Source organism: Pelecanus crispus, chromosome 8 (assembly GCF_030463565.1).
Source record: "Pelecanus crispus isolate bPelCri1 chromosome 8, bPelCri1.pri, whole genome shotgun sequence".
Classification (NCBI taxonomy): Eukaryota; Metazoa; Chordata; class Aves; order Pelecaniformes; family Pelecanidae; genus Pelecanus; species Pelecanus crispus.
In genome coordinates this window covers 1,759,344-2,017,868 of record NC_134650.1, presented here as the reverse complement: position 1 = coordinate 2,017,868, position 258,525 = coordinate 1,759,344, and the positions used below count along the sequence as shown (strand labels likewise).

The 258,525-nt window shown below is 45.9% G+C and overlaps 11 protein-coding genes across 23 annotated transcripts; 7 read left to right on the top strand and 4 right to left on the bottom strand.

Moving 5' to 3' along the window:
- The first annotated feature begins 23,778 nt into the window (after window positions 1-23,778).
- On the top strand, window positions 23,779-25,956 carry SOWAHA (sosondowah ankyrin repeat domain family member A). Its single transcript, XM_075715605.1, has 2 exons — window positions 23,779-24,103; window positions 24,908-25,956. Exons 1-2 carry the CDS (start codon window positions 23,779-23,781, stop codon window positions 25,954-25,956), a joined length of 1,374 nt encoding a protein of 457 aa, XP_075571720.1.
- Window positions 25,957-37,946: 11,990 nt separating this feature from the next.
- SHROOM1 (shroom family member 1) lies at window positions 37,947-50,566 on the bottom strand. Its single transcript, XM_075715453.1, has 6 exons — window positions 47,783-50,566; window positions 46,513-46,583; window positions 42,371-42,952; window positions 41,478-41,628; window positions 39,958-40,230; window positions 37,947-38,204 (listed from the first exon to the last, which is right to left on the bottom strand). The coding sequence occupies exons 1-6, from the start codon at window positions 50,555-50,557 to the stop codon at window positions 37,950-37,952; spliced, it is 4,107 nt and encodes a 1,368-aa protein (XP_075571568.1). The 5' UTR covers window positions 50,558-50,566; the 3' UTR covers window positions 37,947-37,949.
- Window positions 50,567-83,124: 32,558 nt separating this feature from the next.
- On the top strand, window positions 83,125-86,446 carry GDF9 (growth differentiation factor 9). The gene is made up of 2 exons (XM_009483301.2): window positions 83,125-83,551; window positions 85,494-86,446. The coding sequence occupies exons 1-2, from the start codon at window positions 83,125-83,127 to the stop codon at window positions 86,444-86,446; spliced, it is 1,380 nt and encodes a 459-aa protein (XP_009481576.2).
- Window positions 86,447-88,993: 2,547 nt separating this feature from the next.
- UQCRQ (ubiquinol-cytochrome c reductase complex III subunit VII) lies at window positions 88,994-89,634 on the top strand. Its single transcript, XM_075715402.1, has 2 exons — window positions 88,994-89,179; window positions 89,412-89,634. Exons 1-2 carry the CDS (start codon window positions 89,026-89,028, stop codon window positions 89,504-89,506), a joined length of 249 nt encoding a protein of 82 aa, XP_075571517.1. The 5' UTR covers window positions 88,994-89,025; the 3' UTR covers window positions 89,507-89,634.
- Window positions 89,635-92,788: 3,154 nt separating this feature from the next.
- On the top strand, window positions 92,789-97,746 carry LEAP2 (liver enriched antimicrobial peptide 2). The gene is made up of 4 exons (XM_009488619.2): window positions 92,789-93,840; window positions 94,492-94,625; window positions 95,631-96,035; window positions 96,996-97,746. Exons 1-3 carry the CDS (start codon window positions 93,784-93,786, stop codon window positions 95,665-95,667), a joined length of 228 nt encoding a protein of 75 aa, XP_009486894.1. The 5' UTR covers window positions 92,789-93,783; the 3' UTR covers window positions 95,668-96,035; window positions 96,996-97,746.
- A 35-nt stretch (window positions 97,747-97,781) lies between these two features.
- Window positions 97,782-149,890, bottom strand: AFF4 (ALF transcription elongation factor 4). 6 transcript variants are annotated; one of them, XM_075715395.1, is made up of 22 exons: window positions 149,829-149,890; window positions 131,309-131,435; window positions 129,108-129,899; window positions 127,690-127,734; window positions 126,635-126,721; window positions 121,294-121,330; window positions 119,741-119,789; window positions 118,421-118,441; window positions 117,806-117,860; window positions 116,739-116,776; window positions 116,210-116,372; window positions 114,763-115,680; window positions 112,418-112,506; window positions 110,584-110,821; window positions 108,312-108,409; window positions 106,528-106,591; window positions 106,242-106,378; window positions 105,763-105,834; window positions 104,925-105,018; window positions 103,714-103,757; window positions 102,547-102,767; window positions 97,782-101,953 (listed from the first exon to the last, which is right to left on the bottom strand). In XM_075715395.1, the coding sequence occupies exons 2-22, from the start codon at window positions 131,429-131,431 to the stop codon at window positions 101,835-101,837; spliced, it is 3,504 nt and encodes a 1,167-aa protein (XP_075571510.1). In that variant the 5' UTR covers window positions 131,432-131,435; window positions 149,829-149,890; the 3' UTR covers window positions 97,782-101,834. The 6 variants fall into 6 exon arrangements, with proteins under 6 accessions (XP_075571510.1, XP_075571511.1, XP_075571512.1 ...); XM_075715396.1 differs by lacking the exon at window positions 149,829-149,890 and adding an exon at window positions 149,150-149,215; XM_075715397.1 differs by lacking the exon at window positions 118,421-118,441.
- Window positions 149,891-154,054: 4,164 nt separating this feature from the next.
- ZCCHC10 (zinc finger CCHC-type containing 10) lies at window positions 154,055-166,624 on the bottom strand. The gene is made up of 4 exons (XM_075715485.1): window positions 166,562-166,624; window positions 163,182-163,343; window positions 159,415-159,456; window positions 154,055-155,903 (listed from the first exon to the last, which is right to left on the bottom strand). The coding sequence occupies exons 1-4, from the start codon at window positions 166,600-166,602 to the stop codon at window positions 155,636-155,638; spliced, it is 513 nt and encodes a 170-aa protein (XP_075571600.1). The 5' UTR covers window positions 166,603-166,624; the 3' UTR covers window positions 154,055-155,635.
- A 16,976-nt stretch (window positions 166,625-183,600) lies between these two features.
- HSPA4 (heat shock protein family A (Hsp70) member 4) lies at window positions 183,601-201,525 on the top strand. 2 transcript variants are annotated; one of them, XM_075715782.1, is made up of 19 exons: window positions 183,601-183,759; window positions 188,010-188,067; window positions 189,748-189,888; window positions 190,621-190,743; window positions 191,192-191,291; window positions 191,700-191,833; window positions 193,725-193,969; window positions 194,377-194,453; window positions 194,745-194,896; window positions 195,896-196,002; window positions 196,352-196,485; window positions 196,957-197,138; window positions 197,541-197,630; window positions 198,148-198,300; window positions 198,801-198,926; window positions 199,922-200,029; window positions 200,321-200,440; window positions 200,842-201,003; window positions 201,264-201,525. In XM_075715782.1, exons 1-19 carry the CDS (start codon window positions 183,653-183,655, stop codon window positions 201,468-201,470), a joined length of 2,526 nt encoding a protein of 841 aa, XP_075571897.1. In that variant the 5' UTR covers window positions 183,601-183,652; the 3' UTR covers window positions 201,471-201,525. The 2 variants fall into 2 exon arrangements, with proteins under 2 accessions (XP_075571897.1, XP_075571898.1); XM_075715783.1 differs by lacking the exon at window positions 197,541-197,630 and having other exon boundaries at window positions 195,896-195,996.
- A 2,735-nt stretch (window positions 201,526-204,260) lies between these two features.
- Window positions 204,261-212,235, top strand: RNF14 (ring finger protein 14). Of its 5 annotated transcripts, XM_075715786.1 has the most exons (9): window positions 204,261-204,351; window positions 204,443-204,646; window positions 205,179-205,341; window positions 205,876-206,027; window positions 206,366-206,893; window positions 207,315-207,543; window positions 208,192-208,364; window positions 209,245-209,375; window positions 210,623-212,235. In XM_075715786.1, the coding sequence occupies exons 3-9, from the start codon at window positions 205,188-205,190 to the stop codon at window positions 210,678-210,680; spliced, it is 1,425 nt and encodes a 474-aa protein (XP_075571901.1). In that variant the 5' UTR covers window positions 204,261-204,351; window positions 204,443-204,646; window positions 205,179-205,187; the 3' UTR covers window positions 210,681-212,235. The 5 variants fall into 5 exon arrangements, with proteins under 5 accessions (XP_075571901.1, XP_075571900.1, XP_075571902.1 ...); XM_075715785.1 differs by having other exon boundaries at window positions 204,261-204,646; XM_075715787.1 differs by having other exon boundaries at window positions 204,261-204,646; window positions 205,160-205,341.
- A 1,884-nt stretch (window positions 212,236-214,119) lies between these two features.
- On the bottom strand, window positions 214,120-224,608 carry GNPDA1 (glucosamine-6-phosphate deaminase 1). Of its 3 annotated transcripts, XM_075715778.1 has the most exons (7): window positions 224,405-224,608; window positions 218,805-218,922; window positions 218,624-218,725; window positions 217,021-217,203; window positions 216,196-216,380; window positions 215,325-215,499; window positions 214,120-215,037 (listed from the first exon to the last, which is right to left on the bottom strand). In XM_075715778.1, exons 1-7 carry the CDS (start codon window positions 224,471-224,473, stop codon window positions 214,940-214,942), a joined length of 930 nt encoding a protein of 309 aa, XP_075571893.1. In that variant the 5' UTR covers window positions 224,474-224,608; the 3' UTR covers window positions 214,120-214,939. The 3 variants fall into 3 exon arrangements, with proteins under 3 accessions (XP_075571893.1, XP_075571894.1, XP_075571895.1); XM_075715779.1 differs by lacking the exon at window positions 224,405-224,608 and having other exon boundaries at window positions 218,805-218,928; XM_075715780.1 differs by lacking the exons at window positions 218,624-218,725; window positions 224,405-224,608 and having other exon boundaries at window positions 218,805-218,928.
- Window positions 224,609-227,468: 2,860 nt separating this feature from the next.
- On the top strand, window positions 227,469-246,389 carry NDFIP1 (Nedd4 family interacting protein 1). The gene is made up of 8 exons (XM_075715083.1): window positions 227,469-227,513; window positions 238,571-238,658; window positions 239,847-239,977; window positions 240,871-240,958; window positions 241,133-241,257; window positions 243,115-243,181; window positions 243,789-243,894; window positions 246,195-246,389. Exons 1-7 carry the CDS (start codon window positions 227,469-227,471, stop codon window positions 243,890-243,892), a joined length of 648 nt encoding a protein of 215 aa, XP_075571198.1. The 3' UTR covers window positions 243,893-243,894; window positions 246,195-246,389.
- Window positions 246,390-258,525: the final 12,136 nt, after the last annotated feature.

The window sequence follows — 258,525 nt, the reverse complement described above, 5'->3', positions numbered from 1 at the left end:
TACATTTTTCAGCAACTTCTCCCAGGAAAAGTGGCTTTATCACTGCCTGTGCAACCCACGGGGGACGTCAGCAGCCAGAAGATCAGCTCCACATTCAGCTGTCCCTCAGCAGCACAGTTTTCCTAGCTGGGGCTCCCGGTGCAGAGAGGAGCAGCTCACTCTGCTTTTAGGTGTACTGCCCGTGTTCTCCTTGCTTTCACACAAGGAGCAGCACGAACAGACTGGAACTTGGAGACAAAAGACCATTCTGACCTCAGTTGTTTTAAAAAAAAAAAAAGGAAAAAGATATTGAAAAGTATCATCTTTCAGTCAATCTCAACAAAAAATGCTCTTTGGTGACACACGCTTGTGTTTTCTGCTTGAGACAACCCTCAGTTTTGTTTTCCTGAATGAAGCAAGTGAAAGCATATGGGTAAACAAAAGCGTAACCCGAATGCCACAATCATAAATGGTGATATTTATTTTTTTTTTTTAAGAACTTGGCATGATGGGAATTGTAATGCAAATCTTGGGCCCTGCTAGAGCAGACTCAGCAGCATACAAGCAACTTGCGAGTATGCCCTCTAAAACCAAGAGCAAAAACCAAAAACCATTAAACAGCTAAACCATGACTTGAGTGAAAGCTCCTGGTTTTATACCCTGAAGGACAGCACAGCACTTCTCTGTATCCAAGGTGCCTTTTCCCATTTCTACAGCCCAACAAAACATGAGTGAGAAAGATGAACAGCTGACATTTTCCACGGTAAAACAGCAAAGGCCTACAGGGGAAAAAGGAGGAGAAATTCAGTGTTTTCTTCTTTCTGCTAGAGGAAAAGGGCTCACACTTGAGCAATGACCTTCAACCCAAAGGCACCTGCTGTTCCCAAACGCTCCCTCCGGCACCCCCGTAGGCTTCGCACCGCTGAGCTGGGGTCTCCCCGAGCTGCGGCCAGGCTGCAGCTCCCCAAACACCAACGCTGCACGCAGGAGAGAGGCACAGCAGTTCGCATGAGAGCTTTCTTGTTCCGAGAGCTCACAGGCAGTGGTATTTCAAGGTCTCTCTCTTCCCAGGCTTCTTCCATTTACATTTTCCACACACACTTACAAAATAGCAAGAGGCAACAATGCAACATCTGCAAGGCACTTTTCCATAGTGCTTCAACTCCCACTACGGAGGCACACTTTTGTTTATGAATTCCTCAATCCTGGATGACATCTTGACCTTAAATAATATCAAATCCTCCAGGACTTTGCAGCGTGGGTCCCCCTCCCACCTGGGAACAGTCCGTTACCTTCACGCCAGCGCCTCGCAGTAGCTCTCCAGCGCTGGATATACCCACGGGCGCATCGTTTCGCACTGCGGTAGCGCACGCAGACGTGGAGTCACGGATCAGCGTGCCAGGCACCCTGCAAAGTGCAGAGCGCAGACAGATCCTCTCCCTTCCAATTTACAATCAAATCAAAACAGAAAGATAAAACAGTGCTAGCAGACAGATTGCAGCTCCCCGATCAGCGTGACTCAGAGACCAGCAAGAGGAAGAGCAGGGAGAGCTCCCGCGGGCCCCGCTCTGCGCGGCTGCGGCACCTTTGGCAGCGCTCCGGCGGCGGGACGGAGCGGTCATCGCTCTGCAGGGGCCGGCTTGGCACCCGGCACAGCTGGGGACTGCTGTTAGTCACAAAGCAATGACTTCACCTTCTTGACTCCCCGTCCACAATCCACCACCACAACAGTGCACGCAGCAGAGATGGATATGTATACCACCGGGGTTCATAGGATGCTATTCCCTTGTCTCCTGAATGGAAACGCATGGAATCAGGAAATTATTCAGGCCTGATGCAGGGAGCTTCATTTGCGACTGAGCAGAGAAAGGACTCAACGAGATCTGGCTGGTTATTAAATCCAAGCGGAGCAAGCTGGTCCCACGTACGGGCTCGTGCACGCTGGCACCCTGCGCAGCCACAGCTGCCAGCATTGCCTGGCCCCTCTCAGACCGGGCAGGGCAGGACAAACTGCCCACAAACCCACGGAACAGAGAGGTCTGCTTCGTGGTCCAGCACAGGCAGGGCCCCTACCCCAACCCCACAACTGTGCGATGCTGAGGGGACCTCCCCCAAACACCCGTCCCTGCAAGGTTCCTTACGGAGGCGCTGGTAGTTCTATCGTCATTTCACAAGTAAACTGAATCATGCAGTAGTTAAGTACTTGCCTAGAGACCTTTGGGCAAACAGTGGTGGAAGCCAAGTTCAGCTGCTTTGTCCAAACAGGCACTCCCTGGGGCTTGGCCCAGTTTCTGGATCAATGCAGAAAAATCTGGCAAATCACCTCCCTCAGGAGGTCCTACCCCATCTCCAAATACTGGCTCAACAAATGCCACTTGACATTTGCAAAGAAACAGCAGCAAGTACAGACTCAGGTTTCCATGAAGAAAACATTTCTTTTGCCAAGTTCAGCAGCTGAGGGGTAGTAACAGCAACACCAGACCTGACATTTAAGAAGCACCTCTACGGTGCTAGCAACGTTCCCAACAGACACTAGCACTCATCAAAATACTAGCTTTCTTGTACTCCCAGGCTAAGGACCATTAGAGGTATTATGGCATCAGTGAATGAGCTTGCACTTTGTCGTCTATTAAGCAGAAAGACGTGGCCCAAGAGAGGTAATGAGGCCAGATTTGAGGTTGTCTAACAAGAGTCGGAGGACGCTGAGCATAGCAGGTCTTGGCAGAGGGTTTGGGTGCAGTGAGCGTGACCTGACGGGTGCCCTTAGCACTGGAGAGGAAAGGAAGCAGCCTTTCAGCTGGGGCTGGCCAGCGGAGATCTCGGCACCTCTCAGGCTAAAGTTGTCGCACCCAAATGCCACCTGATCTCAAGCAGATTTGCCAAGTGCAAGCACATGCACAGCTCTGAAGGTTTTCAGTTAATCTTAAGCATGTGCTCAAAATTCCAGATCCCCATTGTGGAGCACTTAATAACAGGCTGGGGAAAGAAGAAAGGAAGGAAAAAAAAAAAAAACCCAACCCCAAACCCTACAGAGATAATTTTAGATGTGGAGTTTACACTGGTTTACCACTTGTCTTACAATAGCAACCTGCTGTGCTTCAGCTTCTCTGCTACCTCTCGCTCCGGTCCGCTCTGGTACGTGGCCAAAGGACACATCCCGGATGGCGTGAGCAACTCCGCCTTCGCTGTGACCGTGCAGGGAGGGTAACGGTGTCTTCCCCACCGTGGCAGCCCTGAAGAACTGTAAACTGTAACACTGCAATGCCCAACACTGCTCTTTCCTCCAGCAATGGCAGGGCAAAGCCCCAGCGGCCTTCGCTTCCTTCTCTTTCCCAAGAGACCGAAGCACAGCCACGGCCGAGCCGTCCCTCCACGCACACCACACCGTTTCAGCCCGTCATCCCCAGCTGCTCCATGCTCACAACAAGCTCCCAGCCCATGCTGCAGTCTCCCCCAGTAAAAACCTCACACTAAAACCAAAAAAATCACAATTCCCAGCCCCCCTTTAAACCGCTCTCCTAAGAATGCCAAGAATTTTCCCAGACACTCAAGCCTTTATTCATATCCCTCCCGGCTCCCAGCTGCACTCCAGGCAGGCAAAAACATCACTGAAGAAACCAGATAGGGAGTCACCACCAAGACATGCCAGATAAAAATGAAAGCCACTCTACATTACAGAGGCAAGAAGCCTCAAAAGCCGAGGTTCTCTCCTTTAGGGCTAACTAAAGGTTATGTTGCCTGAAGTAATGACTTTCTTGAAAGCTTTTGGACCCATTTTTAAGAGCTATTCATAAACCCTGAGTACCAGTGAGGGCACTGCAAAGTGCAGTGCTCAGCATCTTGGGAAAACAAACATTTTTTTTTAAAAAAAAATCCCTGGTCCAGTATCAATGTTTCACAATGTCCTATATGCGCCAGGCTAGTCTCGAGGAAGAAAACGCTCTGCTGCGCACCTGTAAAAATCCAGCGTGCTGAACACGCACTGAAGCCACCTACCCATAAGAAGGTGGACAGGGATTCAAGTGAGAAAGCAAAACTCCTTTTAAGGGAGGAACTCCTTAGGCAAACTCCTTAACTGCTTTCCTGGACCCAAGCTACCAGTGCCAAAGCGGTGTTTTGATTCCCATGGCACACCTCGTACCGATATCCCGGCGATCCGCCGGACGCTGAGCTCTCCCAGCAGCCAGGCAGGAGCAGGGATCTGCACCCTCGACACATTCCCCTTCTGCACCAGCCTGCTCACTTGAACACGTGCGAGCAAACAGCTGAACTGCAGGCACTGCCTTCAGCTTCGCTTCAGTCTCAGCAGCCTTTCCTCCCTTAAAAAAAAAAAACAAAACACCCCACAAAACATAAAATAAAAATCCTACACACATCTACAGAACCAAATGAATTGGCAGAGGCTGAAAACATCAGTTTTTGCTGACTTTCAGAGCTCAGTTAAGGGAGAGTAAAGCCTCTCGCCTTTTCTCCTACAACATGCATCCAAGATGATACATTCACAGGTTGTGAATGCAACATCAGTTTTAATTTTCTGCAAACAAACTGACTGTCTCTGGCTTGAATTCCTCTCTGACTTTTTACACTAAAAGCAGAATTCCCACATGCTTCCTTTTCTTAAGCTGTTGTTTAGCGATTTCCCTATAACGTTTATGAAGCCTAATTAATGAATTGTGAGGTCTTTCTTAATTAAGGAAGGACTAAACATGCGTTTTGCCCCTATCACAAGCCCTGGATGAGAGTTTACAAAGGAGCAAAACAGGATTTGCCAGGCATTATGCACACAGTGTTTTGCAAACATGAACGTTGCCTTTGAGAATAAGGAAAGTTGGTTAAAACAGAGAAAACTATGGAATGAAAAATGAGAGACATTTCCTCCAAAATGACCTTAAAGGATGAGAAAGTTCAGCTTTTTGTCAGCCTGAGAATTCCATCCCCCATCAGCTATTCAAAACCAAGAAAGCAAAGTCCAAAACACAAACATAACTTTCCCTTCAGTCTGTTTAAAACAAAATATAGACAAACAAGGACACACCAGACTACCCCAGTTCATTTCTTTTCCAAATTATTTATTCAGAAGGTGCTGAGGCTTTTAAATTTAATGGAATTTCACAATTAACCCTGACAAGAGATTAATCTTATCATCTTATCTAGTAAGAGACTTTCCCAAGTTCACCCAAGGCAGCAGATGCATTCCCAGCGTGCACTCAACTGATCTGACCAGCAGGACCTCTTCCCTTCCCCACCACGAGGAAGAGGAGGAGGCACCTGGCAAATACAAATGGCCGTGGGACAAAGCCAAGAAACCGAGTGCCTGCCCCTCAGGAGCGGCATGGAAAAGGCCTGGGGCAGTTTAGAAGTAATGTTGAAGAGGGAAAAAGGATCTGGATCCCCATCCCCACCGTGCCGAACAAGCCAGGCTGGATATCAGCCACCAGGACTATTTTAGTTACCACTAAAATAAACACAGCTAATTCCCACATACGATTCCAGAATTTATTGCCTGATTACAATAAATACTATTATTTGGTATATTTTTAGACGAGGGAACAGAGATATAACGGGAAGCCAAGAGTTCTGGTCACCACGGTATGCTTTTTCCCAGTTTGCCTTATGCAACCACCTCGCAGCATCTCCACAAACAGCCCTTCCAGATACTGGACAAGTCTCCTTGTGATACTGCCTGGAAGACACCAGAAAGAGAAAAGTTTTACGTACCACAGCCACCCAGCTCCAAGAGCTAAACCAGAGTCATCAGGCTAATAAGCTAACTGCTATATATCCTATTAACACGTGCCTCCAGAAAGCCTCAAAGTGTATTAGCGCAGAATACCTTTAATCTGAAGACTCAAGGCAACAGAAAAAGAGAAAAACTCTGTCTGAAAAAAGCATATAGCAGAAAGATAAGCTGAAAGAGCTATTCATTCTGTACGGAACTACAGGATAAACCTGTATTCACCAATACGAGCTGGAAACATCTTTGCTGCAGAAAACAGGGGAAGGAGCACGCTCCTGGGAGGCTAGCTCTGGCAGCCCTTTTTCAGGCGGCCTTTTTTTACTGTGGCAGAGCTGAAAGCCGGGATCAAGAAGGCCCGGAGCAGCCTGCTGGAAGCAGGGTCTGGATGAGACCCCCAGCACCATCCCTCTGACCCGAGCTGCCCGCGATCGCAGTGCTGTCCCGCGCACACCGGGCACCTGCATGAACATATACGCTCTTTAACGCTGCGCGGTCAGTCTCCTCTCCCAGCGACCGACCTGAGCAACCTTGGCTGCTGCTGCGGGAAGGTTGCGTTTTCCAGTGGGAACAACAGGAGCCCCGGGAACATGCTTCACGCCAGCCCACAGCTGAAGGCGTGCCTGTACAGTCCTTTGCAGGCAGACACGAACTCAGCCGAGCAGACGCTGAGGGACGCGTCCTGCCTCTCTGTTACAGCGAGAGCCAGCCGAAACACTCGTTGCCTGTGGAGGACTCGGGATGCATTCCCCGCATGCTTCCTTGCGCACGCAACGCGGCGGTGGCACAGGCTCATCGCAGCACCTCGTGCGGCGGCGAGGAGAGGATGGGAGCAGCCCCGAGTCCCTCGGTGGAAATCCAGCGCAGGCTCCCTCGCTCCGCAGCTCCCTGCGACAGCCCACTTCGGAGGCTGTGCGAGGCAGAGAGGGCAAGAGCCCTGAGGCAGGGTGCTCCACGGGAACCCCTCTCCAGCTGTCTGACATCTCTGGAATTTCATGTGTGTGGGAGACCGACGCTTTTTGGCTTCACAAAGGAATCTGGACATCTAAACAAAGCGGTGCCTCTGCAACCCTGACCCCGCGGGCCCCGGTCAGCCCGCAAGCCGAGACCAGCGACTCGGGATGGATCCGAGAAGCCTGCAATTCTCACCAATGCTGTTCTCTCCCAGCCCTCTGAAAATCTCCACTGTCACCTCATTTTGGAAGGTGCCGATTCCCTGTCTGGCTCCACCTTCCGCATCCAAATGTCAAAGTCAGAGGCGAGCAGGGCCGCTTACGCCAGAGAAGAGGCTCTGGAAGGAAAGCACGTGGCTGGGACTGCGGAGAAGCAGCACCTTCAGGATTTTTTTTCCCCTCACTTGAGCTGCTCTGGAAGCAGGGATGGGCTCTCCTACTCATCTGACACTTTTACGATACATGAATGCAAATGCAAAGCTTCAGGTATAAACCCAGAGCTCGCTGCAGCTACACAGACGTGGGCAAGGGGAGAAAGAAGCAGGCTGTGCATGAACGCATAGGCCCCGCTCATCAACACACAAATATGGGCCAGGATAACATTATTTCTAAGGGTTGCAGCTAATCTGAAACAAGCAGGGCAGCTTCTCCCATCTGCAGCCTGCAATGTGCCCAGGACGCGTTCGGAATAATCAAAGTTAATCACGTAGATGTGCCCCTACCCCCCCACAGGCGGGGTGGAAACGAAACAGCGTGCCCACGCCCTGCACCTCTTCCCTCAGTCCCATGGCCTCCCAAATTCCTCCTCTTAATTGCACAACCCTGAAAAAGCCAATTCAGCACCATGCCATTTCTTCCCCTCCCAACCTCCGAGCCAAAGGAGCGCGAGAAGGAGAGGAGACAAGCACGACTGTCGCTCCTGCGGACAGACAAACAGCCCAGTCCCCAGAGCGCTTCGTTTGCACGGTGGTGCCTCGAGACGACCGCACTGGGGACAGCGGGGGCACTCGGAGACGGGGCTGCGTCTCTCCCCACAGCTGCCGACAGCACTGGTATTCTGCTACAGAAGATAATATTTAGGGAGCTTTTGGCCTTCCAGCAACACTGGAGGCTGGCTGACAGCTGCCGCCGCAGCACTGATGACGAGCCCTGACACCACGCCGGCCTCCTGAAAGAGAGTTATTCTTCAGGCTTTCATTTGTTTTGCCGATGCAGAGGGCACACACGGCTTCAGCATTCGCCAGCTCACGTCCTTCCACCCACTGCCTCGGCGCTCGCTGCGATTATGAGCGGTTAAGAGCAGCTCTGGAGCTCCCACGCAGAACAACATGTTGCATCTCTGCTGCAAGAGGAAGAGACGTTCCGGATTCACCGACAGCTACAGCACCACAGCGGGGCAGGGAAAAAAAAAAAAAAAGACAAAAAAAAAAATCTTTTTCTGGGCAACATTTGTTCCCAGCGCATACATTCAAAATAAGTATTTCACTACGATGGACTGTGGTTGAGCTAATTGGTCCTGCGGTTGAAACAGTCAGAGCTGGCTTCCTGCATGAGCACAGGCGAGCCTCCCAGGGAGGGATGGCGGGGCTCGGAGAGGCAACCACCAATTTGTCTCCTCCAGTGGAAGACCGTTTTCCCCATCCCTCCTTCCCGAAAAAGTACATGCTACAGGCAGAAGAGCTGGCCAGGGCAGGGAGGGAAAGGGCTGCTCCCGCTGGGCTCGCTTCCTGGTGCATGTTAGCAGCTTGGAGAAAAATCTGTCACTTCTGTTCCACGCTGCATGGGGCATCACTTGAGATTTTCCAGGCTAAAGGTAAAATAATTGAACGACAAAAACAGACAAGGAAATTTAACCCTGGAACTTCCAAATGGTGCCGCTGCCTGGGCAAAAAACAGGGCAGGGGGAATGCCTGAATCCAAACAAACCCCAGTTTCCACTGGAATTGAGCCACGGAAACCTTTTCCTTGAGAGTTTGGTTAAAAGAAAATGTAAGCCTATGCTTAGGACACGCAGTGATAAGTCTTCTGGCAACCGCCCTGCCCTAGCCACAGCACACAGAGCTGTTCTCGGCCCACTCCTCGTGCCCATCTTTCACAGCCTAAGGTATAACACCGGCCCCTTCACACGGAGGAGCAGTTTGGGCCGTGCAGTCAGCAAGAGAAAATGCGAGCTTACAGAAAACAGCAGCTGCAGAAATGCATGAAGTTTATCACAACCCAGGCAGTTACGGTGGGAACTGGCACCGTTCAAAGGTCCCTCTCCTCACACGGAGTGGGAGCAGGTCACAAGCAGTGGTGTGCAAACAGGTAACGCTCACATGAAGCTGCCAAACTGGCCAGATCCCCAGCTCAGCAGCTCGCTGTGACAAAAGAAATATCCCATTGCCTATTTCCAGAGAGGAAGATGATGTTCAGCTTTCCTCTGTATGAAGTGGTGTTTTTTTTCTGGCAAAATCTTCTAAGGGGCATTAATTTATAGCAAAACTCCCGGTAAAAGCCCAGCTATCAATCACTAACATGAAGGGACATCTTCTCAGGACCGCATGCAGGCAGCTGCCCCGCAGCCACAGCTCACACGCAGCTCCGTGCGTGCATCCGGTGCTCTCTTCGCTGGGCATCGATGCTCACAAATCCCTTGTCCGTGCACACAAAGCAACCAGCCATGACATTTTCAAAACTTACGGCATAAGGTTAAGTTCTTAGCCCAACCTTGAGGCTGAGGACGCCTGCTCCTCCTCACACGCATGCGTCTGAGAGCATGGAGCAGCTTGGTTTAGAGCCCAAGCAACTGCCTTTGCACCTCCCAGACAACGGGTTAATGCAGATAGTCAAGCGACAGCATTTTGGGAGGTTGATGGGTTTTAAAAAGAGAGAAAGCAACAGATTTGGGAGTTTGAAAAAGCGTCTCAAAAAGCAAAACAGTCTTTCAGTCTTGGTCTCACATCTCATACCATTTATTCTCCTACGCATCTCCAGTCGCTTCTCCGTCATGTCTTCTCCTTCCAGCTTTTCTGGCTTCCTCCAGAGCTTCTGCATTTCCCTGCTGCATTTCACGCGCTTTCTGGCTTCCGCTTGCACGTGGTGGTTGGGCTGTTTCCCACTCGACATACCAACACCCTTGCTAACACTGCCAGTGTCTGCTCCAGCACACAGTCATCACACGTGCTAGCTCAACGCTGGTCAGAACAGGCAACGGAGAAGCCCCGAGCTTTGATGACAAATTAAAGTATTTCATAATTGAACCAAACTTTATCAGCTTGCTTCCCACCCTGGTGGTGACTGTAATGAAGACAACCGGCCTCGGGTATCTAGAAGCGATGCCTGCAAACCAAGTGCTGAACACGGCAGCGGTGAGCCACATTCTCATGGCAGATCAGCAGAAAACTTCAGTCTCCAGGGGCTGAAGCCAATCTCTCCCACAAGCACTACATTCACAAAAACAAAGGCGGTCTTGAGCACCGCTGGTGAGATTCTGCTGCCTTAGAGGCAGCATTCTATGGGCGAGCTTCCTTTCATTTGCTTTTTGTTGGTCATTTCCAACAGCAGCACTTCAAGGGAACTTTATTGTGCTGGAGACAGAGGCATTCTGGAGGACTGTACAAGGGAAGCGTGCATCTGGGGAGTTTTGAAAACACATTATCCAAACCTAAGGGTCACTACATTCCAGGATGTCAGTGTCAGCTGGACACTTATAAATAGCTTCACCAATCTGAATAGCATGACCTATTGTGTATCAAAAATCTCCTTCAGAAGCTTTTTCAACATTACTTCCCACTGCAGACACAAACAGCTGGTAAAAATAAATGAATTTATCATCACCTCTTCTTGGCAGTAATGAGCCCTTCCCACCCAGACTTTATGATGCTCAGGAAACTGAGGCACGGTGATATAAAGTGGCACCCAGAAAGCTGTAAACCCTGCAGAAAGAACAGCTGGGAACGCCTTAATCATGAGGTTTCCATGATACTGCTGGAGGAACAGAGCCGAGACACACGCTGAGGAGGAAGCAAACAGCAGGTGGGACAGCCCTCTGCCCTACCTCAAATGGAAACGAGATGTTGCTCTCCCACCGCTTCTGCCAGAGCCGTGGTTCCAGGCGAAAGGCAAACTAGTCCAAAGGCAGAGATCAGCTGGGAGATCCACTGGGCCTGCAGATCCCTATGAGCCCACGCTAGCTCCCCGCACAAAGAAAGAAGATTTTCTCCTAATGGAGTTGGGCACTAAAGTCATGCTGGAGCCCAGCCATTTCACTTTGGTGCCCAAATGAGAGCCAAGCACCTTCAGGAACTCCCCACCCCCGCCCCTTTCTTTTTTTTAAATTAAAGTGAAAAGAGTATTGACCCAAGTACACCAAGCATTAAAGTACCCACACCAAAGAATGCAAGATTAATTTTCCCCCAGGCTAGGCAAAACTTTAGGTTCCTCTAACACCTATGAGAACCGGCACAGGCAGCAGCAGGCGCACCAAATTAACATTAAAGGTATTTACATACGATACAAATGCAGCAAGAATTGCAGTGGGACAGTTACGGTGTTTCCATTCCCTGCCACTGAGGGTTTACCTTAATCCCCTCTCTCCAGAGTCTAGAAGCATTTGCTGTCTTAAATAAGAGCCCACAATCAATTTTCCTTTACGCAAGTTTTAAGTTAAGTTACAGTCTTGCAAATTCATTCTTGAGCTGGAAACTTTTGGGCCAGGATTCAAAGAAACCAAGCAGAGCTTGAGATTCTTGGCAAAAAGTAGTTTACAGAGAAAACAGTAGCAGGGACTTGTTTGTGCTCAAACGGCATGCCTATAATTCAGACAGCCACCACTTCTGTTCCCATTTATTTAGCAATATCACACCAGACATTTCTGACTTTTGAGAGCTATGCTATTTAATGTGGTAAAAATGTTTTTAGCCCTGAAAGGCTGCAAGATGCATCACCGAGCTATTTAATCGGAACGGCCTTCCAACAGCAACAACAACAACAAAAAAAAATCCAAGCCTTAGACGAAGAATAGTTTTAAGCCGACACAGATTTTAGCCAGATTGACTTCCGATAGCAGTTATACAACATGTGAGCTGCGGAGAGGCGGCGGTGGACAGGTCATGCTCCATATTTGCTGTAGAGCATTCTTCGTACATTGGCTCAGAGGCCAGTTAGCCTCAAGGGTTTGCTTTACCCGTGTTGGAATCGGTGTCTCTCTCACAGTATTACACACACCCCGTTAAGTTACTCACTGTTTCAGTGTTTGGATACCAGGGGTATGTAAACAGTTCTTATTTAGGAAGGTCTGACCCCATTTCTTTCCGCCCCTCGTCGCGGGGTACTTCATGCCTGCCGACGCACGGATAGCGGGCACCCTTTGCGAGCACCTTGGACGCCCACGGAGGGGTCACCAAAAGCTTTCCTTAGGCTTTCAGCAGCACACCAAGCACCGAGGCCTCGGAGCCTTCCTCCCCACCCTACCCTCCAGCCCACAGCGCAGGGCAAGACCTTCCTGCAAGGACTGTCCCTGCTCCCTGACGATGCCGAGGATGCTGGTTTTGTCCCTTTCCCAAGACTCCCGAGCCCCCCTCTCTGGATATGCCCTCTCCCAAGACCCCCTTTCCCAAGATTCCTGAGACCCCCCTCTCCCAAGACCCCCTTTCCCAAGACCCCCCCAAGACTCCCCTCTCCCAAGATCCCCTTTCCCAAGACCCCCTCTCCCGAGACCCCTTTTCCCAAGACTTCTGAGACCCCCCTCTCCCATGACCCCCTTTCCCAAGACTTCTGAGGCCCCCCTCTCCCAAGATCCCCTTTCCCAAGACTTCTGAGGCCCCCCTCTCCCAAGATCCCCTTTCCCAAGACTTCTGAGACCCCCCTCTCCCAAGATCCCCTTTCCCAAGACTTCTGAGACCCCCCTCTCCCATGACCCCCTTTCCCAAGACCCCCCCCAAGACCCCCCTCTCCCAAGATCCCCTTTCCCAAGACCCCCCTCTCCCAAGATCCCTTTTCCCAAGACTTCTGAGACCCCCCTCTCCCAAGATCCCCTTTCCCAAGACCCCCCCCAAGACCCCCCTCTCCCAAGATCCCCTTTCCCAAGACCCCCCTCTCCCAAGATCCCCTTTCCCAAGACTTCTGAGACCCCCCTCTCCCAAGATCCCTTTTCCCAAGACTTCTGAGACCCCCCTCTCCCAAGATCCCTTTTCCCAAGACTTCTGAGACCCCCCTCTCCCATGACCCCCTTTCCCAAGACCCCCCCCAAGACCCCCCTCTCCCAAGATCCCCTTTCCCAAGACCCCCCTCTCCCAAGACCCCCTTTCCCAAGACTTCTGAGACCACCCTCTCCCAAGACCCCCTTTCCCAAGACCCTGCTCTCCCAAGACCCCGACTCCTGAGACCCTCTTTCCCAGAGACCCCGACTCCTGAGACCCCCCTTTCCCAGAGACCCCCCCTTTCCCAGAGACCCCCCCCGCAGCCGGGCACCCACTCGCCGCAGCGGCGCACACAGGGCCGGCGCATCCCCCCGGGCCGCCCTAACCCCACCGTCACCTGGATGATGATTATTTTTCCTCCCCCCCTACACCCCCCAACCCTCTCCCCGAGGGATTAAAACGCCCCCACGCCCCCCCCCGCGGAGGCCGCGCGTACTCGGGAGCCGCTCACCGAGAAGCGCTCCAGGTCGGTGGCGGCCATGGCCGGGGCTGGCGCGGCGGCGGCGGGAGCGCGGCTCTGCCCGCCGCGGGAGGCTGCGGCTGAATGGATCCAATATGGCCACTTCCTGGAACCTCCCCTCGGCCCGCCACAGGCCCCGCCCGGCCCTCCCACCCGGGGGCCCGGCCCTCCCACCCGGGGGCCCGGCCCTCCCACCCGGGGGCCCCGGCCCTCCCACCCGGGGGCCCCGGCCCTCCCACCCGGGGGCCCGGCCCGCCCAGCGCCAAGCGGCGGGAGCGGTCGCGGGCGGCCGCGGCCCCCTCAGGGCGGCGCAGGCGGGAGGCAGGGCCGGCGGCGGGCTGGCTGCAGGCCGGCCCCCTCCCCGCCGCCCGAGGGGAGCGGAGCCGGGGCAGAGCGGCTGAGGGAGCGGGGAGGGCCCCAGGGGTCCCCTCGCCTCCTCGGCCGGGGCTGAAGCTGCAGGCGGGGGGCTTTGGGGGGAGTGAGAGGGGCTGCGGGGTGGCCATGCAGCACGGCCTTCCGCACTACAAACCTTTGAGCCTGACTGCAGGAGCGTTACTACGCGAGCACGACCCTGGAAGCACCAGCAGCATCCTCCGCAGCGTTCCCAGGGCGCGCGGGTGCGGGCACAGCCATCTCCCCGCCTCGGGAAGCTCTCCAGCCTTCAGCGTTCCCGAAGGCCGCCCGATAACCCCAGGCCGGCGGTGCCTCCGTGCCCAAGTGCCTCCGTCACGCGCCGGGGTTACGCCAAAAGTTGCGGCCGGAGCGTGGGGTTGTGTCCTGGTTTCGGCTGGGATAGAGTTCATTTTCTCCCTAGCAGCAGGCACAGTGCTGTGGTTTGGATTTAGGATGAGCAGAATGCTGATCACACGCTGATGGTTTAGTTGTTGCTCAGTGCTGCTTATGCCAGGCAAGGACTGTGCAGCTTCCCATGCTCTGCCGGGGGCACAAGGAGCTGGGAGGGGGCACAGCCAGGAGAGTTGATCCCAACTGCCCCAAGGGCCATTCCATACCATACGGCGTCATGGGCAGTATGGAAACTGGGGGGGTTGGCCGGGGAGCAGCGATCGCTGCTGGGAACTGGCTGGGCATCGGTCGGCAGGTGGTGAGCAATTGCATTGGGCATCACCTGCTTTGAATATCGTTATTATTATTATCATTATTATACTGTTACTATTATCATTACTATTTTACTTTATTTCAATTATTAAACTGTTCTTATCTCAGCCCAGGAGTGTTTCTCACTCTCACTCCTCCGATTCTCTCCCCCATCCCACAGGGCAGGGGCAGCGAGCGGCTGCGTGGGGCTGAACCACGACAGGTTGGAGCCGGGATGCCGAGAGCTCGTGGCCGTTGCGCTGCCTGTGTCCATGGCAAGTTAAAGTACGCCACAGAGGACTGTCAAATCTTTCTTCGTTGTTCCTTCCCACATAAAGCACGAAGCCATCACCACCACCCTCAGCCTCTGCAACCCACAAAGACATGTGTATTTTGCAAGCTGTTAGCGCAAAGTTTTTCCTGCTTTCTGGTGCCCTCTGCTGCAGTGCAACTATGAAGGAACAGCTCACCGGAGCCGCGCGTTCCCTCGGTCACGCAGCTGGGTCACTGGACAAGATCTACAACCCTCATCTGCCTGCTGCCCTGGTTTTGTCTCAGGCTTTCCCCAGTTTTTGTCAGCCACTGTGTCCTCATCTTTTCTCCCTGTCCTCTCTCTTGAAGCAATGCATACTTCCAGTTGGAGAGCTGAACTGGGGCAAAGAGATCAAATACTTCTCCCTCCGACATTGCCTCTGTATGAGGTTTAACAAGGCCAAGTGCCGGGTCCTGCACTCGGGTCACAACAACCCCATGCAGCGCTGCAGGCTTGGGGAAGAGTGGCTGGAAGCTGCCTGGCCGAAAAGGATCTGGGGGTGTTGGTCGACAGTGGCTGAACGTGAGCCAGCAGTGTGCCCAGGTGGCCAAGAAGGCCAACAGCATCCTGGCTTGTGTCAGGAACAGTGTGGCCAGCAGGAGCAGGGAGGTGATTGTGCCCCTGTGCTCGGCGCTGGTGAGGCCGCACCTGGAATGCTGTGTCCAGTTTTGGGCCCCTCACTACAAGAAGGACATTGGGGTGCTGGAGCGTGTCCAGGGAAGGGCAGCGGAGCTGGGGAAGGGTCTGGAGCACAGGGCTGGTGGGGAGCGGCTGAGGGAGCTGGGGGTGTTCAGCCTGGAGAAGAGGAGGCTGAGGGGGGACCTCATCGCTCTCTACAACTGCCTGAAAGGAGGGGGCAGGGAGGGGGGTCGGGCTCTTCTCCCATGTAGTTAGCGATAGGACGAGAGGAAATGGGCTCAAGCTGCGCCAGGGGAGGTTTAGGTTGGAAATTAGGAAAAATTTGTTCACGGAAAGGGTGGTCAAGCATTGGAACAGGCTGCCCAGAGAGGTGGTGGAGTCCCCATCCCTGGAGGTGTTCAAAAAACGGGCAGAGGTGGCACTTGGGGACATGGTTCAGTCTGGTCTACCCTTGATTGGCTTAGTGTGGGCTTGGTAGTGTAGGTTAATGGTTGGACTGGATGATCTTAAAGGTCTTTTCCAACCTAAATGATTCTATGATTCTATGATTCTACATGGGGAAAGGACTGCTGAGGATCATTTTGAACCCCCCCAAGAAGAGCAAGGCCTCTTGCAACTCACTACACACAAGAGCCAGAGCCAAGCTGCGCAGAAGGGCAGCGGTTACCGTGCGATTCCTGAGGGCACGGCAGAAATCCCCCCGGCAGCTTCGGACACACACGCTCAGCCCTCTCTCTTTGCTGTTAGACGCACATCTGCTCGGCTGAGCTGCTCCTCAAATACCTTCCTCGGGGCTGCTTCTCCACTCAGTGTGTGCACCGGCTACAGGGAGCATTAAGGAATCGAGGTAACTTTGAGTATGGGCTGAGGCTTGAGGACCTGCTGTCCCATCTTTGCTGCTGGCAAAGATTGTCCTTTGAGAACCAGTTCACAGCCTGAACTTCCCTAAATTATGCTAGATGTGGGATCTGATCTCACTGCACAATGTAACTGCCTCCCGGGGAATGGACGAGGGAGAGCTGACCTGGAGCGACTGTCCAGGAGACTCTTCCCTGTCTACTCAGGTGCTCCTACATCACCTCCAGCATCCTGCGCAAAGGAGGGCCACAAATGGAGTCGTTACCTAATTGTGATACAGCTAAAGCTCCAAGCCCCTCCCCAATTACTAGGAAACAGTGAGCAACTGTGCTTTTAGGCCTTGTTTCCAGTTATTTTTCAAAAGGATTGCCAAATTTCAACTTTTTGGCAAGATAAGGAAAAGGAAAGATACCCAATATCCCAGTTCCTTTTATTCATCGCCCACAAAAGCGCAGTCCCTGGAGAGCCCTAAAGCAGGACTGAAGTATTCAAAGACAATCAAACCTCGGCGACCAAATTAAAACAGAACTTATACTTCATTACAATACTCTACGGGCTGCACTTCATATTAACCTCTGCCTTCTCCCTTACCTGCTATTTGTGATCTTCACAAAGGTCTCTTGCTCCCACGGCAATATAAATAAATGAGACCACGCTGAGCTAGCGGGCGCTGGGTTGCAGCAGGTGTGCAAGATCGTGTGTTACATCTCCACATCTTTGATTCTTCTCCAGACTCCTTGGGATCCACCTGCATCGCGCTGCAGGGGCTCTGGGAAGCGCTGTTCATCCCAGAAGGGGGCTGTGCTTACGCTGGAGAAATAACACAGGATATGAAAATCAGATGTAGATAATTGACGGGACGGGGCAAGGGTTATCAAATGCAAGCGCTTAGAGGGATCGAAGGTTAGGAAGAAGGCTGTGTTCTCCCTTGAAGCAATTTCAAGGCGTTTTCTGAGGAGGTGTTATCCAAGTGATCTGCTTTTTGAAATATGATAAATCTAGCGCAGGTCAGAAGAGCTGTCCTTCCCGAGCAGACTGCCTACGACCAAATTAATTCTGCTAATCCATACATTAGTTCTGGCTAAAGATAGGTTGTAAAAATGCCTTACTTCTCTAAAAAGGCCATTGCTGAACACCACCTGTTAATTTACTATCTTGGGTCACCAAAAATGACCAAAAAACCCCCAAATCCAACCTTCTTCCTGTCTCAGCCACAGCTCTCTGTTCACGCTGCCTCGTGCTAGAGCTGCCAGGGCCAGCAAAGCTGCTCTGCGGCATCTAGAGCCGCGTCTCCCTCCGCCCGCAGCCGTGGTATAAGCTTGCTGAACCTTTCATTCATTTACCCCTTGCGAGCGAGACGTTCGTGCAGACCAAACGCTCGCTTTGCCGTCTTGCTTCTTTGGCCAGCTCCCAGAGGTTCTCCCTGGCTCCTTCAGCAAAAATGGGGAAGCGAAAATCTGCTATTTCTGCGTACAGATGCAAGTAGAATAGTTTATATAGAAGCAGAGTTAACTTTCCAGGCCATGTTTATATACCACAAAGAAGCAAAAATAAACAGATAAAAAGGTTAAAAGTTACTACTTTTTTTTTTTTTTTTTTTTTTTTTACTTTACAGGCAACCTTTGGAGTCCTGATTTAAGACAATGTAAAACTCGCTTAACACATACTTCAATGCCATTATGCCGGGTACTTTGGGAGGAGTGATTGACTTAGATTAATTACGAGCTCTTTTCCAGCGCGGAATGTAACAACACAAGGCTCACAAAAGCAGATTCCCAGACAGCTACTGGTTTCCGTGAGCTGCAGGTCAGATGCAAAGATTCACAGCATAAAGGAAAATTCTGAGAAATTGCCAGTTCAAGAGAAACCCTGCAAATTTCAAAAGCTTCACATGCATAAAAACTGCTTCAAGAGACGAAAATTGCGTTTGGTGGCTCCTTTAACTGCTAAGGCATCGGTTGTTATGCAGATTATTCCTAATGGCTTGGGAATTAAATGTATATTCCAGAGCTGAACGCTCCTGCAAGGATTTTAAACTCTGTGGAATATTTGTACCTGCTAAATCCACAGTGAATTTAGATGAGCTGTGAATTTTCCACAGGTGAGGAGCTGGGGCAGAGAATACAAAGGACTGGAGAGGCACAAATGTGTCCCTGGGACCTCTCTGTCCTGGGGGGAGGAAGAAAATGCCCCTCGCTGCGTGGATGGCGGCACTGCAGTAGCGCAGTTCTGATGGTGGGAGAGCCGTAGGCGTTGCTTTACTTTTTCACATTGTGATCCTAGGTACAGACAAGGGAAGTGGAGAGAAATAAATGCTCTCGCAGCCCCTTTTACTCCACACGCAGCCACGGGGAGCAAGCGATCGTCCTGCCTGCCACGTGAATACTGCAGCAAGACCAAAGGACTTCTGCAGATGCCTGCACCTTTCAGGGCTGAGTAAAATCCTTGATCTTCAAATCCAGGTGGTGCAGACGGACAGAACGCCTTCACATTTTTCAACACAGGCCGGAGTAAGCAGCTTATTGGTAACTATTAATTTCTTTCAATGTGTCCTCCTGGGGATTTTTAGAAATCAAATGGTTTCATAGCTGCTCTTTTAGCAGCGCTACCACCAAGTACCTTACTGCCCTTTCATCGGTCGCACTGACAATATATGAGACCAATAAGTCTTTCCTCCTCCTGAGCTGAAGGTCAACAGCAGCCATGGGTCCATTTCCCCTCTGCACACCGAGTGGTCCCGGTGAATGTAAGTGGGATGGCTGGAAACAGACCCCGAATGTCCCTGCCTCCCCATGTTGAAGGGCAGTATCGCCACACTGTTCCTCATGCCACGTTTGCCGTATCCTGCTAGAATCCCATCAAGTTCGTGGGCACCATCTGAAAGCCAGAGGATGTTTGGGACTGGTCCTTGCATCGTCTGTGTGGAACAAGCAGTATTTAATAAATACAAACTCTGAGATACATGGGAAACTGCGTTTGAATGGTTGCTGTTGAGAAACATCATCCGAGCTGGTCACCGAGGTCCTTGAGTTACAGCTGAACCTCGCTCATTTACGAGAAAAATGCCTTTTATCTGTAAATAATCTTCTCCCCCTCTCCCTGCCCCTTCACAGACTTTTGCTCAATTGTTTATCTATGGAAGGTTACTGCATTTCTCCGTGGAACAAAGGAAGAGCTATTTTCCTTCACAATGCACGCTCTTTGTTTCACATAAGAATATCAACAAGGAGTGTGGAAAATCGTGGGCTTTGTCATCCTATTTATTCTGGGAACCCTGATTTCATTTCGGAGGAAAATAAGTTTTCCGTGAGGTACAAATCCCATCCGTAGTCAACGGCACCTAAGCCTCACCTTTCCGCAAGGCCGCGGCGCCCTGTCCGACGGAGGCTATCCCCCGTATTCCCTTTTCCTTCCTCCGTTGCTTCCAACCTGGCGCCTCACCTTCCCTAAGGCTCTGGGAACATCACGCGGGAAGGAGCAGGACCTAGGAGGTCATCAAGGGTGGTCCTCCTTCAGTTTTGAAGTGTCGGTAGAAACTAATTTGCTCTGACTAGATGCTTTGCTTGATCTCCCACTTTAATTCCTGGGTTTGTGCGGTGTGAATCATTACAGCCACGGAACCTTTACCTTCCTCCCCCAGGGGGTGGCAAAAGGCCCCAGGCTCTCTGTGCCGTTTACTACACTGTCATGTCGATAGTTTGAAAGTTTGCGAAACCTCACGAGAAAGATAACCCTCCTCAGTCACACAGATCAAAATAGAGGCCAGCTCTCTACGGCTTATGACGTAGAACTAGCAAAGTGCACTACTTGTGTTTAAAAAAAGTAGTAGTAAATTAATTTAATCATGGGTTTCTACTGGTTTTTGTCCCAGCCAGTAAATTAAAAATATCAAGACAGTTGGCTTGAAATCTCCTACGAAGCAACCCACAGTATTCCGTAAATAACCCCACAAAAACTACTTGCTTTCTAGGTTTTTGGTGACACGGAAAAAGAGGCAAAACTTCCCATGCTTTTTAAAGGCTGGAAATTTCAGATGACTGAAGAGCATAACATCCATAATGCTCCAGGCCTCTATTATCTATATTAATAAAATTCATTCAAACAGCTTAATTTCTGCTGCACAATCTGATCAGAGTACGACCAGCGCTCAGTAAACCAAGAGCCGCTCCCTGGGATCCGGTCGCCCGGTACTTGGCACTCGGCCTGAAAGGTGGGCAACCAAAAGGCACCAACAGATAAGGCGAAAGGTTGGCAAACAGGACGCGCCCCATGCCGCGGTCTGGAAAGGGTACGGAGGATTAGGCAGAAGTGGCGTTTTCTTCTTAATTACAAAAAGTATAGCATTAACCTACCAGCCACTGACAGAGAGACTGCGAAAAGGAGCACAACCACACGGCACGGGTTGCCCACGAAGGATGAAGCGAGCGCATGTGGGACAGGCGGTTGGATGCCTCACCGGAAAATTACCTGGGGGAAGAGCTCCGTGCGTCGGGGCGGTTAATTAAACGAGAGCAACCGGTTCACGCTTGGCGCGGCACGAGGCGCGCTTTTGGGCATCCTCTCTCCCCTTCTACGACCTCCTGGGGACACGCTCTTCTGCTCTGCGGCCACGAGGAACGCCAGGACCTGCAGCGGGGAACAGTCTCAGTAACGCCGCTCCTTCGGGACCGCAACCAACGCAAGCCCCCGGAGAGGAGATGGGACCTCGGCGACCCAAGGGTTGCGCCCTTGGGTGCTGAGCAGCGAGGCTGCCGGGGGCCTGGTGCATGGAGACCCCTCCGAAGGAGGGGTGCTGGGCTGGGGATAAAACGGGTGGGATTTGGTGGCACCCTCGTGGGTCTCAAAGGACCCACGGGTGCAGGGCAGGCGGGGAGGGAGCGCGGCACTTCTCTGCCAGCACCCACAGAAACACCCTCAGCGTGGCAGCGAGCCCAAGGACGTACCCTGCCGTGCTTGAAACAATTCCAGCAATAGAAGCAACTTCTCCCTTAACATTTGTAACATAAAAAAATGGTTTTTAAAAGAGCCTACTCCTCCAAATTATTTTCCCTCCTCCTCTCGCTCATTTGCAGATATGAACCATAATCCTAGGGTACAGCTGAAAGTTTGCAATGCGAAAATCACGGACTGCTGAGATTTTCTTACGCCTGCAATGGATTCTAATAAGGAAAAGAAATGAACATTGAAGGCAAGGCATAGCAATTAATGATTGGATGCATGCTCATTATTAGCTTGCTACAGTAGGCTGGGCAGAATGGTGGCGATGCCATAAGCTCGAAAGCATTGCTGGTCCCACAGCACTCGACACAAGGGGCCGCCTCAGCGAGGTTGCTGTGTACACCATGTAAAAAGGCGGTAATAAGAGGTGTGCGGTTCACGCGGAAATACCGAAGGGCTACGAGCAGCATGAAGATTACACGCTGTTACGTGAAAGAACATTAGAGCAGCAAAATGATTTTGAGGAACTGTCTCAGTGCCAGCTTGTTAGCAAGAGATAAAGTAGCTTTTCAGGGATGTGCACAAAGATGGAGAGAGAAGGGGAAAAGGCTGCCAAAGGAAGGCTCTGAGCAATCTGTGGGCAGAGGCTCTTCCACCACCAGCAAAGGTGTGAAGAGGCAGACGGGATCAGCATCAGCGAGGAGGGAGAGAGATGGACTGCGTGGGGATCGACGCACCTCCGACTGCCTTCAAAATGGAGACCTTGGCACAGGCTGATACTCCATTTTATTCAGGTTCTAAGACAGGGAAAACAAAACCGAATCTATTTTCTGTTTGCTTATCCATCCTTGTACAGACAGTTACTTTTATCTGTCTCCATACCACACTGACTCCGTTCATTCTGTGTTCAGTCTCTCTTGCTGTTTTCCTAGACAAACTGTTCAGTCATTCGGGAATCAATTTAGTGATCTCAATTGCAACACTCAGTGGAGGAGAAAAACAAGTTTGCGTGCTGAACGTCATCCCTCCAGGAGGTCTTCAGTCCTACTCCTTCGCCTGGGGAAAGGCATTTGTCTGGGATTTTTTTTTTTTTCCTGCAGAATAGAGAACAATAATAATGTTAAATGCTTAAGCAGAAGTAATTGATATGGCAGCAGAGACAGCTTCTCTCTTTATAAAAACAGAAGCTCTCTCTTCTCCGAGCGTACATGAGTAGATGCAGGCATGTTGTAAAGATTTCATCGTTTATATAGATACAAGGATACACGTACGTACATTGCAAATGCAATATAGATAAAAGACATATAGAGAGTATGACAATACATATAGTATCACACAGAGCTGAATAAATTTCAGAAGGCTGACCCATCCACCTATCTTCTGACTGACGCTGAGGCACGCGACGCTAACCCCGAAGAATCGCAGCTCCCAGAGAACACCGGAGGCTTCCCAGAGGACGGAGCCCTGACTTTGCAGAGTGATTTCTACCTAAAGCTGCGCCGCTGATTTGCTATCGGAAACAAACAAACAAACAAACAACAAACAGTTCCAGGAAATTGGAAGAGTAAATCAGCGAAGCGTTTGCCTGGGATGGTCGTGACCGGAGCGACGCGCGTCTCCTCAGGCACCTGAGCGGGACGTAGCGCAGCAAGCGAGATGGCACCGGCTCAGGCCACCGTCCTCCTCCTCCCCGCCGGCCCCTCACCGGCTCCGGGGACCGCGGGGACGGGGACGGGGACAGGGACAGGGACAGGGACAGGGACGGGGATGGGGACAGGGATGGGGACAGGGACAGGGACAGGGACAGGGACAGGGACGGGGACAGGGACGGGGACAGGGACGGGGATGGGCACGGGGATGGGGATGGGGGCAGGGACAGGGACAAGGAGGGGGACAGGGACAGGGAGGGGGACAGGAACGGGGACAGGGACAGGGCCGGGGACAGGGATGGGGACGGGGACGGGGATGGGGACAGGGACGGGGCCGGGGCCGGGGACAGGGACAGGGACAGGGACAGGGCCGGGGCCGGGGACAGGGACGGGGATGGGGAAAGGGACGGGGATGGGGAAAGGGACGGGGACAGGGACAGGGACGGGGACAGGGATGGGGACGGGGACGGGGACGGGGAAAGGGACGGGGACGGGGACAGGGACGGGGACAGGGACGGGGACGGGGACGGGGAAAGGGACGGGGACGGGGACAGGGACGGGGACAGGGACAGGGAGGGGGACAGGGCCGGGGACAGGGACAGGGAAAGGGCCGGGGCCACGGCCGGGACCGAAGCCGGGGCCGGGGCCGGAGCCAGGGCCAGGAACGGGTCCGGGGCCAGGAACGGGTCCGGGGCCAGGAACGGGGCCGGAGCCAGGGCCAGGTCCGGGGCCAGGTCCGTGCCCGGGCGGCCCCGCAGCCCCGCCCCGCGGGCGGAGCAGGAGGAGCCGGTGCCGCTCCGCTCCGCTCCGCTCCGCTCCCTCAGGCGGCGGGGCCGCGGGCGGGGCGGGCCGGGCCCATCACCTCAGCGGGAGCGGCCGCGGGGGACGCGCTCGGTGCCGGTGCCGGCTGCCTGCAGAGCCCCGCGGCCGGGCGGCTCCCGGGCTCCCGGCGGCGGCCCGGGCACCTGTGGCGGCGGGATGGCGGAGCCCGGCAGCGGCCCGGCCGCCGTGCTGGGCTTCCTGCGGGAGCGCGGCGGGCGGGTGCGCAAGGCCGAGCTGGTGAGCGCCTTCCGGCCGCTGCTGGAGGCCGGCGGGGACGCGGCGGCGCGGCGGGAGCGGCGGGAGCGCTTCAAGGCGACGGTGAACGCCGTGGCGGTGGTGAAGGAGCGCGACGGAGCCCCGTGGGTCGTTCTGCGGCGGGAGCTGCGCCTCGCCCCGCCGACCGGGGACGCGCTGGAGCCCAGGGGCGATGGCGGCGGCTCCGACCCCGACCCCGACCCCGGCCCCGACCCCGATCCCGGCTCCGACCCCGACCCCGGCCCCGGCCCCGACCCCGACCCCGGCTCCGACCCCGACCCCGGCTCCGACTCCGACCCCGATCCCGATCCCGACTCCAACTGCGGCTCCGACGCCGGCTCCGACCCCGATCCCGTCTCCGGCCCCGTCTCCAACTCCGGCCCCGGCCCCGTCTCCGATCCCAGCCCCGACCCCGACCCCGGCCCCGATCCCGTCTCCAGCCCCGACTCCGGCTCTGATCCCGGCCCCGATCCCGGCTCCCGCCCCGTCTCCGACCCCGGCCCCAGCCCCAACCCCGGCCCCATCTCCGACCCTGACCTTGGCCCCGACTCCGTCCCCGGCCCCGTCTCCATCTCCGATCCCAACCCCAGCCCCGACCCCGTCTCCGACCCCAGCCCCCTCTCCCTCTCCAACCCTGGCCCCAGCCCCGACCCCAGCTCCGACTCCAACCCCGGCTCCGACCCCGACCTTGGCCCCAACTGCAGCCCTGGCCCCAACTCTGATCCCAGCCCCGGCCCCGTCTCCGACCCCGGCCCCAGCCCTGACCCTGACCTTGGCCCTGACTCCGTCCCCGGCCCCATCTCCGTCTCCAATCCCAGCCCCGTCCCCGTCTCCATCTCCAACCCCGACCCCGTCTCTGACTCCGACCCCAGCTCCGACCCCGACCTTGGCCCTGACTCCATCCCCGTCCCCATCTCCATCTCCAATCCCAGCCCCGTCCCCGTCTCCATCTCCAACCCCGACCCCGGCTCCGACCCCGACCTTGGCCCCGACTCCGATCCCAGCCCCGTCTCCGACTCCGACCCCGTCCCGCGGCCCTGGCCGGACCCCCCCGAGGAGCTGCGGCTGTCGCGGGCCGTCTCCGAGCTGCGAGGCCTTTTCCAGTGCGGCGGGGGCGAGGTGCCCCTGCCCCTGCCCGCCGCGGCGGCGGGGGCGCGGCGGGAGCCGCTCCCCAAGCCCTGCATGCTGCCCGTGCGCTGCCTGCCGCCCCCCGCCGCCGCGGCCCCGGGGCCGCAGGAGCAGCCGGGCCCCCGCATGCCCCCCGTGCCGGAGGAGGAGGAGGAGGAGGCCGGGTCTCACTCACCCAGCCTGCAGCGAGGGCCCAAGAACCATCGGGCCGGCGAGGAGACGCCGCCGGCGTCGCTGGAGGAGACCGAGCACCGGTGGCTGGTGATGGTGGCCGGCGGGCAGTGGACGCAGCAGCTCCACGGGTTGCTGCTGGACGACGCCAGCTTGGCGGCCCGCCGGGACTTCATCTCGGGCTTCACCGCCCTGCACTGGGCCGCCAAGAGCGGCGACTGCGAAATGGTGACAAAAATCATCACGGTGGCCGAGAAGGGGGGGACCCGCGTCAACGTGGACGCCAGGTCGCACGGCGGCTACACGGCGCTGCACCTGGCCGCCATACACGGCCAAGAGAAGATCATCACCACGCTGGTCTACAGCTACCACGCCAAGACCGACCTGAGGGACTACAGCGGGAAGAAGCCACACCAGTACTTAAAGGAAGGGGCCTCCCCCGCCATCAGGCGCTTGCTGGGGGACCCCAGCCTCTCCCACAGCGCGGAGCCCTCCGCGCCCATCAAGAAGACCGCAAAGATTGCGGCTTCCATCTTGAGCTCCACGAGCACTTTCCTGGGGGTCATATCCGATGACATGGCTTTCTGTGACCTCACCAAAGGTTTAAGGAAGCCCTCGTCCTTAAACAAGCTCCTGGCTGCCACTACGGGCCCAAGGAGGAAGCGAAAGACCAGAAGGGGCTTCCCTTCGTATTCCTCCCTCTCCGACGTAATGGAGGAGGAGGAAGAGGAGGTCATCGTGAAACACAGACCCATCTCTGAGCTGTTCTTTGGCCGCTAGCCTCTCTGCCTTCTTGGGATCAAAATTGTTTAATAATGTGACTGGGGGGGGCGGGGGGTGTCTCGATTTTCTCTCGCAGAAGCAGCTTGGATTTCTTCTCTCCGCGTCTGTCTTTTTGGATGTTTAACTAAATCAGCGATAGGGTCTGGCTCCAGAGGCCGCTGGATGAAACCCAGCTCACAGACACCTGTGGAGAGGGAGCGTCACGAATGCCGTAGGTACCGTCGTGCCGATGCATCGGTGGAGACCGCAAACTTAATGCTCGACAAACTGAAACGACCTCTGTGCGTGTAGGCAGGTTAAAATGCTTGAGGTGCAGCCGTCTTGATCTCTCTTCCTCAGCCGGAGAGCAAAAGGAGGGTAAAGAACTGCGTATTCTACACTGTGAACAGCGAGCGGGTAGCTGGCTACTTCAGCGTGGCTTGTTATATAGCAGGCTTAAATTCTTAGAGGAAAGATGCATAGTTTTCTATGATGTTTCTGATTATTTTGGTAACAGAAGAGGAATATTTCTATTTAAAAAAGATTGTGTACTTAACTTTTTCAAAACAAAGCTTCTCGCTATCAGAAATACTAACATAACAATCTCAATTGTTGCCTAAAGCATTTCATTAGATGAATAGATTTAAAAAAAGAAAAAACGCAAGTCACCATGACCTGTCTACCTCAGTTGGAAAGCTAGGTTAGCGTTTTAAATTTCCTTTTTTTCTCTTTCCGAAAGACTTTTTAACCGGGTGGTACTACCCACATGTCTTGATGATACTGTGAACATTTAAACTTGACTATAATTCAATCACTTAATCTGAATAAAAGCCTTGTTGATATTTGATAGTGAAAAACTGAACTGAAAAACTGTGAATTGGATCCTGCAGAGTTTCTGAGCAGCCAACTGGCAACAAAGTTAGGCTCGTATGTCAGATTCTTTTTACTTAAAACTTGGCCTTTGATTTTGACCTATTTACAATAAATATTTATAAAAATTGGGCTTTATGTTATGTTAGGTGTTTCATGATAGAATGTCTGCATGACCTCTTAAAGCAACGTTTATCTCAACAGCATGAATCATTGACCTAAAACTAACTCTTCTTTTTGTTCTTTTATGTTATAAACATAATTGTTCTATACATAGAACTGCACATAGCTCCAAAAAGCATGCTAACTGCAGGTTAAGTAACACACTCGCAGTGAGATGATTTTTTTTCTTAATTACCGTTTGGGTAAAGTTAATGCGAAGAGGCAGAGCTAAGAACAGAAACTGTCCGACTCCTGGGGCCAGTCTGCCAAACCGTCGCGTTTTCTCTAAAAACGTAACTAAAAAACCTGCGTCATTCAGAGGTGACAAAGGTGATGGCAATGCTGCGCTTGCTCTGCTTTTCAGCCCCGTCAGGTGCTTTGGTTTCCGTACTGAAACACTTGTTTGCATGCTTTGTCTCTCTTTCCAAGTCAGTGACTTCAGGAATGTTTCTTTTTCAGCCTTGAATTAAGCCTAGTACTTCTAATTGGCTTCTCCCAAACGCAAGGAATGCTGTAGGACCGCGCCGAAGGTGGAGGCACTGCTCTCCTTTACTTTAAAACGTTCTCCCCGCAGTCCCTGGAGTTGGTGACATTCCTTGCGAGCGTCATCAGCGATTGCAGAGGGGTCTGATCCATCTGCTCTCGGAAGGGACCGGATTATTCTGCACCGATCTGCTTCCGTATTGAACTCATTAAGTTGTTAAGCAAACGTTAATGATCAAGCACCTTATGACTTCTATATCTGGAGTAGGGTTTAAAAAAAAAAAATAATAAAATCCTATTTGCTCCATAGCTGTTGGTGTGACCATTGACCAGCGTGGTCGTTTGAGACCTTGATTTGTGCTGCACTGTGTCAGCTCGCAGAGTTCCAGGAAAAAAACCCAAAAAGCCTGTCGCTCTGTTTTAAAAAAGTCTTTCCAAGTTTACTGACATTAAACACTTTTTTTTTTTTTTCCTGTATTTCCTGAAACCACAGAAGCGCGCGTGTGTGTTCGTGTTGCCTGGTAGAAGCGTTCTGATTCCGTGTGAACGGGAAACACTCGCCAGTTTGACTCCGTCTTACTGGGAAGTTTGTTCGTTAGTTATGGATATGTGCTTGATACCTGCTGAAATCGCATAGCTGAATTTTTCGTGCTAATTCTGAGTAAAGCCTAGTTGAGTCAGAGGCAAGGTTCAAGGATTGCAGTGTTTTCTCCTTAAAAAAACCCAACCGACCAGCCTGCAAAGCGTGATTATGACTGCGCCATAAGGGAAGTAGGGAGGAGGTTTCGTTGCTCCTGTGTTGTGTCAAAGGAAAAGCAAGAAGCCACGGCTGAGATAAGACTTCATTGCAACGTGTATCATCAAGGAAATTGTGCGCTGCTCCTTCCTCGGAGGTGTCACGGCGATGAGCTAGCGCGACAGAAGAACGCCCAGCACCGACAGCGGGGCCCTCGCCCTTACAGCCTTCCCCGGGGAGGGGCTCGGGGGCTGGGTAGGAAGGTTTGGGAAGGTTGCGACACAAAGGTGGGGAGCTCGCGAGGTCGGGTGCCGTGGGTGGGGTGAGCCGGGCTCCGCCAACAAGTTTGTGCGGTGACTCAGCTCATTCCTCCTCCTTGCTGAGCAGATGAAGGAAAAGATAGTACGGAGGCAGGCTGTGATTAGTATCCCCAGCGCCGTAAGACTCCAGGTGCAAACAAATACTGAGAGGTACTGAGAATGCGCTGCTGTAATCTCGCAAAAAGATACGCCGCCTTTAGTTTGAACTAAAACCAGTCCGTCGGCCTTTCTGGGTTTTGGTTTCCTATCTTGCACTTTATGCTCTGGAAGGCACACCGTAGGACCATCACGGGAGTGTTTTCCTGGCAGAGACCGGGGCTGGGACTGTTTTATGAATCCCGCAGCTTGCTAGATTCTCCGTAATTTCACTGTGTCAAGCCCAAATCTGGCTGAGCGCAGTAGGATTTTCACCCGAATGAGTGAGAGCTGTGAGGTTCAGCCAGGATGCTCTCGCAGGCGACGGAGCGGAGCGGACTGCGGCTCCCGTCAGCGCGCTGGCCCCGGGCAGAGCCTCTGCGCCACGGGCTGGGCAAGCAGCCTTTTGAACCTCTGGCCCAGCCTGGAGCCAGGAGCTGCCTTCCACATCATCAAAGCTGATTGCAGCAGAGGATAAAAACAAAAAACCCGAGCCCCTGGCCTCCGCTCCTGCCCGGTGGAGATGGCTTGTGTGGTGGGGGAAGGCTGGCAGCTGCCGAGGGCTGGAGATGGAAGGTGCGGGTGAGGCTCAGGACCAGCTCAGGGTTGTAGTTTGCCTTGGTTACTAGCCTGCCTACGTGCCACGTCTGGTTTCCTGCTATAAAATGGAGATAATCACCCTGGTCACTTCTTTAAAGCACACAGTACTGATATTCCAAATGGAAATCAAGATAATTTTTTTAGACCTGTAGGCAGCACGAGCAGCGTCATCCGCAACCTGTGAATGCTGCGCATTCAGTGGAGCGCCTACGCAAATAAAACTGGCTTGGATTTTCGTTTCGCAGCATCGGAGAGCAGCAAAGCTAATGTTTGCCTGACCCTGGCTCAGCTTGCCTTTCTAAAGATAACTCGGTTCGTCCATTCCTCGGCACATTTTGTTCTGAGGAACGTATCAGCTCACAAACCTGCACTGAAGAGGTTTGCAAACAAGCTTCAAGCCGCGTCTCTGTACAAAGGGACAGACTTTGTCCTCCCGGAAGCGTCTGTTTGAGCAGCGTGAGGCAGTGCGGTCGTGGTCAGGCTCAAATAGATTTTTGGCCGCCTCCGTTCCCTTGTGAGTGCCGCGTAGAAAAACGCCTGTTCTACAAAAGCCCCGGGAAACGCCGCTCCTGCACCGCAAAGGAGTCTTTACGAGACTTCAGCTTCGTCACAAAACCAAGGTCCAGTGGAAGGGTCTCTGAGTAACTCCAGGAGACCCAACAGGAGCTGCAGCCACCGGCTGAAGGCAGAGGAGCCCTTTTGAGACCGTCCCCTACGTCCCCATTGCTTGTCCCTTTCTCCTCCCGCTCCGCACGTTTCCACCGCGACCTACATTCCTTGGACGCATTTGCCTCCCGATTTGCATATTAATCTGCATAAAATGGCACCATGGCAGTTTTTGCTCTTCCCAGTGATTTGTACTAATGTGGGACCCCCCCCAAATTAAGAGGTTGTTAACAGGGACTTGGCGGGCATGTAGTGTGGGCACGAACAGCGTGGCGTTTGTTCGTTGCAGGGGGAGAACGGGGACAGAGCAGGACGACACAGATCAAAAGCTCCGCATCATAACGAGGAACGTTCATCTTCTATTCCAGTTCCAAGGTTTATTTCACTAATTTATACGACGGAGCAAATCATTGAGCACATCTAGCCCTACTACCGCCTGTGCAACCCTGGACCGAACCATGGCCAAGTGCTGGTCGTTGCACGATGGTGGCTGGTCACCTGCGGGCCCTTCCGGAGTCCACTGCCCGAGGAGTCCCATCAGGAGACACTTTCTGGGATGATGCTGGCAGTGTCCAGCTTCGCCTGCCTAGGCAGGACTTCTGCTCTGTGTTTGCCCCAGGTAGAGCGTTATGCTTTTTCTTGATCCGAGAGCACAAGTTCCCAGCCGAAGCCAACCAACCATTTCCCGAGAGGAATTCCTTTCATCCTGCCCTGTTTCCTTCCGCCACCTCCATCCCCATCCCCTTGAGACCCTCCAGACAAGGTGAGACCCCACCTGAGAAGCGCAGCAGGCACTGCAGGCTCGCTGCTGACACAAACCAGAGAACCTTTCTTTTCACTGAACAGAACACGACGCCCAAACGCACAAACCCTTGACGCGAGGTCGCGGTATCGGGGTGCCAGGTCCTCCCCAGCGCGCCTCTGGGCACCGCGGTTGTCCTCACCCGCCACCGAAAGCATCCTGACACCGGGGTGCTCCAGGGAGCGAGGGGGCTTTGCACCCCTGACCACCAGAAACGCTCTCCCAGGGACCGCAGTCCATGAGCTTTTGCCCCATAAACAGCGTTTTTAGAGTGCACGGGCGCAGCTGGTCCCAGCCCAGCACACGGATAAGATTCACCGGTACGGTCGCAATGACAAGCTGCAGCGGTACAAACAGACTTTCTCGCCATGGTTTTGTGTTGTATTTTCTTCCACCGCTCTCCTGCGGTAGTTTTCGCCTTGGCAGCAAAGTGCACGCCAGCTCCGGGCTCGTGGCGGCTCAGGGCCGGACCAGCGCGCTCCTCTCCACGCAGCCGTCTGTCCGTGCACCTCTGCTCTCCGTTAGAGGCTCTTGCCCATCAGCGAGAGGCACTCGGACCACTTGTCCTCCTACCTCCGGCTCGCGCTCCCCGCCGTGACACTGGGCGATGCCGTGCCGGTGCTCGGGAGGGAGCGGCTGGACCCCAGAAAGGGGTGCTGAGCCAGCAGCCATCCCGCCAGGAGCTGGCACAGGAATCTCGGGAGGGATCGTTTCACAAGTGGGTCCCTTCCTGAGGTAGTTTGGGATGTTCTTGTTCTCACGTCAGGGGCCGCAGGCCATTAGAAGGACACCCGCCTGTGTGTGCGCATTTTTAGAAGCATCTCTTATTCTCTAAATCAAGACTATCAGTTCAGCCCATCGTTTCTCTCCGTGGATTTCTCTACGAGATGACTCAGCTTCAAGGCTCATGTGACATTTTAGAGTCTGATAACCTTTAATGCCTCTCCGTTCAGCGGTGAAATTCATGTGCTGCTTCTTGAGTGCATTTTGTGAAACCCAGAGGTTGCATGATTCCTACAGCCTGATTATTCTTTAATGTATACGTGGGCTCCCTTCAGGCATAGAAGATTAGCTTCGCAATGCTGCTCTGAGTTTATTTTTAAAATTTTATTCAGATGGTTGCCATGAATTCCCAAAGCAGAGAAAACATCCTTCTACTTATTAAATGCAACTCTCAAGCACCAAATAGATCTTTTGCAGAGTACATTTACATTAACCCCTGCACCCCTCCATTCCTTAATTAGCTCCACATGCAAAAGTCCCACAGCGTAACGCCCCAGTGAAGAAAACAAGGCCGGGGTTTAAGGAAAAAAAAAAAAAAAAAAAATTAAAATCCTTCAGTTTAGTGCCTGAGAGGCTGAAACGGCAGCTCCTGATCCAGCAGTGACTCCCACACATTGCGGTGGGTGTTAAATCAAATTCTAAATGAGCCGCTACATCTAAAATCCCGGCAACTGCTGCCGAGACGCTGTCAGGTGGGCGGGATGCACCCTCTGCTTCCACTGCCCGCTCGCTCTACCCCATGCCCGTAAGGCTCGCTCAGATCTGGCTCTAGGCAGCAAAAGGTGTCTTTTTATCCTGAAATCGGCCCGCCTGCTTTTGCTTAGCAGAACAGAAGCTACTGCGGTTTCTCCCCCCACGCTGCTTGTGCGTGGACGGCCAAACGAGTTACAGAGATCATTCCTGGGATCCCAGCAGCCTCCCCGCAGCCGGCACCCCGCGGGGGAGATCTAGCCCCTCGCATTTTGCCTTTTCACCTTCTGCCTTCTCCTCGGCACTATCATTTTGCATTCTCCTGTAATTAATTCACGCAGACAGCTGGCCGCGGGTCTCCGATGGCATTCCTCTCATGGTGGCGGGGTCACGTTGCCTTCTACCTGGGACGCTGAGCGGTAGCAGGCTCGCAGGCTGCGACAGGAGAGCGCCAAGCGTTCTGCTGCCTGCAGCCGGGCAGCGGCGGGGATTTCCTGCCTGCTCGCCCCAGAGGGCCAGGTAGCAGGGAGCTCCTTCATTCCTTGCATTCCCCCTCCACACACGTACCTGACTTGGCGTAAGAAGTGGCTCAGCAGGTCCCGGCGCTGCTGAATTGCCAAGGCTCTGAAGCCCCTGGAAGCCAGCAGCTTCCCCGGGCTCCGGGCAGCAGCTGGGAAGAGGAGCAGGGCATTAAGGCTTCCCCGGTCGAACGCGTGCTGGGCAGAGGCACCTCGGCATCATCGCTGGAGGCGGCACGAAGGGAAGGCTAGGAGCAGCGGCGGTAATAGTAATAACGTACAAGCACCGCACAGGGTTTCATTTCCATAATCCTTACATTGCAAGATTTGCTTCCCTAAGACCACCACCGGTTACTGCTATTTACGGCTCAGGTGTTGAACTCGCCTTCTGCCCGTATAGGGTCGGAAAAAACTGGAGCAGTGCGGGCTCACGGCATTGTAAAAAGGTGCTCTGCATTTCTGGCCCTCGGCTCCTGCGCTCCAGGAGGGAGGGGAGGAAGGCAGAAGAAACGGGGAGCTGTGTGAACTCAACAGCAGCGGTGCGGCCGAGGCCGGGGTCGGCTGCCTCCATGCTGCAGCCGTGGCAGATCACAGAATCATGGAATCGTTTAGGTTGGAAAAGACCTTTAAGATCATCCAGTCCAACCATTAACCCAACATGACCAAGTCCACCACTAAACCAATTAAGGGGAGAGTAGCAACCCCACGCCTCCTGGCTTGGTGGCTGGATCATTTATAATGAAAGTAAAAACTAGGAGTCATTAAGGTTGGAAAGTGCCTCTAAGATCATCATTCCAACCATCAACCCAACACCCCCATGCCCACTAAACCATGTCCCAAAGTGCCACGTCTGCCCATTTTTTGAACGCTTCCAGGGATGGGGACTCCCCCACCTCTCTGGGCAGCCTGTTCCAATGCTTGTCCACTCTTTCCGTGAAGAAATTTTTCCTAATATCCAATCTAAACCTCCCCTGGCACAGCTTGAGATGCGTGCAGGTACCTGGGGCTTCGTTCTCACCGGCGCTGCAGGAACCTGTGGAAGGAGGGACCACAGCTGGAGAAGGGGGACCCTGGGAAGGCTGTAGGAAATCTGTTTATAGAGCGCGCCAGGCAGCTTAGGCTGGAATATGAAGTCTTCTCGTGTTATTCCCCCGAGTAAAGTTAAGGGGATATCTGCTAAACTGCACGACTTGAAGTTGGGAGAAAGCTGCCACATAAGGAATGGTTATTGGTGTGGGGGTGTGATCAGTGCTTTAAATACTAAACCTTAAGAAAAAGGCAACCCCTCCTTTTTTCCCCAAATAGGGTTCAAAAGCAGGTACTTAAACCATTTCTTGACTGTGTCCAGTTTTGGGCCCCTCACTACAAGAAAGACATTGAGGTGCTGGAGCGTGTTCAGAGGCGGGCAACGAAACTGGTGAAGGGTCTGGAGAACAAGTCTTATGAGGAGCGGCTGAGGGAACTGGGGTTGTTTAGCCTGGAAAAGAGGAGGCTGAGGGGAGACCTTATCGCTCTCTACAACTACCTGAAAGGAGGTTGTAGTGAGGTGGCTGTTGGGCTCTTCTCCCAAGTAGCTAGCGATAGGACAAGAGGAAATGGGCTTAAGCTGCGCCAGGGGAGGTTTAGACTGGAAATTAGGAAAAATTTCTTTACGGAAAGGGTGGTCAGGCATTGGAACAGGCTGCCCAGAGAGGTGGTGGAGTCACCATCCCTGGAGGCGTTTAAAAAACGGGTAGATGTGGCACTTCGGGATATGGTTTAGTCTGGTCTACCCTTGATTAGTCTAGAGTGGGCTTGGTAGTGTAGGTTAATGGTTGGACTGGATGATCTTAAAGGTCTTTTCCAACCTAGATGATTCTATGATTCTATGATTCTATGATTCTAAAGACTACAGCTGACCGGAGCGGAGAGGGACGCCTGCCGAAGGCAAACCTGGCTGAGCTGCAGATGATTCGAGGTCTCACTCACTGGGACAGCGTCCTACAAGCCCCGCAAACAAGCTTGGTGTGCAAGCTCTGCTTCGGAGAAAGAATTTTAAGCGGATCATTTAAACTGCCGTGAAGACAAGAAGATCACCTGGGGGGTGCGGACCACCTGCCTGACGCGCTCCTCTCTCCCAGCAGCCGAGAAGGAACAAGCACTGGCCTCTCTAGCCGGAGTGCTTGGCCAGCACGTGCCGCCTCAGTGCCGCTCCACGCTGCCAAAAGGAGATGCATAGAACCATAGAATCGTTTAGGTTGGAAAAGACCTTTAACATCATCCAGTCCAACCATTAACCTAATATTATCAAGTCCACACTAAACCAACTGAGGGTAGCAAGCCCGTCCCTGAGGAGAGCATCCCTTTCTCCTGCGATTTTGAGCAACCAAAGAGCCTTTCACCAGTCTCAGAGGTACACAGGGCTGCTCCTAGCTACTAAAAAGGACCCTCTGTGAAGCTCTTAAGATGGGATCAGATTAAATCATTATTGGCATTTGCTCATCAGCCTGTGATTTTAAAAGCCCGCATCTTAGTACGTCGGTGTGCCAGGAATGCTGCACGTGCCTTAGGTCCAGCGTGAACTACTACCATTACCTTGGGCTTGGCCCCTGGTAATAAATCGATAACGAGATGATCAGTATCAAAATCGAGACCCACCTGACCATCCAGACCTGCCGGTGCTTTGGAAAAGGGGTTTCTGCTTGCCCGCAGAGGTGCGATGCCATCGCTGTATCCATTTTTCACTTTGCCTGAAATTTACGCTTCCAACAAAGTAACGAGGATCACAGATATGGGACTTTTTGGAAAACAGACTGAAAGTTATTTCCAATCGTTGCTCTTTGAAGCATACCTGTGAATGCCAGTGTGGTAGGAGCAGCAATCATCCTCCCCATGGCACAGAAGACCAAAAAGATAAGAGAAACCAAACAGGGCAGACGCACTCTTTCCCTTAAAGGTAAGCATTAGCTTCGACCATCAAACACTTATTTCCAATCAGGTGGATTTTCCTCAGTGAGGAATAATAATAATAATAGAGTGCACCTTCAAGTCAGGCTTCTCAAATAATGCAAACAGCTCATTTAACATAGCTCATATTTTTTAAATTCTCCATTGATTCCACTAGCATCACTTCTGTTATTTTAAAGACCATTTTCAAAAGGCAGCTTTCAGATTTACAGACTAAAAGCCTGTATTTATGGCCTTTTGAGAGCCTCTGAGCAGATCGACCCACAGGATCTACAGCGTCTGCCCGTTTTTCCCCACGCATTGAGGCGATAACCACAGCACACTCAGCAGCTCCATCACTGCACCCCTCGAGTTACTTGTGCCCAGTGAAACCGTGTTTTCGGCATTAAGCACAACCTATTTTGTTCAGATCACCGGAACAGAATGTTAACATTCACAAAACCACTCTTCGCTATATACCGTCCACTGGCACACTTTATTGCACGTATATTCACCGATACTTGGTACACATCCTAAAACTCGCTCCTGATGCCAAGTCTTCGCAGCCTTACTCAGGGTACTCCGCTGCTTCTCTTGAAACGTGAGCAGGGCTATAGGTACGAGTACTCCTGCGTACACATGCAAACTTAGGACAGAACAATGCTGCTTTGCTGGGGTCTGGACAGCACCTGACGATACGCTCGTTTATTCTGAAGACAAATACAGAGCAGCTGACAACCTTGGAGTCTGGCAAGCTATTTGTGTTTCATTGCACTGTCGTGTAACTCCCAGGCCACGTCTCAATTTGCTCACGGGCAAGTGCAGCACACGGTACCCTCCGTGGTGCCCTCTTTCAGCAGGCAGGAATGTTGGCAAGTTAGCCTTCACAACCGTTGCTCACGCGGGACGCATACGGAGGTCTCCTTTTCGTAGGCTGTCATTTCTTCATCAGTTCATGCATGTTGCCCAGTGGGTAAACTCAGGTGAAGAATGCGATCCGAGGTAAAACGAACCCAAACCATCAATCTAAACCTATCTCAAATTCCCCATCCTGGGTGGTTGGGTGTTTATTAAAAGCTCACGCAATCCCAAGGGAGAAGACGCCTCAGGAACGGGACGGCTTCTCTCAGTGGTGACGATACTTACCTGTAGTCAGGACACACCCCACTAGTAAAACATTTCTTGGTAAAGCCTAACATCATGGAACAACAAACACCTATTCTGCCTGTGGAAGAAACCTCAGTTCGATTAGTAGCTGCCTTATTCATGGTCTAGGTACGTAGCTCAGACGGAATATTCCTCTCACTGAATACTTAAAACCAAACAAAACGCACTCAAATTTTAAATATAGCAACATCACTGGTTTGACTCAGCACACAACATTAGTTTAAAAGATTTTTGCCAAGGGATTTATATAAAGCCTCATTGAAATGGAATAATTTCCTCCACTTGTCCCACCTACCTCGCGCTGCGGCAGAGCTTCCCCGCCACGTGCAGCACTTCTTGTGCATGCTGACAATTGAGAACTGCCTAAAACCAAACCCCCGAAGGTGCTGCTTGAAAAATAAACTCTTCGAAAGCGTAGCGAGGACTTTGCAAATGCCTGTGCAGGAATAAGCTCAGAGTTTATCGTGCCCAAAAACGTCCATTTAAGCTGGCTTCATCACTGATCGGCTCTTTTTGATGTCAATGAGGACCACCCGTTTTTCTGACCTCCTAAGACCCACTACTGAACAGCCTACCGGGATTACACAGAGCCAGGAAAGACTCACGGATGGCAACTGCCAGGAATGGAAATCATTATTTCCTTCCATGACAGTGTATTTTTACTGTGTCATACATATAAACAGTAGAAATGAGGAGTTTCAATGGTCCATAACATTTCCTATGGCTTTGTGCAATCTCCAATTCAAATTTGAACACCCACATCATTTTTTCATTTCAAACACTCAGCCCACCCACAAGAGGAAAAGATTTGTATCGCTCTTTTATTGAGATTATGTCAATCTGGAAACAGATGGACAGACAACAAGAAGGGAAAATACACGCCAAGTTAATAGGAGCAACACATCCTATCAGTCATTTCCAAAATGCAGTCTGCTACATACTGAAAGATGCTGCCAGTCGGCCCGTCCAAAGAGGAAGGCGCGTCCAGCGCGTGCCCAGAGCATCCCCAGAGCATCTGAGCACTTGTCAATGCTGTGGCACTAACAGGACCGCAAGAATTCACCAAACCAAGCCCAGTGCAGCGAGCGCCTGTGGCTTTCCAGGGAAGTGTCAGAAATTACAATGGGTAAAAACGGATGGCCTGTTGGTGGGTATTACAGGGGGATGCTTTTCTCAAGATTTTCTAATTGTTCTTTGAAAAATTTAATCTGCTCTTCGAGGTCCTTCTGTTCGATCAGCAAGGAGGTCTTGACTTGAACAAAGCGGCGGTAGTCCTGGAGCTGCTGATCCGTCAGGTATTTGGCAAGGATACCAGAGACCACTCTTTCCCTACGATCTAGATTCTCTTTCAGGTCTTTTGCATCTTCCCGCTGTCTAGACAAGAGCTTGTGCCGTTCGTTCAGCGATTGCTAATAGGATGAGAAAACAAAGCAGCACACACTATGAAAACTCATCATTCCTGGCAAACTCTAGATCTTCATTTGGAAGCCACAGTCAATTTAGTTTAATTACTTCCTCTTGTGGGCTTTGTGTTCCACATGAGTTTTTTCTCGACTGAATTACTCATTCTTGTGGCTTGAAAGGTAAAGACACCCGGTAAACCCCATCAAGGCTCACTTCTTCCATGCTGCCCTCAGGAAAAAAATCAATACACTTAACATTCTGGTAATTTTACAGTATCCTGTATCTGTCTTCATTCAGTTAGAAGCTCTTTAAGGCACGTATCTTTCTATTTTGTGAGTTGCGTCCGGCCAGAGTGCCAATGTCTTATTAAAAAGATAGTGTGACTTCTATTAAAAGGTACATGCGATGAAGTAACTTTGATGCAGACACTAACCGTTCATCAAAGGTCTCTTTTTAACAAACCCCTGAGAATCAAGCCTTGCCTGTTCTGCAGGATTTTAATACCTTTCACATTTTAGCTAATTCTCTTCCAGCTGTAATGATTTTCACAGGGATAGCACTACTGGAAAATGCCCAGTTTCAGGAACGTGTCCGTAAATATGCCACAGAGCAATGGTCACCATCGACACCATAATGGTGTCAAAGAGTGAGGCTGCTGGTTTTGCTAGCATCGGGGCAATCGCAGTGACTGGGAGCTGCTTGTAAAAATGCTGGCACGCAACCAAGTCTTTACTGAGCATGTTAATCAAATTCTTGAATAAATTATTTTCACGTATTTGCTATGAAGAGCGTAAACAAAACACTAAAGAAACAGCAGCCACTCTCCAACCACAAAGTCTGTTGCTCAAAGTCAGCGTGAAATACTGCTCAAAATTATTAGCGTTAACACGACTGACATTTTGGAGCGGGTAGATCCCAATTCTCCATATCGCGCTGCATGGCCGGGCTCTCTTGGTGCCCTTCCGCACGTGAACTACAATAAACCTCCAGAGCTCCAGCAGCAGCACAGCTCCAGGAAATCCCAGCTTTTCTAACTCTGCACTTTTCTAATTTCCAAATGAGAGAGAGCAGCAGGTATTGTATTGTTAAAAACATGTCTAAAAGCAATAAGGACAGCAGGAAAGCATCATTTCTGGGATAAATTTGGCTCGTCTCCTCTAGCAAAAAAAGAGACTTTTCAGACTTGAAAAGACTTGCTGGTGACATGAGACAATTCCTAATTTTCCTAGTTGAGTTAAACTACAGGGAATTTTATCTCAAGTTACGACCACATCTTCTTCCTGCTCACTATAGTTAAGACAAGCCCATTAAGTGAAATGCAATTTCAAAGGCAGTAATTACCGCGTTGAAATTACCAGTGGGGGTGGAACCCAACCGAACCCAACAAAAAGTCCTCTGAAGCACAGGTTTGGAGCCACTCCACAGAGAGCAGCCCGAGGGTTAAAGGCCACCCCTCTGGCTCGGACCCTCCCAGGGTTCTGCTGCCGCTGCCATGCCAGCACCCGGCCACAGAGCTCGCTCCGCACTTCTGTTCTCCAGCACCGAACCTGCGGTGCAGCCCAGAGGTCCACCCTGCTTCGGCCGTGGAGATGCAGCCCATCGTGTGGCACTGAACGCTGCCTGGGCAACGCCTGGTTGGGATTCATCTCTAATTTACAACTTCTGTTTAAAAAGACATCAGACAAATGAGGCGAGCCCAGCCCTACCTGGAAAGAAGTTAAGAAAAGAAGTTAAATACCCTGCTCGCTTGTCACTCACCATCTCCTCAGCATCTGTATTGCCGTCGATCCTCCTCATGGCATTTTGGACGCGGGCGAGGCGGCTGGACAAGCAGAGCAAGAGGCTCACAACCTTCTCCAGGTCACCGATGAACATCATGTAGCGCTCAAACTCGTTGGGCTTGCAGACCTCCTGCACCATCGCCTCCAGCTCCTCGCCTCGCTCGGTGCACTCCCTGGCTTCAGAGAGGACGAGCTCCCTTTCCTCCCACAGGGTCTGCAGCTTTGACCGGAGGCTGGAGATGAGTTCCAGCTGCAAAGGGGAAAAAACCCAAAAAATCATAGGAAGCTGTTATTGCCAGAGAGAATCCGTATCATTTCTAGAGAACGGATTTTCCTCATGTTGTCTTTGCCAAATTTTTGACTTTTAAAATAATTTTAAGCTCTGAGAAAGAAAAAGAAAAAAAAAAAAAAAGGAAGATTTTCTAAGCTGTACTTAATTCTCAAACTCTGAAAAGCAAATTACCAGTAATCGCCTTAACTGGTGATATAATCCTTAGCTCAGAGATCTTCCAATTGGTCAGAAGTGAACCGCAATAAAGATTACAACATGATTACACACGGTTATGCTCTGAGACATGAGCATGAAGTCACAGCTCTATTACCAAGCTTTACAAGAACTGACTGGCATTTCATTTATAATATGCACAGAAAAAGTCAGTTCCACGGGTGATTCAAGCAAGGCACAGCGCCTGGGTAGTGAAGTAAGTGGAGGAGGCTGTTTGATACAGAAATGTTTATATGGAAAAAGGCCCCAAGACCGGAGCGGGAGAAGAACCCTATCAGCTTTTTTGGAAATCAGGCAACGCCACCGTGAAAAGGAGCAGCAGTTAGACAGTGGGTAACGAAAAATATCACCACATGCACAGCGGGAGTTGTTTCAGGAAGGCAGATTGTCATTACCTGGGATGGAGCATGGCCAGGTTTCTACAGAAAAAAAATAAATTTATCTAATTCTTCAAAGGTACGTATTGCCCTTTCAAGCTGCCGTATTTCTACCGTAGTCCAGCTATGTCCAAGCTACCTCTATTCCCTGCACGTATGGAAATTAAAGGGCACTGTAGCGTACAGACACTGCTGCCAGTTCTCTCAGAGTAAAAAAATACTTCTTATTTAGGCTGCCAGTTGTAACGAATTTTACAGATTTTTGAGACCAGATTTGAGTGTTAAATTGCGAGTCAGCTGCTGCACAGGAGCTGGCCTTGCAAGGAAATGCATAACCAACCCTGCATGCTTGTTCCAGATAGGACCCATCCCCGATGTACATGGGAGGAGATCTGAATCAAACCAGGCAGGATTTAAATATCACCGTTTATGATCAATATGCCAATTTGCCAGGACTTCACCTACCGGCAAAAATGGATTCAAAGTTATTTGTGAAACGTTACTACTGGGATAAAAGTTATGAACAAAAATATCCACAGTAATATCTGTGACATTAATAATGACTTCTTTGTCATGGTGAAGAAACAGCGGTTCCGCAGATGGTCATCTACGTACTTTCTTAGATGTGATGTCGTCTAGGTTGTTTGTGCTGTCTCTGCTCCTATTCAGGATTTGGTTTCCCTCAGAGGTAGGATCTTCGCTCCTTCGCTTGGCATCGTGTTCAGATACAGGACATTCTTCTGTTGCACCTTTACCACTTTTCCTGCTATTGGACAGAAAATAAGTACCTGTGGCAAACACTTAGAGTTTTGTTCACAAATATTGTGTTCGTGGTTTTATCCATCTTGACTTCAGAATCACTCTCCTCTTTTCTCACAGCAGCAACTTTTTCAAGTTTTTAAAAGATATAGAACAAAAGATTTGCAGCCCAGGTTTGTCACAGACCCTTTTAATAAAGTATCATTGAACCACGTTTCACAGAATCATAGAATCGTTTAGGTTGGAAAAGACCCTTAGGATCATCCAGTCCAACCATTAACCTGACACTACTAAGTCCACCACTAAACCAATTAAGGGCAGAGTCATAATTAATTTCATGTTTCCTGGCTTGCTGGCTGAATTATTTTTTAATGAAAGTGAAAACTAGGAATTACTAAGATTTGAAAGGACCTTTAAGATCATCAGTCCCACCATCAACCCAACACCCCCATGCCCACTAAACCGTGTCCCAAAGTGCCACATCTGCCCGGTTTTTGAACACTTCCAGGGATGGGGACTCCACCACCTCTCTGGGCAGCCTGTTCCAATGCTTGACCACTCTTCCCATGAAGAAATTTTTCCTAATAAAACCTCAGCTATTTCTTGATATGTAAATCAGAAAGCTAAAATATTTTGCTAATAAAACAAAAATTAAAAAATATGCTGAAGTCATCTTACTACCAGTATATACATGATATTCATTCACTAAAATTTCTTAAAATATTAGATAATTGGTTTTGCCTACTTACTCATTCTCCTGCACGTGCTGCCCCTCTCCCTTTTTTCTGTGTGATTTATCCAGCATGGAGATGTTAACAGGAAAAAGACCCTCCATCAGGTCCAGAGCAGTTTTTCTGACAGGATGAGGCATGAGAATATCAACCAGAGAATTGTCTTTGGCAATGATCTCCATAGCAAGTTCTTCGTATCGCTGGTCTTCAGGAGACTGCAGTCTCCTTTTGGGCAGATTTGTCTCTCTCGCGGGGAGAATATCACCTTGGTTGTTGTGCACGGATGTTTCCTTTGCAATTAAACCTTTGGCTGTATTTTTGTCTCCTCGGTGAGGCTGAGCTGGCATTGTGTGGCAGTACCTTACTTGCTCTGGAGAAGCTGCAGGCTGCTGCTCTGGACGCTTCATTAAAGCGTTGCCATTCAGAGATTTTGTTCTGCGCTCCTCCTCCAGCTGAGCATCTTCCTTGCTTCCGCTTCTTGGGATAAGAATAGAGGTTTCAGGAGTCGGTTCCTTCATATCCTGACAACACGCGTGTCCAGTTATGCCATTGGCTTTATATTCATGGTTCTTGCATCCATCTTTCTCAGGATCATGGAAGCTGTAAGAAAGAAGACATTTCCTTTTGTTTCAGACACTTCCTCTACAACAGATATTTTTGCAGACTGTTTAAGCAGCTACAGGTAATTGTCACTATCTTTCCAGCTTCCTCTTTTTATTAAAGTTTTTAAAATTCAGATTCCACAATACCTCTTAATTTTGCTTAAAATTAATAAAGGCAGTATGTAAAACATCTAGCTGCACCACTCCACATCGTTTGAATCCCCATTAAATTTCTCATTCTCTAATTATGACCAACATAACTGTTTTCTGAAATAAACCCATGGTAAAAAGTGCCCTAAAACATCGCACCGATGCTGTTTGACAAAGGGACGCAAAGCACGCAGCCATCCCACCCGCCTTGGCGAGCACACTGCTGACAGGCCAAAACCTCGCGGGGACGGGGACTTGTTGAGACCTTTACTTTCTCAGGCCACACCTGGGCATCATCGCCTGGCAGTAATGGGGACGATTTGCACTTTGCGCTTTCCTCCACCAGCTCTCTTGTAACACAGAGACTGTACTGCAAGAGGGCAAATCTTTACTGTCTTGTTCCTTACACCTTCTTATTCCTACAGGTAGAATATTTCAGCCCAAAAGTGAGTTTGGTTTACACTTCACTGTCTCCTGTGCGTCACTTCTCGGTCCTCAGAGAAGACATCCCGTGATTCCTTCTCCTTAGGCGAAGTGAATACCAGCGCAGAGGAAACACTGTTCATCTGAGGCTTCTGCTTTGAAACGTCCATTAGACTTAAGTAAAAGTTTTATTAAATCCTTTTGGTTAACCATTTTGAGATCAAACGTCTACTTTTGAGTTAGCCAATGCACATCTGACCCAGTGCTTTGAGTTTTCTGATGCAACACTTCAGAAGAAACTTTGATGGAAAAAGCCTTACGTTCATGATGACAGAGTAAGTAGATATGCGTAATTTAAAAATACACTTTGGACCAGAATTTGCAAGAAGATAGGGGCACTGTTGAACAGAAGATGATTGGAATATGCGTAGACCATCTTCTGCAATCACTAATGTTCCTGTATACATCCATGTAACTGCCTGTGAAAATAGTCGGTGCATCTGTACATATAAATATTATTGTATTAATCATGACTGAACGAACAAACCTATTTTTCCCTCTAGGAAAATTTTTCATAGCCTAACAGGATTATGAGGGGACAGTAGAGAGGAAAGCTGGAGGGATTAGATGGAAAGAAGATTTATAAGCCCTGATTTAACTATGTTAACCTGACAGATGAGCTTCAAAGTTGTAGGCACAAAGCAAAAAAATTCCTCCCTCGAAAGAGGCATAGAGAGTTCCCTGCAGGTTTTGTCCACCTTTGTTTAGCTCCTTCTTTAAGGTCACGTATAAAAGCAATGCAGCAACCAGACCTTCCCTCCACTGAAGGGACAGGGCAACCCTGTCTCGGTGGGTGGTGTGAATCTTTGCTAAGCCATACATGGAGCTATAAGGCAGGCATTTTCTTTTCCTGAGAGAGACCGGGGCAGCGGAGAGCGATGAAGAGACTGAATGTCTAACAGCGGAGACTGCAGTACCCCCAGTGAAAATACACACACAGAGAGAATAGTTTCTAGATTTAAGAAAATACCAGCAGCCTGTGTTGTGCTAGGACAGCTTCCACATGCTCGGGCTCTTATATTTAATCCCACAAGCCCCACGCTATCTGCCGCCGTTGCTTGCCTGGGCAGGTGTCCCGACACAGATGCGGGGCTCTGCGGAGAGCGTGGCTGGTTTGCAGCTGAGCTGTGCTTACCCAGCTCGGGCAGGTGCTGGCGAGATGCAAAGCTTTTCATGCGGCCAAAGCGAGCCGGGCTGTGGCTCAGCAATGAAAGTCTTGCTATTTCTGAAATTTCACCTTCTCTCATAGTTTCCCTTCTTCCAGCTCTACTTTGGAGCTTTAACACGGTCACTTGAGCTTTCCATCGAAGAAATGAAGTCAGCTCATTCAAAGGGAAATTTACTCATAGTTCGCACTAGATAATGACTAATGATGCCACTTAGAGATATCTTATCTACGATGGGCACATTTTCACTGCCATTAAAAATAAAAACCTCGTTTGACCTTGACTTGAACCATCTGGTTCTGGTGATTTAGTGATGCCCTTAATGCTGGTAAAGCCTTTCCATCAAAAAGGTGCTAGAAACACCCCCTGCAAAACACCACGGCATCGCAACGGGGTGCTGTGCTGTGATACCTAAATACCTGATACCTAAATGGATGTGACGATGATGCAATATTGTGATCCTGGATGGACAAATGTTTATGGAGTGACAGATGATGAAAAGACGAGATACAGAGACACCTAAGAAAATCACCACAAACATTGCTGGGCCTTATTCTTAGTCAGTCTCGAGCCTCATTGCAATGGCAGGGGGTAGGACCAGCTTGTAGGGTAAACACACTATCGGCAGCAGCTATCACAGAAAATGGATAATATCAGTGAAAACTACCTCAAATTTTATTGTGTAATGGAATGAATGCAAAATATGCATAATAATGTTCTTAATTTTTTTCCCACCAACCTACGGACGCTATTGGTGTGGGTAATGATCACAGCTTGCTCTTCCCACTGGTCCCAGCTGGAACTTTTATTTGAGTAATTAATACCACAACCATGCCCAGTCTAGTCTGGATTTTCTACCACAGCTCAACAGCACTTTCTTGTGGAGGAAAACAAAGAGGAAAAAATGAGATACAACTATAACAGAATGAAAACTGTACTTGCAGCTCTTTCCCAAAGACGATCATCTAAATCAATTACTAATGAAACCAGTTCTGGATTTCTCATCTTTTCATTACTTAGTATATATTCTAGAGCTATGATCAAATATGTGTCTGATGTTCCTGTTCTGTCCAGTGACATTCATGCTGACCTGCTAGGCCTCTTAGCTAAACTAGGAAATCTAAGAAAAACATCAAAATCTTACTAAAAATACTTTTTTTTTTTCTAAGATAATCAAGCCAGAAACCCTTTGGATCTTTTTGAATGACTGAGACAATGGAAATTCTATTACTACACAGTATCAGCATCACTGCCTTCTTGAGACCAAGTTCAGATCTCTTTCTCCCCCTGCTGCTCCTTAAACAAGGAAAACGAATATCCAGAGTTAACATACAAACTTTCTAGTTAGCGATGTGTAAACAGCACAGTATTTTTCTCCTTTATAAAAAACACACCGAAAGCTGCTATTACACCACTCTCTGATGACACACGTTTTCCAAGACTGGGCACATCCGAGCTGTTGCAGGTGATGTTTTCACTGGAGCTCAGACGAGGGAGCTGCAACCTCAGACATCTGAAGAGCGGCTGCCGCAGGGAGAGCAGCTCAGGAACATTCTGCATTTTCCACTTTTGCTCCACCCAGTAGAAATTATTTTAAAGACTGCCCCAAAATGAAACATATAGCATAGCGGATGAACGTTCCCATATGGACAACGAAGGATCCCAAGACGCAAGGACAGAAGCAGACGACCACGGCTGCCATTGGGGTTCGCGCATCTTGGACGTAGGCTCTACCTAGGCACGGCCTTCGCAGCCTTACCTGGGGGTGCCGAGACAGCTCTCGCAACGCCGAGACGGTGCGGCTGCACCACTGGCACATCTGTGAGTGTCCTGGAAATGAAAACAGCACACTGGGACAACCAGCATTTTCAGACTAGGCAGCTGTTTTACTCCCGTTTTTGTTGTCCCCAGAAACGGAAGCCAACAGTACATCTCTGAGCAGGTTCACCAAGGTTTTTATTTTTGAGTTTGCCTATCTCTTTTTATTAATGAAATTGCTATTATGCTCTTCCTAGGTAGCATCCATCTCTTTTTCGCAGAAAACCAAAGAACAGCTAGCAACAAAATATGTACTCTCATTGGCTTCCATAACAATTCAGAAAGTAGACAGCATTGGTTCATCAGCCTCTTCAGTTGGGTAATTTTAGCAGTATAGTAGAATATTTGTTTTTCTGCCCCTTTTATCTTCTTTATTCTCCTTGACAACAATATTGACAGCTACTGTCCTTCAGATTCAGGAGCCAAAAAGGTTGGTCAGTTAGAAAAATCTCTCTATAACAACCTTTTCTGGGAGAGTGCTCCAATGATTTTGCTGTAGTTAACAAGAGTGACTGCCGAAACGCAGCCAGCGTCATCCTGCGTACAGCATGTGTTCTCTGCAAACACCTCTTCCGAACGCCAGCCCCCCACACACCCCAATGTAGCCCTGGAAGGGACCCTCACATTCCCTGGCCTTTTCCAGCCCTCAAGCAGAGCCTACGGCACTTGCACGGCACGCTCCTTGAAGCAGATGCTCCTCTTCCTCCCTGCCCTTACCTGTGCGCTTGCTGAACGATAACAAACGACTCTGCCCACACCAAACATGCGTTTTAGTCAGCTGTTACGAAGTTTCCATCCTTACGCAATTCTCGCCTAACTTTTCACGTTAAAGAACACCTTGTTTGATTGCCATACTTTCTTACAAAATACTTTCAGGAATAATGAATTGTTATCATTAATCATAAATATTTAATGCGCTAAAATTGATAGCGCTTCTCCCAAAATCCCCCCAAATTATTTCTCCTGTACGTTTCAAACCACAGCAGGTATTTTGCTTTCAAACAGCTACGCAGCATTTCCTATAGATTAAGCAAATGTGGCTTCTCCTCTGCACCTACCATCTCTCTATTGTTGCTAAAAAAAAAAAGTCTTAATTCCTCATTCGTGATATTCAGCAGTTTTTCATGTGAGCAGTCCCACAGTTCTCTCAAACAGGTGGACAGCCATAAGTTGGACTCAAACAATAATTACTATCTTAATATCTTTCTTACCTGTGTGGAAGTAGGAGTCGATTTTGATCTCTCGCGAGCTCTCCCAGATGCAGGAGCGTCTGCCCGTGGGAGACTTTCAGCTGACGCACATTTGCCGGTGCAGCTCCCGTCCACTTTGCTGGGAGAGGGGCCGGGCTTCAAGGTGGCTGCACCGGCAGCATCAGAGCTGGGATCGCACCTGCGGGTCACACTCAGCGGGGGAACAAAAGCCAAAGGAGGAAAAACATCTGGCGATTTTTCTTTAGAGAAAGCCTGGCAGAAAACCTCATTGTTTTGCACCTTCCTGCTCCCGTTTGGATCGGAAACCTTGCCAGGAGGTGATCTGGGATGTGACAGCCTCTTCTGCAAGGGCGGCTTATGCAGCGGGAGGTGTTGTGAACTACCTGGTCTTTGATTAATCTTTCGTTCCATGTATTCGATAAGTGCAGTATGCTGGATTTGTTTCAGCTCCATCCTGGAGATACCTGAACTGGAAAGTGCCCTCCCTCTGTTCTCCGGAGTCTTTCTCCTACCTGCCGCTATCTCTTGCTCAGTGATTTCATCCCTGACTTGACTCCATGATAATTCCTTATCTGCCAGCTGATCGAGTTTCTCAGGTTCAGAATAACACAGCTTCTTTTGCTCCTTTGTTACCCTTTTCCTTCCACCTATTCGACCTGTTTGTGGCCTCTTAATTTCTTCATCTCTGTTGAAACTTTCCAAGGATTCTAGATGAGGAGGGGAACAAGGAACAGGTTTGGCATCCTCGCTTGCACTGGATAATGAGAAAGACCTAAGGTGTTCAATTGAAGGCCTTTTAGAGGGTTTCTGTCTGAGTCTAACGGGCAAACTCATCTGTAAATCTTTTCTTTTAAAGGAAGTTTCTCTCAGAACCTTTTTCTGAGCCACTTTAAGTTTCTCTCTATAGTCATTCTTGAAACTCTCATCTGTAGATGAAGCAGGACTCCCGAGAATGAGATCTTCAGTCTCGAGCAGGAGATCATCAGCACTGCACTGTTGTTGGTGGTTTGTCCTTTGAAGCCGATTGCTTTCCCTTTGTATCTCTAGACATCGCGCTGAGGCAGAGTAGCTGCTTGCTGGAAATTCCTTTGGTGAGCTCCTTGAGTCCTCTTGACATTGGGCAAGCTTGTTGTGGTGCAGGATGTTGGTGGGTTTCCCCCCAGAAAGATAGTAAAGCATGGGGGTTGTCTGCCTGGTTATTTCTTCACCAGCAAGATCATCCCGAAACTGTCTTAAGAGCTGTTTTTGAAATTCAGGTTGGTATTTCTGAACAGGAGGTTCCTCCTCTTCTAGATGCATGCTGGGGTCAGGACTGCGGTTATTAGCCTGGTTTTCTTTCTTGACTTCATGTAAAACCTGAGATGCGGAATCTTCCTTTGGTCTGAAAAAAGACATTTGGTTAGTATTATCATAGCATTGCCTATTTCCCTGATCCGACTCCTCACAGCAAGGGTGCTCTGCTTCTGCAGTATCGTAGCTGCAGGACAGTGACGATCTCTGCATTTTGGCTTGCTGATTCAGGAGTGGTTCCCTAACATCACGCCCATTTTTTCCTTCAGAGTCATAGCACTGATTTTCGTCTGTACAGCTGCTCAGCTTCCTGGAAGCATTTTTAATTAGAAGAGCATTTTCCATATATTTTAGGTCACAACTGTCCTCAAACACATCTTGATCCAAGTCTGAATGCAACTCGGCACGGAGCAGGCACTGTTGGCTGGGTTCCGGCGCTGCACTTTGCAGATCTGCTTCTCTGAAAGTTGGCTTACAGACACCGCAGGGATACGGTTTGTCTTCTTGTGTATCATTAACAGTGCTAGGGTTGGCATGCACTGGGTGATAGGACCTGGAGTTCATCTCTTCAGGAATTTTATGAGCATGAACTGAATTATAAGCAGAAAGTATTTTAGGGACATTAGCCACAGAGTCAGTCTTTAAATATTCTTGAAAAATGAATGAAGAAGGTCTGCTGAAAATGTGTGGATTGCTTCTCTTTATAGGTTGTTGGGATGGGCTCCACTCTCCATTTTCCTCCAGCTTTAACCCCTGCATTTTTGATATAGGCACCTCATTTGCAGAATCAGAAGAAAGGCCCTTGTCTTCCACAGTCTTTCTCCTAGCAGCCACTATATCGTGCTCAGTAATTTCATCCCTGTGTTGACTCCATGGTACATCCCTATCTGCTAGGTGATTTTCCAGCACGCAAGGAGCTGGCTGCACACTACAGTCACTGCGACTTCCAGAGTTGTGTCTCCCTCTTGAGTTTTCAAGGTGTCTAGTGACTTTGTAGCTATCGAGTCGCGTGGGAGGAGAAGGCGGAGGTGCAGCTCGAGGCAGCGGTCCCTGATTTAAAGTCCCTGGGGTAGGAGTGCTTCCAAAGCGTTCAGCAAGACTGGTGCTGCAAGAGTTGTTATGCATGCTCAAGTCTCGTGCCTTGTACGGATGCAGGCATCTGAGGTCAGAGTTTGCTGCGCTGAGATTATAAATACCTCTTACATATTCTGAGTCCATGTACGGTACCTGCTCTGGAGGCAAACAGCAGTTTTCACCATAGCACGATGGGGTGGAATACTCTGGAACATTTGATGCCCCTGAGAAAGAGCTGTAAGCAGAGTCTACTCTTCCAGGGAGGTGCAAGAGATGATCTACACTGCCGATCGACTTCACCGGTGAAAGATGATTACCATTTTCAGGAGAGATCACAGGCTCTACCAGCTCTCCAATTCTGCCACCTTGCCTGTGAGTCCATCTTTCTATCTCATTCCCAGATGAAGCCATGTTGTAGCATTTCCAGAAATCAAAGTCTGATTAAACATCCAAAAGCGAGTTGTTAGAAAAGCACATTTTTCTCTGTAGTCACATTTCAATAGTACCTAGAGGATGCTAAAAAGAAAGAGAAACATGTGAAAAAGACTCAGTGGGAGGATTCTGATTGCAGCTAGGGAGATCAGGCAGTGAGCATCGCACACATGCTCGAGGCGAGAACTTGAAAATAGTATTCAGAGTAGCTAGGAGTAAATTTCTGGCTTTGGTAATCATCAGGCTCTTGGAATGATCATTTCCTCTATCACAAACAGAGCAACTAAGTCTTTAATAACAAGAGTTCTCTAGATCTTCATTAAATCCAAAAGACTATACACACAAATAGAAGATGCCCTCTCATTATGATTGCAAAATATCAAGGGCCAGAATCAAAATTAGTTTCTGAATCTGCCTAGAAAGAAATCTGAGAGGTTGAAAACCCCAGCTCAGATGCTGCCTAATCCTGGAGGTGCTTAAATACAACATGGACCTGGCTGGTTGAAGTTTCAAAGTGACTTAGAGTTGTGCTTCCAAAAACGCTCACAACGGTGGATCAGTGCTCTCGGTCAGATGGATGCAGCCCTGATCTGAACAGCACGGGGCTTTGCAACTACATGACTGCAATGACGTTACACAAAGCGTGTCCCAAACCCCACCAGCATCTCCACATTTCCTTTCAGAAAATCTCACACAGAAGTATGAACATATGGACATTTTGGACGCGTCAGTGCCCCATGGACAACTGTACCAAACAAGCTGTGCAGAGATTGACCCAGAAGAATTATCAAATGGGAAGAAATCATGATTATAATCAGTCTTATTGGCCTTCTCCCCACTCCTTAAAGGCTTCTGTTGTTTCTCAGAGAAGCAAGAACCAAATCATACTTTATTTCACAAACATGATCAAAATGGTTTGTTGTTTAAGTGAGCTTCCATGCCATTTCTGTCCATGCTCAAAAATACACATCTTGGAAAACCTTTCCCAGAGGCTTATAGAAAGTGGCTTCATGAGACATTGATAGAGTATCTCGATGAGAGATTCTGCTGTCAGTAACAAATCATAGACTTTAAAAGACAGCCAAATATTTTTATGACTGATGCTAAGAACTCCCCTGCAAACGTAGCAAATGTACTAGAAAAAGCACCAGCTTAGAGTTCATGTACAACAAATACACAATTTTTGCAGAGTCTAGAAAACAGCCTGTGTTTTTACTCTCCCATTGTTACACATGATGCATGCAGGTTTAGTTTAACAAATGAGGTCTCTGCCAGCAGCCGGCTTAATAGGCCAACAGAAGACACACAGGAGGTGGTCACACTCTACCAGTGTGACCCCCTCAACCGCCTCTACCAGCTTCAAACCCCTCTGACGTGCTCACAGGTAATACGAACCCTAATAAAAGGCTGAACCTCCCAAGCCAGACAGGTACTAGGCAGTGACCTTGTTTAGTAATTCTCATTTAAATCAGTTCTAGAGACTGATTAGGTATTAAGAGAAAGCAAACAGTCTTGAAAACCTTTGGTGACACGCTGCTCCGTGTGACACATCTTCTGAGGAGATGCAAACTGTTTCCACATCCTACCAGAATATCATGTCTGTTTTCTTCAAAAAGGTTGAACTCGCCAGACCTTTAATCTGCCATTCCCAATATTGTACTTCTACAGTGGGGCCTCAAAAAGCTGGCAGAGAGAGGGAGTTTCAGGGGTGATGTTGCTGTTTAATCAAAAACCTCATTCCTGCCTTATTTCAAAGACAGTCCTGGTATCATTCATTTTGAGCCAAAGGAAGAGATGGATAGGAGCCAAAATACACAAGTTAATCCATAAAAGGAACTTGGACTGGTGGGGCACAGTAAATAAATTAACTAGTTTCTGGGAAATGAAAACAGCATAACACCAGACAGTGGGAATTTCTGCTGGGCTTTTTGTGAAATTTCAGTAAGAAACCAACTCAAGAACACCTGGAGAAGTTCTCTCTTTCTTTCGAGATGATCTAAAATGCAGCTGTGAACTTTAATTGTCTATCCCTGAACAACAGGGTCACATAGGAGACACGAAGCGTCAATGGCTGATGACAACATTCCCCATCCTTTTCAAGAAGTTAAAGAAATAAAAAACTTAGATAACTGGTAAAAGGAAAACCTTGGATTTTCTGAAGCTACAGAGAAAGAAAAGCAGCTGAGAGAATGATGGTACTGACACTCCATGCAGAATCAGACTGCACCACAGTTGCTTTCACACCACTGTCACATTATCTAAATGAACAGACTGCACCTGCAAACCTGGCCCGCCGCAGCGACTGCCGGCTCTCGCCGAGCGGTGCGAGCTCAGTGGTACCTGGAGGTGCTGGGAGGTGCACAGAATCAAACCCCATGGGAGCCACATTCCACAAGAGAACCAGGAGGCAAATTCCTCTGTCATTCTTATCTCCAGTTTTTCTAATAAAGATTTTGTTCCAGTGGAACTTCTCCAAGCAGCTCCAGTATTCGACTCTTGCTATTAATAGACTGAGCCAAGTCTTTGTCTGGGATGTGCTGGCACTGTTCCACCGAAGTTATAGAGCCACCCTGGTTTACAACGAGAATTTGGCTCTAAATTTTCACAGCTATGTGCAGCATTTAAGTAACAGTTGTGCTTTAGTTTATGTATATCAAGGAAATTACTCTCTTGGTTTCCTATAGCAGTGTTTTCCAAGATCTCTCTTCCCCCATTATTTCAAGCTACCTGTTCGTGATTTACAGGGAGGTCGGCAACAGAGTGAAGAATTTTTGTCTCAGGTTTTTATGATGATGCCAGAAATAACAGGAAATATAATTTCAGTATCTTAGAAGACCAAGGTGAGAACATCTGACTTGGAAGCAGCAGCAGCAGCGAGCACCAAGTCCCTGTTTGCACCAGGCGCAGCAGGATGTTGCAGCTCAGAGACATGCCCTCCTCTGCCTGCTCCTCCTTGTGCAGTCTCTCCCATTGCCTGTCTGAAGCTACCTGCAGCCTTTCCTTCTGCTCCGTGGAGAAGGGCCAGACAAGCAAGAGGACTTGCCCCCGCGCCACGTGCCCTCTGGTCCCGCTCTTGCCATGCCTCACATTTGGCATATCTGTTTTGCTTAAGACCAAGTTTGCAATTTCACATCCTTGAAGTGATTGAAAAATTACAAGAACTGAAGTAATACACTGTTCTCCAGAAGTCTCTGCTAATATTTAGATAATACAATACGAAACACATCTTAGGGAAAAACTGTCGTATTTCTTTTGGGGAAGCTGTTTCCTAAACCCTGGCAGCAAAATTGTTGATCCCAATGTGTTTAAAGAGCCATGTGAAAACTGCCTTCTCTTTCACATGGAAAATAAAAACATTAACATACTTAAAACTCAGCTGACATTAACAACGCCATTATTGTTCTCCTCAGCTGGCAGGTGGTAGAGCACCCTCATGGACTACACTCTCTCTGGGTCTTAGAAACACCCTGGCAAAGCTGTAATGCAACGTGCACATTCCAGACACGCTCACAGTATTTTCTTTGTAAATCTCTGTAAGCAAAAAGAAAAATGTTAGATTAAAAGTATATCAGAACCAAGAACATGGGAAGATGAAGGGAAGCGTATTAACAGCATGTCACTGCATGCCCAAGGAAGAAACAGCCACTAACAACCGGTGAAGATCCAACGGGGTCTCCGTAGGGAACGGGACTTGTCCAATGCTTCGCCGCAGGCTGACGGCCGAGGAAGAACAAAACCCACACATGACGTTGTGTACGCTAGGCTGGGCTGCCTCTGGGCTAAGATAACGATGTCTTATGTTTCAAAACAAGATTTGTTCCAAGTTTCCACCATAATAATAATAATAGAAAAAAATACTAGCGGCAAGGCAGTGCCAGGAAATTCACACTGTTACAGCCCATGCCGTACGTTTTCTCAGCTCAGGTACCAGTGCTTGCATTAAAACTTCTTCACCCAGACATTTATCCAAGCCAGTCCCCGAGCATTCAGTGCAGGTTCAAGTCCTGCTGAAGTCTCCAGTCCCTCACAGACCAGTATTAAAATACCAGTCACCACCTCAACCTCTTAATTCTAGGGAAAGGTGGTTTGTATTGCACAATCTGGAATTCCTTGCAACCAACTTAGTAGGTCAAAGCCTCATGTCCCTGGCAAATTAACTGTACAGGGAAAAATCAGCGACTCTAGAGAGCAGTCAACTAACAAGTTACCTGTCTTCTAAGGGCAAGCTTTCTTCTACTTACAGTTTGTTCTTGTTTGACCTCATTTAGATTGTATTAGGTGCTGCTAATTAATCCATAACTCACCTGCAGTTATATACAATGCTTGCCCAAAGTGTTACCCATCTGAAGCATGCGTATTTTCTTTATCAAGCCTCCAATTTATCCTCAACAACCCAGGAAAAACAGCCCCTGGCACTGAACACAGCCATGCAGTACATTTGCATACTTGTACAGTTCCCTAGATGTTTACCAATGCAATCTTTCCATTGGAGAAGCAAGAACGAGAATTTTCTTTAATAAACACAAGCAGAGTTGAAACCTTCTTTTGAGACTGGGCTGTTGGTGTTTATAGGTGAGGAATTGTAACTTTGGAAAACCAAACAGGACTTCTCCTCCAAAACACTCTGGAGACGAAGGCAACACCCTGCTAACATGTTGGCATGTTCAGAGATCTATTTCTGTAAAACTGCCCTTTTTAAACAAATGGTTCCATGGAAATAAAGGGTGAAAACACAGCTATTAATCTGTATTAAACTACAATATGCAACTGTTCTCCGAGCAATGAGAATTGTGAGTGTGTGAAACACAAAGCAAACACCGTGACGAACCTACCAATATTATGTCATGTACATGTTTGTGAATGACCTGTTCCTTATCAAAGGGTAAACACTCGATGTAAACATTAGCCAAAATTCTTCAGATTCCAATCAGTTGCACAGTCTGCAGCACCTGACCCATCTGTTTCACAGACCATGAGATCTAATTGCTACCAAAATATCATCTGTGAGACTCTCACCTCAGCAGGCAATCTTGCTGGCTGTCCCAGGGAAGCCTAGAGAGTCCCAAATCCTGGGGAAGGCGAGTAGCGTCTCTGGTATCACAGACACCTTCGGTAGGTCATCAGTCGCTGATCTAGCACAGGTTCCCAGATCTCCGTCCAGGTCTTCCTGGACAGAAATCCATGCACACGCATGACGTGGGTGCATTCTCAGTAACTGTATCTCATTTCCAGACATCTCACATCTCAGCAAGAGCTGCTCCTTTGACCAGACTGTGAAATATCCAGAAATTCCAGACAAATGTCTGAAGTCTTCAAATTCCATCACTTTCACATGATTGTTGAAAGGGCAAGAGAAGGGGAAGGATATCACATCCAGGAAAGTGTGACTGTATGATCATCTTTGTGCCCAGCACCTCTGAAAGCCACTGTTTCTCTCAGTTTTGAGGGTTTTTTAAATTATCAGGTTTTTTATCTAATCTATAATCAACAATTTTATCCCCTATGACCTTCAGCTTTAGGTTTCAAACAGGAAGGCAACATAAGAGCTGACATCCCCTTCAGATGACTGGAAAACACACATTCTGCTAATCTGTATTTTTCTTGCAAAGATTTCTGAAGACTCTAAATACCAGATTTCTCATTTAATGCAATTTCCAGAACTATCAGGCAGGTAGCTAACGGTTGCCAAGGATATCATACATCAAAACCTAAGGACAAACTTTCAAGTTTGGCTTACACAGGCCCAGTGGGAAACTTACCCTGCTATTGAGAGCCAGGGAAAGTCAGTGTCAGACATTCTCAAAACAAAGCCTAAATGGGATTTAGATGAGGTTGATGCCTTGTGTGCACAGAAATAAATTTCACCATCATTTGAGGAATGTAAACATTTCCACTAAAAACCATAGATAGAGACTTAGGGCTTTCCGGAGCTATGAAAGCATCTTAAGTAATTTAGAGGAGGATGAAAATAATAATGCATCTCTTTTTTTTTTTTTTTTGGGGGGGGGGTGGTGTAAGAAATTTTCCAAAACTTCCTTACCTACCTCTGCCTAGCTCCCTAGAGAAGGAGGAGATTGCTGCTGACTGGCATGGGAGCTTTGCTTGAGCTGCAATGCCAGAACAGCTCCATCGTACACCTTCCCTGGAGTCATTTCATATACAGTGATGACATCTCACTGCTGGACGTGAACATTCAGCATTTCAATAACATGCACACTTGGCTGATGAAAAGTTGTGGCCCAAATAAAATGCTTTTGGACCCGAGAACCATGGTCCGACCTCCAGCCAAGGATTTAATGAGGAAGATCAGGTTTGGCAATTCTTCACAGCCCTGTGAGAGACCTTTTCTGAGCACCCAACAGAGTCTGACCTGTTAATTAGAGCAGTCACCCACCACATACTTCTCCATTGTCCTTGAATTCCCTGACTTCCCTTATTCAGCCTCAAAAATTTCTCTTGGCTTCCATCATCATTACTCCCTAATCTACTAAACACCAAACACTTATTTTTGTTTCTACCTCTGGAAACACTTCACAAAAATTGCTTTTGCCAGAAATCATGGCTTCATCCCAAACGTATGCATTTCTTGCCAATCGTTTCCATTTCATCCCTTCTTACTTCATCAAAATTTTCCTTCTTTCCTTTTCTTTTTAAAATCTAATCAAGTTCATTTGATGCCATAAATTTACCATCCATACTGCTTTTACAGGCTACAAGAAGATACTCAAAAATATTCAATAGCATTAAAGAATTACAGACTCTAAAGAACTCCAAATTTCAGAAAAACCCTAATGATTGTTGATTTTTAGACATATGCCTTTAGAATTAGTATCTATTATCCAGTATCCTAGAGAACACAGAAGAAAATTTAAAGTAAAAAGCCTTCATTGTTCTCCTTCCTCTCCCAAAAAGCTTAGGTAGGAAGAAGACTGCTCTTCAAGGGCAGAAAACTACTTTCTGCCCTCCCTCCCCAGTACAGAAAGGCAAGAAATCTCAACTAGATCGGGACACATTCAGAGGACTGCTTCCTCCCTGATGGATAAACCAGCATATTTTAACAGATAGCAAGGAGAAAAAGAATTTCCAGGAACAGGGTAAGCTGCAACATGACCACACACTCATAGGTCAGTGGTAAGGGCAGTCTCAGATGTTTTCTCATTTCTGCCTTGTTGACTGCTTGTCAGCAAGGCCGTCCGAGAAACGTCAGAGAAAAATAAAATTCTCATAGTCCCCCTGACCTACTACTGATAGCACTGAGCTTCCCACAGCTTAGGCATCAAGTCAAGCCCACAAGAGAAGAAACTGGCCTCTAAATAGGTGAAATCTGGGCTGCTAGCTCATCTCCTTCCATAGACTTGTGGTTTGAGTCCAGAATAACTAACCGTAAGAGTTGGTTAGCACTCTGTGCAAGACAGAGTTTTAAAATATGTCCATTATTAACAGTCTGTAATTAGAAAAATCCAGGTGCTTGTAACAGGCAGCTCCAGCAACTGCCACACATGCCAAGCCAAATGTATTCACAGCATTATATGGATCAGAATTTGCCTTTCCTGGGCTTTTATTATTGCTCTGGGAGAGCAAACTCTCACTCAAACTTACGAGAGTCGGCTGGCTGGGAAATGCCATAAGTCATCTTATCTTTTGAGGAATAGTGGTTTCCTGGCAGCTCTATGTGCTTTCTTCCGTTGTAATATAAAACTACGCTCAGAAGCTTAATGGATGGCTCTGTCATTACAGCGCAAGAGGCCCAGACAGAAGGAGACTGTAGACTCCAATTTCTCTGTGCTGTAATTATGTTTTCGACAGACAAAATTGCCGTGAGAGCAAAGATTGCTGCTGCTGCTCCTGCTTTAGACCAGATCGATCCAGAGGCACCAGTCTGGGTAAGGGGCAGCATCTAATTTGCATTTAATCAAGTGGGATTATATGTATTACTTATGTATATAAATATACGTGTGTATATATATTTAGATTATGGCCTTTAGATGTGATAAAGATGGATTAAACAACCCATTCTCTGCTCCTTAAACATAATGAGAAGATTTCTGCTGAACTTGGCGAGCCTTAGACTGTGTACTATGAACTTCATGAACACTACAGAAACCCTCACGCTCCCTTCACTATATTCCCAAAGTCATTCCCATCTAAGGACTGCCTACGCGTAAAACGTTGGACAGAGAATCCTACCAGATCTTCCCAGAGTGGAGGGATGGCACGGCCAAGCTGGCTCACCCAGACAACAGGAGAGCACAGTAATAATCTTGTGCTAATTGGAAAACTTTGTAACAGTGAACATAGGTGAGGAGGAGACCAAGCACGCAAGAAAAATAGAAAAAGAGAGAAAGCAAGGAAGAGATGTGGCAATGGAGCGTCATCTAACAAAACAACCTCCTTGTACCTCAGAGTATATCTCACAAACTTTAATCATATACTGTCACTACCAGTAGGACTATCTGCCTTACCATAAAGTCATTTGAGTCCTACAATGAGACCAGAACCCAGCCCTCTTGCTTCCTAAGCACTTCTCCTAACTACAAATTAATTTAATAACTTACTACCCTCAGTAAAGCATGTAACTTTTCCATTCTTTCATAGCCCATTGCCACTCTAAAATGTAATTAGCAAACAATATTAGCACTTCCATTTTCTTACATACAAATTAAGAATTATGAATTAATATTAGTTAATCTGGTATTTTGAAAGCCACTAGCTTTTTAACTTTCTTATTATGACAAAAGAAACAGAAACCATCCCTTTCCAGAGGATGTCTGGTTTCAGTCTAATTCATCCAGATGTTAAACATAACCGTGCCTGCCTTTGGGCTGAGGGAGACAGCAACGTAATACCCAGTTACTACAGAGCATTCCACTGGAATAAAAGAAAAACACCAAATATATGCAAGAAACGCAAGATATTAGACTGGCCCATTCCTTTGGCAAGTATTGCATTCAAGTATTTTCCCACATCTTTCATCTGGACAGAATTCACAAGCGTTTATCCTTACTCTCACTAAACATTATCTTCACTGGTTTCTGTAACAAACAATGAGAAACTGCGTCAGTAGTTAAAACTCATCTGGAAATATCTGATAGTTATATTAGTACAGGTTTAACGGTGGGGTGCAAGTTACTCGGAATCACAGGCAGAAATTAAACACCCGGTCTGCAAACAGAACTCAGACATGCTGCAAACCTGACAGAAGATGTTGGAGGGAAAAGACTGGGGAAAGCATGAATTTATTTCATCCTGGGAAAAGGCAGCGCTCAGGGCAATAGCGAGAGAGACTTTAAGAAAGCAGCCAGCACCAGGGCCGTCACCCAGCCTCTGGCACCAGGCGAGGAATTCGGCAGGGAGAAGTGGGATCCCCTGGTTAGCACGGAAAGGCAAAACCAAGTGATTCCCTGTCTGTAACACTTCGCACCAATTAGTCCCTGGCCAAATATAAAGGTGCGAGTTTTTTCAGATATGGCTTTCTACATTTAATCCGTTTGACAGGAACTTTCCCTTCAAGTTCCCAAATCGGTCACCTACAACCTGCGTTTCACCATCAGCCTCGCCACTTAAACACTGCCGGTGCTGGAGGATCATTACGTGCGTTTGTACCAAGGTAACTATTTTATGTGTTAAAAAAGTCTAACTGCCAGACCGCCTACCTCCTCTATTTAACATGGACCTAGATTTTATTTATTCTGCCAAAAAAATAAAAACCATAATCTGCACGCTCAAGGGCAGAGCCCCTGTGCTCGTACCAGACTGATGGTCATACCAGAGGTGACACACGAGACTGTCCATGTCCACGACAGCATGAGACTGGTCCCTTACACATTATAACACACTGACAATTTTAGCGTTTTAAAGATAAATTTTCTGGTATAAAATTAAGTTCTGCCTTTGTTCACTTACTTGGCTACATTCGCGCATTTCCCTATGAAAAATGCCACCTTGCACACACAGAGATACGGAGGATAAGCCCTGACGTCCAGGCTGCCTGGTGTCATCACATGTGCCTAAGGCTGCTTGCAGCCCTAGGTTAAACATTTCAAAATGTGGTTTTAACATTTTCCAAGATATATCCTGCCCCTTCATCTGTTTTCCTGCCAACTGTTACAGAAGGTGCCTCGGGATGGGAGCAGCTGGACTTTGGCAGCAGATGCTTTGGAAGAAACCAGAGCGCCAAGTCAGACCTTGGTGGGGAGAAAGGATCAACAGAAAACACAACGCTTCGAAGCTGCGCTTTCCACCGTTACTCTGTCTTCTCCTGCCACCTCCGCTAGCTCACGCCTGGGTCCGTTCCTGCCAGATTTACAGCAAAACAAGATTCGAGCAACACAGAGTAACCGGAACGTTATTTTCATTCTTTGCTTGCATAAAGCAAATATACAGATAGGCATCACAGCAACTGCTGAGTTACAGGGAGACAATATATAGCGGATAGAGCCACCTAAAACATATACACGCACACCGAAGCGGTGTTTGGCTTAGCTGCCTCCGGAGATCTGAATGCACCATCACAGCAAGTATAGCTAGCGCCAAGTTTTTACCTCCAATTTTCTCTTTAGAAAACAAAAGCTAATGCTTTGGGTCCACATGCCAGCTCCGCAGGAAAGATCTGAAAGTCAGGGGAAAAGAAATTGTAAACATCAGAATCTGAAGCGCTTTCAACGCAACTCGCAGAGCGTCGGAGGCGATTTCCCCCGTCTCTCACCTGGCCCCGCCACGCGACTGGGACGTCTCGGAGGCAGCGCCCGGCTCCACCGGCACCAAAGCTGCACGAGTGACTTCCATACACAGCCCCTCCGCCTCACGGGTGGCAGCTGCCCTTTGGTTTGTTACATTCCGCCGTGCGCAGGGTTACGGTGGCAGTGGAAAAGGAAGAAAAGCAAACAGCGGGCTCGGCTATTTCATTATCTCACCAGTCAATTATTAACGACGGTGCTTTTTCTGCCCGGCTGTTGGGCAGCAGCCACGACTCCTGCGTGGGCACAACTGAAAAATTCCATGAAGATGCTGCCAAGGCTGCAGCGGAGCGAGCGGGCGAGGCCCTTGCCCCGCCGGGACCCAACGCCCTCCCCTCCCGGGCATCCCACCGGGACGGCGTGGCCGGAGAAGCATCCTTCCCTCGGCCGCGCCTCATCCTCCGCCGTCCCCAGCCCGGCGTCGTATCGCACTGGCCGAGAGCCCTTGCTCTGGGGCAGCTGAGAAGCCCTACTAGACAGAAGCTAATTAAATCCAACTGAAAGTAGTTAGATTTAATCCAACAAAGTAGTTAGATCAGATTTTCTTAAAAAAAATTACATACTGCTTTCAGAGGGCGAGAGAAAAAGGGGTGTACAATAAAAGTTAATACAAATCAGGGAAACATTGAAGCTATGTTTTATATGCTGCAGGGTTTTTGGTAGGTTTTTTTTAAATGTTTTTGATTTTTTTTTAAAGTGTTTTCTTCATAAAACAGCACAGAAGGCACACAGATTGAGCCTTTCATCTATTTTGCACGACTCTGAATCAACTCAAGCCTCTGCAATAAATTCTTTCCTCCCTCCAAATATATGCGATGGAGCCCTATACTAACATTTTATAACAGCCTTATCTGGTGAGATGAATTCCCACTAGTTTCCAGCTGGGCTTAAAAAATAAGCCGATTTTATGCCACTATTTTTTTCTTCACACTAAGCTGCCAGTGGGATAATGCCATGCAGGCAACAGCGCTCTGATTTGTTCTTATGTATTGTGTCTCAAGGGAAAACTGGGGATTCCTTCCACGTTTCCTACAAAAATAATCCACTCCCTTATGGCTACATTCAGTTTTCACAGGGTTGCAAGGAGCAAACTGTTTTCCAGTGGGACGCAGATTCAGCCTGTGGCTTTTGCCTGGCTTCACCACGCTCTCCAGCCGGGCTGTGCCAAAGCCACCGCAGAATGTTCAAGATCTGTCCCTGGTTTACAGCAGGAGCAGGATGGGATGAGAATCGTTTTGTTGGGAAAATCTCCACTCCACATCTCCTGTGCGTGAGAACACAGGAGCCTCTGGAATACAGCTCACTGACGATTCATTTAACCCATGTTTGAGGTTTTTCTGTAAGCAACCATCTGGGCTCCTCTCCAAAATCCTGCACCCAAATAGGCCATCCCTAAGCCTAATTTTTTTTTTTCCACCAGCACATATTGCGATCAGTAACTCCCACAGCATAGAGAAGGGCTCCCAGGAAGTTACTCAGTAACTAACTCGGTGTTTAGCCATTGCATTAAATACTGTTTTCACAAAGCAGTGCCTTGGTATCTGATCGAGTCAAGCGTTCTGCAACAGGAGGCGAGGGGACCATTTCCAATGGTCTGAGAAATGAGAAGAAAAAAAACCTTGCACTGCACAATGCCAGCTTGGAAGGGAAAAGACAAACCCTGAGCAACTCCTCCTGCCAGGTCATGAGCAAAGCTCGCGTTTGGGGACAGAGCTGGTGACACTGGTCATGCCGTCTCTGCGCAGGAGGTTTTGTGCATTTCTTTTGTCATGGTAAGTTTTGTGCAGGTATGTCGAAACGACGTATTTGTTGAAGCACTGCAGACAGAAATCTGACCTTAGTCCCATGTGAATAATAAAGGTTCAAACGTACCACATGAGAAAATACAGAAAGCCAAAGCCATCATCTTTCCACCCTACGCCTCAGAGGGTTAATGCACTGACTCCTGCCTCTCCCAGGCATGGCGGGGACAGCTGAATTCAGCAGCTAGGCTACTAACTTTGGAGAGTTTGGGTTAGCCCTGGCATTTGCCACAGGTCTTTGTAAGGTTCAGCCCTTACATTAGGATGACTTTTTTTTTAATGCATTTGAACACATCAACATTGACATAGCATCCAGACTTTTCCAGACACAGCACAGCGCACAATTTCTGTCTCCTGACCGCTCTGGACAAGAGATGTACAGACATCAAAGTCCAAAGGCCCTTAAATGAAGAGTCTCTTGTATGTAAATTGGGGGTAAACACCACTCTTCTTGCCACACCGTTGTCAGGATAAATCCATTAAAGACTGTGAGACTGTCAGACACAAACGCAACTTCCCTCCTAACCTGCAGGTACTGAAGCCTCTGCAGGGTGGAGAGCAGCAGTGACAGCTTGGAGCAAATCACGTGAAACTTTGCAAAATGGTGCAAAGCCTCAGGAAAAGGGCCCTGTCGGCACAGTATCATGTAGCCTGGAGCTCTAAACCAGCAGAACTAGTACTAATAACTTGCAGTAATGCATAGTACTATACAATAATAGCATTCACTAATTATAAAGTTATTTCAAAATATAAATCACATGCCTCTAAATGTTGGTCTCCCAAATAGCTAGTGATAGGACAAGAGGAAATGGGCTCAAGCTGTGTCAGGGGAGGTTTAGATTGGATATTAGGAAAAATTTCTTCACGGAAAGGGTGGTCAAGCATTGGAACAGGCTGCCCAGAGAGGTGGGGGAGTCCCCATCCCTGGAGGGGTTCAAAAAATGGGAGATGTGGCACTTGGGGACATGGTTTAGTGGGCATGGGGGTGTTGGGTTGATGGTTGGACTGATGGTCTTAGAGGGCCTTTCCAATCTTAGTGATTCCTAGTTTTTACTTTCATTATAAATAATCCAGCCACCAAGCCAGGAAACATGAAATTGCTACTTTACCCTTAACTGGTTTACTGTGGACTTGGTAGTGTCAGGTTAATGGTTGGACTGGATGATCTTAAAGGTCTTTTCCAACCTAAACAATTCTATGATTCTATGAAACGTTCCTCCTAAATTATCAACCAGTTGCCTTGTAGAGAAGTTATTAAATGTTTTATGTGGTCTGCAGCTCTAACGATTTGTATCTCTCAATGGCAAATGGTTCCAAGGCTGGGTTCAGGTCGGGGAGGACTGCGCAGCCACGCTCGCCTGTGAAGCCACCAGCACGCGGAACACGAGGCAGAGCTAAGAGGGAACAGGGCTAGAGCTCCTTTAGGGCCCCAACTGCCACAGTAAACCCATGTTTTACAAGTATTAGCAATTAAACCTTCCCACCGCCTTTGCAGGGAGTGCTGTAGATTTGGGCTGAATAAATTGCCCTTTGCTCCAGCCTCAGATGGAGTCACAGAAGAGCGCAGCTGCTGAGGAGGGGTGGCAAGAGGAACGCACTCCCGAGAGATGGGGGTTAACCACAGCCTGCCCCGACTTAGATGCGGTAATACGTTTAATGACTAATAATGATTGAAGGCAATGTGGAGAGACCCCAGAAGAGAGAATTTACAGCTGCTCTTGGCAATTAAAACCACTGCAATACGCTAGAAGCAGAGAACATGATAGAACCGAGGCAGAAACCTTACCCCCGTGTCAGACACAAGCACACCAGCCATTCATTCATCACCGCTAGGAAGTCAGTAAAGTATTCTTGGGAGAGCTACAAGCCAGGAAAAAGCATGCTTAGGGTTGTTATCTATAAACTTACATGGTAACAATAACAAACAGGGCCAAGAGTAAAAACAATTGAAGGATTTTGTAAAAACAACAGAGCTGAGGTTGGTTTTATCTGTCCTTGGGTTCCTAAATGTTTAGAGTACATTTACATTATGTTTTCAAACTCCTCTTCACAACCAGAAATACCGATATACACGGTGGATTTCTTAATTGAGAGCTAAGACTTTCAGGGAATCCTTGAATTTTTACAGGTAATGCTTTCAGAGATGCACAGAATCTCATAATGCTCATGATAAAGATGTCAGTGGCTGCCATCAGTACGCCTTTCATTTCTGAACGCCGCCACAGCCATGGTACAAAATTGCTTGGAAGTAGCAAAGCGGTAATGAGGATTACGGGCCAAAATTTGCCTCTCAATGCTACTTTAAAGATCTTCTGCTTAATTGGCGCATCGCTAGGATGCGTTCTGCACTCGTGTGCAGCTCCTGGAGGCAAGCACCTATAGCTCTGGATAAAATGCAGAAAACGTCAGCGATCAACAGCAACCGAGGGAGATGTCTGCTCACCGTTCACCGACACCTCGTGCTCTGCCACCGCCCTTTTAGTACTAGCTGCACAGTACCAACGTCACGAAAACATTCAAGGGCTGTAGGGATATCAGATAAACAGAACATTAATGTAATTTCTGGTGGCTGTGACGGTCTTCTTTCGTACAGCCCCGAACTCACCAAATCAGGCACTGCTTACTAGGGTGAGCCCCGTAAGGCAGCAGGATAAAGCAAAAACCACAGCCACCTCCGTGCTTCCTCGGCCGCCCCACGCAGGTGAAGAGCTGCGGGCAGGGCTGACGGGAGCCCCGCTCGCCCCGCGGTGCGGCTCCCCACGCATCTGCCTTTTTTACTGGGTGGTGGAAAGTGAAATCCGAAGGGGGAAGCAACACAGACAGCAAATGCTGCCCATAAAATCCTCCAACCGCCCCGTGGGCTATTACCTTTCAATGTTATTTTCAGTACGCGGCATCAGCTGGGATGCAGATGGCCGCTCGGAGTTACCGGCTTCAAAAACTAGGTCAATGGTGGCACAGATATGAAGTAAAAATAAAAATCCTGGGGTTTACCCACCAAAACAATCCAAACAGCAGCAGCCTAATAGACACAATAATATCCCTGAGAGATCTCATCAATCCCAGACTTCACAGATGTGGCTGCCCTACCTAGCACCCAGTTCGCAGGGCAGAGGACTCAGGCAGTGTTATTACAGACACATAGTCGTTATTTTTTCACTAGAATCCAACAGTTCCTACAGGAGTTAATCCTTCTGCACCACATTACCGCAAACATAATCAATACTTTTTAGCATTTCCTATTATTTAGTTAATTGTTTGGTAATTGTTTATAGAAGAAAGGTAACACAAAGCCACTACCATTGTTCTAAACCGTAACGATGTACCCTGGATCAAAGACAGGTCCCCGTGTTCCTTCAGTCCCTGATTTGATACAAAACGTTCTGCAGCCAAAGCAACTTACAGAAGTCTCCTTTGCTCGTGGCTCCTTTTAAGACTGGTTTCCTAATCCGCAGCAATAGAAGCAGTTGCAACGAGTAGGGTTTTCTGCAGCAGCGTGGAGCAGAAACCAGCAGCTGTGCGCGGGGGAAAGCACAGTTGCCAAGAATTACCTTAAACTGGTATTGCTGCCAAACAGCACAGCCACACTTCTAGCCACGTAAATCTTCACTGGGAGTTCTGACCGAGTAAGGTTACAGGATTTGTCCCTGGTAAAATATGTAGTGGTAGACCTTTAGGTTAGAACAATCAAATCATATTGGAAAGCCTCATTAGAAAAGCAAACCAATATTTAGCTGAACAAGGTTTCTAGCTGAGACCACACTGCAAGCACATTTAAGTGCTATGCCACCAGTGCCTGAGCTCTTTGAACCCACAGAAAAATCTTTAGAGAATACCATATCACACAACACCGGGACATTTTAGTTTCTGAATCAAGGGGCTGTACCAGCCTGGATAAGTGGTTTTAATTTTACTGTTTGATATTGTTTCTCAAACCAGCTGAACTTCATTTTGTATGGGTCATAGATTACCAGCGATCCCTGGGCCTCAGAGTGGAAGCTGCTCAAACCATTTAAATGGAAATGCAGCTGAGTCAATGCTGCTGCTGAAAGCTGAAAGGGGAGAGATTGCCTTCACCCCTTCCGTCCCAGTCCTTTCTTTCCTATCCCCAACACTGGCCTTGCTGCAGCTCTGGCGCTTGTTGGACTCTGCCGAGTTGATTCAGTTTGCTAACCTGGCAGAAGCTGTTCAGGGTTTTTGTTTAGTTTTCTCCTCGTTTATTGAGCTGAAAGAGTTCACGGAGGAACCGGGTGCGTGTTGAGCCAATGCCAGGGCAGAGGAGCAGACCACGCTGCCAGGCAGGACGGCCACGTTTCAGCAGCACCTGGCCATCCCAGCAGCTCGTGCTGTAAGAGAAATTCATAGAATCATAGAATCGTTTAGGTTGGAAAAGACCTTTAAGATCATCCAGTCCAACCATTAACCCAACATCACCAAGTCCACACTAAACCAATCAAGGGCAGACCAGACTAAACCATGTCCCCAAGTGCCACCTCTGCCCGTTTTTTGAACACTTCCAGGGATGGGGACTCCACCACCTCGCTGGGCAGCCTGTTCCAATGCTTGACCACCCTTTCCGTAAAGAAATTTTTCCTAATATCCAACCTAAACCTCCCCTGGCGCAGCTTGAGCCCATTTCCTCTCGTCCTATTGCTATTCTTTCCAAGTCCCTTCATGCTTGCAGCGTTAGCACTGTGCCGAGCCTCCTTCGATATAAGACGGAGTCTGGGTGCAAAACACAGAAAGCATTAGGGCTTGTCCCTCCGATCTGTGATCGCCTGAGCTAATGGCAGAGGGTGGACCCTCGGTGGTGCAGCACCCAAGATACAAATGTGTATCCAGCACTCGGCCAGCAAACACAGGCTTACCAGAAATCCGCTTTGAGTCTGATACTGATTCCACTCAAACCAATGGCAAAACTCTTTTCTTTATATTGCCAAAATGGAAGGGCATTCAAAAAAGAAATAGGGCGCTCTGTTTCAGTAACATCACTGTCAGAAGTTGTACGCTTGCTTTTTTCACAGATAACTATAAAACTGGAATGTAAATGAGACTTGTCACTACATTTAAAAAATTTGTTCAACAGTCACACTTGTATCTAAGTATTAAAGAGGAGTGCAGGATGCTGATAAACAACTCCCAAGGAAATAGCAATCTATTTATCTTTTAAGCATTGTAAAATGTGTGAGAAGAAGAGAGGGACATCACGGTTCCCCCAGGACAAGGGTCCAGCCGAAGAGCTGAAACGCCAGCTGCTGCCTGCTTTTGTCACCAGGTATGTGCTCCTCTCTTTCTGCACTTAGAAGAATAAATAAATAAGGAGGGCTTCTGGTGGTATGCCGATCCAGTTACACGGCAAAGGCAGTGGCCGGCTCCCTGCTTTCTCTCACAACACTCAAGTACAATGGTGTCTTTGTGATGAGGAGGCTAAATAAATAATGTAGCCATTAGATGTCATAAAGAAAAGGAGCATTACGCGATTAAATTCCAGATACAGAGCGGGGCAGCTCTGCCACGCTCACAGATAAACCAATGTACAGCGAAGGAAGCCACGGGCTCTGCCAGCAGCTTGGTCCAGCAGTGCGCGCTTTTTAAAGGCAAAAATTACACAGGGTCAGCAGAGACCCAGAACACGAAGGTCTGGGCATTGTGTAGAGTTCAGTTCAGAATAACAACTGATAACAGCTATTTCTTTCTCATATGCTTTTGCTTACTGCCATGGAGCTTATAAATGTCTAAAACCAGCAGGATCTGAACTAATGTCTCTTGAATTTGGCTTTGAAAAAAATCAGTCTGTCTCACAACGCAACTTGAGCACACATATTTTCACAAGTAAAAGCAATGTTATTCTAATAATCAAAGACTAAAAAGAGTTTCAGAGGTCTCCAAGCAAACCCGGCTCGTTAATCACATAACTTCACATTTGGTAAGCATTCATTCGGCCAGCAGTCTGGAAATGCCAGTTAATCATTTAAATTCTGGAGTCTCCCTGAACTTCAGAAGGCATTGGGATGACAGAATAATATACAAAGCCATTTTACATTTAAGATTAATATTTTAGGAAGCATACATTTTCTTTTCTGTGAACCTTTTCTGCTAACAGGGACCTTATTCTGCAAGCTATGCACAATGGAAATTTCACAACAGCTTTTGTGAGAGTTTTCACTACGGAAAAAACTCAGGAACGAGTTTCAAGATGTTTTTCATGTGCTAAACTTGTATGAAATTATTAACAGAAAACAGGAAGCACCAAAGGTGTCTGTTCTGGAAATTCCTATAAGTGGACATTCAAGATGCTACAATTGATCTCTGCTTTTTAAATTGGATTTTAGATATTAAAAAAAGTAATTTTCCAAGGTACACAACATGAAATTCTATTAGTCTCATCTAACGACTGACAATTCACTAACAAAACCCACTAACCTGGGAAGGGTTTCTTTTTTATTTAATATGAGCAAATCCTTCTTGTTGTACCAGTCTGGTTTATATAATTTAAGGCAGTTACTTGCAATATATATATAAAAATATATATACAAATGCTTTGAACTCAACACTTCTCAGACGTAGATCTGACAGAAGCTATTCAATGGGCAGATTTGGGGCTACACAGCAACTGAGCCACATTCATGCAATAAGTTAATGGCAAAAGTGGAAAGAGAACATATCTACTGTCCAATTCCCTGCTCTACTGACTAGCCCAGATTTCCCGTGTTAAATAATCGTGCAACAGGCAGGCTTTGCGCGTCCATGTTCAGAGGTCGGTTCAGGTTATGGTCTCAGATCCTTAAGCCCAAGAGCACGCATGCAAGCCCATACTCCATCAGTATGTCGGAAGAGGCTCTACTGACCTTTCTGAAACACCACCCGAGCCACCTCTGAAATACCACAGCAGCAATTCCAAAACCCACGCCACTTACCACGGGCCTTAATATGGATCTAAGCATCTCCTCTACGTCGGTGCATGAGATCTGCCATGGGAAAAGGAGAGCAGCTGGTGTGAAAGGAATCATAGAATAGAATCATAGAATCGTCTAGGTTGGAAAAGACCTTTAAGATCATCCAGTCCAACCATTAACCTACACTACCAAGCCCACCTAAACCAATCAAGGGTAGACTAGACTAAACCATATCCCGAAGTGCCACATCTACCCGTTTTTTGAACACTTCCAGGGATGGGGACTCCACCACCTCTCTGGGCAGCCTGTTCCAATGCTTGACCACCCTTTCCGTAAAGAAATTTTTCCTAATTTCCAGCCTAAACCTCCCCTGGCGCAGCTTGAGCCCATTTCCTCTCATCCTATCGCTAGCTACTTGGGAGAAGAGACCAACACCCACCTCACTACTACCTCCTTTCAGGTAGTTGTAGAGAGCGATAAGGTCTCCCCTCAGCCTCCTCTTCTCCAGGCTAAACAACCCCAGTTCCCTTAGCCGCTCCTCATAAGACTTGTTCTCCAGACCCTTCACCAGCCTTGTTGCCTGTCTCTGAACACGTTCCAGCACCCCAATGTCTTTCTTGTATTGAGGGGCCCAAAACTGGACACAGTATTCCAGGTGCGGCCTCACCAGCGCCGAGCACAGGGGGACAATCACCTCCCTGCTCCTGCTGGCCACAGCATTCCTGATACAAGCCAGGATGCTGGTGGCCTTCTTGGCCACCTGGGCACACTGCTGGCTCATGTTCAGCCGGCTATCTACCAACAACCCCAGATCCTTTTCAGCCAGGCAGCTTTCCAACCACTCCTCCCCAAGCTTGTAGCGTTGCATGGGGTTGTTGTGACTGAAGTGCAGGCCCCGGCACTTGGCCTTGTTGAACCTCACACAGTTGGCCACGGCCCATCGGCCCAGCCTGGCCAGGTCCCTCTGCAGGGCCATCCTACCCTCCAGCAGATCGACACTCCCACCGAGTTTGGTGTCATCTGCAAACTTACTGAGGGTGCACTCAATCCCCTCATCCAGATCATTGATAAAGATATTGAACAAGACTGGCCCTAAAACAGAGCCCTGGGGAACACCGCTCATGACCAGTACCCAATACCTCCCTGAACTAACTGCTCTTCTGACAGGAAGGCAGGCCACGCTTGTATTTATAGAATGATGCATACCTACAAGAGCAAGTACAGGCACTCTTAATTTGCATATGAAAAAACTATAAAATTATAAATGATATTATAAATCTCATCCCGAGATGTATTGTCTACACCCACGCATGCACACAGAGAAAAAAAATGTAAATTCTGTGCCACTTGTGATGATCCACAGGACTGTAGTTGGGCATAATTTCTAATTTCTGGTTCCCATTCTGGCTTGATGTGCATTGTATAACCATCGGAACAGAAAACCCCCTGAATCAGCAGGAGCATCATCCTCAGGACTGGTATAACTGACTTCCAGGTCATCCTGTCAGAAATTCATTCTCACACTTTAGCACCCAGCATTACTCAATACCAAAACCTAGAAATACTTCATGCCATAAAATCATCATCCTCCTGATAGTGAAGGATCTTCCAGGCCACCAGAAAATGTACTTGCCATATTACCTATGGAACATTTAAATAAATTTATTCACTTCTAAAGATATACATAATTTTACAGAACGACGTTAAGTTCCATTGCTATCCTTTAAAAAGTTTTTTCAAGGCTGACTGAAGTAAATAGCACCTTTATATTGATTTTACTGGTTTGAATCAGACCTAAATCAGACCCAACAGGTGAGAAATACCCAAAGCAATTAATCTTTTGCATCCACTTGAGATAGATATGTTCCATGTTTAAAGAAAGTTTACATTTGCCCTCTCTTGTTTGAGTGTGCAAGTGGTACTCTGAAAAAAAGAGCCAAAAGCTCTGCTAAAACGCAGTGGGCTGGTAGCCAGGGAAGGCAGAGTGCCGTAGCTGCGGAGCGCACTGCCACTGGAACAAGCCCTAGGCACCGAAATCAGCAGTGCCACACACTTGGCCAACACTTCCAGCACAAGCAGTGGAAATCTGGCTCTCCAGAATATTCTGCAAATACCTGCAGAAACAGTGAGCTGGTATCACAGTACCAAGATGAAAACCCAGGTAACAGAAATTAAAGGGAATTTTTCAAAGAATAAAGTTCAAGATATATTCAAATTTGACATCAATGATATTTCTAACACAGTTTTCCCTTTGCAAAAAACTTCTAAAGAATTTAAAACTTCATTTTAATAACTAAGATTAGGAAAACATTATAAACAAAGAGGAACTACGATTAGTTCTTCCCCCCTCCATTTGCTTTTTAATTCACTCCGTATTAAAATTCTATACATAAAATTATGTTAAAACAACACTTACAGAACTCCTATCCATTTCTCTGTCTGACCCACCCTTCAATTATTCTACAAATCCATTTTCACTGTGTGATGCCAGCCGTCTCCTGTCGAGTCGCCACAGCGGGCTCAGCCCGTGCCAGCTCTTGGCCCCAGCGGTGCCGGGCTGGTTTAGTGTCCGAAGCCAGAGGCCAAAGGCAGCAGCTTCATTTATGCTTTGGGACTGCCACAGGGGCAGCCCAGCCACCACTGGAAGCTCTTGGAGTTTCTAGTGTGCTGAGGACAGAATCTTCAGACGTTTCAGTTACTTAAAAAAAAAATCAAAGCATGTGCATTTTTCAGAGACTTATTAATTGGCCAGACTTGGGAAGATTTTCAGAGAGAACAACAAAAAGCACATCCCTGATGCAAATTCATGCAAAACAAAATTTAGTTCCTTTCTCCAAAGCGTGGGAAAGTAAGTTGTTCGGTGACAGGTCAGAAGTATCGAAAATAGGCCAGACATCATTTTTTTTCCCTTAAGCTTGTTCTTAGAAATGCAGGATTAATTTTGCCCACATTTTCCCCAAATTCCAGGCAAAGCAAACAACCAGAATGCAAATTCTCAGCTGCAAAACACCGGCGAAGTCAGACTGAGGGAATGAGCGTGTGACAACTGAAAGTACCCAACCCCTGGCAGCACGTAAAGCTCCTCAACTCATCCTTCAGCTCCGAGCCAGACCTGCAGAGCAAGAGGCCGTGGCGGGGCTGGGGGCAGGTACGCTTGCAGGGCTCCCCCCAGCCCGGGCTCCGCAGGCAGGGGAGCTCAGCAGCCCGTGCCCCAGCCCCTCTCGGCCCACACGCTGAAGTTTCTTTCACTGGATGCTCGGATGCAGTTTCCAGCCTCCGTAGTTTGCCCTGCGCTGCGCAGGCAGCCGGAGGGACCCCTGGCAGGCTCGAACAGCCCTGTTGGCATCAGCCTGGCCCTTTGCATGTTTGGACTTGCACCTGAGCGCTACACGGGGCCAAATGAGACAGAATCAGAGCATACAAAAACCCCTCTCAGGCAAATTCATAAATACACTTGCATGTTCTCTCACCATTTGTAAATGGCTGGAAAATCTTATGTGATTCCCTCCCCCACACACTTGAAAAGACTTTCCTTCCTCTCTCCCCCCCTCCCCCCCGTTTATTCAACCTGGATTTCTATTTTCTAAATGCACACTCAAACTGTTTTTCAAGTTTTAACTTTAATATTTTCTCATTAATTTTCCACACTTAGGCATATACCACCTGCAGATGTTTCTACTTTTTAAATACATCACGAACATTTGGCAAAACACTGAGCACTCTAGAGTTAAGTTTGGAATTCTTTCGAACACACTTCTTCATTGAAATACATTCAGTTTCTACCTGACACTGCTTCATTCCTGAGATTAAATGCTGCTAAGGAGACCTTTCTTTCCGAGAGAAGAATCCTATTAACAAGTCTCAGCACAACAGGAAAAGAAGGGTCCAGGCAATTACTGCCCCTGTGATTTTTGCAGGAAATAATTATGTAGCTCATGTCTTTAAATTAATAGAAAGATTAAAATCCCTCCTGCTGATGACAGCGTAAATAAGCCACATTGTTACACATCAAAACTGCTTTAGTACTGTAATCCCACATATTCTGAACTGTGAAAGAATGGGTTTCACCGCTGAAATAATATCAGGTTAGATAAAAATAGTTTTAAAAACCTCTTCTGCTCTTAGCAGACAATAGCACGTTACCTGGCAGCATGCCTTTAACACCGTACACAGGATTGGGAGCAGCATGCCAGAGACAGACAACCAAACCCCCCTCACTCTTTCATCCGTGACGGTTTAAAACAGGAGGCAGGGCTGCACTGCACCGGCAACACGAGTTTCTGGTGGCAATTCAAACAACAGGTTGGTGAAGACACTGCTCCGGAAGCTTTCCAAACATCTTAAGGGCTTGCTGAACTCCCAACGGCTTTGCTGCAGCAGCGCCGGCTCCCCTCATCCCCCCCCAGCACCCCCAAACCCATCTCCCTCCGTAAACCCCATCCACCTCCTCAAAGGCGGCTCATTTCCAGATCCGTGCAGTTTAGGTAACACGGATCATCACCCCGAGCGCTGCTCACATCAGGCTCCAGCCTCCTCTGCAGGGACCAAGCCACCCTGAGCATCCCCCCGCCGCAGCCTACCTGCGCCCCAGGCAGCGCTGCCCGCACCCCGCAGCAGCAGGCAGGCAAACCGGGACATTCCAACCCAGCTGGGACATGGACAAAATCCTCCCAGGCTCCGCTGGTGCCGGAGCTACTTGTAGCAGGCAGGGCCCTGCCCAGGGGGAGGCACGGAGGTGGGGTCGGGATGAGGAACCTGGAATTCTGGCATCAGGGGAAAAACATTTCTCTGAGCTGCATCTCCTTCAGCAAAGGGAGGGAAAACCCCACAAACGCTGGGCAGAATGAAGTACGACCCACCTGCCCAAAAGTGACAGTAACAGCAGAGATTTCACCGCCAGCTGAGGTCTTCAAGGCACAGGAACAGCTCGCAGGATAGAATGATAGAATCATTCAGGTTGGAAAAGACCCTCAACATCATCAAGTCCAACCACAAACCTAACGCATAGCCACCTACCAGGAATGTATCTACGAACAAAGCGTGAGAACAGAGGGGCTAGAAAAGAATACCATTCTAGTATTCTTTTTCTTGTAATTTTAAGCAGCTAAACTGTAATGTCACTTTTTTCTCACTAAGGGTCACATAAGGACTTGCATCTTAACCGTATCTGATAGTAGTGCAAAATAAACAAGACTCCAACAAAGTGAAAAACACAGTTTCTCAACTCCTACCTTATAGCCACAACTGAACCCTACAGCAGAGATGCTGCAAGAATGGCCAGAACTGTTGTTTTATTTAGGAGCAATAAAAACATTTCCAGAAAAAAAAAAAACCACACATCTGGTATAGAACAATTTACCTGCCCTGTACGCTGCCTCAGGCGAGGTTTGAGGTAACAGCAGCAGGCTCTCCATTTGTCACAATTTTTATTCTTCAGGGCTTTCTTTGCTCTCCAGCTTGTAAACAAGAGCTTGCCAGGCAGGAAAATACACCAGGAGAGCTAAAAGCGATAATAATGAGCTTAGCAAACTCAGCTTTCCACACCAGCACTCTAAGGCAAGAGGAAGAATATAGAATCCTTTAGGTTGGAAAAGGCCTTTAAAATCAATATAGGATCCCAGTTTTTAAAATAGTTTGTTCCAAGTATTTTCTTTCACCCTTCTGAAAAAAGGGAAGGAAGGTAACTTCCACAATCCTGCTTGTGCATTTATGAATTGGGGGACCCCAACTAAGTTCTACCCACAAATTTACTTTTTTTTTTTCACTGAATCTTTCTAGATACCAATAGTATCTAAAGCGTACCCAACTATAGTATTGCATAGCTTCACATTATACCCAAATTAAGCTAACTAGAAGATGCTCTCAAAAGCAACAGGTCACTACCTCCAGCCCTCTCCCCAGCAGAGAATAGATGCTGGGCTGCCCCACAGCTTTATAGTGAGCGTGCAGCTGCGGAGCGAGCCACTCAGCTCACAGACCAGGTGAAAACTATTCCGCCCACACAAGGGGAAAGGCCAAAAAGCAGGGAGGAAAAGGCAAAACCCACCCCTGACAGCAGTAGCCCTCACACTGGATCAAATGTGTTCTGAAACTTGAGCTGAAAGCCATGTTTTATGGATACAAGTATAGCACCTCCCTGAAACAGCATGTACAAACAAATGATAGTTCATTCATTAACTTCAGAAGTTCTATTTCAAGAAAAATTTAACTATATTAAAAGACTATCTCATCCAGGTTCCACATGGGCAGCCGTATTTGTAAGCGTGCACAAAACTTTCCCTGTAACGGCTTTTCAAAGACCTGTGTGAAATAAGGCAATGTCGCAGATTTCACTCTTTGCAGACAGTGCATGCCAAAACCTTAACTTTTATGCGTTTGCTCTACACCAATGAGATGCTATGCAGCCTGGAAATAACGTTCATGGAGGCGTCCCTCTAATGAAGGGCCCTGCCAGGAGCCTTGCTCTGCTGCCTACGGTAGCGGTCTTCTGCAGCTGTTTCTTTTCAGAGAATGAGCTCTCTTTATTTTTTGAAAGAATATCTGATTACAACCAGGAGAAACCTACTAGTTTTCCATGTGATATTTGCTTAGCAGGTAAAACTGTGAGTGCCATACGTCAGCACTGAGTACCTACCTTCTTCCCCAGTCATCACATGGATGGTGAAAAGTAATGCGTGAATGAGTTGTAAACTAAACTCCTGATGCAAGAGAGCTCTACGAAAAGCACTCCAGAAGCACATCAGTAAAACTGAAGAGGTTTGACAAAGATACCGCACCGATATCCAAACGGCCACCAGCAGCCTAGCAGCAAAGGAAAAACCGGGCTCATTTTCAGCAGCTGAGTGAGGCTGTCAGGTTGCTCATTGCTAATCATTTGTTTTCACAACAGGATGAAGGAAAACTTTTCTCACACTGCTGCCTGTTAAGCCACTAACCTCATGTACTAAATGAACCAACTAACTGATTACCCTGTCAAGAACATTTATTAATTCTCGTTGTACAAAGTGTCCGCAAGGTCACTTCTCCTCGGTGTTATTACACGGTCAGTTTACAGCAATGCCACGTAAGATAGCGGGAAGGTAATGTGCCCAAAGGAACGGCAGCGGGAGCTCTGACATGTACCACGACTCCAGCTTGGCACTACCTTCCTCTGCATCCTCTAAGCAGCCATTACGTTTATCGCTGTATCTTTGTACAGCAAACCCCATACTCAGACCAAGCGATTTCATCTATCAGCTAATATTTTGTAACGCTCGGAAGAGTTACTTATTTTTATTGACATATATGCAGTACAATAAACCAGAGATGAGTTTCACTTTTGGTCAGAATATCCTAATCCAATACAGAACGCACAAGATATTAAAATGTTTGGTAAAATGATACTTCCATAAATCTAGAATTTATTTTCATAAATCTAGAAACTCTACATAGAAGAACCAAATTGACTATTGGATCATCTATAGCTAGATCTTTCAGCAAGGAATAGATACCTATTGTGAACAGTGGAAGTGTAGCTATGATATACGTTAACTTTAGGCACCATTATAATACAATTTTTGTAAGGTGGGAATCCAGCACTTTAGACATGGACACCCTAGTGAAGCAGTCAGCAGCAGAGGCAATGTTTTTCCTTCTTTTTGGTTGACTCACTGCTGTGCCCTTGGCAGGAGAATAAAACATAATATTATTATTATGCCACTGGGTAAATCCACGGCATATGCCTGGTGCCCTTAGCTCTACAAGGATATAGTGGGAGGCAGGCTTCTCTAGCTAAGGCAGAAAGAGGCCACAGATGGCAATTGGGAAAACAAAGGGGTGGGTGACCCGTCTCGCCCCAGCCCCCTGAGCCAGCTGGCCACTGCCTTTGCAGCAGCCGACACCACTACACAGGGTGCCTTCAGAGTCCGGTTGTCTTCAGGTATAGAGAAAGGGGGAGACAGCCCTGGGGAGGGGTGTTTCTCTTCTGAGTGCTCCTTGCTGCCAGGTACACCACAAATCATAGAATCATAGAATCACAGAACCGTTTAGGTTGGAAAAGACCTTTAAGATCATCCAGTCCAACCATTAACCTACACTACCAAGTCCACCACTAAACCAGTTAAGGGTAGAGTAGTAATTTCATGTTTCCTGGCTTGGTGGCTGGATTATTTTTTAATGAAAGTAAGAACTAGGAATCATTAAGGTTGGAAAGGATCTCTAAGACCATCAGTCCAACCATCAACCCAACACCACCATGCCCACTAAACCATGTCCCCAAGTGCCACCTCTGCCCGGTTTTTGAACACTTCCAGGGATGGGGACTCCCCCACCTCTCTGGGCAGCCTGTTCCAATGCTTGACCACTCTTTCCGTGAAGAAATTTTTCCTAATATCCAATCTAAACCTCCCCTGGCGCAGCTTGAGGCCATTTCCTCTCAGAAAGGTCATCTCCTTCCCCTCCTTGCCTTCCTCACTGGAGTTAACCACCAGAGAACGATCTTTCCTCATCCTGATGCTTTGGGGACCTCCATAGGCGTGTAAACAAAGAAAGAAAGAGGCCCTCTTGGGCATATCCTCCTCGTGCAGGTTCTTCCCTTGCCTGAGGAACTGAGACAATTATACCTGGTAAGTTTTCCATTATTTTAGGTTCTAAAACACAATTACCATGGAAAAACCACAGTGTTTCACCATGTCTCTAAAGTACGTCATCACTGCTGCTGGCTTCTTACCCACCTACTACAGCAGTATCCTGCAGACACCCAAGCAATACTCGAGATGCAGTCACAACTGTGGCTGTGTGCCTAGCTGTGTATAGCCATTTTGGGTCCTTACAAAACTAGCATTATCCTAGTGCTTGAATGGTTCATAATGTTTAATATATTCACCCCCAGAGCACCCCTATAAGGGATGTACCAGCGTACCCTGCCGACTCCCTCTCATGGGGCCAGCCTCCACTGTTCCCCCATTACATTTTGAAACCAATCTTCATGCTGCCCCTGATGCTATCAGCAGCAATGCTCTCTTATAATCTTCTCTAAATCCCTAAGACTCTGCTCTTCCACGATGCCGATAAATACAAGGTAACTGTTCATATGTGAAGTCCGTTCTCTTGTCCTATATTTAGATTACAAACTCTCTGGGCAGTTTAGTCCCTCGTTATGCAGCACCCAGGAAAATGGGCTCACTGTCCATTAGGGAAATTTCTAGGTTCTATATATAATCATAATAAAGTGATGGTAAATTAAAACATAAAGAAAACAAATGATACATGCAAAGCTGCATAGGTAGTAGGAGAAGTGGTCTGCAAGAAAAAAGGAATTCATAAAATATCCATCAGTGCCACAGCTTATGTCTATGTCTAGGACATTTCAGTTCTTTTCCGAGCTCTTCAAGAAGGTTGACCTTTCAGCTGGGAAAGTAAGTCTTCCATGGGACAATTACAAATATGATAAATGGGAAAAATCTCATCCACTATGTCTGTCACAACCAGCTCAAATGGCAGGTATGACTGCATGGTCTATGGAGACTGCTGTATCGATCAGGTACAAGAAGGCAGGTAGGAACAAACGGAGCCCGATCTTCTGGATATCATCAGTTTAAGGGATTGCTGATGTTATCGTCAAGGAGATAAAAAAGGGCTGACTTGAGCATAGACTGCTATCATCAGTGATTAAAAAAATCTGGTTTACACTGTAGTCATAAAATCAGTGGTACACATTTTTTTAGCTCTGATTCTGTCTTGTCAAATAATGACATGTATACATGCTATTTGTTCTTTAAAATAATTTGTTTGATCTTTTTGGCTTATGGCAGGAAGAAGCTATTAGAAGTAACAGGAAACCTTTCTTCTTTTTAAATCGTTAGAAATTGCTACAGCTCACATCTGTGTAGCAGACACGTAACTCAGCTGTTACTCTGCATGGGCAGTTAGCTAAGTTTCTGCAACATTATTAATGGACCCTGCAGAGAGCACCTGATACTTCTTGTATTTCAAAGTCCACTGAGTCAGCTCAGTGAGGCAAAATGAAAACACCTTGTTTATCGGGGCATAACAGCTAAACCTGTGATTAATGCTTTTGCTCCCTTGTGGAAACAAACAAAGGTCATTATCTAGCTACGGGGCAAAGCTACGCATTCTTCAGCTCCGTTTTATAGGAATATAAAAATTATTCTTAGTTTGTGGTAGTACAGACTAGGTAGTCGCTCAGGGTTTCCAAGGGAAAAAAAGGAAAATATAGTTTCTGCTGCAACAATCTAATGATTAGTGATAGAGAGAATAGGTATTTAAGATATATAAAACACGAGACTATCAAACAATCTAATAGTGGCCTGGATTTTAAAAAGTTATGATGAAACTAATATCCTTGGACATTGTGTTTTACTAAACAAGTCTTTAATATTTTAAATGCTTGTGCACAGGTATTTGCAACTACCTATAAATGTAGGTAGGCCAGAATCTTCACTCGAATATAACTGCAATCGATAACTCTTCAGCAAATGTGTCCTAGCATTGAGAAACCTGAAGTTGAGTAAAAAGTCACAGTTTGGATGATAAACTGGCTTTGGCAGCGAGCGTGGCTTACAGGGCTCTCTCTTTCCTCTTCCATTCCCTCCCCCAGCTCCTGCCTGCAGGTCTCTAGGCTTCAGTTCTGCGCGTAGGGATCGTTGTGACTGTGCTGGATCAGTAATCTGTTCAGGGGAACTGGGTTTCAGGGGAAAAGATCAACGGCAACATAAACTCCAGTTTTCTCAGTTTTCTCCCCCTTTATTATAGGCTACTGCAGAGCAAAGGAAGCCCAGTTTATTAGAAGCTACCTAAAGTTACAAATACATTCATGGGAAGACTCTAAGGCTTCAGTAACGTTAAGAATCCCTGCATTCCTGTATCCACTCTCAGAGCATTTCTGTTCCTATTTCTGCACTGAAAACGATCACATTTTCTAAAGGGTCTAGTAGTCAACACACCATAGTCAGATCAACTGACCTATTAAACATTTCCACAGGTCTAGACCAACCAGTTACTGAAAATGTGAAAACTTAGCCCTAAGATCCTTTGAAAGCCTCCACAGCATCTAGAACCATCATAGAATCATTTAGGTTGGAAAAGACCTTTAAGATCATCGAGTCCAACCATAAACCTAACACAGCCAAGCCTACCCAGTCAGACACCAGGATGAAGGAAAATAACCAAGATCTACCCTGAAGCATCACAGGGTGCTAATCAGCGTTATGCCCAACGACGAGATGAGAAGCAGTTGCGTTGATGGCCCTCCAGCCATCACCACAGCAGCTCCCAGCCTTGGCCAACAGAGCAGCAGGCAGTCTGCATTAGCTTTCTCCCTGTCATTACAGTCAGTGAAGGTGCCTGATATATCGGCTCAAGTTGGATGTATTTGGACTTTGACTTCTCTGCTTAGATTTCCAACAAGACAGCTAATAAATGTGGATGGACTATGCAAAGGAGACGAATGTATCTGGTCAGGGCTACATATAAATCTACAGCTAAAACCCTCCATGTCTCTTCACCTGTCATGAACTTTTCAGTCTATTTAAGTAGAATTTTCAAAAGCGACATGTTTAAGAATGCCCTCTTCAATGCAGTGTACATATAAAAATATGTAAGATTATTTTGGCACTCGCCATACAGAATAATAGTTAAGGATTTGCTATGCCTTTAGCATCCAGAAGTACCACTCGTCCTGTTGAGCCCTGAATTACTCAAGATAGGCTTAACTGTTCTCAGCTTGTCCAGTGGTTTCAGTAAGGTAAAGCAAACATTCACTTTTTGTTAGATTATTTTCCTACCATTTCAGCTCCCTGAGTGGACCCACCACAGGATCTGTTAACATCAAACATCAGTGCAAAGGAGAGAGCAGGAATGTACGATTGGTTTGTGGAAGAGGGTAGGGTTAAAGGGCAGCTTAAATCGTCACGGAACAGCAGAAACTGTAGTCACATTCGTTTGAAACTAATGTAAAGTGGGACTAATTTGAACCCACAAGGGAGGGAGCAGATGAGCTTGTTTGGTGCAAGCATGCCTGACTGAAGGATATATTTCTAAAATGAATCAAGGTGCAGATCACCTTATTCAAAACAGTTTAAACATAACTGACCTCAGAAGTGACAGCATCCCCCTCTTATCAGAATCAAATCAGCTTTAAGAAATCTAGCAGAAAAGGTTATATTGTTTCTTATTACAGATGGTTATCTGAATTAACCTTCCACTACAAATCAAAGAATGCCAGACTGACATTTTTGTAAGTTAATTAAACACTCTCCGAACGAGCAATCCTTACTCGGAAGCCTTAAGATGTGAAAGCTAGAGTATCGGTGACATTTCACTAGATTATCGATAACATAGCTCTAATTAAAAACAAATGTCATGAAAACAGATTTTTTTCCCCCTGTATTGTCCTAATTAAATAAAACTAACCCCCATCCCTTTAGTGATGTTCAACTACAAGAGTTTCTGAATATTTCTGACGCAATCACTACTACTCCATTGGGGGCCGTTTGGAGCACAGTCCGCAGATGGCTGATACGGACTGAAAAAGCACTCTGCTTTTTGGGTGCCTTACTTCAGACTGGAGGCAAATATATGCTGTGTGCTGGAATGAAAATGAATCTGACGGTACTATAGTCACAGTTACCTCTCTCTCAAGTGGGCATTACTGTCTACAGAGAAGTGAAATGTGAGAAATATGTTAACAGAAAATGAAAAACAGTTTCTTTTTTATTAGCTTATTATTGCTAGGAGCAATAATATTTAGCTTTGTATATATTCCTGCAAATAAACATGGATTTAGTTAGACTAGCCAATGCTAACTTGTCTCCCCAGCTCCCTCTGGAGGCTGGCACTCACTCTTGTAATTTACCACGTGAAAAAGGTTAACTCTTGGAATAAGGATTTTGCGGATGATATGCTTTCACGGGCAAAGGCTCTAGCCTAAATGCAAACAAGCATGTGCTTTCAGTAGCCAGCTGCAGATCTTTCACTTTGGTTTCTAATCAGAAAGAAACCTCCCTCCCATTCCACACCTGCAACATATATAAGGGATTGGGCTCAGGTACTCTTTTTTTTTTTTCCTTGAATATTTTAGGGGAGGCATTTTTTTGGCTGCAACCCTAAAGAGCATGGAGAGTACTTGGAGAATTTGTGTCTGTTTCTATTGCTGCCTTCACTGGCTTTCTTCTAGCATCCAGTGTTCCCCCCACTCCAGGGGTCGTGTGGTCTCTGACAAGACCTCTGGGTTATTGGTAGCTCCCGAGGACACCAGTGAGCTAAACCCGTTGTTACGGCTGCCGAAAGGTGTCAGACGTGGATATGCCCTCCTGCCTCCCCTTCTCAAGGTGCTGTCTGACCGGGGACACCAGAACTGGGAAAGTGAGGCCCCCAGGCTGCAGCCAGACTCCAGAGCCCTTCGGTACATGAAGAGGCTGTATAAGATGTCTGCTACCAAGGAGGGAATCCCAAAGGCTAACAAAAGCCACCTTTATAACACTGTTCGACTTTTCACTCCATGTTCCGAATGCAAGCACCGCCACGGGGACCTAATGAAAGGTAGGTGTGGAGTGACCTGAATTGCAAAGGTTAAACAGGGGTTTTCCATGTGTTCTGTGCTTGTGGGATAATATAAAAACACCTTATTTCTTCAGAGTTGTTGTTATTTTAATCCTGATGGCTCTTCTCTTAGAGTGTTGGAGTTTTTCATAACCTACTTCTCCTTGAATGGCATTAGACACAGAGTTCCCCACAGTTTGGGAACCGCCACACAAATGGTGCTGTGTTCAAGTGATGCTGATGTTTCAGGCTGACTCATCTTGCTTTGAGACAGAGAAAGTGCTCCAATCAGTTCTAAGTAAAGTAAGAAAAGTGGAAAAAATGGTTAGGCATAACGGGCACCATGTCTCCTTCTACTGCTCGTCTCGGTTTTGCTTTTTTCAAGGCCATAAAAACAGCACTGTAGTGAGACTTGTAACAAACTGCCAGAATCCCATTGCAAGGTGACTTTTCTCCTTGCCGTGTACGCTTGCTAGGGGAGAATCATGACCCAAATGTGTGAATGACCTGAAGGGAAGAGTAGAACTACTCGTAAATCAGGCTCAGCACTGAAAAACTAGGATGGCTGGGCACTTTGTAACTTTGTAATGCTTTCATGGTTTTTGCAAGTGTGATCTGGTCACAGCAAATCCTCGGCCTTTTTAGTTCTACTTATGTGGCTGCTGAGAAGTGATCCAAGCTCTCCTGACTTGGATTTTTTCACATAGAAGGACAGATAGCCTTAAACACAAACATCATACTTGTGCGCAGTAACAGCACTTTGATACTGAGGTTCAGTTAAGAAGTACTCACTATGGAAAAATTAAAAAAAAAAAGTTTATGACTAAAATTTCCTGGCATAGTATAATCTACTGATTCAGGAATATACTCATGATTAACAGCTAATGTCAAGATTATATATCCTAAATGTAGTAATAATTGAAGTAGCAGCCTGAATCTGAACCAAATTCCTACAATTATTGAGGCTATTCAAATTCATGATTGTAGAAAAAGTCATTAATACAGGAAATGTAAGTTTATGAAGGTCTACAGAGCCCTCATCTGCTTTCTGGTTATTTGGCCCATGTAAGTTTGAAGAGTTCACTTAATGTATTTGTGTAGTCAAAAATGAACAATTTCTAATCTACAGAAACAATACAGCGGTGAGTAGTAAAAAACCTGATATATTAAACATATGCTATGTCCACATCTGGAGAACAGGCCAGGAAATGGGTTTATCAATCTCAAAATAAGGTGGAAATTGGAGCAAATGCAAAGGATGCCAGAAAAATGCTTAACATCAGGGGAAAAGATAAGAGTAGTGTATCTTATAGTAGGGGTGAATGAGACGGAAATGTGCATTCAGAATAACTTGGAGGCTCTGGCTCTGTTTCATAAAAGAAAAGCAAAGTGACACTCATGAAAGAATGATATATTTTTTTTTTTTAAAGTAGTGCTAATAAATTTCTGCCTTGTGATTACTCAGACTTGCCAGCAGCTGCTGGCCAAGAGATTTAAATAGGAAAAAATGTTATGAGTAGGAAGAGTAATTAGAGTTAGTGCTAAAAAGCTGTGAAAGCATTAATTTTAAAACTTTAGCTATTTCATTTCATGGCTTGTATATTCTGGAGTGCGTAGTTCCTGTTTCCCCATATCAACACTGAAAAGACAACTGCTAACTCCCTCCTATACTGGTTTTGGTTTGGTTTTTTTGTTTTAATGAAATGAATCCTAATACCTCTTAAAATCATGGGGTTTCTTGGTTTTGTTGTCATTTCTTAACTTTTAAATCTTGTGTCCCTGATCAAAGTAGAAATTCCACATAACAGAAGTAAGGGAGGGCATCTAAACTGGCTGCTTCTGCTGCTGAATCATTTCTACTTATCCATTACACAAAAGTATTTATGTCTAGATGGAAAATTAAGATGCATTAACTCTACAAGTTTTTTGTTTCCCTTCTCAGGAGACATTCACTCGGTGGATTTACTCTTCAACCTGGATCGTGTTACTGCTCTAGAGCACTTACTCAAGTCTGTCTTGCTCTATTCCTTTGACACATCAGTTCCCATTTCTTCTTCCATTACATGCATGTGCCATTTATCTGTTAAGGAGCATGATTTTTCTAGCCAAGTATGTCCCAGCGTCTCACACGCTATAGCTTTTAGCCTGCACTTTGAAGTTAGAAAACGCAAGTGGGTTGAGATTGATGTGACTTCTTTTCTCCAGCCTCTAATTGCTACTAAGAGGAGGAATATTCATATGGCCGTGAACTTCACTTGTCTGATGGGTGATCCACAACAGAACACTAAACTGGAAAATCCCATTAATGTGGCACTGGTTCCCCCTTCTCTTCTTCTTTATCTGAATGATACCAGTGAGCAAGCTTATCACAGGTGGAACTCACTTAGACACAGAAGGAAAAACCCAGCACGGCCCAGGCAAAGGAACAGTCTGCTCGTTCATCCCACGGGTGACAACGGAAAAGAGAATTCACAGGGTAAAAGGGCCTCTCGACGGCGAAGAGATGAGCCTCTGAAAGAGGCACCAGCGACTCCACCTTATAATTTGAGTGAATATTTCAAACAATTTCTGTTCCCTCAAAACGAGTGTGAGCTTCACAACTTCCGTCTAAGCTTTAGCCAACTAAAATGGGACAAATGGATAATAGCACCACACAGGTACAGCCCGCAGTACTGCAAAGGCGACTGCCCAAGGGTCGTCGGGCATCGTTACGGCTCTCCTGTACACACGATGGTACAGAACATAATATACGAGAAACTGGACTCGACGGTGCCAAAGCCCTCCTGTGTTCCTGCCGAATACAGCCCACTGAGCGTCCTAACCATAGAGCCCGACGGCTCCATAGTCTACAAGGAGTATGAAGATATGATAGCTACCAAGTGCACTTGTCGGTAGTGGGTGAACCCTAATTGGTTTTACTCCGGGTTTGGGTATTTTTGCATTCTCAAAGTATCTGTAGCTATAACCAAGTGAATAGCGTTTGTGTAATTCTAATAGCTCTATAAAACCGGTTAGGATTTAGCATGGAGTTAGTTAGTAGAAGGTGTTTACATCATAGCACTTATTTTTGTAGCCACTCAGCCTTTCTAGAATGTGAAATTAAATGTAAATAGTGTCTTTTTATTGGAATAATTTTGCATTTAAAATGTGGAAAAGGTTTCAACTACCAGATGTCTATTTTAAGCTGTTTTGTTACAGATTAAAAAAAAAAAAAAGAAATAAATGCCTATCATGCATACCACTTACATTCAATGCCTGCTAGTCTTCCTCTATATATAGAAATCTTTTGTGCAACGTCTCCAGCAACTGTCTAGGAAGAGAGGAAAGTCCTTAATGTTAAAGTTACTTTCTCAGTTTTTTTATTCTTCTTCCCTACCACATTTCCGGTTCCCCCAATCAAGAAGACAACTCTTTCTCACAGTTCTGTAAAAAGTTATACGGTTGTTTCTTGCTTGTTTTCTGATGTGCTCTTTGGGCTTTCTCAACCATGGGTGGTAGGAATTTAAGGACAGCTGTGTCATAACTTGTGAAAACTTAAATCACTGAAGTATTTGAGCAAGAACCAGCACCAGCTTACTGGTGCGCTGTTAAAACCAGACGTGCTTGATATAGTTCAAGAACAAACCATGAGTTGTTCATGGGGTGAGGGTGCTGGATTCTGCATGTGGAATGATGCTGCCGCTTGCTTCTGAATTATGAAGAAATGTTCAATGCTGTCAGGTAAAAAAAAAAAAAAAAGGCTTTTAGAAGCCTATTAAATGATTTAAATGCTGTTAAATTGGTTTAGTAGTCTGAAAATGTGGGGCCACAGCCTCGTTTCCTCTCACAATAAAACTGTAGGTAACAGTGCCTTAATTGTACATGCTTTCAAACTGAATTTTTTACTGCAATTGATTTATTTTTCTCCTAGACTTTTCTAGTTTTAAGGGTTTTGTCAAAAATGCTGGTTTTGGGCTGGGGACCCAAGCTAAGAGGGCTTTAGGTGGGGCTCATACAAAAAACCAGCTTTGGTAGGGATTTTTTTTTTTTTTTTTAATAAAAGGATGTGGAGCAGCACTGTCTTTTAAAACTCATTAACAATAGCCTTTAAAATGATGACTTGCTAATGCAGGGATACATAAATGCCTTAACTTTCTACAATAACCACAGCCTAACCTTAGATCCTGAGCCGTGCAATTCCATGGGGCTTGGCCTGGGAGTTCAGCCTGGCAGGGAAAGGACAGAGCCCGAGGGGACTGCGTGTGACTTGGTGTCACCGTGACAAGGGTTCACCTCATCGCTGCGAACCGCTCCGTGTTGGTATGACGCTTCTCCTGGTTTGAGGTACTCTGTGGAGGGGCAATACGATCTGGCTCACGGTAACTCCTCCCAAAATGAAGTCCCTGACCGAAAAGGTTGCGTTAGCCTGGAACCGTCGAACTAAACACAGCACTTGATTTGGCTCTAATTGAAGGTACGTTTGAAATAAATACCAAAAGCTCAAGGCAAGCATCTCGCTGTCAAACAAAAAAAATCCCAGCCCGCGGTCAACGCAACATTTGACTGGTTTAATTCAAATTGCTTAACACAGCCTTGCTCCCACCAATTCTTTTAACGTGTTCAAAAAAGGTGTAGACGTGGCACTTTGGGCCATGGTTCAGTGGGCATGGGGGTGTTGCGTTGATGGTTGGGTTGATGATCTTAGAGGGCCTTTCCAACCTTAATGATTCTATTGTAGTTTTCCTTTCATTAAAAAATAATCCAGCCAGGAAACATGAAATTAATTATGACTCTGCCCTTAATTGGTTTAGTGGTGGACCTGGCAGTGTCAGGTTAATGGTTGGACTGGATGATCTTAAAGTTTTTTTCCAACCTAAACGATTCTATGATTCTAAACAGCGGGAATTTGGCGTCACCGAGCCGCCAAGGAGGAAAAGAAAAGTTAATTCTGTCTTTGGCACAAATGGAAAAGCCTATTTAAGATAAAAGCGCTGAAGCCAAGCGCAGTTTCGGGTCCGCGGCAATACCAAGCCGCTTCAGAAATAACCTCGCAAACGGATTAAAGGGCTGAGCCCGCGTTCTCCGGGGCGGATTCACGTTGTTGCACCGCATTTGGGACTGATTTTTTTTATTATTACATTAGAATAATTTTAAGACGTGCTGCTGCGGAGGCCACAAAAAGGCGGTCTGTGACGGGTAATTAGAACTGGTGTTAATGAGAGGATTTTTATGCGCTGCCCCTCTGAATAAAGCGGTGCTGAGTCGCCTTTGAACAGCCTCCGGCAGGGGAAATGTCCCTGCGATTCATTTATTACAATTGCGGTGTATAAAGTGTCGTTTTATAGGGACGCCAGCCGGCGGCGGCGGCCGCAAAGCCCTGAGGGAGCGGCCAACGGCCGCCGCCCGCCCCCGGAAGCGGAAGCGGCATCGCCGCTTCCGCTTCCGGGGGCGGGCGGCGGCCGCCGGGTCTGCGAGGAAGGTGACACCGCGACGCCATGGGCCTTCACTTCGGTAACCTGGCGCGGGTTCGCCACGTTATCACCTACAGCCTTTCGCCCTTCGAGCAGCGCGCCTTCCCCAATGTTTTCTCGCAGGGGCTGCCCAACGTCTGGAGGCGTTTCAGCTCCCAGGTCTTCAAAGTGGCGCCGCGTGAGTACGGCGGGAGATGCCTCAGGCGCGGCCTGAGGGGTCGAACCCCTTTTTCCCCCCCCTATTTTATCCCCCTCAACACCGGCGTGTTGATGGGGGAGGCCGCGGCAGGCGTCTGTGTAGCGGTGGCTTTGCGTAACGCTGTTTCTGGTCAGGAAAACGCGGTGGTTCGGGGCCTGCCATGCTGTGCGTGTTGCAGTGCGGCTTGTGAGCGTCCCCCTTTCCTTTGCAGCCTTTCTGGGAGCCTATCTCCTTTACTCCTGGGGAACACAAGAGTTTGAGCGACTGAAAAGGAAGAACCCCGCTGAATATGAGAACAACCAGTAATCGCGTTAATGAGGAGACTGTTGCCTTGCTGCGTTACCAGCTTCGCGTCGCTAAGCTTGTTCACGTGGCTAGAAGGGCATTAAGAGGGAGATACATCTCGTCTAATAAACTTTAACTTTGCCCCATGACTTTGTGTGAAGTCTGTGTCTTGAGATGTTTAAGGTGAGTGGCACCAAGCCTGTCTGGTTCGCTCTGGGCAGAGAGAGATAGTCAGGCTAAAGTTCTGCACGCTCAGCATTTATGTTGGAGTATTTCCAGCTTTTTTTTTTCCTTTTACCCCTGTTGCTTTGACAATTCTCACAGTATAACTAGCGTAGCGAGGACTGCCTGCAGCTAGAGCTGCTTTGAGATAACGGCTCGTCGCTTCCTTTACCTTTCCATCTCTGGCTGCCCTTTTTTTTTTTTTTTAACCTTGATAGCTGCGAAAAACAAACAGGCCGCCTGATTTGGTATTGACTGAAACTGCACGAGCTGGCTGACAGCTCAGGACTGAAGGTGGACCTTGAGCTCTGTGCAGAGGCTCTCCCTTCACAAGCAGCCCCGTGCAGAAGACAAGGGGCAACGGGTACAAACCACACCGGGAGGGGTTTCATCTCTATGTAAGAAAGGGATTTTTTTTGAACAGGCTCCTCTGGGCTGTGGCGGAGCCCCCGTTGCTGCGGGGTTTCAAGGTGCAACTGCACGGGGTGCTGGATCACCTCATCTGGGCTCCCTCCCACAAAAGGTTGGACCTGACGATCTTTCGAGGTCCCTTCCAACCTGGGCTGCTCTGTGATTCTAATTAATTATCTAGTTCTATTAATTAATTGGATGAGTAACTGCAATTCTGATACCTGAGTAGTGTTAATAGGCTGGATTAGAAGCTTCTTGGAAGCTACCAGGAGAAACGAGACTGTTTAATACCTGAAGGTGATTTAAAAACAAATGCTAGTAGTAGTTACTTAAGTACGTGACAAGGAAATTCACCCTGAGGCTCTAAGTGTATAAACAAGCTTCACTGTTCAAACTCCAGAACATCTGGCTGGTTCCTTTATCCTGGATTTGTTTTTTTTTTTTCCTTTCAGTCTTCAGCTGGCTGTCCCAAGCTCCTGCCCCACGCAAAGCAACACAGTTCTCTCCCCGGAGTGTTATTCCTGCAGCCAATACCGAGTTTATCTTACCCACGGGGTAGGAATGGCATTTCCCCGTGTTAGTTTGTCGGCGCGCTCAGGGCTGGGCTGTCTGGAAGACAAAGATGCTCAGTCTCTCGCTTCAGGAAGTTTGGGGTATGCAATTTTGATAGCCGATTTATTCTTTTGCAGCTCTTAACGCACGTTTCAAAAGCAGGTGAGACCAAGCGCAGTCTTAGGGCTGTTCCTACTGCTCTCATGTTTACCCCAAATACAGCCCGAGGCTGGCATAAACAGGAGCAATAAAAGTCACCCAGTGCTGCAAGCTGTGCCAAAAATACTCTTGTGCTTAAATTTAACTCTGCGTTTCAGTTCGTCGGTATTTTCTAGGCAGCTTAAGCAAGAAGGCAGCAACAAGCTGGCCACTACACCTGTGAGAGCTGGCAAGGAGGCCCAGAGGCAGACTTTATTTAAAACTTGTACTTGCGTCCTGCTTATTTAGCCCCCAAGAGCACCCGCAGCAGCTGACGGGTAGCCTAAATGATAGCACCTGTGAACTTTTATCTTGGTAGCTTCAGTAAATTCTTGGTTTTTCAATACGTTTTGTCTCGGCAACGCCGCAGAAGGCGAGCGGCTCATCTCGCTCGCTCTCACGAGGTCTCTGCCCCTGTTCGCAGACAGCTGAACCGCGTCCGAACCAGCTGACAGACTGCTGTAAACAGCGTGGCACCGTCACGTCGGCCCCGCCAGCGGCTCGGCCCGGCTGCGACCCGCGGCGGCGGGCTGGGCCTCCTCACCCTCTGCTGCGCCAACAGCCTGTCGCAACCCCGCCGAGCCGCCCGCCCGTGCCCCCGCGCTCGCCCCGGCCGCCCGCAGGGAGCCGGATGCAGAACCTGTCAGATGCAGAACCTGCGGCCTTCCAGAGCTCGGCCGGTGGGTATTTCAGAATCTGAACAAGGCGCTGGAAAATTTCTCAGTCACCTAATTAATTTCTCTTCTCCCTTTGCGAAATGTTAGAAGGAGCAACATTTTGTGGCTCTTTTTTTTAATTTTTTTTTTTTGTTCCAAGCTGCAACTTTGCTGTGGCGTTTTACTGGTGTGCTGGACTTGCGCACATGGAAACAATTGGTTCAATTTTTTTTTTTTTTCCCCTTTTCCTCAGTTTCTTGCACAGAGTAGATGGATTGCTGCCTGAAAGGGATATGCTGACGCCATCAGTAACCCAGGACATGCAACAATTTTGCTGTATCATCACAAAGTACTAGTCTTACCTAGCCAAAAAAGCTGAGAAACGATGGCTTAGAGAGCACACTGCTGTCAGAGTTGAAAGAGCTGTCATTGCAAATCCTGTGCTCTGCAGATGAAGTCAAGACTACTGCTGCTGCCACTTGTTTTCCTCTCTCTGTTCTATACTAGTGCCTAGTGGAAACAGCAGAAAGTAGAGCTCAGGTGCATGTAGAGCAAGGACTACATGGGGAAAGACGACTGAGAAATTCACAGCCAAATGTAAAAGAAACTTTTAAGTTCAGCTGTTTGATGTGCTGTGATTTACTGTCCCACTTCCTTCCCTTCATAAGGCCAAGGAAGGTGAAATAACGAAGGGTTTTGATTCCCCCTCCCAGGGAAGCAAGACAAACGGGGCAGAGGAAAGAGTGTGAGAAGAACCCTAGGAAAGGAACAAATTTTCCAGTAGTGGTTGTAGACAATGTGCTGGGAAGGGTTTTTATTTCGTCCCAGTGAAGTTTGGGCTAAGGGGTAATCATCTGTAGGCAGGAACCTGGCAACATGGCATTATCTTAATCTAAGCAACGCCTTCCACGCTGGCACTTACGCCTCCACATTAAGCAATCGCAGAAAATGGTAGCCTGCTACATCCAGATTTGTATTTCCAGTTTAGCTAAAACACAGTTCGCTATTTTATACGGTATCTTCCTACTCGAAGTAACTTAAAACGTGGTGTGCTCCAAAACCTCCACGTACTTGACACAAAGAAGTTGGTATTGTCTTTATGTTACTCCGCAATCTCAAAAATCGTGTACCGACAGATAGGGCACACGTGGGACAGATGTGGGAGCCGGATGCGCAAGATCTCACGGATGAGGAGTGAGTACCAGCGAGGTCCGCTTACAGACAGGTCATCGTAGACACGCGCTTCTCCCACTTGTCCCAGTGTCGGTAAGCTGAGAGGATTATAGAGAAGAGAGGGAATAGATGGCTCTTCTTAAACATTCTTTTCTCTAGGCTGCTGCAGTCTCATTTCGCAATGGAAAAAATTAAGATCCCTCTTAATTACAAACTGCCCGTCCACATCAGCGGGAGCTGTTGGCACCTTTCGGAAGGCTGATCCTGAGTTACGCTGCAGAGTACAGCAGAGACGGCTCACCTGAGAAGCCGTGGTCTTGCCACACGGAGCAACTCGGCTCCAGAAAACCCTTGCAGCAGTCTCTTCTACTTTGGGGACTAGCTGTCTAGAGATTATTAGCTTTAACTACACGTTAGGATCCTTGGAAGAAGAGGTCTATTGTTTATCATGCATAACATGCGTTTCACATTCCAAAACCCATCTGAAAAGTATTACATCTGCTTTTTGAGTACTGTGTGCGTGGAAAGGAAGGGTAAGTAACTTCCTCCTCATTCTTTCACGTACCAAGAACGAGAAGTGGAATCAAAAGCGTGGTTCTCCGCTCGAAATAAGCTCAGTAAGGCAATACTTACCCCCAGCTGACAAACTCAAAGCTGCCCACGCTGTGAATGGCACAAAAGTTAAACCAGGTTACGGCTTTTGATCTTTCCCATAATAATTTGGCCAACCACCCTTTTGCTTGCGAATACACCATGGAGTTCTGGTAACGTGTTAGGTAGGCTTTAAAAAAAGGAACAGTTGGCACGGCGGGTAAGCTGACCAGACAAAGTACAAGTGGAAGGAGAGTAAATCATTAGCTAGACAGACAGGCCTTGAACCAGATCCCTTCAGCAGATGCTAACTTAGTAATTCCCTCTTGCTCCAAAACGAACTTTGTTCCCGTAACGACTGACAGCTGATGCAACGATAAGAGAATGAAGTCTATAAAAATCTAGCTGAAGCTTGGGAAGTTCCGTCTGGGGCTCTTCCTCCCTCCTCCCCCCGAGGCTGGTCCTACGGCCGAGGTGACAGCTCGCACCGTGAAGATGCGCTGCTGGAAAATGACGGCAGTCTTTGTGCTCTGCTCACTGCTGCTCAGCCAGGTAAATGGAGAGAACTGTTTAAAGTGCTAATTCAAACGGTCAGGTAGTTAACAAAAACTGTTCCGATATGCATGAATACGAGTAACTGGCAGGAGTTAGAGGTGACAGCAGAGCTCTTTTAGCGGACCCAACAGCATAAACAAGTAGAGCGCAGTCACTCTGCTGCCCAGTAATACTGGGTTACTCCGAGACATAACTTTGCAAGTAATTCTGCCTTCCCTCCCAAAGCGATTAAAAAAACATAGTTAATTGTTATACTACTTTTATACTTCATAGTTAATTTTTATACTTCTAAATTTTATACTTTTAACTGGCAGGAGTTAGAGGTGACAGTAGAGCTCTTTTAGAGGACTCAACATCATAAAAAAGTAGAGTGCAGTCACTCTGCTGCCTAGTAATACTGGGTTACTCCGAGACATAACTTTGCAAGTAATTCTGCCTTCCCTCCCAAGGCGATTAAAAACCAGAGTTAATTGTTATACTTCATTGGGGTTAGGATACGAGCAATTATACTTTAGCAGAGCACGCTATGATCTGAAAATGAGAAAGATTTCAAGTTCCTCACTCAAGACAGTCGACCTCGGCACGCGAGCACCCAAGCGCCCACGGTCGCTGCGCGGTCCTGACGCTCGTGCTACAACCCTGTTTCAGACGCACTGCGCTTCCTTGCGCCAGCCGCGGCTATCGAGGCAGAGGCGGATGACGCCGTTCTGGAGAGGAGTGTCGCTGAGACCCATCGGAGCCTCGTGCAGGGATAACAGCGAATGCGTTACAATGCTGTGCAGGTAACTAATCCTGATCCGTCTTCGGGCTCAGCGGGACATAATAGTGCGTTACATAGAGGAAGGTCTCATTTATTCTCACCCAAGCCAGCTAGGGAGTTAATTCTGTGCATGAAAAAGACAGCAAGAATAGGGATGGGGCAATAGATTTAGACCTCTTTTGTAAGCAATGCAAACAGAGCAGAGTCCAAGCGCCCTTGGTTACAAGCCGTAGTCCTTTCGTTGCAACCCCAAATAACCTGTCTCTTCAAAAAAGAACAGGGGATTCTAGACAGCTTTTAGGTAATCACTTAGACACCTGAAAATTAATCCTTCTTAAAGCCAGTGCTGTTCGCTTTCAAGCATATATTCATTAAAAGCAATATCTTACCCTAAATTAATCGCTTTAAGGTGATTACTTAAGCTCATAGTTTAAAAGACAACTAAAATATCAAAAGCCATTTAGTTCTCATGACCGCTGGACGTGAGCAAATTGTCCAACTACACATAGTTAAATTGATCAGTTAAAAGTACTACTTAGTGACCGAAAGCTGATTTTGTGGGCATTTACTGTACACATACCAGAAAGCAGAGACAGGGTAGAATATATCCATCTTCTACTACATGTAAATAAATATAATGGGACACAGTAGTCAGGCTGCTATTTCACATGCGTTCAAAATGCATCGTTTGGTTCTACTGATCAACGCAGGTGAATGTAAGAGCAGCTACAGGAAGATACAGGCAGAAAGGGGTTTCTGTTGCAATTTCTACGCCGCAGCCTGACCACGCAGCCCTGGGTAACATGCATTTTGGAGTCGTTACGCAAAGCAAAAGACCATAAAATTAATCAAGACGAACTAAACTGAGTTAAAGAGGCGAATACAACGTGCACGGCTACGCGAGCCGAGTGGCAGCACTGTTGTAAGAGCCGGGCGAGAGGAGCGCTGCTCAGGACGTGCCGGAGGACGCATGCCTGAGCCGCTGGCAGCGCGAGCTGGCAGCGCCTGATGAGGTTTTGTTTTCCAGGAAGAACCGCTGTTTCCTTAGAACGGCCTCAGAGTGACCTGTCACAACGAAGAACGCCCATCACTGTTACCGCTCACAATGCTCCGCTCTACTGGTGAAATATTTATTGACCGTTCAGAAACTAGGACAGTGAATCGAGCAATACGTATATTTAACATTTCTGTCATCCGAACTGATAAAAGGACGTCAAAGAGCTTGGGTGCGTTTCCTGCCCAAGGCTGTACCTCTGCAGCACGCGCCTCAGGACGACTCTGACCAAGCTCAATAAAAGGACTCTGCATCTCGTGTTCGCTTTGGTTTTTTGTAATGGTTCGTTTTGGTTTGTTTTTTTTTAAGGCGTGAATTAAAGATTTCTATTCCGCAAACCACCTTGGTTTTCCTTGTATCCGGTGAGCAAAGCGTAGGGTGAGTGCACGTCAGGCGTTTCGAGCAGGAGTGCTTATTTCAAACTGGACTTTAGACATTTATCCTTCAACCTGGCAAGTGCATAAAGCAGACCGTGCTTCCATCCCCTTTTGCAGTCTCTTATCAGTACTTCAGATAAAGGCCTGTTAGAAAGAGGGAGCAGACAAACTGATAATACTGATAGCGTTTTCGATATCCCAAATAAATCCAGCGATAACAGGAAGGAAAAGTATTTACTTGTAATTACTTCTAATCAAGATTACTTAAATCTCCTCGACTGACTTTTGCCACTGAAGTATCTATTATTTTAAACTAAATTGGTCGAAACCCAGTTTTGACCAGCTGCGCGCTAACTCGGAGGGCTGAGAGAAACAAAGCCACTTTCGAGCAGACAAATATCAACAAGTCTAGGACGCAAATCCCAAATGCTGTTTGCCTTTTGCCATACGTAAAGCGCTAGGATCAAAAAAGAAAACTCTGCTTAAAAATGCAATACCAGGGAGGGGAAAGCCCATGCAACAGATACGAGCACAGTGGGTTTTGAAGTTTAATACAGAAAATCTATTTGATATTTATTAAACTTAGTTTCTCCAGTTACAGTTTTGCATTGTACAAAGCATTTTAATGACACAGTAGTTAAAAAGATCTTTACAAATTGAAATGTGATACCCTTTTCTCCAAATATTTTAATTGCCATAAATTTGTTTAAAAATACACATTAAACGCATGTTTCAGACACTAAACTTTCTATAATCTCAATACCACAAAATACATAGAATATACTATACAGATGTGGAAAAAATCTAGTTAGTATATAATACTTTGCTCACCATTAACAGCTTTATTACGTGAAATGCACATACTGACTTAGAAATCCTAATTTTGAGCCCCAAAGTACCCTTTGAAATTTCAAATGTATTGCAACAAATAAAAATCACAGTTTGTTTTTTTTTTTTTTAGGTTTTGGTTGAAGACAGATGCCTAAATATTTTGATAGAAACAAAGTGTAACACATGGACTTGTCATGTACAAAGCATAAAACAGAGACATCCCATTAATTACTAACAGTACCTTTCCGTATGATTAACAAGGGCTTCATTTATAAGTGACAGGTTAAAAGTTACCTTCCCCCACCCGCAAGCCCTCCCCCAAAAGAAAAAACCCTTCTTCACCAAATAATAATTTCAAATAAGATAAAGGATTTTTAATAAATATATAAGCACTTTATCCTCCATATACAAAATTTCTTAAAACAATTTAAAAGGGGGACCAGATACAAATGTCAGGAACTGTGCTTGCAAAAGTCATGCCTGGTCCTTAGAGTCGAGTTTTCAGATGTATAATGCCAACGCAGCCGAAACCAACCGCTGCAGAAGCGCTGCGCGCCCAGCTACGCCGACTACGGGGCTTGCGTATAAAAACTGAAGACGGGGAACGCTGCGTTCCAATGTGCCTGCATCAGCTCCCTTAGCGCGTGCGGAGAGTTACAACAGGAATGGACACACTTCCACTCGCTTTCCGGATTAAATTAAAACAGGGGAAGCGTTTATGTCGAGACAGCCTACATGCACTCTGCGTTGGACCACAGCCTTTCAGATCGCTCCGTGTATTCGGCTGAAAGTCGGCCGAGCGGCGGCAGAGAGCAGAGCGAACGCCGTCGGGAAGGCCGACCCAGCGAGCCGCTGCTCTGCCGCGCTCACGCCGAGAGAAGAATTCGCCAACCCCCCCTCCCTGCCTCCGCCCGCCCCAACGCCGCCGGGCTCAAACGGCATCGCGGCAGCGGAGACCGATTCCTCGAAAAGTAACGGAGCTGGACGTACGTCACGGTCCCCCGACAGTTCGAGTTTACGGAACCTTCCTACTTAGGACATTTGTCTCCGGGAACAGGTGTGGATTTGTCTGAGTTGGCTAGCAAAAGCTTTGGCTACTCTTCAGACTGAAAGATGCCTAGCACTAACTTCGTTGCTTGGAAACACAGGGCTTTCCGTACACTGATGCATCAGATGGAGTAATTTAAACCCTGACCAAAGTGTTTGCTGGAAATCGAAGAATTTGGAAGTTGTTTACTCCCCAATGGGTAATTCAAACTTGACTTGCTCAGGCCCTTCTGTATCTGCCTTAATATAAACACTGCAGTGACAGCGAATATCTGTTAGGTAAATGAAGTATTAAATACAGCAAAGGTAGCCTCTCTCTCCGGTAGTTTGCCATTTTGGCAAGCTACATAATCATCTGCCTACGGCTTTATTTGACTTGCCCCAGGCAAGCGCTACATTATTTCCATAAAGTACTGACTCTCTGTATGTTGGGGCCATTCATAAATACATTTCAGGGCATTTTTTTGTTATCACAGCAATCGAGCCTCAGCAATCTAAAGGAATATACATTGCACTCCTGTATAATATGCAAGATTTATCACCAGTAAGGTGGTGATTCAGCACTCAATAAATAATATATCAATATAGTCAGTTGCACCATAATCTAAAAACAAGTATAACATATACTTTGGACAGACTGAGTTCATATATATATACATATATATTAAAAGACACATACAATACAAATTGCATACTGCCATCAAAAGCCAAGAAGAGCCATCCGTATGCTCTGCTTTATGGCTAATAGTTTCAAATCAAAAGAAAAAGTCTCGGGCTGTTTTACTCTGGTGTCCTGAAGATTTGTTTATCATTAGAAATGGTTGCACCTTATCACCTAGGAACCTGCAAGTTTGACAGCAAATTCAAATAGGATTGATATCTGAGCAAGCCTAGTCTGATTAAGCCATTTTTAAGATTCACCAACTGGGACCGCGTTCAGTGAGGGAATTACAATTACGGCGTCGATACGGATTTAATATGCAATTGTCCGGGGAATCATTTAGGAAGCCAGGAGCTGGGGATTCCCTCATCGTCAGTCCCTAGTGCGACCGCGTTAGCACTAAGCGACCCGCGTTTCCGCTGCTCTTGGGTAGAGGTACGAAAAGACAGGTTTAGACCCTTCGCCTGCACTTTGACTGAGGGATGGAAGCCTATTACGTACTTGCGTTTTGTTTTTTTTTAAGCTACGAAATCTGACAAAGTACATAACTTTTCTCTCGGAAACAACGCTAAGTCCCAAATTAAGATATGCACTTGGAATTGCGACGTTCAAATTTATCTGTTTGAAAGAGCCACAGACGCGTAAGGCATTTCTTTTCGCTTGACAAGACCACTGCGTATCTCCCGTACAGACAGAAGACCCGGGACAGCACTCTGGAGGATATTTTACCACCAAGCACACTGTTTAGGTGGGACACTTTCAACCAGCTCAGGTCCACATTTTGACACGATGTAAAAAAAGTCTTCCGGTCACCTGAAGACAATTTTTTAAGATCCACTGATCTAGGGATAAGCGATACATTTTTTTACGAGACCAATTTAGCGTGACACCAAAAGGTATTTGTGGGACTCTAGGTAAGGAAAAAAAATTCCCAGAGATGAGACCATTCCTGCTAACAGCAATGGTAACTGTGCACAAAGGAGCAAGCCGAAAAAACAGCCATGCTGGCTAGTGCAGCACTACACAAAAAAAATAAACTGTGAATGCAACTTCTGCGAAGGTGTGTTTTATATAGCGTCAAAAGTGTGCTAGGCACTTTAGAGTATTAAAGGAAAAAATAGTTGACAGTGTCCCATTAACCAAGATGCGGAGTTTGAGGGTACAGAGTTCTGTCTCGAACAGCAAACACTAACAGAAACGTGACCTTGCACAGTGATTCAATAAAAAGGATGCTCCAACAGACCTGAAGAGTAAATCCAGCTATCACGGAAAAAGTCACAGGTCTGTTAACCATGTATTAATTCGTACGTAGCAAAGCTTTTCTGGAAGTACAAAACACACTGGAACGCAAAGGAAGCTCTACGAATATGCAGCTACCTTTTAGTAGGTTACTAATTTGCAAAACTTCTAAACTCTTAAAGCCCATAGGACATACTGCAGTACTAAGTAGCGTAGAATTCTATTCCTTCTCTCGAGGTTGCCGTGATTTTGGCACTTAACTACAACTACACAAAAAATTTAGTGCAATAATTTTCCTGAACATGCACGTTCATATCTGGTACAGAATAAAGGGTTACACGGGAGAGAAAACAAAGCAGCATTCCACAATCTCACTCCAAAGGATTCAGAGTTGGACTCTTCAAAAGGAGACCACTGCGATGAGAAGTCAGTTTGTGTGATAGACACTAGGACTTTTAAAAAGGAAATGGAATTTTACCAAAGTACTGCAGAAGACCACTGCATACAGTATACCTGGTCCTGCTGTAAAACATCTTGTAAACAGTTCATAAAATCTTCATCTAAAAGTAAGGCATAAGGCACACCAGACATGTTAGGGGCACTAAGCAATACTGAAAGCAGTAGCATTTGAAACCTTTTACTCGGACAAGCACCTTACGTGGAAAGGTACTTTGGTTTACACTTTTTGAGAGCAGTCGATGGCAACTCCACGAACCCGTCCTGTTGCACCAAGTCGCTCCCTTGCGAGTGAGTATTACGCTCCGTCAACCACTAACGGGACCTTCATTAACACGGGGTAAATACTAGTTTTAAATCCATTCTGCATCAAAACGGGCAGAGAATTTCCCTGTAATAGCAGGTGTGCTCCCACCCCACGATGGCTGTTGCACTGTCATCCTGTAGTGTCCACTACCTATCAGACCCTAAAAGGAAAAACTGGACCTCGATTTCTACTTAAGATTCCTGGTTTCTCAGTCAATGGAAAAGATGCAAATGACAGTTCTGGTAGGAATTTAACTCTCGTCGGGTTTTTTTAACCACAAAGTTCACCCATTTTCTAAGTGTCACCAAATGACAAGCAAGGAAACGAAATGTATTTTAAATGAAGAGATACAAAAAAGCACAAGATTGTCCATTTCCGAAACCTTTCCTGTACGCATCGCACCTATCAGACTGAAGTTCATTCCTACACCATTACTTCGGTATTACATTAAATGCAAATTACTGTAATGTTTTGTGATTGTTATAGTGTTAATTGATGGTTTGAAACTGCCTTGAAAACAATCCAAGTCAGATCCAGCTAAATACTTTTCCATATAAATTTCTTTATAATTCATTTAAATGAAGTATCTTAATACGTAGAAGAATATCTGGAACTTTTCTATTTAGTACAAATTCTGCAATAATAAATCTGTAGTTGTCATTTATTAGTTGACTCCTAGGCATTAGGCATGAAAGTATGGTGTCCCTACACGTTAGAACCTATCAACCCTAGTTCCTTTTACAGGCTCTACCACCACAAGACATTACAGAGTAACAAAGCTCACAAAGTATTTAAATAAAGTGTCTATGTTTAATTTCTGCTAAGTACTCAAAAGGGTAAATTTAGGGAAGAAATAGCTAAAAACTGCCCCAAACCGGGCTTTTCAAAATTAAAATTTAAAAAAAAAAAAAAAATTAAAATAAATAGGATTTAAACTGACTATTTATGTATTATGACTGGAATTCCAATGATCTATCCATGCTAGATCAGCAAGACTACACCTTTATATGTAGCAAATTTTAAAATATTTAAATAACTTAAAATGGGAATACTGAAGAAGTCCATTAACCAGATTATTTGGGGTTAAAACACAAAACACAAATGAGGATGGGAGACATGTGAAAGCATTCCTTGCTCTTAGTGTCAACTAAGCAATGTGTTATGGCAGTCTTCCTTATTGACATGACACAGTGTTGTGGAGATAAATCAGAGGCAGCGAGAAAAACGTGTTCGATTTTCCATTCCTTCAGTTCAAAATATCACTTGGCATCCAGGCGCAACCAATGTAATCCCTGACGGGTGTAACGCACTAGGTCTGTCATGATGCTTGAATTAAAAATCAGAGGGCCCATAACTTTATCCAGTTCAGCAAAGAACTCTAAAACAACAGAAACACAAGTTAAACTGTGCATGTACTCTTATATGGGAAATAGTACACCTGAACTCCTCATCTTTTCAGCATGAATCTTTTAGATTAAGATAGATAAAAGAAAAGAGAGATGGCTGAGTGACAGAAGAATAAAGGACAAAGGTCCTTTCTGACCAGTTTCTGTACTCTCTTGCAGAAGACTGGTTGATAAGAATATAATTAGAGTATGGTTAAACTATTGTAAAACTTCCTTGGCCTTCCCCCTTAAATGTGTATTTCACTTAAGAATTTCAGAAATGGGAAAGTTCCTCCTCCTACACCTAACACTTTACAGGAAATGCAAGGAAGAAATTTTTTTTTTTTTTTTCTTTTAAACACATAGCTGGTCGGAAACATTACATCTCCAACACCGCCTTGACAACCAAGACACCCAGCCCGGCATGCCGCTGTAATCCAAGGTCTAACTTGCCATCTCACTTTTGCAGGGGACCTGGTCAAGCATCCTGTGCACCGTTAACTGCGACTCCAAAATTCAAAGCCTACGGGCATTTCAGCCCACGCTGGTACACCTGACGTTACAATCCACCCGTGCCAGCCCTTACCTTTCTGTTCTTTAGACAGCTGTTCGGCTTGGTCCCAAATTTCAGTGGCATAGAGGAAGTTGGACGTAACCTGGACGTAGCTGGCTGCCATCTGATGGATCCTCTGGGGGATCGTCACCGAAGACCCGCTCCCTGAAGGGTTGGCTGCCCCGGAAGAGTAATTTCCTGAATTCCCTGGAGACAGCTTTGGAGAGACTGGAGACGGCATACCGACAGGCTTGCTGCTTATCCAAAGAAAAACAGTAAATTGGAAAAATGCAAATATACGTACTTCAGTCACATCATGCTGTAAGATATTAATCTTAGATTATAATTATTATTAATTATAATTATAACTAATTATAATTATATTATTAATATCTAAGATATTAATCTAATCTACTTTCTAAGACCTCTCTTCACGCATCTCAGGGTGCGAGATGCTGAAGCGCTCCCACTTTACACATTAAAAAGTCAGGATTTGCCCTGCAACTAATAAAATCCATGAGCTGGTAACAACTGCTGAGGATCCTCCAACTCTTATGTTTCAGCTTCACAGCTAAAACCTAATCAGCAAACCGCATCATCTTTTAATTCAATAAAATCTTAAATTCGTTGCTTAAATAAATTGAACCTTAAAGAATAATAATGAAAACATTACAACTCCGTAGTAACTATACTGCCATATTACACTTTCAGGTAACGCGGCGGAAATCCGAAACGCCTTCCTTAAACTCAGAGCCATCTATCAAAGGCCACTGCTTGGCTTTAAAGAGTAGAAGCAAGCTGCCGGACTACAGAACAGACAACCCTGAAAGTACTTGTAGCCGCCTGGGCTTGCAGCATGAATAAAGCTGGTTTTTTGAGGGAAAAAGCATTAAATAAAACAAGACGACTCACTGAGATAAGTGACTTGTGTGTTAGTGACACACTGACCCCTTTTTTTCTTTTTTTTGCAACAAGGAGCTGCCTGACAATCCCTCTGCAGAGCACTGTCACAAGCAGCAGTGTTCCGAACCTTTTGTCAGAATAATTACGCAAGCAACTGAACCAAAATCTACACCCTTAGAACAACCAACCCCACACTTTAAAGAGTGAAAAGCTACCCTCTGAGCACCCCAGGCACACTGTTTACATAGAAAACTAACTAGAATTTGAGAAATACAGGTAACAGCTTTTACAACTTACCTTCCCATACCAGGTGACGGTGCTTGAGAATTATTATAGGAATTCTGTTTGGGGAAAAACAAATTTGTCACCTGATTTATGTTTATACTTTAACTAGTTATACTTTAACTGGTTATTTAATTGGTTATTTTTGATCAAATCAATTTTTGTAGTTTTTCTTTTAAGCAATAACCAAAATTCTGAATAATATCAAAGTAAATTAAAATTCGGAAAATACCCTTTTTTACTGATGACTAAGACACAAATTAAAGGATTATTTCAGCAACGCAAAGGCAGCCACCAAATATATATATACACATATATAGGACTGGAGTAGTCTGTTGTCCTAATCATCAGGTCCCATTGCCTCTTATGATAACATTTTGGCTTTTCTGCCCATTAACAGGAGGAAATCTCTGTTATTACTAGTACTGAGCAATTAAAGGTGTCTCAAAACTCCGAGAAGTCGGGCACGTGGCAAGCCCGATTCCTCTCAGTATTGACAGCTGGAAGCTTCAGAGAAACCCAGTGACATTAGCTGTCTATTCCCAAGAGTTCCTTTGAAAATCTGTCTAGATTCAGCACTGACTAACATTACAGAAGTATCAAAACTGGTTTTCTCATCTGCAACATCCTGATTCAAATAAACTAATTCAAAGGATGTGTCTCTTGGTCTCCTTTCCCTGACAGCACGTTTACATCAGTTGCAGAGGAATTCAGATAAATTCACGGGGGTGGGCAGGAATCAAACCTCCCACTGCAAACAACAGAAACTCAGAAAAGACCAATTTGGTTTTGAATTAGAGGTTGGCTCTGGCGCCAGCTTTTGCGAAGGCTGAAGAGCTGCAGCCCACGTAACGTAATACACCCCTAGATCCTGAAATCCCCTAAGCTTAAACATGAAAGTGAAGTTTCAGCTTGTTATATCTGCAGCAAGAAAAACAATTTTAAATTCTCCTTGAAGCCTACTAAATTTATTAAAGAAGATAAAAGCTAGATCAAATTATTAATCAAGAGCTATCATGCTAGGACCAGTAGGGTTATGACAGCCATGCTGTCTCTTCCCAGCTTTAAACTACTCGAATTTAATACACTTTCAAGGTCCAGTTCTAAATAGGGTATATTCCAAGTTCACGTGTAGCAGTCTGAAAATTGGATTCAGGAATTCTAAGTGATGTAGAGTTTTAATTTGATTAGGTTTTAATATGTTAAGAAAAGATGCATGCAATTACCTTCAGATGTTCAGTCAGAGTTTTAGAATATTTCAATGCACTTTCCTTTTTCAGTTTGAAAAGCCTTAGGTATAGCAGAGATTGACACCGAAGACTGACCAAAGACAGAATAACAAAACATTTACCATTAAAGTCAAGTTTACCACAGCTGAGTGAAGTTCAAAAATCTAGTAGCTGTGTTTTTAAAGCTTTCTCTGCCCAACTCTCAAGTTGTAGGTCTACCGAACAATCCATAAGCACTTGAAATTCTCAATGAAATAAAACCAGCTCTGCGTGCCTTAAGCTGACACTATAATTTTCAGTGGTTTGCCGATATAATCAGTTTCCAGTTCTCAGCTTAGAAGACAACACGAAGTTACTTCCTAGACAAGGGTTTCATTTACTTTTCGCTCGTGTCAGGACATACTGAGTCCAATCCATCCTGCCATGGCCTCCCCCTTCTTTTCCACCTGACACCAACCGGTTCTGGTCCTCTGCAGGCTCCTGCTGCAGCCATTTCATCGACCTAGGAGGTTGGTGACAAAGCTTTACAGCCAGTCCAAATTTTGACTTATCACTGGATGAGTACATAGGAACGACCCCCATCCTTTCTGCTGTTACTCCGTACAAATCCAGTAATTTCCTTAATATTTCAAAGACTTGGCCCTCGTTGTCAACATCCCCTCTGCCCCAATTTACAGTAATAGGATATACAGCATTAATCTTTACGTACAGCCAAGTGGAAAAACTCATATATCTGGTCCAGAATCACCTGACAACTCACTGTAACACAGCATTTCATGCCGATAAAACATTGGAAATTAATCAGTGCACTGTATTAAGTTCAGAATACACATACCAAAGCACTGCTAGCCTTTTATCTGCAGCTGTAGCATCCGGTGCCAAGTAATTTTTCAGTTTCATAGTGTATCTACAAACAAAGACATCAAGTAAACAACAAAATAAAGGTTACAGTATCATTTATCAAACAAAACACTTGACGTTCTTATGAATGTCTCATTTCAACTGTCTTCACCATTTCAGGAACTCTCTCAGACCCTAAACAAAATGCTGACCAGGCAGTGGTCAGAATAATTTTGCTTCTCACGTGTTAAGCGTCGTAGAGAGGCTTCAAGAGCCTTAGCAGAAAGCATCTCAACCTTCACAAAAACACTTTAAGCCTCAGCAACTGGAACGAACTGGTAAGCGATCCAGTTTTATTGGAGAATGATAAGAGCTCTCAAAAGTTGGTGGTGAAACTTTACTAAATCCAGAACCTCTGATTTCCAGACCTCTTTCCCACCCACTTGACTTTTGTATATGCTTTGCAATGCTTACTTGATTAATTCCACAGTTTCTGAATACATAGGGAACGGGGACTTGGATTCCTGAGCATTTTTCTCCAATGCATTCCCACACTCAATGAAGGACACTACAGCATCTAGGTAGTGCACAGCCTTCTCAAACCTGTCAGACTGAGGAGATTGGAAAAAACTTTTAAGGACAAAAACCAGAGAGGAAGTACAATAAAGCTCCACTACAGAAGGGCAGCAAAATGGCAAAAGCAGTAAACAAACCCCCTTACAGTGTGCAAACGTTGGATAAGTATTGGAGATTTACTTACCAGTGCATCTGCATTGTGTTTTAACTTCTTTGCTTCTTGTAAATAATGATCAGCTGAGTAAGTCCTGCAACAGAGAACACAAATTTATGGACTCAGCCCCACCCATACTGCATTTCCTTTTATGACTGAAGTTTCTTAATGTTGCCACATTTCATATTTTTTCTGTCTACCTCAAGGTACAGGAGCTACACTATGATAAAACTGTTAAAAAAGCTGTTAAAATAGTTAACTACTATGATTAGTTACAGTATGATAAAATTCTTAAATAGTTTAAAGTTAGTTCTCTAGTTTCAGGTAATTCAAAATAGTGTTTCAAGCAAGTTGCTATGATTTGGTTAAATTTATTGCATTTGACGGTCAAGCAAGCCAAACACTTGACCAACAACAGGGCAGGGGAAGGAAAAAACCCACAAAGTTTGAGGACAAATTAATCCAGCGCCTCCAGGACTGGCATTACTGAGGGCGTGAAATATTTTAAAATTATGATAATAATACAAAATAATCAAGATGCATTCAGATGTTAATTGCTTTTGCTTAGCCACCCAATACAATCCATGTTAAATGACCTTCACAACTAGATTAGCAGAAGGAAATAATTTACATTTCAATATATTAACATATTACCTATGAGTTGATTAAAATTTGAAATAAATTCTCCCATCCATCCTATCTTACTTGTCCAAGAATCAAAGATATTTGAAATCAACATTTTAAACAGTCCACTTCCAGGAAGCTGATATCATTAAAAAACAACAGTTAATATTAAAAAGATTCTATACCTACAAAATCAGTTCAATCAGCTCTAGGCCCAAGAAACCCTACAGCGTCTCAGTCATAACCATAAGGTTGTAACACGACGCCATTCCAAAGCACAATTACCGTTCCTTGGAGGGTGCTCTCATTGTGTCTTCCTATACGTCAATACACGTTCAGATTTTATTTTTTTAGAAAGTTTGATCTTATCTCAATTTCTTGGCCCTGTTTTATCTTGGAATAATTACCAAATCCCCGTAAACTATTTTGTCCTAAACGATTGACAGTGTACTCTAATCATCAAATTCACTTAACTTTTTTCTTCCCCTTTCAGGAATAACTATCAGGAAAAAAACACAGACCAGCTAGCTTGCCCACTTCCAAAGAGTTCTAACCAGGAAGTTACTTTTACATTTGGAATAAACATAATTTTATCTGGAAAGTGAATTTAAACAACGAAGAGAAATGCTTTAAGTGCTGAGATTTGAACTGGTACAAGTGAAACCTCAAGTCTGTACAAGACGGTAAACTATTTGTTTTATTTTCTTTTCAACATATTTTCTTTGACCCCACAGGATTAAATCCCAATCCTGCTCCTGTGGATCTGGAATTTCAAAGACAAAGTCTCCTCTCTACTATCAATGACCACAACTCCCGACTCGAGAGGAAGCGGGCTCTGCTGAGAGGCGAATGGGCAGACAGGTAGCAGCAGTGTCCTGGTAAGGTGAAAAGGACCCATCAGCATTTAAAAACAGAACAACCTGAGCTCTTTAAGTCTACTGCATGGTCCTTTTATGCTCCGTAGGAATGCGCAGGGCAGGCTACGGTTCCTTCTCAAGGACTGTGCTCTCTGCCAAGTAAAGGGCACAGGGAGTAGTCAGACAAGCACAGCGCTGCAGGAACAGCGCGCAGCTCTCCGGAGTGTGAGCTTAACATCTTTTGTGAAGCAAAACGAGGACTCTTCTCCACAGGGAGCTATGCTCCGAGGTTCGCATCCCCACAAAGGGAAAGGCACCTTTTGCTGTTCTTACCTATCATCAAAAACAAGTTTTGCTCTTCTTGACTTTGAACTTTCCGTAGACTGCGCAGACGCAGGAGGGCAGTTTGATGAATTGTTCAGAATCTTTTCCTGAAAGGAAAATTGTTGCCAAATAGTAAGTTTAAAGAACAGTTAAGTTTTCTCTGCCTTCAGGAAAAGCACTTGTGGTGTTAACTTTCTCCCATGACTCCCCGCATTCCATGCAGTAAGGTCAGTTCTGCACCCGCTTTAGCCGCCATTCACCGCAGACAGTAACAGCTTCCATGAGGCTTTTGCCGAATGCTGGCACAGAGGTAGGCACAGAGGCTATCATCAAGCTCCTCACTCTAATACACCAGGAGATCTCCATTAGAGGTAAGAATGCAGCTGAGGCTTTCTAGACGCACCTGGGTCCAGCAAATCCCTCCCCAAATCTCTCATGTCACTGTTTCTAAGTCCTGTTTTTCCACTCTAACAAGAGATGATTAATATTTTTATGATTTCTTGTTTCTATCAACAATAAGCTCTGCTGAATGTCTTTGCCTTGAAAAAAAATATGTATTTCAGAAGAATAAGCATCATCTTCAGGGAGAAAAGTTATCTGTCTTCACAACACACTGTCCTTGCTCCCCGAAATTATATATGGCTCAACACGACACTTCAGGCTAAAGATGGGACACTAGAAATATTCTGTGAATCGTAAGTGAATCCATTTTTAGTAGCTAAACAGTATAAAACAACTCCTCAGCTTCATATGTGTTTTCTGCTCTCTTGATTTATCATGACCAAAGGCCATCTATATAGATGTATTTCACAACCTACATTTATCAGATTATTGCTAAGCAGAAGGATCCCGGAGTTGCAAGGCACCAGATTTGCACAGCCGTGAACTATCTACCATTGTAACGTCGAAACAATAATAAAACATGCAGTGCAATGCAGGAAGAGTATATACTACTTGAAGAAAGGCATGACTAAGCATATCTGAAGTATAAAATGATGAACATCTCGCGAATTAACAACTGGCTTAGGGACATTTCTATGCTGACGAATAAAGAAAGGGCAAAGCCTCGGCCTGTAAGGTAAATTCACTATCTGTAATTCCTGGAAGCGTCTCACGCAGCCACCAATACACGTAACCCTGCCAGCCTTCTAAAATCTCATGGTATTGGCATCCAAAGTAATACAGCGTGTCTCCCAGTTCAGATATTCATTAACTCCACCCTGATGACTAAGTTACTTTCTGCCATTGCTGATGTCTATTTGCTGCTTTACTCCTCCCCAAATCAATTATCCTTCCTGAACATTTTTACATTTTGCTTCTAAGCTTTTCAGAGACTGCAAATCCAACTACTGAGGTTTAGCAGTTGTTTAAACTCCAGAGTTTCCACAGCCTTTGGAGGCTTTGGGGCTTTGCTGCAGAGCGCCTGGAAACAGCCGCACCGGCACCTGCGGCACACGTTGGAATCGGAAGGCAAAGGTGAGATCCCTCCCAGTTAAACATACCACGCTCAACAACTGGCTATGCAATAGAAACTGCTCGTCACGGGTATTCAACAATACACTCTCAGATGTCCTCACAGGCTAATTTCTATCCAGTAATACATACTTACACACTGATGAAAAAGCACATTACAATTTAGCAACCTAAGAGCATCATCATCTTACAGTATTTTTTAAATTCTGCCATCTAAATACCTTCCTAACCTAAATCTCTTAAAAAACATTGTCTACACCATCTTTACAACCATGTTTTCTCCACTCCAGCCATGGAGAGCACTGTACATTCCTGAGCTGGAGTGAAAATAATCTCTCTGGGGTCACAATGTCATAAAATGAGAGCTATAGCTTCGAATCCTAGTGCTGAGCGTGGATCAAGCTCCTGCTCTCCTTAAAAAAATATCAGAGCAAGATCTGTATCTGCTCCAATGAGACAAGAGTAACCTCGCTGCTCCATTTACTGTTGTGTAAACAGCTTTCTAGTGGTATTTCTTATTAACAGATTAAACAATAAATAAGCAGCATCAGTCATCAGAAGGTGACTAAACACATTTCAGTAATTAACATAAGAATTTTGTAGGAATAAGCATCAGCATTCCATGATCTCTCCCAAGTTATTTTCTAATCGATAGACTTCTAAGGTACTACTACGACATGAACCAATGCGTATCTAAAACTAATTACATTTTAACTTGAACTGCAAATGAGCGTTCAGCTCACACTGAGCACGTCAAACCGCAAAGCAAAGAAACAGCCTTAAAGCATTTACAGAATAAGCCCTTTACCTTGGTTTCTTTAGCGCTGCTAGAACCCTTCCCCTCTGTCTTCTTTTGCTTAGAAGACGAGCTGCTTTTACTGCCACTGCTGCTCTCCTTGCTAAGGTTGCTGCTGGACTTCAAGGATGATGACTGACTGACCGTCCTCTTCCGGGACCCGTGCTCTTGCTTGGAATCTTTCTGCAGGACTGGGGCAGCAGGAGACGGCAGTAAATCCTTCTCTTTAACAGCACTTGGCTTTGAAGACCTGGACAAAATGAACGAATTCAGGTTTGGGGTTTTTTCCTTAAAAAACAACAACAACAAAAAAAAAAACCCCCAAAAACATATCACCACAATTTTTTTTAAAAAAATGTAAATAAAAAAACCCCAACTTTTTTCTTTACAAACAAGATTTTTGTTGTTAGACCTAGGTAACCAGACATGGAGGAAAAGAAAGAGAATAATCATCTCGGTGACTAGGTTTCTATGAAGCCAGAATGAACTCGTTTTCACCATTTTATTTGTTCTGACCTGAAAACACAGTAGACAAGTTCTAACCATAAAACCACATCCCTGCAACAGTTCTTAAAAAAACACCCTGAACACTTACAAGGTAAGAAATGAATGCCAATGTTAGCGCCAGCCTGTCTGTTGCAGGCTACTCAGCCCAAGAGCTCAGAAGAAAGATGCTCCAGATAAATGTTCTCCGGAACCCAGGAAACTGGGAAGCTGTCTCAGCGTAGCCTTTCAGTGCACTCTTACCTTGGCTGCTGAGGGCTACTGTTGGCTGTTCTTGGCTTCCCACAATAATCATTTCTACACATGACTGTTATAAAATCACACAGTTTCATTTTAATTAAATGTCCTGCAGATAACTGCACTGGCAATCAAGCAAATAGCAGAAATAATAGGGAAAAAAGCATAATCAAGATGGAAATGCATCCGTTCATTCTACATCCGTTTCCTAACAAATAGCAGGACACTGTTTAATTCAGAATGGGCAAACAAGATTTCTAGCATCTGTTGTGCTGCAGCTTCTCACATATTTGTAATTTGGCAATTACTCACTCTACAGGAATATTTTCCATGACATAATTATACCGGTTTTCAGTTGCTTCATCTGAAGTAGCAGAGTTTTAAAAGGCAACGGAAAAAACCTTACTCTTTCCTGTGGATTAACACTGACCAAGAAATACATCAAATAAAAGCATAACAGCTATTACCAAAAGCATGAAAATTACAGAAATAACATACAAGTAAAAGAGTATTGAACAATGTTATTGATTTGCTAATTCTGTACTACTTTGCCTTTGTGTCACTCACACTTTTCTTTAGCTAATCTATCAAGCAAATGTGAGGCTAAATCCATGGATCCAAATTTCAATGCCATCAGCTTCCCAGACAGTGCCAGTTAAGTAATTTATTCTCAGTTTACAAACTTACTAAATGGAGAATTACCAGATTGGGTTAATTTAAAAGCACAGATTTTGCGAGATCAAAAAGCTAGATGCACAGCTGATGTCTAAACCAAAACCAAACCAAACCCCACTGTAGAGTAGAGAAAAACCAGGAAGCATATATTCCGTAATACACCAACCCTTCACATGAGGGGTTACCTTCTGTTATGTAAAACAATTGTCCTTGGCCAATGTTTTTGGTTATGGAAATTAATTTCCACCAACTACTAGTAGAAACTCTGAAGTAAATCTGTCTGAAGGGTAAGAAGCAATGAAATTTTACCCACTGATCAATAATGAGGAGACACTTGGGGGCGGGGGGGAGAAGGGGGGGAGGATGGGCACCCATCTTCTCCTCGATCACCCTGAGCCTTCAATGTTGAAAACACAGCCAAGATACTCACTCCCTACTGCTAGAAGTCTTGTGTCCTGACGGAGCTTTTTCTTCCAGTTTCGTTTTCTTGCTTTCACTGGCTCTGTTTTCATCCTCATTCTGAATAAAGCAAACAAGAAATACATCCAGGCAAACGTCCACATTTACAGCTTCACTGAGAGTGGCAATGTTTCACATTAAGAGACTTAATTTAGCGGGCGCTTTGCAGCGTACAGAATAAGATACATACAGACCACAAAAACATGCCCTACAGCATCTAGTCCATATCAAATATTTGACCAGACCCTGATATTGGAACATAATGAAAAACAAAGTCTGGCTTTATTTTTATTACAAATTACCAACCTGCGTGAAAGAAGTAGCAGCTAAGTTGTTCATTTTAGCATAAACATATTATGACCAGAAAAATCTGCCAAAGGGTTCAATAAGAGATTAGGAGACAGATCTCATGTTGAGGAGCCTAACAGAGGTGTCATACGAATGCCAGAAAAAGGTCAAAGTCTTGCAGTCTATTAAAGTAAGCTCACAGATGTTGAAGACTAGATTTTTCTCTATTTATTTGTGTAAATTTATTCCTAAAGTCAAAGGGTCTTGAAGGTAAATTTCTAAGCTGCCTTCAGCAAGCACCGGAAGTATCAATACAGTGAATAAAAAGGAAAATAGGGCCTCACAGAGTAAGTCATCTGGTAAGGCAACCAGATTCAAACCCAAAAGGTTTCATTTTTGTTACACCGATGCTGCAGCCCTGCCCCTTACAATCAAGGGAACACACGAGCAAATAACGTGTAGAAGTCAGGTGGGGCAGTTGTGTACAGAGCACTCACAAACCTAAAACCGGAGGGGTGTGGGGAAAGGGTGTTTTTTTTCTTTAGTGGCCTCAAACAGGCTTGCATCTTCTCTGCTATGCACCAGTAAGCATGAGAGTAATCTGAGGATTCAAAACAATCAACCACCAGACTATTTTCTGGCATAAAGCCTAAATTCAATTGGTCTTAGCAAAGCTTTCTGGTTTAGATGTAAGAGCACAGATCTTTAACGCTGTAACTCCAAATGTGTACTGAAAAGCATAACTGGTCAAAGAAATAAAGTCAGTGTATTCAGCGCCGTTGGAGCATGTGAGTGCATGGAATTTTACAGCCACACTTGCAAAAAATAATTAATCACTGTACTGGTCAGAGTTATTCCCATTTTACAAAAAAAAGCTCATACTTTCTCACTTTATTTCCTTATCCAGAGAAAACAGGAATCTTAGGAACAGTACAGGAGAAACCTGTTTGCAGTTACATGTCAAGTTTCCTAGAAGACGCTAATTTCTGTAGGTGACCAAGTTTGCTTAGATAATTTCAGTTAAACCAGTTTTCCTACTGAGCAACCTATCTCCTCTGGAGAGTCAAATGACTCCCTGAACGATTATCAGCTAATCCTTTAATTCCACATGTCAATAAAGTCTTACAACCGCTGCCAAATCTCTGTTAAAATAAAATTTTCAGAATGAAATGCAGAGGAGCATGGCAATTTTTGAATCCCTGAACCAGGGCTTCACTGTCATTACTTCATGGAAACCAGAAATTTATAAAAATTCATTGGATCACTGAGTCCATCTGACCGCCACAGGTTTGCTCCTTATACAGACTACGTTCTGAGGTTTCTAAAAGCAGTTTAAAATTACACCACCAACTACTTCTTACCATTCCCCCCTCCCAAAGCCTTACTTCTACTCAGCTCCCCCGTTGATTCCTGTCCATTTTACTGCTCCCAGGCATTCCTGCTTTTTAGTTATAGTTGAAAAGATGAAATGTTTTTTTGGAAAAGATTAAATATTATCATGGAGACATCCCTCAGTAAAGCAGCACCCCTGAGATCATGGTTTCTGCTGCTGCCATGCCCATTTCAGCCCCATCCTGGCAATATGCAATCGCATGATTCACTGGTTCAAGGAGCTGATCCAGCTGAAAACTGCCTTTTTTTTTTTTCTCCAGGTGAATTTTCCATTGGCTCAGCTGCCTGAGCTGGCCTGCAGTGCAACAGAGGCTGGGGCCAGATCAAGCGGAGGCATGAGAGGGCAGGACGCAGGAGCTGCGCTACCTCCGTGAGCTCTAGCTACAGCGCTAACGCTCCTACAGGTGCGACCTCCCCCCTTCCCCTCTCCACTGCAAAAGACAATCCCGATAGTCTCTTCTATAACACAGGGATGATCAATGTATTTACACAAAATAGCTAGCCAAAGCCACCTCCCAAATTGCTGAGAGTCACTACGCTGAGGGAGGATGTGGGTTGCTGGGCTACACGCTTGACACCAGTAGCGATCCACTAAGGGGCCGAGATAACAGGTAAATCTGTCTACAAAATTATCACCTGCTTATGTTTCCTTTTGCCTTTTGCAGAACTTTTATCAGACGGCTGCTTCTGGGATTCTCTCGCGTGCTTCTCCGGCACGTTTTTCTTTTCCGCTTTGGGTGCGTCAGCATCCTTGTAAGGCTTCCCTGGTATTCTTGATAAGAGGCTCAGGTCAATCTTCACAATAAGTGGGTACCTTTCATCAGGATCACTGAGTGGTGAAAGAAGCTCTTTCTCTTCCATAGGAGAGAACATTCTTTGCCGAAAAAAGCTGTCATCCTCCTCCATGGAAGATTTAACAGGAGTCCTATTGCTCTCAGAGTATTTGGGTGTTTGTGATGAAGGAGGCAGGCTCTCATTTTCATCTGAATCAGAGGATGAGGTATCTGTTTCTATGAATTCCCTGGATTTCTGGGCAGATTTGCTTGAAGCTTTGTATTTCTTCTTCTCTGTGGTAGGCCGAGGGGAAGATTTGGGCTCTTTCTTTATATTGGGTTTTCTGGAGCCTTTTGTGGCTGCCTTATGCCTGTTTGAAGGTATATTTGTTGCCATGTCTACTGGGGTTTCACTTTCTATTTTAAGACCTCCTCTAGGCTCTTCAACAGATGTCTTTTCTGCTTTCTTGGGCTGCTTTTTACCTACAGTCCTCCTCTGTGTTGAGCTGTCACTCTGGGCAGGTGATTTCTGCCTGCCGCGACTGCTCTCCGAGCCCTTTTGGGTGGGTTTGGAATCTCGCCCCGGTGTAGAAGAAATCGAATCTTTGGATCCGCTTTGATCAGTGTACCCGCTCCCTGTCCCCTGATCCCGTCCCTCTTTTTTGTAGCCTTGGGAGGATGGGATATTGCTGTCCACGGAAGAAGCTGGTGACACTTTATGTGAATTAACTTTGTTCAACCAATTATCCAGTTGCCACTTGTTTGTTGGTGGTGGCTCTGGCTAAAAACAAATTAAAAAACAGCATTAGATAAACTATTTCACACTTCTTCCATCTTTTCCATGGGACAGCTGTACTATGCTGCATGCCAAAGCAAGAGGTACACCAAAAAAACCTGAGATAACTAACTAATGAATATAGGTAACAAATAACAGCTCTCATTTTTCCTTCAGCTGGAGCAGCTGCTATTAACAGGCAACACTTGCTGCCACAGCTTTCCAGCATAAAAGGCCACAGTTTTTTAAGCTACTGTTACTATACCTAATTTCTGCACTCCAATAGATAACTGGTGGTAAAAGTCACCTCAAACTCAAACATCAAATGTGTGCTTATATAAAGAATTGTTACCATATCCAATTACAAGTACTTCAGCAAAAGAATATTCCACGTTGAAAGCGATCCCACGTTTGTAAGCCTAATTTTTTTTTTTTTTTCTAAACAGTTTGAGAATGTATTAATTTTTTTCTGCCTTTAAAACTCAGGATCAATGCCAAGCTAATGAAGACAGCCCAAATACATGTCAAATCCTACCTCGGGGGATGCACTCTGTGACGGTTCATTAGCTTCACTATCACTGGAACTGCTTTCACTTTCAGAGTCAGATCCTGAACTGCTTTCGGATCCGCTATGGCTGCTCGAGTCATCCCTTGAGTTATCTGCTCCTTCACTGTTATGCTGTGAAGGTTCAGAATTACTGAAAAGAAAAATGAGGAAAAATAAACAAACGCTACCCAAGGCACAAATATATCCGAGAAGTCCCTTCATTAGAAAGAATAAAATGTAGTATTTTAATTAACATTTATGAGAAAATTCAACATAACTGAACACAGTTCACCCTGGAAACAAACAGCCGCCTTAGTTTTTTCCCCCTTCCCAAAGTGGTTAGTATAATTTGCAGGATATACGCTATTTAATCATTGATTAAATTCTAATCACCTTTTGCTTTAACACAAGACAAAAGACAAACGTGAATTTTAGAAATGAGACCAAGTCAAGAGTGCTGACTGGGCTGAATATCACCACTCTACTTTCTATGCCGCAATCTACCAGGAATGCCTACCTTCCAGGTGTGCTCCTTGGCACTGTCTTATCGCAGTCCTGCAATTAAGAAAAAGAGCATGAAGCTTCTGGAAGTTACTTTAGCATTGTATATACAATTAAGTTGCAAAGCGTCAATTTAGAGCCTTTAAATTTTTAAAATTATTTAGCCTGAACAGCATCTTAATTCTGTACTTGCAGCAGTTTAAATTTGTCTGCATCTTCCTTATACCGAAAGAAAACCAGAGTTATTTTCTCCAAGCTTTCACCACAAATCTATTACCTCACAGTCCTACACATTCTGACTACACTTCTAAGAGTTCCTACTTCCATCGCTCACTAATACCATGCTTCCATCTTTTTGAATCAGACGATTCAAGATTTGACAATACTATTCCTGAGATGCCCAGAGTACTAGGAGTAAACCAACTAAATGTACTATCTCAAAAAGTTTTCCACATGAAGACAATCAAGTACTAGAACTGGGAACAGGAAGAAAAGAAACAAAAGAGGAATGTGGATTACTGCTGAGTAGCACATACAGGTATTTTTAATTTTGCATGCTAAACGCCATTTCTGGCAGAAGCTGCACAAAATTAATATTGACAAAGATGAGAAAAAGAGACTTGTTGATAAAAATAAAGGTGCTGCTATACTCCCAGTTACAGGTACAGTATCCCTTATCATCCCAAACACAGTCCCAAGCTACTAATGCGCAGAGACGTTCATACCACGTACTCTTTAGCCGGAGTGGCAGAACGTGAAGGGTTCTATCTTTAAATGGAGGGCCATTACACACGTTTTAAAGTACACTATTACCATTTTATGTTCAGAGAAAGCCCATTTGAAATCAGTAAAACAACATTTTCTAGATAAAAGCCTACTGTTTCAATAAAACAGATAATTTCCCCCAAATTTACATTTAGGAATACCTGAGGTTTGTCTAAAAACATGCCACCTGATTTTTGTTTTTTAATTAAACTTCCTCTTAAGCTGCTCAGTTTGCTGTCAGAACACTAACACTGCTGAAGTACTGAACCGTGAGTGCACTCACTATGTTTTTCTGAAACTCTGATTTAATGAACATACCTGCTCTCCATCGCTGTCTTCACTACTGCTAAGTTTTAAGTCATCTTTCAACATACTAAGTAAAAGGGAGAAAGTGAGACAAGTTTTTCCATGTACTTTAATTACTTTCAAAGCATTGTTCTACATTTCAACACACTACTGTTTATACTACGAAGTAGGCTGTGTGGGTGAAATCCACACGATACCGTTCTAACATTTAATGTTTAAGAATAGTGAGTTAAGTCATTGTTTAGAGAAGCATAAGGATTCTAGTACTTTGACTCCTTAGTGCATTCTGTTAAATTTAGAAAGGAAATTTGACACAATTTACTAATGCGGGAGGAGCTAACTTGTGTCTGTTCAACCTCTTACACACAACGGCCAAAAATACCATTTCAAATAGAATCAAGAAAGCTAACACTAGGGGCTGTTTCCCGCCTTGTGGCAACAGTGCAACTGTTCTAAGCCATAATTATTTTATTATTATTCAAAGCCGTAATTATTCATGGTAGTCATACATACACACACTATTTCACAATACTGAAAATACGTGAACACACTGAAAACATATAGCAGGGTACAGGGCCTTTGTGCTTATTGAAAAACACCTTTGATTACAAAAATAAAACATCTTACTCTGTCTGGTTCGATTCACATCTGGAGAAAGAAAATGAGAAAGGATTAAAAGTCTAATACTTTGAGTTTCACAGTATAGCTGTTCTACTGATGATCTGAAAAGAAACACCAGCCTCTAGGATCTAGTTCCTGAAATATTTTTCATTGCTATCCTTTTACAAAAGATGCATTTATCTCCTTTTTTATGTTTTTTTTTGACCAGATCACAATCACTTTGTTTTTTTTCCCTAATTATTTAAAACTGTATTGTCACAGTAACCATCATCTCAGCTTTCTTCCTATGCATCCCAGTTCAACACATGCCCGGTGCTACCGCTTGTTCTTAGATGTTCTCACATTCCCCAGCTTTGGAAACAGCACAGTTCCTTCTTAGCGGGCTATACTGCTATGACAAAAGCAAAGCCAAACGGTGAACTGGCTGCATATGAGCATCATCTTAAACTACATGTTTTTGGGAAACTGTAAGTCTGTAGTAGTCGAGGGGTTTTCTTTTTATTCTATTCCCTTCTCACAGGTCATGTGCTTTTTAATCTTGCTAATACTGTAACGTGCACAAACAGAACTAGGCTTCATTTTGCGATTGCAGCACAACAAATGTTAACTTAGAATAACAAGTTTTCAGAATCTACAGCCACATTCTTTAAACATACAATCAGCTGGTAAACCTGTATTTTCATGGACGTATCATGTAATTGATTTTCAGGTATGAGCAAGGTGGACTACAGCCATCTAGAATATTCCAGTTGCTTTTTCTTTTTTCTCCCAGTTACATAATTGACAAAGTAAAACGCTGGATCCATGTGCATAACTCAGCAAACTTTTGCCCATCAGTTAAGAGACTGAGTAGAATAAACTTAACTAGACTGCAAACGTAGTTTGCTATCTCCTCCAATACAAAACAGTTCCCCATCTGGGTTATTCGCGCAACTGCTACAAGCTGCTTCCAGCTGACAGCTCTGCAATGCACGTGTTTGATTAAGTCCCATCCCATCCTGCCCATTCTTATATGCCGATACCTTGCTGCTTCACAAGCCAATTCCGAGGTCCAAACTCTTGCACACCTATCCTGACAACTGACAAGGAAACAGGGGAACGGAAAGGCAGCGCAGCGTCTTTGTTACTCACTCCAGCGTGCCGCATTTGGTCTACTGTCCCAGAAAATGGCTGCTTAAAAATGATCCCCTTTTTCTGCCAGTCAAGGAGAAGTATGCTAAAGAGTCGGTGCAAGAACTGACACGTTCCAGTAGAAGAAACAGCTATTTTCCAAGTCTCTTAAAATTTGACTGTTGTTTGACAGACATTTTCTCAATAGTCACTTACGATTTGGATTGATGGCCATTGGATGTTTTTGATGAAGGATTATACCGTTCTAGAAGAAAAAAGAAATGCACAGTTGAAAACTCAGCCAGCAAAACAAGTCACTCCCAAGTTGCCAGAAGCACACAGTCTTAGATAAACCAAGAACGGCTGAGTAGACAGGAGAAAGTAATAACCAGCTGACGCCAGGTGCAATCTCCCACAGACTGAAGAAGTGAGCCGATGCAGAGACAAAATACTAAATACAGCAAATAATCAAGAAAATCTAGAAGATTATTTAAATCATTGCTGTCTAAACCAATACACACTTAATTCGTTGTTAATGGTGTGAAAAACTGTTTTGCTTCTATCAAGATTAATCTATTGCCTTCTACGTGCAGGATACGGGATACAGATCAGCCTGTCAAGCTCTGACTTGTTTCAGCGTCCCTGCATAGCTTTTTAGCGGATGAGCAATCCTTAGATCCAGAAATCAAACTCAGAAACCAGTTCTTACCATAGGAATACACACTGATATAATCTGCTTTTCAGCTTGGGGGGGTTCCTTCCCTTTTCTTTAATTCTGGCAAATTGCGCAGTTCAACAGAAACAACAACTGAGGCTGTTAAAAGTTTCCCAGAAAATTCAAACAGGACTGGAAAACTGGGTCTGTGTTTTGACTAACCTTGCCTCTTCATTTACACACCTAAAGATCAGTTGCTCCTATAACGTAAGTCTATGGTTTAGCATTATGGAATTAAGTTTTAATTTGTTTCCTTAATTCCCCACTGTATCAGGTGTTTAGATTAAGCTGCTTGTGAATATCTAAGAATAAACCATTCTTCTTTTACTATTTAATCTGTTTAATCCCTTCAAGAGGGAGTGGAAAGACTTTTGGAAGGTAACAGCACAAATCTAATTCAATTTTACCTGGCTATGTTACCTGTGTTAAATTATTAGTTTCAGTAATATTCAAAACAATGATACAGTTAAAGAGAAATAAAAGCCACTTTTGTCTAAAATCTGAAAATGCATTCTGGGACAAGAAATTAAAGGATATTGCTAACCATATTACTATGAGTTCTTGACCAGTTCTCTCTATTTTAAAATGACAAAGTGAAAACAAACAGTGAAACTGCAATGTGCTTTTGCTATTGAGATATAAGCGTAAACACTGTTTTGGTTTCTAATATGTCCCCAACCAGGGAGTTGGGTTTTTTAAAGGGTGTTTTGTTTTAGTATTCAGCTATTTTCAATTAGATCAACTACAGAGACATTTTTTCAAGAATTAGAAAACCTGACAAATTAAAAAATATTTATTTCTTTTCTAGAAGACAGTAACAATCTTGCAACTCAGTCACAACTTTCTAGATCTCAAAAAGAAATGTGAAAGAAAATCAAGCAATTGTTTTATTGGTTAAAACTTGAGAAAGTACAGAAAATCTTAACGTAGATTCCATCCTATGACCAGTCTGGAAAATCTCATTCTCTAAAAAGCATGACATCTTAAGAGATACTAAGAATACTGAATCACAACAAAAACATTAAAGATATTACAGGAAGTTTAATATACTTACTCTGTTCTCCAGTGCCAAAACTGGACTGCTGAGATTCCTAAGGGAATAAAAGATCACAAGTGGTTTTTTCACTGGCAATTTTAACATATCAAAACCCATGCTGTAAGCAAGATATTCTTTCTACTTAAAGGATGGCACCTAACCTCTGAAAAAGGAAAAAAACGTAACAACAAACCCGAAAGAGTGATTCTTCATGTGGGCCCCAACTCCTCTCACCAGCCACAGCGGCATGGCCAGCGCAGGGCAGGAGCGCTCCACGCTCCTCTCCCTTAGCTCTGCTCTCCCACCCGCTTGCTTTTAAGAAGGGGCCACGTGCAGCTGTGCTACGTGAGAGCTCAAACTCCAAAATCCCTATGTAACTTCTGTAAATCCCATCATCATGTACGTTTAGCATGGAGAGGAACTGTTCAGTATGTTTTTCTTTACCTTCCTTATACATGGAATACTTGGTAGTGCAGGTTAATGGTTGGACTGGATGATCTTAAAGGTCTTTTCCAACCTAAACGATTCTATGATTCTAAAAGCTAGTTTTATGTATTTCCATTCAAATTCTTTTCTCTGCATCTTTCTTTTTCAGACACATACAGCATCACAGTGGACAAGGAATGAGTACAGTAACAACCCATCGACGACAACAACAAAATCTCAGCTACAAAGGAGCCCAAGAGCCAATGAACCTTAAAATCCGAACAGCTCTGCACGCTCTGCCCTAAAACCCCTTCTCGCGGTGGCTCCAGGCGAGTCGCTGGGAAATGCGGGCAGGCACGGCTGGCCAACACGTCATTCCTCCCCGCCAAAGCCCAGATCTTCACAGAATGGGACAATTCACTTGCACAAAAGCCAATATACAATGATATGTAACTTCCTTTGAAATATAATGAATCTGCTACCCATAAATCTAACCGTAAAAGATGAAGCCTTGCGAATTTTAGCACTCGTACGATCTTCAGTGTTCCCATTCCAGAAAACCCAATTCTGACTCCCAAGACACAGTAGATCATAAATTTTTTTGAAACCCTAAAATATTGTTTTAGCAAACAAATATGCAGAGGCTACCGAGTTACTGAAAACCTACTTCTAGGCTAGAGTGCCATTTTAAAATAGGACCTTCCTGACCTCATTTTAAAATGAGGACAAATGCTGGCCCCATAAATAAAAACTGAAAATATTTGACTGAATTCATAAAGTTATATACACACATTTTACTTAAATGCTCTGGCAATGGCAAACCAGAATTAAATTCAACAATGAATTCCAGGGTTTTTGGTATACCTGTGAACCACTCTTCCCAAACAGCCAAGTCAGTGACGTGCAGCAGTTATAGATGCAATTTAGAAAATTTAATTTTTTAAACACACAGAAGCTTTACACAGCAAAGCACACTGACATTTTTCTAATTTCCGTTAACTTTTTATTTCAAAAGTGAAAGCAGCTGCAATAATGCACTGACCAAGTATTTGGTTGATAGGGAACCTGATAGGGAACCTTCCTTGTAAGGCATTTCAAATACCTCTAATCTTTAGCAGTTGAAAGAAAGGAGGGGACAATAAAAATAGAATTAGCCTACGTTCAAAGTGCAAAGTGAAGATGAAGTCGGAGAGAAGCCTTGTGACTTCAACAAAAAGCAACAGCTACACTCCCTTCAAAATAAATTTTTATCTTTTACATAGGTACAAGGAGCGCGAGTGTGATTCCCCGACTGTCTTTTTCCACTGTCAGCTTACACACGTTGACAAACTGTAAGTCAAAAAAGAAGTAAAGACCACACACTAATCAAACACCACATCTGCAGAGCAACTGCCCTGGGGTGAGCACAAGATGAGGAACTGGTACTCCTTCTTACCAATACACGTATCGCAAATTCTGCAGAAAGCACCTGCCCAATTGCTCACTTCAGTCAACTTCCTATTTCTAAGGCATAGCGCAGTCTTTCAGTTACGTGCACTTTAACGAGGTGTTATGTTTAAATGTGCAAATTTTTCCAACTCTCTTGCCATCTATTTTGTCTTTAAATACATATTTAAGAAACTCAGGAGATCTAAAAAAAAGAAAAAAGCTGTATTTTCAACTCCGAAGTTATTTACAACAGTATCTTCTAAAGGTCTACTTCAGAAAGAAGAATTTAAAAACAACTTAAAGGAAGGAAACCCTTTTAACCAAAGTATAATAGACTGCTGAGGTTAGATAGTGAAGACCCTTAAGCAGGAAACAAAATCGCAGCTTGTACTCAAACATAGAAACTGTGGAGAGAAAAAACACTCGCCAGCTGGACAGAACGGCAGCCGGGTACTGAATTCTCACTTGTAGGTGACCAGCTTGGCTGTAGTCCCCGTTGTGGTGAATAGGACCCATTTCCATTTAATGTTTGAAATCTCCAGGCAGATCGCGTTTTTATTTCTTGGAAGAAAGTTTCTATATTACAGTGGATCAAGGGACCTGACCGCCGGCCTTCTCGGTGACTCCAGCACAGGGCAGATGCTGAACAAACCTGGAGACAGAATCCACCTCTTCAGAGATGCCCCGAGGTCACTGCACAGGTATGCAGGTACCAAAACTGCCAACGCTCTCACGTTGCTTTCAAACAAAAAACTTCCACCCTCTGAGAAACAGCTGGGCTTTTTAATATATTTTACAAACATGCCAGTATTTTTGGAGTTTTTGACTGCAAGCCCATGGCTTAAAAAAAGTCATATAGGATAAAATTATAGAGTGCTAGGTCACTGGATAACATTTTTTATCAAGACTCAGGAATCTACATTTTCTTCATAGCATCCATAAAACTTTCCCTGACCTATTTTCATGAAGTTTTATCATCTGATTCAAAGACTTCCTCATAATCATCATATATATTTATAGTAATGCAGAGAGGCCCCGGTCAGGAGTTCGTGTCTCTTCAAGCTGCTCACTATCCACACAGAGGGAAAATCATCTTCTCCCCACAGTCTTACAAATAAAATCGACCGGTCCACCCAAAGGGAGCTTAATTTTATGTGCACAGGCAAAACATACCAGACTCCTGCACACAAGAAGAATGCTGTGAAACGCTGCAGCATATTAGTTGTAAATAAATTGAGCACAGTATTAAAGAGAGGAGCTTTTCTCAAACAGTACTGCTTGATTAAAGTAAACCACTGTTTTGTTTTGTTTTCTGAATTCTGCTCTGGGTGCAGACTGCACAAGCCTATGGCTCGCTAACTTGCTGGAATTCTGCGAATATCCTGCTGCCAAGAATGACAGAGGAGAGAAGGCAGAGGAAATTACAGGCTTTGGATGCGGAGAGAGAATTTGACAAAGTTCCATGGCTAAGATGTGCAGCCACAAAATAAAAAAGCTGGCAAGAAGTCAAAAGACTCAGAGCAGCCATAAATGGAATTTTTTGCAAACTGGGTGAAGAAACACAATCCAGGTTGATAGGTTCAAAAAACCCACAACCTACCTTTTTTGTTCAAACATCAACAAGACTGTGCAGTCTTACGTGGTTTCGCTCTGCGTCACAAAGACACGCATCTCTCTGCACACCTTCTTGCTTCCCAAACTGAGTCAAATACCAGAGAAACACAGAAACAACCAGTTGTAGCAACCTCACAATTAAGTGTGCTCAAAAGCATGTAAAGGGAAAACATCTCCCCAAAGGTTCAGGAATAAGCATTCAGAGCAGCACAGTGAGTACCTTTGTTGATGAGGAAAGGCGTGGAATTTCTTTCTTTACAATAAAAGGTAAGAGTTATTACCAAGATCGCATTTTTATATAACACAGCAAATAAACCCTGACTAAAAGTAATATATGCAAGATTAATATCGATCTAATGTTAAGAAAATAGGTGACAAGATTTATCTCTAGATATGCCTTCAAAAGTAAAGCCGAGAGCTGTATAGCATGTTCTGCATTTTCAGCTCACTGGAGAGAAAGAAGCAAGCAAGACGCAGCGAGACAGGAACAGGTAACGCAGAGGGCGATGGCAACAGGACTGCCCGTAGCTCTGGGATATTTAGCCAGCACGAGGACCTGATCGTTTCACTTCGCACCAGTCTGCGAGAGTTTCACGGATGTGCACTTACAACATGGGACCTGGAACCTTTGGCTGAAAAGAAGGTGATGTCAAAGCATTCACACAAGACAGTCGGTTTAGACAGATTGCATTAGAGACCTCAGTGAGAAAATGGTCTTAAAATACTTCGCTGAAGTGTTCCGTTTTGGGGAGAGCAATTAGGATCAAACAGGAAACTGACAGCAGCAAGTGGTGCTCTAGAATGGCAGTCTGGTCAGACAAAGAGTAGTCTTTATTATGAAGGTAGCTTCAAAAAGACAAAGACCATAATTTCTTCACTCTGAAGTTATGCCAAATTATGGGTGGAGTACCCCAATCCACTTCAGAGATACGTTGAGTCTGGAGAAAAATTCTATTGTCGAGTTAAGTCTTTTACGGGTAATCAGTAGATACAGGAAACAAAACATGAATTCTTGAATGAGTCAGCTATCGCAAGCTCAACTGCACTTGCTAAAGTTGCTATCCACAGCTATCTACCCTGCCTACCCCATCAGCTTCCAAGATACTACAGATTGCAGAGCTGTATTTCAAGGCAAACAATAACCAGCGCCAGTTCGCCTTGAAACCCTGCAGCTGGGGCCGCCAGATCCAGCTCAGGGGAGGGAGCAAGCAGCTGAGAGCGGAAGAACTCCTTCCTCAGAGGTGTCAGCTCAAGCAGGTCTCCTGGAAACGTGCCCTGTGCTGTCAACAGCAGCAAAGAGCAACTGATTTCTCTTTAGAATTAATACCTTAAACGCTTCAGTAGTTATTAAGTATATGAGAGGTTAGGAAGAGATCTTTCGGAACAAGTGATCCGAAAATTACTTTAGCAAAACATCCAATTTTAGAACTGTTTTAATTTTTTTTTGTACCTGAAAATAAAAGATGTAATAGAACTATTAATGGACTTCAAAATTATGAGGAAAATCCAGTTTACGCAGAAAATTACATTTAAATTTCTTAGCATTTACCAGCCAGGCTTCATTGCTTTGCTAGATGGAGGTAAACACGACGCTTGCTTCTACACAAAATGGTGCAAAGCGTTTCCCTAATAGGGAAAAAGGCTCAATGGCATTTTCAAGCTTCAGAAGTATGCTGAAGAAGGTTTGAATTTACGAAACAAAAATTAAAAAGAGGAAAGCTGTATTATCGACATCTTTGCAGACTGCTCTTGTGTGTGTAAACCAGAGGAAAAACAATGACATTCTTCATAAGGCTACCATACAGAATTGAATACAAAAGAGTTCCAAAATCCTGATCTTTAACAGGAGTTACTCTTTCAACAGCATTCAGTATTTGACTACAGGACTGACCTTTGTTGGAAAAGGAAATTTTGACGGTTCAGTTTTGCATGGCGTATGAATAGCAGTCAGTGGAGGAGGCCAAGAATGGGTCATCTCCTATAACCAGAACAAAAACCAAAAGCTATTAACAACATTAAAGCGAAGATTTCAAGTTACAGTCTTGATTCAAATGGTAACCCTGCCCCTCCATTTTCAGTTCACTGTCCACACTTCCCTAAGCTTTATATTCAAATCTCAATTTCCCAAATGTGTAACAAAGATTTTGCACGTAACCCTAAATCTTAAATTGTTACCCATGAGAACAGATAGTTAAGACATAACAACAAGCAGAAAGGCATAAATCAATAAAATTGGTTGGCCTGAACACAAACTGCAGTAGAAGTCAGAGTCTGATCATTTCAGACTGTGAAGAGCACGTGTAGGATACAGGGGTAGAAAGAATCCTAGGAGAGGGAAGCCTATAAAGTTTGAGGAAAAAGGGGAGAATGAAATGCCTGAAGCTGGAAAGACAGTGCCTTGTATTCTCTCAGAACATCTCCGAGGACCATGGAGCACTGAAGGTCAGAGCAAATGGTAAGCCACAGAAGTGTTAAAGGGGAATCTGATGATGCTTTTGTGATGGTAGACACATGACCAGGGGATCACACGTGCGGTAAAAAGACTTGAGAAAATAACCTAGGTAGAAGAGAAGGGAAAAATTCTGCTGTGGGGCAGCAAAAAAAATTACTGTAATCTAAAAAGGTATCAGAATGTAAGGACTGTATTTTGGTGGAAGAAATGGGTTAGGTTAACCAGGAGGCGGCCCAGGAGAACAGGAATGCGGGGAGGATCCCCAGCAGATGATGTGCACGCCCAGCAACGCCCAGTGCCCAGCTTGCACACAGCTCTGCCCCCAGTTTTCCCCGGTCTACCTGTGCTAGAGGAGTAACTGAAGAGCCCTCCTGTAACGACTTGCAGCTGAGTCAATTTAAAAGGCACTAATCAACTGCAGAGTACTTTCCACCTCCTTAGTAATGTTTGTATTTTCAACAAATAAGTTATGAACAAAAGCGTAGAGAACTCACTTTTAGAATTTCATCCACACAGCTCACATCACCAGATGCTGATGCCTACAAATCGAAACTCAAGATTAGCGTCTCCTAAAGCAAATTTTCCTTAAAAGATCCCAGGGGCTAGAAACAGTTAAAAATAAACTTAAAATCCTTATCGTGATTCATATAGACTGTATATAGATACAAACAGACCTTGCTAATTCTTTCCAGCAACATTAATTTTAATATCATAGATCCATATTTTTATGATATGAGTCACATCCAGTTACAAAAAGCAAATATCTGAGATCTATAAAACTGCCACAATAATATCTTACTTTTCAGTTGACAGTTAAAGTGATCATAGGCAGTCAGTGATATTAAAAACTTGTAGAGAGAGGAGAAAGAATCGTAGCTTTCAATCATTTCCTGAAGAAGCCACTGGATAATATCTGAATTCAAATGCATGACCATGACTATACAGTAATGACAAACTGCATTATGAAGTAAAACATACATTACAGAATCAATCTAGAAGCAGCAATAATTATGAAACTATCAATCTTCTGCATCCCTGACTGCTACAAGCAGAGAGGAAACAAAGCTACTATACGATTCACCGCATCAGCATTAGCATGTCAAGTTTTCACAAAGAAGAAAATAAGTTATTTTCAAATTTCCTTACCTGTGTCCTGGATCTTATTTTGCTATTTGTTGAAATCCCAGCAACAAATGCTTTTCTCTAGCTACCACAATTCAAGCAGTTAAATAGGAGATGCAATGACATTTTATTATTAAGAAAAGCACTCTCCTTCTAAGTGAGCTGTGGTCAGAGTCTGTGCCTTAACCATTCAGGATTTACCAAATTACAAGTTGTTAACCCAACAGTATTTTGTATCCAGCATACCTGATACAAGTTCTGAACCCTGTTCAATTCGGTGTGCTTCAGGATTAGCTTATTTTCCCTAGGTGAAGGTATAATAATCACATCTAGTAATTGCTACACACTTCAAAAGAAACTCTGATATATGCAGACAGTATCACTAGTCTAAGACAACATGGCTCCCAGTAATGACAATATATGTATCTAGCTCGTCACAATATTTGCGAATATCCTACTATTTCACTAACTTCTGACTACAGAAACACTCTGTGAAAATTAGCCTCTCTGGGTTAAGTCAGCCTTTCTGAATGTCTCATAGCCTTTATTTAATAAAAATCACAGTATCCACATGGAAGAAGCAGAAGGAAAAAATAATTACTCTTATACATTTGCCCTTTAAAGTACAGGTCTTCACTGCATAAGTTTAAGATGCTTTGCCTGAACCCCCCGCCCCAGTGTTTACTAAAAACTAAATTTCGGTTATGTAGATTGGGATTTTAAAGAAGCTGGAAAATCCCAGCCCAGAGGGACTTATGTTTAAGAAGCCAGGAATCAGATGGCAACTTACATCTAGTGGTTGAGAAGGTATTTTCAGCTTGGTTAGATGTGCTTTACTGCTAGGCTTCAGCTCATTCACGCTGCTGCTGTGAGTCTGGCTACTGTAGTGTTCGGAGGATAACTTCGGTTCCATGGATTCCTGTCCATCCATTGGCCTTACGTACGCAGTGGGTTTCTGTAACATTGAACTAGACTTGGACATTAGTGAAGGTGGGAAAGACTGATTAGAGTGTTGTCCACTTGAAAATGAGGGTACACGGGAGGGAGAGTCCCAGTTGGCATCAGGATCGCGGGGAGACTTTGAACGTTGATGTTCTTTGCTGTGGTGATCATTTCCATGAGATCTCGAATGGCTGGAGCTCAATGAAGAAACAGCAGACGGTTTTCCAGGGCTGGAAGAACGGGGTTTGGAGTGTTCGGACCCATGCTGGCTTTTTTTGCGGATGCTGCTGCTACTGTACGAGTCACGGTCATGCCTCTGGCCACTACTGCTAGTGTTATTGCCACTGCCACGCTGACTACTGTGTCCGCTCTGTAAACCCGAGGACCGTTTCTGAGATTGCGAGGAAGTGCTAGGTGCTGGTCCTACAGGAGTCCATTTGCTGCTCTGATGTGAGCTAGCATTATGTCTCTGATCACCAAAGAAACTTTGGTTTGATTTTTCATCTGGTGTTGATGGTACGGTTGGTTTGGGAATTCCAACAAGCTTTTGTAGCGATCTATCTCCTATAAGATCCTTCATTTCATCATAATTACCAAGCATGCTCTGAATACGACTAGACAATTTGTCTTCTTTGCTGGTCTGTGAAAAAAATTTTAAAAAATAATGCTTTTAAAAAAAAAAATCACAACTTCACTTTCAGTTAATTGACTCAATAACTACTGCAGTTAATCTAAATTTCAGGGCTAAGATCATGACTAGCATCCATGGTTTTTTTGCCATTGTTTCCAATTCCCAGTTTTAGTTCTTAAAGCGGTAATTTAAGCCCCTAAAGCATAAGGAAAATATGTACTACATCAGCAGCAGGAACAGCTGAAACAGCACTAATCAGTGCTTCAAATAATGCACTGGTGAGCTGGATGCAAGTTTAAAAGCTGTAGATGTCTAACGTCACCTTAAAGACTACTTCTCTAATACAGAACGCATTAGTCCTAATATTTTTTAATTAACGGTAAAATAAAATCAGCTTAACCTCACCACTGTATGTAATTCTTAACTGGTATTTATACTGGCATAATTCTTATTGCCAACAGTTATAAGGGTTCTTTCTTATATAACCAGTTTGTTTTCCAAATCAGGTATATTGTATCGTTATGGGCTTGATGATCTTAAAGGTCTTTTCCAACCTAAGCGATTCTATGATTACCCACATATCCCAACCAGCTTTACTTAACTTCATACATGTGGGATTTGGGTATCAAGCACAGTAAAGTGACGGGAAGACAGGAATCAAAAAAACCATTTCTCAACTTTCCTCCTGCAGGAAGACAGTTTTCAATCACAATGTTTCACCTCTTGCAAACCAGCTGAAATTGCGATAAGGGCACAGGTTTGCTTTCAAAGTGAGTTTTGAGCTACATAATGAAAATCTTAAATGGTACTTTTTAGCTATCCCAGAATTAGGTTATTTTTTCCAGTTCTGTTCAGCAGATCAAACCTGGGAGGAAACCTAGCACACATTTAAAGCTGTACGAGATCATAAACAGAGCCAACTCCCTCAAAAATCATATACAAACAACTGGCATACTAGTTAAAGCTGATAATTCTATCCTATCAGGCATTTCAGCGTTTAAAATTAACTTCCTATTTAAAAACATTCTCTTTCTGAACTTACCCAGGTCTGGATTACATTGATTGAAGGCTAGAAAGTTTAGCAACAGGCTAAAGCACCCCAGAAAAAAAGCAATGTGGCATGACACAATGAACAGTTTAATTGGTTTGAGTCACTGTAGCAAAAGCAGAAGAAAGCCAAAAAAATTTACGGTTTTATCATCCCTTTTGTCACCCCCTACAAAGCAGCCCCTCCTTATAAACCTGCCAGTAGAGCTGGTTAGTAACTGTCCATCCTCACTTTCAAGCCCTGCTTAAATACTTGGCTGACGTAAGAGCTGTGGATCTAAAAAGAACGCAGATAAAAATACATTTAATACACCAATTTGCATACGACTTCTGCTAGACAAACTGCATTTGTAGGAACTGCACAAACTCACAACTTTGTATGGTTCAGCAAAGAGAGGAGAGTTAGGTGGAAAGGCTTCTTCACCCTGTTGAATTTCCTGATTTCGCCTTTCCCTTTCTTTCATACGCAGCACATTCCGGTCTTCACGGTTCATGTTGCTATGAATAAAAAAATAATTTCTGATCACAGAAGGGAACGAGGAGGGATGCAAGCGCACACGGTTAGCCCCTGTACCTGTTCTGCCAAAAGAATGATCTCGGTTAAGAACCCCCTGCTGACTGTAACTCCTCAAAACCGAGATGTTTGTCCAATTTAAGACACCTTGCACTTAGAGCTGTAACGCACAATCTACAGCTAGCTTTTAACAGGGGAAGTTTATGCAGTAATAAAAAAAAAATTAAAAATCCACGAAGTCCTCAGGCAAGTAACTATTTCAAACCATTTCACCCGCTTGAATCATTTAGCTATTTCAACCCACGCTGTACATCTCCCATTCATTTCCAAAATACTTCTTCTCCTCCACATCCCCCAAATGTTCTGCAATTTTACTCTCATCCCCCCACCCATTCAGTGCCTGACTTCTACTGCAGATTTGGTTTTATTTTTGCTGCTGACATACCTTTATTGGCACCCATTCTCCAAGATATTCTAACCTCAAGCTTTGATGTGGTTCCCAGGCCTCCCTTCCTCCCTGCCTCCCAAAAGGCATTTCTACTCAAAGCAGTAATTTCAGTGAAGTTCTGGCAATATTGCACCTTTGCCTTAGACCATACAGTGTTCTCCTACTGAAAAAATGCAGATTTAAAAACTGCCAATCTCCCCTCTTACAAATTTTACTTTGCAGTTTGGTCTTGCTGCCTGAGTTAACAGAAATACGTCAAAGTGCTGCAACACACAAAAAAGAAAAGTTGGAAAAGATTCCCTTTGAGCTTGATAAAGCATTGGAACTTAAAAGAGTAAACAAAATAAGATTATAAATAAGGTGGTACTAACTCTTCCAAAATGTGCTGTACCTCATATCAAGAGATTTATAAATGTGCCTTACTGATTTGTAAAAAGTATAGTAGGCGCTTCCAGGAAAGAAATAGATGTTCTTCCACAGAATTTACAGTCTAAAATGAAAACGTTGTCTGCTTAGAAAAAAATCTTTATTTCATGTTTTTAGACAGCTGCCTGATTATTTAAAAGAAAAACCAAAAATTTGCTCCAGCATTACTTTGAAAGCTATGCAAAACCAGCTATTCCATTCTAAACAAGACTTCAACCTATCACTCTTTTTAAAATATCAGTCTTTTCACCTTAATAACATTTTAGCCTCTTACCATAATTTCTTACTCATTTGGCTTCATTTTGTCTACTACTCTTAATATAGTGAAATCTAAGAGGACGCCAAAAACAGAATAAACCCACAGTGTAAGTTTAAATCTTTGATGCTCTTTAAGGCGACGGGTTTGTTGTATTTCCCTGCACTGTAAACATTTGCATTGTAAACAAGGGAAAAGCATTAGCATAATCCAACTCGATGCTGATATCAAGCTTATGAATACGATAACTTTTAAATTATATGAAAAAACCCACTTTTTTCTCCAGTTCTGCTGTAATCAGCAAGCGCACATCAAGGCTGCCTACTGAGAGAGGGACCCGTACACTGGCATGTGGCAAGCAAACCACCCGGATGATTTTGCCACTGATGGCAAACCTGGTTTAAAAGTTTGAGACTTAAAAAGCTGATTCTTCAGACTGCAGCCCCATTTCTGATACATGTAGGATTTAAACAGAGACAAATATCAGATTTAATGATACGTACTGATCGGTTAAAGCCAACTGGAATAGTTTCAATCTATGCCATTTTACAATTAAAGGCAAAATGTGAGGCAAGGAACAGGAAAATCCTCTCTGTGAGTCGTTCACACATCAATACACTAAGGCTGTGGATTATATACAGCTATACATTTAGAAGATCATAATCTTAACTAAGAATTTTACATCTACATTTTGCAAATAGAGGGTTAAATATTAACAAAGACTTTTACTATTTTTTACAGAGACAAGCATCATCTTTCAAAACTGTAGCAACATTTACTATTACTCTTGGGACTGGGGAAAAAAACCCAGCATTTGTACCAACACCGTCACATGAAAGGAACATGATAGCAAAGATCCACTTGAGATCAGAGCTGGAGCAAAACCAGAGCTGATCTGGCCGTACCTGCCCGGTCAATGCAAAATTAGTCATCAGAAACACAGCAGCTAATCGCACTTTTTACCACCCCTCCCCAGTCTTTTGTAGTATAGCAAATGATAAATATCTTCATGGGTAGTCATTCTGACTGTATGGGGATTAGGCTTAAGGTTTTTTAACTTTTTCTTACAGTCAATAATTTGAATGTGATCCGAGGTAGCCTTGTTTCTATCCAATCTTCTAAATCTCTACAGAGAGATTTAAAGTGCTTACAATGTGTACTAAGCTATTAAAATCACACTAGCATTAAATGTGTAAATAAATTAAATTAGCGGGGCTTTCTTAACTCTGTACTTCAGCTAACTTCCCAGCCAAATTAATATCTTGCACAGCCACGAAAGGTAACAGAAGATAAATTTGCCTGTGTTCAGGAAAAGCAAGCAGCAGAGGTACTCTGAAAAGCAGAAGACTAAGGCGCGCCGACTAAATCAACATTGCGAGCAATTAACTTCAGCGTAACGGAAATTGCAAAACTAAGTTTGCAGACCACTTGCAATTACAACGAACTTTTAAAATCCACCATCCAAAATTCTACTACTGCGATCAAAGTTATGTACTATTTGCTGGGCCCTCAGGTTTTTTCGCGCTGAGTCAGAGCGGGCGCCAGCGCCGTCCCACGCTGGGATGAGAAGCTCCGCTCTTTCCCGGTTTCATCGCCGGCTGGCGGGAAGGAGCTCTGCCCCGCCGCTCCCACCACCGCTGCAGACGCAGCCAGAGCTGCACAGAGGCAGAACTGCTTCTCCCTCTCTCCCCAGATGTAAACCTTTTCCCAAAAGATAAAAGAGCCCGGAGCAGCTTGGTGCAGCCGAGCTCCTGCCACCCCTACCCCACCCTCCGGGCAGGAGGACAGCATCTCTGCTCCTCCCTCCCTGCACATGGCGCCTGGAGGTGGAAGGTGAAGAACTTGCTGACTTGTACCTGCCGCTATCAAGAGGATCCTGCTACAATTTCCCTTTCCCTTTTCCCAGGAGGCCTGAGTGAGCGTGAACTCCCAGGAGGAGCAGAGCCAGGTCAAGGGAGACAAAACTAACGCCCCCGCACCAAGGACCCAAGTCACCTTAATTTCCACATCTGGGGAAAGAAAAGTTCAAAAATGAAATTAGAAAGCAGGGCCTAAAGCACACCACAGTATTTCCATTTTTAGAAAGCTGAATTCTATATGCTTTCTTATATTTGCAGTTAGCTACACTGTACTCTGCACAGTCTGTTTAGTACGTGACTTCACTACACAACTGACTCTTCAAATCTCATGCCTCTTCTCCAGCTCAATAAGAATTGAAAGACGGAAATTCAGCAGGAAGTTCACAGAAACTTCTGACACAGAATTCACTTGAGCGTATTCTTCAACCGCTGATCTAGATGTACTGAGCAAATGAACTAGCCGAGCGTCATTCAAATCATCCATACCAGAAACACAATTTTCATTTCTCATTCCAGCATCTTACTAAATCCTATTTGGTACTTCTGTTCATCCTTAATCCAAAAAGGGCATGGCTTTGGCCAGAGTTCACTCAAGCAATCATCATCCTGGACTTTATAACTCGCGTTATGGAATTGCAGCGTTGCCACCGCCCTGTTCCCTGCTGCAGTCCCACTCGCCTCCTGCAGCCTTCTCCTGCTTCCCACTGCAGCCTTCTCCTGCTTCCCACTGCAGCCTTCTCCTGCTTCCCACTGCAGCCTTCTCCTGCTTCCCACTGCCTCAGCTCTGGGGCAGGGGGACGCATCCCAGGCATGGGACTTTCGGACCATACTTTCAGGTTTTTTTTAAAAAAAACCAACAAAACCCACACCCACATTGCCAAAGTTTTGCTGGTAAAGGCAAGAGGACCTTGGCTAACCCCACGTAGGACTAAGCCTACTTCTCACCCCTCCTGAACCACAGCAGGCATCCAAGTGCCTGTCGTCGCGCAAGTTCACCAGCACCCTCACCAGCGTTGCTCCATCTTCCCAGACACCGGAAGGCAAAACCATCAAAGGTGAGCGTCCGCCCGAGGAACCCTCCACGCGCAGCACGATCCAAACCCACCACTTTTCAACCAGGCATCAGTGGATCTTCAAAGCACATTTACAACACCTTGACTTCCTTCAAGACATCCTCATTTAACTCAAAGGCTTTTTTCTATGTGAATTGGTTTCATAAGCGAGAGAAATCAAACAGTTCATATATCCAGCGCCGGTTAATTGGCTGTGATGAAACACAAATTTTGTTTGACAACATTTGGCCATGAACGATAAACAGTCTTCAGAGAGAACGCACAATATCTTGTGCTTTGCGCAGGGCACACCCAGCTCTGCGAAGCACAGACAACTCAATTTTTTTTTTTTAAAAAAGGTGGGAAAAAAGCTGAAAATCCTGCTTATAATAAGGAATGATATGTCTTCAGAAGGCATTTAAAAATACCAGAAACTGCCTTAATGCTGCATCCAACTCTCTCCCAAAGATACCTGTTACTCATTTAAAATGTTTTCCTTACTTGTACCATGAACAGCAAGGAGCATCTAAGGAGTTGGCATGGCATGCTTCTCCCAACTTGTGCATTGAGTATGGCATCGCTACTAATCCTGTCACTAAAAATCACGTACGCAATCCTAAAACGCTATCTGTCAGCTTTAATACAAATGCACTCACATAAGATCTGTTAAAAAAGGGAGACATTAAAAAATAACTGCCCTGCAACACCAAAATGAACAAACCACCCCCCAACACACAAAACAGGAACATGCTCTGGTGTCACCAAGAACTATTTAATACTTATCACATAAAAGTGAATGCATAGTCTTAACTTCTAGCTTTCTATGTCATGGTAAAGAAGAAAAAAAAGGCAGGGAAAAAATGAAACATTTCCTACTAAAACGACACAATTTTGCACAAAATAGCATGCTTCTCCAGGTACAGCTTAAAGGACAATCACAATGTTGCAAACACAGAAGCACTACAATCATCAAAGTTGTCTTCACAGAGTTTTGTAACACTGAAATAAGGAACAAAACTAAGAACAAGAGTTTACAGAGAATTAAAATAATATTCATACGTGTCAAGAAACAGGAAAAAACAACGGTTCAAAAGGATGAAGTACTCCACTTTTTTTACAAAATCATTTTTTACAAATACAAACCAGTGATTCACTGTTAACATAAGCATAAATGTTTCTCATTTCTGTATTATAAACATAAATGTTGCTATCCCACCCTTCATGTCAGGGATTCCTTCCACACATTCAACAACGCGATCATAAAGTACTGCAAGAGCTGGATGTGAACACCTTTGTATGTACTGTGAGGGTAGGAGAGCTCTAAAAAAAAAAAAAAAAGAATAATAAAACCCCCAAGTTAGCCTAGGTCAGGTTAATGTTTGATGAGAACTACCAGGGAGGGCAGCGCTGGCAGTTTGCTCTAAGCACTTCTCCTTCCTACTCAGCTCCGACACACCGCAGAAATCCCCAAGAAAGCACTATACGCCTGGACTTGCCGCTGCTTCTCAAACGAGCACAAATCCTTCACCACCGTTAGCCGAGAAAAATTTCACAGGACTTTTTGTAAGAGCATGTTGTTAATTCCAGTGTCTCAGTCAAGCGACGATGCACGTAATTGCACCCTGCTCTTTAGTTTTATCTGCCAGGTTCCCGCCTTCGTTCCCCAAAGCTGTATCGCGTTCTCCAAGTATCAGCCAGGCAGCATCATCCACTTGAGAAGCCCCCAGACCTCAATGATGGGTTTAAGAGTTCTAGTGATGATTTGTAACTCAACACTAACTACTGAGAAAGGACTTGGGGATCGATCCTTCGGAACTGAAGAGGTTCTGTAAGTGCAACGTCTCATTAAACAAGTTCCGATGAGAAACGGGTATGTTATTCATCATATTCATCATTATTCAGCACATAGAAGCAAGGACTGCATTTTGACGGAGGTAAAAGTTAACACTCAGCAACTGGATTTTAGAAGCCAAATTAAGGAGGAAACGTCTAACTTCAGCTGCAATACAGCTCATTTAAAACCAAGTTTTAAGTCCATCCCTAAAACATACTACTAAAATAGCTTAAAACTGATTACATCCAGGAAGAATTTGCAAGACTGGTTTGATGTAATTTACTCAAGGGATCTTAATAGATCCAAAACTACCCGTTCTTTAACACATCCTATTTTTGTGCCAATTACAGGGTAGTGAAAATGTCTGGTCCCCCCTTTTCCCTGATTAACCTTACACAGGCGTCGGTTTTATTTTGTGTCGCTATCACGGACAAGCTCTAACGACACTGCCACGATTGCAGGTCACTCTTGGTTCGGCACAGAAAACCATGAAGGGACCACGCCACACCGCCCAGACTCTTCTGCAAGGCTGGTAGCTCCCACCCGAAGAGCCATTCCAAAGAAATAGTCCCTATCTGCTCTGAAAATAAGCAGACCTGAGGCTATCGGCTCTGCCTATTTTTTCTTTTTTCTATCCCATTTATGGACAGGAAGAGGCAACCGCTGCCCAGCTCGCAGAAACAAAGTTCCCAGCTCTTCATACAGAGCAGAGCTGCTCACAGAACATCAGCTTTGGCCTCTCCTTTTCGCCCTGTCTCTTCAGAAACGGTAGAGAAACAGGGAAGTCCATGAAGCGACAGCACAACTGCCCCTCCCTCCTCCTTCGGAGGACGCAAAGAGCAGAGGAAGGCTCGTTCCTCCATCAACTGTCCCTCTACCTGCCAGAAAGCAAAGGCACACGCGGATAGCACAGACCCCATGGAGGGATGAGCCAACAGTGCCCTTACTGACTCTCAGAGGAAAGGAATATCTCCAAGATTGAACGCTGTGACAAAACAAAGCCATAATCTACTAAAATTGTCATTTTCTGCACCTACCGCAATGCCAAGTCAGGTAAGACCGAGAACGTACTCTTGTTATCAGTAACCGAGCCTGAGCCAGAAGAGGGAAGTAAAACTCATTTCTGCTGTTAAGCAAAGCAGAATTTCACCACTGCCTTCCCAAGTGTTTGCATTTCTATTTGCTACACTTTGCAATAACAAAACTACTTTCAGGGATACGAGGCTTTCTCAACCAAGGCAACGATACTCTTAACATCACCTGAAGCTCGACCCTGACGTCCTACAGTTCAGGAGATAACAAAACCAAAAGCACTACAGTGCAGACTGAACTCAACAGAGCTCTGCCATCCACTGGGAACACCAATTTGTTTCTCATGCAAATCTCAATGCAGAAAACTCCAACCCAGTTCAATCTCACACTCAAACGATGACATTCTCATCCTTTCAATTCTCCATTGCTGGTAGGTTCTATAATTTGCACAGCGAAAAGATGGAGCATCAAGAACGCAAATTTTTTACATGCAATCTTTTCATGTCCACACAGGCTAACCAAAGCATATTCTAATACTGTTTCCCAACAATATTCTGCAGTTTAATTGGGCAGAAACTTAATAACCGAATTCCTGTGTCTACATGTTCTTCTGTTTAAACTTTGAAGCCAAGACAATTGGTGTTTAAATTTTATTAAGCAATAGTTATTCAGACATCCAACATTAATCTGGCTATTATAGTTCTGACTTCCTCACATTAATGTACTTTCATAAAAGGCATTGTTACATTTGAGTGTTATGAACTCTACGGCATTAGGTTTAAGAAAGGAGTCACTTCACACAAATTCTCTGATAAATACGCTCTGTGTAAGATTTGAAACAGCAGACAATGTTTTAACGAGGTGCCATCTAAACTAAGAGTGACAAGGCAAAAGGGAAAAATCACACTTGTTCCAAGGTTCACATCCTTCTCCCATCTTAACAGAAGTACAGAAAAAGCAAGGAGCGAAGAAGTTTATCACATACATTACCCAGGTTTAACTGCCATTTCCTCCAGCCCTACTGAAAGATCATCCCTCTGCGCTGCCTCACAAGACATTTATCTCAGACTTCCTATCGTAACCAAGGTTCACACACTCTGCTGCATAACACACTAAAATGAACACGAGATGGTACATTATGAATGTACCATCTCATAATGAACATTGATATGATCAATTCTGCCACTGTACAAACCACTTAGGTCTTTTGTAACGGCTGGCAGGAGTAAGGTCTCTTCCACATGACAACTCTGTATGAATACCGATAGCATCTCTGCCTCTTCCCCTTGTTCTTTCAAGCGCAGCTTATTTTCTAAACACAACTTTTATTTGATGTATCTCCACAGCACAAGCATCAGTAATAAAATATTTTGGGGCTATTAATACATCCTGTGCCCACCTCTACTTGGTACTTAAAGCAAAAGGCAATTTTTGACATTTGAACGGATAGCATGGGCGCGGTTCCAAGTCCCCGGCCCAGGGCAGACGCCCAAAGCAGCGCCCATCCCGTGTCGTGCTCCTGCCCTGCACCACTCTCCTGGTTGTGCTGACACAGCCATTTATTAATTAATAAATTAATAAATTTAAGGTTAAGCTGAATTAGGGAAATCTGTGCAGGCTCAAAATAGGTATTTTGGGGGCAGGGGTTTTCTTTTAAAACACAGAGAAGTTTGAATGCTCCATGGCCCCCAAAATAGTCACATCAGCATTACAGAGAGCAGGAATAAGCAACCCGTTTAGAACAAAACGACAACAAAAAACCCCCAAATCCACAAAAGTCTCATTAAATTACACTGCCTGTTTTTTGCATTGCAGTTTCACAGGTGGGCTTTGTCTGCACCAGTTGACAAGCAGCACGGTTATGCCTGACGCAACAAGAGCAGAAGGATGCTGGAGAGCGTGTCAGCAGACTAGCCAGCGTTAAGGAACTTCACCATTTTGTGATGTAACTCTCTTCAGAAACATGGGAAAACACTTGAGGTACGGTACAGAAAGGCTGAGTAGCACAACAAAGTGAATTAAGTTTCCAGACTGTTACCAGACCAACCAAAAGGAGCGGAGGGGAAGCATCAAAAAGCCAACTGAGTTCATGCGTGTCGGCATGGAAGTATCTTTACAAAAGTGATGGCTTGAACTCACATAGCACCAATGGTCTCCGTTAGCACTTACGGTATTTCCAGGATTGCTTTGCATTTTGAAAACTGGAAGGGTTCATAGACTTCTTAAAATCCACAATTCTGAGTACCAGAAAAGAGAGAATAAGAATTTTAACTCTGATTCCCAGTTTTCAACCCTAACTTGTATGCAGAACATTTACCAAATTCATCACCATTTGCTACCTGTCTAAAAACTGCTATTAACATGTGAATGACGTGACAGCTCTGAGACCTGGGATACTTTCCAATAACTTAAAACTTTATTTTTAAATTTAAGTACGCCAAGATGATGAGAGTGCGCATTAGTTAAACTTTGGAAAAAACCCACTGGGGAGTATTTAAGATTTGCAGACAAAGCAAAAAAAACTTTGAAGCGAGAGGAAGGGACCAGAACTATCTACAGAGGTAAGCTGAAATTCAGCAGGAAAGCCACAGCTTTGATGTGCAGTGCTTCCAAACAAACACTAGTTTAAAAAGTTGGAAAGTTTTAACCTTTCATCCTACCTATTAAAAGCCACCTGTATTTTGTAATCCCTGTAAGCAGATCAAGAAAAACATTACAGTTTCAGCAGCCACTGAGTATCAAGACATTTAATATAGTATCAATTACTTCAGGAAAACAGTTGATAAACGTTAATACAAACCCTTTTAATAAAATGGCATTACCTTTTCTCCCCCCCTAATGACGTTAAGTTGGGGGTTTTTCTTCCCAAAGTTCTTACAGCTTTTTCTCACTTTTCTGGATGTGGCCCTAAAGCAAAAAGTCACGCTGCTCACAGGTCTATCAGATACAAGCACCAAGAAGAGACTGAGCCACCAAAGACCCCCCGGACAGAACACGCCTTGCGCTGCTCCCTGTTCCCAGGGATCCCATGTCCCAGGCATGGCAGCCGGGAATCAAACGGTGCCTTCGTGGTTGGCGCCGCAGAGCGCCAGCACCGCTCGCGTGCAACCCGCTGTCATCCAAGGACCGCGCAGTTACACCAGAGCTGTGATAATGATGAACAGAAGTAATTATGAAGCATCTTCTGCAGCAGATATGTGAACAGTTTTTGGTCTACCCAGACCAAAAACTTAACTTCTGCATTTGATAAACTAGTCAACGCGTTGTGCAAGCTGATTCTGAACTGCTGTTCCTAACGTATTTTTAAGCTAAAAGACTTGACAAGACATGAAACTGCAAAACACAGAATCATAACCACCTGTATAATTTAAAGGCAGTGAGACTCAATGAATCTGGCCACTAGAGAAAGAAGTTAAGCTTTTTCTCGTATGAAGTTAAGGAACAACACAAGCACCCTTGCAAAAGTCTTGTCAAAATTCAGTTGAATTTCAAAACACCTAACGCAATACGCCAGTTCGGTTCATACAGAGATGTTCAGCGTGTCAGTTTGTAACAAAGCCTAAGCCTGATAACGTCTCTGTTAGCAGATAAAACTGCGTTCAAGCGCTACAGAAATTGCACGGCAAGAAACGCTTCTTGTTGCTAAAGCTTCCTGCGATACGGCGGATAAACCAGCTTCAATTAAACAGTTTTGCTGCCTTTCTTAGCCAACTGGCACAGACTGCAAGTCCTCCTTGTTGGCTGAATTAACTGAATTCTATTAAGTACAAGCTAAGATTAATTTTTTTTAAGGTATGATTCACTATTTACTTAGACATAACAGTTTTTAAAAAGTTGTATGATGGATTAAAATAAATTGTATAAATACGAAGTACACTCCTGCTAGCAAGAAATCACCCCATTGTAACGAGCCAATGAGATCCGAATTTTGTACTCATCCTCTCTTACACAGAAACCAAGATTAAACCACACCCATTTTGACCATCTTTAGTTTTCGAGTCTGTCAGTAAATCATGCCTGAATGTATTTTAACCTTCCTCTGAATAAATACACGCTGCTGCATGCTGCGTACGGAGAGCAGCAGCAGTGCCACGCAGCGTACCCGGGTCCCTGCAGCCACCCGTGCTCCCGCACGCACCCTGCGCTGCTTCTCTGCATCGGCAGAGCAAAGGGCAATCGGATTTATCAAAAAAAACAAAACAAAACAAAAGATCCAAACCCTAATCAAACAAACAAAATCAACACAAGCTATTTGGGCCTACTATGTACGTGAAGGGGACACTGTGGAAACATCTTTAAATGTCAATTTGGCAGGGATCTTGCCAATAAAAGAATGCAACTTTTCTTCTTAAAAAAGAGGAAATTGGAGGAAAAAATGAAGAAAAAAAAGAAGTCGTTTTTTAGGAGGTTATTAGTGATTAACAAATTTAAGCTGAAAACTACTTGTTACAACTCTCTCCTAGTAAAACATGTTTCTAGTAATTATTGGCTAAGAAGGTGACACAGTACAAACCTCTTACTTGTATTTTTTCCTCATTAAATATAATTGGTGCAGATATTTCAGCAGAAGTCATCATTGCTCCAGGAAAAACCTTTTCACCCTTTGTCTTCTAAAGGCTATCTACAGCATCGTTTTCACTGTGTTAGAGCAACGTTTTAATATGATGCTAATTTATCCTATCAGCATCCTAAGGACAAAATCAAATAGAGTGGTTCTAAAATTTCACCAGTCAATTTAAGACAATATATCAAGCAGGTCCAGTGGCCATAGTGCTTTCTGCCTACAGCCCACGTGCATCGCAGCAGCTACATACCAGCACGAGTCACTGACACACAAACCACATACGAACTGGAAGGTTTAATGGTAAATCTCAAACAAACAAAAAGAAAACCCCACTGCCACCACCACCACCACCCCCCAAATATACAAAAACCTACTCAAAACAGACAAACGAAACTATCACTAAGCTCTTTTCCATACAGGACCACCCAGCACATCAAAAAAAGGCGTGAGATCGGAAAAATATCAGTCCGTTTTATCTCATCTTGGCCAATCTTTACGCTTCGAGGCCCCTGAAGTTATAAGAATAAAATAGTATTAAAGACGCCTTTGTAAAATCAAGCATTTTCAATCACAGCAACTTCCATTAGGTTACCATTCTTATTTATGCCAAAACACCGTACAACCTGCTATACCAAATTTACAACACGTTCCTCCATTAAGTCCTTTAACCTGTTTCTCCATATACAATTTTTCTGAAATTTTCATCTTAATGGCTCAATTTTTCAGATTTGGACATTGACCAAGCAATTTTTTAATTATCTTCAAGTAAGGAAATGCTTATGCTAATAGTAACGGAACATTGGAAAATGAGATTGGCACATTTCTCATTTTTTTTCCCCAGAAACTCTGGTTACTCCTCTGCCCACAAAATACACAACATCACACAAAAACTAAGTTCCCATTTTGATGTGGCTTTTTTTGCTTTGATTTTACCCTCCCCTATAGGAAAAATACTCCCCAAGTTGCTCTGCAGCCAAACTACACAAAGGGAATTGTGGACTCGTCTCCTCATCCTACTCGGTTTAATGATTTGTGCACATCAAAGCCTAATTAAAACCATTTAAGCACTTCCATCACTGAAATCTCTTTAACGTCTTTTGGAAATTAAATTAAATGCAGAGACAAAAAAAAAAAACATGCGAATGTACAAAGGTGTACAATTATGATCAGCTATTGAGCTTTTATAGTAGTGTTAGCATAGATGGTGACATACATGGAAGCACACGTTCAGTATTTTGAAGCATTAATTTATATCAAAACGTTGCAGACAACCAATATAAATATTAAATATTCATTTAAAAACAGACACGTGCAACAGGATCACACTAACGCTAAGGAAAGTGCATTCTGTTTCTGACTGTTCTACGCAGCCCTAAAGCGCAAGAGAAAAAAAGCACCGAATGTAACTGCCTGCTAGGGTAAATAAAGCTATCACAACTTGTTTCCAGATTTTCTGATGCTGGAGGACCAGTTAAACTAACATTGCCTTAAATGGCTTCAGGGTGGTTGTACATTTATCTATGACTACGTGTCTATCTATGGGTAGGTGCCTACTACCTCGGTATCTACACGCTGTATGCAGCTGGAAGAGCAACAAAACATCTGCTCTGTTCCACTCATATTTATTAGGTTTCTATATTTGAAACATGCTTCCATTTCTCACATCACCGGCCTGATCACAGGTCGCGATTCAACTCTCGAAGCAGACTCACGTGTACCTGCCACACTTCAGTGAAAAACTAGGCAAGAGAAACTGTTCAATGGTGGGAAACTTCAGCAGGAACCGAAAGTGTTGAGGAAAGTATCTAACAGGGAGCAATTTACCTTGGTGAAATCTTAGAATCTGAGCCGAGGACAAGTTTAAACAATTTTTCCTGTCTGAAGAGTACTTTTTAACTGGTCACTGGTTAGAAACACTGTTTTTCCAATGTTTGGTTCTGAAAATTAAACAAGCTATTATTTTTTCCTTAAAATTGGAAAATGTATGCAAATAAAATGATCTATGATCCAACTACAGTGAGATACCAAGCACTCACCTCCCTTTCCAGGAGACTATAAGGTTACAGCATACCAAAACCTGGGTGCCTTCTCATTTTAACACCATATACAGTAAAAGTTACAGAATTTTAAAAGCACCAAGTTCAGGGATCCACTTCAGTTTGACGCATTCTCCAACACTGTTCCCAGTCCCAGGAGAACTACTCCCAGGAGCTTCAGGAGGGGCACACGCATTTTCAGGGCTCCCTTCTGCCCCTCCACAAATAAGCCACTAATCTTAAAAGCTGAGGAGTTGAGTCCAGTCCAAAAGACATGCATCTTAAAGCTACTCTTGGAAACTGCCGGTAACGGGGGAACCATCAATCCTTTGCAGGAAAGCAAACCCAGTGCTAACACTGAAGAGAACCACACCATTATTCTGACCTGTTATCTGCTACATCTAGTCTTTATGCTCCCAGTGTAGCACTGAGAATAAATAGCAAGAGACTGCTGTGAGGCTGCAGAGTTCCACAGGCAGAGATCTGGAATGATAGAACAGTCTGCCCTGAAAAACACGATCATTACAGGATTACACTATTAGTAAAAGTACACTCTATATTTTTTAAATTGTAAGTCATAGAAAGCAACATGTTCAAGTAAATTATCAATGAATGTTATGACATGAATAAAAGCTAAGATGAACTATAACAGAGATCAATAAAAGGGGGCAATGAGCTGTCTAGCAAGGTATTGTTGGGACTGGGTACCATCGCTCAACAGAAAGAAGTGCAAGAAAACTTTCCTTAATGAGCTGCTAACAGAAGAAAATTAGTTCAAGACTTCAGGGCAAGAACTTCTCTTATTCAATGTTTGTACAGTACCGAGGACAAGATTTTTTTTTTCTTTTTTTCCTGTTGGTACCTGGCGCTACTGCCAGTTAATAAACCAGGTTTTACATTCATCAGCAAGAATTATCAAATCAAGTAAGAACAAGAGACATGACAACTTGAAGAACTACAAGCTAATGCACTTGGGGAGAAAAGATAGTTCACTACATTAGGGAAAAAAAGAGGTTTGAAACACAAAGCTGGAGAAAGAAACTTGGAAAGAAGTAAGAATTTGAGAGCCTGGGGAGATGGTGGACACCAAATGAGACAAGAGTGCATGAGGCAAACAATATCACAGCTACAGGGAAAATGGAATTTTGGACGGCACGTATGAGGCTGGCACAGAACCAGGCAAGGAAGCAAGCCGTGCTACGCTGCAGCTATGCACTGTGCTAGGCACCTCTACAAAAGTCATGGACAACGTCAGATTTTCATTTCAGAGAGCACCGATACAGTTATTCGAAATGGGAAACCTTAACTCAAAAGGAATATGTACATCTAGTTCAAGTATCTAAAGAGAGAATAAATCTGGATTCCCGTAAGAGAAAAACATACAGTAAGGGAACAGTACTACTTTAAAAATTCAGGCTGGCTAAACTTAGGAGAAAAGCTTTGTGACAGGAAGGAGCCTGTGCAGCTATACTTCCTAAGCCGTGACAGAAGCCCTGTCATTTCACAAGCTGGAGAGCATCTCGTCAGTCATTAGTAACTGCAGAGAAGGAGCAATCCTGCAAGAGAAGAATAATTGCCAGATAAGTTCTTTCATCTTCAGTTTTGCAATTCTATGAACCCAATTTTTTATTTTCTTACTTTAACAGTTCGCAATATACTGTACATACATCTAACCCTCCTCTACCTAAATTTCCTGACTCATTTCCAGACAGTCCCTCTTCATCCTACGGCCTCTCCGTCTCCCCACAGTTTGGGGCATTCTTTTCTCTTTGCAAAGATGACATCAACATCGCTTCTTTCTTGATACAAACTCCCTTAAAATTGAATGACAAGGCAGGTGGACTCAAGTTTAGTTGTTTCTTAGCCTCTGTTGAAGGTAACTGTAAGACTATAGTAACATGAGAGAAAGGAAACATGCCTGTAGAACAAACCACATGTGAGTAACAATGCGAAATTATGTGGCCGAGAACAATTACTGCAGCAGCAAAGAAACCTCAAACTCACTAAAACCTCCAGACCATCCTTACACCCTCAGACAGGCAGACCCCAAATACAACACCACGCAACTAACTTTCCTCCCCGCTCTACATACACGTTGCTGCTGGTAGAGGCGGCCTCTTGAAAGATGCTCGCACCCTTTCCGCATGCCCAGCAAGGGCAACACCTGTCTATAGGAGCGGTGCTCATTTCATGTCTCAGCTCTCAAGATTCAGCCTCAGACACAGGTACGACTGGTTAAAATTTCTACCCTCAACACTGCAGCTTTCTGTTGATCTGGAGCAAAGAGTAAGAGCAGTAACGATTAAAAAACTCACAAGAGGATGAACAGGAAGGAAAGGAAGGGAGGCATCAGAAGCAGGTATCAGCAGTTACGGCAACTCTCAGAAGCACTGAAAATACGCGTGTGGGGGACAGCAGTTTCGGCATCGCCTGGTCACAGAGCTCCCTGCCTGTTTCAAAAGATTCTGTGAAGCGCATTCTCGGTCAGTAACGCGCAAGTCATATATGTCCTTAGTCACATCCGACATCCAGGAGCAACCACGGTGGAAAACAAAGTGCAGCAGAACATCCTTGCCAGCAGCTGTAAGCTAGAAAAGGAAGAAGGAACTCGCGTGTGCGTGCCAACTTATTATCTACCAACTGTAACATCAGGACAGATTGCTGCTGCAACTACTTCCCTACAAAACCTGAACATTGCAAAGCGTGTGGTGTTTGCAGATAAAAATATGGGGCATCTTCTCATTAAATAGCTGGGTCATAACCATGCAAAAGCATTTGAACCTTCCAGCTTACTAAAAAGACAACCTAGAAATCCAAGCAATACTTCACTGAAGTTTTATCATACTTTATCAAGTTCAGATCATTACAGGTGGGAAGAATGCAAAACACACAGATATGAACTACTCTTTTTTTTTTTTTTTTTTGCTTGCTGCATGCCTTCTTCCACAAAAGCCTACCCCAGGGGCTCAGTCTCACTCTCTCAATGTTGGAGACATAAGAGAAAAGTCATAAAATGAGAAGCACAGGGACGTTTAAAGGAAATATTAGGGACCTGAAACCGTTTTTGAGATGAGAGTTGAAGTTTACTGTTTTCTTTCACGACTGTTAAAACTGTTCAACAGAGGAGAGCTCACTCTTGCACAAAGCTGCAAATACACTGTATAGCAGTTCGGAAATCATAAAAATTAATATTGATACATTAAGAAACCCAAGATATTAGTAATGCCAAAGGGTAGAATTTTCCTTCTTGTTACTGACCAACAAGAACCGCACGATCACCATCACGAGTAACTCCAGTTCAATACCCGTACGCAGTACCTACGTGACTAAGCCCGTACATATCACACCTTGCCAAGGCAGACAAGGCAACAGTAGCGCTGCGAGTTCAAGAATGTTTCTGTCATCAGAGGAGATAACGAAATGACAAATCAAGTCTACAGCCACTCCTCCAAAGCACTTGACTAGACCCTATTTCGCAATAACGCCCCCGGGGCTGCAAAGCACTGTGTTCCAGAGACTTAAGAGAAGTATTCCGAAGTTTTAAGGAAACATAAGGAACTAGAAATACACCCATGAGGAGAAGTTCGGTGGCTAGAAGGGAGGTGGCAATAAGGTGACAAATAAAAGCACAGACTTGAGCAGAACAAGTTAATTTCAAAGACTACTGATGCTGAGTAAGTGCCTGTTCGGCTCACACGGAGCAAGTGGGAGGTCTGACTGACATCAGTGGAAACATGTGAACACTGAAAACCCTCAGTCTTCAAAAGTAAACGACCAAACAAGACAGTAATAAGCCAAGGAGACGGGCTTGTGAAACAGAGCAGCCCACACCTGCTAAGCGGAGCTCTCTTTTCATTAGAGCATCATCTTTTCAGGCTGGCTTTGAGATATGGGTATAAGCACTCTCCGTTTTCCCCCAAATGAAGCTAACTGCTTTCTCATTTCAAGAAGTGGATGAAAGACACAGCAACTGAAAGCACTAATATCTGCATGACACGTCTCAACGCTTTCTTGCTTTGTTTTGTTCATTGGAAAGAAAAAAAGCGGGGGGGGGGGGGGGGGGGGAAGGGGGAAGCACTTGTCAGCCCAGGTTCCAGAAACATTATGGGATCGCTCCTTTGATTGCGAAGTGTAGCGCACTCCTCCTCAGGGATGACGCTTTGCATAACAGCTATCCAGGCACTCACTCACCAGGAGGACGCGACTGCCTGTCAATAACCCCCCGCGTCTCCCTTCTCCCGACCTTCGGCAGCACCTACACGCAGCCGTTTCCTACGACCACCGCAGCACCCCGCTCCATCCCCGGAGCGGCTCAGGGCCTAAAACGCAGAGAGCAAAGGGGAAGGAACAAGAGCCCTGACGTCAATTACTGGAAAAGGATTAAAGCCGACAGCGAAGAGAGGGGACTGCGCGGGCCCCGTTAGCACCCAGAACCCCCCCAAGCGCCCGCCGCAGCGGGGCCGGCCCGGGCTCGGCTCCCCAGCCAGGGGGGACGCGCCGGGGCAGGCCGGCGGGGGAGCGGCGGCCGGCACAGACACCCACCCGCGGCCCCGCGCTCGCAAGCGGGATGGACGCGCCGTGACAAGGGGCGACCGCAGCCGCCCGCAGGCGCGGCCCGGCGGGGCGGGGACGGGACCCGCGGCCCGCGCAGGTAGCGCTGGCACGGAGCGCCGGGGCAGGCAGGGCGGCGGGCCGGGAAAGCTCCCCGAGCAGCGAGCCGGGGCGGGGGCGGGCAGAGCGGGGCCCGACGGCGGCCGCTACCGGGATCCCGCCCTTCCCTCCCCGCCGGCGGGGGCCGCAGCGGCGGTGCCGGGCCCCCCTGCCCCGCGGCCGAGCCCCGGCGCCTCCCCAACCCCCGGCCGCGTCTCACCTCCGTTGGCCGCTCCGCTAGGCCCGGACCATTTCCTGGCTGCCGCCACCGGCCCGCCGGGCGGGGAGGGGGGGGACGGGGCACGAAGAGGCCCGAGGGAGCGGGGGGCGCCACCGCCCACTCACCGACCGCCCGGGGAGCGCAGGGGCAGGGCCGGCCCCCGGCGAGGGGGGGGGGGGGGGAGGGGGAACGGGACGAGGCCCGGGGGAGGGGGGGGAGCGGCTCACGGGCGGGAGGCGACGGCGGCTCCCCAGGGGTCCCGCCGCTCCATCGCGGGACGGGGCCGGGCAGGCGGCGAGGCGAGGTCGGGGAGGGCCGGCGAGGTGGGCCTGGGCAGCCCTGGGCCGGGCTCCGGGCCTGCCTCCCTCCTCCTGCGCCCGTCCGGCCGGGCCGCGGCTCCTCCCGCAGCCGGGCCCTCGCGCTTCCCGGCAGCCCCCGCGCCGCCGCAGCCCCCGCCGCCGCTCACGTGACCGCCCGACGGCCGCTCCGCCAGCACGTGACCCGCGTCACGTGGGGGGGGGGAGGCTGCCGCGCGCTCCGCCCCCTGGCGGCGGCGGGCGGGGTTGGGGTCCGTTAAAATCAGAAAATCGTGGAATGGTGGAGCTGGAAAGGGGCTTGGAGATCGTCCGGTCCGACCATTCACCTGAGACTGCCAGGGCCGCCGCTGCACCAGCTCAGGGCAGAGGAATAATGAATTTCATGTTGCCTGGCTCGCTGGCTGGGTTATTTTTTTAATGAAAGTAAAACCAGGAATCATTAAGGTTGGAAAGGCCCTCAAAGATCATCAGTCCAACCATCAACCCAACACCCCCATGCCCACCAAACCATGTCCCAAAGTGCCACGTCTGCCCGGTTTTTGAACCCCTCCAGTGATGGGGACTCCCCCACCTCTCTGGGCAGCCTGTTCCAACGCTTGACCGCTCTTTCCGTGAAGAAATTTCTCCTAATATCCAACCTAAACCTCCTGTAATGCAGCTTGAGGCCATTTCTGTGAAGAAATTTCTCCCAATATCCAATCTAAACCTCCTGTAATGCAGCTTGAGGCCATTTCTGTGAAGAAATTTCTCCCAATATCCAATCTAAACCTCCCCTGCCGCAGCTTGAGGCCATTTCTGTGAAGAAATTTCTCCCAATATCCAACCTAAACCTCCCGTGATGCAGCTTGAGCCCATTTCCTCTCATCCCATCGCTGGTTACTTGGGAGAAGCAACCGACCCCCCCCTCACTACAAACCCCTCTCCTGCGCGAGCCATCACAGGTTTGAACCGAAATCTCGCACTCCAGGAAAGCAAACCTCCCTTTTTTTGTTAACCGACATTCCCACTACGTTTTGAGGGATTGACAACTTGAAAACTAATTCACCAAAGACAGGACACAGAGTAATCACCAATAACTATCTACACAGAATTCCACACAGAATTCCACACAGAATTCCACGCGCAGCCAGCCTCCAGCCTGTGCACACTGTGCTCAGACACGCAGAAGCAGAATTCAATTTTTGCAAATAATTATTTCACCCTCTTCCCCCACCCCTAAAACCACCCCCAGCACCCCGACCCCCCCAAGCCAGCCCTCGCCTCTTGCCGCAGGCACCCGTGGCCGACTTCTTCTTGAAGCGCTCTTCCTCGTTAGTTGCTTGGGTTCGTAATTCAGTTTTTCCTCTCAGCGGAGCATCGTGTTGCCGGTTTTTGACCCAAAACAGCAGCTCAGAGCACAGCATTCAGAACTGGGATTGACCCATGGAAATGCGAGTCGCTTCCCAGGAGATCCCACACAGACAACCCCGTCACGCTGGCAACGTCACAAAACTTCCAAAATTGGCTTTAAAAATAATCTCCCAAAGAGGCTATTTTTGAAAAAATTTACAACTATACTATATAAACATTTCTAATTTAAACAAAACCTACTTCTTCCACATACACTGATTTTGAAATGTACTGGAACATAGCTCTACTTTGGGTTCGTATTTTAAAAAACTGCAGCAGAATGGTAAAAAAAAACTTTTTTTTTTTTTGCATAAGTGTAACAAACTCCAGAACTTAAATCTTTCTTTAAAAATATAGTCTCCGATACTATGATTGCAGAGACCCTTCACACAAAAATGCTGTAAAAAGACACAACAGTTTTAAACCTAGAGCCAATCTCAAACAGTTCATAACTCTTGTAACTGGCAGTGAAATCTGAAGTTTGTTATGATGCTGAAATGTGACCAACACTACAACAAAACACAATCAAATTGGGGTGGAACCTCAACCTACCTGAAAACGAAATGCACCTACAGCGTCCCTCCTTCGGATGGGTGGGAAGGGCAGGGGCAGCTTCTTCGAGAAAGTAACACTGTACTGTAACAGAAAGGAACAGGAAATAATAAAAATACCCTGTTCCTATCAGGTTTCAACTATGTTTCTAAAATGTTCTGCCAGTGACGTTTTTGATACACCCAATCTCAAAAGTCAAGCATACTCTGCTATTATGTTTTGTATTACCCCCTCCCCACCACCTTACGCATCTCAATTAACAAAATTAGGCTGTGAAGAGCTGCCTCGGACACAACTGATGCCTCAGTGTCTAGTTAAAGGCAGAGCTTGGATAAATATCATTTCATAAAGCAAGTTAAACCCACGGGGTTAAGGTACATTGAATCATTTTTTTAGAAAGCAAATCCATTTGATAGCAAAAGTCCTATTTATTAAGGACGACTCCCTACCAAAAAAAAAAAAAAAATCAATCAATCCACAAGAGACTATATAATGCAGTTTCATTGAGGGCACCCAAAAACCTGTTCCTGACTGACAGATGTTTGATTTAATAAAGGCCTGGACTAGAAGATCAGGTTGTCTCTCCCTTCTTCTGCTCTCCCATCAGCTCGCAGTGTTTCTCCTTGAAATGCGATGCCTTTTCCCGAGGCTGTTTTTCTACTAGACTGCATCAATTGCTTCCCTTCAATTAGCAATGACACCTTTACTTGTAATTGGAAGGATTAAAATTGAGGCTGTTCAGAGCTACACAGGTCTCATGTTACTGCTTAGTAAATTTAATAATTTCTAGCTAGTGGGTCTTTTAGAAAAAAAAAAGTCTTCTGTACTTAACCTAAAGCTTTGGAAAGCAGTAATTAAAGAAATACCTTTCCCGTTGAAAAAGCTTCAGTCAAAACATCCAGTAAGAAATCAGGATGTGATCTAATGGAAGATGAACTGGCAAGACTCTTGACAGGCTGATGGGTTTTACTCTGCAAAATAAGGATATGTAGAGACAAATCAACAGAAAGGGCAATTTAAAAAAAAAAACCAAAAATATTGTCTTTAAAATTAAACATTTAAAAAAAAAAAAAATCTGAGTACAGAGGAACTTATGGTTGGTCTCGGACTTAATCAGCAGTTGGCAGCAACAGCCAGTGAAAGCAGTAAGCAATGTCTTTGCATCTCCACTCATGAGCCAACAGCGGAGCCAAAGTTAAATTAAGGTCTCCTTAGTGTCATCTGTAATTACCTTACCTTATCCCTGCTCCTGCTGACAGGACCTAACACACAAGCATTTCCTTTTGCCTTGTGAACAGACCCAATTTGCCTGACTGTAGGCAAACAAACAGATGTATGAATAGGCCAACCCCGAGTGTAACGACTCGCTTTAGTACTTGGTAGTTGTCTAACAATCTTAAACTTCTCTTTTCTTGGCAAAGCCAACTTAACAGGGAGAAGTAATAGACTTGCGTGAAGGAGCGCACTTCTGACGAAACCATCTACCCCACAAACACCAGCAGCGTTAAAGAAACAAGCGTACAACATGGTCTTAACAGGATGGCAGAGGTAGTTGAGCCTTCATCCCCATCCTCTCCCTTCGGGATGACCGCCTGTTCCTCATCACAATCCCCCTGCATGCCCACGCTGCTGCTGCTGCCCAGCTCAGCGCTGACCGAGCTCAAGCCGATGCTCTTCGTCGCATGGGGCCTCCCCAAGATGGACTGCCACCGCTCTTCCAGCCGTCCCTGTACGACAACAAGGTCGCCGCCAGCAACTTCTATCGTCACACGTGGCTCGCTGGAACCCTTGAGAGGGCCCTAAACCCTGCGCTATAGGATAATCCTATACTCCAAAGGGCTTCCACACGCATGCTTTACTACTACTGTATCACATCTGGATTTGCAGGAAGCAAGAACTTAGCAACTATTGTTTAATAATTTATTAACTTTTCCCGTGAAACGGTACATTCACTCAAGACGACTTAAAACAATTTTCTGGTAATTTTATTTACAGTCTGTAGAGTGTTCTGGAAAACACAGCAATGATTACAGACTAACACGCACAACATACATGTTTTCAAACATTTAAATAAGCACATTTTATTCAAAAGGAATTCTACACACTACCTTTTCCATAAAAATATAAAAAATAGCTTCATTACTATGTTTTACCTAAACAAAGATATTTAAGAATTCTTCAACATGTGATGCCCCCTCCCCAAAAAAGGGCACTCCAACGATAAGAAATTTAAGATACTGCATCACAAATTAAAATACTAATGCCAACTGCTTCAATCCACAAAAAGAACAAATAACTTTCAATTTGCAACCAGCAATACTTGTTCTGCAGTACGTTTGGATTTTGCTTTTGTTGGGTGGTTTGGTTTTTTTGCTTCTTGCTTCTCCCATGCCAGATTTTCACGGACACGTACACACTATTACATAAAAATAATGGACCGATTATACCGCAGACTATGACACCAGTCACCATGTGCCCAACAACATGGATTGGTAATCTTGCATTACACAACAATTTTTTGCAAAAATATCAAAAGGGAAACACTTTCCTTTGGGACCTCTCTTTAAAAGGCGACTCCTTTTCTTGCCAAGCCTCCAGTGAAAATAGCCTGTTTCTTATCTCCTTGAAAATAGTGCCCATTTTTGTTTGTTGTTACTATTTCTCTGGTTTTACTGACCATATCCTGTATGGAAAGCTAATGGAGTTCTGAAAAACACCCACTCAAGCCCTTCTCTCCCTAGGATACATTTAATTTACAAAAAAAGGCACAAAGATGAAACTCCTAAGCAGCATCAGTCACAATTCTTCCCCTGTGCACTGCTCCTCCTTCTTACACAGACACTGCTGCAAGAGACACTCTGTGTCTCAGAAAATACTACAAATACATGAGCTAAGGAAATGGGCGAGTTGAAAAGACTAAAGCCTCTGTACAAGTAGTATATTGATCATTAACAAATGAACACTATTTAAAGTTTTATGTTGCAGTTAAGACTCGACCTGGAAGCATCAGGAAAAGCCATCAGGAAAAAAAAAAGCTCAGCAGCATACAATACATTTGTTAACAGTGAGATGGAAGGCCCTCTGTGTGCAACATTGTGCATTCAGTTTCAACAATGACAGTGCTCTACAGCCCGCAGTGTACAACTTCTGCTTCTAACAGTTTAGAGGATTTTCTAAATGTAAGTGAAGCTGTCAAACAGAGTAGTAGCATATATGATGCACAGCGTGATCTGCAATAAAAAGCTTTTGCTTTCCAGCATGTAAACATCCAGGTTACTGGACCTTAGCTCATATAAACAAATCTGATGATAGATTTTTGAACTAAAAAAGTAAAATTTTCCATCAAAGGATAAACCACAAAAATACTCTTTCAGTAAGTCTCATGTGCCATTTAACACCTTTCATGTCCTATGAACAACTATGCAAAACATTTAGAAAGTTTTAGCAGTAGAAATGTTGACCAGTTTTAAGCTGTTTGGCAACCATGTGCTCGAAACATCTTTGAAGAGCGTTATCATTCACTAAACAACAGTTCTAGACTGTACCACACTATTTCTTCTTCTTTTTCTTTGGCGGCTCATCATCAGAACTACTGTCTGTGCTGCTGCTGCTACTGCTGGAGGAACTAGAATCCGATTCGAACTCTGAAGAAGAGGATGTACTACTCAAGGATGGAGAAGATGAGGAAGTAGAGGAGCTCTCATCACTGTCACTATCATCGTCAGAAGAAGAGGTAGAAGAATCTTCACTGTCAGATGAGGAATCGCTAGCCGAACTGGCACTGCTACTGCTGCTGGAACTGGTCACGCTTTTAGATCTGAAAGAAAGCAGATACACAGATGAGAACAGGCCTGCTAGAGACAGCATTCATTACACAGTGTTCTTTATACTGTGTTGTAATCCAAAGATCAATTATTTGGTCTGAAAATTTCCAGGCCTGACAATCTAAGACAAATTCCCATGCCCCCCTCTTCCAATTCCGACCAAATGCATTTTGGCTATTTGAGCAATGGCAGAGCAACACCATGTACATGAAGTAAGCCAAAACAGGGCTACAGAAAAAGGTTAAGTTTGGAAGCTGGCAAGGATCTTGTTCATAGTAGTGATGAGTCTCTTTACTGACTTGACTAAATAGAAGAACAAGGCTGCAGGAGAAGTAGGGATGTCCTGTGCTACTAAAGCCTCAGGGGAAAATTATAACAAAGATCAGTTCCCTAGCACACCACGGTAATAAAGAGTGAAGTTTGGGCAATGTAGAAGTCAGTGGAAGTTTCATCAGTGATTTCACAAATGTTAGAATTGTACTCAACGGAAACTGTTCTTGGATTACTCCTGGCAAAAGAACCCAAATTACCTGTTACTACAGGAAGCTTAGGTTTTCAGGGTGGAGAAGGGGTGGAAACAGTTCAAGATAAGGACAGAACTATGAACACAGCAAAGTGGATTTCTGTATCCTCTGCCATGGTGGTGGTTTTTTTTTTTTCCCCTTCATTTTGAGCCCTTACTGAGGCTGTTGTTCTCAAGATCAAGGTCTCTGATTAAGGCAATATGAATTTCAAGAAAGTACAATTAAATCCTCCCATAGATCTTTCTCCAAACAAAGTGTAAAGGTACTAATTCACCCCGCTTCCCACCAAGTCAGCCAAACAGCATGCAAAAATGCTAGATATAATAATGCAGAATCTTCTTTCCATTAGAAAATTAATACAGAAGTTTTTATCAGAGGGTTAGGTTAAATACAACAACTCAGGAAATGCCTGTGTTAAGGCTATTAATGTTTTTTCATCAGCCATGGTCACATCAGCTGACAAATCTAGATGCCTATATTAAGCTATGAACCACTGAAGTTTTTATAATACATCTGCAATCTGTTACCTCTGTGCATGCAGACCCAATGGCTATTTATTAAAGATAAATCCAGAAGGGCTGGTTAAATACAGATTTATTGTTGCTGAAAAACTGGTCTTAAGATGAGGAAAACTAAAAAAAAAAAAAAAAAAAAAAAAAAAAGGGACTAGTAGTAAATCTAAACAGTGTCATTAGATGTGCAGACTCATTCATATGGGCAGGAATCAGAGGATGCCCCGAATGATAACTTTGACCGAACTTTCTTTTCCTAATCACCTTTCACAGAAGCAGTCCATGGACCTCCACTGTTTAGGTTCTAATCTGAAACCCACTCACAGAAACATCAGAATATCTAACACCTCATACTGCTTCTCCTAGAGGAAAGCAGTAGCTAGATCTGTGAGAGAAGAAACAAGCAGATACTTGTTTTCAGGTGATGCAATACACAGCCTGATGGTAGTCACAGGAGGATGGAGACAGGAGCAATGCATCTGCTTCACCTTGTCCTAATTAGGTACTGTGACAACCCAGATGCTATAGATTGGTAGATCTAAGATCTTTAGGTCTACTACACCACTGTAAAAGTACAAAATTTCTCCAGCAGACAAGCATTCACTCTCCTCAAACAAGTTCACAAATGTTAATATCTTGTATGATTCCATGCACCAATCATGGAACAACTGCTGCATTTTGTAACACATGCTATCACCCTTCTCAGACTTTTTGTCCTTTCTAATTCTATCACAATCATCTAACAACCCCAGGTGATTTTAAACTTGCTTCTTAAATTGAATCAACAGTTTTGGGCACAGCTGGGTGCCTGAAGAAACAAATGAATTAAGAGATGATTTTACCCTTCAGACAGGGAGATGTATGTGTGATCCAAGCATGAAGTGGGCTTTCAATTAATAACCAAAGTATGCTGTATGGGAACGTCGAAGCCCGCATGCACCCAGAAGACAGCTCTGTGTCACCTGAGGTCACAAGATTGTACAAGAGTTGTTTTGCCTGTTCCTGTTTTTCTGGTTAAGCCTGTAGCTTACTTATTACTGTTTATATCAAAACAAACATACACTATGTAAAAGGTTAGTGCTCACTACTGCTAGAACCCTAACTTTTGCATTTTTTTTTTTTAAATCTGAATCTTATATATTCAATGGTAATGCTTCACTGAATTTTCCACATTTAATTCTTCCTGTAGCATCATAAAAATATAAATAGCAAGTGATCTGGAAAGGAATGTATATTGATGGACTCGGTGCTTGCATAAAAACAGGGTAACAATTCAAACCTAGAAAAGTTTTAAAATTTCAAGGAAAAAGTGACCAAACCACCCTTTCCCCCATAAATCCTTTTGCTCTTTCCATTTTTGCATCAGTCTAGAGCTCAAATACTCTGAAAATCATTACGCCATGTAAAAGACTGCAGCACATGAGAAAGCTGAGGCAGGAAGAGGCCTGAACTACATTGTTTAGAAATCTGTTAATTTATGATCTCACTAGTCCTAAGTAACTCCAACAATAAATGGACGCCACTGAGAAAGGAGCCTTTGATAAAACATGTTCCGATAGTAGAACTAGGACACTCACCAAGAAGTATTCCAATAAAGCCACATTCCACATGACAGCCTAAAATAAAGGCACATTTTAAAAAAACTGCTGTGGCTTATTTAATGACTGCCACAAAAAAACCAAAAGGCCCAGTCTTTAAAAAATCCTCTGAAAATGGTTTTTAGAAGATCAGATTTAGAGACAGAGGACAGTCAACTAAATACACGGAGATAATGAGGCTATTACTGTACAGACATGCCCCGTAAGTACAACTCATAACATGATTAGCAGGGGTATTACAGCCAGGGTTCTAGCTGCTCCTGAAAGGGTTTTGCTAATAAAGACAAAAGCGGATTGCCGATTCCCAAGAAAACATTACTGCAAAGTGAAGTAGAAATAATGTCAAAAGATAAAGAGTTCTTGGCTCAAATTAATACTTGAGGTGGGGTTGCTTAGTTCCTGGATTTTGTTTTGGTCTGGGATTGGGGGTTTTTCGTTTGGTTTTGGGGTTGAGTTTTTTTAGAGGCTTTATTTCATTCTCTAGACAAAGCTTCAGAGAAAGACAGCTGCTGTGAGAAGGGAATGAAAACAACAAAAGGAAGAGCAAGATGGGTAGGTGGAGTGATTACAGACCAGAAAACAGCATGCCATTCTTGCACAATTGTTTAAAATACACTTGATGAACTTTGAGGCAGAAATAAGAATATTTTTATTATTAAAGCAAGATATGTAGAGATAAGGACAATCAGTAGGGAGAAAAGCAGAGTAGAAGTTCTCCAAATGTCTCTAAGAGGCTAAAAGCAGCAAAATCAAAACTGTATTTGCAATGTTGACTTTCCCCACGCACCCCTTCCAAATTGCCTGCGGCAGTACCCAGTGCGAGATCACGCACTGAAGCAGCTGCACAATTTGTAATCATTCCCCACGTACCTTTTTTTCTTGGTCTTCCTTTCTGCAGTACTTTCTCCAGTGCTAATTAAGGGGGGGGAAAAAACAATAGCTTTGATTAATGCAGCAGGAAAATTAAATAAATAGCAGCACAGTGGAGCTGAGTTTAATATTAGAAAACTGGTATCCCACTGGCAGAGAGCCACAGCGGCCAAAGTTCATTTGGCATCTATTTTCAGTCACTATCCAAACCAGAAAAACAATACCTACAAATTGGGAAAGGAAAAAAAAAAGGCAGCAATTCACCTCTATTTTTCTGTGTTAACTATGCTTTACTCTTCTTTACTCTTTTCTTCATATTATATGGAGAACAACTTTTTGGGATGGGAAAAGCAGAGGCGATAAGGATACAGAAAAAAAGTTCTGTGTAGCTATATTTAGCAATAACTGAATTGATTGAAATAAAGGGTAAAATAATGAATTAGTCTATAGAGCTTTCACCATGTACTTCTTTCAAGTACAAAAAGAACAATCCGTTTATGTTGATGCTTTCCAGCTATTTGTCTTTCCCATGCATTCATACACTCACAGAAAATTTTAGTGGTAAATGACACAGAAGAAAGTTGCTTTTAACAAAATGCTAAGGGATTTTTTTTTTTAAACCAGTCTTCACTTCAGGATATTTTTTAAGAAAATAAATTTTTTTTCAGTCAAATGTACCAGTCACATGCTCTTCTCAATGCACTGCAGATATATAGCACATAATTCAACCTGGAATGTACATGTGATTAAAGTAGTCCCTCACCATATACTTACAACGTGCTTAATGTGCCACCGATACATGAGGAAGTTGTATGTTCTTTCATGAACCAGCATACTTTTTCCTCAAATGAAACCTACTATTGGAAGCCATCTTAAATACACAGAAATAAAAGTGGAAACTGCAAAATACATTTCACTTAGAAATTAGACAGCAGTATGTGTTGATAGAAGCTCCAGAGAAGGGTAGAAAGAAAAAAAACTACGTAAACTATACTGTATTTCAATAAAAGCACTCAATGCCATTTTTATGCCAGAAAAATGAGATTTTAAGTTTTTTATTTTCATATGTACAATATGAAAATATTATAATTACACAGAATAGTGTGCCACACTCCCCACAATCTCTTGTGGGCAAGAGGAAGATTCATTGATCTTCAAATTTTGAACCAAATTATAATCCCTCCAGTATTGCTGCATGCTGTTATTATCTATATTATTGAGGCCTTACACCCTTACCATAGGTAACTACCGTGAGTAAGCAGAATTAGATCCCAAAGCACCTTTTAGAAGACAGAACCTAATTCAGCATGCGAGTAACCGGGGCTGCCGTGGCACAGGTCTGTGCCTCCCTCTAGCGTTTAACATATGGATAAGTATAGGAGTTCGCTATGGAACTACCAACCGAGCAGTCAGTCCCCTGCAGATCCCACAGACCTGCATTGTGACACTTGGTATTTTTCCCTGTGGCACCACACTGTCTTCAGAACCATAAATAAGACTCAGGCATCCTGGTGTTGGTTCAATGCGGTAACATCACTAAGGAATAAGCATTTTCTCACCTCTCCTCCCCTCCCAACTCCTACTCTAGGACGGACAAGCAGTGGGCTTTACTGATGCCAGTAAGCAAAACCTCCATAATGTCCATCAGAATCGTGGGGTCAACACTGGGCAAACAGAAGGATCCTGGAACAACTGCTGAAATGAGTTAGTGCTGAAAAATCTTGCATGCGGTTGCCAAAAAGTAAGTATTAACCTTATGAGACTATGTTTGCCTTCTGCTTAATGATTATTAGATCTTCAAAGATGATGATACAAATACCCTGAAGCAGATCTGTAGGACACCCAACTTCTCTGCAGACAAGAAATAACCTGCCAAAGCAAGCTATACAAAAAGTAAAAGCGTGACCTAGGAAGCTGTTCTTCCCATGAAGAATAAGCTTCATCCTTGAAAGCCTAACACTGGCATCTAAGGAACTGGATACCTCATGGCACAGTTGGAGGAACTGTGGAGGAACACAGAGGAACTTCAGGGAGCTTACGATTATCTAACCACTATGAGTTCCAGCCCAATTTAACCAGGATTAAAAACTGTTCCCATCTAAGGATTACTTAGTCTTCCTTTTTTGAGATGACTTTTTCACACCACATACCCCTCGTACTGTGGACCGTTAAGACTTACAGCTCAAAAAACTCCATTCATGACAGACACTGGACAGTCCTCTAACTGTCCAGAATTAATAATAATAGACAATTATCCCATACACAGACTCAAGCACAATGGCCAGGCAGCAAGCAGTCTCACCCTCAATTCACTATCCTCCAGTGCTAATCTGCAGAATTCTACAGAAACAGGGCAGAAAAGGAACAAGGAAGTAATGTGAGTCTTAAACTCAATCTTCGTCTTAAAAATCTTGAGTCTCTGAATTCTTCCACACTGCCTCCAACCAGAGCAAGTTTTAGAGCCTAAGCACTCCTGATTTCTTATCTGCAATACTAGGGGATTACAATTGCTTCAGAATTACTCATTGGATCAAAATCCATTTCAAAAAAAAAATCAAACATTTCATGTCACTCTTGACACAAACTAATGGGCTTCCACTTCAGTCAGTATTTCAACACTCCGATTCATATTGCTGCCTCAGCTGTTTCAGCTGAGGAAGTCCAATCAGACCTCCCTGCCAGAGGTCACCACCCATTTTCTTTCCCCATTAAGACAACGGAGCAAAAGGTGTGAACGCTCCTCCATATCTCACATCCTGGCAGTGGTAATGACCTACAGCCAAAACACTGAGCTGCAAGTGGCAGAGACAGAGGGTACATTTCCAAATCCTCCACAATTTTAGCTGCAATGGCTGTGAATGATACTGTCTCTCAGCAGGGCTGAGGCAGCAACTCTTCAGCTACCATAACTAAATTGGAGTTACAACGGCAGAATGGAAACCCTCATACATAGGAATTTCATGAAAAACTAATCTGCTACATGATTTTTCTCTTTATCCTCTGGAGTTGCCTGTTAAAACAATTATTAAACTTGGGGGAAGCATTAAAGTCTACTCACAAAGTGAAGCGGAAAGGAAATCACATTACACAAATGCAGAAGTTTGCTCAGATTTTTCTGTTTAGCTGCAGGTATCTTTCACTTTCTCAAACACCAAAAAGGGAAATAATTATGCAATTCAGCAAGATGTTTTTACTTTATGCTTGAGAGTTAAGAACACCTGATAATCCAACTCTCATTCACCTGGTTAACCATTACAGCTCATAATGAGCAATATACAGGAGCTGTGCCAGCACAGCTCCTTTGTCAGGTCATATCCAGAAGACCAGGTTTTAACTGCACAGTCTAACAGCAAACCTAAACAGAAGTGAAAGAATTGCTTCATTGTTATAAATACATTTACAGTCTTCACACCAACCTGCTTGTACTAGCACATAAACATATGAAACACCAAGGAATTCGGGAAACAGTACTCCATTACAAAAAAAGGCTCCAACTATTTTAACTTTAGCTTAGCACATTTTTTTGTTTCAGACAGGCCAAAAAAGTTTTGAGTGTATTTCAGACGAGCAGGTGTTAATGAACAACATTTTTATTTTGTGGGACCCGAGTGTACATACTCCACTTAACACACAAAACAGCTCTAATATTAAAGCAAACATCACACAGAAAAGGTGACAGCAAATGGTCTAGGACACCATCTTTCCCACCCACGTACAAAATCATCTTTTCATTAATAAGCTAGACATGTTCATTCTTCCAATCTTACCTTTGTTGCAGTAATAGTCGCTTTTCTTTTTCTTTAAGAATTTTCGCTAATTGAGCTGTCCTCGAAGGTCTATGCAGGTATTTTCTCTTCCCTGTACATTCATACGTCCAGTGTCCAAACTCTAAACATTTTTGACATCTTACATGCTGCTTGTTTGCCTCCCTATAAAAATGCAGAATTGCTTAAGTGACTGATTCCAAGTGTGTTTTACCTATTGAAAAAATTTATTTTTTTTTTTTAAAATCAGACAGATTCTCAACAGCATATGTAGTTATGATTGAACCAGACTGACATTCATTGGTGCTTTAGCAATTATACATCTTAAATCAGGACAAAAACAGGAACAGAATTTAGGCAAGTACATTTCCATTTATTAAAAAATTCTCATATCAGCTATCTGTGAAAGAGAACAAAGAGACTTTTACTCTATTCCATAGCTTCAGCTTAAGTCGTCTTCTGCTGAAGTAGCAAATGCTGAACTACTGACATCAGCTGTCACCACACTCATTGACTGCACCTAAATTTCGCTTTTAGTTTTATACTAGCTGCTGGCTAGCCTGCCTTGCAGTCTTCCCCCACTCTTAAGATTCCATAATTTCCCACCCCCTGCAGATACTGTAAACAACTTAAACATTTTGAAAAATGCTACTGGGACCATTCTCTGTCAGCGAACAAAGATTAATCCTATCACCAAAATCACATTTTCATCAGCCTAATTGGCGCAGCTTTTAGCATTATAGGATATAACTGTCCAACAGTTATCGAGAACGATTGTGCTGCATGCAATTTGTTACTACCCAATGACTGCACGTGGTTCTAGCTTGCTTCAGGTGAGTAATTGAAATCATGCTTTAGAACACTTAGAAAAAAGCAGGCAGCTTCATTTCCAAATCCTAGAATTTAACACAAGTACCAAAAGGCCAAATTCTCACAGCCTAGGATTCTGAGCAAGTAACACAGAGATGATGGCAGTTGTAGCTTACTTGAATTTACTAAGATTCATTAAAGGCTGGCAGAAGGTTTATCATAAGACCAAGCAGATTCTTGCTCACTTTGTGCAATGTAAATCAAGCAAGACTTCACTTACTACTCTGTACCATCCAAATAGCTGAAGTATTTAGTGAGCATTTTACATCCATATTTCAGTTTTCACACCACAGTAAAGTCCTCTGATCATTTTCAGAAGACAGTTAAGGGAGAAAACGCGTATTTTCATATTCCAGCTCTTGCTCCACTATTCTGAAGCTTGGCAAACGCTGGTTTGCTATCTTCTCACACACACCCTCCTCCTTCACAAATAAGGAAACTCATACAGCAGTCAAGTGACCCACTCAAGGTCAGAAACACATTTTAAAGCCAGGACTAAAATGAGGACTTTGTAGCTCCTCTACAGTCCTGCAACTGCTGTAACTTATTTCCACCCTCTATCATTTTTTCCAAGCACCAAAATACTAATTTTTCAAGGCCAGCCTATCTAAACTATGTGAAGTTAACAGCCCTGCCTTAACTAGGAGGAGGCTCCTAGACTGTTCACTTAGTACTTAGAGAGCATAAAGCGACAGACCAGTAGCAAGCATTTTTCTCTCAAAAGGAGTCATGCTTTCCAAGGCAAGGTGTGAATTGCTTCTCTTTCAACTCTAGCCATCACCTTTTGTGACAGTTCTACTGTATCTTGAAGGGAATCTTGTTCTGAACATCCATCACTTTCAATGCAAAGAGTATTTGGCTTCATAATCTAGCCTTAGATATGCCAACCTAAATCAGCACTAGAAAACTAATTAAACTTGCAACCTACGCTGCACAATTAACTCAGACTTGAACAGGAAGCAGTATGTCTAGTAATGAACAAAAAAAACCCCAACGCCTTAGAATGGTTTGCTTTGTCTTGCCTTGGACTTCTGGCCCTGCCACAAGAGTTACATATAAGCAGAATGACGATATTCCCTCCTTTTCATCAACATACAGACCCAAAAAATGTGAATGTTTTTCTGTCTCAAACTAGCCCAGACCTGTCTCCACAGGAACAGAATGGAAGTTTAAAGCAACAATAACTCAGTATTTCCAGGATTTTAGCACTACTCACATGACCAGGGCAGAGAATTGTATGCAAGCTAAAATGAGAACATCAAGCCCTAAGAGCAATATAAGTAACTACCAGGAAAACAGATCAAAACAGCTCAACAACTACAGATCTACAAATACTATATCAGCACTAACACATCTGAACGCTAATGAACAGCACGAGACTGAAGTAAACTTTTAACAGGGATCAATGAGCACAACCTAGCAGCAAAGGCTGGCAGATGTACAATTCAGCATATACCCATCAAGCACACAGAGACATAACAAGAAATGTAAGAGATCACTCCTTGACTCATAATAAAGTAGCAAGGTAAAAGGACAAGTATTCCATGAGTACTTTGAAATGCCAAGTTACTTTTCATTGGAAAACAGGAAAGAAATTATACTGAACCATAAAAAAGGAAAGAGAATGCAGAAGTCATCCATATTCTATCCAACTCTTATGACCAGACAAAAAACCAAACACACCTCAAAAACTGAAACACAAGAAATAAATTTCTTCTAAGGAAGAAAGCAAAAATCCAAACCAACAAGCAAATGGAAAGCCAACGCAAGTAATGCATGAGAGGGGAACATAGGCATTTGCTGTACTTAACATAAACAAGCAAAAACGTTGGGTTTTCCTCATTTCCATGTTTGGTAATTGGATCCCCTCGGTATCGAGAGAATTACTTAAACGTTATATCAACATCTGAGGAAAGGTCGCTTTTTTTTTTTTTGCTTCTCTTTTACAGTTCTGTCAACACGAACGTAGAACTTATTTTTTCTTAATCTGACTGTTAAAAGCCTACGATGAAGACCAGCGAACACCTGCATCGCGAGGTCTCACACACTTCGCTGGCAGCTACGGCACACCGACACCTGCACGGTAGCCTTTTCCCAAACGCTGCTAGCTAGCGTTAACACCAAAACGGAAAGTTTGAAGACATCCTCTCCTCTTCCACAATCCTGCTTTCATTCCCATCATTTCGCTGCAGCGATGTCGCTAGCCACGTCACCCCAGCCGTGTTTCGGAGCGGTTTCCTCGCAGACGAGCAGCACCCTGGGACGCTGGGCACCTGCGAGGAGGGGGCTCCGCACCCTCCGAAAGCGCTGCGGCCCCGCTCGCAGGGGACGCCCCTGGCCCTGTCCCGGCCCCGCTCCTGCGGGGCCCGCAGCCGCCCCTCCGCAGCCCCCTCCCCGCAAGCGGCTGCCTCAGGGCGCTGCCGGGCGGGCCTCCCCTCGCTGCGGCTCGCCTGTGGAAGCCCCCCCCGCTCCTCCGCGGCGCCTCTCCCGCCCCGGCCGCCCGCCGCACTCACGCCTGTCTCCGAGCGATGAGGCGGTGCATGGGAGTCGCCATCTTAGCGGCCGGGCCGGGAAGTGAGGCGCGGGCGCGCTGCATGCCGGGACATGCCGGCCGCCGCCTCCCATTGGGCGGGGGAGCGGCCGCCACGGAGACTGAACCCGCCCGCGGCCAGAGCGGGGGCGGCGGGGCCGCCGCGCGTTCATGGAATCAGAGTGCTTTGGGTGGGAAGGGCCCTTCAGAGCCCACCCAGCCCAGCCCCTGCAGTGCCAGGGACAGCTTTAACCAGCCCAGGGTGCTCACAGCCCCGTCCAGCCTGGCCTGGGATGGTTCTGGGGATGGGGCCTCCACCGCCTCTCTGGGCAACCTGTGCCAGTGCCTCACCACCCTCGCTGTAAAACATTTCTTCCTTATATCCAGTCTAAATCTATTCTTCTTTAGTTTAAATCCATTACTCCCTGTCCTGTCACAACAGGCCTTGCTAAAAGCTTGCCCCCCCCTTCCTGCAGCCCCTCTCAGCACTGCCAGGCCGCACTCAGGCCTCCCCGCAGCCCCCTCCTCTCCAGGCTGAGCACCCCCAGCCCCCCCAGCCTGGCCCCGCAGCAGAGGGGCTCCGGCCCTCGGGGCATTTCTGTGGCCTCCTCCGGCCCCGCTCCAGCAGCTCCGTGTCCTTGTGCTGAGGGCCCAGAGCTGGGCGCAGGGCTGCAGGGGGGGGTCTGCCCAGAGCGGAGCAGAGGGGCAGAATCCCCTCCCTCGCCCCGCTGCCCACGCTGCTGGGGATGCAGCCCAGGATGGGGTTGGCTTTCTGGGCTGCAGCGCACATTGCCTCCTCCCGCCTCCTCCCACCTTGTCACAGCCCCGGCGGGGCGGGAGGGCGCAGGGCCTTGCTCCAGGGCCTCACTCGGTCCCCGGGTGGGCGGCCCAAGGTCCCTGCCGCCATCCTAGCGCTTTCCCCCTCGCCCAGCGAGCTCCCCGCTGCCCGCTGCCTTAGCCCCGCAGCGCTCGGTCACCATGGTTGGCGCCCAGCGTCTCCTCAGGGCCCTCGTTGCCCGGCCCCACGCAGCCCCGTGCCCCGCTGAGCACCTCAGCCTCTTCTCCGCGGTCAGCTGCCCTGCCAGTGCCTAGCCGCTGCTTCTCCCTTCAAAGTCTTACAAGAACCTGCCTCTCACTTAAAAACTTGTACTTTTTACTTAAAAACTTGTACTTTTTCTCAGGAGGACATGTAAAGAAATGGGCAGGTGTGGCACTTTGGGACATGGTTTAGTGGGCATGGAGGTGTTGGGTTGATGTTGGACTGATGGTCTTAGAGGGCCTTTCCAATCTTAATGATTCCTAGTTTTTACTTTCATTAAAAAATAATCCAGCCACCAAACCAGGAAACATGAAATTGCTACTCTACCCTTAATTGGTTTAGTGGTGGACTTGGTAGTGTTAGGTTAATGGTTGGACTGGATGATCGTAAAGGTCTTTTCCAACCTAAACGATTCGATGATTCTATGTTTGAAATACCTGAAACCAGCAGCGGAACGGACTGTGCCTGGGACAGCCCGTCTCTGACTGCGTGTGTGGCTGGGGCAAGCCGACTGTTGAAGGCTTTGTGGCTGATATCAGCCAGCAGAAGGGAGCGGGAGAGGTGAGGAAGAGGACGGTTGCTGATCCCGGTCTCTCCTGCCATGGGACACCGCCTCCGAGCTGCCTCAGCAAGGGCCTGACCGCAGGGTGACATCGGGACAGCTTCACCGCCTTCAGTCCCCATGAATAATTCAAGACAGCTGCAGGTAGCCTGCTACAGCTTCTCAAGAGCTTTTAGCGATGTGACAAGTTGGGAAGCATAGTAGCTCTCCGGTCATAACATGAAGGATCCAAAAAAAAAACCCGTTAGAAAGAGCTAGATTTCAGAAAGGAACAGTTTAAACTCATTATCACTCCGAAAAAGTTGCGAGCATTTACTAACACATGAATTTTGAGCAGGTCAGATTTTTATACCCCACGCTGACAAAGAAATCTCAATAAGGGAGAAGATTAATTCTGCTACTGGTATGGGTGCATAACCATGGCTCAATAATCCATTAAACAATCTCAGGGCCTGAGGACACTGATAGGGCATGCTCGTGTTGACCCAACGTGTTCTACGCTTGATTGTAAGGAAATACAGTTCAGACATATCTAGGAATCATAAGGCAAATTCTTTCTTCCCCTCCATTCAGCCCAAGAGTGTAGTCCCCCAGCTCTGCCAGCAGCAGCTAGTATTTTTGGCTCCTACATCATCTCCTTATAGTCTCTGGCATGGGAGGAGAGGTCTAGGCACAGGAAAGAAGAGTAGCGGCGGCTGGAGCTTTCCGCCGGCACATACCTGGCAGGCAGCCCCTTGGGGATCTCTGCCAGCTGGCACAAGTAGAGCAGCCGATATCCTGGATTCAGGGAAGCAAGGAATGTGGCTTCATGTATTGGCTTTATCAAAACTCGTTATCTCATGGGATCAGTCTTAAAATGAGGTCTTTAATTTCGTGACAAAAATCCTCAAGAAATCATTTTTTTAGTGCTGAATTGTGATTACTCCTGCTGTTAGTATCCTGGAATTACTTTATATCCAACCATTTTCAGTATTAATTCCGGACTATCCTGTCATAGGGACAATTGATAGGCAATAAATGGGCATTCCGCTGGACACGTACATCTAGTGAAACAGGGGAACTGTTACCGATTTGTAGTAGTTTAGCATCAGCTATGGAGCTCTTCAAAATGTGCTTCATGTGAGTTGGTGCTATTCATTTAGTATATAAAATAAAAATACATACTGTATTTTCTTCAGTTCAGTAGAATCCAGCTGTATCAGTTGGATCATTACTGTGTGGGGAACTGTAGAAATAGGGTACAAGGCAGCCCTTGCTGGGAAAAGCTCACACTTGCCCCAAGACAAGGTACAAGGTGGGAACGCAGTACAACAGAATTTGTGGGGAGAAAAAAATAGGAACGCAAGAGTAGTGAGAACAGATGGCTATAGGAGTTTATATTTTAAGCAATTCATAGATGTATAAAAATAAAATATATTTATATGTCACATATAATACAGCAATAAAAACCTGATGCTTTCAGGCGATGAGTATCCCAGGCCTTGAATTAGCAGGCATGTGGCATAGAGGTGTTTAACCTCTGATGGTGCACGGTCAAGTCACAGCCAGGAGATACCAGAGCCAGAGCCTCCTGCCGTGTGTCACATAATATTTATAATAACAGGGAAGGCAACAACATCTGCTGGGTACAACGCCACCAATTAAATATCACACTGGGAAGGTAAGGTAGTGAGGGTTGCTGTTAGACACAAACAACTCCAACTCATCAGGATTAATTACCATGTGACTAATTGTTGGATATTCTGGTAGGTCCTGCCTCCAAACTCTGTAATTGTAATGTCTAAGGCTAGTGGCTGTTCCTGTTTGCGTCATGTTTTATTCTGTACCTGGCACTTCTTGCAGTATCTAATCATTGTCCTGTTTTGGATGATGCTCCGCGATAACCTGGGATGATCCTATCTGGCACCTTAGCTAAATTCTGATGTGTGATGCCTGGTATGTTATGAACGCAGCAGAGTTTGGCCTCAATAGCTGAATTTTGATGTCTGGCATCTCACTTTTCACGGAGGAAGTCAGAAGATTTCCCTATTTTAGGATCGACTAAGAAATTTCTTAAAACTACAAAATAGCTAAGAACAGCTATTTATAACAATCCATGCTTTATAATAAAGTCCTGTCTGCTGATCCCTTTTTTACCTCAGTATCACTTAAAATCTGGGAGTAAATTACACACTGATAGCAACGTCTGTGCTCTCCTTAACAACATTTGGGGCTTCTAGCACCTGTGCAACTCTCCTAATGTTAACGCAGCAGAACGACAGCTTCCTAAATTGTCCAGTATAGCAAGTTTTCTGATCTATGCCAGATTACTCCCTGGAGCACATGGGCTTTTCCTTACACAGAGGCTTTAAAGATGTACCTTTTATTAGAACAATCCACTTAAAATCCTTCTGCCTGAGGGGTCTGAAAGCGTTCTTGCGCGTTCAAAGTCCGCAGGTTCCTACAGCCTGAAATCTCAGTTTCACAGCCATTCGTTCACTCGGAGGCAATTCACTGCGGAGCTGATGAGCACCCCGGAGGATGCGACTCCGAGACTCTCCGGACTAAATGTGCAGAGTCATTGCACGGCGCTGGCTTCGCTGTCGGGGGGATGGTTCCAGGGAGCTGCTGCTGCTCAATGAACTGACTGTGCCCATAAATCCTGCCTTCGCACATTAGGGTGCTATTTAAAGTTGCAGTGTCATTAACCTATTTCTAAATATGCTGGGCAGGGAAATTAACTTTCCAAAATGTGCCCCTCTCTAAGCAGGAATGGGAGGAGGTGTGCAGACAACGCAGGAGAAAAAAAAGGGGGAAAGTACTGAAGGTTCAGCAGCACCAATGCTGAGCTGCCTGTGTCAGCTCCTCGGACACCTTCCTCGCTATGCTTCCACCCCCCAGCACTTTTCTGTGCGAACGTATTGCTTATGAAACGGAGGCGTCGCACTATTTGTTGAGGGTCTCTATGTGAAACAGGAAAAATGTTGCCAGAGCTTCCTTTCCACGGCTTAGGAAGAACCGAGCCCGTGAATAAATGGTTAAAAATTGACCGCCAACACTGCTGGCTACTAGTGCCAGTTACCCAAAACTCCGATCAGTCTTCCAAAATGACAAGCAATTAAGTAGCTGGCAGTGCTAGTGCTGGACAATAATAATGATAAACTGGGAGCACTGGAGATGGTGTCACCCGGCATTTTTTAAATGTGCGTTTTACTTTTTTCCCCTAGCTTTCGTGCAGAACATACCCAAAGAGAAAGTGGTGACATCACATATTCCATACTGAAAAAAAATGACAAATTAAAACACGGTTGAAATTATAGAAGTAATAATAATTATTATTACTAATAATAATAAGCTACAACCAAAACAAACAACCCACGCTGGCTACCGGATTCCTGTATGTAGAGCTGTTAGCATTTTCAGCATCAGAGAAAACTAAAAGTGAGAGATGGAAATGCAGAAGGCCCTTATTCAGGCAAAACTGTAGGCTGGAAAGAAATCTCAGTGATAAGGAATACAGTCAATAGATTTGAATCACTCCCTGTCTAGGATTTCCTGCCTCCACCCAGTTGTACCTTCAGTAACTACAAGTTTACACATGGTAGTATGTTAAGGTAACACATTAGAGTTGGCCAGGTCGCTTTGTTTCTCTGCCAAGGCAACAAGCTCACCTGAAACTCAGTGTTACTACTTTTGGGTGCACAAACCAGTTCTTTTAAATTTGGCTCAGGTATTTCTAAATAGCACTACAGTCGTGATGTCGACACAGCCTGAGATACTGGGAAGTCTTTTGTTCCGTTTTCTGCGTTTCCTGATTCAGAACAAGAAGTCAAAACTTTCATGTTGCCTATGAAATGAAATGTCTGAAAGAAATGAAGCCGTCTTACCGAGACATGTTGTAGTTCTCTAATTAAAGCTTTTCCTGGTGTGATTCTTTTGCCAGGGCATCTGGAGTTTGAATTTCCAGATAACAACCTGATTCTTCCGAAGAAACAATGCCACACCTGTAGTACAGCTCCAGGCTGAAACCCGGGAGCAGGGCAGGGTGCCCGGGGCGGCAGAGCTTTACGTCAGGACCTGATAGCAAGTGGTTTACCGGGAAGCCTGGATGTGCTGGGCTGCTGCGCATTTCAGCTGGGTCTGAACCCACCTGGGGTTACCGAATCAAATATTTCAAAAATGCAGAGGAGGGTTTTCTCAAAGCTTTCCTACCTTTTCCAAACACTGGTTGGCCTAACGGAAGATACTGTCTCTACCTACAGAGCTTTCCTTAAAAAACAGCCAACCTAAAATGAAGACAATCCCCCTTTTTCTCTTCATCACAAAAGCAAAACCGGAACAGCCAAGTGAAACGAGCAGTCACTGCAGTGAGCCCCGAGCACGAACATGGTACCCTGCTGGTGCCTTACAAGTGGTATAAAGAGCAAAACTCCTATATTCCTGCCAGCGTTGCCTCTACACTGCATTTATATGACAGTTTTCTCACGTTCTGCTGACCGGTGGATGTCAGAGGACCGGCCTCATCACAGCGTGTCTTAGCACATCAGGGTAGGGAGCTCCAGGGGAGATCCCATCTGTCCTGATATTTCAGACCACTTGCTTGTGAGAAGCAGAAATACGGGAATCCCTGCCTAGGCATAAAATAAAGCAAACCTCAAAATCTCTCAGTTACGTTTCTGTGTCTCATAACTTCCCAAGCAAGATGGGTTCCCTCATTCCCTCTTCTCTATTTTCCTTGCAGTATAAATTGCTGAATGTGTTGTGAGAGGATCTTTGCGTGGTGAAAAGGGTCTCCTCTTCTAGCAGAGTCACAAGAAGTATTTGTTTCAACTGCTTAACAGACAACAAAATATCTGGCAAAATTAAAGTATTTAGAATATATATAAATGTAATACCAGTACGGATGTAGGTCTGTTGTAGCAAAATTGACGCAGATACTCAATATTTACATCAGTAACTAAGAGCAGAGCCTGGCTCTATGTGTTAAAATTCCAAGCTTGCATAGTATCAGCCTCCTTTGGTATCCACTGTATAAACAGACAATTTGAGGATAGTACAGAAAGCTGAAAGAAAAAAGATAGAAATGCCAGTTTGAACCGTTACTTGACATTCACATGAAGGAAGCTTCTTGAGCCTCAGATCGGGTTAGTCCTCATTGGGTCAGCTGTTATAAAAATACATCGAGAGGGATAATGCACCCGGAAAATCTGTAATCTATATGGATGCCCCACCACAGTTCCCATTGAAATAAAAAGTAAAAGAAATAGGCTTTATTATTAGAATGCAGTTAAACAAACTTAATTTACGACCTGTGAAGTTGAGACGAACGCCCCTTTTCTAGAGGGGCTAGCACTGGTGTGTTGTTGCTATGGGACTGCGGCGTTGTTATTCCGACTGCGCCCTCGGCGAGTGCCTGCTGGGTGACTGTTCCCGCTCCAGCCTGGAAAACTCTGCCCTATTTTTAGCTCCTCAGCTCACATTTCAGCAAACGCGAAGTATCTCTGCGTGTCGACAGATCCCGAATGTCTCCCGACGGAGCGTAAAGCACGTCGACGTAGCGGGGACGTCATTGGTGTGTGCGGTTTGTGGAAGCTTACATCATTAAATATGTCACCGGGATGTATTAAATTGATTTAGAACAAATTCAGATGTTTTTCTTTCCCGGGCAGCCAGCCAGCAGCCCATAGCGTGCCAAGGAGCCTCAGCGGCAGGCGGAGGGGCTCGGGGCCGATGGCCGGGCACGGGAGGGTGCAGCCGTGATGGCTGGCTCGCAGTCTGAACCCCGACACGAGGAGAGGGGAAGGCCATCGCCTCCACCAAACCGTGTGTGCGCCTCACACAAACTGCTGGAACTTTTAGGAGGTTTGTGGATAGTCTGGATGGAGAAAATCGGGCTGGGCTTCCATCCAGGGCCCAGCCACAGCCCTTTGCCCTTAGAATCATAGAATCGTTTAGGTTGGAAAAGACCTTTAAGATCATCCAGTCCAGCCATTAACCTACATTACCAAGTCTACTCTAAGCCAATTGATTGGTTTAGGTGGGCTTGGTAGTGTAGGTTAATGGTTGGACTGGATGATCTTAAAGGTCTTTTCCAACCTAGACGATTCTATGATTCTATGATTCTATAATCAAGGGTAGACTAGGCTAAACCATGTCCCAAAGTGCCACATCTACCTGTTTTTTGAACACTTCCAGGGATGGTGACTCCACCACCTCTCTGGGCAGCCTGTTCCAATGCTTGACCACCCTTTCCGTAAAGAAATTTTTCCTAATTTCCAACGTAAACCTCCCCTGGCGCAGCTTAAGCCCATTTCCATCTCCAAGGTGGGCTCACGGGGCTGAACTCCTGGATCCGTGAACAGTACGCATACAGGCGCCGTGGGGAAGGGCACGACAGGGAGTGGCTGTAGCCTCCATCCCCAGTCTGTTAGGACTCGTATGGTTTGGGATTACAGAGTTCAAAGTTACCCACTGGGTACCGCTGCCACTTCCAGTTATCGTGGGAACCATTTCACAGAATCCCATCCATACACTTGCGCTGCTGATTCATCTTTAAAGCCGTCTGTTTTCTTCCTCCCAGCTCTCTTTAGCAGGCTTCCCAAAGCTTGATTGCTCCAATTGCTCCAGGATCCCTCTAACTTCTGAATTAATTCAGTGATCAGTCTAACCATTTGTTCATGTCAGCTGTTCTTTTAAGTACTTATGCCCATCCCCACTGCGCTTACAGGCAGTGATCGTACCCCTTCTTGTATTCATTTCACTGATATGAGGGCAATCTCCATCCATAATACCGACTGTCCATTCCCCTGACCACCACAGTGTCCCTTCTGGGGGTCTCCTCAATGCTTTTGAATGTGCGTGACAAGAATTAAGCGTAGTATTATTCCACATACAAATGGCACTAACACTTTCCTGTCTCAGCTGGAGATACCTCTTGCATCTTAAGACACCTTTTTCTTCACGTTTGCACAATACTTTCCACCCACAGCCATCCTCTGATCAGCCAGGTTACATACAAGTCCTCTGACGTTATTTCCTAGCAATGAGCTTCCAGTTTCTAACAGATTTTGTTGCTCTTAGTTCATGTGTGCATGACCTTAACCTTTGTACCGTTGAATTTTGTGCCAGTCTTACTATGTCAGTCATCAGGATCATGCCGTTTTTCATTGATAATGCTTCCTAATTTTATGTCACATCAAAAAACTCAATCACAATTTTAAAATTTCTCTCCTAAAGCCTTGCTTTCTGTGAAGGGATGTACACTTGCATGTAGCATTGATCGTATTTTTTTCTTTAACATAGCCACTGTTTCATATTTTGAAATCATGTGAAGCCATCCTTACTTTATCAGTGTGTTAAAAATTCTGTCTGCTGGACTTGCAGCTCGGTTCAGTGCCTCCAAAACTCGGTGGGGAGGCTGACACTAATTACAACCTGTCCGAATAAAGCCTCTCACATTTTGCTGCCACGTTTCATGGACCAACACTCTGGGAAGTATCTTACATGTTTAAAATCCGTTTGTGCGGGCAGGCTGCCCTGATGCACTAATTTCCAGTGTTAGGAAGTATATGCAAAACTAGGAACTAGCCTTAATTATACAATTATGATGTATGCGTGTCCTGGTTTCGGCTGGGATAGAGTTTATTTTCTTCCCAGTAGCAGGCACAGTGCTGTGGTTTGGATTTAGGATGAGCAGAATGCTGATCACACGCTGATGGTTTAGTTGTTGCTCAGCGCTGCTTATGCCAGGCAAGGGCTTTGCAGCTTCCCATGCTCTGCCAGGGGCACAAGGAGCTGGGAGGGGGCACAGCCAGGAGAGTTGATCCCAACTGCCCCAAGGGCCATTCCATACCATACGGCGTCATGGGCAGTATGGAAACTGGGGGGGTTGGCCGGGGAGCAGCGATCGCTGCTGGGAACTGGCTGGGCATCGGTCGGCGGGTGGGGAGCAATTGCATTGGGCATCACCTGCTTTGGATATTGTTATTATATTGTTGTTATTCAATTATTAAACTGTTCTTATCTCAGCCCAGGAGTGTTTCTCACTCTCACTCCTCCGATTCTCTCCCCATCCCACGGGGCAGGGGCAGCGAGCGGCTGCGTGGTGCTGAGCTGCTGCCTGGGGCTGAACCACGACAGTGCGTAATCCCCAACATCCAGGAGCAAATAATTGTTTTGGGAAACATTTGTATATTCTTTAGACTTATATGTGTGTTGCTACAGTGCCCATCACTTTCCAATATTGTTTTTCTTGGATTCATTTTTCCTCCTTTCTTCTATTTGCTTTTGTTATGCTTCTTTGGGAAATTTGCAGTTGGTTGTTCTGGGTTTCGTTTGGTGGGCAATTATCCAGCTCTGATACTGCAGTAGCTGTGATGGCTTAATTTGTTAGCACATGAAATCTCATTATCTTTCAAGCTTGATGGAAAGCTATGGAGACCAGAATAAGAGGGAAATTTATCTTTTCAACATTTATTTCACTGCAGATTCTTGAGATAACTGCACTGGTGAAAACGGCTCCCGAGTAACCTTCCGTAGCACAGAGAGGTGGGATTTTCTGGGAACTGTGTTATATGGGGTATGATTCATATCAGAGTTCGGGGCAACACGATACTCCAGATACCCTCGGCTGAGGAGATTGCAAAGCCCATTTCTATTTGAATATCCCAGAATAGGGCTATGAATCACACATTAGGTGCCATGCAATGACTATTTACAGCAGCCCAAAGAATAGCCTGTGACAGATAGCAGCTAGGACTTATTTTAAGCCCATATTCATTTTCGTGTTTGGCCGGCATTAATGAACTGCAAGACGTGCCACTGTAAACAGAGTCTGAAGATACCGGGCGTACACTGAGATACACCGTAGTGGCAGATTTGCAGTATGTAAGCACTTCCACGGAAATCAGACATCTATTTGCATACAGATAATAGAAAAAGGAGGATGCTTTAATCTGCCAGGGAAGGATTTATCTGTGAAGCTCCCCAGAGGAGTAAGTTTTGGGAAAGTCTGGAGGCTGCAGACCGAGATCAGGACTGACTAAGGCACGGATCAAATAAACCACTGAATGAAAGCACGATAAGGATACTTTGAAGAACAGGCAAAACCACCCATAGCATACAAACTAACAGCGATGCATCAGTCTTTTTCCCATTTTTTTATACTCATGGTTTTTGAGGGTTAGATATTTGTAATGCCCGCACGCTACAGAAGACCCGTTTGCAGCCCAGAGCAGTGAAATGGTATCAAGTATATCAACATCAAATTACTCCTTCTTTAAAAAACAGCCAGGAGTTTTAGGCCATGTTATCGTTACAGTTTGAATACATTCTCTGACTCGTGTTTTCTTATATCTAGCAGTAGCGGATCAAATATATGACCGAATTCTGAAAGTCTTGAGCATATGATGCGATTATGAATTCTGAAAGTCTTGAGCATATGATGAAATTTTAATGCTTTTGCTATTTTGTTTGAAGATAATCTGCAAAAATCTAAGGATTTCTGAGTCGTTTTGTTCTTTGAGCAGTTGCCATCTACTTTACAAGAGACAAGCTGCATCTTCAACAGCCCCTTTTTGATGATTCTTTTCTGGGTTTTTCTCCTTAATTTAAAATAAAACTACTGATTATTGTGATAACCAAAGAGAACAAAAAGCATTCAGCTATTTATCACTTTACTGATGAGCAGCTAGGTAGCAACATACACAATACATTCCGAATGGCAAAGACAGTATGTTCAAATAAGGAATATTTATGTCTGATAGGGATTCACAGATTATGTATTTAAGTGCGTAAGAAAAAGACAAGTTACTTGCTCGGAAGAAGACAAAATCTACCTTGATGTAAGAAATTTAATTACTTCCTTAAATTAACGTGGCAAGGTGCTGTGCTACCTCATAGTTGAATTTTGCCTTGATATTTCTTAATGTACTGAGACATTTCTTCATCTCCGTTAAAAGCAAATGTATCAGTACAGTAAACCCAATTTGAAAATGTGCTTGAAAGCTTGTGAAAGCAATGATAAACACGTGGATTTCTCCCCATAATTCCCAGCACGTCAGGTTTATTTATTCTTGATTTCCATGGTCCAGGTCTTCTGGAATAATTAGATCCCGTGACAGAGTTCTAAAAATATAATATAATAAATACCTCTATTAATTAAAAGCTGAAAACCACCGGACTTAAAATTCAGGAGTTCTTGGCAATCCCGGACGAGTAGTAACTCAATGTCAAAAGCTACTGGACAGTTTAACACAGAAGGGTTTAAGCACAGCCTCAGCGCACCCCGAGCAGAGGACAGAGCTATGGGACACCACGAAACAACCCCCAGCTTGGAAGTTAATTGAAACAAATCCGCACGCTCCAGGCATGCTTCCTGAGCATCCGCAGAGAGTCGCAGCGAAATTCTCTGCCTCTGCGTTGGCTCCAAGGGTTTGTATTTGTTGGCCAGGCGAGGGGCGGCGGAGCGGCGGTCAAGGGGGCATTTGAGCGGGCAGGACAGGCACACGCGTCCGTGTCCTCGCAGGGGTCGGGTACACGTACCGCCGGCCGAACACGACAGCGGGTGGAGGGTATCCAGCCCATACCACAGAGGATATAAAAGGTAACTAAGCTCGCGTCTATTCTTTCCTTAGTGCCTTACCAGCGTACTGGGGAATGGGCAGAAATGCAGTTGAAGAATGTGCTTTCATGTTGGGCTGCCCATTATTCCAGACATTTTTTCTTCCCACTCTTTGTTTCTCCTGGTTTTTCCTCTCGCTTTTCACATCTCCTTCCTTCTCTATGCATTTTACTCACCACATTGGCTTCCTTTCCCGCTTTATTTTCCACGCTAACATAAGCAATAAAGAAATTAAGACCTATCTTTTGAGTATCATTTGTCTTTAGATTGCTCCTCTGAGGGTAATTGTCCCTCTCTAACAGCAATTGTTTCAGGCTGTTACAGATTTAGCAGATGACAAACATTGGTTTATTCTGAACTCATAGAATCGTTTAGGTTGGAAAAGACCTTTAAGATCATCAAGCCCAACCAACTCCCATCTGGAAAGATCATTGCCACGCTGAAGGCTAGAAATGTTGACCAAGGTCTGATCTCGGTGGGCATAGCTCTATTAGAAATTGGATTCAGATAGACAAAGACGCTTCTGTTATTCCAATTCCCTTCTAAATGCAAAGCTTGTCGACCAGCCATATGTAGTTGACACACAACCTTGAGCCCCCACGGGGAAGGTGAACCGTGTGGGAGCAGAAGAGCGCACGTTACCCGCAGGCTCCCCAGGCTGCAAGGCACGGAGCTGAGAAAAGCGCCCGGAGCGTTGCTGAGCTGGCTCACAGCACCGTTCCCGAAAACATCGCCCTGCACGGCTCTTTACAAGCTCAGGGTGGGCAGCTGCTTCACTGTGCTGATGCCCCAGGAAAGGGACCTTCACCAAATTAAGTATAAACGCCTTGGTACCGGGTGACCCACGCAGTTGTCTGTAGGATTCTCAGTGCCTGTAGCAATGAGTATGTTTTTATAATATGTTGAAAATTAAAAATCTGTGGCAAAAGGAACAGTCACTCTGGATTCAAACAGGATTCATCAGAAGCTGTAGGAGGGGGGAAAAATATCAAAAAAACGTAGACAGAATAAAGAAAAAGCACATACAGAATCAGCTACTTATCATGCCTTCAAAAGTCAAGCGCTGTCAGACTTGTAGGTAAAACCCAGTACGTCGAGTTACCCCAACTGGTGCTTTGCTGTTTTATCGTATGGTCGCTCTCTCTACTGCAAATCAGTCTTCACTGGGGAAGAAATTATAAAGCCGTATTAAAGAATATATATAACAAGAGTTTAGGATAAGCTACATGTCTTTCAGCTGTCATAAAATCCTAATTATTTCTTAGAAATATTTATTACAGTCTTTTCATGTTTTGTACACTAGCAGTCTCACTTTTTACAAGAAAAACATTCAGAAAATAGAGGAGAGTGGGGAGAATCATGGAATCTGTTCCACTTCAGACGACTACGTAACAACACCTCGGGTTTTGCGTTGATTTATTTACTCCCCCCCCCCTCCAGAAAGTAAAAAGCCGGGGGGTTGCATGTGCCGATCAGCGCCGTCGGTTCGGGTTGGCGGGGCCCCTCTCTCCCACCTCCCCGTCCCCACGGGCAGCACCGCGGGCCAGGTCCCAGGGCCGTGTCCTAGCCCAGGGTCAGCAGCCACACGTGGCTGCCGGGAGCCCGGCCGGGCGCTCCGGGCGCTCCGGGCACTCCGAGTCGGAGCCGCTCTGAGGCCAGGCTCTCTGCTCCCCGGCCCCTCCGCTGGCAGGGCCTCTCCTTTTGAAAACAGAAGTGGGAAAAAGAAAGGAAAAGAGGAAACCGGGTGATGCTCTTTCTTGCTGTTCGCTGTGCCGCGGGTACGTGTCCTATGGTCTTCACCCGGCGCAGCGGGCTGGTTTCGTTCCTTAGCACCTCGCTCTACGCTCAAGGACGTCCGAGGTGAAAGGCTTCGTTATTGTTCTGTCATTAGCACCGTGATGCAATTCCCAGCCCACCGACAGCTGCCAGAGCGGCGTCACTCAGCACGCTGCCAGGAATCGCAAACACGCGGGGCTGAGGCGGCTCAACAGCCTTTGGGGCGAGAGCCCTTCCTGCTTTAAATATTGAATTTCTCTGCCATGTGTTTTCTGTATCGTTAAAACAAGGAGCAGTGATGTAAATATAGGGCTGGGAATTTGGAAACGTACTGTTTGTGACACATTGCGTTGCCGTATTTTAGGCCAAGTGCCCACCAAAGCCGCTCTGTCACTCCCCTCCTCAGCTGGACAGGGGAGAAAAAAAATAATGAAAAAGCTGGTGGGTCAAGATAAGGACAGGGAGATCACTCCGCAATTACTGGCACGGGCAAAACAGACTCGACTCGGGGAAAATCAGTTTAATTTATTACCAATCAAAATTGAGTAGGAGAGAGGAGTGAGAACATGTGTAGGGTAATAAGAAATAAAACCAGATCGTAAAGCACCTTCCCCCCACCCCTCCCTTCTTCCCGCGCTCAGCTTCACTCCCAATTTCTCTCCCTCCTCCCCCCGAGGGGTGCAGGGGGACGGGGAATGGGGGTTGCGGTTGGTCCATCACACGTCGTCTCTGCCGCTCCTTCCTCCACAGGGGAGGACTCCTCACACTCCTCCCTGCTCCAGGGTGGGTCCCATCCATGGCAGACAGTCCTCCACGCACTGCCCCAGCGTGGGTCCCTCCCACGGGGTGCAGCCCCTCAGGAGCAGCCTGCTCCAGCGTGGGTCCCCCGCGGGGTCCCAATTCCTGCCACCAACCCTGCTCCAGCCTGGGCTCCTCTCCCCACGGGGCCACAGCTCCTGCCAGGAGCCTGCTCCAGCGCGGGCTTCCCAGGGAGTCACAGCCTCCTCCGGGCACATCCCCTGCTCCGGCGTGGGCTCCTCCCCAGGTGCAGGGGGATCCCTGCTCCCCCCCGGGGGCCTCCCCCAGTGCAGGGGGATCCCTGCTCCCCCCCGGGGGCCTCCACGGGTGCAGGGGGATCCCTGCTCCCCCCCGGGGGCCTCCACGGGTGCAGGGGGATCCCTGCTCCGGCGCCTGGAGCACCTCCTGCCCTCCTCCTGCACTGCCCTTGGGGTCTGCAGGGTCGTTCCTCTCACATACGCTCACTCCAGCTGCAGTTTGTGTCCCAGCAGGGCTTTTTTCCCCCTTCTTAACTCCGTTATCCCAGAGGCACTGCCACCGTCGCTGATGGGCTCGGCCTTGGCCAGCGTTGGGTCCATCTCGGAGCCGGTGGCGTTGGCTCTGTCGGACACGGGGAAGCTTCTGGCAGCTTCTCACAGAAGCCACCCCTGTAGCCCCCCCCCCTCCCAAAACCTTGCCACGCAAAACCAAGACAACGTTTTCTCTCAGAACTAAAAGCATTCCCAAACGTTACGTTTGGCAAAATCCACGAATGTAAGATAAGTATCAGAATTAGGCTTGTGTTAGCATGAATCAGCCGATCCCTTGTGCTTTCTTCCCAAAACGCTGCCCTGGGCAGCGCTCCCCCGTACCTCGGCAGGGCCGGGAGGAGCAGCACAGCAGCGCGGTGGGTCCACCCTCAACAGGCTGGGGCTTTTAGGGATTTTTTTTTTTCCCCTTAATTTTAGCTTTTTAAGGATTCCTGATCCCTAAAAAGGACTTTTCTCCAGCACGCTCACAAAGCACTTGGTGGCCAAACACTGCCCTGGAAAACACGATGTAGCTACGCAAATACATACTGCAGTGACAAGCCCTGAAGGCAGACATACTAATATTAAAATTTCATGTGTTGATTAGAGACCTACTGTTCTGCAAATCCTACTGCATATAAAGCAATTGTATGTTAGTTTTTATTGGTAGCGTAATTGGAACCAAACTGCCTTTTAACCACTCTCAAAGTACGAAACTGTGAGCCCAGCCTTGGGTTTTCTTCTGTAATTCAGAAAGAATCAGAAAACGGGTTGGGTCATGTTTGAACCGCGGGAATCTCCCATGTTTTACCTGAGAATTCCTACGTGGAGAAAGGTTTAATGAGTACTGAATACTTCTGTGTGTGCATATGTATGGTTTAGATGTGGTGTTTTTATCCCCGCACCTTCTGTTTGGTGTTCCAGAGGAGGTCTAGGAAAAAACCAGCAAATGGCAGTTTACCTCTTAATGCTGTAAAAGCTGGCAGATGTGTGCAAGGTGTGGCACGCAGATGGTACCCATGTACCCTTCAGCTAGCTACGGAACATCAACACTGCTTCTGTTCATTTTTTTTACTACCTGAGCTTGTTAAAATAGAAAAAGATGAGAGATATTCCATTGTCATTTGGGGGTGCTTGAGGCGGAATCACCGGTGTGGCCCTCTTGGAGTGACAGGACACAAAATGACAACCCGCGAGCAGCCAAAAGTATTTACGCAGGAGGCGTTCAGGTCCTTTTCTGCAAAACCTGTGTGTGTTTCCAGAAACTGCGATTTTGTTGTTGTTGTTTTTAAATCTCACGGCATGCTGTTTCCCTTCAAACCCCATCTGTTCTAGTCAGGCGAGTACGTCATGGGGGGAAAAATAATAAACAGAATGGCCTTTCTGTTTGCACTGAAAGCTGCGAACGCCGCCTTAAAGCCTCAAGGGCGAAGGGAAATAATAAGACAAAGACCTCTGCAGCGCTGCCAAGCTCTGGCTGCAGCGCGTTTTTCCCCAATCCTCACAGAATTCCGCCAGAAAAATCGCTTTTTTCCAGAGGGGGGAGGGGCGTGGCCACCTCTAGCCACGCCCCCCGGCTGCGCTCCCGCGCTTGCGCAGTAGCGCCCCCCCGCCGCTGTAATCTCGCGAGAGTTGCCGCCCGCGCTCGGCGGCGGCCCGCCGGGATCTTTCGAGAAGTCCGCCCGCCCCGGGGAGGCCGCGCCCGCCGCCGCCGCCGCCGCGCATTTAAACGGGCCGAGCCGCTGCTCCTCCGGTGCCTCCGCCTCTTCCCCCCCCCTCCCCTCGCAGCCATGTCGGTGGTGGGCATCGATTTGGGTTTCCAGAGCTGCTATGTGGCCGTGGCCCGCGCCGGCGGCATCGAGACCGTGGCTAACGAGTACAGCGACCGCAGCACGCCGTGAGTGGGGCTCGGGGAGCGGGGCTGCGGCGGCGGCCTCCCGCTGGGGGGGAAGGCCGGTTCCCGGCGGGCCTGGGGAGGCGGGCCGCGGCCCGGGCCCGGGGTTTTGCTGCGCTTTGCGCCGCGGCGGGTCGGGGGGAGCGGGCCGCTTCCATAAGCGCTCGGAGGGAGAGCAGGCAGCGTGCGGCAGGCGTGGAGGGGCCTTCGGCCTCACCTCTGTGCTCCTTCCCTTGGGCAGCGTGAGCACACAGCGTGAGCAGTGTGTCCTCCCTCAGGGCTGCCTCAAAAAAACCAAAAATCCTTTCACCATTAAAAGGATCCTGTCCCTGAGTGTAACAAAACCCAGCCGTATCTTTGCTGGAAGTAACAAAGCGTAATTTCCTATCGACTTACAGGCTGTGTTTTGACATAGCTGATAGCAGACCTGTGTGTTCTCCCGCAGTTCCCACCAGCGCAGCCGGACCGTGGAGCCGAACGCTGTAGCTGGTGCTTAGCTCTGTGCGAGCTCCTCGGCCTGCCGTCGGCTCAGAGCTTGGGAAAGCTTCCCGGCAGCCTTCCCTTCAGTCCCTGTACTCTTTGGTCAGCGAGGATTCTCAAAAAATTTGCACGTGTGTTGAGCGTTGGGTCTTTTAAAGTCCCACTTGAAACGAGCTGCTGGATTGACAGGTTATTGGGGTGGGGAAGCGGAATGTGAATAGACAGCACAGGGTCAGGTGTCTGCCATCCCGGGAAGGGGACCGACTGACACTGCAATTTACTGGTCAGCTTGGTCCTGAAGCATGTTACGCTTCACAGTGTTTATATATTCTAATATACACACAGTATATTCTAATTCTACTTATGAATAGGCTCCCCAACACATTTCTCAAGAAGAGTGGGCATTGTTTATTTTTAACAAGAAACTTGCTAAGAAAGAGAGGGAGAACTGGGATAAAACTCTTCTAAATGAATTGTGAAAACAGGCGGAAAATGGACTTGAGTGCATCAAACCTGGCGGGGAACTGTTTGGAAAGCTGTCTTAAAAGTCTTTCTACAGCTTATGATATGTTGTAGTATAGTTTTATTTTAAACAGGTACTAAAACAAATAGCTGTCTTGGTGAGGCAATTGCGTTGTATTGGGTATTGGTGTTTTGGTTTTTTTTCTTTTTTTCCAGGTCCCTCATATCCCTTTAAAAAGACCAGAAGCATAAAATGACCTTGCTTCTCATGAGACAACACCTCAGCTCTGTTTGCCTGTTACTGTCTCTAAGCAATTAATAAATAGAGAAGGAAATTTTTAATTTGGTACATGTGCTAGAGTGAGGACTAGTCTCTTAAGTATTCTTGATAATATGGAAGTTTGAAGGTTAAATGTACTAGGAAAATATTTAATGTAAAGAATTCCAAAGCAATCTTCTAATAGCTCTAGGCATCCGGCCCTCAGGGAGTTGAGGTTCTGCTGATATATATTTGCGATATGAAGACAAAACTTGCTCATTGAAGGAGATGAGCTATATAAAATATCTGACACAATGCCTCTTTCAGGAGGTAATTTGGTTATGAAAGGCTGAAGTGAAACTGGAAAAAACTAGCATAATGAAAACGATAGTTTTTAACAGGACTTAATCTCCAAGTACTGTTCTGAGGGAATGCAGAAAACCATTCTGTAAGCAAACAGATCTATTAAAAGAAATTCTTTGTGACTTCTAAGTGTCTGTCTTGGAAACAAAGCCTGATTCAGAAAGTCAATGCTTAGCACTTCTTTACAGTGAGCTCTGGCAGAGGTCATGCAAGGTGTTGAGACCAGTTTCCTCAGGAATCAGCTCATGGTCAGGGTTAAACAGTATTTTATCTTCTATGATGACTTCCAAGTTTTGGGAAGGATTGGCAGATACATGTCACTAATTGTTTGTATTGAAGTAAACCCTACCGAATGCCTTGTACTTAGTTCAGTGGCACAGGTGACAGTCTCACTGAATCTGCCTTCAGCTCTGTACTTGGATTCCTCCAGAATCCTGGGAAATTTGAACTTGTATATCCAAAAGCAGTGCAAAACATGTTTGTCTTTGGACATGGTATTCCTAAAATGGAAAAGTGGTAGAGAAAGCTAGTAAAAAATGAGAGGAAAAAAGTTGAAGGTAGTTTAATGATCTCCATAAGGATGAAGGGACTTGGATTAAGTGGGATAGTTGTAACTGATCTTACGAAGCTAGTGCTGGTTTTCAGTGTCAAGGAAATGTGCTGACAGGGGTTGTCTTCCAAGGAAGTGAAAGCGGGTGGGAGGGTAAGGGTGAAGTAGTGCCTGCAGGTGTGTGCAGGAAAGCTCTGCTTAATTTGCTTCATTAGACCTCTGATGACCTTCACTGTGACTGTATGTTTCTGCTTAAAATGCTATGGTTAGTTATTCAACTTCCAGTGCATTGTGTAATAGTATAATTTGTATTTAATGAGTTAACCCTGGTTCCTGTGGTGAACCAATCTGGGGAATGAGATTGGCTGGAGATTCTTCCCTGCCTCTTTGCAGTTGAACTTAGCTCTGTGCTGGGTGCCTGGATGGCTCCCCAAGGCTCAGCTGGGAGCTGGGGTTAACTTGGGAGAAGGGTTGGGATGGGCAGGAAGGACAGGAGTGGAGCTGAGTAGAACCAGCCCGTCAGTCCAGCTGCAGCTCCTTGGAGAAGCTTGCCTGTTTATAAAGCCAAGCAGGAGGCAAGCATGTTTAAGAAGAATGTGTGCACTTAAGGGTTTTATTCCCAGTGTATGATAGAGAAGCCTGTATTTTTGATTACTGTGCTGCATCCTTCTGTTGAGACAGACTTTTACCTTGAGGTTTTAGTCTGGCAGGTTTAAAGGGTTCTGTAATCTGAATTAGTGGATTTATAGTGATTGGGGACTGATGGCTTGTGAATTTAGCAGTAAAGTGGCTGGATTTTTTTCTTTGTCCAGGGGAAAAGCAACAAGTTGTGTTCATGTCTTAATTCCTTTCTGGAGATCAGGGTAAATCAATAACTACCTTCCTGCCTGGGGCTTGTTAATTTTTTTTGTTTTTTAGCTGTGTTCTCTGCAGCTCATTTTCCCTTACTATGGGCCTTGGGGTCTGCATAGCACAGAACTGCCTTGCTTTTTGTTAACTAACCCCTTGAATAGTTTAGTTTTGGGTTTTTTTTTTTCCAAATAATAACAGATTCATTCAGAAATTCTGTTGTAACACATGCTTTAGGGTGGGCCTTGTCTCATTTGTTACTTAATAAATTGGAGGAAGATGTAAACCCAATGCAATTATATCACTCTAGTCTTCAGTTCTGTGTTTGGCAAGTTCTGTGTAGAAGACCAGTTCTAAACCTCAGGCTGAGCTGGTATTTGTTTCTTGTGGCAGCCCTGTGTTACAGCCCTACTGTAAAGCAGTTGCTTCACCTGCCGCATAGAGAGCAGCTTAATTATGCTGTTAGTATGTTGTGTGAATAGTAAAGATCTGCTTGACGAGTAGCATATTCCTCCTCTCCCCCCAGTAAGTTTGCCTCAATGGTATGAGAATACTGGATTAGAAGGCTGGATTTAATTTTGTTAGGGCTTCTACAGTTTGTTAAATATGTAAATCAAGAGGCTTTACAGGTCTAGGAATTTCTCCAAAAAGGAGTGGGGTTTTTTATTCTTTTTCAGAACTGCCAGCTCTCACAAAGTAGTTTGGAGTAAAGTACAATTTTTCTTTCTGTAATCTACATTATTTCAGTGAGTACAGATGAAACTCGTAAACACCAGTCTCTCTCTGCAGGTTTTTTCTTCCTGCTCTTGAAGGATTTGCTTTAAAATTGCAAAGCTTAGTTAGCATTTGGTACAGACATGTAGGAATGATTTTCTTAATATCTGATTTACCTCGTGTAGTTCTTCTGAACAGTTGACTGTTTCCTGCATTATTAGCAAACAGCTTACCTTTGAGTGGCTGAGATATAAGGGTAATTACTGAGATAAAGGGTGTCTACCCAATTATTATTTAGATGTAAAACTTGAAGTAGCATGAATAAGTTTGGGTTTAGTGCTGTTCCACAGTGAGGAGCGTTACTGTTTTAACTTAACTTAGAGTGCCTGTTTATTTCCAGAATTCACAGAACATTCCATGCCTATATTGCAGTGAGTGACCAACTTCCTTAGCAGACCAAATACCGTTTAAAATATCTCTAGTCTAATTAATATTATCAATGCTTTTTAACAAAAAAGGTATGCAATGCAGTTCTACCAATCAGTTACTAACTGGAAACGTTTCTTCTCATTATAGATCATGTATAGCCTTTGGACCCAAGAATCGCTCAATTGGTGCTGCAGCTAAAAGCCAGGTGAGCATATAGTTTGGGTAAAAGCAACTTTAGTAGTCAAAAATCAGATTAGCGGAATGTATTTTTTTATCATTGAAGATTACAAATGTCTCTGAGCTGGTGTCCTAGTGTCTCCATAACTGTAATGAACAGCTGAGCTTAATTCAGCTGTTCAGTATGTAATGCTGCTTTGTCATCTTGGATAGAAATCAAAGGGTTGATAGTGGCACATGATGAACTGTAAAAAAAAAAAGTCTTTGCCTCTTAAGAAATTCTGATAAATACTGGGGTTTTTTTAGGTTGCAAATGTAAATTCTAAAGCTAAAGCAATAGCCTTTCATCCTGCCTTAGCTTGTTCCAATTTGTGTGCATTATGATAGCTTTTGGTTATGTGGCTACATGCTATAGAATTCCATTAAGTCCATAATTTTGGCAGAAAGGGGACATACTTGGGTGTGAATATATATTGCTTTCCTGACTCTTTGTGGTTGAACTACAATCTAAATATTTATCTTAGGTGTTCTTGCTCATACTTTGAGTTTCTGTTGGTGTAGGTAGGTAAATATGATTTAAGGACTGAGAAGGAGTTAAGCTGATTTGTCCTGCTGGTGACATTTGGGTCCTGCTGTATCATATCTTGTGTTGCTGTGAAACCCCTATAAAACATGATTTTCTTTTGAAGTCCTCTACAGGAAGTGACTATTCAAACACTTGGTTTTTCTTAGCCTAAAATACCTAGAGATGTGTGAAGATTCATTATCTAGAATACAAAAATGACTGGACACAACCATATTATTCAAGAACAGAAGAACTGTACTAGAACTAAATACAGATGTTTTTTCTGGAATTGAGTGTCTGCTTAGCTTAAAGAAATTCATTGATACAGAGATCCAGTAGAGATGAGGTATGTCCTGCAGAAACTAAACTTACAGAAAATCAAACCCAGGTTACTTAGGAAATAGACACTTGACTGAAACTGAATCACAGGTAAATGTTGTATGGTACAGTGCTTGTCTGCTTTGTCAATTACTGTGCTTTTTTCAGTATGTGTCTTGCTCTAATAGCAATGGAAGAATTAAACAAGTTTCTTTGCACTACACGAAAACAAGCTATAATGATTTTTCACTTCTCCATTTGCGCTGATCTCTGCTATTAATAAAAGACAGTCTACCCTATGTCAGGCAAATCGAGTTGACAGTATCATCTTGGGGCCCTCCTGACTTTTTTTAAAGCTTCACGACAAGGTCCTTGAGCTGTTTTGTGAGAATATCTGTGTATTGACTGTCAGTGCATGTGATGAACTTGAACTGGAGTTCACATCAATATGCTTGTTATGTTTGCTAAATTACTGGCTGCAGCGCAGTAGAAGGTAGGGTGGTAGGAAACAGGTAAATGGGAAGGATGCTTTGCTGGCATTTTTAAATTGTCCTACACATACACTATGAAAATTGAGTGCTATTTTAAGCCATTTTTGATAGAATCTTGGCTCAGTTTTCTAGCATACATTTTATTTTAAATCTCAAATTCCTGTAGGTTACCTGAGCAGTCAGAGGGAAGTTGCCTTCTAGCAACTGCCCTGATACTATTAAGATACAAATGACAACAATATTCTGGCGAGGGAAGCATGAGAACAAAACTGTCTTCTGTTTGAAATTCAGATGTTCCCCTGACATGTTGTATTAAAGATTTCTTTTCCTCTAGGTTATTTCAAATGCAAAGAATACAGTACAAAGTTTTAAAAGATTTCATGGTCGTGCATTCTCAGATCCCTTTGTTCAAGCTGAAAAAGCAAGCCTTGCCTATGAACTTGTCCAGCTGCCAACAGGCTCAACTGGTATCAAGGTAAGTCTGGCATATTTGAAAAAGAGCCAGAGGAGGAAACTGATAAAGTTTCCTTTTATCTCTCTATTTTGAATCTGCTTGCTGTAGCTTCTGTTCTCTGGTGAATGGGAAGTCTTAAATAGGGAATAAAAGACTAATAATGCCGATGGTCTCTCCAGGTGTGTTAGGTGAGACCAATTTTACAGTTACACAGTTCCTCTGCCTTGCAAAGCCAGTCCCACACAAACTGTTTTAGCAGTGCTTTTTTTCCTTCACTCCATGGTGAATTTGGAAGACAAGCTACTAGACCAGTGTACTTATTTAGCTGCTGCCCAGATACTGCAAGGGTGTAAGATGTCAGCTTAGTACTTCAGGTGAAAAGGTAAAAAATTGTCTTTTTCAACAATGGCTGAACCTCTGGTTTGGATTTTAGCAATAACCAATTGACTTACTCTAAAACCGTAGGGGGGAAGGCGTCTTAGGCATTGTCTAGCAATTGGGCTTCAAAAAAAAGAACAATGTGTCTAGAGCAGCTTTGCGTATGTGAATTCTTACATGTGCATTTTGGTGCTTAGGTATTATCTTCTTGTGCTTGCTGTGCACAAGCTAGGCTATCGCAGAGAAGGTTGCGTAGAGCTGCATTACTTTTTAAACGTGCTTTTAGTAAAGACCATTTCTTGCATGTGTTCCTTATGTTTGTAGTGCATGGTTTTACTATAGCATAATATGTGTGTATGCAATTTTTATTTGAAGGCCATGTATATGGAAGAAGAAAGAAACTTTACTATTGAACAGGTGACAGGAATGCTTCTTACCAAATTAAAAGAGACTGCTGAGAATGCGCTTAAGAAGCCTGTAGTTGACTGCGTTGTTTCGGTAAGTATGTGATAGTAAATAAGGAAATATTTGGTTAGTATCACAAACTGAAGAGACTGGTGGTAATAGCATTAAAGTGAATATTCAGGTCTGTCTTTTCTATTTAAAACTGAATCTTAACTTGCATCTCTTCTCCAAAACTAGACATGCTTCACTAAAGGTGAAATGTCTTTATTTGCTGCTAATTAGCAGCATAAATAATACTTGATACCTGTTTCTGGTTCTTGGCTCCTAAAATGAGTGGCTTGTGAGAGGGAGTGGAAGAAGGTTGACAAAAAGTAACTTTATGTAACATTTTCTTTGCTTTTTCTCTGTTGCAACTGGAGTGAATGCTAAATTTGAAGGATGCCTCAGCTGTTCTCTGCACTGAATGCCTGTACACCGTTGTTGTGACCATTTGCTAAAGATGGCTCTTCTAAATGTTAATATTGGCTATCTGATCTTGCAGGTTCCTTGTTTCTACACAGATGCAGAAAGGAGATCTGTGATGGATGCTACACAGATTGCTGGTCTCAACTGTCTGAGACTAATAAATGAAACAACTGCAGGTAACATCTTCCTTTCTCACCCTCACTTAATATTGTAGTTTTATTAGATAAGAGGGCTTTTAATCTGTCACTGATCTGTGCCCTCTGGAATTACCGCTGGTTTTGTAAACTTAAAATAGATTAGTTGGTCATAAAAAAACCAGAGCTTAAGAAACTTTCATTGCTTTACAGAGGCATGAAGGTATTTCTTGAATATCTGTTTCAATGCAAGCTACTAGAGGGGCTAATGCTGTTTAATGTTCTCCATGTTCCTTTAGCAGTGGGAGCTTTGTTTAATACAATACCAATTTCTGTAGCTTGAAAAGTAAGATGAAATGCTAATGCTGTTTACTGATGTACCATTTATTTCTTAAGGAAGTACAAAATGGAATGTCCTAACTATACTCTTTGACTCTTCTTTCTGTGTAGTTGCCCTTGCATATGGAATCTATAAGCAAGACCTGCCTGCCTTGGAAGAGAAGCCACGGAATGTTGTTTTTGTGGATATGGGGCATTCTGCATTCCAAGTTTCTGTTTGTGCATTCAACAAAGGAAAACTGAAAGTAAACAATCTGTTATGCATCCATTTTAATCACCAGTAGAAATATTCATCAGTACATACATGGACTGTGACAGGCAAGCTTGCCTGTCTTTACATAAGCACGGTCAGACGGCTCAATTCATGTTCTTAAAATTGTGCTTTGTCTGGAGTCGAAAGTAGCCAGGGAACTAGAGAGCTTTTGAGTGATATGTGGAGGAAGCAAACATGCCTTAATCAGCAAGCTTTGGCAAAGGGGAAAAAAAAGGGTTAAATTATTTATTCAGAAATTATCATATCTGACTGGGTGCTGCTTTCAAAAAAATACTCTAGTCAAGAGATCTGCAATTAAAACAGGAATTCCTAGAGTGGTGTAAGTGACGAACATATTTTTTTAACACTCGCTGTGGTGTTTGTTTAAAAGAATAAAAACATTCTTAATTACTTTAAGTCATGAATGGAAGCTAAGCAAGTTACAGTGTACTTCTAAGTTAAGTTGCCAAAGCATTACTATTTTCCAGTAAATACTAACACTTAGTTGGTTCTTTTACAGTTACAATCTGGATTTTTGCAGTTCCATTAACTGTCTCTTAATCAGCTAGAGAAACAAGCGCAAATTTTAAAGCATGGGGTAGTAAAATGAAGAGAAGGCAAGAGTTCTGAAAACATTAGTTTTGTTGTAGTTCTGTTTCCTCTTGTGAGGAAACATAACCTACTTTGTTTTTCCTCTCAGATTTGTCTTTTAAACTTTGAAACTGTAGAAGGATTGAATGAATGCCCCTCAGTATAGAATGGAGAGCTGGACAGCAAGGCAGTGAAAACAGTGTAGAGACCACACCGAGTCTGAAAGAGTACTGAGAATAATGTGATGCTTTACTGATTTCTAGTCTAAAAAAAAAAAATTAAGGTCACAATATGTTTAAAGAGTAGAATCATCTGAGCTACAGATGTTCCTTGCAGATAATTCTTTCATTGAAAATGAGTGCCTATTTGCAAGAGTTAATAACATTTATTCTCTTCCTGTTTTAGTTTGGTGTAAGCATGTTCCACCCTTATGAGACATCAAATACTAAACTGGGATGTGATTCAAACTGACAGTGGCTAAGCAGAGTTAGGAAGCTCTGATGGTCTGCTTACAGTACAAGTACTGAACAGATTGTCCTGCTGAGCCTTGCCCTGTCTTCCTAAGTTTCTTTTAAAAGTTGTCACCTCATTACAGGAAGGCTGGGTGCCCAAGGCTGCTTTTTAGCATTTGAGATAGATGGTTTTTTTCCTGCTGGAGCTTTTAACTGCTGTATGTATGCACTACAATTCTTGTGAGAATGACCATTTGCAAGGAGGTTTAATATTTGTGTAGCTGCCAGAATTTGTCTGTGGTAGTGGTGGTTCTTTCTCCAACAGCACTTGGAATGTATCTAATATCAGCTACAAAAGGCAGAGGCTAATAATGGCTTAGACTTGGTAGGCTTTAAAAAAATAAAGCATCTATTAGGATGTGTGTATGACTATTACTGCAGTTGCAATCCACATAAACTATCAGGTGTTAGTGATGCAATTGCTACTTAGATTGCCCTGAAATATAAGAGGATAGTTTAATTGTTGCCAGCAGTGTCTAAGAAATCTGGAAGATGAGTATGGTACACAGCTTTATTGCTTGGGATGGGTTAAACCTCTAGATGAGGCTTATCAAACTCACTGGTGGTGGCAAGGGCAGAATAAAAATTAACTGTGCTAGGGTTTTTTTCTGTTGTGGCTGCACCAGTATAATTCTTCCTCCGTAGTAATGTTGTGATACTTGCTCTGACTTAAAGTTGGTGTGTATTTGAAACAAAGAAATGCTTTGACATTAACTGCTAATTGGTTTCACTGAAGTAATGACAAATTGTACTGTTACTGAAGAATTCAATTTTTTTAAGGTTCTTGCTACATCATTTGATACAACACTTGGAGGCAGGAAGTTTGATGAGGTGTTAGTTGAATACTTTTGTGAAGAATTCGGAAAGAAATATAAACTAGACATAAAGTCAAAGATTCGTGCGTTGTTGAGGCTATACCAGGAATGTGAAAAACTGAAAAAATTGATGAGCGCTAATGCCTCTGATCTCCCGATGAACATAGAGTGCTTCATGAATGACATAGATGTCTCTGGAACAATGAACAGGTAATGTTTATACTTCTACGAAAGCTAAAGCTTTAGAGTGCCCTGAACTCAAGTTGCTCCAGTCGAGAAAGAAATGTAGGATAAAGTACCAGTTCTTAGGACTGGAGGGAGGTGGGAAGTGTAAGGACAACATGTGCAGGCGTGCCGTGCAAAGTGGTAATGTTTAGAGACTGGTCGGTAGCCTTGAGTTAAGAGGAAAGGCTGTGAATGTTGCAGTTGTGCCTAGATTACTAGAACCAAGTTTGTCTGGGAGAATATACTAAATAAGTACAAAACTAGGACTGGGGAGAGAAAACCCTGCAGTGCATAGTTAAAATAGCATTCTTTCAATTTTGGCAGCCTGTTGTATTTGCAGTGTTAACTTGCTTATGGAATGCTATAGCTTTATTTACGGTTTCTTCCAACAGAAGCAAATTCTTAGAGATGTGTGATGGACTCCTTGCAAGAGTAGAACCACCCCTTCGCAGTGTGCTGGAGCAAGCCAGTAAGTGCATGCCTGTTCTGTATTCTACATATGGAAAAGAGATCCGTAATACAAGCTTCCTTTGGGTGTTGACAGAACTTGGACAGATGGATTTAGCACAGCGAACAATTTCTTGCTTAGCAGTTACAAGCTTTAAAACTTTTTCACACAAGCTAAGATCTGAAACTCTTACTGCTTAGAGAACAAGCTTAAAACAATGGTTGGTCTAGTAAAACTTCCAGTTTACAATGTGAGCATACTTAAGTAAAACAAAAACAATCTATAAACACTAATGTCTTGACTCCTTTCTAGAGTTAAAGAAGGAGGATATTTATGCAGTAGAGATAGTTGGTGGTACCACAAGGATCCCTGCTGTAAAAGAGAAGATCAGTAAATTTTTTGGCAAAGAACTCAGTACCACTTTGAATGCAGATGAGGCTGTTGCACGAGGTTGCGCGCTGCAGGTAAAAAGTGCTGTTTGTTCTAGCTGTGAGTGGTTTTATTGAAATTCGTAACTTAAGCCAGAGTCCACAGGTAACAGAAAGATACTTCGCATGTATTGTAGAATGGATTCGAATAAGCTTCAAGAAAGTGGTTGGAAGGATGAGAAGAGCAGCTTTAAGTGATTCCTTTGTGCTGTTTGTCTAAGGCAAATCAGTGGATCAGTGTAACTTGAAGTGAAACACGTACTCTGCCTCTGCTGCGGCTGGAAACTGGGAGTCTGATAAAGCTCCTATGATGGTGTCTTCTCCTCCAGGCTCCTGGGGGGGCCTAAGTTAAACAGGGGAAGAATTTTTTTTCTCGGCACTACTGATAAACTTGTGATATGGCAATTGCTTAATAATGTGGATGGAAATGAAAGCTTAGGCTCTTGCTAATGGAAAGTGTGTCCTGAGCTGGAATCAGTCACTGTTGAATGGCTTAAGCAGTAGTAAACACTCTATAGTTACTACTGTTACCATCTCTTGAATGCACCTTAACTTCGTTCTGAGCACCTCACTTCTCTCTTCAGATATTTAATATGTGCTTACAGCTCTGTTCCCTCAGTGGTACAAGCTAGCTATTGGAATCTGCTTAAAAAAAGAATTTTGTGTTCTGGTATGCAAAAAGCCTGGTACTCTGTCACTCTGGAAAATAACTTTTTAATTGAGGCTTTCTGATTTCTTATGTTGGCACTAAAAACAATTCAGTAGCCTAACCATAGCAAGCCACACATGATGGCTCTAAATTAAACCTTGTGTATTTCCCTTTTCAGAGTGAACAGGTTGTGACAGCTTCCTGAAAAGGAAGGGTACATCTGAGCTTCCAGTGCTTATTATGCAGGTCCCAAGTCCATCAGTATTAGTCTCCCTTAACCTAGAGTAAATCTACATATTAAGCATAAATAGCTACTTGCTGAATTAAATTACTATTCACCTGAAGTCTGAATGTTTGTAATACGAATGTTTCTTGTGCTCTTTCAGTGTGCTATTTTATCCCCGGCTTTCAAAGTGAGAGAATTCTCTATCACAGATCTGATACCATATCCTATTTCTTTACGATGGAATTCACCAGCAGAGGAAGGGTTAAGGTAAAACCCCTGATGTTCAATCTTCTTGCACAATTACATATTGCTTAAAACTAACTGATGGCAACTAGAGTAAATAACACTTCTAGAACAATGCCGGTTTAACAATTCAAGCTTTGATACTTTTTTCTGAAGTTTAATGACAGTAGAAAACAAACCCAAGGATGGGTGGCAACTTAGCACTTCCTACATGGCTGTCAGTCTCATTTTAACCTAAAAGGTTAGGAGACTCTCTTTTGTCACTTCTTTAAGAAGCTTTTCCATAAGGTATAAGAGTATCTGGAAAAGCTTTGTTAACTTTATCAGGTGTGTCATCCCACCTACTGAACAAGCGCTCTGTTTTGTCTTACAGTGACTGTGAGGTCTTTCCCAAGAACCATGCTGCTCCATTTTCGAAGGTCCTCACGTTCTACAGAAAGGAACCTTTTACCCTTGAGGCGTACTACAGTTCTCCCAAGGAGCTGCCTTACCCAGATCCTGCTATAGGTTAAGACCATTCTGTAGCTTTAAGCTTTGTTCGTAGTCTTGTACATGTTTCAGGTCTTCTAAGTACATAGTCTGGGAAGTGCAACCTACTACAAATGCTGTAGGGACAGGTTTTCAAAGTCATAGATTTACAGTAAAATGAGTGGAGTAACATGAAGCTTATGGACAAATAGGCTAAATAAGGAGCATCCTAATGTTGGAGCAAACCTGAAAGGGGCATGCTTAGAATTGTGCAGCCTTTTACTGTGATACAAGTACCACCAGCTTCTACAGTATACTGTAGAGAATTTCCAATAGCTGTGTATCCTAGCATTGCTGAGTAAAAAAAATTGAATTATTTGACTTGAGTAGGACTTGATATCCTCTGAGTGCATCTCAGTGATCTGTTGTCAGCAACAGTCAGGTTTTACTTTGCATTTGGTGATTAAGTTAATCAAATGTTCTGTTTTTTTCCTCTCTGGGATTGTTTAGCTCACTTCTTGGTTCAAAAGGTCACTCCGCAAACAGATGGATCCAGTTCAAAAGTGAAAGTCAAAGTTAGAGTAAATATCCATGGTATCTTCAGTGTTTCAAGTGCATCTTTAGTGGAGGTTCATAAGTCTGATGAGAATGAAGAGCCTATGGAAACAGATCAGCATGCAAAAGAGGAAGAGGTAATAGACTTCACTGCTCTTAGCTACTTAGAAAACTGATGAAGCCAAATTGGCCAAGTTCTGGGAAGGTTCTAAGATTGTGTAAGGATTTAGTAGATGCGTCCAGCAACTAAAGTATGAAGATGTGATTAAGTACTGATTGAAGTATGTCACGCCAGTGACAGGTCTCTTGAAACCAGGGCTGTGAGTTACAGGTGAAACTTAGTCATGCTAGGAGTGAGGTGTTACTTGCCTAAGCAAAGATTAGAAGCTTATAATTTATGCCTTGAGACTCCTTCAGTTTTCATTCTGTTTCTTCTTTTGCCTAAAGAGCATTAGCTTGAAGTGATCGGCCTAAGAACTGAAGCAATGATCTGCATTTGTGTTGTTTAATATGTCAAATTGGATCTCTCTGATTTTCAGAAGATGCAAGTAGACCAGGAAGAGCAACAAAAGACTGAAGAACAACAGCAGTCTCAACCTGAGAATAAGGCAGAGTCTGAGGAAATGGAGGTAACATGAACACCTGAGACACTTCTGTTTTCTTAGAGGATAATTCTGGAAGATTCATAAGAATATGTAGTGTGTGAGCCTGTCCGCTGCCTTTGTCAGAGCTCTGGAAGCTAAACTTCTGTTTGAATATATTGGTAGTCTGTATTGTGATTAGAGCTGTAGAAGTACACAGATGGCATGGATAATGGCAGGCCTGTCAAGTGACCTAGTGCTGACAGAATGGGTGAACTCTCCTGTCCATGGAAGAAATAATCATTTAGTTTTCAATAACTTAAATAGTAGAAAAGTGTTCCGATGTAAGTGCCATCGCCCCCATGAATGTAGTGTGCCCAGAAAAGGTTGGTAGTTGCATGAATTGTCTCTGACTTCAGCAGCTGAAGTGTCAGAATGACAGTGCACCTCAACATCAGAACACCACACGAACTCAGTAATACTTTTTCTGTTTAAGTCTTGAATACTTGGCTTGAACTGACTGGTGATGCTGGTTTTTTACTTTGAACACATTTCTTTAACACAGACTTCTCAGGCTGACTCAAAAGACAAGAAAGTGGATCAACCGCCTCAAGCCAAGAAGGCTAAAGTAAAGACTACTACGGTGGACCTTCCCATTGAGAATCAGTTGGTGTGGCAGATAGGGAAAGATATGCTGAACTTATTCATTGAGAATGAGGTAAACTCTTACTTGCCCAAGCTAAGAATGTCACTAGTTGATCTCCAGAAACTTTGCTGTTTGTTAAACATGGTTAATGTTCAGGGGTGATGAAGGAAAGAGGAAAAGGGGGGAAAAAAGTGTTTCCCCCCGCCCGAGGTGAACAACAGTGCCTTGTGGAGCCAAAATATATTATTATTGTTAATTGAATGCTGTAACTCTTACTGAAGAGGTGTTCTGCAGGAAAGCTAGCTCACAAGGTGATGTAGTTCCAAAAATCAGCTGCAGTTACAAGGTACTCGATGGCTGCTACCATCAGGGTGAAGGTTCCTCAACTGGAGCAAGATTGGTCTGTGCTGTATTGGATATCCCACCAAAACTGAAATGAGTTTTTATTCATGTGCTGGTGTTTAGAACAGTTCTGTGAACCACAGTATTCAAAAAATCTTTAGTCAAACTTAAGCCTTTGCTAATGAGGTATCCTGGCTTTTTAGCCAACTAATTTGACAACTTGTTCACAGGGTAAAATGATAATGCAGGATAAGCTAGAGAAAGAGAGGAATGATGCCAAGAATGCAGTGGAAGAATACGTGTATGATATGAGAGACAAACTCTGCGGTATTTATGAGAAATTCGTTAGTGAAGATGTAAGTATTGCTAGCTTGGTTGTCTTCTAATGTATTTTGTTGTAATGAACAGTTGTATTTTACTAACCTTTGACCTGTGTCAGATACTGTGTTTACTTAGACTGTATTTTCAGCCTTCAAATTTGGAGAAACAGCTTTTAACCTTTCTGGCTATGAAGATAACCTTCTAAATGTGGCCCAAGTACATGCAGATAGTACCCAGGATATATTGTGTGCTCCTCTCCAAAACAGATGTAGCAATTAAGATATTATCAGAGCATGTGTTTTCAGACTGAGTAGGAGCATTTGCACAATTGTTTTAAGGCAACCTATTCTATTTTGGCTCTTTGTCAGTAGTTAGGAATAGTTTAAGATTTAAAAAACGAAATCAACCACCCTACCTAGGAACATAATAGGTGGGATTAGTCTGACTAAATGTGGGCACCTGTGTCTGAACAGGTTGCCTAAAAATCTCTTGGGAGTATTAATTAGCTTTCCCTGGTGTACTAAAGGAGCCTGGTGTGTAATTAGTGCAGTCATCTAAGTTAGAATTCTGTTAGTCAGATGAGTCACTCCAAACTCTTGCCTAGATCTCCATTGATTACAGTGGGAGCCTTGCCAGCCAGGTGGCTGCAGAGCCTAGATACCTCCATCAGAGCTAAAATTGGGACAAGTCAAGTGAGATTCATGGCACCTCTGCTAAAGATAAATTTCACTCTGTTCTCAGACTTGCTCATATGGCGATGATGAAAATGCGAGGGGGGGGAGAAGGAAAAAATAGGCTTTTACGTGACAGTATTGATCTGAACCGTGGCTGTCATAGGCCTGGTCTCCACCATGAAGCCATACTGAAGAGTATTTTAGTTCTTATTTTTTCACTAAAACTGGATAAAGAGTTTCAGGCAGAGTTCTCTACATTCTAAAAATGTAACCCTTCCAGAAAGGTTCCAGGTATCATTTAATACCATCTGCTGTCTAGTAGAATTCTCTCACCTGTTTTGTACGTATTGCTTCAGGATCGAAATAGTTTCACACTGAAGCTGGAAGATACAGAAAATTGGCTTTATGAGGATGGTGAAGACCAACCCAAACAAATTTACATTGATAAATTGGCAGAACTGAAGGTAGGTGGTTCTTGCATTCCCATCAGCATTTACTGAATGTAGGTAACTTTGTTCCAGTGGGGAGCTGTCTTAGGTCTGCTGATCAGAGCGCGGCACTGGTAACAAACTGCTTGGTCCGCTTATTAAGCCTGGCTGAGATCTGTTCCTTGCAGACCTGGAACAACAAGGGTTGAGGGAGGCTCAGTCCCTCCTGTAAGTGGGAGTTCAGAAGTGTTGATGCACCCTGTCAAATCTCGCGGGATGCTATTGTGATGCTGCGTGGGGTTTGATACCTGTTGTACTCTGTTTCAGACTCTGGGTCAACCTATTCAAGCAAGATTTCAAGAATCAGAGGAAAGACCAAAAGCATTTGAGGACTTAGGGAAGCAAATTCAACAGTACATGAAAATTGTTCATGCATTCAAAGCAAAGGTATTTCCATGCTTAATTTCTGGCAAATGCAGGGAAGGGGTACAAACCTTTTCTGAATCTGAAGTAAGCTCCTTCAAAGAAAAAGCTGGTGCAACCTCCTGGCTAGCTTCTGAGTTCTTGATACGTACTGTATTTTTCAGAAGTGGATGTTGGCTTGAAAGTCTGGCTGTCTCTTTCAGTTGGATGTTGATTTCCTGATGGAGAGAACATGGCAGCAGCAGTAGAACTTCACTTCTGGTTACAGAGCTGTGGGTGATCAGCTTAACTGCTCTGCTAACTAGAACAGCCTTCTGGCTATGTGGCCTTTCTAGTATTTTGAAGCTAAAAGTGATGAAATAAGAATGCAATTTAGATGTTCAGAACAAATATTTGCATAGCTACTACTAACTTGGCTGTTGCAGGATGAACAGTATGACCATCTAGATGAAGCAGATGTTGGGAAAGTAGAGAAGAGTGCAAATGAAGCTATGGAGTGGATGAACAATAAACTTAATCTTCAAAACAAGAGAAGTCTTACTTTGGACCCAGTTATAAAAGCTAAAGACATACAAGCTAAAACTAAAGTAAGTCTTTCTATGCAAGTCACTGAATTTCCGTGAATCTTCCTGTTTCTTGATCCTAGTTTGCGCTGAGGGGAAAGCTCTGAGGGGAGAAATCTGTACTAGGACAGCGATTGGGGATTAATCCGAACGTGTATTGGGGAACATCAGCCGTCAGCTTGAGTATCCATCTGGTGCTGTGAAAAGTTAATTTGAGTGACAGGTTAAAGGACAACTGGCGGATACACACACTTCTAACAGTGCTTTATTCCTGTGTTTTCTAGGAATTGACAAGTATTTGTAATCCTATAGTCACAAAACCCAAACCCAAAGTCGAACTCCCGAAGGAGGAGCAGAAGCCAGCTGAGCCCAATGGACCAGTGGAAGGGCAGGGAGAAGCTAGCGGCGGGTCCCAGGCTGCCGAGCAGAGCGCTGCTGCCCCTGACCCGGCAGCCACGGAGAAGAAGCTTCCCGAAATGGACATTGACTGAATCTCAGCACTTGTTTATATTACTGCAAACTACAAATAAAGCTTTAAGTTGTTGACTTCGTATGTTCTGAATACAAACTGAAGCAAGTGAATACCATGGCACTCTTAGGAGTTTTTGGAGAGGTTTGGTCAATGCAGCAAGTCAGAACATGTAGGTAGCTCACTACTCAGTCACTAAGCAGTTACTTCTTGCCATTATGATTGTATTTAAAGTTTTGGTAGTCTCGCTGGACCTGCAGAACATTAAAAATGTCCATGGCCAGTCAATCTTATTTTAAAGTAGTGAAGTCTAACTCGTACACCGTTTGCTTCCTTTCTGTTGTGGCTTACAGCAACAGCATTGTACAAAGTGCCCGTTAAGGTTGGGACTGCAAGGAGGTGGTGGGGAGAGGGGGTGCTCCTTCAGGGGCCTGAAGCCTGGTCCTTCCTTTGCTCATCTTCCTCTTGCCCTTGTTTTAGTGTTAGTGCACTACTCTAGGTTTATCTTGATTTGCACTTGAACAGTTTGTAGTTACACAAGGTTTGCAGAGCAGCGGGTGGTAGTATTGGTGCATCTATCGCTCAAATCCACATCATGGATGACTTGGATTAATTATCTGATCTCTGGAGTAGCAGCCGTACCCTCTTGCGGGTCAGACTGTGGGAGCTGGACTTGGTAATTCTTATGGGCCCTTCCACCTTGAGATATTCCCCAGCTGATCAGACCCTGTAAGCTTTGTGTCTCTAGTTCAATTAGCTGCTTGTAGAAAGAGTGGACACTTGTATTTCAGCTGCCTACACTGACAGCCCATTCTGACTTGTTTACAACTTTTTCTGAAGGAGGTCTGCTTGCTTCTGTGAGGTCTTTGGTGGGAATGCTTGGGGTTTTGGTTTGGGTTTTTTTTTTTTTTCCCAGGAAAAGGAAGACCTGACCCACTTGGCATTTTTTTTTTCCTATGAGCTTTATACAATGATTTGCTTCTAGTACTGATTGTCATTAAACTTCCAAACGTTAATTTGTATGTGTTAAAATCCAAAGCTGAAACACCTGTTCAGATGTTGCAAGAAATAAATGCACTGGATTCTACTGGACCACCTTCTCCAGCTGTTGATTGCAAGGAGGAGAGAATTGCCTGGGGGTAGGCGAGAGGCTCCATTCCTTCCTTTGGCGTGCGAGGAGCCGGGCCCTGCTGCGCCAGGGCTTGAAGGGCGACGCTTTTCTCGCTGAGGCGGGCGCGGTTGTGCTCTGCGGATGTCGACGGAGCCGAGCTGGGGCGGGGGGCGGCTGGCGGCAGCCCCGGGCCTCTCCCCGGCGGCGGCGGCGGCTCCTCGGGCCGCCTCAAGGCCCCGCTCCCCGAGCAGCCGGAGCCCCGCGGGCTGGGCCGCGCCGGGCGCTGCCGTCCCTCCCGGCCGCCGGGGGCGCTGGGGCGCTGGGGCCGGGGCCTCCGCTCCGCCCCGCCCCGCCCCGCTCCCGCCTCTGCTGCGCCGCGGCGCCGGCCGGGCCGTGCCGTGAGGCGCTGGGCTGAGGCCCGGCCCTGCCCCGCCGCGCCGTCCCCGGGCCCGCACGCCTGCGGCTGCCCCGCGGCTGAGGTAACGGGCGAGGCGCGGTGCGGGGCCGGGCGGGGCGGCGGCGGCCAGCGCTGGGTGCGGGGCGCCCGCTGCGGCCTGGGCCTCACAGCGCGGCCTCGCCCGGCGGGCCCGGCAGCCCCGGGCCGGGTGGGCGGCGGCGGCTGCTCCCGCTCCTTCTCCTCCTCCTCCTCCTCCTCCTGCTCCTGCTCCCGCTCCTCCGGCCCCTGCCGCTCCCCGTCGCCCGGGCAGAGCCGCGGGCGGGCTGCGGCCGTGTCAGCGCCAAGAGATGGGAACGGAGGGAACCATTGCACAGCTGCTTCTGGGGGGGAGCTTGGCCTGGAAACCGGGCTTTTGCTTGAATTATTCCCACTGCTCCCCGTGCGGTTTATTTTTTTTTTGTTGTTACACTTTTTTTCTTCCCTGTAGTGCTTGTGTGGAAGGCCTACCGCTTCTTCGCTGTCCGACGGGGAGCCATTTCCCTGAGCGGTGCAGGAGCGGGGTTTCTGTTGGCAGCGGGGCCCTGCTCAGGCTCCTGAGGGGCTGGGAGCGGTCGGAATCGCAGTGACCGCAGCTGGCACGCATCTGCTCAGGCTCCTGAGGGGCTGGGAGCGGTCGGAATCGCAGTGACCGCAGCTGGCACGCATCTGCTCAGGCTCCTGAGGGGCTGGGAGCAGTCGGAATCGCAGTGACCGGGGCTGGGAGCAGTCGGAATCGCAGTGGCCACAGCTGGCACGCATCTGCTCAGGCTCCTGAGGGGCTGGGAGCAGTCGGAATCGCAGTGACCGGGGCTGGGAGCAGTCGGAATCGCAGTGGCCACAGCTGGCACGCATCTGCTCAGGCTCCTGAGGGGCTGGGAGCAGTCGGAATCGCAGTGACCGGGGCTGGGAGCAGTCGGAATCGCAGTGGCCACAGCTGGCACGCATCTGCTCAGGCTCCTGAGGGGCTGGGAGCAGTCGGAATCGCAGTGACCAGGGCTGGGAGCAGTCGGAATCGCAGTGACCGCAGCTGGCACGCATCTGCTCAGGCTCCTGAGGGGCTGGGAGCAGTCGGAATCGCAGTGACCGCAGCTGGCACGCATCTTCTCAGGCTCCTGAGAGGCTGGGAGCAGTCGGAATCGCAGTGACCGGGGCTGGGAGCAGTCGGAATCGCAGTGACCAGGGCTGGGAGCAGTCAGAATCGCAGTGGCCACAGCTGGCACGCATCTGCTCAGGCTCCTGAGGGGCTGGGCGCAGTCGGAATTGCAGTGACCACAGCTGGCACGCATCAGTGAGTTCTGCTCGTGGAGCTGTGGAAGGATTGCTCTGAGCTGCCAGCTGTGACTGCCGGAATGAAATGTTTGTTAGCGTTATGAAATGTTTGTTAGCGTTTGCAGTGAACCTGCTGAGGGGACTTTAATCCCTCTGAGCGTTTGTCTGTTTGCTGCAGGCGGCTCAGGAGTCCCGGAGCCGTAACCGCATGCACTTTGACGACCAAGCCGACGTTCTTCATGCCTTACATGAGAAAAGCTTTACAAGCTCCGGTTCTCCCAGAGGAATGATCGGGGGCTCTGCCCTGGCCCTACCAACGTGGCTCTGCGGGGTCGCTAACCAGTACCAACGACTTTGCCGCTGCGCAGCAGTGAATAAAAAGGTAACCGGTTACACGTGGCTTTACTTCCCTGAATCGAAAACTGAAATGGCACAGGAGCGCATCTACAAGATGCCTGTGTAGGATTTGAAGCTTCTTATTGATATCTTCAGTAACTTCAATCATAAATGGGGCTTTTTGTTTGTTTGTTTTGGAACAGTGGACGAGAGACGCTGTTACTAATTCCTTTTTCTTGTTCTTCAGTCTGTTTTCCCTTTCAAACGTTAATGAAGTGTCCCTCTGTCACTCGGCCATCAGTGTATGTCACTATTTTTCCCCCCTCACAGCTGTCTTTAGCCACTCACATGTTGCTTTTTGACTTTCCAATGCTCTGTCAAAGGTGTTTTTTTATTTTATAAAGCTACTAATATTTTCTCAACCTGTAAAGAAGCATAATTATATTTTACATTGTTTTATATCAGTTACTTAGATTTCTAATTCTTATTGTAGCAGTATAAAATAGATCCCCCAAATTAATAATTTGAATAGGATGCGTTAACTGAGTTGATCTTGTAGAGTGGTGTTAACTCCACAGAAAATTTAAATGTCTTCAGAAGACAAAGAAGCTCAGGAGGATGAGCTGCTGGCGTTGGCTAGCATTTACGATGAAGATGAGTTTAAGAGAGCTGAGTCTGCCCAAGGAGGAGAAACAAGAATTTGTCTGGAGTTGCCCCAAAACTTCAAAATTTTTGTGGGTGGTGAGTTGAGATGTTTTGTGTTATCCCGAAATTAGTTTTTACCAAGTGATTTTCTGCTGCGCACTTAGACGGTCGCTGCTCTAGCGACCTATGGGAACGCTGACCAGAGAGAGCCGTGGCTGACCCTCCGCTGTGCTCGTGGTATTGCTGGGGTTTGTATCCGAGCGCGATTGCATCCTCGTACATGTAACCTCTTCGGTGAACGTCAGGATTAGAGATGAGTATAATAGTATTTCTTTAGAATAACTAAGTTAGTGTATTATCTTTTTTTGTTCCTTGAGGGTACGTCTTTCCAGATTCTTGGTTTGTGTAGAATCTGATATTTCACAGTGCTGGTGTTTGCTGATTTAACCGTACACATACAACCCCATGAAATTGCACTGCACTGGGAAGTTTTGTTATTTAGGGTTGAATAAATCATTTTAAACCCAGAAACTTATCAAATGAAGAGAGATACCTGTCATAACCAGTTACAGTTCATTAGCGTTCATTTTCTCATTATTTCTCAAACTGTCTCCATTCTCTTTGATTCAGGCAATTCCACAGAAAGCCTCCAGAATGACAGGTTTGAATACACCGTTTGCTTTCTGCCTCCCCTTGTGCTGAATTTTGAACTCCCGCCAGACTACCCGTCGACCTCCCCACCGGTGTTTACCCTCAGTGGAAAATGGCTCTCCCAAGCCCAGGTTTGCAAAATAGTTCTGACGTTTGAACAGAGCTTTGGTGATCACGAGCACGTTCATAATTAACAGTGCTCTGGGGGATGTTAATGTAGTAGATGAAAGTAAAATTAAACGACCACGTTGCTCTTTCGGTTGGCTCTTCTTTTGTTTCCTCCCTTTTGTCACCGTTCTGAGGAATGAAAGCTTGCATCTATGAGCATTATTTTTATATGTATTTTATGTATATGGAAAAACTCCAGAATCTGGAGTCTAAATATGCACTAAGGGGGACCATGGGAGAGGAAAACAGTAAGGAGTTGTCGGAACTTACTGAAATCTGGAATTGTGCCTTTCTTCTTCAGCTCAGTGCTCTTTGCAAACACTTAGACAACGTGTGGGAAGAGAATCGAGGCTGTGTGGTCTTATTTGCCTGGATGCAGTTTCTGAAGGAAGAAACACTGAGTTACCTGAATATTTCCTCCCCATATGAGCTAAAAATGTGCCATCAAGGGAACGGGCAGAGCAGGACGCCTTTGGTCCCTCTCGACGCCGAGAAGGATTGCGGTGGCGCAGCGGGCTCTGCAGCAGCTGAAGAAGAAACCGTCGATGCGAGAGCCGTGCAGGATGTGGAATCGTTGTCGAGTCTGATTAGGGAAATCTTGGACTTTGATCAGGCTCAGAGGAGGAAGTGCTTTAACAGTAAGATGTACTTGTGCAATATCTGCTTCTGTGAGAAGCTGGGCAGTGAATGTATGTACTTCACGGAGTGCAGCCATGTGTACTGCAAAGCATGCCTGAAGGACTACTTTGAAATACAGATCAGGGATGGGCAGGTCCGCTGCCTCAACTGTCCAGAACCGAAGTGTTCTTCTGTTGCTACTCCTGGCCAGGTAATAGAAGTGTGCAAGATGGTAGAGTTCTGCTAACTTCCCAATAGTTGCAGAAGACGAGGTGTGGCTTTTCATGGTGAGCATTGTCAGTATACCCAGGGAAATCTTTTTTTCCATACTCTGAGCCACACAGAGGCATCAGAGTTAAAACTGGATCACGTGGCATGGATTTTGCCCGCTGTTAGTACTGGCACTGGTCCGAGGCCTGGATTAATGTCCTGTTGCATTTGACACCGCATGCTTTTCGTTTGATTAATTATTACTAAAATGGCATTTCTAGGAGTATTTTCATGACCTGTTGGAGAATGTAAAGCGGATTCATCCCAGCTGTAGGTACTTTTTCATCGACTGACTGTTTTTTGCTGAAGCTGGCCGGCTCAGAATTTCAGATGCATGTAATCTTTCTTCCATCTTTGTTTAGGTTAAAGAGCTGGTTGGAGAGGAGCTGTTTGCACGTTATGACCGCCTGCTTCTGCAGTCGAGCTTGGACCTGATGGCAGATGTGGTGTATTGCCCTCGCCCGGGCTGTCAGACACCAGTCATGCAAGAACCGGGTTGCACCATGGGCATATGTTCCCGTTGCAACTACGCTTTTTGTACTCTCTGTAAAATGACTTACCACGGGGTCTCTCCGTGTAAAGTTACTGCGGGTGAGTCATCGTATTTCAGAAATGGATCAAGAAACAATTAAGTCTTGTGTGAAAAAGACTGGAAGCCAGAAGTTAAGCAAGGAAACTCATCACCACGTGAGCTTTCTGAAAGATTAGACAGATTCGTTTGGAGTAGGTCTGTTGCTGGCAATTCAAAATTACTCCTCTGATGACACTCCACAGCTCAGGAGGTCCCTAAATGGCTGATTGCCACATGCTGAGAGGCCATAGTGGGGGAAGAATAATTTTACGTGTGCCTTTTTTTTTACCCTTTCCTGTGAATCCACTACTTTCTGTTGTCAGAGTTGATATTGGAATCAGGTGGATGCCTCTCTGTTTGGCCTCAAAATCCTGTGACAGTTTCATTAAATGTATGTTCAGAAACAAATATTTCCGTTTTTCAGTTTGTTTTACATTGTAGACTTGTTCTAGTTCCATCGACTGGTCTCTTTTATAATGTAAAACAGTTGAATTTTCAGGTGGGGGGGTTTAATAGTCTCATCTTTTTCTTACGTATTCTAACATTTTACTTGCTTTTTAATTAACGATGTTAGTTTCCTTTGAGAATACTTCAGCTGTTATTAGCTGGACTTCTTCATGTAATATATTACAGAAGCTGTTTTTTGTTTGTTTTCTTTTATTCCCCAGAGAAATTAATGGATTTGCGAAATGAATATTTAGAAGCAGATGAGGCAACTAAAAGATTTTTGGAACAACGCTATGGCAAGCGAGTGATTCAGAAAGCCCTTGAGGAGATGGAGAGTAAAGAGTGGCTAGAAAAGAACTCCAAGTCCTGTCCTTGCTGTGGTACTCATATAGAGGTGAGCACAGAGGGGAAGGGCTGAAGAGTCGTAGTGCCTCTTCACAGAAACAAGCAGAAATGAAGTCAGTTCTGTATTTAGGCTGGAACAGAGGTTTATTTGTAGCCTCCAAGTTCACCAGGGAAGGTAAATTTCTAGGAAATGCTGAGAGAACTTTGCGTTTCTGTCTGTGTTGTATAGAAAAGGAGGTGATGTTTCTGGGGCTCAGGGACTTGAGTAAATACAGCAACTGGTCCTGTTCAGACTCCAGTACTAAAAAGATCCAGGCTGACTACGGATCTGCGTGAATCCCTTTTGTTCTCCATGTTTCAGGCTACTGCTGTTTCAGACTACAGCCAGGAAATAAAGCTAGCTTCAGAAAAATACTGATTTCCAGTATTATTAGCATTATAGCTAATTTACAGTTCTGTGATTCTAGCTCCTAGTTCTTTTGAGCAGTGAAAAAAATACCAGCGTTATAGAATCATAGAATCGTTTGGGTTGGAAAAGACCTTTAAGATCATCCAGTCCAACCATTAACCCACACTACCAAGTCCACTCTAAACCAACCAAGGGTAGACCAGACTAATCCATGTCCCCAAGTGCCACATCTGCCTGTTTTTTGAACACTTCCAGGGATGGGGACTCCACCACCTCTCTGGGCAGCCTGTTCCAATTCTTGACCACCCTTTCCGTAAAGAAATTTTTCCTAATTTCCAACCTAAACTTCCCCTGGCGCAGTTTAAGCCCATTTCCTCTCGTCCTATCACTAACTACATGGGAGAAGATATGATAGAGTTCGGGGTAAAACGTATTTGTTAGTTGATGCGTTTTTGAGGGCTGTTACCATATAGAAATGGTAAGATTTTGTTACTCCTATTTCTTGTTTTCTTCCCCTCAGAAACTAGATGGCTGTAACAAAATGACGTGTACTGGCTGCATGCAGTATTTCTGCTGGCTTTGTATGGGTTCTCTGTCGAGGGTGAACCCCTACAGGCACTTCAACGATCCATCTTCCCCATGCTTTAATAGGTATGTATTTACAGGCGTTTCTTCCAGTGCCGTACCGCTTATTTTTCTACTTTTTCTTACAGTCTCCCCCAGATTGTTCTGACCTTGAAATTTGTAGGTGTACAGTTTAAGGCGCAGTTTCTTCTCTCAAACGTTTACACTTACAAGGACCTGACACTAACAAGAAAAAATCAGGAGTGATTTGGGATATGGTTTTGCTTTTTAAGAGCTTCTGGTTTAAAATTCTGGAGGAGTCTTCTGGGCCTATTCCTGATGCTTTACTTGCTGCCTCTGACTGAGAGACAGCCTGTAGTGAAACCTTTCCTCACAGATGCTTAGGTGTAAGATAGCACTGCACGAGGCTTTGGGTAAAAAAGCTGCTTCTAAAAAGCTGCGAACTTGGCTTATGTCATCAGTATTAGGGATACAGCAAGAGACAAAGGATGCCGCAGCTCTCTGGACAAACGAAAGGGCGGGCAGGTCAGAGAGGTGCAATAACGGCAGCTGCTACGCTTGTGTGTATTCCAGTGGGTTATGTGCCCATCGCTGTGACGTACAGTGCCTGGATACGAGAGTCAAAATACCAATGGTTTACCCAATCCTCCACCGTCTATTCTGCTCTAATAGATGTGGCTGACGGGATTTATTTTTCTCTTGTTCTTAGCCCTTCTTTTTCAGCATTCCCTCTTCTCCCAACAGTAATTGTTTTCACTTCCTACTCTGTTTTCCTTTCTATTTTTCTTCTGGTGTTCTTTTCTTTTTCTTTAGCTTAACCTATGCCTATCTTGACTAAGCTCATCTGTTTCATAAAAAAAACCAAACCCATTTTCTTCCCTTTTGTTCCCTCCCACCCCGCTTATACGTTACAGTTGTTTGCCCAGCTCTGAATTGTCCGATTAGATTGTAAGCTGTTTGCAGCAGGCAGGCTTGGCTGCCGATTATATACTGCCTAAAGGCCAGCTAGGAGTGGCAGCGTGCTAGGTAACTTTTGATACGGTTTGGATTACTAATATTTTCAGGGATTTCTTGAGACATCATGTTGGTAAGGTGCTGTACAACCTGCTGGTATAATGTGCTGCAGAAGGGCGGAGTAGCTTATTTTAATTGACTTTGACGATTGCAGTATGTTTTGTGAGACTGACAAAAATTGTGAAACTTGCTGCTTTTGTATTTTTGGTCACATTTAGATTGGGTTGGGTTTTTTTTTTTTTTTTGTACCTATTTTACTTTTTTTTACATCCTGATGTAAATTATTGGCTGTCTTGCAGATTGTTTCAAGCCATGCATATTGATGGTGAGTTCTGGGAAGTTGAAGATGAAGACTAGTAGCTTTCCCTAGCAACAAAAGCTGAACAAACCAGACAGATGCTTTCCATTTTTGTGTCAAGTTTGTTTGCTTTTCACTTGCATTACATGATAGAAGAATGGTAACTACCTTGCACTGCAGAGGCTGCTGCCAAAACCAAAGGAGAGCGTTTTACCCGTCCTGTGGTCGGGATCACCACTGAAGGCCCTAATAATCACATCGATTGTTAAGGACAAATACAACCAGTCAGAAGTTGGAAAATTACTGGAAAAATACATACTAAGAGGTGCCCCTTTTGAAAAAGCACACAAACAAAACTGAAGCCCCAAATCATAGAAATATTAGGGGGTTTCCTCTAGGGAGACTGACATTTTGAGGATCTGAGCTTGTATCCATTGTGGGGTTTAGGGCAGTTTTATTATAGCTGTAGTGCTCTTTCTGGAGCTGTTTAGTGATGCTGCTTGGACAGGAAAAGCTTTCTGATACAATACAGAAAATTTCTTCTGTATTCAGCAACTGAGCCTGTTCCTTCTATAGCCGTTCCTGACCTGTTTCTCTGGAAAGCAGCTCATTGCTCTGTCACTGATACGTGTAACGATGCTAATTATCCCTAACCCCCTTCTTCCTGGCTGTAATGCCCGGGTCTCTGCATTACAGAATGCTTTGGCAGGAAATGACCAACAACCGTTTCCAGAGATGTGAATCGGTGTGATGACTCATCTGGCCGTCGCTGTTGCATTCGCTCACGCTGCCTCTCCTTATTTTGGCAGCGATGAGTGCTGAGGCAGTGAACTGAGTATGCGGCCAGTGAGAGGGTGAGAAGTATCGGTTAGGTATTGAAACACGTTTTTGTGGATACGTAGTTGAGATGAACTTGAATTCTTTGAGATACTGAAAATTACCTTATCATCTCAGATGATGAAGTAATTTATTTTTTACTGACTCTTCATATAAGAAATGTGATTAGTTGATAGTTTCGCTTCTGGACTAGATCCCTGATTTCCACTATTCCTGCACTTCAAATTATTTCAAAAAACAAAGAGTTTCCCCTAAAAGCTCAGTAAGTAGTTTTGTGAGCATGAAAGTAATTACTGGAGGGAGCCACTAATTTTCTAGCTGTTTGTCCACTAGCAGAGTGGTCTAAAAATTTATTTTGAAATTAAAACTGCATGTGCTGTGTTCAAAACAAATAGCAGGGTCCGGATGGATAGCTCAGGAGCTGGAAGAGTATTAAGAAACTCACTCAAGGTGAACACCTCTCGCTTGGTTTTGACTGATAGTAAATAAATTTATACTCGGATATCTGGCCAAAATGAGTGCTGATTTAGTTCCTTTTGCAGAGGATGAAAGTTTGTACGATTAGCTTGGCAGTGATTAAAAAGATGAGATGGGAAGAGCGGATTTCTTGTCTCGGTTTAGGCTATAGGGCAGCGTGTAGGGAAAGTTTACGGTCGTGTATGGTTTAAATTGTATCTCCTGCACCTTTCACCTGCACTAAATTCACTTTAAGACAGCAAATGTAGTTGTCTGCCTGTTTGTGTTCACTATGGCATGTATACGGCAGCACAGGTCAGCGTGCGGGCCAGAGCTCTGCTCTGCGTCCGGGTGGTGATGGCCGGCAGTGCTTGCGTGCCACAGGGCCGAGCTTGGCTCTAGAATGACGCAGACCAGACCTGGCACGGGATCTGTTCTGCTGGCGGAAGTTTGGAGGTTTGTGTGTGCCAAGTGCCCTCCCACCCAAAGAGCCCTGGTTTTCCCTGGAAGCTGCAAGCCCCTGACTGATATGCGGTGGCTATCGTGACACTACTGTGGGGACGCTGCACTGGATGGAGCCAGCTTTTAGCTGCTGTCCCCACAGTAGTTTCCACTCTGGCCACAATTTCTACCTCTGCAGGCCGAGTCCAAAAAGCTGCCTGTTTTCAGAGGGGGCTTTCTTCCCACTGAGCTGCACGTGGGCAGATGGGGAGCATTTGTGACAAGGAGAAGTGCGCGCTTAAACCCCCTTTTCCTGCCTGCATGGAAGAGATGGTGCTGGATCTCTTCAACCTGCAGGAGGCTGGGCAGGTCCCTTCTGCCAGGACAGAGGTGGGCTGAGGGCAGGGCCCGAATGCCAAAGGGTACGTTGGGATGAAAAGCCGTGGCTGGGGAGGCTACTGCAGCCCACGTGCTATGGTGAAGTATTTGAAGATGTTGCAATGAACTACCTCTGCTTTCAAGAACCAAAGTTCTTGTGTGGAGAGAGGAGGAACGGTGATGTAGTCCCCACTGTGGCTATGAATTCTGGGCTGGAGCTTCCATATTCTGCAGTGAGGCAGAAACCCTCTGAGGAGAGGACAGGCAGGTGGCTGCACTTGTAGGACAATCAGCTGGTGTTGCAAAGGTGGGACAGCTAAAACCAGAACCTGTCTTCACTGACAGAGTATGGCAGGCAACGGGTAACGTGGCACAGAGCTCCTTCCTCGGTGTGTACTTTTATCCTCTTGCAGACCTCCTCACTTTCTCCATTTCTGTGCATGCACAGAATGAGTGTTAGATTATTTGCAGCCATTTTGTGATAAAAGGTAGAGAGCTGTGACCTCCTCTTTTCTCCTTTAAAGATCCTCACTTTTTTACTGAAATGGCTGCTGCCTGGCAGGATGGAACCGTAGCAGGTGTTTGGTGGAGACCTGCCAGTGAACACAGGACAAGGCAGGGAGCTCTTCAAGTAGGGAGCAGCAGTAGCTATTTCTACCAAACTGCTTTCAATACAGCTTCGGTTCTAGGCAACAGAGAAATTTTGTGCAAAATAACAGGTCTTTCTCATGCTTTAAAGGTTGTGGTGTTGCTGTTCAAAGATGGTGTTACAAGTCCTGTTCAGCCACATAAACTGTTCATGTTTCACTAGCACGGTGGGACTGAGCAGCAGATACAGTCAATGTGAGCACTTAGAAAAAAAATTACATTTACTGTAGAAAGGTATGCTACAGATCAACAACTTACAAAATTTTTGCATAAAGAAAATAAATGCTATCAAGTGAGGGGTAAGACACACTGGGGAGCATTTGATAGGAAACCCAGGAATCAAGTTTCAGAATTGGTGGGGCCTTGCCAGTACAGGGTGTTGTCCACCTGTGTGGGGCTTCTGTAATTAAACACAGGCTGAGGCCAGAGGGAAGGGAGTGTTTCCTTTGAGACTGACTTGGCATTTCCTTGTTGCAATGTAAAGCACGGGAAGGAGGGAAAGAGAACTTACTGCTTCAGGCTCTGCGCTGACACAGTAACGCAGTGCTGAGCAGCAGAGAGAAGTCATTTATGCTTAATCTGAACAAATCTACCCTCCTGTAGCACATCATAAAGCACCAGGGCATAGAAAATTACACCCCGAAACTGAACATGTAAGGCTTCTTGTGTGACAACAAATAAAATCATATAGATGCGTAACCTGACCATTAACTGCATTAACGGCACTGCATTGTTAACACAGCACTGATGAATGCTGTCTGTAGCCTCCCTTTTGCTGAGATGGTCTCAAGTCCAAGATCTGGCTCAAAGCGGGGCTCAGCCAGGGCTTTATCCAGTCAGCTCTTGAAAACTCCTTAAGGACAGAGACTGCACGACCTCTCTGGGGAACCCGCCCCGCTGCTTGTCTGTCCTCACGGGTCGTTCTTTTCCTTGTATCCACTCTGAGCATCTTGTCTCGACTCGAGTCCCGCTGTCTCTTCTCATCTTCCTCCCCGCATGCTGCCCAGGAGAGCCTGGCTTCATCTTCTCGATGACCTCCTTGTAGCCGTGAAGCACGCTGCTACCACGTCACACTGCAGCTTTCCCTTCTCCAGGCTGAACAAGCTCAGTTCCCATTTTAAATGTCTCTAATGTAAGAGTGTATCGCGGAGGGGGAGCGACGCAAAAAGGTACTTGTCATAAGTGCAAGGAATACATCCCAAGGTGATTACCCATTGGGTTTCTGCAACACTGTACTTTCACGTATCTTCACAGTTAAGTGTTGGGGCCTTCAGTCCACGTGATTACAGTTGCTTCATAGTTTAAACAACTCATTCTCCCTTGACTTTACCTTCAGAGAATAAGCTAGTAGCGGAAGTTTGTGGAACACAGTATACTGGATTCCATGCGCATTTGGCTAATTAAGGCAGGTGTTGCATCTGTCTTTTTAATGGAGAGAAGCAAGCACATAATTATTTTGCTAATTTAAGAACAATATGAGTTTCTGCAGCAATTCCCTTTCTTCACAGCTGGTTTTCAACAGAAAAGCTGGCTCAGCGTTACTCTGAGCAGCGAGAGATTAATCGCTGTATGGCTTCTTCGACTGGCTTCTTTCTGCTCCCGTCTCCTTCATGCTGTATAAGGGTTCCACAAGCTTGTTGTGAACCAGCATTAAACCTAATGTAGCAAGTAAAAAAGATGACTTAAGTAGTCATAATAAAGCAAAATTCTCATTCACTGGATGCTAATGAAATTAGGCATTACTAGAGTCCTCGTTCCTTTACTCCCATGCCCACACAGTTAAGCGTTACCTTTACGCTTTTATTATGGCTGTACACCTCAGCTGTTTTATTTCAGGAATGTACTCCTTTGGGAGTTGATTAAACAGAAATATACAATGCAAAGCAAGGCTTTTACCACCTAAAAGCTAAGTGCAAAGCTGCCTGGTTTGGTCAACCACTCACCTTTAAAGTATTTCACCGTCTTAACTTTGAGTTCCAGCGTGGCATCCTCATCGCACACAAACACAGTGTTGGGGTGTTGCTGGAAAGCCGATACTGTCCACATGTGGTTGATGCCTTCCTCAATGGCTTTGTACAAAGCAAAGGCTTTGTGGGCTCCTGTGATGAGAATCATCACCTGGACTCCGAGACACAGAGGATGGGGGTTAGGGTCGAAAAGACACGTTCAGAGAGAGCTCACCCACCCACACCCTGCTGAACCGAGAGCGCCGCCCCGGTCCCTAACGGGGGGATATCTCCATCATCCTCCACAGAGGCCCTTCACCGTATCACGATTCTGTTTGCTCTGGCTGCGTTTTATTTGTCAATTAAATCATAGCCTGGTGGGTCATTTTAATGATTCAGAGCCCTTGCGCTCCCCTGTTAGGCACCTATACACTGAGACTTAACAAGCACAGATCAAGGTATAGACGCAGTGAAAAGCTATCCCATACAGTTTTCATGATCTGCCGGTGTAACCAGTGATTCTTGTAGTTATTTCCCCAGATGAGATTCTTAACCAAAGACATCCTCCCAAACCTTTCTAGCTCCCTGTGGATAACAGCTGTACCACAGGGTTACACAAATGTTAAGTAGTAATGTTAAATGTTAAGAGCGTTAGTAGAGCAAAAATGGAAGACAGAGCAAGAGCCTTTCCACAGCGCTGCAGGATGCGAGAGAACAGGAGGATCGGGCCTTCAGCTGTCTGCGGCAGGAAAGCATAAGCTGGCCTACACCAGCAGGGTGCAATGCTGCTCCAAGACCCAATAATGTCACCTCCTCCAGGAAGCCCTGCTCAAGAGCCACTGTACAAAGTCACTGCTTTTCTCCTAACCTCTCTGGCATCCATGACAGTGCCTACTCCGACCGTCAAAGCCATTGTGGGGACTTTGGAGAGGTCACCATCAAAGAACCTGGCGTTAGCCAATATTGTGTCCATAGCCAAGGTCTTCACTCGCGTTCTGGATACCAGACTCGATCCGGGCTCATTGAAGGCAATGTGACCATCTGGGCCAATACCTGTGACAGAGACAGTTTGAGAAGTAGGTCAGTGGCCACAATGGTTATTGCAGGAAGCAGAGCCAGCAGCGCTCCTGTCAGAAGGGCATTCAATGCTTCAGGAATAGACACAGATCAGAGAAAACCACTTGCAGTTTTTCTGCTCAAGCTCAAATTTGCTTCTGGTAGGAACGACAGCAAAAGCCCCCTCTGAAGCCAACAAAGGCTCTTTCCTAATTGTGCTGCGACAACAAGGCAAGTAGATGGCAGAATCTTAAGGCAAACCGATGGGAAAAGCTTGCGTTGAGCTTCTGTTGGCTCAGAGGACTCTGACTGCTCCTAGCAGTTCCCCGTTAGCACTGGCAATTGTAATACATTTTGTATTTGGTACAATTCTAGCCCTGCCTGTTTCTCCTGCTAATTGTTTCCTGAACAATTCACTTACTGGCCTGAAATACTTAAAACTGGGGGAGCGGTACACTGGAAGACAAGGCTGCCAGCACACGAGCGCCCAGGGCGATGGTGTATGACTTGGCTTTCACTGCAGATCCACTGAACTGCATTGAAAATGAACTCTCCTGATAATAAACGAGATAGCCGGTGGAGGAAAGGCAGTGCTTCCTGCCAGTGTTTAGAGACTGCTAGTCCTTCGGGTTTTCACCTCCAACGAAGAGTTCAATTCCTCCAGCTGCTTTGATTTTATCCTCAAATGCGTCACACTCTGCCTGTAGATCAGGTGCGTTTCCATCCAAAATGTGAACATTTTCTGCCGAGATGTCAATATGCTTAAAGAAGTTGTTCCACATGAAGGAGTGGTAACTTTCCGGGTGATCCCTTGGGAGACCTGGTAACAGAGCATGCACAGGACTAAGACCAACTGAAAGAGTATCACATGTAACATAAACCACCTATACGCCCTTGCAGTGCCTTTGGTAACAGAGCACCGCTTTCTCTGTCTGTCATTTGTGACCCCCTCAACTTTCATAAGTTGTTTTTATTTCCCTGAATAGCAAAATGAAATCAATCACAGTAACTCCTATAAGACACATGCTCATACTAACATGCGACAGATGTTCCAGAAAAGCAGGCATGCACTGTGCCTCATCTGTTCCTGCCTTTTCAGCATTCCTACCAGTTTGTATGAGCAAGAACGATTAAGAAACTGTGCAGAAGCCTAGAATTCTGCATAATTACTGCATAATTTTTTTCCACTTGAATGCTATAAACCCACACTGCACTGCCTATTCCCTAAGGCTTCTTGATTAGGATTGCTGACAGGAAAACTTCTTGGCCAGAATAAAGTTAGCATTAGCAAATATTTAGCCTGTATGTTTTTCACCTTTGGAGCTTTAAGCTTGCCTACTCATCTCTCTGTACTCTTTCTTCTGAAGAGGCTATTTCATCACAGCTTCATAAACGAAACAGTCCTCTGCTATCTTAGCAGGAGTACGCATCGGTTACAGAAGGGCACTTGGACAGGTAACACATCGGTGTTTCTAAGAGACCTGGAGGTAAAGTGACCTTTACAATCCCAGAGCAAAGGTGGTAGTTAATATTGCACGCTATCTCAGATTGCAGTAAGATGGATCCTTAGCTGATCAATACCTAAGTTCAGAAAAAATACAGCAGTGTTTATTGTGTATAATGCCAGGCAATACCTGATACTCTTCAATATTTCTTACATAGGTTTTAAAATTGTCCCAGTCAACTCCCTTGGCTAATGCAGATTTTATCCTTCCTACCTTAAATCTTTTGCAGGTAGGACTTTCTGCACCCACTGTGCACTAACGAGACTGTCTGGCTGTGGTACCCAGTGCTGGGCGCACACCGGCCCCGCCTCAGTAACTGGACATTTGCACCACAGAATCATAGAATTGTTTAGGTTGGAAAAGACTTTTAAGATCATCCAGTCCAACCATTAACCTGACACTACCAAGTCCACCACTAAACCAATTAAAGGGAGTAATAATTAATTTCATGTTTCCTGGCTTGGTGGATGGATTATTTTTAATGAAAGTAAAACTGGGAATCACTAAGGTTGGAAAGGCCCTCTAAGATCATCAGTCCAACCATCAACCCAACACCCCCATGCCCACTAAACCATGTCCCAAAGTGCCACCTCTACACATTTATTGAACCCCTCCAGGGATGGGGACTCCCCCACCTCTCTCGGCAGCCTGTTCCAGTGCTCCCCATACAGAGACAGATAACACACAGCAAAACAGATCAGGAAAGTGAAATACTTCTTGCGTGCGGGCACTCACCCACGTACTCATCCATGTTGAAGGTCTTCACGTACTGGAAGGAGAGGTCCCCGTTCCGGCAGTACTCCACCAGCTTCCTGTAGCAGCCCAGCGGCGTGCTGCCTGCGGGGAAGCCGCTGCCTCAGCCCCGGGGAAGGGAAGGGGGAAGGGGAAGGGCCGCACTCCCGGCCCCGGCACCCACCTGTGGGCAGCCCCAGCGTGAAGAAGCGCCCGGGGCCCGGCCCGAAGTGGACGATGCGGTTGCGGATGTACTTGGCGGCCCACTCGCTGGCCTGCGCGTAGGTCTCCAGGATGATGAGCTTCATGGCGGGGCCGGACACCGCCTGGCAGGGCGAGAGCCGAGCTGAGGAGCGCCGCTACGCCGCCATCTTACCGCCGCCCCGCTCACCCACCCACCCACCTGCCGCCATCTTACCGCGCCGCCGCCGCCCCGCTCACCCACCCACCCACCTGCCGCCATCTCGCCGCCGCCCCGCTCACCCACCCACCGCCGCCGCCGCCATCTCGCCGCCGCCCCGCTCACCCACCCACCGCCGCCGCCGCCGCCGGCCGGGGATCCCCTCAGCAGGCGGGGCCGAGGCGGCAGCACCGCCCGGGCCGCCCCTCCGCGCCCGCCCCGCCGGTGGGCGGTGAGCGCCGGGCCCGCTCCCTCAGGGCGGCCGCGCTGTAGCCTGAAGGCGACAAATGTTATGATGAAACTCCTCTGTTACTTGATTGATACGTGAGCCCTTATGATATATCTGACAGATAGAGAAGCTTATTAGGGAGGTGTGAAGGCGGCTGATACTTGTCAAAGAGACAAGATAATCTTTAAGCTCGGTAACTAATCGCTTCAAGGCCTTCCTAAACGTCACATAAAGTATTTAAATGAAACAATAAAGCCGCGTTAAAAAACTTGGCGAATATCCAGCCAGCAAAATCGGTGCCCTGAAAAGACTTGATACCTTAAAAAGGCAATTAAAGGAAGGGTCTCCTCCTGCCCACGGCCACCGAAGGCCCCCAGAGACCCCCCCGGGCGTGCGCAGAAGGAAATGCTGACTTAGAAATAAAGATTTGCCAATAAAAATAGTAACTGAATAATGAATAAGCATTAGATAGGCGTAGCCTATGTAACCGTGTGTATAAATGCTGCAGAGCTTATTCGTTGGTGTGCTTGATTTGTGGAAATATCCCACCTTGCACCCGGTGCTGAATAAAGCAGTATCTCCTCTCTAAACTATATTAGTTTCCAGAGTCTTATTTCAGGTAACAACGGGCGGCTCCGAGCACGGCCCGAGCCCCTGCGGCCGGGGAGCCGGGGGGATCGCAGGGTCGGAATTTAGGGTTAGGATTCAAAGAAGCGGCTAAACGCACCCAGTAAGGGAGTGCTTGGGCCGCTGGCCATCTCTTCAAATGAATTCGAAGTTACGAACGCTGGAAATGCGCTTTATGCCTGGACAAAGCTTTTGGGAACCGACATTTTCCCCAGATGGGTTAAAAAGGTGATTAGATCTTTAAATGTCTTTAAACTCCTTGTTTCTCCTGGGATGTCCCGGTCACTGCAGGGATCGGCCCGACTCGGCCCTTCAGCCGCCCTGGGTGTCTCGCAGCCGCCCACGGTCCCCGAAGCGAAGCCACAAGCCGTGTCCCGAGCAGGAACGAGCAGCTCTTGCACCTGAAGCATTTCACAGGGACCCGCTTCAGGGCACGCTGGGGTGGTCCTGGGGCTTCGGCTGCAGGGGCAGAGCCCCTCGCCAGCGAACGGACCGGGACCCGCGGGTGTTTGTGCTGCTCCTGACAGCAGCGGTATCCCAAAAAGACCTTTCTGCTCTTGCTCCGGCTGCCTCCAAGCTGTGATGGAAACGTGCCCAACCTCTCCTTGCAAAGTCTTGCTTCGTTGTTGAGATGCGAAGCTCTTACTTCAAAGTTAGACAGGTTTTCGCTTTCATTAGAAGAAAGAATAATATACAAATTGCTTTGCTAGGATCCAGCCTGTGCAGTTCCTTCTTATTTTAATAATTTAAATGACCTGGCTAGACGGGGTGCTCCTTCCTGATACTGGCTCATCGTGGCTGCTGAGAAGTCCCGGCTTGGTTTGCATTTGGATGGGGAATGATGGGTGTGACAGGCCATAGCCAGGCGGCTGTGGTCGGACACGGGAAGAGTTTTAGGCCGCAGAGGCTAAATAAATTGAGAGTGCCATGTGTTTCCATCAGCAGTGGTTAGCCAGCAGGCAGGAAAGTATTTTGGTGGTCTGTAGTGCTGGGTGAAGAGCTGACAGCAGCGGCATCATCCGCTCTCCGGCTTTGGGTGTGTGTGAAACAGCTTTTCCACTTTCCCCATCGGGGTTGTATTGGTGTGTTAGAGCCATCGGTGCCGTGGACGCTGGCAGGAATTGCAGCGCCTGGGGGTTCATAGGCATGGGACAGGGGTGCTGACTAAACGGGGGGCTGTGCCTCCGCTGGGATGGAGGGGCAGCGGGGACCTGGCTGAGGTCTGAACCCTTCCCATCCTGGGGCCACTCACCAGGTACTGCCGGCACGAGGGAATTTGGTGAGCGTACCTCCTGACCTGCACGCCGACGAGGGAGCTGCGGTGAAGAACACATCACGGTTATTGCAGCACACCTGCAGCTTCTGGTGTGCAAAGCCAAAACTGCGGCAGGGCTCGGAAAGGAGAATGCACCAGCACCTCGATTCTGCAAATAACCCACATCGGATCGCTCAGCGTTACCACGGAAACGCAGAGAGGGCTCAGAGGTTTCTGAAAAGCAAATACCGGAGGCGCAGACTGCATAGGAATTGATTGTAAGAGACACCGTGGACTTCCCACAGCGGTGAGCTGTAGGGCAACGACCACATTCCCCGCTGGTGTGACTTGCGGGTTGTCAGGTTTGCCATCAGAGCAGCCTGCGGACATCCTTCACCCCATCCCCTGCCGCCCGCCTTGCCTTCTTTACTGCACTTTGCCCCCTCGGAGGTCGGGACAGCTGCTGCATTTGAGGATCAGCCTTACAGCATCCTACCATGCTGCTCACACAGCCCCAGTGTTAGGATGGGTTCGGTTTAAATACAAATGCTGCGGGTCTCTGTCGATTGCAAAGGGTCTGGCTCTCGCTTTAATCTCCTGCGCAAGTGGCTTTAGCAGATATGATGCACAAAGATATAGGAGGCAGCCGGTGGCTCCCAGTAAAAGCAAAACATGTTTTGATGAGAGGAAAAAACTACAACGGTGCAAGAGAGCCAGGCACGTGCATCTGCCGCTGCAGCTGCCCTGTTCTGCCCGCATCCCGTGTATCTGCATACTTTACGCAGTCTCATATTACTTAGGAATGGCTCCAGGGCTGGGTTATATGTTTGACTAGCATGCAGGGTATTTTTAGGTATGATAATTTATGCATGTTATTGTTTCTGCATTTACAGCTAGCTGTTCAAACGTTGAAGAACTTCCTGGTATCTGAACAGGCTGATTTTCCTTCCTTGCAAAGGCAGCAGATGGAAGGAAACAAACACTTCTCTGCAGAAGAAGTTGAAGTTTAACCAAGAAGTTCTAACAAGGACAGCATTTTCTTTTTCTCTGTGTTGAAGTGATTAGAGTCAACAGTGCCCAGAGACCAGGGCTTTCGCTACCGGGAACTGCTTGGGAGCACTGGGATTTTGTTCCTAAAAAAAGCAACAATTAAAAAATTATCTCCATAAAGGACCCTCTCTCCAAATCCTGTAATTAAAGAGTCTTTTTAATATCCACCATCTGTCACCTCTTCCTGCTCCAGCATGTTCCACTTACCTTCTCACCCCTATTTATAAGAAAAGGAGAAACAAGATTCCACGTTGGATGGATCTGGAGGGGAGCTGCTCTTTTCTGCAAGCCCTGCTCACTGTGTAGCTCTCCCAGCAGCACCCAAATCCCAGCTGGGAGTGTGCTGGGGGGTCACAGCAAGCCGGCGCGCTAGGGTGGTCACGAGCAGGCAGCTCCGGAGAGCACATGCACCAGTCCCTTCCCGTTTTTGCAGACAAGGCTCCTGTGGGAAAACTGGCAGAGCTTCACTCCTCACCAGGTTAAAAACTGCTAGTCTATGCAGTAAGGGGTTTAATCTGGAGAGCAAGATTAAATTAACCATTGGTTAGTTGTGATTTCTCCAGCAGGCTGAAGAACTAATGGAGCGACAAAGATCACTGGGGAAATCAGAGAATTAGGGCTCCAAAAACCCAGCTCTAACAGAGTTAGCTATGCTAGACGAAGGCAGTTCGGAGCTCAGCTGTCTGCCTGGCCCTGTTCACAGCACAAACTCGTCTTCATCACTTGATAGTCTGAACCTCAGGTCTGCTGCTGAATTTCAGGAGAAGAGAAGTCCCGCTTTTGGAAAAGCGTGAGATGGAAAGCCTTCCATCTCAATGCTGCTGCTATCTTCATTCCCCTTCCTTACAATACTGGTGACTTACTGGAGCGTAATTTTGCGCACCGGTAAACAAGGCACTGCTTACGAGTAGCTTTGCCTGGGCTGTAAGAGCACGCGTGGTTGTACTCACTGTGTAGGTACTCCTCGTTACAGCAGACCCGACGTGACCGAGCAGCTTTTGTTGTTACAACAAACAGTCATGGAAAATTGCAGCTGCGTGCGTGTTCAAAGCTGCGTACAGAGATCCACACCTGCATCTGCTGTGCCGGGGAACCTGCCGTCTGCCGGGGCTGGATGAGGTGTGGTGCGGCTTGGCCAGGGGCTGTCATGGGGCTTGGGGCCAGGGGCCCTCACGTGCTTTTAGAGACCGTGTCGGAGCACGTTTGACCGGGTGGCATAAAGGCAGGCACATCCAGAGGTGTGAAGCCGTGCTGCCTGTGAAACGGCTGGGGTTCGTGCTTGCACAGACTGGGGTCATCGCCCATTCTGTTTCTCTGAAGAGGCAGCAAAACCAGAAAGACCTGGTGAGGCCCTGACTTACTGTAGATACACCAGTAACGTGGTTTTAAACAAAATCGAGATGAGAATAATACGATACTGTGTCGATAAAGCTTTGAACTAGCAAAAAGCTAAACGAAGATTCAAATACAAAATGGTACCGAGTAAAAAAATATTAAGAAACTGAAGAGCATGAAGGTATACAGTGGTGTCTCAAAGTAAAACTGATTTCGTATCAGTAGATTCCTAGAAATAATTGACATCTATATCAAAGTTAACCACACGTGAGAGACCCATCTCCTGCTGCTTCTCCTTTCTTTACATTTTCACAGTTGCAGAAAGCTTGCATAATGTTTTGGGGAGGAACATCTGTTAGACAGCATTTATTACTCCTTAAAGAATCTCTTCAGCCTAATTATACAATTCAGGATGTTATTCCACAGTGTGAAAACAAGACACGACATATATGTACATCCAAACCCTATGATTCCACTTCTTGAGTATTAAGTATGTATGCCTCTGGGGGCACAGGAATACTACTCACTTCAGAGTTGATGACGAAAAAGTTTTTTCAGTAAGAGTGTAGGTGTACAGACAAGCAGGGAACGCTGCAAACAGCTACTGGGACCGAAGGAACCGGGCGGAGAGCAGCGGCTCAGCTCCCAGCCACCCCAGCAGCGCTCCGTCCAGGTTCTGCGGGCAGCACGGTGAAGTTTCTGTCGGTACCAGTGCTCTTCAGATCAGCCTGGTAATAAAGTTTCCGTCATCCTTGAGCCCAGCATTGTGAATGGGTGGATAATCTGGCCTTTTAGTGAACAACACTCCACTGTCACTTTTACCTTTTCTTAACCTGCCAGTTGCAGCCTGCTTGCATATGATTAAGCTATTAAACCTGACAGCTTCACAGGTACAATTTGACCCGTTAGCTTATGTGAACATTTTGTCTTTGCTTTTTTTTTTCTTAATTGGGTCATCTATCACTAAAAGACTAGAAGAAAGATCTAGTTTAAATGTCCTGCTTATCTTCTATTAGTCTAGCTTTAAAATGCCCTTCCTTTGAGGTTTATTATTTAGCTTTTAGAGTTCAATATTTATTACAAAGTGTAGATTAAAAGTGTTCCCTTCATTGCTCAGTCATATACCACAATTAAAGGACCACTTGCACAGCGCTAGGATTTCAGAAGACTCACTGTACCGCAATTCTGTTATACTTTCAATTACTTTCAAATTCTTTCACAGCACATCCCGTGCGAAAGTCACTAAAAAGCAATTACTTCAAGCTTCGGAACGTCTCTTGGGAGAAAAGACATTTTGCACCGGAGGAAAAAATCAAGAAACACAGAGGCATGAAGTGATTTGCCTAAAACCATGTGGGAAATGAAAGCAGAGCCAGTCATGCACTGTAAGCACAGCGTCATCTTTCTACAGAGCTTCCCCACCTAATAAAATAAAATAAATACACAGAAAGCAGCTGGAAGAAATTGCCATTAGCCCTCCTGAATTAGCCTTGCTCGGACTAGATGGCCCAAGTAGGTGCTGCTTTGCCTCCAGCTGGCCCCGAAATGGCTGCGACACAAACTGTTTCACCATTTCTTCAGGATACTTTGCAGCATCTTTTCTGAGGATGTGTGCAGGTTGCTTCTTATTTTGGTCTCTACGCTGTCCAAGTCAATCAGCTAATTATCACTGTGGCTACAGCCTTACTTAGGGATATAATCCCACCTCAATGGCAAGTAAATCCGGGCATGTCATCAGGACAGCTTCTTACTGCGGGAGAGATTCTTAGTACAAATTGTGAATCTTGCGGAGAGGTGAAACCAGAGAGTCTGTCAGTGCCTGCAGCTCTCGTTCCAGCTCCTTCAAAGGTTTTGCCAGAAACCTGCATTCTCCTCGTGTCTCCAGCATTTCTCAGCAGTCGCTCTTTGAGGTTATTCCTGGCTAAAATCCTTTACGATTCCTGCCTCTCCTTCACCATGAGAACTGTGATGTTCATTCGTCTTAAGACATGGGTGAACTATCTACTCCTGCAAAAACAATACAGAAAAAAAAAACGCACCCCAACCTGATTATGATACTAAATAATGAGCATTAAAGCGTGCCTTTATGACTGAGTATGCAGTTTCAAACCCATGCCCTCAGGTTTAAATGCTTGCAACTCTCTGAATTTGCAGCCTGGAATCCCAGCAGGGCTGATTCAGCCTTCCTCATCCTAAAGCTGATATATTTAAGTCTCATCAACCTTAGGGATTGATGTGGGTAGTTTTGTACAAGCCTGACTGTAGCTGAACTGCGCACGTAGAAAATAAAGGTTACACAAGCTGGAAAGTCTCTTAACCAATGTAACATTCAAGGCAAAAACTCTCTGAATAAACAAACTTCTGTCTCTGCGTGCTTTCCTACGCGTGCTCCTTTTGGAATGAGATTTCAAATCTGCGACGCCATCTGCTTTATGTGGATATTAAAGATCTGACGGCGCTTTCGGAGGAGTTGGCCAACATCTCGTGTTTGCTTCAGCTGCAGTGCAGCATGGCGCAGGCCTCTTCTCTGCCGGCGCGGATACGTGCTGGCACGACGATGCGGTGTTGGTGACGGCGATGGGTGTGTGCGACCACGGTTTGGTTAATGTGGCTCGGGACGGCGCTGGGTTCTGTGAGTGCTGGCCTGGCGGGTCTTTGCTGAGGCAGCGTTGGTTTTCAACATGGGTTTACATCAATTTTCTGACTCCCTGGGTTTTTTTCATGCTTTCTATGGAAGATTTCGCTCTGAATAATTATACACGAAGTTTCGTAATATGTATGTAGTGCACAGAGCTTGTGGGGTGACTTTTTCAGCTCCCACAAAATGCCAGGGAATGTGCTGCCGGCCCACACCGTCCCCGTGGGCAGAGGTGCACCGGGTCCTCCCCACGCACCCACCCGTGCCCTGCTCCTCCTCTGGGGCTGGGGCTGGGCACGTGCTGCTGCCTTCGGGGCTGGCTGTGGGGCTGGCTGTGGGGCTGGCCCCAGGCTGGCTCTGGGCTGGCTTTGGGGCTGGCTTTGGGGCTGGCTCTGGGCTGGCTTTGGGGGTGACTTTGGGGCTGGCCCTGGGCTAGCTTTGGGGGTGACCCTGGGCTGGCTCCAAGCTGGCTTTGGGGCTGACTTTGGGGCTGGCTCTGGGCTGGCCCCAGGCTGCCTTTGGGGCTGGCTTTGGGGCTGGCTGTGGGGCTGGCCCCAGGCTGGCTGTGGGCTGCCTTTGGGGCTGGCCCCAGGCTGGCCCCAGGCTGGCTCTGGGCTGGCTTTGGGGCTGGCTGTGGGGCTGGCCCCAGGCTGGCTCTGGGCTGGCTCTGGGCTGGCTGTGGGGCTGGCCCCAGGCTGGCTCTGGGCTGGCTGTGGGGGCTGGCCCCAGGCTGCCTTTGGGGCTGGCTCTGTGCTGGCTCTGGGCTGGCTGCAAGCTGGCTTTGGGGCTGGCCCCGGGCTGGCTCCAAGCTGGCTTTGGGGATGGCTCTGGGCTGGCTTTGGGGCTAGCTGTGGGGCTGGCTTTGGGCGTGACTTTGGGGCTAGCTGTGGGGCTGGCTCTGGGCTGGCTGTGGGGCTGGCTTTGGGGGTGACTTTGGGGCTGGCCCCGGGCTGGGTTTAGGAGTGACTCTGGGGCTGGCCCCGGGCTGCCTCCGGTCGCCCTCCGGGCCCCAGCGGGGCCGGCCCGCGGCTCCCCCGCCGCCGATCGCTGCCCTCGGCCCGGGGCGGCCCCGGCTGCCGGCAGGACGCGGCCCGGGCCCGTCCCTCGGGGCGGCCCGGCGGGCGGGGCGGGAGGCGGGCGCGGCCGAGCGTGAGGGGCGGAGGGCGGGAGCGGAGCTCGCAGCTCGCAGCGCCCCGGCTGCCGCCGCCTCCGCCTCCGCAGCGCCCGTCGGGAGGCGCCGGGCAGCGCCGCCGCCGAGCCCCGCCGCGCCCCGTCCCGCCCCGCCGCCCGCTCGCCCGAGCCCCGCCGAGCGCCATGGCGGCCGCGGCCGCCGAGCCCAGCAGCGGCCGGTACCAGCAGGTGAGGGGGGCGGGCGGGCGCCGCGGCTCCGCGGGCCGCGCCGGGGAGGACGGAGCCCGGGGCTGGGCTGTGGGGCCGCCGCCGCCGCCGCCTCCCCCCGCGGCCGTGCCCCGCCGAGCCGGGCGGCGCCTCAGCCCTGGCCGCAGGCGGGGGCCGGGCCCGGGCCTGGGCCTGTGCCGGGCCTGCGGGCGCCGCTGTCCCGCTGCGGGGAACGGGGGAGAGCGGGGCGGTGACCGGGCCCGCGGCGGAGGCCTCGGCCGCTCGCTGAGGCGCGGTGGGCCCCGCCGGCGGCCGGGCTCGGCCTGCGGCGCGGTGCGGCGCGGTGCGGCGCGCTGCCCCAGGCCTCTCCTCAGGGCCGGGCTGGGCGTGGAGCGGCGGAGGGGCCGGAGCGGCCTTGCCGGGCGCGGTCCCCGCCGGCCGCGCTCCTCTGCGGCCCCCGCCGTGCTGCGGGGAAGCTCCGCGGCCTCTGGGTTCCAGCCCGCGGGCCGGAGGGCTTGGCGTGGGCTCTCTGGAGGAGCCAGCTTGTTCCGCGTCGCCTTCGCATTAGCGTTCATTTTATTGCGTTGTTTACGTTTGGCCCCTCTGGCTCAGGCTGAGATCCCGGTAGGCCGGAGGCTGTCCTTTAAGAGCTCCCTTGTAAATTTGGGGTTGTTCCTCCTTCCCGAGCTCCTGAAGCAGACGACGTGCTCTGTCGGGAGCAGCGGCCTCGCGGAAAGGCTTCGGTTGGGCTCCGCTGCGTGAGCCGGCTCCTGCTCACGCGCGTTTCTGACGTGCGGACGGGGAGGCTTCGTTACTTGAAGTAAGGGCGAGGAATCCCTCAAGACGGTGCGCGGCACTCTCCTGCTTAACCGAGTTTCTTACAAGAAATCGCTGCGTTATGACTTTGCCTTGGTAGCACTTTCAGCGTGGGTAGGCTTGCTCTCCTCTGAATACGAGATGCGCCTTCCCATTGGGGTCGGATATTAGTCTCATTATGATAGCTGGAGATCTCTGATTTTTACATACTAGAAACATAAAAGTTAAGTCAAACTTAGGCTTTTTTTTTTTTTTTTTTTTTTTTTTTCCATTCTGTGCAAAACAGTCGTGTTCACTTAGGGAGACAAATCTCTTTACTGTTGTTCTCGGAAATGGCAGGTACAGATAACCAGGTCTCTTCCCTAATCACCTTTCCCATCCGAGTCCTGCTACTGGTGTTGACAAATGTCTTCACAAATGCCTTTTACAAAGGGAGCTAGCTTCGCGTCCCCTCGCCTCGAGCCCGTGGCGGTAGGTGACAAAAGGTGCTGAAGGACGCTATCGCGTTGCTCTTCAGTGACTCTGTACCTGACCGATAAGCACAATCCTGGTTTCCTTAAAAGAGAAATGTGCAAAGCTGTTGTTTCGCCAGATCCTGCTAACACATCCGACAGACGCGTAGCAGGCACCGCTGCTGCTGTGGAGCATAGCTGTGCGGTACTGCAGAGATTAGGGAGGCGGGCCGTGTCCCAAAGGATTTATACTGCTACAGACAAACAGATAATGGAGGCCCCGTGAAACGCCTGGTATACCTGGAGCGCAGGATCAGAAACTAGCGTATAAATATATCTACTTTTGTGTAGCTGCTTAGAAATTGCTTTTTTTCCCCCTCACCCTCTGCCAGAACCCTGGTATTTCGCGTTTTGTAAAGCCTGTTGTTGCTGAACTGGCCTCTGTTGCTCCAAAAAACCCTGCAAGCTGTGGAACTAAAGATGCAGAGTTGGTATTTAGATGAAGAGGAGATGAGAGGGTGGGAGAGTCTCTCTAGCATTGAATGTGCCAATTTTTTTTCCATACATTGAAACTTATTGTGCGTATGAATGTACAATTAACGAACGTACCACGTGCCAATGAAGAAAGGCTTGTAGTGAATTGGGAACCATAAGGGCTAGAGCTGAATACAGGACCCAGTAAGTAAGGTAGCCTGTAGAAATTCAGAACGAGCTCATTTAATCTTTAAGTTACTGGATTATGAGGCAGTGGAGGAGAACTGAGAATTTTAAAACTTGATAATTTTTTTTTAAGGGGGTGGGGGAGAGGGGTAACGCGTTAGCGGCGTGTGTCACGTAATGAGGCGGTTCCTGTACGGCTAAATGCGATCTGCCGTCCAAGCGTGCCAGGGCCGTGTAACCCTGCTCCTGGGAGCACTACTGGTGCATCAGCCTGCGTGTAGGAGCGGCGCTGCCGAGCTCTGGGCACTACTTGAAGGTGTAAAAAAATCTGTAGGATTCCTTGGGTGCGTGTATTTTCAGGGGAAAAAAAAAAAAGGTGGTAGTTAATGAGGATAATCCGAGGACAACAGAAATTGATAACTGCGTTTGAAACCTGCGTGTTTGTTCTTCTGCCCTGTTCCTCGGCCCCTGCTGCCCTGCGGATGGGGGGCTGTGGGCCCTGCACCCCGGCAGCCTCCTTCGCCGCGGACTCACAACCTGTGTCTGTTCACCGATAGCGCGGTGTTAAAAGGGACATACGGTGGCATATGATTTATTTTTCTAAGCTAACTTTCTAGCCCTTGCGCTTTGTTCAGGCGTTAGATAATCCAATAAAAAATAGCCTGCGATGACGCCTTTGAATGATGTGGCAGTCTGATTTCATATACTGAGGAAGTGCAGCTCGATGAAGAATAAAGTTAAAACTCCAGAAAAAGGCTCTCGGCTTCCCCCTGCTCCTTTCTGTCGGAAGCACAGGCTGGGGCAGCGTGCGGGAGCCGGGCAGGGTGACCAGGACTGACCACAGGTTTCGGTTCCTCCTCTGCAGACCGGGCTTGTGCTCTGCAGAACGGGAGATGTTTGGGAGGAAGGAAGGCTGCAGCACGCCCTGGTACCGTTATTCTGTGCTGGATCCCAAAAAGGGACGCTGGGAGGCTGTTGTCATTTGGAAAGTTGCTGTTGTCACATGGAAAGTTGCACAGGGACGTTGTTGGAATTAGGTGGCTTAAGGCCTTTTGAGTATAGCCCCTGGCTTGTGAGTTCTTCAGCGGCAGAACTGTATTTCGTCCTTAAAATAGAAACTAGCCTCCCCTCTGGAAAAAATAGCCAGGCTTTTAATAGGTTTATTTACACTGTATGTTAATGGAGGCATGCTTTTTACTTGAGGCATTTGAAAATCTACGTGATGTATATGAGTAATGTAAACCCACTAGAAAATGGTGGGTGTGTTAAATAATGAAGACATATTCCTTTTTAAGTGATATTTCTTCCTGTTCCACTTGTTGAAGGCTTACATGGATCATGAATCGTTTTGGAAGGGGAGGTGTCTGTGGGAAACATAAGAAAGATTTTTCCATTTGTTTGGTCTTCTTTCAGTGAAATCGTAGAAGAAATACATTGCTGAAGATACAACGTGAGTACGGTTTAAATCCATGGAGGACCACGGTGCTTACTTAATATCTGGGAAGGCTGGAGTGAAATAGGGCGGCAGACGTCAGTTGTTGCCCTGCGCTTGCCTTAAACTTGTATTTAATTCTTCGGTTGAAATGGGTGCACAGATTGAAACTAAAAGATGAGCATATAGCTATTTTTTAATGTCAGCAGTTAGAATTAGTGATGTCATTGGCTTTTCGTTTCCTTGGTGAGGTACTGGCAGTGTGCAGAAGATGTGCTTGCTAAAGATACACGCAACTGATAAGAACGGTAAGGAAATTTCCAGGGTAGGTTGCTTTCACATGTTGTTCTCTTTCTTTTTTTTTTTTCTGTCAGTAGAAGAGGAGGCGTCCGTTGACATAACAGTAAAGATTTCTTAAAAAGTTGCAGAGTAAAGTCCCGTCTCTTGCACGGCCGCCACTTTTAGTGGCTGCTGCAGCTGATGGGGCCACAGGCTTTGTTAGAAGCTGCCCGACGCCCAGCCCTGTCTGTGTTCAGGTGACTGAAGCCTCACTGTTCTGCTCTGAAATACCCACTTCCGTAGGCAACAGTACCTGTCGGGTGATCGCAAGGTTTTAGTGATTCTATGTGGAAAAGTAACTATAGAATGAAAATAGATTCCATCTCTAAAACTCAAAGGACGTGGGAGATGCTGTGAAGCAGTAGCAGTCCGGTATCGTCATGGAGCTTGTGTAACAGCAGAAAATAGCCTTGCAGGCAAACTTTATTAAAAAATATTCTCTCAGGTATCGGGACTGTGTTTGACTCTTACCTGGGCTGCTGTGGTGACTTTTCTCTCGTCACTGAAATTCAGCGGGGCTCAGCAACCCTGTCTGGAAGCAGATGTAGGAGTGGTCCTGGGAAGCAGATGTAGGAGCGGTCCCTCGGGCCTCCGGGTTGTTAAGTGGCTCGCAGGAGATGTGGCACCTCTTTATGTGGCTTCGGCATCGTGTTTTAAAAGGAGCCATACCGAAAGCAAGTAGCAAAAGTTTTGTGTGTGTGTGTGAATTCTGATTCTTCGTCATTGGGACTAAGAAAAATTGAATATTAAGATGTATCCATTCATTCTGTTTCTGCCTCTTCTTGCGAGAGATCCAAATTTGGTATATGGTGGCACAGTGGGATTTTTTTTTTTTTTCATTGAAGATACTTAACGTTCTTCGTATGACAATTAAAAAAAAAGTCATCTTTTAAAATGCTTAAAAGATCTGGCATTCTTTCTGTGATGTCTTAACGTCCAGAAAAAGGGTTAATGTGATCCTAAGTATTACAGCAAGTCCTTAGGCTTTGTTCGGTGATTGAAAATTTAATTACAGCTATCTAAGATAAAAACCTACTTCTTCTGTATTAAGACCTTGAACGCTCAAACCTAAGGACGGTCTGCAGGCACAGGTTTGTGCTGGCCCAAGTGCTTGTGTACAGCCTGGCCAGACCGGCATAATTCCCCGTTGGAACAGAGGCGAGGGAGTTAGATCAGCGTGTTTCCCAGGACCGAGGTGTATTTCCATGTTGTCAGGCCATTAGCTGCAGTGAGTCAGTGAAGAACAGCATCCTCGTGAGCACGGCTTGCGTTTCGATGGACGCAAAAGACGTTTTGATTTCTGGTTTTACCTTGGTAGCTGTGAGGGTGGTTGCAAACGTGCCCTTCAGGCGGATGCGCCCGCTGGTTTCTGGTCCTTGCCCTGTGCATCCCGCTGCGTGGGTGCAGCTGCGTGCTCGCCGCACGGCAGGGAGCTGGTCTGGAAAAGGAAAAGCATTTTTGGGGAGGGGGAGCGGAGGCGCGGCTTTCAGTCCCGTATTAAAATGAAGGTTGGCAGAGGTCGCTCCACAGAGCCGGGCGGTGCTCAGGGCCCGGGGGAGAATCGGTTCCCCCGGTGCGAGGCTTGGGCGGGAGCATCAGCGTCTCCCGGCGCAGGGAGAAGCCGGAGGGAGGGTTTGCTTCGACGGCGCGACCGCCGAGCGTGCTGCCGCAGAGCACGCACCGAGCCGTGCCTGCGCACGGGTAGCCGGGGCAGACGCGCCGGTCAGGGCTGTCGCTCTCCTTCGGTTAAATGAACTGGAAGTGCCGACGGGAGAAAGCAGTTATTTGCTCATCAAGGAGAGGGCTGATGCGCGTGGGTTGACTTGTCTACTAGCTGATCATTATGCCTGCTGATGAATAAGCTGATATTAAGTTATAGGCATCTGCAGCAGCATTGGGCAAAAATCAGGATTTCAAATCGGGGTACGTTTAAAGTGAAGCGTAAGTCAATAAAAATAATTCTCCTTCAGAGCTGGCAGAAACTTTCCTTTGCTTCCAAAAGGCCAAAAATATGGAAGGAGAAAAGTGAGGGGTCTTGCAATGGGAGCGAAGCGTAACCTTTTTGTGGGCAGGCTGTTGCCTTGCTGGAGTACTCTCAAATTTAGTAGTGATACGCTTTTCTTTTTTTTTTTTTTTTTTTTTTTAAATGTTTGGCTTGCAAAGGTTATGATGTCATTGTTCTGAAAAAATCAATCCTGTCACCTTTTTAAAAAATATTGATTCTCTTTGTGTCATTAGCCTAAATATCTGCCTTTCTGAAATCTCACAGAAACCATAGTAACAACAAAAATGAGATCCGATGAGGGTTGTCTTCATCCTAGGATTCCTCTGAGACTTCTGTGCAGTTCTGCCTTGCGTGCCAGGACATAAAATAAGAACTGAAATGCAGTAAACATTCATGGTATACTGCCGAGTTAATATATTACTGATGATATGTTGCTAAGGTGAAGCTTGTAGTAATCCTGCTTTAGTTACGAAGAATATTTGCATGTAGCCTAAGGACTTGGGGCAAGGAAAGGTTAAAAGAAAAGGTCCAAAACTGTGTCAGCAGCCCATGTGCAAAGTTTAGAAAATTTGGAAGAATTAACAAATACATTTATTGGAAAAGCTTTCTCCAAAGTTTACGTGGAAATATTTCAAAACATTTTGTAAGTTTTGAACTTTAATGCTGCTGTGCTGTGCGTATTTACACGTGATATGTCTCAAGCAGGGGGAAGTGGCAGGCAGAGGTGATGACTTGCTCAGAGCCACGCTTCTGATGGTGTTTTTTGGGAAGGAAACGTCCCTGGGTCTTACCCCGTTCTGTCAGGCAACTTTCTGTTGTTTTAGCAATCCGGTGACAAAATCACAGCCAAACTTTTGTTTTAATAAATACGCATCGCTGTAAAGACTGTCCATTTTTTAACGCCACAAATAGAAGAGTCAGCCCTTTACAAGCTACAGCCAGTGACTCAAAGAAAGAATACCACGCAGCCTCAGCAAAAGAGATTTCAGGCAGACGCCGCTTTCCTCGGGCTCTCCGGGTCCTGAAGGCTCTCGGCGGAGGCCCGAGGGGGAATGGCCTGCGAACCCGCGGAGCGCAGCCGTCCTCCTTGTGCGCAGCCGGGGCGGGTGGAAGGCGCAGGCGAGCGCGGCGCGGCGGTGCTGGGCCCTGCGAGACCTCATGACTCATTCTTCCCGTCACATGAACCCGCGCTGCTCCGCTAATAAGCGCTTAGTTGAATTTCACATGCCTGGAATCAGGAAAAAGGCTGGAAGGCATTTGTGTACCTTGCCCATTAGAAAAATCTGGTTTCTCTAACTATACCTCCTACAGCCTCTAGCTCAAATTTAAAAAGTAACTATGTTTTTTGTGTCATTGCCTGAATTGTAATAGCTTGAAGCTAGCAGTAAGTTCAGCTTGCTTTCTCCCACATGAGATAGTTGTAAGAATATGTATTTCCTTTTACTAGTGAAAGAAGAACGTGGTAAGAGTTCCACTGGCAGGAACTAATATTACACTCAACTGTCTATGCCCTCTCTTGTTTCATCTCTTGCAGTGTTGTCGCTGTATTGGTTTTGCGTGGCAAGGTTTTGGGAGCGGGGGGGGTTACAGGGGTGGCTTCTGTGAGAAGCTGCCAGAAGCTTCCCCGTGTCCGACAGAGCCAACGCCACCGGCTCCGAGATGGACCCAACGCTGGCCAAGGCCGAGCCCATCAGCGACGGTGGCAGTGCCTCTGGGATAACGGAGTTAAGAAGGGGGAAAAAAGCCCTGCTGGGACACAAACTGCAGCTGGAGTGAGCGTATGTGAGAGGAACAACCCTGCAGACCCCAAGGGCAGTGCAGGAGGAGGGCAGGAGGTGCTCCAGGCGCCGGAGCAGGGATCCCCCTGCACCGGGGGAGGCCCCCGGGGGGAGCAGGGATCCCCCTGCACTGGGGGAGGCCCCCGGGGGGGAGCAGGGATCCCCCTGCACCTGGGGAGGAGCCCACGCCGGAGCAGGGGATGTGCCCGGAGGAGGCTGTGACTCCCTGGGAAGCCCGCGCTGGAGCAGGCTCCTGGCAGGAGCTGTGGCCCCGTGGGGAGAGGAGCCCAGGCTGGAGCAGGGTTGGTGGCAGGAATTGGGACCCCGCGGGGGACCCACGCTGGAGCAGGCTGCTCCTGAGGGACTGCACCCCGTGGGAGGGACCCACGCTGGGGCAGTGCGTGGAGGACTGTCTGCCATGCATGGGACCCACCCTGGAGCAGGGAGGAGTGTGAGGAGTCCTCCCCTGTGGAGGAAGGAGCGGCAGAGATGACGTGTGATGGACCAACCGCAACCCCCATTCCCCGTCCCCCTGCACCCCTCGGGGGGAGGAGGGAGAGAAATTGGGAGTGAAGCTGAGCCCAGGAAGAAGGGAGGGGTGGGGGGAAGGGGTTTTAAGATTTATTTTTACTTTCTCATTACCCTACTCAGTTTTGGTTGGCAATAAATTAAACTGATTTTCCCCAAGTCGAGTCTGTTTTGCCCGTGCCGGTAACTGCTGAGTGATCTCCCTGTCGTCATCTCGACCCACAAGATTTTTTGTTATTTTTTTTTCTCCTCTGTCCAGCTGAGGAGGGGAGTGACAGAGCGGCTTTGGTGGGCAGCCGGTCAGGGTCAACCCACCACAGTCACATCAGGTGCTTTCCTTTCCCCCTCCTTGGCGATTGTATTTTTAGTCTGTATATGTCTTCTTTCTTACAAACATCAGGGTTTTAATTTCTGCCGCCCCCTCACTAGGAGAGCAGGGCATGCAGTATCCAGTGTCCCCAGCGTGCCAGAGCCTTCCTCCTCCGTCAGTAGGCTAGGTCTTGTAGGCAGAAGAAAAAATGTGTAGAAGTATTGAATTTTCAAGGACAGACTGAAAATACGCATGGTGGAGCATTTTCTGAAAATTCGTAGGCTACAGAGCTGGGAAAGACAGAATCAACTAGTTTGACTCTGCATTTTACTGGATTATCTGTTAGGTTGCCCCTTGTGCTGTGTGCAGGCTGTTCTTGAATTTCTGCAGCAGTGCTCTCTTTTTTTTTTAATTTTTTTTTTTTAAAGCTTATTTTAATAGGCAATTACTTCACAAGTTAGAAGAAAATGCAAACTAATGACTGAACTCCATGGGGTTTATACAATAAGGTATTTTTGTTTCTTGGTAAGGGCTCATGCTGAGTTAGCTGGTTTGAAAAAGATGAAGATGCATTGCTGTTGCGGGAGCTGCTGCAGCTTATCGTGTTAATTGCTTGGCGCCCTGAGGCTAATTAAAGCTGCAGCCCTCGAGGCCGGTACCTGCCCCCTCCGCCCTGCGTGCCCGCGGCCTCGCTCCAGGCGCGGAAGGGGACTGATGCGGCGTGGGTTCGCGTCTGGCCGGGGGCCAGCGTTTCGGATCTCTCCTGCTGACAGCCACAGCATCTGTGCTGGGAGGTGTAATACGGATTAAATTTTCATCCGGATCACTTAATTAATTTCTCCTTCTTCAAGGAGGTGGTTCAGCTTGGTGCCACGTGGGGAGTTCTTACCCGGAAAGCTTGGGGCTGACCGGCTCCCTCTTTTTCCCACCTCTCCTGTCTAGAAAATGTGAATAGGGAGAGGATGGAGGCTCGCTGTTAGAGTAGCAAGGCGATCTTTGATGGTGAAACAGAGTCCTGTTTCTGCAACGGTCTGTTGTTGTGGTACAGCTGGACTGGGTGACAGTGCTGCTGAATTTTTTTCCAGTCTTTCCTAGTGTCATTTCTTTCCTTTTCCCCCTCTTGGCTCCTTGGCCATACCGGCAGAACTGCTCGTGTCGTCGCCTGCTAACCCACGTCATGTAAACCTCACTAGGTTAAGCTCCTTGAACATCAGGTGTGTTTAAAATCTTCTTGACCTAACTGGCGTAGGGAGCTATGACACATGGGCTGCGCTGGCAAGGTGGGGAGGACGGCAGCCTCTGCGCCGGGGAGGCGGAAAGCCTTGGGGACATTGTGTCTGGCCGCAGCGCAGTGAACCGCTGGCTTGTGGTTACTCGTCCTGTGCACACTCGCGGTTGTGCAGCTGGCGGAGGTGCGCAGCTGTCCGGTTAATGGCAGAGAAGATGGAACGATCCACGCTCTTCTCGGCGAGCTTGTAGGACTCGCATGTCTCACAGCTCAGACACGCAGCTGTGGTTTGGATGCAAACGTCCAATGAATTGCACTTAAAACATCTGAAGGAGTTTTGGCTTTGACTTTCACAGAAGACATGGATGTAGCCTGATCTTTGGACTTAGGCAACAAAAGGAATAAAAACCCAAGACGCAGAGCAGTTATATATAAAACAAGACCTTCACTTAGAAGTGTGAGCTGATTTTTTTTTTTTTTTTTCTCTCTTTCCTGATAAGACATACAAGTAAAATAAGAACATATTCCCCCCCTGTCCGCACATTAGATGCGTGGGAAGGACTTGAATGGCAACATGTCTCTCCAAAGAAAATAAAGCAACATGTCATGGATGGCTTCAAGAGTACGAGCAGGGGTGTGCGGGAGGGATAGTTCAAGACGGCATTAAGGAAGAAGTGGCAGGGCTGCTGGTTTTTAGTGGTGATTTCAAAAGAGAGTAGTACCTCTCTGTTCAGGCATGTGGTTTGGTCCCAGGGTGCTTTTTTGAAATGAGTTGTCTTTCTGCATAAAACCTCAGTTTCTTTGTTGATGAGATGATGAGAAATGGAAAGAAGAAAAAAATCAGATGGCAGCAGAATTTGTAAATTCCTTTCTGGTGCGTTCTGCTTTGAACGCTTCTGGCCTGGTATCGTCAGCGTCTCTGATCAAAACCTGCGTTTGCATACCTGCTTCACGCGAGCGATGCTGTATATTTGATAAGCTGTATGGTTATTTATACAGAGCCTGTGGGAAGCACAGTGCACAAAATAAACGCTCTCCTTTTCAGTCATACAGTGTGAAAGGTTGAAGGGAAACAGCAAGATTCATACTTGTATGTATCATTATGTGATGTATCCCTGGAAAAAAACACTTCCTTAGCAAAGCCACAGGCAGCAATGGAGTCTTTTGTTGGATATCTCCTGCTCTTTCCTCGACTAAACCAGATGCAACTGCAGCTTCTAAGCAGTGTGAGCTGAGAAATCTGAGGAAGTGCCAGGGAAGTGGAAAGGTACTGGAAAGATGTATGCTGCGCTTTGTCAAGGTCCAGGTGTGTGAGGGTACGATTTAAAAACACATGAAAACTGAGGCGGCATATTGATCATTTCAAGTGGGAGTGCTTCGGAGGGAAGCTGAGCAGCTGCTCGGATGTCCCCTGGTGCTGTAGAACAGCCTTCTTCCAGAAGAGTCTGTTGTGTGCAATTAAAACTACAGGGGTAATTGCACAGAACTTGCGAAGCCCCGTTAACCTCTCTTGCGTGTGGGTCTGTTCAGCTGCAGAATGAAGAGGAGCCAGGTGAGACCGCACCAGTGGTGAACGATGCCCCTCCGCCTTACAGCAGCATTTCTCCGGAGAATACAGGTAAATTTAAGGGAAAGGAAATAGCTAGGTTTCCTCTGTTGTTCTTTCTTACCTCCTTAATTGTTCTCCATATTGACAGATGGCATTGCAGCATCCTTACTAAGGCTGCAAAGGATCAGAATTGATCCAAAGAGACTATTGTTACTTGTGGTTTAGAAGATGCATTTTGGCTGCATTCATCTGATGTCATCCCATCGAGTGGTGTTCAAGTTACATTTCACAGTGTTCTTAGTAGATTGAAGATGGTTAAAATCAGAGTGCTATGAGGATTTGTGGTTCCCCTCTCGTTATTTGGCGTTTGGATGATGCTGGATTCCTTCCAAAAAGGACTTGTTACTTAAAAGGAATCAAAGAATTTGCTCTTTCTGCAGTTTTCAGTAACTAAGGACTTGGTCATAAGGGTTATACATCTGAATCATCATACTGCCGTGTGCCTCTCTAACAGCTTTTAGCAAAACAGCTTGTTTTGTGTTGGTTATATATCAGAGTATTTTGGCTTAGGTAAATCTTCTCATTTTTTTTTCCCCTCCAGTCATAGTCAATTTTTCAAATAAGATTTGGAAATCAAATGCAACATGCTGTCAGTCTCTCAAACAGCCTGCCAGCATTCGATAGACGTTCGAATATTGTGTTTCTCAAGCTGCCTGTTGAGCATCCTGCCTTGGCCCGCTAACCGTAAAGATGTCTCATCAGTTCTGGTTCCTTAGTGTGTCTCAGCGACTGGGGCTCAGAAATGCTATGTTTAGTTTTTGTTCCAATCCCTTTCCCCTCCATCAGAAAACAGTTTGGAGTCTCTGTGGAAAAAGCGGTCACCGGTGGCCTGAGGCTTGCAGTGATCCTTCTTTGACTCACTCAAACCATTCGGACTTGAAAATATGACTACTTCTGTGTATTGAAGTCAGGAGAGACACAGCATGCATCATTGCGTTAAAAATAAGTACAGCCAGGCGTGTTAAAGTAGTGCTCTGCGTATTACTTTATATTAGATAAGGTGCTCCTGTGTTTTTCACTTTCTGTTTTGGGACAGCAAGAGGCTAGCAGGGTGGGGAGGGGACAGCAGGGGCAGGCTTCACCAGCCTGGGATATTGGGGTCTTTTGAAGTCATCTGAAACGCTTCTCATTCCCAGCATGGTGTTCTTAAGGAACTGACAAGTTACCTTCTATCTAACTTTTTTTTTTTTTCCCCAGCTTATTTTGATTACAAGGATGAGTCAGGATTTCCTAAGCCTCCATCTTACAACGTGGCCACAACACTGCCTAGTTATGATGAGGCAGAGAGAACCAAGGCTGAAGCCACAATTCCCTTGGTTCCTGGAAGGGTGAGTACGCTTGCCTGGCTGTATGTCCTTCACATTTCTTCCGTAGAATTTCTGGTTTAACTCCTGCCGATCAAGTCTCATGACCTTTTTTTTTTTTTTTTTTTTTTAAGCTTTCTGGGGTGGTGATATTACACACTCCCAAGAGTTCTGTGGCTAATTTTTTTATTTTTTTTTTTTAAATTTTCCTCCGGGCATCTGTGATGATGTAAGACATCTCAGTAATGCCAGCATGTGCTCTCCAGATTAGTTTGGCAAGCTGACAGGAACTGTACTGTATCCGTGTGCACTGTCACTGTTTCTTTGGTTTAAAAGATTTAGGATTAATTGTTCAGCCATCTAGCATATCTACCCTTGATAGTTCTGCCGCCTGCTTAGTTGACTTTTCCAGAGGTCAGTGTAGCTGATACAAGGATGATAAAACCATTCTGTCAGAATAATTATTTTTTATTTTTTTTTTGTTTTTTCAACATTATCTCTTGTTCAGCCTCTTCCTTCACCCCTGCTAGCATTAGGTGTCCACTGCTCATTATACTTCTTTTTTTTAATAAGTAGGACAATTATTTACAGTGAGAACAAGAACAGGTTGGATCTTGACTGTCTTAAAAAAAAATACTGCCAGTGACTTAATATTTCATGCCCTGCATCATCTCAGGATGAGAAGCAGGAATTTTTCCTGCTTGCACTTGTGGCCTTTTGAGATTCAGGATTCCACCCCCTACCCCCAGGGGGGCTTTCCTTAAATGTAAATGAAGCTTTTTGTATCCCTCCATTGCACACTGCTTTTTGAGGGTTATATGTACAATTTGCTGGCCCTTTTTTGAAGAGCCACATGCAGAACTGGGATTGCTGTGTGGACTGGATCCATACACATCTTGTCTCCCTGTGATTTCCAGGATGATGACTTTGTGACACGGGATGACTTTGACGACACTGACCAGCTGAGGATAGGAAATGATGGAATTTTCATGCTAACTTTCTTCAGTAAGTACATGATGGAACTTAATTTTTTTCAGGCAGTGATGCAAAATAGCTAGAGTTATTTTCACATCTGTGTGTACGTAGCACCAGGAAAAACCTGTGTGCAAGAGGTTTATGGGTTTTTTTCCTTGGAATATAAAGAGGGCTTGACCTGCTGCTTTTCTTCTACTTTCTCAGTGGCATTCCTCTTCAACTGGATTGGATTTTTCCTGTCTTTCTGTCTGACTACTTCAGCTGCAGGACGATATGGGGCCATTTCTGGGTTTGGTCTGTCTCTTATTAAGTGGATCCTTATTGTCAGGGTAAGTTGTGTAGTGCAAAAATGTGCATAGACACCGGTACTCTTTTTCCCCTGCTCGTTTTCATCTCGCTTATACTGAAGATAGTTATAAATTTAGCTTTTCATAACAAAATAGATTTTGAGCCCCTTATTCATTCATAACAGAGCTTCTTCATTGTTCCTGTTTATGTGGTGGAATTATTTTTGTAATAAAAGAGAATAAAGATTGCACACCCAAGTATGGCGCTCTTGGACAGAGCCACTGTAGTGGATCAAAATGCATTTGTGCGTTGAGCAGTATATGATCTGATCTTTGTAAAACATTTATCCAGATAAAGCAAGTCCTGCTGTCAGCACGGGGATGTTCCTCTCCAGTATGATGTTCCTTAGGTGCTCCTCTGAAAAAAGAAGAAAATAGTTCTCTAAAATGAGGGATAGCCGATGAGGAGAGGGAAATAGGGACTTAAAAATTAGGAGGTGTGAGGTTTGCTTTTCGCTGGAGGAAGAGGAGGCAGCCACCGCTTTGTCACACGGACGGGAGAAGCCCGCTGGTGCCCTCTGGTGTGACATGCCTGTGGCACAAGCAGCAGGGGATCAGGAGGAAGCACACTTTCCTGGCTTTATTTTATTTCCATATAAGTGCTGGACATATCCAGGCCGTTAAAACATCCACTGGGCTCCCCTCCACCAGATCACACGGGGAGAGGGAGGGGGTGGCTGATCAGAACTGGTTTGTATTATGGGAGGGCACACACCTCCGCCTGCAGAAGCCAGAAGGCTGACGTAGTGTTTTTAAAACTTGGAGGGGGAGAAAGAGAAACCTTTCTTGAGGGTGGGAAAAAAAAAGATATGGATGTGCTGATGCTGGAAGGAATGGGGCAGGGTGGGGGGGAAAAAAAGTCAAACTATTTTTTGGAGTGACTGTGAGAAAATACCAGAAAAGCTTTATTTGGAACGCATGAAAAGAAGGTGTCTGTGTCTGTGCAAATGGCACGCAGACATCCCAGGGCAAATTTTGAATTTCAAGCAAAAAATCTCATTAGCTGTGCATAGGTAGAAGTAGAGATCATTAGTATTAGGGCTCTCACTTCATACCTAATCTCTTTGGGCTAGAAATTGTAATTTGTAAATATAGCATCTGTTCACTTTTTCTGTAGGAAGTTAGGATTTTTGGGGTCATCTTGTAACAGTGGTGTTAAGAACTATTTGCTGGATTAAGAGGTGTGACAGAAACAGGTGACCTTAAGTGTGGGTTTGATTTAAACTTTGATAACAAGCTTACCTTTTGTTAGGTTTTTAGACTTCAATAGAATGAAAACAAAAAAATTATACTGTATTTACCACTGACAGAGTGAACTTCAGTGCTCTAATAGTGTCGGTGCCTTTCATTCAATAGGTGGTAATTTTCCCAATAGAAAATCTTGTCAGAGGGTTCCACAGAGCTGGGATTTCTTTGTCAACTGTACTTTTGTTTGCTATACTATCAGACTTTACAGTGTAATTAGCATGATGCACTGCTGCAGACCTGGTCTTCTGTTTCAGAAACTGCAACTGTGGTTTATAAGCATCAAAGACGTCATGGAAAATGGGAGTATTTGCTCGCTAGTGTCTTTCTGCTCCACTGATTGCAAAAGTTTATGGCTGGGTGTTGCCTCTGTTCCATTCCCCTCGGTTAGAGTTGGTCTGACGTGTGTAGAAAAACCTTAAATGAAAGTTCGTGGAGGTAGCTTGTTCCCTGCAGTCTGTGCAGTTGATGAAACACAGCATTCTACAAGCTCTCTTGTATGCAGCGGGCTTGATCTGGTTACTGCTGAAATTGGTGAGAATAGATTTGGGTTCAGACAGTGCTGTGCGCTCTAACTTGTTTCTCTTTTTCCAGTTCTCCACCTATTTTCCTGGTTACTTTGATGGCCAGTATTGGCTTTGGTGGGTCTTCCTTGTACTAGGTGAGTGTTTGTTCTGGGGGGAAGAGGGAATGCATGCTTAAAACTCGGTAAAGTGCAGTTAGGGCTTTTGTGAGCGTAGCTTTACTGGCTATTAAAATGTGCGCATATAGATGTAAAACCAAAATGTAACCCTTGGATGACTACTCCTCTTACTGAATGCCTTCTGCGTTTTAAAGGTACACATGAACACTGCCCCTTGGTTGCCATTTCTTTGTGGCAGCATCCTATTTATCATCCAGAAGGAGTAAAGAGGAGAACAGTGCTTGTCTTCATAGTAACTGCTGTTGTAGCTGTTCTTAGATCTTAAATGGAAGAGTGGGTTGTGGTCTGTCTTTTTTTCTTTTTTTTTTCCCCTCCTTTGGAGGTGGCTGGATCTCATTTGGAGTTGAAAGTTTTGTGATTGGCTAAGGAAATTTTGGTTTTGAGACTGGCTGAAATTGAAAGATTAGGTGTCATTGATACAAAAAAAATTCTTGCATTAAATCAGCTATTGTGCATCCCAGCAGCTTAGGTCCCTCCACACAAATAACGGTGAGTTGAACTGCTCCCTCTCTAATTGAAGAAGCAACACCTGTGTTAACTGGACAAATGTGTTTCTTCCGTCTAGGTTTTCTGCTGTTTCTCCGAGGATTTATTAATTATGCAAAGGTTAGGAAGATGCCAGATACTTTTTCCACTCTCCCCAGAACCAGAGTTCTCTTTATTTACTAAAGGTAAGCTTTCTGCTTTCCTGAATTTGTTCTGTTTTGGTTTTAGCTCTATTTAGTGACTCTTTTAGGCTAGACTTCTCTTTGCTTGAATATTTTTAGAGCACAAGACAGCAGAAAACAGTTGTTTCTTGGTATCCCATACCTGTTTCTACAGAGTCCAGACGGATGTGTTGGGGAGCAGAGGAGTACTTGACATTTCTTCCCGAGTTTTTGCTTTGAGGAATTGTATGTTCATTAGATTGCGTAACTTGAATCGTAAGAACGAAATCTCTGCCCCTTGGTATTGCGCTGTATTTGGCAGGTGTGTCTTTCAGACTAAATAGCATGCCTGAAACACGTGGTATGTCCTAAACGTGAGTAAAGGTCACAAAATGTTTTTAGAAGACCGTGCCAGTGTCATTGGCTTGTGTCCCAGAAAGAGCAATTTGTCTGAATTTTGTGTGCTGTTTGAATTTTCTGCCAAGTTCCTGAAGAAATTAAACTCTTGCACACCTTTGCTCTTTGAACACCCCTCCCACATCCTTCAACATACTGTCCTGCCTGAACATCTTTCAAAAGCCTTAATGCCTAAAAGTCTTTCACTTTAAGGCTGAACCTTAATGTTGCTGCCTTCTGAATGGGACTTGAAGGAAGGAGGCTTAAGTAGTTGAACCCTTCTAGCATAATTTCCTGCTTACAGCAGATAATGGGCTTGCATTAACTGTCCCTCCCTGAGGGGAAGGAAATCCTGTAATAGGTTGCTTCCCAGATGGTCAGTGCAACACGATGCTCCCTTTAGAAAGATCATAATTACACTAGATTTCCCCAAGACAGGGTTGAAGCAGTTGCAGCTGGGACAGCGGTATAAAGGAACCAAACAAACCCCAGCTTGAAATTGGGGGTCATTAAATTGTTCAGATTTTAAAACCGAGGCTTGATTTTCCAAATGCGCTTCTCTTTTATTAGAAACTGCAGATTGCGTAAGATTCTGCTTCGTTTCTAGCCTGTGATGAGGACATGCTACACAAAACGGGCATTGTGCAGTGTTTTCCAGCTTGAGTTTTCCACTGGTGATAGTGTGTAAAAATAGTTCAGTCAATTTATTTAAGTGTTTCAGTTCTGTTTAACAAAGTTACGGTTTATGACCTCCTCCAGGATTTGTAATATCCTCTCAAATTCCTGCTGAATCACCGGAGGGTTTATTTCCCCCAGTTGTATGGTCATGTAGTGTAAGCGTTTAAGCATCAGCTTTATCATCTGGAGTTTGTTCTCACTGGACAATTTTTTAAACTTTGTTTCTTTACTGAAACTTAATTTTTAATTTCTTAAAGGAACTGTATGGTTTCTTGGTGCACAGGCTTTTCCTATGTTTGGAATTTGAAATTACAGTTTTAGAGACCTTGCTTGACTCCTTGCTTGTGAGGATGGAGGTGTAGAGTTTTTTTAAAATTTTTATTTATGTGTTTATTTTTTGGTCATTTTAGAGCTTTCAAAAAGCACTCTTCCTTTTAGATACATTGAGATAAGTGTCCAGAATAATTTCTAAATATTACAACTTTGACGCTTCCCCTGAAAATAAATCTTTAATCCTAAATTCTGAGCAGGGAAACCGCAAAAGACTTGGATTTTCAGTGTATTATTGTTCTTAAGATTAGATTTCCCCTGTAGGGCATAATAAAAAGGGCACGGTGAACAATCATTTTCATTTTAGAGCAGGGATAATTTTTTAGAAAATTAGGAGGAGAGGAATAATCGGTGCAAACCGGAAAATAATGACTGGTGAAAATGAATCTAATCGAAAGCTTGGTGTTTGCTCGCCAGTCTGCGTGCGCTGTCGCCAGCAGCGTCTCAGCGGAGTGCAAGCTGCGCGACAAGTGCAAGCGTTCGTGTTGGATCTCGGGTTTAAACGCTTCTGGCCGGGGGGCTGGAAGAGACAATTTGTGAGAGCTGCCGGCTCTTTCGTAGCAGAACACTTGATAGAAAGGTACAGAAGTCATAATCATCCCGGGTGGACGCAGCAACTAAAGGCCGAGTTAAATGTTGTTCTCCCAGTGCAAATGCGGTGTAATTTCTTGCAGCTATGTGTTTTTATGCTGGTGTTTCTAAGAGCACTCCGATTTGGTGTCTGTTTCCCCCTAAGGAATTTTAACTCTGCAGAACTGTAAAATATGCACAAAACTACTGTTCTGCTCGAGTCACGTCATTGTGTACCGAGATATTTTATAAGCCTTTAGACATCCTGCACTCTTTGTGAACTACATCCTTCTGTTATCCAAAATAACAACCTAACTATAGTTTCAATATTCAATACCCTTCTCCGACAGATGTTTTCTGGCAAACGTCTTCCTGCGTTAGTGAATTCTCCCTCAAGAAGCAACAGGACACCTGCAGGAAGTGAATCAAGACTCTGGAGCAGAAAAAAAAAATAATCACCTGCTTTAAAATAAATAAATAAAAGTACTGTTGGGGAAAAAAAAAAAGGAGAAGCATTTCTTTCTATTTGTTTCTAGGTGTAAAATTTTAATAATTAATGCAGACTTCTGTAATCATTGAATCATTAGTGGCTGATGTTTGAAAAAGCTATTGCAGTCGAGTCCGTGACGTGCTAATAAAGCCTTATATAGATAGTTTCTGTAGTGATTTCGGCATGAGCCCGGCCCCGGAGCCAGCAGGGGACAGGCTTGCTTTATTTCCTCCTCCATCCCGGGAGCGGGTTTGGACTCTGGTCTGTCCTGTGCAGCGTGCAGAACGCTGGCGGCCCGAAGGGACGATCTCGGAAGGTGAAGCGATGGCATCGCTACGGCCGCGCACCTTTCCGCGCGTAAATCCCATGGCACCCGCGCTGTCTGTGGCTGAAGAGAAGGACGGGTCCACGCGGTACAGATGCTTTGAGGTGTCATTGGGAGAGAGTGTTATTTTGAAGGTGGCACAAGTATTAATTTTTTAATAGTCTATATTCTCAATGTTGTAGTATAGTTTACTTTCATACTACCTACTTTTTGGACTATATAGGGATTTTCACAGTACACACTGGTAGTGTAAAAAACGAAAGCTCATGTTGCAACTTTGTATAAAAAAATTACCTTGCAAAACAAAGGCCTTTTTTTTTTTTTCTTTGGCTTGGGACTTTTGAGACAATTCCTAACATACCTGTAATTCTTGCTTTTATAATTTGTGTTAGCAGAGATTATGATGCGTTATAAATGTAGATTTAATGTGCACTTTTGTGCTTTCTGCCAAGTGGTATTTCACTTCGGAGTTTTACTATATTAAAACTGTAAATATAGCAGAACATTAATAAATGTCACTTATGTAGCAATTTTTCCTGTAGAGCAGTGTTTAATTTAGTTTCTATGCTTTATTGCACCTGGTTATTGATTACAAATGCCGATTATCCGTGGGAATTTCGTTACTTTTCCGCAGGAGGTGTAACACAAATCTCCAAGGTGTCCGTCTTCCTTTCTGTAACCAGGTTTTCAAGCCCTGACACAGTCTTCAGTGCCAGCCTGGCAGGTCAGGAAACGGCGATTCTGTACATTTTTGGGGGGTGCTGGGTTTTTTTGTAGTCACGTGTAGATAAGTTATCTGCCTCGTGAAACAGGTTTGTTCGTGGTTTTGGTTCGTGGCCGAACTTCTCGGATGGATGGGCCTCAGAAACAAGCAGTTGGGGCTGACAAAGACAGATGGAGGTTACGCAGAGACTTCCTTTTTAAACAAGAATAAGTGTACACAGGGAGAATTATTAAGTTTATCCTGCAAGGCATAATCTGTAGCATTAGGGAACTCTGAATCACATTTGCCCAAACTTGGTAGATCAGCCTTGTGTTTACTCTCTTGGCATCTGGGCCTTATTTGGTCTTGTATATTCAGAGAACTCGAATATTTGGCATTCCTGTTTCTCTTCATTCGGTGGCCTGAAGCTGCAGACACCGAGAGCTCAATCATTCCCTCTGCAGATGGCGGTTCTGGGAGCGCAGGGGAGGGATGTGCTGCCGACAGCGGGTGCGTGACGGGGTCTGCAGAAACCCACGTTCGTGTTCGGCGTGGGTTAACACCGGCTCCAAGCTCGAAACAATTAATTTGGGTCTGTGACAGCTCAGCCGCTTTATGCCATGTAAGTGGCAGGTCTGCGGTCGTCTGCAGTGACCAAATAAATACCTTTGGCCTTCCTGCATCTTGTCGGCCGGGTTGTTTTCTCCTTCCAGCATTGTAAACCTCTGAGCAGGTTCAGACAGGATCCAGACTTAATCTCCCAGAAACTGGTTTCGTCTTTTGGTTGGGGAGAACAGCATGGTCCGTCCTTCTCTGCGAGGGGAGATGGCCGGGTTGGCTCGGCCCTCACGCTGGGCAATGCTTGCGATTTCCACGGAGGTTTTAAAATGTGATGGTGACCTTTGCAGAAGGTGCGGCAATGTGATCTTTCTGAAGCTTGCTTGGGTGGGAGGGTTTGCATCGCACCTTTTGTCCTGCGTGCGCCTGAAGCGGCATCTCTGACGCTTCAGCATCGCCTCGCTGCTCCCCCTCACCCCTCCGTTTTAGATTTGCTTGCATTTGGATAACCCTGGGACTATCTCGCTGAGCCTTGCTTGGGTCAGGCTGTGATTAGTGCATTGAAACGCTGGGATGCAGCTCTGAGTGAGGGAGTGACCCCAGCAAACACAGGACCTCTCCGCTGGCCTTGGAGGGGAGAGCAAGCAACGCTAATAGAGGTTGAGATTCTGTAGCAAATCGCTTTAAATTTGATAATCTCAGTGTTTCTACAGAAGAAGCACCAAGCCCTCTGGTATTCCTTTTAGCTGACCATGCCGGAAGGGGGACGGAGGCTTTGCGTGCTCTCGAGGGCACGCTGGCTGCGGAGGGGCCGCAGGGTGCCTGTGCCGTGGTGTGAAGGCAGCTCCGGCAGACGCAGGTGTTGCTCCGGCAGATGCAGGTGTTGCTCCCGCCTGCATTAGGGCTGGCACTCGGCCCCGGCCCGGCGCTCGCTGTTCCTTTCCGAAACCAGCGCTGAGGTGCTTTGGGGGCTGCCAGGTCTCTCCGGCGGCGGTGGGGTCTTTGCAGCCATCCTTGCGCTGGGCGCCGGGGTGAGCGGACTCCTGCAAACGTGCCGTCCGTTCCTGACGAAGGCAGGGCTTGGCGTGTGCGAGGAAGGGGAGCTGCCCCCGGGACGTCGTGGTCGCTGGCGCCGGTTATTCCACGGTGAGTCTCAAAATGGTGAAACTGTTCTGCGTCAGTAACAGTCTTACGCAGAAAAGCTCGGCTGTGTTACAGAGGAGTCGCTTTCTTTTTTTTGTGTCCAAATACCAGAATTGTTTGTACAATTCATTTTTTTTAAAAAATATTTTGCAATCATTTGAAAGTTGCTCTAAGGTTATTTTTCCAGGTATTGTAGGAAGTGCATCTTGAGATCTTGTTTTCGGTTCCCATGAAAGAAGGCAAAGCAACCTGAGGGGAGAAGGATCAGATAAAGGGGGAACAGCATGTGCTGGAGGAAATCAAATCTGCCTACGGAGAAGGTAGGACTGCCGCGGAGGAAACGAATGGGATCTGTCCATTGTCCATGCTCTTCTGCCTGCTCCGGTGGGAGCTCGGCCTCCAGTGAAGAGATCGGTGCTAATTGGCCATGGCATCCATGTGAAATAGAGGATTAAGCTGAGGAATAAAACTACTAAATGGGAGACCTCCCAGTTACTGAAAAAAGACTTCTTTCCCCTCTCCTCTTGCTCTAGCCAGCACACAACTATATTTCCAAGAAGTTGATAAATATCGCTAGATTTAGGGATGATAAACCTTTTTGCTTTACTGCAAAAGTCCTTTCTCACAAGAAAAACGCTGCGATGAATTCATCGCTTTGTGTTTTGGCCACACGAAGCCAACGACTGACTCATTTTCGGCGGCTTCATTAGTGGAAACGATTCACGGGCGGGATTACCATGACCTCGTCTCTGGGCTGGTGCACTCTCCTCTCTTAAGGTAGTTGTGACGGCGGAGGGGCTGGCCCCGAGATCCTGAAGCAGAGGGTGGTAGGAAGTCTTCGCTGGGTAAAAAACTGGTTGGGTGGCTGAGCCCAGAGAGTAGATGTAAATGGAGTTAAGTGCAGTTGGCAGCCGGTCACGAGCGGTGTTCCCCAGGGCTCTGTTTTGGGGCCAGTCTTGTTCAATATCTTTATCGATGATCTGGATGAGGGGATTGAGTGCACCCTCAGTCAGTTTGCAGATGACACCAAGCTGGGTGGGAGTGTCGATCTGCTGGAGGGCAGGATGGCCCTGCAGAGGGACCTGGCCAGGCTGGGCCGATGGGCCGTGGCCAACTGTGTGAGGTTCAACAAGGCCAAGTGCCGGGGCCTGCACTTGGGGCACAACAACCCCATGCAGCGCTGCAGGCTTGGGGAAGAGTGGCTGGAAAGCTGCCTGGCCGAAAAGGACCTGGGGGTGTTGGTCGACAGCGGCTGAACATGAGCCAGCAGTGTGCCCAGGTGGCCAAGAAGGCCAACAGCATCCTGGCTTGTGTCAGGAACAGTGTGGCCAGCAGGAGCAGGGAGGTGATTGTGCCCCTGTGCTCGGCGCTGGGGAGGCCGCACCTGGAATGCTGTGTCCAGTTTTGGGCCCCTCAGCACAAGAAGGACATTGGGGTGCTGGAGCGTGTCCAGAGCAGGGCAGCGGAGCTGGGGCAGGGTCTGGAGCACAGGGCTGGTGGGGAGCGGCTGAGGGAGCTGGGGGTGTTCAGCCTGGAGAAGAGGAGGCTGAGGGGAGACCTGATCGCTCTGCAGCTCCTGGCAGGAGGGGGCAGGGAGGGGGGTCGGGCTCTTCTCCCAAGGAACAAGCGATAGGACGAGAGGAAATGGGCTCAAGCTGCGCCAGGGGAGGTTTAGGTTGGAAATTAGGAAAAATTTCTTTACGGAAAGGGTGGTCAAGCATTGGAACAGGCTGCCCAGAGAGGTGGTGGAGTCCCCATCCCTGGAGGTGTTCAAAAAACGGGCAGAGGTGGCACTTGGGGACATGGTTTAGTCTGGTCTACCCTTGATTGGTTTAGTGTGGACTTGGTAGTGTGGGTTAATGGTTGGACTGGATGATCTTAAAGGGCTTTTCCAACCTAAACGATTCTATGATTCTATGAAGCACCTGAAAGGGCCAAAAAACATAATTCAGCCAAAAGCTCCAGCCCAGCCCATGCCAGCGCAAGGCTGAGGTGCCCCCACGTACCCAGCCCATGTCTGGGGGGGCCATGGACTTGCTGCCGTCTTTTTACATGACGAAGTAAGTGTTCGTAGTACCTACTGTTGTTTTCATTGCCTCGTGTTTAAGAGATGGCGTAGCTTTAGTTGGAAGGAAAGAGGAAGAGACGTGTGGCAAAAATACGTACGATAAGCCAAACCTGGTAGCAGTTGGATTAATGAACCTTTTTAAAAACTCCTTGAATGCAGAACATTTACAAGGCCATTTTAGTGGTGATACCTATTACTCATCACATAAAAACATTTCACAGCGCGGGTACTGGCAGGGTCGTTACGCTTACCCACCCCGAGTCCGTTCACTGCTCCAACTAGCAAGCTTACACCAATTCAACATCTGTTTCTCAACAGTAGGTCAGTAAAGGTGCATATATTTTCATTTTAGGTATCTCCTTTGTCCAAAGGGTTGTATTAGGAGTTATTCTTACCATGTGCACTGCTGAGAAAATATTAGGCTGAGACTTGCCATGACCTTGGGCAATGAGGAGTTTCTCTCTCCTGCAAATAGTTCTTAGCTGCTTTCCTTGCAAAATAATTGTATATCATTTTTTGGATAATCTCTTGTGTGTAAACACCAATTAACTTTTTGGTGTGGGTTTTTTGGTTTTTTTGGTTTTTTTTTTTTTTTTTTAAATTCAAACCAACAAAAGTAATGCTCAAAGTATCAGCTGGGTGTGTTATTTTTGCAATTTATCCAGTATGTTTGCTGTAGAGCAGCGGAGCAAGGAGAGTGCACCAGCTTTGTCCCTGCGGCAGAGCGTGCTGACTGTGTGCCAGTGTCTCAGCCTCATGCCCGAGTCCCCTCTGGTCCGCGTGCTCCATGAAGAAACTTAAATTAACAGCCCAGGCTTGCTTTACCTTCGTGAGTCTCAAAAATGTATGACAATGCAAGATAAATTAATATTTATCTCTTTTTTTCATTAACCGTTGAATCTCTGTAGCTAGTTCCCATTCATGTGAGGTCCTGGCTTCCAGAGAGGCATCGAGCTCCTGCACGGCTGTGTCCGTCAGTGTTCCCATGGGGAAGGCAGAGCAGCTTCCAGTCCATCCCTGCGTGCCCAGGAGATGCAGCTCGGGGCTGGGACAGCTTCCTCCTGCAACGCCTCGGTCGCCTCGCAGGGTCGTGCCTGTGGGCGTGTGTGTGCGATAACCATAGAATCATGGAATCGTTTAGGTTGGAAAAGACCTTTAAGATCATCCAGTCCAACCATTAACCTAACACTACCCAGTCTACCACTAACCCATGTCCCTAAAAGACGTGTAGATGTGGTGCTTAAATACCTCCAGGGATGGGGACTCAACCACTTCCCTGGGCAGCCTGGTCCAGTGCTTGACAACCCTTTCCATGAAGAAACTTTTCCTAATATCCAACCTATTCTACCACTAGAAAACATTTGGGGAAAGCGTGCAGCGAAGGAGTATGGCTAATAACTTTAGAGCATTGGTTGACTTGCATGCTAAAGTCGCACGCTTAATTTCTATACCATGACCGCTGACTAATTCCAGCATAACAGGAGCTTGATGGGGTGGAGACTAGAGAACCCATGAGCGTGTTAGTCTAACTCCCAAAAGCACACACCTACCGCTGAGAGGGCCAGACCTGCAAGTATGACAGCTCGAGCGAAGGTAAACCAGAAGAGAAAGTTAGGAAGTTCAATTAAGTAGTGGGAGGAGTCTGGAATGACGCAGCACCAGACCAGGATGTTCAAGAGCATCCTCACAACCACTGCGCATCGGCGCCCGCTGCAGAAGCGACGGTCAGCTGGCTGCGAAGGAGCGGCTCCGGACAGAGTTAGGCTTACAGAGTTTGGGCAATGGAAAAGAGATGCAGAAAATGATCACTTGGAGGCTTCCCCATACGCCAGCGTTCCCGTTGTGTGGCTACCAGAGGCAATTAGAGACAATCCAGGTGATCAAAATGGGCAGATTTTGCTGAGGTTTACAGTAAAACGTACGGCGCATAAAAGCACTGCGCCATGTAGTGCTGCGGTTTGGTTTGGTTACGCCCCAGCCCTGGGCGGGGGCTCAGAGCCTTTCCCGCGATGCAACCCCCCTTCCTGCTCCGTCTCCGCAATAAAGTTCCTGCGACAGCAGCTGGGGAGGGGAAATGAGGTGCCAAAACGTGGACTTAATCAATGAGCATCTGAAGAACCCAGTCGCCTGGTAACTGGGACTCGGACTATGGTGAGCGCGCCGTACCCAGCTGGTGGCAAATTTCTGCAGGTGTTTAAATATAAAAATGGGGTCTGCGTGTTTGCCTGTGCTTTGGGGTTTTTTCCACCTCGCTGAACTGAAACTCCCAGGGAACAGGGAAGGGCTGCAGCGGGTCGGGTCGGGCTGCTTTTGGGCATCCCCGGGTAAGGGAGATGCTGGGGTAAAAACCAGCACCTTTGGGGAAACGCTGCGGAGATTTCCAGAGAAGCGCCGTGGCACTGGTGCTGCCGGAGAGGTGGGCAGGGGAGCAGCCCCCGTGGGACCCCTGTGCTCGGCTGGGCTGTCATGGAATCATAGAATCATCGAATCGTTTAGGTTGGAAAAGCCCTTTAAGATCATCCAGTCCAACCATTAACCTACACTACCAAGTCCACACTAAACCAGTCAAGGGTAGACTAGACTGAACCATGTCCCCAAGTGCCACATCTGCCCAGTTTTTGTCACCCCACTCCAGGTGCTTGCGCCGGTGCTGCTGCCGTGCTCAGGACGAGGATTCCCCTTTTGCTTTTTTTTTTTTTTTTTTCTGAAATTTTTGGGGAATGGACAAAAGCCAGTCAGGGGAGGAAAATACCAGGGTTTAGTCACTGTTTAACATCAAAAATCAATCACATGATGTATCCTAGAAACCTATGCAGACACAAGCCTTGCTTTGCTAAGCTTAACATATTTTAATAAAACCAAATAGCAACTCATATAAGAAATAAAGCAAAAGGTGGGGATCTCTGCCCGGGATCTGGAGCGTCGGAAGGGGTCTGCGCCGGGAGCCAAAAGGTGCCGTAGTCCCCGGGGGCGCGTAAAACACCCTCCGTGTCCCAGGGCCAAGTGGAGCCAAGTACAAGAGTGCTCTGGATTGCTTTTTTTTAAAAACTGAATTACACAATAGAAGTTATGCTAGATAAGAATCCTAGAATGGTTTAGGTTAGAAAAGACCTTTAAGATCGTCGAGTCCAACCCTAGAGGAGTGGAGCAGGAGGCTCTGTCTGGTGCTGACTAATTAAACTGCCAAGTCCAACCCCTTAAGCACCGCCGCGCCTTGGAGTTTGTTATTAGGTGCGTCACTTAGAGAAGGATCCCCGTCCTGCCAGAAATCGCCGTTTCCAAAACACCCAGCATCTCTCGGTGAGCTCCAGCGGGCCCCTGAAGCGTAACCCGGGGTCTTTGTTGGCCGGAGCCGTCCGGGCACCAGGAGATGGTCCTTGGAGCATCCCTCGGGCTGCGGTGGGTGCTGTGCCGGGGCGGCTGCGAGGGCGGCGTGCCTCCTGCCCGCGGGCATCACCCGGAGCGGCGGCGCCGGCGGCAGCTGCCGGCTCCGGAGGCAGCACGAGGGGCTTCGTGTGCCGAAATGCCCCGCGCCCGCGGTCACGCAGCGCATGGCCGAAGCGGGCAGCAGAATGAGGAGCCAATGAGAAGAAACGCCCGTCTTCGACCAGGCTTTGTGTTTGTTTTTGTTGTTGCTTTAACCGAAGTGGCTGGAGCGCGGTAATTAAAGGCTCAGCGGCTCTAATTGGAATAGGTTTAAACTTGAGGTCAAAATCCCTTCTGGCACTTCCTCTGCCTAATAACCATCAACAGAAATCAAACAAACCCAACCGGCTCCAGCCACTAATCTGCAACCAGCAAAGGTCGCGGCGGCGATAAGGGAGCGCGGCGGCTGCAAACGGCCCTGCGTGGATACGGCCGCCCCGGCGCGTCCGACAGCCCAAGCGCCGAGGGGTGCAGCGCCCGGCCCTCGCTCGGGGCCGCTGGCGACGGTTCGACGCCTGCGTGCCGGGGGACGAGTGACGGCGGGGCAGTCCCTGGCTGCGTGCGATGGGGTGGACGCTGCCGAGCCGGGGGCTGGAGAGAGGATGGGGCGCCGGTGCAGCGCGCGGGACGGCGCATGGGATGCTCGGCATGGCTCGGCACCACCGTTCCACCAACGCGCCTGTTTTCTTTGAGCAGGTGAAGAAACCGAGGCTGCGGTGGGGGTCGCAGAAGGAGCGTTTGCAGCCGAGCGCTCATTCCTGGGCGCCCGGCGGGCGTTGCGCGCAGAGCGGGTGCAGGGCTGCACCCCCAGCCCACCCACCGCTGCCGCTTCCTGCCACCGCCGAAGGTCACTGCCCTCGCCAGGTCGCCACTTTAACTGCTCTTCTAATTATGCCCTAATCTGGACCTTTAAAGCGATCTGGGAGGAGAAAAAAAAAAAAAAAAGAAGAAAAGAAAAGAAAAGGGGTTGCAGATGTGCAATGGTCAAGCTCCACAGGGCCAGGATGCAGGCGGGGGTGCACGGGGCCATCCCTCCCTGCCGCAGGTCTGCCCGTCCTCGCTGGGATGCCCCCAGTAGCTTCTGCCTGCAGATTGCGTCGTCTTGATGGTTTGGGGCTCTTTGTCGCTGCTCCCCGCTCTGCCAGCCTGCTCACGCGCATTGCGCTGGCTCCATCAAAGGGGTCTGGGGGTGAGTTACTGCGCTATGCCCTGCGTTTAATTTGGAGGATTTACTTGCCATGCAAAGACAGCCCCTGCGCTGTGGCCGGGTGAAAGCCGGGGCTGCCCCGAGCTTGCCGCAGCGGCCATTTACCAAACACACTCCTCATGGGATGGAAACACAAAATCCGGGGCGAGGAGCAAGGCAGCAGCGGCTCCGGCTGCTCCTTCGGGGTTGCGGCACGTGGCTCCCCTGTGCAGCGTCGTCCTGCCCCAAAACAGCCGTTCCTGCCGCGGGGGCCAGGGGATGCAGAAGCCGAGGCCGCCCTCCTGCTGCCACCTTGCAAGGGGCTCCGGTGCCAAAAGGAGCACGGTGCGGTGCGCTGCCAGGGCTGGGGCTGGCGGGCAGCGCCGCGACTGCAGGCGCGACTCCTGCCGCTGGCTTTACCGCTTCTGACGGCTGCACGGAGCAGCCGAAAAATGGAAACAGCATGAGAGTGGTGCCGCCATATGAGGCCATGCAGAGCCATGCCATGCAGTGCCATGGGAGGCTGTGCTGTGCTGCAGGACGCCGTGCCGTGCCACGTCTTGCTGCAGGACGCTGTGCCATGCCACGCCCTGCTGCAGGATGCTGTGCCGTGCCATGCTGTGCTGCAGGACGCTGTGCCATGCCACGTCTTGCTGCAGGACGCTGTGCCGTGCCATGCTGTGCTGCAGGACGCTGTGCCATGCCACGTCTTGCTGCAGGACGCTGTGCCGTGCCATGCCGTGCTGCAGGACGCTGTGCCATGCCACGTCGTGCTGCAGGATGCTGTGCCGTGCCATGCCGTGCTGCAGGACGCTGTGCCATGCCATGCTGTGCTGCAGGACGCCGTGCCGTGCTGCAGGATGCTGTGCCATGCCACGTCGTGCTGCAGGACGCTGTGCCGTGCTGTGCTGCAGGATGCTGTGCCATGCCACGCCATGCTGCAGGATGCTGTGCAATGCCATGCTGTGCTGCAGGATGCTGTGCTGTGCCACGTCGTGCTGCGGGACGCTGTGCCATGCCATGCTGTGCTGCAGGATGCTGTGTCGTGCCATGCTGCAGGACACTGTGCCATGCTGTGCTGTGCCATGCCGTGCCGCAGGATGCCGTGCCATGCTGTGCCGTGCCATGCCGTGCTGCAGGATGCCGTACGAGGCTGCGCAGTGCTGTGGCTGGAAGGCAGCAGCTGCAGCCGCCCTGGCTGAGCCCCCGCAGGCCTCCCTGGGCAGCAGCTCTGGCCGGAGCTGCCCGGGCCCCACGGAAGGCTGTGACACAGCTGCGGTCACTGACGACTCCCTCCCACAGCTGTGACCAGGGTCAAGTGCCCAAAAGCCCAAGCCGCACCGGGGTGTTGCTTGCTCTGGGGCTCCTGTGCCTGCAGCAGGCAATGGGGAGCCCTGCCGGGGGACAGCCAGCTCCCCTGTACCCCAGTCCGGCTCTGGGGCCCCCAAAGGGGCTATAACCTGCAGCAGCACTGTCCTTTGCCATGGGGCGTGCTCCTTATTGGTGCAAGGGTGTGCTTGAGCTACTGCTTTATTTCTCCAAGTTGCATAGAGGTAAGTGGGAGCAGCACGAAATTGTGCTGCTAACTTGGAGCATTGTGAGGATTTGTCCCTCTGCCTGGGAGCTGGTTTGGGTGGTGAAGCTGTTGATGGGGCTGGGTTACTGCTGGGGGGAGCGACTGGTGGCAGCACGCTGCAGCTTGGGAGAGGGGCAGCAGAAATACATTTACACAACTCTAACCAAAGCCCTAACCCTGACTTTGTAAGAAAAAAAAACAAAACCCAAACCGAATAAAAAAACCCAGCCCACCAATGCCCAGCAAATCTGAAGATCGGTTGAAGTCTGCAGGTGCAATCAGTAATGCAAAGAGCAACACAGCTTGGCTTTGACGAGATGATGTTTTAAAACTCCCAGAAGAAAAGTAAATTCAAACCACCGAAGCAGCTGTAGGTTAAAATAGAACGTACTGGGCACAGTGGGACCGAGGAGCCTGGAGGGGTAAATTCTCTTCCAGTTGTCAGAGGGGAGAGATGCGGGGTGGGATCTCGCACTGGCCAGCGCTTTGTTTGGGCTACCAGCGCGGAGCTGTGGCTCCCGACAGCCTCCTCTTGCTCTTCCCAGTGCGGTCACAGAAGGATGCTACCGGCGATTTCACTAATTCTTCATTTTCAGGTGTCCCCGCGGCTCCGTGCGAGGTGACGGGCCAGCTCCCGGCGGTGGAGGCTGCAGACCTGCCTGGCCTTGCCAAATCCCGCTGAGCTGGCGGAGGTGAGCACAACACCGATGCGGGGGGACCTAAATATCGCGTGCATGCAAGCAGCTGCCTCTGCTAACGCCTACATCCAGGCAAATTAGGCTTGGTTTAGGGCTAGGCTTTGAGAAAAGTGGAGCTGCAGTGCTTTGCGAGAGCCAGCTGCTTGGGTGCAGTGACGGATCCGTGACTTCTAGCCGGGTGCGTGACCCTGCGTCTGCAGCTCGGAGCTGTCTCTTGGGTCAGCTTTGTGAAAAATCCATGGAAAACCCTTGTGAAAAACCATTTCTCTGCTCTGTCGTGGCTGGGTAGCACGAGTTTGGACCTAAATATTCCTGATTAAGTAAAGTGATTTTCATCTGTTAGAGCGGAGCACTTTTATCAGGGAACCGAGAAGCGCGTTCGGGTAAATTGTACCATCACCGTTCCCGGGACGAGAAGCCGAGGCACAAGCAGAGGCGCTGGCGCGGTGAGGCAGGGACAGTCCCCACCACCTCGTCCAGCCGCTGCTTCCTTAGCCCAGGACCTGCA

Bases quoted from the DNA above. Each gene is read 5' to 3' on its own strand.
- SOWAHA (XM_075715605.1), top strand. From the start codon at position 23,779: ATGGCGGAGCCCGGCAGCGGCCCGGCCGCCGTGCTGGGCTTCCTGCGG. The intron at 24,104-24,907 runs CCGACCCCGACC...CCGACCCCGTCC, and splicing joins CCCCGACCCCGATCCCGGCT to CGCGGCCCTGGCCGGACCCC.
- SHROOM1 (XM_075715453.1), bottom strand. From the start codon at position 50,557: ATGGCTTCATCTGGGAATGAGATAGAAAGATGGACTCACAGGCAAGGT. The intron at 41,629-42,370 runs GTAAGTAGGCAA...TCTGTCCAATAG, and splicing joins CAGCACGTGCAGGAGAATGA to CAGGAAAAGTGGTAAAGGTG. The intron at 40,231-41,477 runs GTACGTAGATGA...TCCCCTTTGCAG, and splicing joins ACGACATCACATCTAAGAAA to CTGGAACTCATCTCCAGCCT.
- GDF9 (XM_009483301.2), top strand. From the start codon at position 83,125: ATGGAGAGTACTTGGAGAATTTGTGTCTGTTTCTATTGCTGCCTTCAC. The intron at 83,552-85,493 runs GTAGGTGTGGAG...TTCCCTTCTCAG, and splicing joins CCACGGGGACCTAATGAAAG to GAGACATTCACTCGGTGGAT.
- UQCRQ (XM_075715402.1), top strand. From the start codon at position 89,026: ATGGGCCTTCACTTCGGTAACCTGGCGCGGGTTCGCCACGTTATCACC. The intron at 89,180-89,411 runs GTGAGTACGGCG...TTTCCTTTGCAG, and splicing joins GGTCTTCAAAGTGGCGCCGC to CCTTTCTGGGAGCCTATCTC.
- LEAP2 (XM_009488619.2), top strand. From the start codon at position 93,784: ATGCGCTGCTGGAAAATGACGGCAGTCTTTGTGCTCTGCTCACTGCTG. The intron at 93,841-94,491 runs GTAAATGGAGAG...ACCCTGTTTCAG, and splicing joins GCTCACTGCTGCTCAGCCAG to ACGCACTGCGCTTCCTTGCG. The intron at 94,626-95,630 runs GTAACTAATCCT...TTTGTTTTCCAG, and splicing joins TGCGTTACAATGCTGTGCAG to GAAGAACCGCTGTTTCCTTA.
- AFF4 (XM_075715395.1), bottom strand. From the start codon at position 131,431: ATGAACCGTGAAGACCGGAATGTGCTGCGTATGAAAGAAAGGGAAAGG. The intron at 126,722-127,689 runs GTGAGTTCTCTA...TTCTGGTTATAG, and splicing joins GTGTGGATGAAATTCTAAAA to GAGATGACCCATTCTTGGCC. The intron at 102,768-103,713 runs GTAAGTTGTAAA...TTGGATAAGCAG, and splicing joins CCGTCACCTGGTATGGGAAG to CAAGCCTGTCGGTATGCCGT.
- ZCCHC10 (XM_075715485.1), bottom strand. From the start codon at position 166,602: ATGGCGACTCCCATGCACCGCCTCATCGCTCGGAGACAGGC. The intron at 159,457-163,181 runs GTAAGATTGGAA...CCCCTTAATTAG, and splicing joins CGACTATTACTGCAACAAAG to CACTGGAGAAAGTACTGCAG. The intron at 155,904-159,414 runs GTACGTGGGGAA...GCTTTCTTTCAG, and splicing joins AGGAAGACCAAGAAAAAAAG to ATCTAAAAGCGTGACCAGTT.
- HSPA4 (XM_075715782.1), top strand. From the start codon at position 183,653: ATGTCGGTGGTGGGCATCGATTTGGGTTTCCAGAGCTGCTATGTGGCC. The intron at 196,003-196,351 runs GTAAAACCCCTG...TTTGTCTTACAG, and splicing joins CCAGCAGAGGAAGGGTTAAG to TGACTGTGAGGTCTTTCCCA. The intron at 196,486-196,956 runs GTTAAGACCATT...GGGATTGTTTAG, and splicing joins TTACCCAGATCCTGCTATAG to CTCACTTCTTGGTTCAAAAG.
- RNF14 (XM_075715786.1), top strand. From the start codon at position 205,188: ATGTCTTCAGAAGACAAAGAAGCTCAGGAGGATGAGCTGCTGGCGTTG. The intron at 206,028-206,365 runs GTTTGCAAAATA...TTTCTTCTTCAG, and splicing joins AATGGCTCTCCCAAGCCCAG to CTCAGTGCTCTTTGCAAACA. The intron at 209,376-210,622 runs GTATGTATTTAC...GCTGTCTTGCAG, and splicing joins TCTTCCCCATGCTTTAATAG to ATTGTTTCAAGCCATGCATA.
- GNPDA1 (XM_075715778.1), bottom strand. From the start codon at position 224,473: ATGACCCAATTAAGAAAAAAAAAAGCAAAGACAAAATGTTCACATAAG. The intron at 218,923-224,404 runs GTGAAGCTGTCA...CCCGCCATGAAG, and splicing joins TAACGGGTCAAATTGTACCT to CTCATCATCCTGGAGACCTA. The intron at 218,726-218,804 runs GTGGGTGCCGGG...GCTTCCCCGCAG, and splicing joins CACGCTGGGGCTGCCCACAG to GCAGCACGCCGCTGGGCTGC.
- NDFIP1 (XM_075715083.1), top strand. From the start codon at position 227,469: ATGGCGGCCGCGGCCGCCGAGCCCAGCAGCGGCCGGTACCAGCAG. The intron at 239,978-240,870 runs GTGAGTACGCTT...TGTGATTTCCAG, and splicing joins TTCCCTTGGTTCCTGGAAGG to GATGATGACTTTGTGACACG. The intron at 243,182-243,788 runs GTGAGTGTTTGT...TCTTCCGTCTAG, and splicing joins GTGGGTCTTCCTTGTACTAG to GTTTTCTGCTGTTTCTCCGA.